The 237449-nt window shown below is 39.0% G+C and overlaps 1 protein-coding gene across 3 annotated transcripts; it reads left to right on the top strand.

Moving 5' to 3' along the window:
- The first annotated feature begins 25557 nt into the window (after positions 1-25557).
- LOC306858349 (synaptotagmin-1-like) lies at positions 25558-228195 on the top strand. Of its 3 annotated transcripts, none has more exons than XM_079398850.1 (11): positions 25558-25823; positions 96977-97032; positions 130905-130989; positions 186161-186349; positions 200298-200470; positions 204042-204158; positions 208908-209075; positions 209916-210083; positions 211978-212095; positions 222451-222584; positions 226054-228195. In XM_079398850.1, exons 4-11 carry the CDS (start codon positions 186187-186189, stop codon positions 226261-226263), a joined length of 1251 nt encoding a protein of 416 aa, XP_079254976.1. In that variant the 5' UTR covers positions 25558-25823; positions 96977-97032; positions 130905-130989; positions 186161-186186; the 3' UTR covers positions 226264-228195. The 3 variants fall into 3 exon arrangements, with proteins under 3 accessions (XP_079254976.1, XP_079254974.1, XP_079254975.1); XM_079398848.1 differs by having other exon boundaries at positions 204033-204158; positions 226054-227376; XM_079398849.1 differs by lacking the exons at positions 25558-25823; positions 96977-97032; positions 130905-130989 and adding an exon at positions 147736-147905.
- The last annotated feature ends 9254 nt before the right edge of the window (positions 228196-237449 follow it).

The following is a 237449-nucleotide window of genomic DNA, read 5'->3' as shown; positions in this document are numbered from 1 at the left end:
GAAAAAGCCATATAAAACTAAACTATGGCATGTAAACGTGTGTGTGTGTGTGTGTTTATTTTTATATGTTGAATATGTACTCTCATTCTGACAACACTGAATGGCACCCATTGAGTGATGGGCCTGAGTGATGTAATGCTAAATTTCTCCAAGTCTTTTCCCATGAAGAAACTAATCTATCATCATCCATCTTTGATTGATTAAAGGTAGGTAAAGTTTCAGCAAATATTAAAAAAAAAATCTTATTTTGTTTTTCAGGAGTAAAAGTATGTCTTGAGTGCAGTGTTGGGGAGTAGTTAACTACAAGTAGCGACGCTACTAACTTAACTACATTTTTCAGTAGCTTGGCAGTAGCTCAGTTGCTTTTTAAACAGTGTAGCTTTTCCAGTAGCTAACTACTTTTTGCAGCAAGTAGCGGTGTAGCGCGAGCAAAAGCTACATTGCGTTTTGTCGAGCCTGCGCGAATCAGCGCGATGCAAGGATATTCTTCTTGTTTGATTACAAACTCATTTTTTGCCATTACCGCCACCTGTTGTTTAATCACGCATCTTGCGGCTAACGGTTCACTGACGTACAGAAGTGGGTTGACACACCCATATTATCCATGATGGAGCAAGACGTGGCGGCAGATTTGGAGGATGGAGAAACAACTAACGTTAATTACCCATGGCCTTATTTGTCCAAGTTCATGTCTCTCAAAGAAACGACAAGTAAAGGTTACACTTTTTGTAACAGTCTGAGATATTTGAGTGTTGTGTGTAATAAAACAATACTCTTTGAAATCATAATTGTATTGCATTGTTTTAAACACTAAATATTTTACTTAAAACATTCCTCAGACACTTATTCAGTTATTTATAATATACGTTGTTCAAAAAAATCAAAAGTAGTTTCAATGTAGCTAGCTACTTTTTGATAGTAACTTGTAGTGTAGCTAACTACTTTTCCAAAAGGGTAGCTTGACTGTAGTTTAACTACTTTAACTTACGAGTAGCTTGTAGCTTGTCAAACTACAGTTTCAGAGTAGCTTCCCCAACACTGCTTGAGTGTACCCTTCTCCCGACATTAGTACAAACAAGCAAGTAGATAAAATGTCTTAGCCAAGAGGAAGGTGTCCGCTTACTTTCCGGATTGTACACTGCTGAAGAAGGGATGAAAAACTTGAGAGTGTAGTGGTGTAGGGCTGATTGATGCTCTCCGTTCCTTTCCCAGCATCACCCTGATCATCAATCTCTCTGGGCTTTTCACTTGTCAGATAAATAAAAGGCTTATCAGTGTCTAATTTCATAATAGCTAATTATTGATCTGCATGAGTTGGCAGTGTAATTGAAATGAGGCTGGAACATTGTGTCTCAGAGTGCTGGAAAAAAGACGACCTCACACTGAATCATTCTCTCTGGTTCACGAAAGACATCAGTAGATTTGTCCCCTCCGGCAGATGAAGAATTTGCAGTAGATTAAAACTCGCTATGTTGAAGTGAAGTGACATACTGCCAAGTATGGTGACCCATACTCGGAATTCGTGCTCTGCATTTAACCCATCCAACGTGCACACACACACCGTGAACACACACACACACACCGTGAACACACACCCGGAGCAGTGGGCAGCCATTTATGCTGCGGCGCCCGGGGAGCAGTTGGGGGTTCGGTGCCTTGCTCAAGGGCACCTCAGTCGTGGTATTGAGGGTGGAGAGAGCGCTGGACATTCACTCCCCCCACCTACAATCCCTGCCGGCCCGAGACTCGAACCCGCAACCTTTGGATTATGAGTCTGACTCTCTAACCATTAGGCCACGACTTCCACTTCATGTTGATGACATGGAGTGATTTGATTAGTGAGAACATTTTACCTGCTTACTTCAAATAGACTGCACATTGCGCTGAAAAACAATTCCCATCAGAAAAATGCGAAACACCTGTTTTTGGTAAAGCAATTTCATGTTATAAATTGGTACTTTGTCAAAATAAGCTAAAGAAAAAAAAAGTTTATGCGTCAAGGAATAACGAACCATCAGATTCAAAAGTGTAAGATAATTATTATAAATAATTCAGACTCTATCTATTGAACTTTCACCACAGTCTGACAAAAATGCCTGCAGTGCTAACAAAATAACTAGATTTTTTCATATCATGCATGTATTAAATGTACTAGGCATTTTGTTTCTTGGTGTTGCAACATCAAGTTTCTATCAAGCACAATAAATTAAAAGGAAGACAAAAAAGTGAAGTATGGAATGAAAACCTTCAGTATGAAGACTGACATGAAATTTTATTAAAGTGTATTTTAATTACATAATTTAAATTGTCCTCTTATTTCGGGACATCAGGACATAGTAGTCAGTGATTCTAGTGATGGGGGGGGTGGGTAATTACAAATAATAATAATTTAAAAAATGCTCATGATCACGACTTTACTGTGTGTTAAGCTAATCAAATGCAAAATAAATCAAGAACATTTTAAATCCCTCATTTTCAGTGGGCTGTGAGTCACAGAGGTCAGTTGCTAATAATTATAATCTACAAAGACCCATGAGATCATCTAAAATGAAAAACAGCATGCAGAGTTGCAGTGGTTGCATGAGAACGACAAAGTCGTCCCCATTAAAAAAAAAAAAAAAACTTTTTTCAGAAATAATAAAAAGTGCCTTTGTGTGGCATAATGAGGTAAATTTTAGCTTGAGCGGTTGGTGAAAATTACAGGGTGTCAGTCATTTCTGTGAGTTGCTCTTAAACACCCACATTAATTATATCGGCTTCACATCAGTCAAGCTTTTGTCTGAGAATCCTGCTTATTGAATACAATGTTTTCAACGGAAATAGATTTTTGTGGCTTGTTTTTGTAAATAGGCTATTCACTGTAGAAAATTTAGTACAGCGTTAAAACTTTTCAGGGAAAACGGCTGACTTAGTTGTCTCTACACTTTGGAAGTTTGGGGTCTGTAGTCCCACCCTGAGCTGAGAGATGCTTTTAAAGAGTCTCTATTCCAGGCCCATCACTCATGCTAGTACAATCTTTAAGGTACAAGTGTTGTTTCTTCTTCCAACAAAACTCTGAGACTCCAAAGTACATAGACTCTAAAGTGGTGAACCGGCCTCAAACAGGCAGATCCAGCCCTCCAAGGCTTGGTTGGGAACATGTATAAGGGTTGATATGTGAAGTGTGCTGCTGTCAAGCAGGCCTGTTCAGTGTTTGCACAAGTTCAGGTCAAAGACATTATACACAGCATGTGATCTCTGACTTCATCACATAGCTCTTGTATATCTTCTGATGTCTCAGAGGAGCTCCGAACTCAAGAGGAGAGATAAGATGGGTGAGATTCTGGATGGAAAGATAAGGCAGAGGAGGGAGGCAGTATAAAAGAGATCTCACATAAGCATACAAGTTCACATTCATGACCGTTAATCCCACATACCTTGAAAATAAGGAGATATAGAGTCTCATACAGTGGAATCTGAAAATAAGGTTGTTTTTCCCCCTTGAAAATAAACTAAACCAGTAAGCCTCAAGAAGCCGTGGTGTATAGTTTATAATTTAGAACAGTTAATTTAGAAGTGTTTATATTTTGAATGGTTTTAATCGAGGATGTTTTTCATATAGGGGTGGTCAGATAAAACAGAGTTTAATGATTATTATAGATAACTGGTAGGCTATCATACAGGCTAAAATAAGCATGATAAACAGGCAATTGACAGTTAAAACGGAATTTAATCATGCAAATAATTTTTTATATTAATAATATATATATCATATTAGTTTAATATGATGTGTTTATTTACTCTGTTGTGTCAATTCCTTTTAATAAATCGGTCACACGACACGAGTCTGAATCGGTTCGCGATTCAGTCTGAATCTTGACAGCTCACGCGCGCCTTTTAATCTTACTGAGCGGTTTGTTTTTAGGAATTAAAATGTTAACGAACTACTTTAAAAGACAGAAAACACGAAACGCGCTAGACAAGATGGAAATTCACCTAGAATCCATTGAAACCAAACATGTAAGTGTCGTATCGTTTGTCGGCGTTTATGAAGTTCAACACCTGCACGTGCAGCTTGTGAACGACTCACCTGAGGTAAACAAGTACATTAAAACGTGTACAATGGCAAAAAATACCTGGACATTACTTGTGCCATGGTATTCTTCGAAGTCCCAGAGTCCCATAAATAGTATTGTTAGTAGGCTATACTGTAAATAAAAGTGTCATCATGTTACCTTCTGATAGTCACAATACTGTAACTACATACAAGTCTTTTTAAAGGAAATCGTCGCTAGTAATGTGTCATGAATAACATGTTATGCTGCAATGTGTTTTCATGTTTTTTCTTTCAATATTTAGGCTACTTTAACAGTTTAAATTGGTACCACTTATGCTTTCATTTGTCTTGCATCATCTAACGTTAGGTTTGTAGTCTTATCTGTCAAAAGTGTGCATTAAATAATTCACACCGAAATGGCCCAATATTTATTATTAGCACAACATTTAAAACAATTTGACATATTTGCTTAAATTACATGTTTGTTTGTTTTTTCTTTTTCAGTGGTCGATTCAGCGTGGGTGTAAAACTGCAAAAAACATGGAATAACAAAACTTGATTGCTCCCATTGTAATCAACAGATTGCAGGTAACTTTCAAAGGTAAGTTTTATCAGCGTTGGCCATCACATCCCATTATATCTTAATGTTAGTGCTTTATCACATATACCAGTTATAAATTAAATATATAACCAGTGAGTCCCACATACTTGTGAATCAGTCCAAACCCATTACTAAAACAACCCACGGGAATCTTCACGCAATACCTTGTAGCCTTATTGACTAAAGGCTTAACGGATTCTCTGTATCCATCATGCTCTCCTGCCTGTAAGCCGGTGTCTTAGCGATCATCTCCCCTCCATGTGTGACCAATGAGATGTGCTGGAGAGATGAGCCGAATGGCCTCCCACCCCATACTTATCTGCCAGAGCCTGAGCTCCATTTCCAGCGCACAAAAGAAACCATTAGAGCCTAGAACCTGCACAGGGTGCAGTGCTGAAAAGGAAGAAGAATTAGCAAGTCTAAGTCTGTGCAGAAAGAGTGAGAAAGGAATGACTGGAGGTCTGGCTCAGGTCACCTTCATAAATTGAAGGGGATGAGAGTCACCTGGGCCCATATGCAACAGAAATGAGAGCGCTCTGTCAGCTCCCTGCTGTCCATAAGATCAGCATTTTAGATTTCTGCATTTACACAAATTTACATGAAAAGTCACTTTTATTTCTCCCAACTCTAGTGACAAAAAGTTTATTGGTATATTGGAACTCTACCATGTTAATACAGTGCTTCTGGGCATGTAATGTTACACATGCCTTTGGTGTGAGAGACCCGGGTTCGAATCCACTGTGAGACACCAATGTGTCCCTGAGCAAGACACTTAACCCCCTAGTTGCTCCAGAGGCGTGCGACCTCTGACATATATAGCAATTGTAAGTCGCTTTGGATAAAAGCGTCAGCTAAATGAATAAATGTAAATGTAAATAACATCACATAGATTAAAGGTCACCTTAAACATTGAGGCAGCTCAAGGAGAATTTGACATAGTTTGCTCTCTAATCACACATCCTCTTCATTGGAAGAAATCAGCAATCAAGAGAAAATCACAGAGGAATTCATGTCATATAATCATCATTTGAGATAATTGCACCTAGGCCAGTGTAAATGCAGTGACACGCCTCTTTACATGAAAAATCTTCATGACCTGCAAAGTGCTTGAACGGGCCATTATGTTAGTCAAGGTTTCTCGCAGCAAAACAGTCATAAATTAGTTTTTTTACTTGTTTCACCCTGTCTTCCTACCTTTTGCTGCCTTTTAAGACTTTAAATATGTAAATGCATTAGTCATGACTCATACACCTTTTTAAATACAATTTTGTCTCTTCTGTGGGCACCTGGAGGTGTCAGACTGAATGACACTCAATTATAGTCAAAATCAGAGGTATCCAACCACCTGAGGCTTATGAACAGAAGAACATCTTGTTTGGTAGCCACAGTGTTTATTAGCATTTATTTATAAGTCATTTTATTCATACATTGATTCATTTGACTTCTTTTAATAATTAGCATTGAAATAATAAGAGGTAGGAAATATGGTAATTTACAGTAGTGATGAGTTTTCACAAAATGCTAAGTAATTTTTGACCTTTCTACTCACTCCTACTCATAAATATTACATTAGTGTTTGTTTAGAAGAGTAATTTTTTTTCTTTGACGGCCACTTATAAAGTTTTTGTGCCGAGAACAATTATAGCTTAGTTTTTAAAGGGGTCATCGGATGCGAAATGCACTTTTACATGTTGTTTGAACATAAATGTGTGTTGGCCGTGTGTGTACAGAACCACCCTATAATGAAAAAGATCCACCCAGTTTTTTTTTAATCTACTAAAATCATTACCCCTTTCTCAAATCAAGCCGTTCTCATCTTCTTGTCTGTGTGACGTCACACACAGGCCCCTCCCACAATAGTTGATTGACAGTAGCGTTTCAGCACAGACTGGACTGGTGTCTTACCTGAGACTCGCCCTGAGCGAGCTGTCATCAGTCCGTCATTGTTTCGACTCCGGAACAGATGTAGACAAGAATGTCTCCTAAGCGCTTGAAATGTTTTGTTGTTGGATGTAATAATGAACATAGCAGTCGTTGTTTAATCCTGACATCTGAGCCACTGAAGACGCAGTGGATTACTTTTGTTTTTGAAGAGAATGCTCCCCCGATCTACCTAAATGTCCACGCAAATCATTTGTGATCCAGCCTCACCTACAGAAGAAATGAGCATACGTTTGCAAATCACCTTTCCTAATAACGTGCTAGTTAGCAAGTTTCACAATGAATGCGGCTAATGTTTAACGTCTCTCAGAGAGCGGCTCAGAAGAGAGGGGCGGGGTGAGCAGAGCTCATTTGCATTTAAAGCGGCATGCAAGAAAACAGCTTACTCTGAAAAGAGCTGTTTTTGACAGGGTAAAAAGGGTGTTGTTTTACACTACCATTGAGAAATTTTAACCAAAGTATGTTATATACTTTTCATTAAGACCCTAAAGAATCATATCAACTTGTGGAAAATGGGGATCCGATGACCTCTTTAACAACCATTTTTTCTGACCCTTAGGATTAAACGACAATTTTTTGGTGCTCTGCTTTGCTTTTAAAAAGGTACCGTTTGCATTTGAAATGATCAACAATGCTTTTGTCTGCTCACAGATGATCAGGGATCTTATCTTATCAAACACTCATTTCTAATGCTGGGATCCTTCAGATGATTATGCAGAGTGTTAGGTGCTGCACACAACCAGGAACTACTGAAGGTTTGATGACATTTCCTATACTTTTCACTTTTCACTATTGTTTAACTTTTCTGGGCTTCATTAAGAATAATAGTGACTTTATTGCTATTTCTGCCTCAACATGACTGAACAGACCCAGTAGGTGTCATTTTGTGAATGTGGGCAGTCATGTGTAGGGCATGTAATTCTAAAATTCAAAACTATTCTTTCACTGTCGATTGATGCTAACCAACTACGACTTCTGGGCCTGCTCAAAATTCGATAGTCCTTTCATTCTGACATATGTACGTAAGAAACATTTTATAATACATAAGAAATACTACTTCCATTTAATAGCAACCTTAAATTTGACAAAAAACAATCTTCTCAAAGGATTGTTGTCAAGAGACGTATATAATGTAGTCTACAAGATACGTTGTCTACAGGCTTTTTTTCAATAGTAAGTTTGTCTTTTTGTGGTATGACAGATTTAATAAAGACCAAGATATATAGAGACTGCAAAATAAACGTTGCCCTTTCTGATCTTTCAGTTTACGCTAATATATTGTAATATTTAATTTAAACTCAACAACATCACTTTGTACATAGTTGAAGTGCGAAAACCTTTCTGTTTCTTTAGTACGGTGCTCATATTAACTATTTAGACTGACACTTAGTGGGTACAAAGTAATATTACAAAACATTTGTGTGGTGCCTGTTTTTTATTCGTCCTGTTATGCTACATGGCAAGGCTCTCATGTGATGTGCAATCCTGTTTATTTTCATAAATGTTCTTTTTGTACTGTAAAATAGTTTTAAATTAGAAAAATTATAGGATCCTCAGGATGTGTCCGTTTCAATGTCATGAAGTAAAATAGAGGCTACACTAAGTAACATTGAGAATCAGGAGTGAAATGGAAAATTCTGCACAGTTTATGCAAATTTGTAGCAACATAAAAAATATGCTTAAAAAGTAACTGGACAGCTGTTTTTAAAATGTCAATTTACAGATGCTAAAGGGTCTCAGTGTCTAGTCTCAGTTCCACACATTACATTTGTCTCCTCAGTCTTTAACAGGCGTCCGATAACATGAGGCTGAAAAAATAAATACAATAAAGAAATAAACAAATACAATTACGCTCATAGCCACATCTGTCCAGTGTATCAACAGCACTGTGAAAAATGTGTGAAGAAATGCGTCAAAGTATGAAATGGAGAAAATTACATCTCCATAAATATGCAATAACCTGCATAGCCAAAACATCAAGCATGCTGAAATCAATGGAGGATACATAATTTTGAGAAAATGAGGCATGGGAGTGGACAAAACAGCTTAAATATATCACAAGCACAGTAGTCCAGGTATAGCTTCCTGAAAGATGCATTAAAGAGTTCACTGAATCTATTTTATACATATACAACAAACAAATGGGGCTTCGTACTCTGTTATAAAACGTGCTGAGAAGTTTTGTTTTTACTGTTCTGCATGCAGCACTGTAGGATTGGATGTGTGCCTGCCAACCTGTAATGCACAAAGTGCTAAATGCAGATTGGTCTACTTATTGGCTAACATGAACATTTATTGTTAGGCTGCAGGTCACTGTTAAGGCAAAATTGAATCAAAAGCTCATCATAATTATTATTATTATTTTTTTTTTTTTGCTTAAGCACAAGCAGGATAATACTCAGGTTGCCTATGTGTGTTGGTCTCTGCTGATTATGGGAGTGCACTTTTGTTTTTCTCACTCTCTCCAACCGAAGGTGTGCCCTGAATCCCATGACCTGCATGGCACATACGTTAATTTGGAGGATAGTGGATATAAAGTCATGTGATAGGGCTCAGTTTCAACTTCTTCACCCTCAGACATCTCCTGCTCTTCCTGGGCATCACCCAGCAGAGCACTAACCGCTGGATCAGATGATGTCAGCGAAGAAGTTGAAACTGAGCCCTATCAGTCCTCCTGCCCTGCGTATGATGAACTGTTAGAGGTTTGGAAGCGGGCCAAGATGGTGGCGCCACGGGGTCGTCTCGATGAGCGTTATCTTTCTGGCCATAACCCCCCAGCTCGAGTGAGCCTCCCATTTCTTCCTGATCTCCATGCGGAGATTGCGAAGGAATGGAAGAAGCCGTTTTCTTCTTGCAATCATAGGTTTCAGCATACCAGTTATGCTAACATTGAGGAGATGCGTGAAAACGGCTATGAGAGGATGCCCCCTGTGGAGGAGACGCTAGCCAGCTATCTCTCTAAGGGTGAGACGTCCTCTCTCAAGGCTCCCTCCTTGCCATCTAAGCCCCTTCAGGAAACATCTCGCTTAAATGGCAGAGCATACGCAGCAGCAGGTCAGGCTGTCGCTTCGTTGCACACTGTGGCAGTGCTTCAGGTGTACCAGGCTGATCTGCTGAAAGACCTGGATAAGGGTCAGGGCTTGTCGCCTGACGAAGTAGCTGAGCTGCGCTGCACCACGGATTTGGCTCTCCGTGCCATTAAGCAGGCCGCCACTGCTATGGGCAGGTCTATGGCGGCCATGGTGGTAACGGAGAGACATCTGTGGGTGAATTTGGCAGATGTTGAGAAGAAAGAGAAGGTCTTTCTTCTTGATGCTCCAGTCTCGCCTTCCGAGACGGTGGTCGAGAAGTTTAGGGAGGCGAAGGCGCGCTCAGCGGCCTTCAGAAACTTTATCCCAAGAAAGTCCAGGTCTAAGCCCGAACAACGCAGGGGTCCTGGCCCATCTCCATCTGGAGATCAGAAATGGGCACAGAAGGCTAGTGTCGCGACTCGTGCCCCTCCCCCACCTGCGGGTGGGGCTAGAGGGAGGCGCAGGTCAAGGAGAGGCAAGCAAGACCTGAGGGAGGTGATCCAGACGAGGCGTCCTCAACGCTCTCGTCCGGACCAGAGTAATTCATAAACATCTACCCCCTTCCCTCAGGGGGCCTATACATCTGCCCTCATCTTCTCCTCTCTAATTCCCCTGCAACCACTGTCAATTCCACCTGACCCCTAGAGGACGCTCGAAAGGGAACATCTCAGGTTACGTATGTAAGAGTAGGGAACGAGACACTGCATCCTCTATGTTCGGTGCTATGCTTCGGACGCAAGCTTCAGACGAAGAAGTTAATGACGTATTTTCCCAGCGCCCCTTTATACTGTGGTCGCGCCAGTAGTGACGTCATAGGCTGTCGCCGGCCAACATGTGGTGTTTTTGTATGTATGCTTCAGACACGGGTCACGCTGACGGCGTTCCCCATAGTGACCCCTAGAGGACGCAGTGTCTCGTTCCCTACTCTCAGGGAACCAAGATTACATAGGTAACCTGAGACGTTTTTCACATGACTGTATATAAATATTATATATATTATATTACTATTTTAACTTTCATATGTACAGTTTACTGGTAAATAATCATTAAGTGATTATGCGTGGACTGTTTGCGTGGACACATATTGAAACTACACAACCAAAAACGCATGTCACATGACCATTCATGCAGGCACAACCATAGATATTTATAGGTAGATGCCCTATTATTTAGATGGTGGATGCGTCTACTTGCTTGGTTTGGTCGAATGGGAAATCTACCAATACATATATATGGGTACAACAATGAGCATGATGCTATTGTTTACACTGTCGTCAAGGATACGTAGAGTGAATGTGGGCAGCCACACCATCGTTTTCAAAAAAATCTCCGTTTTGGTCCCTTTACACTGAAATACAACCCTGGAGTTTTCAAACTAAAATGGGGTCTGCGGCATTTTCAAAAGTCTCAGTTTTCAAGGGTTGAAAATGCCGACGTAGTGGCAGGCATAACCGTAGCAAAAGCTATGCATTTTAAAACGAAAATGCACTAGTGTAAACGTAGCCTTCAAAAGTTTTCACTCAGTAAACTCCTGATTTGCTGCCTAATTTTAGTAAGTAAGGTAGTTTTTGTAGTAGCTATGTTTAGGTATTGAGTAGGGTTAAGGGATCTAGAATACGGTATAGATTAAGGCATAAATATGTGCTTTATAAATATTAATAAACAGCCAAAATGCTAGTAATATGCATGCTAAGCAACTAGTTAATAGTGAAAAGTGTTCCCTAATACTGATGTGTGAATGGTATCTCATGGGGAAAAAGATGCAATGCCATTGCATGTATGAGCAGTACATTTGTGTATTTAATTTAAATATCTTTTATTGATTTTATGTAGTTGAAGAGTCTAACGTTGGCATTGTTTTCTTGAGTGTTTAGAGTAGTAGTTATTCAAAATGATAGATTTCAGTTTTGACTTCAAAACATGCACATAGTCATACCAAAATCTGGATAATAGTCAAAATTCTTCCTCTTTTGTTCAGTTTGTAGCGATAAAAGTAAGAAAACTGCCAAAGCATTTATACGGTGTTGTGTTGCTTAAGCAGTGTAAGATTGTTTTTGTAAATGCATGCATCGATGTGCAGAGCATTGAATTATATTTTCACTGTGAGCCCTAGACACATTTTTTGCAGCCACATTTGGTGACATTGATATCTTTTTTATTAATTAGGAAGACACTCACAGATCAACACTGTATAAGCTGAATAATAGAGGTTGACCGATTGATCGGTTTTGCCGATTAATCGGCACCAATAGTAAACTTTGAACTAAGTTTAATGATATAATATACAATATAATCATTAAAATTAATATTTTTATTCATAATTTTTATTCATACAAAGTATGCTTCAGTGCTTTTTTAATAGTAAAGCAATATTTTAGTTTTCATTCAATATCTGTTTAAAAAAATCTATAGGTTGATTAATTGGTATCTGCCAGTGTGGTCCAAACTAGCTAGCTATCGGTATTGGTAAAATCCAGTATCGGTTGTTCTCTGTTGAATATCCAGTGTCAGTACGGGACAACAGTATTTTACCAAGAGAGTTTGAATTAGCATCACACAATCGTCTTATACCAAAACCTTTATAAAGTGCACAGTAATTAGATTTGATTATCACTTAACGCAAAGCAGTAACTTAGTGCATAATACAGGTGATACAGATAAACCAGTGCATCATCTGAACATCTTGGAGCTTTAATTTGAACAATCACACCAGCTTCACAATCACATTCAAACGCAGTGAACGTGTCTATTTGAGTCAACAGATCGATGAGGTAATAGATGACTGTGACCTAAGACGAGGCTCTGCATCCATTAAAGAGTTCAGCAGAGGCATTTGTTAATCTTTGTAAATGATTTAGACACATGCAGAATATCAACGTACCGCGTAAACATTACCATGTCTGCATTTGTGATCAGAGAAATGACAAACAACACTCTACACTGCTCAAAACTCACGTTTGAATCGTCAGTGGCAGAAATGTACTTACAGGCTGTGAGTCAGAAGTGCCAGACTGTCCTTGCAAAGTTGGAATTGCCCCACTTTACAGAAACAGCCTTTGTGCGAGCCAACATTGTAGCTTCCAAGTTCAGGAAATATTCCTCTGGAAATGTGATGCACACACTCAAATTTTTGCGTTTTACTGCTCTGGAACAGTGTTCTAGTTCCCTTCCAGGAACGTCGAGCTGCGTCGGAGACGCTATGGGAACGCTCTCAGCGTCATTCCGCTCTGAACATCCTATGTCATCAGTCCAATAGAAGGGCGACGCGTCACGGCGGGGTGACGTCACGACCAGGAAGTATATAAGCACGTGCGGCGGCGCCCGCGTTAGCTTTCTGTCATTCAGCAAGCGCTCTGTATGTTGTCAGTCCTATTCTCTGTTTGTGAGTCTTATTTAGTGTTGTATGTCCTGAAAAGAAATTAGACATCCCTAAAGCCAAGACCAAAACAGGGGGCGATCCTAGATCGCGTTTCAGATTGTGTGCTAGTCCACTGCCTGCGTTATGAAAAATAAAAGCATTATGAGCGGGGACACACATGATCTGTGCGTGGTCTACCTGAGTGCGGAGCGCGAGGCAGCGGCTCTCGAGGGAGCTGACTGCCCGCATTGTGAGCGGCTCTCGCTGCGCACACTCCGCACTCGGAGGGCTCTCTTCGAGAAGAGAGTCTTTGTGAGCTCCCCGCGTGGTGCTGGCCCCGCTTTTGCCTAGGCAGAGCGGCGGCTGCGCTCGTGGGACTCACAGGCTGATTTGGCGAACGAGAGTGAGACGGGAATGTCCCTATCTCCTCCCGTATCCGTCAGATCTGGCGCCCCGTCTCGCGATTCGGAAGCGGTCTCTTCCCCCCGAGACGAGGGCTCAACGCTTCGTCTGTCTTCCTCCGAGGAGGTTGACGTGACGAGCGTTGATGAGGTTTTCGCCGCCTCTGTCGCCCCAATTTATATAGAAGGAAAGCGAGCTCTCCACGCGCTGTCGGCCCCGCTTTTGTGCAAAAGAAAGATAGAGCGGTGGCTGCGCTCGCGCGGCTCGCAAATGGATCAAACTCTAGTGTTGCACAAGCACAAATAAAGCCAGCCCCACTCTGTCGAGGCAGAGCGGTGGCTGCGCTCGTTGGGCTCGTAGAGAAAAAAGGCTGATCTGGCTGGCGGGCATATAGAAGAGAAGAGAAAAGAAACTATCTTCTCCCGTATCCACCAGATCTGGCGCCCCGTCTCGTGGTTCGGAAGCGGTACTCTTCCCCCCGAGACGAGGGCTTGACGCTGCGTCCTCCGAGGAAAAGGGATGTGACGAGCGTTGACGAGGTTTCGCCGCCTCTCTCGCCCCAGTGTGAGGAGCCACAAGAGCCTTCAGTTTCCCCCGATCTCCACCGAGGTGTTGAGATCGCGGGTGGAATCGTTGAGGGCAGATGGTATGCGCGCTCTCGAAATTCAGGCAGCTGCTGGGCGGGCGCAGCCTCCTCCGCATACCAGCTCCTCGCGCAGCAGGTCCTGACGGGCGAGCCCCAGGACCGCGGAGAGCGACCCCTACTGGGGTGGGGCGGCTTGCACCGCGGTACACGGTGACCGTCTCCCCTCGGTGCTCTCCGGGGATTTGTCTGTCAACCCTGCAGTTCCAGGGCACAGCAGGTCCCAGCGAGTGTTTTTCTCAGAATTCCCCGCCGGTAGTGACTGCGGGCCTGAGAAACTCGCCTCAGTTGCCAGAGACCGCGTCTCCCTCCGAAGCTCCGCAGCGAGACAGCGGTCTGGCCATTTCTCGGACACCAGAGGTCAGTTTCGAGAGCCTGATTCCCTTAGTAGACCATTGGGCAGTGAGCTGCCGAATGCGTCTCTTTGGGCCCTGCCTGGCAGGGTCTGGTTCGTTCAGAGGTCCTGACGGGCGAGCCCCAGGACTGCGGAGGACGACCCCTACTGGGGTGGAGCGGCTTGCACCGCGGCACACGGTGACCGTCTCCCCTCGGTGTCCTCCGGGGATCTGTCTGTCAACCCTGCAGGTCCAGGGCACAGCAGGTCCCAGCGAGTGCTTTCTCAGAATTCCCCGCCGGTAGTGACTGCGGGCCTGAGAACCTCGCCTCAAGCGCCAGAGACCGCGTCTTCCTCCGGACTTCCGCAGCAAGACAGTGGTCTGGCCATATCTCTAACACCAGAGGTCAGTCTCGAGAGACTGATTCCCTTAGTAGATCATCTAGCGGCCAGGCAGCGGCTACCGGATGTGTCTCTTTAGGTCCTGCAGACGGTAGAGCATGGTTATTCCATCCAGTTCGATGGGCCACCTCCGCCGTTCAACGGGGTTTGCGTGACTACGGTCCGCCCCGAGCAGGCTCTGGTTCTGGGACAAGAAGTCGAGAATTTAGTAAGGAAGGAAGCCATCGAGTGGTTCCTCCTCACGGAGTTCACGCCGGCGGCTCAGCCGGCACTTCATTGTTCCAGAGAAGGATGAGGGGCTGAGGCCCATACTGGATTTGGGGTTCTGAACCACTCAGCCAGAAAGCTGAAGTTCAAGATACTCACTGGCAGGCAGATCGTGTCTCAAATCAGGTCCGAGGACTGATTTGTCACGACAGACCTCTCCAGTTACCCATCCTTCCCTTTCACAGGGAGTTCCTGAGGTTCGCTTTTGGGGGCAAAGCGTATCGGGTTCCTCCTCTCGGCCTTACACTCTCACCCCGCACTTTCACTAAGTGTGTGGATGCGGCACTAGTCCCGTTGCGACTGCAGAGCATCTGCATACTCAATTGTATCGACGATTGGTCGATCCTCGCTCAATCAGAGCGGGTGGCGATTCGGCATCGAGGTGTCGTTTTCGCCCACGTGAAAGATTTGGGGGTTAAGACTAAACGCCGAGGAAAGTGTGCTTTCTCCAGCTAGAGAACCACTTACCCAGGCGTAGTGAGGGATTCGACCACGATGCAGGCTCGTTTGACCCCTGCTCGGATCGAGTCGATCCTCACGGCAGTCAAGAGAGTGCGAGAAGGCCAGCCATTCACTGTCAAGCAGTTTCAGAGACTGCTTGGGCGCATGGCAGCTGCGTCCAGCGTGACTACTTCTGGCCTGCTGTACATGACGCCCCTACAGTGGTGGCTCAAGACCAAGGGGTCTCCCCGAGGGGAGACTTGCTCCGCGCTGTCTAAGTGTCACGCCGCTGTCCGTGCCTTAGACATGTGGAGGAATCCTTGAGTCTTGTCTCAGGGCCCGGTGATGGGAGCTCCTTGTTGCCGCGTTTCGCTAGCGACGGACGCTTCCCTCACCGGCTGGGGTGCGGTCATGAGTGGCCACCCTGCCCGCGGTCTGTGGAGTGGTCGCCACCTACGTGGCATATCAACCAGCTAGAGATCCTAGCCGTGTTCTGTGTGCGCAGGCACTTCCTCCCAGACCCAAGAGATCACCACGTGCTGGTGCGAATATGGGAGCAGACGTCCTGTCGAGACAGGGGCTGAGGCCCGGGGAATGGATGCTTCACCCCGAGTGGTGAAGCAGATTTGGAAGGCTGTGGCCAGGCACAGGTGGACCTCTTCGCCGCTTGAGAGTTAGCGCAATGTCCCCTCTGGTTCTCTCTAGCCCCTCCAGCTCCTCCGGGACTGGACGCTATGGTACAGACGTGGAGACCGAGGCTCCGTCCGTACGCCTTCCCCCCCGATCGCTCTGCTCCCGGGAGTTCTGGAGAGAGTGCGCCGGGACGAGGTCAGTCTACTGCTGGTAGCACCGTTCTGGCCGGGCCGAGTATGGTTCTCGGACCTGATTTCTCTTCTCGACGGCACCCCGTGGCCGGTGCCGATCAGGAGAGATCTCCTCTCACAGGCCGGGGGCACCATGGTGCACCCCCGCCTGGAGCTATGGAAGCTGTGGGTATGGCCTCTGAGGGGGCACAACTCATAGTTTCCGGTCTGTCAACCGAGGTTGTCGAGACCCTCCTCCAATCCAGAGCTCCCTCCACGAGGAAACTGTACGCCTGGAAGTGGAAGCTTTCACTTCTTGGTGCGGAGACCACCAGCTCGACCCAGTCAACTGCCCGATTCGCGCAGTTCCGGAGTTCCTGCAGGCCCGCTTCTCCGCAGGGTTAACCCACTCCACTGTTAAGGTCTACGTGGCAGTTATCTCTTTGTACCACGCCCTTAGCGGTGGCCAGTCAGTGGGCAGACACCCCCTAGCTACACGTTTCCTCCGGTGCGCTGAGGCTGAGGCCTCCGGTACGATCATGCGTCCCGACTCGGGACCTGGCTGTGGTTCTGAGGTTCGGTGCGAGCACCTTGAGCCTATCGAGGAGATAACAGATGGACTCCTCACCATCAAGATCGTCTTCTTGCTGGCCATCACTTCTCTGAGGAGGGTGTGTGGCCTTCAGGCCCTGTCTGCGGCCCCTTCGATGTTGACTGTGCGCCCGGTTTGGCGAAAGTCTTTCTCTACCCCTGTGCGGGGTACGTTCCGAAGGTTCCAACGGTCATACCACAGCCGGTCGTACTCCAGGCCTCTGTCCTCCTCCCTTCGGGGAGCCCGGCCAGGAGAGGCACAACTATATGTGTCCAGTGTGAGCACTGGGCACGTACATCCACAGAGCTGCCCTGTGGAGGAAGTCGGACCAACTGCTCGAGGGCCTTGGTCCGCCTAAGAGGGTAGGGCTTGGTAGCCCACTCTTAGTAAGTGATGTTGGATGCTGTCAATTTTGCTTACGAGGCCTCTGGGCTTGCCCATCCGTGGGAGTCAGAGTGCACTCAACCAGAGGTATGGCGGCCTTCAAGGCCTTTTCGGACAGATGTACCGATCAGGGCATCTACGACGCTGCTGGTTGGTCCACGCCCCTGACATTCGCCAGGTTCTATGACCTCGACATTCGAGCCACTCCAGGCTCCTCTGTTCTCTCGTCCTGACATCAGGCAGGGACTTGTCAGTCTGGCGGCGTGGGCATAGCGTTCCCATAGCGTCTCCGACGCAGCTCGACGTTCCTGGAAGGGAACGAACCAGGTTACGTATGTAACCCAGGTTCCCTGAAGGGAACGAGAGCTGCGTCTCGAAGCCATACTTCCGGCATCCCTGCCAGCGCTTGCTTCATGACATGAAGCTAACGCGGGCGCCGCCGCACGTGCTTATATACTTCCTGGTCGTGACGTCACCCCGCCGTGACGCGTCGCCCTTCTATTGGACTGATGACATAGGATGTTCAGAGCGGAATGACGCTGAGAGCGTTCCCATAGCGTCTCCGACGCAGCTCTCGTTCCCTTCAGGGAACCTGGGTTACATACGTAACCTGGTTCGTTTTCTAGTTGTGTCCTCTTTTGGAAGCCTAAACAAAGTAGTTTCGCTTTCACAACGAAACACAGCGTCTCCAGGACATGGCGCTGGCGGCAGCAACAATACTACAGCGAGAATAATAGTTCCGCCTTCTTTCTTATTTGGGCGGTGTTATGCAAATCTCCCCACATCGTGACGTAGACGTGGGGGTGTGTTTGAACAAGCCATTTTAGGTGGGCATGGCAGAGTCTTAACTTTTATAAAGAATATCTCTTTGGCTTTGAGACTTTAGTCTTTGCAACTTCAGGGATCTTATCTATGCACAAACAGCTTGTAACACTCCAAAGAGAAAGGAAAACTTGAAATCACATCATATGACCCCTTTAACATGTTGTTGGACCTCTGCAGTAAATGATTATTATTTGATTTTGACATCTTTGTTTACTTTGTATAATTAACATTTTTAGCATTGTGTTGGGTATGATGTCTGATAGCATCCTGAAGCAAAACTATTTAAAATTCACTCGAAGCTTTCACAGGTACAGGTTAAATTTAACAGCATGTTTTCATTTAGATGTCATGCGTGAACAACAGGACCCATTGCTGAGATGCCACTGTAAAGTGCTTATTGCACACAAAACCAGCAACACTTGTAGAATCAAAGAATCAAAAGATTTGACTCGAGGCTGTCGCGTGTTTGCTAATACGTTTCGGCACATGGGCTTTTATCAGGGCTAAAAGAGTACAAAGGAAAAAGGCTCATTTAAAGAGAGTGCTGCAGTGCTGCCCAAAAACCTGGAAATGTCTTTGCATCTTCTGGTGCCATCTTCTTGAAGTGAGTGGTTTCTTTGTTGTTGTTGTTGTTGTTGTTGTTGTTTTTGGTGGGGGTGGGGGGTTGGGGTTTGGTTAAATTGCGATGCATCGTTTCTAACATATTTGCATCTGTAAAAACAGATTTATATATAATTATTTACATATACGCTATACTTTTATTATTTAGAGGCTTGTCCTGAGAGTCACATAGAATATAGATTAACATGGCTGTCTGTACCAAAAAAAAAAATCAAAGCAGACAATCTGTACCATACTGAATTACATAGAATGTTTTTTTTTTTTTTTATTGAATCAAATCAAATTCGGATTGCACTTCATCATAATAGGGGTGAATTGTATTGTATCGCATTGCAACGCTAGCTGCTTGCGTGTGTATGTTTGTTTAATGTACTGTATTGTTGGCTATGCATCAAGATGCATATAGCATCGGCCTCAGTTATGGAGATGCACATCCTTAGTAGATAGTATACCATCTGATTTATTCCAGCTTTCTTATTTGTTGGCAGATAAAAGAAACACATTTTCTTTAGACTAATTTTATGTTTCTTTGATTTCTCTATTTAAGTGTTTTGTTTAAATGCTTGTTTTTTTCAATGAATACTTTGTTTCCATTTAAAAAAAATGTTCCCCCAACCACTTGTTTTGTGAAGTTGCATCAGAATAACAACAGTACCAGATGCCGCTGCAGCAATTTGCCAGTTTAAGAAGTTGCCAGAAAAAAAAGGTCTATATAAATGATAAGATTGAACAAAGATGTAAGATTAACTGTTGGAGCTTATACAAGGCTAGTAAGCTCAGACGTCTGCTGTCAAAAAGTTCTAGTCAATCACTTCACAAGTTCTGAAGGAGCTGACACAATTACTCACAGGCTTACGCGCCGTTTAATAGTAAGTCTGTGAAATTGAAAATCATTATTATCTACAGTATGTCGCAGACAGAAATGTCATCAAATTGGACAGATGCTAAAACGAAAGATCTTCTCTCTCCAATCGTTAGAATTAGTCGTCAGATTACTGGAACAGTTATTATATTTCCAGCGCAGTTGTACAAAGATCAGTGACATCACAAGGTTTTACAGAAAAAGAGTCTGAAATCTGTTGCATGTGTGATTGCAGATGTGGTGAATTTACAATTGATGGGTTTCATGTGAGAAAAACAGTCTGCCGGTTCGTACAAGATGCATGAAGATGGTTTTGTTGCCACCACTGTCTTGGTTTTGATTGGCTGGGCTTTGTGATCAGCTGCATGAGGGTTACACTGTGATTGGGAGGACAAATATTTCCATGAAGATTCATAGAAGCGTGTTTCTCCTCTGCTCGTCTTTCCTTTCCTCATGTTGTTCAGCCAGCCCTGGCCTTGTCACCGGGCTCTGACAGGCAGGCAAACTGATGGACGCCCACGCGCTCTCTGCAATCTAACTTAGCCCGCAGAACGAATCAGCCACATTGAAGTCACAGTATAAGGGTCTCTCCTTCTCGCTCTCAATCACTCGCTCTTTCTCATTATTTTTTCCTATTTATCTCTTTCCCTTAAAGGAATAGTTTGCCAAAAAATTAAATGACGTTTTTTTTTCTGTCATTTTGGAGCTTGACAGCCTCAGTCCTTATTCACATATTGAAAATATTGCCAACATATTATCTCAAATTAGTTTTGTTTCCAAGTAAGAAAGAATATAATTTAAATTTGAAATGACAACAAGATGAGTAAATGATGACAGAGTCTTCATTTTTAGGTGAATTATTCCTTTAAAATGCAGATTCTTCCATCCCGCTCTCTTGTCCCTCTCTCTTACCCATTCAGTGGCAAAGATGACAGGGTAGCGGCTGGGTGTCACGGCATCCATCAGGCACTGACAGGCGTGTGGCCAAGCCTCTGGTGAGGAACGCCAGTGATCTGTAAACCGCCGAATGAGAGACGCACGTGGGCCCCGGGGGCGAGGAGGGGCCTCCCCGCATGACTCACTCTTATGCAGACAGGGAGAAGCATATCATTACATTCTCGGTGGCGAATGACTGATTTGACATATTACGTAGGTGTTAGCCTGGTTATATGAATAAACTTAAAGTCTTGCTTGTGGAATTACTTGCGTAAAACTTTCTACAATCCTAGATCCTTACAATCCTTAGTTTGACAGTTAGTTTGTCTGTGTTGGAGTTGTGTGTCTTCTCTTTATTAGATCCTGTTTCCTCCCACGCTGGATCTCATTCACTAACCGAGTGTGCAGATATTTGTATGTCAAACCTGTGCCCAAACTTTACTCAAACCACATGCCATGGAGGAGTTGGATAAAATAATGCGATCAAATATTATTATAGGGGTTAATATACTTTATATTTTTTTTATATATATTTTTATAGTTTTGTATTATACTTTATTGAAGAAGGATAGTGGGTGAAAACTGAAAGCAATATGATAGGGACTGCTGAACACTAAAAAGAATTGTGTCCAGACAACACAGAACTACTGCAGCAATGTGACAGCAAACCTCAATATTCACCCTGAAGACCCTGTTTCCACAAAAAAAAAACTTAACAAAGCCAACGTCCATAAAAGAGCTGCAACTGTTAAAATTTTAATCAGTGACACCAAGATGAACTTCAACCTCTGCCCTCACCAGACAAGTCACCTGACTTGAGCATTATCAAACCACTGTGGGCAGTTTTGGAGAGATAAGTGAGAAGCAGATTCTCTTCTTCAACATCTCTAAAGCAACTACTAGATAGACAGCATTCAACAGGAGACTGCTCAAAAGTTGTATGAGTCTATTATACAGTATATGCATATGCAGATTTCATTAGTGTTTACAGCAAAAGGCTCCAGAGTCCTCAGATGTTGGAGACCTTATTGGCTACTAATGGCTACATGAAAAAACAGTCCTGTGCGCTTTTAATTCCCTAGCAGGCTGAGGCACAATCTAGTGCTGCAGATGGTCAAAGTCTCTCCATGAATCTTTTATTGGTATGCAATTATTTTTTGCCACTGCATAATTAATAACGTCACTTTGATTTCTATAGTCACGGTGTAGGATTACAGAGAGCGCGTGAACATGACATTTTTCATGGTGATGTCAGTGAGTTGTTGCATGACAGCCATCCGTGTCATTGAGACTGACATTTGACCAATGTTGGGCCAGCGATTGATGGGAATTCTGGGGGCGAGGCCAGGCTAATGAAGCCAGCAACGGGTCAACGCTTGATACAAATCTTCTAAGCCCACAGGGAGAACGCCCAGGTCTTGCTACTGCTAACACTAGGCCAACATTAGGCCTTGGTTTGCTGGGAAGGCTGGGCAGAGGCCAGGCTTCTGCTGGGTGAGGGTTATTTCTGAAGGACACTTGGGAGGGTACAGCTGGTGTCCCCGCTGTTCGGAGTGTAAAGCAGCCAGACTGCTGAAACAAAGCCAATCGGCTGCTGCTGAGAAACCGTCTGTCCTCAGTGGAATCAAAGCCATCTCTTGTTCTTCTTTCACCTCTGTTATGTGCACTCATCTGCAGTTACTGTCTATACATGTTACAGTACAGTATTGAATCTTAGGATATGGAAAAGATCATGCTTTCTTGGTCTTGGAACAACATTCTTAGTAGCTAGTCAGATTTGATGCTTAGATTTGGCAACATGCTCCTGGATCAGCATGTTTTTACCAGAGTAATATAACTAACTCCAACCCTAACCATTAAACAGTTTAAGTCAAAAAGATAGCTTTATAGTAATACTATTATAGCCCTTACTCTAAATTCTGATTGGTTGTTGGGCATGTTGTTCCAGCTCCAGCAAGGATCCAGGAGCACATTTTACTTCACGGTCAGTCTGGTGTATGTTGATGAATGTTGTTCTTTCGTTTTGTCAGACTTGGCTAAATCGTGTTGTACTACTTACAAGGTAGGCCTCAAGATTCCAAGACAATTAAGTAAAAATATGAATTCTGAGTAAAAATATAGATTTTTTTTTTTGAGTAAAAAGATCGATATTATACTCTGTGAATGTGAGAATGTGAAATTATTGTTTGGGTCGCAGAGTGCAAGCAAAGACAAACCTACCGTACAACATCCATGAACAAATGACTCTTATGATCCAGTTCTCTTACGTAAATCAGAAACATCCTGCATTTATTTGTCATACTTGTCTTTGTACTATTATATTTAAGTCATGAAATTGTAGGATTCTGCATTTCACAACAACAACTTGCAAGCAAGACCAGTCATATGTAAGCAAATGGCAAAAAGTAATCTGGATTGAATCCAATCATTGAAATAGGAGTGAAATCAAATTGCGAGCTTGTGAATCATAATTGGATTTAATTGGGAAATCTGTATTGATTCCTAGCCCTAGATGGTATAAATATAAGGATTAAGTTACTTTGCATCACTAATATCCTGTTGGTTACTCGCTGCACCAAATCCTGATCACTTTCCTCTAATTTGCTGAAATGCATCTAAGAGATCAGAACCTTAAAAGTCATTGCTGACATTATTGCAGTGTGTACAGGCGCAGTCACAGCCACCTGCAGCACACTGCATACCAATTCGAAATAAACCATGATGACTATAATTAATATTCCAGTCAGCTTAAGTGCACATTAAATTACCTACAAACTGCATCAATAATGCATGATCTTCCATTTCTATTGCTCTAAAGAAGCATAGTGTTTGGGTATGAAATCCACACGTGTTTTCTTTTAAAAAATGCAATTAGTGCTTGTTTTGCAGAACTAGGGGTGTGTGAGTCAGGTTATTTCAAGGTAAGAGTCGGTGTGCAGACACAAGCAATGACTTTGTACTTTGCTGAACACTCTTTGATGAGGCCATTTGGAGAACAGCAAACAGAGGCATCTCTCAAGAGACTGCAGCAGGTGCAGTCACAGCAAAGTGCAGACGAATAAAAACATTCACCATTCAGTTATTCATATGGGGTTACAAGGTTACCATTAAGACCCTGAAGAACACATGCAATTAAAACTCTCCCATCCTGACCACTCCCTGTCATTGAAATAGGGTTAAATTCAGGAAGGTTTCCATGGTGATTCACCAGGACACATAGAGGATCAAGATGTGTCATGCCACTTTGCAACCATTCATTTCTAGCTTCGATTTCTGTAGGGAAAGAAATGAGGCAGGGAATTGCATCGGTGTGAAATAACAGAAGAAAAAAAAAAACAAGACTTGGTGCTATTTTTTGTTTGATAGATGTAAGAGTTGGACAGTGTCAGTTTGGACAACATGTAAAGAACTTTTTCATTAACTGTTCCCATCTGGTGGAATGACCTGCCCAATTCAATCCGTGTAGCCGAATGCTTACCCATCTTCAAGAAACGGCTAAAAACTCATCTCTTCCATCTTTACTTGACCCTCTAACTCTAGCACTCTCTATTCTAATTTTATTTTATCTATGTCTTTTTATTAAAAAAAATAAATAGTTAAAAAAAAAAATATACAAATTAATAATAATAATATGTATCTGTACTGCGTTAGGCTAACTGAGACTTGTAATAGCACTTGCACGTTGTCGCTCTTTTGTTGGTTTTGATTGCTTCTTATGTCCTCATTTGTAAGTCGCTTTGGATAAAAGCGTCTGCTAAATGACTAAATAAAATAAAAGAGAATGATCATTAGGAAATCATGGCATTGGTGAATGTCAGCATTGAGTTAGACTGATCTGGGAATTGCATTATTCATGACCAGTTGTTTGACTGAAGACTGAACATTGTTTAGAAGAGCTGTCTATGAGGCTGTTATGAGTCGACATTGAATCAATGGAACTTTACAACAACAACAGATTTGTGCACATTTATGCATGCTGTACAGTTATCAAATACACCCCTAAATCTTCTAAAATGGAATGTCATGCTCTGTTTACCATTTTTATAATTAAGGTATAATTAATTAATTAACATCTTACATAAAACACCTCATCAAATCAAACAGTAATTTCTAGCCCTAAATTTTTCTTTCTTTTTCTTTCGTTCGTTCTTTTTCTTTCTTTCTTTTTCTTTTTAAAACTTCTTTAATAATTTGTAAGTCTTTATTACAGTAATATTTTAATTGCAGCATTTTAAGATTTAGCATTTTACAACCACTACTTGCAAGCATAAACAGTCTGACATTTAATTTTCAACAAAAGAGATGAGTCATTTACCCTTCTTTTTATATCTTTGTTCTTATGCAACAAGCTGGCCTTTTGAAGTGGAGGCATTTCACTGTGAAATTGTCGAGCTCTGAGCACAGCAACAGTGGGGTCCACATAAGAGACATCAGGCGACCCGTGGGGAACCGTTATTATATATAGTCCAGATTCAGGCCATTTCGAAATTAATGAACATTGGATCGAATAATAGCCACTCTACAAGCATCATCCTTCAAGATGGGAGGTCACGTTACCCAGAATTCATCCCATTAATTAGCACCTGCCCTTCCCTGACAGTGAGCCACCCTTGGTATTGATGGAGCTCTCTCTGGGGAAATCACAACCTCTACACCTAGATGTTCTTCTGAGACTTCTTTGTCTTCATGCATGCACAAACGTCTACAAGGCACCATGCCGAGACTTGCCACGTACACCATCCAGCTTCCAACCTCCTGAAGTGCATGAACACGTTCCCAGGAGGGTTTCGTATATGTCCTTGCTCGTCCTTGCCTTGCCTCCACCCTTTGCCTAGGATGTGTGAGGATGCTAACACTAGCTGAGAGGGTCATCTTAGTTGACTGCTGCCAGAACCATCGCCTGCTGACTGCATCATCGTCCACAGTAGCCAATCGCAGCCAAGGACTTAGTAATGCTGTGCCACTCTCACTGGAGGGATTCCGAAGGAAGTGCCTCGTGACGGCGCATGGTTAAACAGCCAAGAGTCCCTTTCTCTCTCCCTCCCTCTCTCTAATTCAGGACTGGATGCATGCACAATCTGGTTTTTAACAGGGATAGCACATTACCATGCACACTACTCCCTGCAGGCTCAGCAGAGAATAGCGACAACAGCATCTCTCTTGCTCTCTCTCTCCCGCTCTCTCCACCTCTACCAGACAAGACTCCTCCTCTCCATCTCTCTGTGACTCCCTCTCTCTCTTGCATATGATCTGTACTTCACTTCCTCCCAGCTGAAGCAGGAGATAACAGCACGCTACACACAGGTAGGCACTCATATTTCCCTCTCTTAAGTTGCAGGTGTTCGGCTGTTGCTGGTTTGTTTCATATTGGATGCGATTCTTAAAGAGACCTATACTGGGTCAGAGTAGAGCATGCCATCATAAATGCCCGCCCCTACAGCGTGGCGTTTGTTTTCACGCCAACACTGCTTTTGGCACTGTTTCCTTCCTCTTTCTGGCCAGCTGGGGAAGGTAGTAGTTTACTGGTTGGATGGTTCCTATGAGAAACCCAACATCTACTGCCACGCTTAGCTGAGATCTGCTTATCCTAGTAGGGGTAAATGATTTGCACGTTTGTAGCTGGAGATTGGAGATGTGTTTTCTTACGTGTAGGTTTGTATGTGGGAGTGCGTGTGCGGGTGGATGGCTGAGGTTGGAAGGGAGGAGAGATGGAAGCTGAGATGCTGTATTCATCCCAGGGAAACTAATCCCACCACAGTTTTCCGTATCTGATAAACACTCTCTTCGTCTTTTCTCCCTCTACCTTTCATGTGTGATGGGTTTATCTGTGGCGGTGGATAGTGGAGAATTATTCCAGTGGAGGAAATTATTTCAGAATGGCAGATAATTCCCACAGTAAAGAGCTTCTTTCTTACCTAGAAACCACTCTTTGTTCTGCTCTGGGAATTACGACCGCCAGTGTATATTTGGAGACAGATGCTGTTCCCTTCATCCTAGAGTGGCAGCTAAAGAGAAAGTAGGTTTGCCATGCGTCGTCCCGCAAGATTGTTATCAAACCGCACTTGACTTTCCTTCTCAACTCAAGCTCTACTTTTGTTTGCAATTGTTGGATTGAGGATGGATTGCATAACAAGCTGAAATCTCTTATAGTCATTATGCTATGAAGGACTTGGTCCATTGTGGCTAGCTCCTGCCCACATCAACAAATGCGCCTGTCATTACCTCATATCTCTGTTGGGCAGATCAGCCGTTGCTATGCACGCCTAGTGAGAGCGAGGAGCAGGGATTGCTCGACTATAGCTTCGGGCTTATCCAATTCAGTTGTGCAGATCCTCCTCTGGAATACATTAGTACTTGAGGAGCTGCGGTAAAACAGTTGCTAAGTGATACTATAGAAATAGCTTCAAAACCTCATCAAAATAGACCACCGCTTCAGATGCAGGTAGTGCACATGCTGTAGTAAGCTGTGGTTCTTATGAACTCACCAACACTGTCTTATTTACATTTTACTATAAAAATGTTCTGTAGCAGAATTATTCAGGTTAACTGGTGCATTGATTTAAAACAATTAAGTCATCAACAAGTCTGCACACAAAATCTGTAAAAGCACAAACAAGTAAACAACAACAAAAAAAACTTTGTACACTTGTTGATTTAGTCACTAATTTGTTTATGCATTTATTTTAATTCATTTATTTTTGGATAAAAATGATAACCATGGACGACAATTATTATTTTATTTTATTACAACAATTATTATTTTTTTATTATAATTCTGTAGCATTTATTATATTTATGTTGTATTATAATAGCATATTTTATTGGTAACACTTTAGTGTAGGGACCAGTTCTCACTATTAACTAGTTTCTTATTAGCTTGTCTATTATTAACATATTGGCTGTTTATTAGTACTTATAAAGCACATATTCTGTATGAACATATTCTATGTCCCTAATCCTACTCCATACCTAAACATAAGGTCTACCTTACTAGCTATTAATAAACAGCAAATTATTGAGGCAAAAGTCGTAGTTAATGATTTGCTAATAGCGAGAATTTGACCTTAAAATAAAGTGTGACCTTTTTATTGTAATTACATTTATTTTATTTTATTTTTTGTTGTGCATATTCCTTGTGACTGATGACCTGTAATGTGCAATAATGCATAAATGTGAACTTGAAATTGTTCTTCCTTAAAAGGTTAGTTGTTACTTTAAAGCAATATTCTTCACCTGAGAGAAACTGTTAGCTTGAGAAGTTTCATTTTGCCGAGGGTCTTAGATGTAATATCGCCCCATGTGAGGTTTCCTAAAAACCACAGCAACACGGCACGTGATTTGTACTTTTCAGGGCAATATGGGATGGCAGATGTTGGCCCAAATATGTCACGCCCCCTGCAGTTGCCAAGGGCAACGTTGTGCATCATCAGCCTTGTTAAATATCCATTAATGAGGTGAGATACAAGCCTGGTACTGCTGAAAGGTGGAGTTAACCATCCTTTCTACTGTTGCTTACGCTCAGCAGGCTGTCTCTGTAAGTCTTTAATGTCAGCCTGTGAGATTAGGATCAGTCACCTGGATGACTTTTTTTGTCATTCGCCTACACAGTTCCCTTGTGTGTTGAAATTGAAGGTGGAGAAATAAAGTGGGTGTGTGTGTACATATATGTGCGTGTCTGCAGAGGCCAACATGCTGTTGTTAGGAGTAATAGCAGACAGAAGATAAAAATAGCGGCTCTATTATGATTTGACCTTGGACAGCTGGCTGGTTGGCTGCAGATACCTGGGCGAGGGAAGTGTATGGATCACTGACATGTTCCGTGAAGAGTCTGGGGCAGCCATGATAAATGTGTGCAATAACGGACGGAATGTTCTCGCTGCGTTACAGCAGGCACAGTCACCATCTAAACAACACTCACTGTGGGTTTGAGTAACTGGGACAGATTCAAAACCAATAATATATTACAAACATAGAAAATTTAAGGTGATCTCAAACTTTTTGTATGCAGTCGAACTTCCAGTGACAAGATTAAACAGTCTAAGTCATAAGGAGATGTTATCATTTATATCCATTAGATGGTATCCATTTATATCCATTGGATTGAGTATTAAAACCTAGCAGTGCCTTTTTGGGACCCACACCAACAGTAAGGAAGTAATTCTTCACCCAGTGACTGAGATGGATAACAGAAAAACAAGCATGTGTTTGTACAGGCTAGCAGCAGGGGTCATACATATCACAAGTAGCAAGGACTTGTGGGAAACACGGGTGAATAAATATTGTTTGATGTATCAGAGGACAGGAACTCTTTCAAAGTCAGTAGGAGAGCCATGACATTGTTTGACAAAGTGCTTTGACATAATATAGAGCCATCTATCTATCTATCTATCTATCTGTGACATGCTTAGTCCACCACTAATGTAAATTAATTTGTATATTCCTAAAATGAGCCTAAAATCAGATTTTTAGATTACAAAATATAGAAAACATATCATATATATTAATCATGTGAATGCTAAATTGCTAAATTCTTTTTTATCTCTCCACATTACTGCTAGGGAAATATAGTAGATGCATTTGCCTTATTGGGGCAGCTCACTGTTCCACATATTGCTAAGCAACGGAGGAGAGGTCCTTAGAGTATGCAGCCAGCCTTCTGACTCCATAACACAGCCTTGGCACATGCACACATATACACACACACACAGATGGTGGTGAGCAGATCTTGTTCCATAGCGTTTGCTATGCTTGTGTTACCATGGAGGATACATGCTATAGTAGTTGCATGTAGTTAGCGGAAGTGATGTAATGTTCTTCTTTTTAATTAGTGCACAAGGGGGCAATCAAGTGGTGATGCCTCACCTTGAGCCCTGAATGACTACAATGCACAGAAAATTATTGGCATTAACCATGGTACCCTTCGCAGTCTCCATAGCAGTTTAGTACTTCCATACAGTTGGGCAAAAAAGTATTTAGTCACCAATTGTGCAAGTTCTCCCACTTAAAAAGATGAGAGAGGCCTGTAATTTTCATCATAGGTACACTTCAACTATGAGAGACAGAATGGGGGGAAAGAATCCAGGAAATCACATTGTCTGATTTTTAAAGAATTTATTTGCAAATTATGGTGGAAAATAAGTATTTGGTCAATGACAAAAGTTCATCTCAATACTTTGTTATATACCCTTTGTTGGCAATGACAGAGGTCAAACGTTTTCTGTAAGTCTTCACAAGGTTTTCACACACTGTTGCTGGTATTTTGGCCCATTCCTCCATGCAGATCTCCTCTAGAGCAGTGATGTTTTGGGGCTGTCGCTGGGCAACACGGACTTTCAACTCCCTCCAAAGATTTTCTATGGGGTTGAGATCTGGAGACTGGCTAGGCCACTGCAGGACCTTGAAATGCTTCTTACGAAGCCGTTCCTTCGTTGCCCGGGCGGTGTGTTTGAGATCATTGTCATACTGAAAGACCCAGCCACGTTTCATCTTCAATGCCCTTTCTGATGGAAGGAGGTTTTCACTCAAAATCTCACGATACATGGCCCCATTCATTCTTTCCTTTACACGGATCAGTCGTCCTGGTCCCTTTGCAGAAAAACAGCCCCAAAGCATGATGTTTCCACCCCCATACTTCACAGTAGGTATGGTGTTCTTTGGAGGAGAAAGAATGCTGAGTTGCATCCAAACATGACGAGTTGAGTTTTTACCAAAAAGTTCTATTTTGGTTTCATCTGACATTCTCCCAATCCTCTTCTGGATCATCCAAATGCTCTCTAGCAAACTTCAGACGGGCCCGGACATGTACTGGCTTAAGCAGGGGGACACGTCTGGCACGGCAGGATTTGAGTCCCTGGCGGCGTAGTGTGTTACTGATGGTAGCCTTTGTTACTTTGGTCCCAGCTCTCTGCAGGTCATTCACTAGGTCCCCCCGTGTGGTTCTGGGGTTTTTGCTCACCGTTCTTGTGTTCATTTTGACCCCACGGGGTGAGATCTTGCGTGGAGCCCCAGATCGAGGGAGATTATCAGTGGTCTTGTATGTCTTCCATTTTCTAATAATTGCTCCCACAGTTGATTTCTCACACCAAGCTGCTTGCCTATTGCAGATTCAGTCTTCCCAGTCTGGTGCAGGTCTACAGTTTTGTTTCTGGTGTCCTTCGACAGCTCTTTGGTCTTGGCCATAGTGGAGTTTGGAGTGTGACTGTTTGAGGTTGTGGACAGGTGTCTTTTATACTGATAACGAGTTCAAACAGGTGCCATTAATACAGGTAACGAGTGGAGGACAGAGGAGCCTCTTGAAGAAGTTACAGGTCTGTGAAAGCCAGAAATCTTGCTTGTTTGTAGGTGACCAAATACTTATTTTACTGAGGAATTTACCAATTAATTCATTAAAAATCCTACAATGTGATTTCCTGGATTCTTTCCCCCCATTCTGTGTCTCATCTTTTTAAGTGGGAGAACTTGCACAATTGGTGGCTGACTAAATACTTTTTTGCCCAACTGTAAATTTTCATTAGAGCTGTCAACTGATTAAAAAATGTCATCAAATTAATTACATTGTATGCTGATTATTAATTAAGCAACGTAGAGAAAAGCCCCAAATGACAATAATTCAAAGACGTTAGATTGTTGTGGCATGCATGCATGCATGCAATATGCATGCATGCATGCAATATGCATGTTCTATATAATTATGTAATTGAATATAAGCCTATTACTGGCCCACAGCATACCACTTAAGAGTCTTTCACATTAATGATTTTAATGAAAATGCTGCATCCAGATGTCATTTGAACAGAAGAACACATCCTTTGAGAACAACTCGTTGCTCATTCTATGCTATCTGTAGATATGTCATGAATTAATTATATAGTTGTTTTATTTATTTAATATATACTTTTTAAATTTATATTGAGTTATAAGTAATTGCTCTAAACCAGCTCATTAAATTTACAGTCCAGTTTTGTTTACTTGTATGCCCTTGGTCAAGCAACACCTTGTCTTTGCCTGGTTTTTAGAGGGATATGACCTTCTTGATCGCAGTGGACCTACACTGATAATACTAGGATTACATGATCAATACAGACTTGATCAAAACAGAGAGGAAAAGCATTTTGGCTTTACAGAAATCCTCCTTAAGGTATTGCCTGTAGCTTGGCCACAAACAGGGAAGTAATCCAAATACTTATTGTATTCAAACAATGTTTGTTTGTTTTTCTTTAACCCTTAAATGCATACCTCGGGTTTTCAGCGACCCGGTACATCATTCTCTACCCTCTCCCTCTTTAATTTTATAAAGTTAGACATCAGCTTTCTTAGTATTCCTCAATCTATGCATTATACACTATATATATATAGTGTATAATATATATACACTATATATATATATATATATATATATATAATTGTAAAATATAAAAGAATGCCTGTTTTCTGATTATTTTTTGTAAAAAGTATATAGGGTATGTAAGGTATGTAAATGTGTAAGTATTTTTTTCCTCGCAACTATATTTACATATCTGATGATGACTCAATATGTGCAGTGCATCTTTTTTTTACTCAAGGTGGCACTGTTTGATACACTATGATCACGTGGTTTTTCACTCATAATTACCAGCACTCACTAATTAAATCGCATTTCAAGCGTAAGAAAAAAAGATTTGCAGAATTTTTTTGTAAGTGTAATTCATGTATTGTGAAACTGCAACTTCATGCTAAGGCAACATAAATATGATCTGTATTCTTCTGACTTCCATTTTTCCGCGCTTACACTTTTGGCACTGTTGTTTCGCCCAAATACAGCCAAAAGGATTGCAAGCCTGTGCACAGCGTTTTGCAAGCAAAAACAACCGTATCAAGAGCTGCAATACGGATTGACCGTGTAAAACCAATATGTGTGTGGAGAAAAAAAAATCGTTGCAACGGTCTAAATGAGTAAAATGTTCCCCAAATAACCCGCTATGTACGTCTGCGTCTTTGCGCTTGCAGTTTTGGCACGATTCTCTCACTGATTTCAGATTTGCAAGCGCTAGTGGAAGGCGGGACCTTCTTCTTGCAGCCAATCAAATGAGGCTCTCGCTGACTCTCGGTTTATGGTATGATGATGGTATTTTTAATGCACAGATACATATAAAAAAAAATGTATTAATAATGAAATAAAATAAAATAATGAAACAAAAAAGCATGATCCTTTATAAGCTGTGTAGGCTACCATTAGGCTGACTACCATGTGTTAATTCTGAATTTCGAGCTAATGTTAGGAAATTACATTTCTGTGTATTCACTCTATCCTCCTCCTCTTCAGCAGAACATATGATATTAGTTTGTAATCTTGATGCTACTGAAAGTATCTGCACTACTGTGCATAATTTCACCATGTCTCCTGATCAGGGTTGATGCCAGATTTTTGTTTTTCCTTTAACCTGTATTTAAAGGAGATTTTACTGTACTAAATATTTACCCCTAAATTATGCATTTACTATCTGTAATGTCATGTGTAACCACTAGATGGCTGTATAACCATATAAAATATCAACATTACTGTGTATTTCATGGTTTCTGGGAACATTTGATTCAGATATAGTTACTTTGCATTTGGTTTTTGATTTAGATGCATATATTTAGACATTATTAAAGACTATATTTTGTCAAAGTAGTTGTAGTTTTTTAAATGTTGATTTGGTTTGAAGTGTCAGTGTTTGCATTATAGTCAAATCTGGAGACAAAGCGCTATTAAACATTTTGATTGTAAACTTTAAAATCATTTCAGTGGTGTAGGCAGATTATCTAAAATCTTACATTTCAATGCAATATCGAACCAATCCAATAAAGTTCACTCTAGCTTGAAAATCAGTATATGAGCACATGGTAATAAGCCTAATGGTACACAGCTTCTAAGGATCAAGCTTTTTGTTTTATTATTTTATTTTATTTTATTATATTATTAATTTATTTTTTAATACATATGTGTGCATTAAAAATACCAACGCCGCAATAAGAATGATGCTGAGTCAAATTAAGATAATTTAAGATTTGTTCTCACGTCTGGAGTGTTTATTGAACCAATCAGATAAGAGTAAATCGAGAGTCAGCGAGAGCCTCATTTGATTGGCTGCAAGAAGACGGTCCCGCCTTCCACTAGCGCTTGCAAATCTGAAATCAGTGAGAGAATTGTGCCAAAACTGCAAGCGCAAAGACGCAGACGTAAATAGCGGGGAACATTCCCCAATATTTGGGGAACATGGAGCGTATTTGCCCTACGCACGCGAGAAGTCATTTAGACAGTTGCAACGATTTTTTTTCTCCACACACATATTGGTTTTACACGGTCAATCCGTATTGCAGCTCTTGATACGGTTGTTTTCGCTTGCAAAATGCTGTGCACAGGCTTGCAATGCTTTTGGCTGTATTTGGGCGAAACAACAGTGCCAAAAGTGTAAGCGCGGAAAAATGGAATCAGAAGAATACAGATCATATTTATTTTGCCTTAGCATGAAGTTGCAGTTTCACAATACATGAATTACACTTACAAAAAAATTCTGCAAATCTTTTTTTCTTACACTTGAAATGCGATTTACACTTTTACAAATATTTTCTTGCGCATGCTAAATTAATTTACGCTTGCATTTTCACAAATCTTACCCTGCACATGCAAATCTTTTTGACGTCATTTTGCCTTCATAGAATTGTTTTCTTTTTCCTTGCGAGAAGGTTATGAAGGAGATTGCCTCCCACATTTTCAGGTCCTGGTATTCCTGCTACAAGATGACATCCTTCACACAGTAACTGATTTTAGCTCACTGCATGTCACATGTCAAACATTACTACAGATAAACTCATGCCTAGGGATGGGTACCGAAACTCGGTATTAAATCGGTCTCGGGGCTAAATTATGAAAGACCGGAGTATCGATAAGATCTGACGTTATCGGTACTTCTGTCGGTATTGGAGAAATTAAGAAAACACACATACATTTATTGTTGCTCTCTCTCTCTCTCTCTCTCTCTCTCTCTATATATATATATAATGTCGCCAGCTGTTTTTATGTGCAATAATATTCAAACATTTGTCTATGATGCATTTTTGCTATGCGCAATTCAGAAGCCAGATCGCGCTCACGCGGAGCTTCAGCACACGCAACATGAAAGTCCTGTTTAATTATGATAGAAGAGAGAACCAACTATTCAAACATCTGCTAACACTTTAGGCCTGTGGCTGTTATATTAAGCTAAGTATTTTTTTTTTTTTTCGATTTTGGCTTCCAAGGATTATAGCCGCATTTCTTCTAGCACAACTCCCTTCCCTTCATAGCGGGATATTCGTTCCTCCGAACCAAAACTTAACATCTGAATCAGATCAATCAGTGATTGTTATAAAATGCCGTCTTTACTGTTGCTACATTGCAGGACATATTTGATAGTAAAACGTTGAAAGTACAATCTGCTGTTCCCCAGGCTGAAATGTGTGTGTGCGCGCGCGTGTGCCTGCGCGGCGGCGTGCTCCAAAACGGACAAGTACACTTTGAGCTTCGGGCGCGTCGAAATAACACACAAAAATATGCCAAAAAATACACAAAATGTGTCAAAATGGCCGGTTATGAGAGTCTTCACTTTTGTTTTAAGTGGACGAGAACAGTTGGGAGAAAATCCGATGCGTGTCAGTATATTGTCTTAAAGTGTCAGACTGGAGCTTGAGCCATCAATGTTAATCAAAGAACAAAATGCAAAGAGAAAATCACCCACAGCTCTTAATCTGAACAACGTTATAGCTTTAATAAACATAAATCTATCAGTACATACAGTGAAAACTATGCAGTGCTCATTTACATTTGATTACTTTTGTAACTATTACTTACCTGAACATTAATATTAGTAGACCTTCATGGAAAAATGAAAGCACTGTTTATTTCATTTCGTTTGTGTGTTTGTTTTATTGTATTTGTCAGTTTGTTTTACTTTGTTTCTTTGTTCATATTCTTACAGTATCTTATCTTATGTATATAAAACACTAAAAATACCTGCACACTGGTGCATTTACAAATTGATGAAGTGCAGGCATTTTTAGTGTTTTATATACATAAGATAAGATACTGTAAGAATATGAACAAAGAAACAAAGTAAAACAAAAAGTACCGATAAGAATACCGTTAAAGTGCCGGATCGATAAGCAGTATCGATAAGAGTAGTAATACCGTTAAAACCTTAATGATACCCATCCCTACTCATGCCCATATAGACGCCCCAGCTGTGCGCTCTGGCACCCCACTGACGCCCCCTACTCCCACACCACTGCTTGAAGGTGAGTATGTCGGAGTCAGGGGGGATTAATTATTACTAAAGGGCAGACTCTGCCACAAAGGTGGACTGGAGGACATTTTGAATGTTTTATGAATCTAATAAGGGAGGAAAGAATAGAGCAAGAAAAATTTCTGCTGTGCTACAGTTTACTTGCCGCTCATGTGCCATTATGGGAAAATTACAGTATCACAGGATGCATCAATGCATATTACAATGAGCATGTTACAATATCTAAGGGTCTTGTAGCACTGTTTAATTTAATTATCTTTAGAGAATGGTAATTACATTTTATGGGTATCCCTGACCACAATTGAGAAGCAGAAATACATACAGAATACAGAAATAAATAGACACAGATGTAAACATGAGGGGTAGATATCTTAGTCAAGATTGAGCATAATTATTTATGCTCAATTATTTGAGCATAAATAATTAAATCATTTTTAAAAATGTTAAATTAAAAATTCAATAAACTGAAAAAATATTTTGTGACTGTTTTGACTGAATTGTTAAAAAAAATGGCTCATTTGTTTGTGAAATGGGCTGTACTGGTAGCACTGCATGATAGTTTTTGAGCTCAGCCAGTGAAGACAATGCAATAGAAAGACACGTTGTCTTGACATTATTTCACAGTATGCAGTCTTTTTATCTCATCACATTCGATTCAGAGAAGCGCAACTCTGGTAAAATATAATTTATTTTGCTGTGGCGCTGGAGATTTAGAAAAGTAGCGCAGGAAACACTATGTGCAAACTCTCTCTTTAACTGTAATCAGAAACATGAGTCAAACAAAAACGTGTGTGTGGGTGCATGTGATTGAAGGAGCTGTAGTTTCCCTCTAGTGTGGACTAGTTATTGCTTTTGCCCTTATATTGAACAGATCCCACTGTCTTTTATTACAGTGGTGAATCCCCCCTACTAGGCTCCACTGAGTCCACATGGGCACTCAGATTGAGTTTGAACACCATGTGATGGGGAGAGTGAAATATATCTGATCTCTATTTTTAATCTTCAATCTTGAAGGATTTTTTTTTATAAAGAACAGTTTTACACTAGAATTGTGTGTAACGTTCAAAAATTCAGTCACACCAAAATGCCTAAATCTCTCTATCTATCTATCTATCTATCTATCTATCTATCTGTCTGTCTGTCTGTCTGTCTGTCCGTCCGTCCGTCCGTCCGTCCGTCCGTCCGTCCGTCCGTCCGTCCGTCCGTCCGTCCGTCCGTCCGTCTGTCGTTATGTCTATCAATAACAGAAATCTGTATGGCTTTTTTGGTGTTCTTTGACATTTTGTTTTGTTGTTGTTGTTGACAAAATGGCATATTGATTCTTAAAAATGCTGCTTCATCCATTGAAAGTATGACAGTATCGTCATTGTTGTCTGAACAATTTTTATTAAAGGAGACCTATTATGCCCCCTTTTACAATATGTAATATAACTTTCAGGTGTCCCCAGAATGTGTCTGTGAAGTTTCCACTCAAAATACCCTACAGATAATTTATTATATCATTTTGAAATTGCCTATTTTTAGTGGAAGCAGAAACATGCTGTTTTCGTGCCTGTCTCTTTAAATGCTAATGAGCTGCTGCTCCCCGCCCCCTTTTCCAGAATAGGGCTGTGCCTTTACAGTTCCTACCTCAAAAACTCTGCTAAAAAGCATCTGTTTGGTTTTGATTATCAAGTCTATTGCGCTGAAATCATGCGTTTTAAATCATATTAGTTTAAACTTCTGATATACGGTTTTCTGAGAGCACACATCTGAAGCACGCACACAGAAAGCGGCTGTCACATGGCATGTGAGTACTAAACCAATCTCTTTTTAAACAAATCCCATTCTCTTGCATGTCTTATTGCACTTAAACTGTTAAATACACACAAGTTATGTTAAAAACACACGAGTTACATAAAAAGTCGGTTATGTCTATGAAGGTAAACAACTGGGAAAGAAATTGCATGTTTATATTAGATCTGTGTGGCAGCACTGCTCTCTTTTCTCCTCTGAGGCTGGGACTCTAAACAGAGTTCTGTGTTCATCAGTGCAGAACATTTAGCATGCTTTGCTCGAACTTTCACCATTTCATTAGAACTGGTACACAATGGCGGCACCGTGGGTGGAAACTTGCAGATTAAGGGGCTGTAATATTATAATAAGTTCCCCTTTCTATCTCACAGGGGGAGCGAAATCTGAGCAGCTCATTTTTTCGCAAGCTTGCTTAGAAAGTCTTTCAAAAAAATGTACTGGGTTATTCTTTGTTGGGTTGTAGATCCACTCGATTATAATACTTAAATTTGTAAAAAGTCAGATTTTCATGATCTGTCACCTTTAATAGTATTAATATTTTATTAATGTTCTGAAATAGTTTGTATCATAACAGGAGCAAGGTGCACACACTGGCCGCCTCTTTCTAAATGTCTGCCATGATCTTCCTCTCATGCAAACAGACTTGCTGTCGCTATGGCTACCAAGTCTCCTGCCCGCTGTAGCTTGTCTCCATGAAGATTTACCATGCTCATTCCCTCCGTGTGCTGTTGGGCTTCTAGTGTAAAATACTGCAAATGCCTGTCAAAGTATAACTCAAGCAAACATTAAAAAGGGTTTGTATTCTGCATCCCTTGCAGTGCTGCATATCACTGTCTACTTTTTAATCTTCCATCTGGTTTTGCTTCCTGTGGTCAGTTGTGAAGTCAAGTCAGTGTTTTTTGACACAAAACTAAATTGTTTGCTAGCTCAACGCAACCCAATTGCTGGAATAATAATACGGTACAACAGACCCAAGGCACAGCTCTCACTGTGAAAAAGTCACATCAACCGGCCTCGTGCTCTGCTTCTCTCCTTTTCATCTCCTTTTTGTTTGTCTCTTGCTCGTTTACGCACCTGACAAATTTGGGGCTCCCTTGAAAGACGTACCATTTGAAGCACTCGCGGTACTGTCTGCACACGCTGTGTCACGTCGAGACTAAAATGAGGCTTCCCCTAAAACATGTCCACCCAGCCCCATGTAAAAACACTCATTATCCACTCGCCTAACGGGCTGCTCTCTCCAGTGGGGAGCCAGGCCAGTCCTATTATTGGCTAATGTAATGATTTATAAAAGAGAGGCAGGCACAAAGATTATCTAATGAAGAAAATACAAGACTGCGAGAGATTAATGCCATGCTGAACTCCACTCTACCCTTCCATGATTGAATCACACTCGACAATCTTAGATGAGTCTTCTCTATTTTCTGTATTACAATGACAATTTTGTAAATTAACTGTCATGATGGGGAGAGCTAAGCTTGTTTTGTGACTGTGAAAAAAAGGTTTTTGTGTTGTTCATGTCTTGTTTTCTTGCAAGTAAGCATCTTTGAGGAATGGAGTATTTTTTGGAGTTAAATGCAACCTTAGATCTATCGATAACATATTTGTCTTGCTGGTGATTACCTTAAAAGAATTTAGACTCGTCCCTCTGTGAGTGTAAATGAAGGAAAACATGTTACCAATACTTATGATGAATGTTTATCAGGCTGGTGCCTTTCAAACCTAAAAGTTTTAGGTTAAGAAATGCAATGTGTCATGATTTGAGTTGAAAGATTGTGTTGATGCAATCTCTCAATCTCTGTGCAAAGTAAGAGCCGGTTTCATGTGGTATACATAAAATTGTTATGATTGAACAGTTGAAACCAGGGTTATAGCTGCCTTTTTTAAATGTTTATTTGTGGGTGCACATTTGCCTGCTGGGATTTCATTTGTAAGTACATTACTGTGAAGCATTTTAATTTTTATGACCCGAGGAATGGTTCAAAATCATTGTCTGTTGTTCTTGAAAGCATACTGCATGTCGATAGATCTTAACTTGTATTTAACCAAGGTATTTTCTTTAAAGCTGAGGTTAAAGTCATCATGAAATGTAAATTCAATTCAGTATATTTTTCAATTCAGTATAAAATGTTATTGATCTCATTGTGAACAATTCATCCATGCATGTAATTTATTAACAATTGTAATTAGATTTTCTGCCCTAGATTTTTTTTCCAATAATCCTTTTCACACAGATGTACATCACAATACAGAATAAATGATCTGTTTCTACTCCTGTTGCATTGAGATTTTAAATAGGACCAGGGTGAAGTAGTGGTGTAGGTGTTTTCCTCATATTATGGTGCATAAAAAACCAAAAAGTGTTTGGCAAAGTCACTGAAAGTTGATAGGTCATCAGACATTCTTTAGTTGGAAGTTGGAACAAATGTGTGACCTTCAATACAGATGGCGAAAACAGAACACACTGAGAGCTGTCAGCCAACACCTTTCTGGAGACATATGTGAATCCTCTCTGAAATTTCTGTATCAGTGAGCAAATCACTTCTGTGTTGACAAGGCAAAAAATCAGAGGAAGTCAAAGTAGATGTGCCAGGTAGATATGGGTTTGTTCCAAAAAGTTGTGTGTTTGTTGGACGGATGCATCACGAGATGCCAAAATGAGAGTAGATGGTCCTGCAATTTTTCTCCCTTTACTCGAGTTTACTGAGGCATATGGCAAGAAAATTGAGAGTGGAAGAGAAAGGTTGATGGAGACAGCGAGAATGAGAGGTCAGGTTGTGATCTCAGCAGGACCGACTGCTTTCTGTTCCTTGTTCTCTTGTGTCCCAGCATGGGGTACATAGTCACACATACACACAAAATCACGCACAGTGTCTTGTTTCTCAGTGAATTGAGCACAACAGTCCCTCGTACACTTTGCTTTAATGGTGTCCACACGATAAAGACAATCACTTTTGGTAACCTTAATTAGTTATGCATATTAGACTGTAATATACTTGCCAACTGACATACTGTTGCTCTGAACTTAATGAAAAAAACATGTCAATTACAATTGCATGAATCCTAAACCTGAGATCATTAATGACAATTATCCTCATTATTCAAATGAATACAAGCCTTGCAGCCAGAGATGATGAACATGGATCTAACAGATGTTTCATGTAATCCACGTGAGGGGTGATAAATGGCATGATGGATTTGCTTTTGTCTGTAATGAAGGAACTCGCATACGAGATGTGACGATGTGAAGATAAATTGGGAGGATGCTGGGAGATTTGTCAGGAACAATGGGATAAGTGGTTGCTTATTTAACCTTAGTGTTGTAAATGATGGGATCCCATGAACAGCATTCTCTTGAACTTTCTTGAAGAACTTCATTAACCAGTTGCGCATTCATCAGGACAGTCACTAAACTGATGCTCATGGGAAATATCATATGTCATTGCAGTGCTTGTTCATTTAATCTTATATTGTGGAGGTTTCATTCACGGCAGTACTTGCCGAATACTTATCTATCCCTGCTGTCAACCTCTGAGAACATAAGAAACCAAGATCGATCTTCTGCAGCATAAAGCATGAAGGATAGACAATCCAACGGATATGATTATACTATATCAGTTCTATTTGCTTAAACTACATCAATAACTCCAACTCACTCCGACCTGAGAACAGGTTATCGGCATAAGGAGGAGTAATAGGTATGTGAACGTGAGAAGAGGTAGAGGGAGAGAGACTGCATTTGTGATAAATGTAGGGTGAGACATAAACGTCAGGACACGGTGTCCCTTGGTCTCTGGCGATAAGCAGCGTGTTAAAGGGCCCACTCGTGTGCGGAGCAGGAAATTCAATCTGTTTCCATTTAGCGGACTCGTCAAGGACAGCTTCAATGTCATGTGAAACCCACCACACTGAGACCCACTCACAGATTACGAGGCTCTTCAATCAATAACCTTGCATCTCTGTCTGCTGTTGTACACACATGCCCACACATAAACACATATAGCACAAAGCTTTCAAAAGTACAGCTGATCTCAGTTTAATACACAATAGGATGTTGTTCACATGCACAGTGTAATTTACAGAGGCAGGATCTGTTCCTATTATGAAACGGAGAAGAACTATGTAAGACTAAACATTTAGATGCATTAAAATGAGTTATCTTGAGCTGTCCATGCTGAGGTATTATTTTCACCGACAGAAAATATTTGCAAAAATAATACCTCTTGGGGTGCAACAGCTTGTCACTGGGACAGTACCCTTAATGGGACAACTGTGTACCATATAAAAGGTGCATATTATTACGTTAGAGTAGTTATATTTACTAGTGTAAATAACCATTTTTGTACTTTTTTCCATAATGTTTAGTATACAGAATGCTCCTCCTTCAGTTAATCATTTACTGATTGAAAGATGCTGCAGTGAAGGACTACTGCCACTAGATACTGCTCCTACCTGATAACTGAAACTCTCCTCTCTCATGACACACAGGTTGGCACCCAACAGTCAGGCGATCTGGCACACACGTGCAGTGTTCTGAGGGGCTGAGAGAAATCTGTGTTAAGTTGGTGGTACTTGTAGCTTTAAATGGGTTTTCTGGGCAATTTAAAGCTGAGATGCAGAGGAAATATGTCTTATACAGATGATTGATCATAAAAAAATAAAATCTATAACCTTTGTTAATTCAGAGATCGAGTCTTGATGGTATATTTGTTTGGTGTGGCTAGTGTGCAGCCCATTCTCTCTCTCTGATCCAGTGGATTTCAACTTTTCCCACTGACTCCAAATTGCCTCAGGTTGGGCAGCTGCTCTGATATGCGTGTTTTTTTTTGGGGGGGGGGGGGTGATATCAAAGGTTTTCTACAGTCTGGTGGTGTAACATAAGGTGCTGTACAACCTTCTGCATGTCGAGTATAGATGCTTGCATCATTATTGACAAAACATCACCCACCGGTTTCAGTAAGCCAGCCTTCATTTAGTATTGTGTAGCCAGACTTTTGGCATCAATTTTCCATCAGCCAATCAGAATAAAGCTTACAAGGTGGAGGAAGTACTTTCAAATTTGTGATTAATATGCATTGTGCGGACTGTGAGCAGAAGTACTCGCAGCAAGAGCTCAGAGTATGAGCAGTCTCTCATCAGTTCGTGCTTCATCTCCTCCTCTCTTCCTCAGTATGACAGTGGGGCTCAGGTTTGACCTCACTCTCGCTGTGTTGTCTCTCTATTGCATCTGTCTCGCTCTCCTTCCTGTCTCCATTTCTCTGTATCCCACAGTCTTCAGTTGTCGTATAATCAGTTTTACTTCAAAATGCCTTGCTCTGATCCTTATGTAGGCCCTGCTTGCACATAGCCATCGGCATGTTATGCAGCCTTTGTCTTTCATCTAATTTACAGGGACACCCACAAAACAAATGGATGAGCCAAGGGAGGGGATGTTGTCAGACCGGAGACATTGTTCCACTCATTTATTGTCTCTTCTTGTTGCCGTTGGTTGCAATAGTATCGTGGGTAATGCCAGGCTGCTTCGGCAAACAGCCTTTGACGTTTATTTGATAAAGTGTGTTTGTTCCAGCTGCTGTTAGATCTGAGCCCGGGGACAGAGTGGAGACAAACGTTTGGTAACTGCCATCCATGCAGCGAATGTATCTAAGCCTGGAGCTGTGGCTTGAGACAGGTGGAGTCATCTGGGGAAAAAAATGTTCAGTTTTATAATTTGATGTTGCTGTAGTTTTAAAAATATTACAAATGTATTGTTCTAAAATGGATTCTAATTTCTAATCTAACGAGCCACCAAGTTGTTAGGTTGCTTAGCATGTTACTTGCTTGTAGGATGTTTTTGACACTGTAATAATAATACATTTAAATGTTATGCAACCAAATCATGGAGTACAAAGTATCTTTATTAAAATGGCAATAAAGAGCTTGATTTAAGAACAACATAAAGCCAAATCAAAGTCTGTTGTTGCAGAATCCTTCCCAGACATACGATAAAGCCTCAACTACGATATGGATGAAAGTTAAGACCTATAACAAATAACTTTTTTTCCACATTTAGTCTCAGCATTACATGTGGTAGTGCTGTGTGTCATGCTGACAGTGTCAGAAGGTGTCATGCAAATGGTGTAAAGGGTGGAGGTGGCACTAGGAGGTGTCTGTTCTTAATCATGGAGGTTTGACGTCAATCTGGGGGTAATGAACAAGATAGTGCTAGTTACACCATCATCTTATTCATACCCTCTAAAATTCCCAGACTCATAGCAGATCTGTACGGGTCAGGCTGTGAATGAAGTGGTGGCAGTTTGTGGCCCCAAGTCCAATGTGCAATATCTGGACGTTTCTTTGTTTACTATTTTTTTTCCCTCTATCAATAAATACACAAGAGTGACTATATCTTTTAAAATTATTTCAACTGATTAATTAGTCTGATTCTAATTAGTCTGTGTGCACATTTAGTCAACATTTTAACATTTAAATTACAGATAATGATAATGAATCTAGTTATACTATAAATTCGCCAGAAATTTTTTATTTTAATAATTCCCTTTGTTTTTATTCAATTTAATTCCATGTCAATATAAAGCTACTCATAATTTTGGGTCTGTGGCTTAGTGGTTGTTTTTTTTTTTTATGTGCTTGTGTGGGAAAAAAGATTTCAAGTCTGGCTTTTGGTAATTTCCCAATCCTCTCTCTGAAATAAAAAAAAAAGCCAAAAATGAACTACTTTAGTTGCTTTTAATTATTTTGGCTTCTAGTGGGTCGAAGGATAGCTAGACCTGCTGTCAGGGCTGAATATGGAGTTCTACTTTGTGGGTATTCAGTGGGGTGAATAATTTATGAACGCAGAAATGTTTTTGCAAAAATTTGTGTGTATACATGACCATAAAGACATATAGAGAGCTTAACTTCACTCCTAATGCTGAGCTCTACTGCTACTTAAGAAGCTCTGACAGCTGTCTGTAGAGCTATAGTATTATTGTCATAGAGGTCAAACTCAAGCAGTGAAATTCAGCACCTGCCTTGTGGACAGCTCCCTTTGAAATAGACAGCCAGATCACGTTACAAACCAGTGAGAGGGAAAATCTGACTAAATTAATGACTAAAATTTAGATTTAAAAATTACAGAAAATAAAAAAAACACTATTTTTCAATAGCAACAGTATTATTATGGTGTCATTTTCTAATCAGATAATCTGATAGCATGAGCATATGTTTATTTTTGTGCGTTTGCATCTGTGCCGTTTTTCCTGCGTGAATCATCACAGCCCTCGTTGTGGTCAAAACAGTCGTTCAAACGGCCCACACGCCAGCATATTCATAGATCAAACACAGACACACCTGTTCCAACAAGCTGTCAGTTTACACCTGTTCTTTGTGCTTTGAGATACAAACCACTCAGGGGGAAAAAACTGGGAAACCATATTGTGACATCAGCAGTGTTGCATATCATTTTAATATATTTTAGGTAATATGGTCACTGCATGCTAACAGGTCATCCAAAAACCTTAAACCCCAGTATTGCAGTGCAATACTGGATCAGTAACACTCAATTAGATTTACTACTGAGTTTTTGTTTTGTTCAAACTTCCACAGTCCTCCTTGACTGTGCCCGAGGGTAGACAGTTCCATTAGAGCAGATGTCAAACCACTCGCCTGCTCTTGTATTGCAGGCTATCTGTCTCTTATGTCACTGACACAAAGAGAGAGGCAGTAAACTGTGGCGCAACTTAATGACTGTTCAGTCAATAATGGCTCTTTCAGCTTTTCATCCACTAAGCAAGGAAAAGCTCTCTGTTTCACACCATCATCACGCCAGCAGCCGTTCAAAGCATCTCTAGCTATTTGGACTTCACTTGACTTAATGGGATTTGACTGTGGATGGCGGCGTTTTGTGGTGTTGGTCGTCCTGTTCTTCTATTTAAATGAAGTGCCTGATGGATGTAAAATCTGGTTTTATTCTAACAACTTCTGAGATTTTTGTATCTCTTTGATCCTTGCCACATTGTGATTACCGTATTCTAAAAAGCAGTCACATAGAAGCTAAAATCGAGAGAGGAGAATTTAAATGTGATAAGGTTCAAACGGAAAGGAAACCACTCATGCCCAGTATTCACCGTAGCATTGTGATTGCACTTTGACTGAGCTATATTTTTCCACTATTTTTGACCTCAGTAAAAGGCAGTGCCATCACTCACAGAATACAGAGCTGCCAGAAATGTCAGAATTTACATCAAAGAGACATGGAGTCAACAAATGTGACTGTGTGTGTGTATAAAGTGATACCTCAGGGACCTTTTTCCGCTTTCTTCACTTCCTCATGTCTAAAGTCAGGATGTGCATATTTATGCACCTAATGTCATGGCTGATGGGTTCATAAAGCCTCTTGCGTTCTAAAACAATGACTCGCCGGCAAATCCAGCAATCAGCTTTAGGAGGTTTTTGTAATTGATATTACACACTAATAATAGAACGGCTCTGTTCTGAATCTTGTGAGCTGCCCCACTGCCTACATAGGCAGCTACCTTCAAATGATGTCTTCCAACTGAAATGAAACCATAAAGTCTGAAATTCTCAAGGTAGGAATTGGAAATGTAGCATGGAAATTGGTAAGCTTGTCGCAGTGCATTCTGGGATCGCATTATTCACAAAGGATACATGTTATGCTACTATATTTGCTGTATTGGAACATACTGCTATAGAATTTGCGGTTACACTTTATTTTAAGGTGTCCTTGTTACAGTGTAATTATACATTTAAGTACTGAGCAATATTAATTAACTACATGTACTTAATGGTTAGGGTTAGGATTTGTCTTAGGGTTAATTGCATGTAAATATGCATAATTTAATAGTAAGTACATGTAATATATGTAAGAAGGACACCTTAAAATAAAGTGTTACCGAATTTTTTCTATAGAATAGGCCTAATACAGAATTCATCTGGTGTTGGTCTTTTTTTTTCATAGTATACAGTATTATTTTGTGATGCCCAAATTCACTTGCAGTGTTCATATTCATATTATCTGCTTCAGACAGAATTTTAATGTAAGTGCATACCAGGTACGGTAAGGTTGAAGTTGTTACTTAAGATACCGGCTGCACATTGATTGTAGGCAGCTCATAAAGGTTTGCAATTAAACTGTGTGCTGAAATTAGCAGCACCCAAATGTGCTTTTTATGCAGTGCCAAAAAACAGATATTTTTTGCACTTTATCATTCTGCATAACTTCACAGACGCCACTGGGCAAATCATTGAATTCTTGAGTAATAGATTGTGGCACAGGGCATCAATAGGTGTCCATATTTTGTATTGTCTGAGTGTGTTTGTGCATATCCCCTGTGTCAGGCTTATCAATTTGGAGTGAGCTTTGTCCGTTGAGCTGGAGGGAATGACCTTTCACAACGCGCTACATGCAGATTAGCGTGCTTTGCTCTGCCACTGAGAATCATTTGCACATTGTAATAAACCGCAGGCTTGCCTTTGAAAATTAATTAAACCTACAAATCTGAAAGCCCTGAAGTGAACAGAGACCAAAGCTGAAAGTGTCCACCCAAAATCTCTTTGTTATCCCAAATAAAACACAGAGGTAAATTTGCATAACAGTTGTTGTTGGTGAGCTGCCAGAGAGCAGTCACATTGGCCTGAACGTGCTCGTTCAAAACGGCAAATAATGGCGTGAACAGAGAAAAACGGCGATATGCCGTGAAATGCGGACAGGGCATTGGTTTTGGACAGCGTTTGAGGCGAGGCGATTGTGTACCTTTAACATGCCGTAAAATTATGTCCTCGCCTTGAGTCGGCAGCTAGCCTTCAGGTGAGAGAACAAGTCTGCAATGTATTCATTAAACCCTAAAATATGAAATCACAGCCATTTAATGGCACTTTGCACCTTTAGCCCTCCTGATTTGAATGTGTGCTGCATAAATAATTCATAATTCCTTAGTAATGGCAATGCGCCAGAGTTGTAGTAGCCCCTGATAGTGTAATAGACTGAGGTTTCTTTTAATACTGTGGCTTTTTTTTTTTTTTTTTTATTTGACAGGGACATTGCAATTAAACATAGTACAAAACAAGTTTAGTAACTGATGCTATGCAAAAAGAGTTTATAGCTAGAGCTAATTTTCAACTCCAGTCCCTGGTTGGGCCTTTATACTACAACATTTTCTATTTCCTCATAAAAACGTATCGCTTTACTGCCAGTCACCTTAATGACTTACCCCATTCTTCACAGAACACCCTGGATTTCCTATTTTCAGGGCAGGATGGCATTTAAGTCCCAGTAATGAGTCTCCTCTGAACATGAAAGAAAACCAGCCTTTGAATTCACTTTCGTAAGTGTCTTGAATACGTGGAGAACGCTATCTGTTAACCTTGCTATTTATCTCAATGGTTGTTGCTCAGCTGGCACAGGAATCTTCTGAAGTTTGCAGTTTGAAAACTGTCGTCTTTCCTCATGGGTGCTCAATTCTGGGTGCTCAATCACCGCAAATGCCATTTGATTAATGAAATTATGACAACACTGATTGCCTGATGGCACCACATTACTGTGGACAATCTGTCAAGTTCTACAGCAATATATAGGTTGCTTGATTTTGAATGGCTATAAATAGAGAAAGATGCTTTTTGCATCCAGATGGTGGACCGTGCTAACAAGCCAAACCTTGACCCCTTTTGACCACCCAGATGCTGTTGTCAAATTGTCCCTCTTCGGGCCTCTATTTAGTCTGCACAGCAAAGAGGAACAAAGATAGACTGGTAAAATGGAATGTGTCCTGAAAATTACTTTACAGTGATTGTAGAATAATTGACAAAGACAAGTGCTGCCAAATTGGAAAAGATACTAGAGAGTGCATTAGCAGTGGACAGTCCTCTATTTTGTGACGAGTCATAGTTAAAAGCATGTTTTTGTTTCCATTTTCCACTGAGCGTCCCATGTTGGCCTTTCATCTTCTTTCAGAAAAGTCTGAGTGCACTAACAGCGCTCACAGATCACAGGACCTCTCATGGTCCCCCCCCAAAAAACAGTGTAAAATATCCTGCTAATATCAAATTCCAATCAGTTCTTTGTGTTAAACTTCAAAAGGTTTCACCTTAAAGTACAAAAATCACATCGCCCCAAGCTGCCTTCTCAAAGAAACTAAATTTAGCAAACATACTTTTATTTAATCTTTTTCATTACAATGCTCATGTTCCATTCAATATTGCATTTAAGTGCTCATTTTAATTTGAGACGCTGGATAACTCAAATATTATTTCAGCGCATAATTAAATGTGGCACACCACAAACCAATTCAATTGTGATCCAATTGTACAATTATATTTCACTTAAGCTGTAAAAATAAATGCATTACATTGTTGGAATGTTTTATTCATTTTGTTGTGGGAGCCTCAATGGATTGTGTTTTTGCTTCTCAAATTGTCAATAAAATATTGATAACCGGCTACATTCAAGCGGACAAAACTGGCCTAGATCCATCAGACGATCCTTATTGTTGATCCCTGGGCAGTTAGGGTTGATGCAGAAAGAAGTGAATTAATGGAACTGAGTGATGATGAATTGTCCAGCAGTTTTGATGAGCAGTTTTATGTGCCCTGAATGGCTCCGGGAAGTCTTCTAATTGATGATTTGTTTAAGGGCTGGTGTGTTGTTTATGGGGACGATGTGCTCCAGTATGTGATGAGCTCATGGACAGGAGAGATTTATGCTCTTCATGATTTGCAGGACTGTCTTCTTGGTCCTAATCAAACCAATCTTTTATACTTTGGAGATAGCCTGCACCGTATCAGGAAGCAAGAGGAAAGAACCAATGTAAATGTTCTTGTTTAGTACATTCTGTTCTTTATCTCCTTTTTGTTCTCTCATTTTTATGTCTTTGCTGGGCATGGTATTATAAGTGCTTAAAAGTATATCAAGTACAGATCCCTCTTTAAGAAGGTTAAGACATTATTGATTTTGGTGCAAAACAGCCACCTTTGGATCTTGGTCCAGCTACAATTTATACAATGAAGTGACACAGGACTTTATATCTGCTTCTGAATGGTCTTGAGGACAATAACACCCATTTCAGATGGATTCCATTTCATAACCGACTGGTACCACACCAACCTTTATTTCCTTCACATTTATTGAAACATTAGATGTATTTAGGATTAATGTCAAATGCCTCCCACAAACTAATCCACTGGCATATGATGAAAGGAAATTAAAGGATTAATTAAGTTGTTTAAACGGCTCATGATATTGGCATACAACCTTTGAGCTTAAAATGGGATGACATTTCTTAATGAAAAAATTATAGGTTGCACTCTGTAAAATTGTGCTTTCCAAGTCTGATCATGGAAAAAAATAATGTAGTAATAATAATAATAATAACAATAATAATGAATTACATTGGATTTCTACACTGTATGACTTTCTACATTAAAATTTCAGTGATTCTCATTCAAATATCCCTCTGGTTTGTATATACATAAAGAAATGAAATTCAGTTATACTGACAATGACAGTGCAAATCAACTCAAGCCATATAAATAGTAAATACCTACAAAGATTAAATGGAAACCAGGCATTTAATCTCGTTATATATTTGTGTGCATTTATGGGTTTGTGTTTGTGTGTGTTTTTTGCCAAAACCCATTATCATCACTTTGTTCTAAAGCACAGTCTCAGTCAACAAGCAGGCACACACTAAATGCAGAACAGAACAACATTAGGGTGGCTAATATCTCCAAGTGTTTCCAATGAAGCCACTCATTCTTCTGTGGAATCTGCCGACCTTTGGCTAACAGGTCCTGATGAATGTCAATGTACCAAGTGTTTCTCTCTGCACCTCTCAGGACTAAAGAAGCTAATTCTTTTATGAAAGGGGGAGGCAGATATTGACTAATAAAACCAGGCCCAATGTGGGTATATCTAATGGGGAAGTATTAATGTCTGACTGCTTCCATAGGAGACTATTTATGGCATAGGAATCTATTTGTAGATTGCTGAAAGAAATCAATCCAAGATGCTTAGTGCAGGTTTCTGTGATTCATTGAACCTGGTTGGACTTCATTGCCTTACCTTCATCTGCTCAAGAAAACTGCAAATCTTGCTTTAGATCATATGGGAGAATCTAGCTTCTATGTTGTTTTTCCAGTGAGTTTTTCAAGGTTACTGCAAGATTTTATTTGAATAGGAAAAATACTCGTATCAGGATTAACGTGTGATGACTGCAGCCTAGTGAAACCAGAACTGGAGTTGGCACATTTATTTTCAGCCAGTTTTAAAAGGAAAACGATTCATTGTAGATTTAGCAAGATTTATAGCTGTTAAGCCCCAAAAATAGACTTGTGAAAAAGCGGCAGCACTAACACAGATTTGAATGTTCAGATATGACTTTGTCAAAGGTTTAACAGGCACAGGCGAATCATTGATCACGTGGGTATTTGAATCGAGATCGTGATCGTTTAACAAATCGTGCTGCTCTAGATGCAAGCTTGCAAGTTGAAATGAATTAAATGATTGAAAAGTGTGGAATAAATCACCAGAGAGAAGTTGTTTTCACCAGATCAAATTGTGACATTTTGATTAAACGTTAAAAAAATAAAATAAAGAAAAATAATAATAAAGAAACAAACAAACAAACAAAACATACATGGATGAATTGTGCATTTACAAAATGGATGCATGTGAATTTTCCTTTCATGCTGACTTTAAGTTCTTTCATCCAGCTCTGTGTAGCTTTTAACAGTTGTTGTTGTTGTTCTGAGAAATGCTTTCTTTTTGTTAATTTAATTGAGGACTGAAGACCATTGTTTATTGCAGTTAGTAGTCATAGTAACTGTTTTGAGTCACAAGATGGGGCCAATTAGCTTGATTCAAATTCAAACTTGAGAGGATACAGAGTGAAATGAAAGAGATTTAAGTAGCCACAGGTATGTTGCCATGGTCAACAGTGAAATATCCAGGTTAGTAGTCATTATACAGAAATATCTGACCACTGAATGCCACAATCAGCTGATCAGAATCAAGCATTCAGAGATGTGTTATCCAGCAAAAAAGGCTGTTGTTCATATGCTCATCGAGGCTAACACAGCTTTCCTGTCTGCTTCATCATGTCTTCAGCGAGCCAAAATAAGGCCCCCCCCCCAAAAAAAAGGGCACAAATAATCAGCGAGGAACTCAGCTCAACAATACACCATGAGAGAACGTGCTCATATATGTCAATTATTTATTCTTATTAGTTTTTTGTTTGACAGTTCTGCAGCTGTTGCCTGGATGAGATTAATTTAAAAAAAAATCTTAAATTAGGACTACATTAAATCTAAATAATTATTTTTTTTATTTTTTTAACTTTTTAAAATGTCAAATTGTATATGACATATATGCTTATTTATTATGTATATATTTATGATTAATATAAATGATAAATTAATAAATAGGATCTAACATTAATTATAATCTATTAATTATTTTGTCTAATAATGTCTAAAATTATAATAATTATGTCTATCAAGCTCTAACAGACTATCCAAATTTTAATAAAACAATAGAGTTATGCCTTTAGAAGCACAGATGTGTCTGTCTCTTTAAAGGTAGGGTTCACCCAAAAATGAAAATTGTGTCTTAATTTACCCAGGTTGTTCAAAACCTGCAAGTTCTTTCTTCTGTTGAACACAAAAGAATATACTTTGAAGAATGTGGGTAACTAAACAGCTGCTGGTCCTCTGTAACTTCAAAAAATACTATCAGAGTCATTGGGGACCAGAAACTGTTTGGTTACCCATATTCTTCAAAGTATTTTCTTTTATAGTCAACAAAAGAAAGGAATTATTACAGGTTTGGAACAGCTTGTGGGAGTGTAAACAATGACAACATTTTCATTTTCATTTCCCTTTAAGTCAGACAGTCCACCGCAAATGCTTCTCTGCAATCTGCGCGTTCATCATTAGTTACAGGACAACACATTGATAACTTTCCCGTTCAGCTCTACATCTTGAGAGTCTTGTGTTCAAAGGGCGGACATGAGCTCCTCGATGTTTTAAACCGCGCAGGTTTAGTGCATGCTGCGCTCCGGCGCGCGTCCTGGAGACTCCATCATCGCCATGGAAACAAAGATGCCAAGATGAGCTTCTCTGACTTCTTATGAAATTGATTTCATTTTAATTTCTATTAGCATTATGAACGGTGCAAAATACTTATTTGTTGATTCAGCTTGTTGGCCTTTGTAAAATACGGGACAAATCGCGTCCCGTATTGATTTGATATGGGATGCATCATTTTACCTTTAAAAACAAGACGATTCTGTATTTTAAGGGACGGGTGGCAACCCTATACCCAAATAAGCATGCTGAGTAAATGAACAATGTTGCCTGAATTTTAACAACATCTCCACTGATGATAACTGATTCAGTCTACTGCAGTTGTGCAATGCTATAATGGCCCATTACAGCAAGGTGACTGGTTTGCGTCTGAAAGAAGGCCCTGTTCTTGGCAGGCACAAAGCAGGGCACCTTGCATGTATCTCTGGGACTATAGTTTTGAATTTTAAGACGCTTTAAAGAGTGCAGGCCTCGTACTTGACGTTTTACAGGTAAATCATGTGTCCGTGGCTCAGAAAAGTGCTTGTAACAATAAATGTGCTCCGGGTCATGTTCGGATCTGCCCTTTTCTGTTCTCTGTGGTGACATAAACAGGAAATGACACACACTGCTCTGGGAAGGTGAGGGAGAATGTGGCCAGTGTACAGGCGCACGTCAACACAAACACAAGCCCATATGCTCATCCTCTGTGAAGCTGCTATAAACACACTGCTGTCTGTTTGATTTCCCCTGGTAGATACAACATTTTGGAGTTTTGAAGCAAACTCCAGAAAACTTTAAATTAAAAGAATTATGTCATTAATAAGCTGTTACAAAATACACCTAAGATGCTAATTTTTGAACAAATATTGCAGAGGTGCAAGAGATACAGTGCTTTTATGCTGATGCTTTTTCTCAAACCACTTCCTTTAGCAAGAAATGCATGCCACATTGTGTATGTAATGTGATATCTTCAGTAGTACACATTGTATAGCATGTCACTGATTCCTCAAATATCTACTTTCATATGCTTGGACATATGCTCATATGCAGTAGCATCCTGATTTACCCAAATCACGTTTTTCTGACTATTTCAGGTGAAAGTTACAGAAAGTGAAATGCTCTGCATCCAATAATGTATTCACTACTCAAAAAACACATGTGTAAAATTATATTAGATCCGAGCAGCTCTTAAAGTGACAGCAGCATTTTTTTTAATACAATGTAGCATTTCTTTTTGTTCTACTGTAGTTTTTTGTCCTATTGCTTGTAATTTGTTTCTTATTCTTTTTTAATAAGAATAAGATGACTGTTTCTTCAGTGAGTTTTAGGTTTTTTTGTTTTGTTTTTTAATTTAGGCTTTAATTTAATTTAGATTTTTTTATACATATATATTGACTCTGGTGACAAGAATTATGACATTTCTATGGTGTAAAAAAACGTGAAATAAAATTACTCATATCGAGATATAAGATTTTGGTCATATCACCCTCTCCTAAGTACACATTATATATTTAAAAGTAGTGCACTACATTGTTGCACTTGCTTTGTTACTATGCTCAATTTGGTGAAATCTATCTATCTATCTATCTATCTATCTATCTATCTATCTATCTATCTATCTATCTATCTATCTATCTATCTATCTATCTATCTATCTATCTATCTATCTATCTATCTATCTATCTATCTATCTATCTGTCTATCTATCTATCTATCTGTTTATCTGTCTGTCTGTATTTAAATTAATCAGAATCAGAATCAGAATGAGCTTTATTGGCCAAGTATGTTTACACATACAAGGAATTTGTTATAGTGACAGAAGCTCCACATTGCAACAGAAAGACAGCAACAGGACAGGACACAGATAATAAAGGAATAATATACAAATATCCAACTAGGCAAAGCAGCAAAAACACAATATATACTATAGACAACTATGTATGTACAGGTCAAGTATGTGCAAATTAGAAATTAGAAAATAAAAATAAAATAAGTGAGTGTGGTGAATGGATAATGTTTTATAGTTGTGTGTTCCACATTTATTGTTGAGTGTTCATGAGATGGATTGCCTGAGGGAAGAAACTGTTTCTGTGTCTGGTCGTTCTGGTGCTCAGAGCTCTGTAGCGTCGACCAGACGGTAACAGTTCAAAGAGGGAGTGTGTTGGATGTGAGGGGTCCAGAGTGATTTTACCAGCCCTTTTGCTCACTCTGGATAAGTACAGTTCTTGGAGAGTGGGGAGGGTTGTACCAATGATTCGCTCAGCAGTCCGGACTACCCTCCGTAGTCTTCTGAGGTCAGATTTGGTAGCTGAGCTGAACCAGACAGTTATTGAAGTGCAGAGGATGGATTCAATGATGGTGGAGTAGAACTGTTTCAGCAGCTCCTGTGGCAGGTTGAACTTCCTCAGCTGGCGAAGAAAGTACAACCTCTGCTGGGCCTTCCTGACAATGGAGTCTATGTGAATCTCCCACTTCAGGTCCTGGGAGATGGTGGTGCCCAGGAATCTGAATGACTCCACTGCAGTCACAGTGCTGTTCATGATGGTGAGTGGGGGGAGAGCAGGGGGGTTTCTCCTGAAGTCCACAATCATCTCCACAGTTTTGAGCGTGTTAAGCTCCAGGTTGTTAAGACTGCACCAGACAGCCAGCTCCTTAACCTCCTGTCTGTAAGCAGACTCGTCACCGTCCTGGATGAGGCCGATCAGTGTGGTGTCGTCTGCAAACTTCAGGAGCTTGACAGAGGGGTCTTTAGAAGTGCAGTCGTTGGTGTAGAGGGAGAAGAGCAGTGGGGAGAGTAAGCAGCCATGAGGAGCTCCAGTGCTCATGGTATGAGTGCTGAATTTGCCAAGCTTTACTAGCTGCTGTCTGTCTGTCAGGAAGCTGTTGATCCACTGACAGACAGAGGTGGGGACGGAGAGCTGGGTTAGTTTATTCTGAAGGGTTTCCGTGATGATGGTGTTAAAAGCGGAGCTGAAGTCCACAAACAGGATCTTCACATAAGTCCCTGGTCTGTCCAAATGCTTCAGGATGAAGTGCAGTCCCATGTTGACTGCATCATCCACAGACCTGTTTGCTCTGTAGGCAAACTGCAGGGGGTCCAGTAAGGGTCCAGTCTTTCAAATGATTTCATGGCTACAGACGTTAAGGCCACAGGTCTATAGTCATTAAGTCCAGTAATTTTGGGTTTCTTTGGGACGGGGATGATGGTGGAGCGTTTGATGCATGAGGGGACTTAGCACAGCTCCAGTGATCTGTTGAAGATGGGGGCCAGCTGGTCAGCACAGGTTTTCAGACAGGCTGGTGACACACCGTCTCAGCCTGGTGCTTTCCTTCTTTTGTTCTTCCTGAAGACCTGGCACACATCTTCGCTGATTTGAATTGTAGGTGTGGGGGAGAGATATCTTTCATACCTTTCCACCCTGAAGCAGGGAATTTAAGGATATTAAGGAATTGAATTGGAATTTTAAAAGGCATTCTTAATTTCTGAATGACTCAACCCTGATATATTATTCCACACAATCAACTCTGATTATACACTACACACTTTGGCATATGTAGTAGCTCATCTGGGCATTCCATGCATACAGATGACTTGCATTCTGTGCACAGTATACATACTGCACATGCTCAAAGGATGGCTGAGCCATCCTGTATAAATGACCACCCATGAGACCAGCACTTCTGACTCTAAACTATCAAGTTTTCCTCTCTGTGAATCTGGTACTGGCTGTGTTGTGAGCAGGGAAAGGTCATAGTATCCTCCTTTCAGACCTCCCCCAAGTACGCTGCTGTAATCTCTGTCCTTGTGCCAAACCTCCCACTGCCATCCAGTCTGTCCCCACAACACACACACACCTCTCATCCTCTGGTAGGCCTCTCGTCTGTCCCTTCCCTTCTGTTTCATCTCAATTATTCCCACCTTTCTATCACATTCAGTTTGCCCTTTATTAATTTCACACTTTAAACTAATCCTAACAGCCCCTCAAATTACAATGGAGCGTGACTGGCCGCATTGGACCAAATCAAGTTGATTATTTATTCCCTGGGCGGTGCTTGAGAAATGACCCTCTAGGTTTTCTTTTTTAGTTTTTATCTTGTGCTCTTCAGTTATTTTTCTCTGTCTAAAATTTTAATGAGAAGAAGCTTTATTATCATTTTAACAAGCAAATCCTTTGTATCAAAATCCATCTAAAACCAGCTTCTGATGGATGCTTTACAGGTGTTCTATCATGTTTAGGGTAGGTCCAAACTAGTTAATTAGCAATATTGCCGGCAAGAAGAAATGGTTTGTCCATTCTCTGACCGTCTGATGCTTATTGCTTGCAGAAATGGAAAACACCTGCCAAAATTACAAGTTCCAATCAGATTGGCATACAAAGTGGGCAGTTCTTGGCCGAAATAAGGTGCAAAGCGGATCAGATGCTGTCGATGGTCAAAAAAGTCTGTCAATTCAAGAATAAAAGTGGACCAGCTTGTTGTAAAAGTGGACCAGCTTGACCACCGTAGGCTGTGAATTCTGAAGTTTCCATAACAATTGTTTGTTATCTTAATATATCAGTTGTGAAGGTTTTATATCATAAAAAAACAACCCCTGGCATTGTAACTCTTCAAAAGTGAATATAATGCCAGAAAATTCACTGCAGGCATTCCAAACCGACTCTAAACGCTAACGTTTTCAGGCTTCGACCCGTCATTAGACATGTAAGTGGCACAAAGTTATTTATATTTAGGTGTGTCTGCACTCCTGCATTTCTCTGTCGTGCCGGGGCTGTTTTTCTGGGTCAGAGAGAGACAGAGTGAAAGTGAGAGACGCAGGCAGGCGGATCTTACAGGATGCATCTCCTGCACAGAAGGGAAGCGGGCTTATTCAGTTGGCACCTCTTCCTCCTCCTCTTCCTCCTCCTCTTCCTCCTACTCTTCCTCTCTGGCTAAATATAAATGTGACTGGCTGTCAGCAGGGGCCGTGGCTGTCGCTGTTGGTGGAGATGTCGGTCGACCTTGGGGAGTTACCAGTTCAAATAGCTCACTACAGAAACAGTAGGGCATGGGTAGTGCTGGTAACGAGAGAGCGCATCTGTCAGAGAGACAGGACAGAAGAAAAAAAAAGAAAAAAAAAGCTAACCAATGTGCAGCATAAATACAATAGCATTTTTCTTGCTTTCTCCCGTCACTCACAGGCATATAATTGCAGGGTGCTTTGAATAATGCAGACAGAAACTTGCAGGTAACATTGCGACTTTAGAAAGGGTTATTATATTCTATTGATAGACTGCATCTGCATTGTCTTTTCCACATTTATGGTCAGAAAACACATTTTTCATTTTTGGGTGAACTATTCCTTAAAGCATTTTATTTATTGTATATTCTATTTGTGATTTTTCATCAATTAATTAATTAATTTATTGGTTTACTTAATTTTATATATATATATATATATATATATATATATATATATATATATATATATATATATATATAGTCAGTTTAATATGTTAACCTGTAAATTTGTTTTGTTTACTTTTTTTTTCTTTTGTTTAAAACCCTGTCCCAGTAAAACTGAGGCTAAAGGCAACTTTCTATAAAAACCCACAACAAAACCGCTCCTCACCCCTCATTTTCACCAGTCTTGCGAAGCTGTACGAGGTCCAGTGCTGAGTTCCTGTCTTCCCCAAATGAGCAGACGGACTAGACACACAATACTGAAGCCTCATCTGGGCGTGGAGACTGGCAGTTGTGCTGCAGCCTAGGGTCTTCACTTTGTCACCCATATCAATCATTCCAACTCCTCTGCCAATGCCTCATTGGTCATTGCTTCAACCTTGTGCATTTTCCACATTGTCTTCATCGCTGCTATCAATCACCCACTGCACTTTCTCACTTTTTGACATGCTCAGGAAAACAAAAGAGGAAATTCATTTTGTTTTGTTTTTTTTCCTGCCTCATACCCTCTAGTTGTCATTTCATTACATAGTCACTTTAAATAATTTCTGTTTTTGAGCATTTGGCCACCGCTGCTCAAATTGTGCTCCAGTTGAGAGGAAGGTGGTGTACTAAACACACTGTGTTTAAAGCACTTTGTACTTATTGTTCCAAATTTGAAGCAATGACTTTCAAGAGCTCGGCGAAGAGAGCTGCGGGTGGCAGAGGTGGGCGGCTGCAAACATCATGGTGCAACTTTTCTTTGTTTTGTTCCTGCCCTCTGCTGTGCCTGGGTTACATCCTGTCCCAGTGAAAAAGACAGATCCCCAAAGGGGATGTAAAGGGCAGGGGAAGATGAACCCAGCAGCGGTGACCCTCTGTCACTCCCTATTTTCCTGAGAAGTGCAGCAGTGGGCAGCATTAGCGGAAACCCTCAGGACAGCACTTCAATGAGGTATTGATCTCAAGCCTTGATGAAAACAAAACTTTTCTTTAGCCTGAAAAATTACAAAAGGGACCTCAGCCACAATATTAGTTTTTTAGATTAAAAAACAGTGAATCAACATGAACTATGACAACCTGCTGACCTTGATATTGTAAGGTCTTTTTCATCTCCTACTGGTGCAATCAGTTTGAGTATCTTCTGTAATCGACAGTTTATTTGTCTACAGCTGCAAAGCCTTGACCTGGATTAAATGAGAGCATCAAGCAGTGGCCAGTCGGATAGCGATGTTCGTAATGATGCAAGATGACAAACTCAAAGCTTTCATCCACGAATGCTGCGAACCCTTCACCATTTAGACTTGATGATGCAATCATGGCTGCTTATTGGCCTTGCTATTGAGTGCCCGTCTCAAGGGGCAAACTGTCAGACAGTTGTCTCCAGACCTTTTTAAGGAGCATTTGCCGTTTGGACTGCTATTAGCTGAATGCGCCTCAAAGGGACACTTCCATTGACCATTCAGGTTAAGACTTAACTAATCAAACTGAAGCTCAATGAAAAACATTTTAAAATGAATGGGAGTGAGACTGGGCAAATGTTCATGAAATACAGATGTTTCTCATGAATAATTAATAAAGAGGTTTATCAGGGATACAGACGTGAGCATTTACTTAACGCCTTGCTGAGCAGTTTGAGCTTGAGGTACAGGAACTGAATGCGCTTTCCAGATGCTTTGTTTTCTAAGCACTGCAGACTTCAAATCCAATTGCTGTGCTGTGTCAATCAAATGACTGAAAAAAGCAACATGTTCCGACAAAATGCTTGGTAACAAGTTTGTGTGTAAATATACATTGCATTGCAGAAAAACAGGGTTTTCTTTTTTATAGCAGTGTTGGTGTTATGTGAAGTTGTTAGATTATAGCGTGGATTGTCATTTTTTAGGTGCAACAAAACTGAATTAAATATGGTACATTTATCTTAAGTTAGGAGACAGAAAATTAGTACAGACTGCAGAGCTCCTTTGAATAATAAGTTTTTTCATATGCGATTACATTATTATTTGTATGGGCTTGAAAATGTTGTACCAAATATTTGGGACTATTAAACCTTTGCAATATATGTATAGAATTGATTATTTTGATTGATTTTTTTTTTACTTTGTTTTGTCTGGTTCTGCTTAACATCCATATTGAAGAGAACGCCCGCTGTGGCGGCTTGTTTCATAACCTGTCTCTTTCAGCAGATACACAAACACACTTCAACACACACATATTCCCATCACAGGAGTGAGCCGTACTGACATGGAAGGCACAGACTAGTTTACACGACATAAAAAGAAAGCTTACATAACCAACATCCCTGTTGCGACTAGAGCACCGATCCATGCGATGAGAAATTGAGAGAGCCTTAATACACTGTGGTCGAGATACTGACTGTGCAATATTCACACAATCTAAATGTCATAATGAAATCAGTCTTCTAGACATCCAAAGATGGTACTGCCTATGGAGTGTGAAATTTTCTAGCAGCTGGGAAACCTATCTAATCACACAGACATATTTTATACCTTCCGATCAAAAGATTAGACATAACTTTACAGTATAAAACCCACGTCGGCTCACGGACAGTAATAAAAATATCGAAATGCTTTTCATTTATGGGTGATTACATTTTCATTAGGCTGTAATGAGCAATCAGTATGTGATTTTCCTGAAGAGGGCTCCATCGCACAACACTAATTACAGCATCCAAACTCCAGACGTGCAAATAGGATAGGATTGGTTCAGACTTGCTTGGCTTTGCCTGAGCTCAGTAGAAACCCAGGATCCTTTGTTTACCAAGCATTTATAATGAATGTAATGTGGCATTCGGAAATTACAGTGTTCATTTTGCTTTTGCCAATAGACATTAAATCCAAATTACAGCTGGAAATTGAGTGTCGTCAAATGAAAGGATTGTCTGACATTGGTTTCATGCACAGGATACAGCCAATCAAACTCAGATAATATACATGATTTCGTATTGCATAATATGTTAAATAATAGAACAAATATGGGAAGAATTGAAATCGTACTCCTACAGAAATGAAGAAACATCAAATGATCTGTCAGTGCTTTGTCACTTTTGATCAATTTAATGCATCCTTGCTGAATAAAAATATGAATTCCTAACTCATAGTAGTATCTCTACTGCCTTTAAAATGATAATCCTGTATTGCATCATTTTTTATAACTATACTGTATATATTCACTAGGGCTGGGTAAAAAATATTTATTTCTCGATTTTAATCGATTCACATTTTAATGAAACAATATTTATTCCTAAATCCCAAGAATGAATCAGTCTAGCCAGTTCTCAGTTCAGTGTTACTTTTGATATGAAACAGTCTAAGATTTCAAATTCTGTCCGTTTTATTACAATAGTCAAACAAATGCGTTAATTTTGTACCTTCATCAGGTACAGAACATGGCAAATGATGTATATCCAAAATAATCTATATCGACTTGAAGATGACTGTATTTATGAGAATAATTGCAGAGACAGTATTTTGAAGTGTGTGTGTGTCTGTTCAAGTACAAGGACATGCGAAAGAGGAATTTTAGTGAGACTCGTGTAGGGCAGTGGTCTTCAATAGCAGTCTACTAATTTTCATTTGATCTCAAACTTTTTATGTTTATTTATTTATGTGTACATCAACAATAGCTATTTTAATAGTTTTAATGGTTTATAGGCAGTGTAAACTTAACAAAGTATATACATTTTATGTAGTATTATATGCATGCTATTTTAGGCCAGGCAACAATCAGTTTTCCTGTATCAGTATTCGTGTTCCGGCTCTGGCTCTTTCCACCAAGGGGTTCTCGGTTTCAGAAGAACTGTATGAACATCCCAGTAATTAGAGGTCTGAAATAAACAGCCTACTTGTGTTCCTGTGATTCACTGAAACATGATCCCTTTTGAATCAGTTAAACAAAAGCTTATTTACAACAGATGTGAGGAAGCCAATCAAATGCCGCCCCTTTTGCTTATTAAGTCGAAATGAGGTCTGACCAGGAGCTCTCCATTACCTGAGGTATCTTTGTAACACACTGCCAACCCCCAGCTGGGAGGCAGCAAGCACTTCCATTAAAACCACTATCTCATGAAAGCAGTGATGGCTGGGGACCTGGGGACGAAGAATGGAGATCTACTTCCTCTTCTCTCAAACACCACTTGTTTTTGGGGTCTCAAAGGCAGGAAACGCACATCCTCATGCTCGTTTGCTTCACTCTCTGGAGAAATTCTGTCTGAACGACCAAGGATGACGATAACAAATGCTCTTGCTGAGGCAAAACAATATAATGTGTTTTGGGTATTTATCTCATTAGTCAACTCACACAAGAACGACAACAACACCCAAATGAAATGGCCAAACGGCGGGCGACACTGTGATATTGAGTTAGCATGCTAATGCTAATTCCTTCACAATGTTTGCGCTGGTGAGGACTGTAGTGTGAGCTGCATAAGTGCTGGAGAGTAATGAGCAGATAATTATCCGTAGGCCCTATGGGACCCCTGCAGTACAGACCCTGCTGAGGACCGTCTGCGTTATGAAAAGCATCCGTGTGCTAAGGTCAATCTGGTGTAATGAGTGTGTACATGGCCTTTAAGGTGTTCATGTTTCACTGAACACCAGCTAATATTCTCTAAAGTGAAAAAAAACAGCACTTAAAAGTATTACCTGACATTTACACATGCTGCAAATGTATGGCGTGATGATATTGCAAATAGCTACATTCATTGACCTCAAAAGCGGGCTACATAAACCTGTCATAATATGCAACAGTAATGTTTAGTTTCATGTAAACTCAAGCATAGATGCTTATTCATCTAGGTCCACTGAAGTGTATCATGTGGAATTCAGTTGTTAACGGAGACTGAGCCTAGTTGTCACATGAGGAATATGTCACAAGGGCAGTATCTAAGTAGCCTAATTTTAAAATTTTAAATTAGAAATCCAAATATGAAAATGCTTGTTTTCTGAAGCAGAGATTTTGTATTTGTACAATTTCAATTGAATAATTTAACTATTAACTTTTATTAAAACAATTAATGATTATTACAGTTAATTAACTTTATGTTGGCCAAATCAATATTTCAATATTTTTGAATATTCAATTAACCATTTTTGATTGTTTAATTGGTTGTTAAATAGATTTTTTTAGCCAAGACTTTAAGGTATATGCTAGGGGTGAGCAATATGACCAATATCTAATATCACGATATGAGTAATTTTATTTAACGGTAATGATATATATCACAATGTAGTTATTTTTGCTTTAAATACTTTAAAAAAGGTTTTTATGATATTAAAAATTGTCATACCATAGAAATGTCATTATCTATATATATATATATATATATATATAATATATATACATACACACAGTGCCCTCCATAAGTATTGTAACAGTAAAGACAAAATTGTTCTGTTGTCTGTGGAGTCAAGACATTTACAAATATGATTAAAAGATGAATATGAGACAAAACTACAGAATGTCACATTTTATTATTAGCCGTTTCAACACATACATGTTTTACCAAATAAAAAGAACAGCACTTTTAGAGTTCATCCCACTCATTGATGTGAGCATAAATATTGGGACAGTTGAACATAAATGGCAAATTGGCAAATATAAAAGATTAAAAGCTATTATTTAGTTGCAGATCCCTTGCACACAATCACAGCAGTGAGTCTGTGACCCATAGACATCACCAGACTCTTGGTCTCATCCTTTGAAATACTTTTCCCAGCCTTTAATTCAGCCAGTTCCAATTGTTGCTTGTTTTGGGGAGTTTCTGCCTTTACTCTCCTCTTCAGCTGGTGAAATTCATGTTCAATCAGATTTAAATCTGGAGATTGACTTGGGCAATCTAAGACTTTCCATTTCTTTGCCCTTATAAATTCCTTGACTGAACTGGCAGGGTGTTTTGGGTCATTGTCCTGATGCAATATGAAGCACTTCCCAATGAATCTGGTGGCATTTTCTTGAATATAGGTAGGCAAGATGGTTTTGTACCCTTCCAAATACATTCTGCTACTGTCATCATACATTAAGTCATCAGTAAAGCTGTTCCAGAGACAGCCATGCATGCCCATGCCATGACACCACCTCCACCATGCTTTACAGATGAGGCTGTATGCTTGGGATCATTTGCAGTTCCCTTTTTTTCTCCACATTTTTGCTTTCCCATCACTTAGATAAAGGTTATTATTTGTCTCATCGGTCCATAAACACAGTTCCAAAATTCTTTTTGCTCACCTTTGTGCTTTTTTGTAAACTCTAAATCTTGTGTGGAAGTCGTGGCCTAATGGTTAGAGAGTCGGACTCGTAATCCAAAGGTTGTGGGTTTGAGTCTCGGGCCGGCAGGGATTGTAGGTGGGGGGAGTGAATGTCCAGCGCTCTCTCCACCCTCAATACCACGACTGAGGTGCCCTTGAGCAAGGCACCGAACCCCCAACTGCTCCCCGGGCGCCGCAGCATAAATGGCTGCCCACTGCTCCGGGTGTGTGTTAACGGTGTGTGTGTGTGTTCACGGTAGCACGTTGGATGGGTTAAATGCAGAGCACGAATTCCGAGTATGGGTCGGAATGGTATGTCACTTCACTTCACTTCACTGTGTGTTTTTAGAGAAGGCTAATAAAAGGCTAATCAAATTTATTTATTTAAAATTGGCCTCATGTCTGGCCCTGCAAACTGCCCAATTCATATTTCTGTTGTTCTCACTCGATGAACCTTTCACACCTCCATCTGGTGTGCCATTATTAACCTTTATTCTGGCATTACAAGGTTTACCAATCCACATCGCTTTGATCCCAATAGACATTTATCCGCCTATTATCAAATGTCTTTTTAAAAAAATACAACAAAACATCTTGCAACCTTACGTGAATTATTATGACAAAATACATCGTAAAGTAGGATTGCACCTGTTCTGCAGGCCATTCAAGGCCTATAAAGCGGCACAAATAAAAGTTAAATGCTGAGCGCTGTCGTCATGCACACTTTCCTCTGTGAGAGCACTCAGAAACAGTCTCATAGTCAGTGCGCATATAGCGAAATTAGTTTTCTTTTGGCTGATGATTGCATTTCAACAGCTTAAAATTACTTGTTTTTAAACCGCAATGCTTAAAAATACATGCTAACGTCTCAGGTTACGGATGTAACCATGGTTCCCTGAAGGGAACGAGACGCTGCGTCCAGCGACGCTTTGGGAACGCCATCAGCGTGACCATGCTCTGAATATCAGGTCTAATCAGTCCGAAGGAGGGCGAGGCGTCACAGGCGGGGTGACGTCACGACCAGGAAGTATATAAGCACCTGCGGCGGAGCCGGCGTCAGCTCCAAGACATGTAGCAAGCGCGGGCAGGGATGCCGGAAGTGTGGCCAAAGCACGCAGCATCTCGTTCCCTTCAAGGAACCATGGTTATATCCGTAACCTGAGACGTTCCCTTCCAGGAACTTCGAGCTGCGTCCAGCGACGCTTTGGGAACGAGATACCAACGCCGCCAGACTGACAAGTCCCTGCCTGGTGTCAGGACAATAGGACGGATGAGCCTGGAGTGGCTCGGATGTCGAGGTTATAGAACCTGGCGAAAGTCAGGGGCGTGGACCACCCAGCAGCGTTGCAGATGTCCTTAACCGGGACACCTGCCAAGAAGGCCTTGGAGGCCGCCACACCTCGGGTCGAGTGTGCTCTGATTCCCAACGGCGGGGGAAGCTCAGAGACCTCGTATGCCAGATTGATGGCATCCACTATCCACCTACTAAGAGTGGGCTTCGTAGCAGGAAGACCCCTCTTAGGGGGACCATAGCACACAAGCAGTTGGTCCGATTTCCTCCACAGGGATGACCTGTGGATGTACGTGCCCAGTGCTCGCACTGGACACGTACAGTTGTGCTTCTCCTGGTCTGGCTCCCTGAAGGGAGGAGGACAGAAGGCCTGGAGTACTACTGGCTGTGGTACGACCGATGGGACCTTAGGTACATACCCCATGCGGGGGTAGAGAAACACTTTCGCCATGCCGGGCGCAAAGTCAATAGAGGCCGTAGACACCCTCCTCAGAGAGGTGATAGCCAGCAAGAAAGCGGTCTTAATGGTGAGGAGTCTATCAGTTATCTCCTCAATAGGCTCGAAAGGTGCCTTGCACAGAGCCTCCAGGACCACAGCCAGGTCCCACGTAGGGACGCGGGAGCGTACCGGCGGCCTCAGCCTCAGCGCACCACGGAGGAAACGTGTAACTAGGGGGTGTCTACCGACTGTCTGGCCACTACTTGGGGCGTGGTATGACGAAATAGCTGCCAGGTAGACCTTAATAGTGGAATGGGTTAACCCTGCGGAGAAACGGGCCTGCAGGAACTCCAGAACTGCGCGGATCGGGCAGTTGACTGGGTCGAGCTGGCTGTCCCCGCACCAAGAAGTGAAGAGACTCCACTTCAAGGCGTACAGTTTCCTCGTGGAGGGAGCTCTGGATTGGAGGATGGTCTCGACAACCTCGGTTGACAGACCGGAAGCTAAGAGCTGTACCCCCTCAGGGGCCACACCCACAGCTTCCACAACTCCGGGCGAGGGTGCACGATAGTGCCCCTGGCCTGTGAGAGGAGATCCCTCCTGACAGGCACTTCCCACGGAGTGCCGTCGAGGAGAGAAATCAGGTCCGAGAACCATACTCGGCCTGGCCAGAATGGTGCTACTAACAGTAGACTGACCTCGTCCCGGCGCACTCTCGCCAGAACTCCCGGGAGCAGAGTGATCGGGGGAAAGGCGTACAGAGGAAGCCTCGGCCAAGTCTGTACCATAGCGTCCAGTCCCAGAGGAGCTGGAGGAGCTAGAGAGAACCAGAGGGGACACTGCGTTGACTCTCGAGTTGCAAAGAGGTCCACCTGTGCCTGGCCAAAAATTCTCCAAATCTGCTTCACCACCTCGGGGTGAAGCATCCATTCCCCGGGCCTCGGCCCCTGTCTTGAGAGGACGTCTGCTCCCACATTGAGATGTCCAGGAATGTGCATAGCTCTCAGTGATAGGAGCTTGCCCTGGGACCACACAAGGATCTGGTGTGCCAGCTTGTACAAGGGGCGCGACCGCAGACCTCCTTGGTGGTTGATGTAAGAGACCACTGCCGTGCTGTCGGTGCGGACCAGCACGTGGCGATCTCTCAGGTCCGGGAGGAAGTGCTTGAGTGCACGGAACACAGCTAAGATCTCTAGCCAGTTGATATGCCACGTCAGGTGGCGACCACTCCACAGACCGCGGGCAGGGTGGCCACTCATGACCGCATCCCAACCGGTGAGGGAGGCGTCCGTCGCAAGCGAAACGCGGCGACAAGGAGCTCCCAGCACAGGGCCCTGAGACAAGAACCAAGGGTTCCTCCACATGTCTAAGGCACGAATACAGCGACGTGACACTTTGACAGCGCGGAGCGGGTTTCCCTTCAGGTTGCCCTTGAGTGACTGGCCCTCTCGCACTCTCCTGACTGCCGTGAGGCTCGAATCGATCCGAGCAGGGGACAACCGAGCCTGCATCGTGGTCGAATCCCACACCACGCCTAGATAAGTGGTTATCTGAGCTGGAGAAAGCGCAGTTTTCCTGGTGTTTAGTCTTAACCCCAAGTCTTTCATGTGGGTGAGAACGACATCTCGATGTCGAATCGCCAACCGCTCTGATTGAGCGAGGATCAACCAATCGTCGATATAATTGAGTATGCGGATGCCCTGCAGTCGCAACGGGACCAGTGCCGCATCCACACACTTGGTGAAAGTGCGGGGTGAGAGTGCTAGGCCGAAGGGAAAAACCCGATACTGATACGCTTTGCCCCCGAAAGCGAACCTCAGGAACTTCCTGTGAGAAGGAAGGATGGAGACATGGAAATAGGCGTCTTTGAGGTCTATCGTGACAAACCAGTCCTCGGACCTGATTTGAGACATGACCTGCTTGACAATGAGCATTCTGAACTTCAGTTTTCTGACTGAGCGGTTCAGCAGACGCAAGTCCAGTATGGGCCTCAGCTCCCCATCCTTCTTTGGAACAATGAAGTACCGGCTGTAGAAGCCGGTATGAACTTCGTGAGGAGGAACCAACTCGATGGCTTCCTTCCTCAGCAAAGTAACGACTTCCTGTTCCAGCACCAGAGCCTGCTCGGGGCGGACCACAGTCACAACAACCCCGTTGAACGGCGGGGATGACCCGCCGAACTGAATGCGATATCCATTCGCTATGATACGCAGGACCCAACGAGACACATTCGGCAGCCGCTGCCAGGCTGCCAAACGATCTACTAAGGGAATCAGTCTCTCAAGACTGACCTCTGGTGTAAGAGACGCGGCCAGACCGCAGTCTCCATGCGGCGCACCGGAAGGAGATGCGTGATCTGGCGGCTGAGGCAAGTTTCTCGGCTCCGCTGTGCTTATGGGCGGAAAGACCTGAGATGAACGCTCGCTGGGACCAGCTGCGCCCTGGGACGACGGCAGGGTTGGCAGACAAGTCCCCGGAGGGCACCGGGGGGAGACGGTCACCGTGTACTCTCCACCCCAGTAGGGGTCGCCCTCCACGGTCCTGGGGCTCGTCCATCAGGACCTCTTCGCCGAGGACCTCCTAGCCGCCAAGACATCCCTCAGATCTGTCTTGGGCTGCGAGGTCCCCGGGGCAGAGCACCGCCGACCTCGGCTCCTCTGCAGGGGAGCACGAGAGGCGACGCTCTGCTTCTGCGCTGCCCTGTGTGAGGAGCTGGCACGCAGAGGAGGAGGCTGCTCCCGCCCAGCAGCCTCCCGAGCTAGAGAGCGGCGGGGGAGGAACCGCCGGAACGCCCCCGCTTGCCTGCGAGCCTCCTGGAACCTGTCGACGACGGAATGGACAGCGTCGCCAAACAGGCCAGAAGGCTGAAGCGGGGCATCCAGGAGGCATACCCTGTCTGTAGGACTCATATCAGACAGAGTCAGCCACAAATGCCTCTCCGTTGCCACCATGGCTGCCATGGAGCTGCCGATAGCGCGGGCCGACTCCCTGGTGGCACGGAAGGCGAGATCGGCGGTCCTCCTGAGCTCGGAGATATCATCAGCTCTAATATCCCCGCTCTCATCTAGCTCTCTTAGCAGTTCAGCCTGGTGCGCCTGCAACACTGCCATCATGTGCAGACACGCCCTAGCCTGACCTGCTGCCGCATACCCCCTGCCCACTAAGGATGAAGTAGTGCGCAGCGGCTTAGTGGGCAGAGCAGGAGCCTTCAAAGACGATGCCGCGGAGGAAGACAGATAGCTCGCAAGCGTCTGTTCGACCGGCGGCATCGCCCTGTACCCGCACTCATTCAGTTCCCTAACGTTGCCATAGTAATCAACGGAGGGAATGAATGGCCGGGACGAGAAGGGTTTTCTCCACGATCTCGACACCTCGGCTGTACTGCGGCTCAGCTGTTTTCTCGGGCGGCCAGCTGATCTCAAGCTTGGCTACAGCCCGAGTAACCACCTCTAACAGCTCCTCATATTGGGGCGACAGAGGCGGCGAAACCTTGTCAACGCTCGCCACGTCGACCTCCTCAGAGGAAGAGAGACGAAGCGTTGAGCCCTCGTCTCGGGGGGAAGAGACCGCTTCCGCACCGAGAGACGGGGCGCCAGATCTGGCGGATACGGGAGGAGAAAGGGACATGCCCGTCTCACTCTCGCCAGCCAGATCAGCCTGCGAGCCCCACGAGTGCAGCCGCCGCTCTGCCTCGGCAGAAGTGGGACCAGCACCGCGTGGAGAGCTCGTGAAGGCTCCCTCCTCAAAGAGAGCACTCCGGGTGCGGAGAGAACGCAGCGACAGCCGCTGGCAATGCGGGCAATCGGCTCCCTCGAGAGGCGATGCCGCATGCTCCGCACCCAGGCAGACCACGCACAGATCGTGTGTGTCCCCGCTCGTAATATAGCGAGGGCAGGGATGAACACACAATCTGAAACGCGATCTGGAATCGCCCTTGGCCTTAAACTGGGATTTAGGCATCTTTTTAATGTTCGCAAGACAGACAACACCAAATAAGACTGGCACACACAGAGCGCTTTGCTGAATGGCAAAAAGCTGACGCCGGCTCCGCCGCACGTGCTTATATACTTCCTGGTCGTGATGTCACCCCGCCCGTGATGCCTCGCCCTCCTTCGGACTGATTACACCTGATATTCAGAGCATGGTCACGCTGATGGCGTTCCCAAAGCATCGCTGGACGCAGCTCGAAGTTCCTGGAAGGGAACAATACGTTTCCATGACCTCGTAGCACAGCAATGTCACTTGGCCATGTAACCGAAAGAGAGACGATAAACGAAAATTTCTACCAGTTGACAAATTTCTAGTTAATCGTGTCTACCAGTATATCGCCAACCCCTAGTATATGCCAGTGCAGAAATGGATTTTCATTTACCCTCATTTATACCCTTCATTTATATTCACTATAGTAAAAAGAATGACTAATCTTTGTCTGCTGTACAGTTGGACTAATTTCATATTGTTTGATGACACAGTGTTTCATATGGGACAAGATGTCTGCAAACAATAGGAAATTAGTCCAATTGTAATGACAAAATTTCACATTCTGAACATAGGTACCTTATTATTTGGCAATAAAAGAAAAAGACAAGATTTTGAAGCTATTAACTTTTCCCAAGGTTAGCGAGGCTTCAAATTGTTCCACCTCCCGTTTGCACCACATGATATTGCAGATTTGATTACAGGCAAATAGGGGTTGGAGGGAAAATCATTATTTCTTTTCTCACCATCCAAAAGGCAGCTTTATTTGACAGCTACCCGAGTGGTCTCAAAAACCATAGCCGCTGCTGTACTTCTGAATAGACGCTTGATTAAAATGTCAAAAGTAATAACCAGGAATGAGAGACAACACTTGTATAAGTGGGTGATCATTAGACCACCTTTAAGGGCTTGATTGCCTTTATTATTGTAAAGAAATAGGAAATTAAGATGTGTGCCCAGATACATGCAGTGTTCAGTGTTACTGTAGATACCCTAATCAGCCAGAAACTCAATTTGAGGTGTATTTCACTGAAAATGATCACAGATTTTTCCATGAAATGAAATTGGCTTTGCATTTTTAAACCTTTAATTAGAAACCAGGTTTTGTGAAAGGAAATTGAGCAAAAAGCTTCGCAATATTTTCTGGTAGACTGCAGAGTAGCTTGCACACAATAGACCACGAGAGAAAGGTGAAAGGTCTTTGCCTGAGAAGCTATCACTTATCTTCTGAAGAAGAGTGTGGACTTTGTGATTACCATAGTATTGAGCGAAATAAGATCAGATGATAAAACTGTGATAGCTGAATGATTATTGTATTTATATCATATTTACATTGCATTAACTCATTATTATGTCCATGTCTATGCCATGTCTTCAGACTAATGCTCTTTCTTCATAATTCAGACCTGAACTGGCCCATTTTCATCTTTTTGTTGTCTTTTTTGCTTCACAATATGTAAATGTTTTCTAAATGTGTTCTTTTCGCTATCGTCCACTTGTATGAACAGTTATCTGCATGTCATATCTTCGCACCATGCAGTATTCAACTTCATAATTATACTTCAGCATTTTTGTTGAAAAATTGAACAGGATAATAGCTCCTCTTAGATGTTGGTATTTTGACCCAGTATAGGAAATTGAATATAATCTGAACCTAATTTCACCTGCAAACAAATAACCTCCCTGAAATGAAATTGTAATGGCTATGATTACTTTATTTGCAGTAGGCCTTTGGTGAGAGTGTCTTCTGTGGTACTTTCACCTTCAGATGTTGACTCTGCGTGGAGTGTGCTGAGATAAATGTAGATGTTCGTCTTGGCCCTTTGTGGGCTCTTGTTTGACTGATGTGTTCCTGTACTTGACCTCATTCTTCATCTTATGTCTTATATGATCAGTCACTCTTTCACCAAAAATGGTGTGTCCTTCAAACTATTTCATCGTCAATAGGAGTGTTTTTGTACTTGTACCAATAATGGCTGTAATACAGAATGTCATTATTATGCAGTACGTAACAGTTTAATCAGTCTACAATTAGATGACCTTACCTGAAGCACCGATTTACTTTTAAAATTGTTGAGTTGAAAATGACTTTTGAGAGACGTTAATATTTTATTAGACATGAAGTTCCCATTCATTAGTTTGCAGCGTTTTGTAATAATGGAGCTAATGACATACATTGGCTGCCAAATCTAGGCTACTTCTTACACATGAACACTTGAGATATGCACAAATCATTCAGTAAAACAGAAAAGAACTACAAAATGTAGAATCTGTAGAAAAAGATAGCCATACATCTTCTGTTAAATTCACAGACATTTCCTTCAACCCTAAAGCACTATGCAGTGTAATGCATATACAGGTAAAACACCTGTATAAAATCATTTTATACAGAAAATTCCTTAATATGAATGTAGTTGTCCCTGCCTCTGCGTACGGTCTAAACGTCATTCCATGTTTATCTGTGTCTGGGACCAGTGATCCCTGAGTTTGGTAAATAAAGATCTGAGTTTATTTAAGAAGTTCCTCGCCTCCTTGTTCCCTGCTCCAAAGTGTAGTGTGACAGAAGACCGGACCAATTAAGATGACTTCAGCTGAGGATGCACTGTGGGGTTTGCGGCAGGGCGGTCTGAGGTTGGAGAGATATGTGGAGGAGTTTTTCGAGCTCGCCAACCGGGTGAGTTGGCACGATGCCGCTCTAGGCGCATGTTTCCAGCTGGGGTTGGATGACGAAGTTATACGCTGCGATCTTCCCCTAGGTAATTTTCCCCTGATCGAGCTTATTAACCTAATCCTCTTTCTTAATGGTTCAGACGAAGATGTCGAGGAAATTCCCCAGCCTCGTCATCCCGCTCCAGCTGGAACGCGCTGCGTCTCCCCAGCTCACCCCACGCCGAGAACCTCCGCATACCTCTCCAACGACTCCTACTGCCTGCCCAACCCCAAAAATCCCCCCTGCCTCCGAAGCAGCTCCATCCTCCTCAGCCGCCGTCCACAGCAAGGTCAAGTCTGCCGCCGTTTGCGGCCCATGCAAGTCCACCGCCGTTTGCGGCTCTTCTAAGCCCGCCGTCCACGGGGAGATTAACGCCGCCACTCGCAGCCCACGCAAGTCCACCGTCTGCGGAGAAATTCATGCCGCCGTCCGCGGCCCTCCCAAGGCCACCGTCTGCGGGGAAAGCAATGCCGCTGTCTTTGGCTCTCCCATGTCCGCCGCCGCCTGTGACTCCGAAGTAAAGTCTGCCGCCGTTCGCAGCCCACGCAAGTCCACAGCCCGTGACCAATGCAAGCCCGCCACCGTCCATGGCCAATGCAAGTCAGCCGCCCGTGGCCAAAGCAGGCTGCCGTCGCTCGTGGCTAACCCCAGCCCGCCGGCAGAGAGTATGGCAAGCCCGCCGGTTGCAGATTCCTCCAAACCTGTGCCCGCTCCTCGACAGCGGCCTCCTGTTCCCGCTCCTCATCAGCGCCCTCCTGTGCCCCCTCCTCGTCAGAGCCCTCCAGTGCTCGCCTCTCCAGGGCCAGTCCCTCCAGTGCCCGCCTTTCCAGGGCCAGTCCCCCAAGAGTCTGCGCTTCCAGAGCGCCCCCAAGAGTCTGCGCTGCCTGAGCGCCCCCAAGAGCCCGCGCTTCCCCCAAGGAATTATTTTTGGTGGGGGGGGGGGGGGGGGGGGGGGTAGTAGGGCTCCTGCCGTAGAGGCCAAGGCGGGGCTGGGGCTGCGGTCTTGGAGACGGACCTGCCATGGCCGTCCAAGCTCCTTCCTCCATCATGGCCTCCCGAGTCCCCTGACCCGCCATGGCCCCCTGAATCCTCTGATCCGCTATGGCCTCCTGAATCCTCTGAACTGCCATGGCCGCCCAAGCTCCCCGATCCGCCATGGCCTCCCAAGTCCTCTGCTCCGCCGTGGCCTCCCGAGTCCCCTTACCCGCCACGGCCGCCCGAGTTCCCCGCTTCCATGTTTATCTGTGTCTCCAGTGATCCCTGAGTTTGGTAAACAAAGATCTGAGTTTAAGAAGTTCCTCGCCTCCTTGTTCCCTGCTCCAAAGTGTAGTGTGGCAGTAGTACACTTGGCCACATTTCTACAAACTTTTCTTAGAGTGCTGTACAGAACAAATTTTGCTGAACAAATGACCCAGCAAATGATTACACCGCCAAAAGTTTGGACACAATTGAATTTGTTTCTCATTATCTTAAACCTCAAGATAAGAGGGCCTATAATTAAATATTTCATAAAAAAAAAAAAACAAGTAAAACATTTTGTAGTGTTTTATATTTGTCTACACAAAATGGGAAGTATTTAATTATAAGCATGTCGATCAAAATGTTCAAGATGAATAGAAAGTCTAGTCTAGATTGTCAAGATGAAGGAAAAGCTGCCAACATGTGACCAGCACATGTGAACTCCTTTAAAAAGCATCCCAGCATGCACTTCAGAATATAGGCAGTGTGCATGGTGTCTTGCCTTGGAAGAAGATAGAATATACTAAGTTTTGATTTGTGAATTTTTTGATCACTCCTCGATTCCCAAACTTTCATTTATAACATTTCATAGTTTTGATGAACAATAAAGAAGGAATGAATAAGGAAGTCCAGATGGAAAAAGAGCACTGATAAACACATCTCCACCCAGTTCCTCCTGCTGCCTGCTGGCTCTAATTTAATCCCCCAGACCTCTGGTGCCAGCTGCAGTCCTGAGTCTAGCCAGACCACTGTCACCCAAACCAGATTAACGGCTCTAATCTACAGGGCTTTCAGATGCTGCTGTCGCCATGCTCCTCACTAAACCCACGTACGCATTAAACATCCAGCTAATCATTCGGTCCAGGCCAAAGATAGGCTTAGAAATTAATAAGATTGAGCGCCTAATCCAGTGATGGATGTTTAGATCTGGCTGGTGTAAATCAAATCACATTTTATGGAAAATCTTGCGTGAGTGCATGGAGTAGGAAAGCATTTTCGGATTTTTAAGATCGCGGGCTTGCGACTTACGACAATAAATTGTTGAAATGTTTGTGACTTATTCATTATGTGCTAAGATGTAAGATGCTAACTTGCTTTTTCTGTGAAACAACTTTTATTTTCAGTTGACATCGACTGGAAACAGTGTGCAAAAAACAATGCAACAGTGCAAATCAAAAACCTTCCCTTTGAAATATCATCCAAACTTGTCAAATCCAATCAGTCATAAAATAATATCCCACCTTCTGTTTTGTTTAGTTGTTGAATATCTTGTTTTGGAAAAATGTGATATTGTGGACATAAAGTAAAATGAATTGCAGTTTCAAGTTGTTCATTTCATCGTTACCCTCTGATTGACGAGAGCAAAGGGAGATGTTGTGTGTGTGTGCGCGTGTGACAGCGTTTAAGTCAGCAGGAGACACTTACACACACAAAATGAGTCAGAGAAACAGATGGACAAACATTTTGAAGAGCACAAACAAAGAATCCGACCTGTAATCGCAAGAGTGAATTTTCAGGGGATCTCATTAAAGGGATAGTTCACCCAGAAGTGAACATTCTCAGCATTTAACCTCATGTCATTTTAACCCTGTATGGCTTTCTTTTTTCCCACTTTTAATATAATAGGTGAGCTGTAGCTTTTATTTGAAATATAATGAGATTTAATGAATATAAATGTGTGTGTGTGTGTGTGTGTGTGTGTGTGTGTGTGTGTATATGTGTGTGTGTGTGTGTGTGTGTGTGTATATATATATATATATATATATATATATACATGCATATATATATATATATATATATATACTGTATATATGTGTGTGTGTGTGTGTGTATGTGTGTATATACATATATATATATATATATATATATATATATATATATATATATATATATTAGTGCTGTCAAGTGATTAATCGCTATTAATCGCATCCAAAATAAAAGTTTTTGTTTACATAATATATGTATGTACTGCGTATATTTAATGTGTATATAAATACAAACGCATGCATGTATATATTGATGAAAAATGTTATGTTTATGTATTAAATATATTTATATATAATATAAAATATAATACTATAAATATATAAATGTGTATATATGTAAATATTTTAAAAATATATACTGAATGTGTGTGTATTTATATATACATAATAAAAAACACAGTACACATATATTATGTAAACAAAAACTTTTATTTCGGATGCGATTAATCGCAATTAATCATTTGACAGCACTAATATATATATATGCTAGGGATGACCCTGAATAGTCGTTGCTTCAATAGGAGGAGTCTGATTCGAATCCCAATCTCACAGTCGAATATTCACGAGGTGTTATGATCATGCAATTTTGCCTATATGGGGGTGCTCAAATGTCTGATTTCACATAGAACGGCAATGCAGTATATTAATAACTATGACTGGGACTGTCATATACGTAACATTATAATGAAGACACTATTATAATAAAACGCTGTGAATTTTTAGAGTTTAGTTGCCAACTTGCTGTGTTTCTATCAGTCGACTACTGGAAAGATTCAGAAATTCTAATTCGACTAAGAAAATCCTTAGTCGGGGACACCCCTAATATATGCATTATATAATCATCTGAAGCCTTACGGTTGCAACATTTGAGTTTTTAATAAATGAACTCTTATACATTCTCAAGCCTTATCTTCAGTTTGGTTGATCAGTTTAATTAGTAAATAATTAGTTCACAATTTGGACTGATACAGTTCTGCAGTTCAACTCAAAGACCAGTTCATAACGGATTTTTTTTCTGTTCCTCACACAGTCCTGTTTTTGCCTTCTATAGACATGGAATATAGGTCAAATTATTCATATTTTCTCCTTTTGTGTTAAGATTTGGTCACATTTCAGTAAGAATCCCCATGATTATAGCATAATCAAACTGCTTGGTTTGAAAGAGATATTGCTACACTATTGGACCTTTTGCCTGGGAAGTTGCGGCAAAGTTTTGCTAATGTGACATTTACATGGGTTTGAAACAACTGGGTGAGTAAATAATGGCAGCAATTTAATTTTTGAGTGAATTATCTCTTAAACCTACCAACCTCTTGCGTGTTCCAGGCTGTTTTTTTGCACCTTCAAACACCACCAGCAGACAATTTCACACTTGTATTGAAGATCAGTTGTGTTCTGAATACTTTATGCTTATTCACAACATTCTCAAAGTCTAATTTTGCTACTACAAAGCTTATTGCTCTCCTCTAGACTACTTGTTCTGCACCTCTCCTCTGATATCTCTCTGTATTCATGAGCGCACACAGGGTAAACCACATGCTAAATAGCAGGGTTGGGTGCATATTACAGAAATTTCATGCGCTTCAGCGGGGTGCAGCCTTTGCATTGAAAGCGACGTGCTTCTCCATTTCAAACACATTGTAGTTCTTTCACAATGGCTTCTGCTAAGCATACCTCTCATTCCCTTCGTGTCTATCAGGCCATCTCTAATATATCCCACCTTCTTGAGAGAGGCAGTCTGAGATCAACTGTAAAAATGCATTTCCATGTTGAAATGGTTTGAACTATGCGGACTTCCAAACAGTAGTGGATCGAATCACAATGCAGAAGTGTTTCATATAGTATTGGAATGGAAAATCTAGCAATCACTTCTAGTTGTTGTTAAGGTTATAGTTTTTTTTTAATCATGAGGTTCCTTGTGGTTTTCAGCCAAGTGCACTTGAACCAAGACAGCCATGCACATCTCATGAGATGAAAGTATGAATATGCTTATCCTCTCTTATCCTTTTCAATTTTTGTTGAGGAATTGTATAACAGTGTGGATACTGTATAGTAACAACGGATGAGAAAAAAGTAAGAAGTGTCATTAAATTCTATGTAGATAACACATTTGATGCATGTAGGACGATATATTTGGTTAAATGATTGCATGTTCAGTTGAAATGATGCTAAAAATTTAATTGCTGCATCCGATTCCTCTCATACCACAACGAATTAGACACTGGCTTTAATGAGGGTTGCCAAGCAACCGCTGAAGCATCTCTTACACAAAGTTAGCTTCTCAAGGCTTTTCAGAAACGAGTCGTGCCCAGGATATTTTTTCCCTATCTCTCTTACCTTTTCATGTGCCATCTGTCACCATTCAGAAATAATCATCTCTCGCCATCCAAAAGGCAGCTATCGCTCTGTAAACATAAGCGCAGTGCATTTTTAATCATCACTTGCATGTTAACTGTAATCACACATCACACTCAACTCTAGGAATCTATCCAGTTTGCTTCTCATTCATTTTACAAATCAAGTCAAATCTGTAACTTTGACAGTGTTTCTAAGTTCCCATCATATTTAAAAACTTTTTAATTTATGAAATTAATTAATTAATATATGCATAAATAATAAAATGTATGTATTTATTTTGTCCAAGGACCCTCATATGCATAAAAATAATGGTGATTTAGAAATGAACATATTAAATTAAATTCAACTTCTTCTAATATGGACAGATGTAGACAGTTAAGCCCTATTTTGAATCACAAAATAGACTTGCTTTTTTCAGAACAGTGATTGCTATCTATTATAGTAGTGTCATTTTTTGTTTCTAGTCCATTCAAATTGACAATTTTTGCACTAATTAGAAAATTATGTGGAAACTCACTGTATGTTTTTCATGTTTTAAATCTGAGTATTATTTTAGTATCATTGAGATATAATATTATTATATAGTAATGTTTTTAATAACTTAATATTTTTAAATACATTTTGTAAATTATTAAATTATTTTGAATTACCTTTATTCATTGTTTTATTTTCTGTATTTATTTTTACATTTATTTGTATTCTTTTTTTACTTTTTACTTATTCTTTCATTCATTTTTATATTTATTTAATTAATAAATACATCAATGAATATGCAAATAAATTAGTTAAATAAATGTATAAATAAATGAAAGATTAAGTAAATAAAAGTTTAAAAAGAATAAAGAGAAATGTAGATATAATATATAGAAAAATATAGAAAATAATACATAAAGGTACAAAATCAGTGTTAGATTTTATTACAAATGAACTATATTTGTTGTTATCAAGTCCTGTTATTACATTTATTTATTTATGTATCTATATATTTGCTTATTTATTTATTTTCAGTTTCTGCAGGCTTGGTCCTCCATAGCGCAGACCCCAAGCATACTACGTTACAAAGGGTTACCAAAGGGGTGGTTGATTGCAATTTCACTTTTTTCAACGTTAGTTAGTGTGTAATGTTGCTGTTTGAGCATAAACTATATCTGCACGACGCTGAAAGTTCAATGCAATCGGAGATATCTTTTAAAATGATAGCAGTTTAATGCCTACAAAAATGGCTTGTAGGACCTACAACGAGCTACTTCCCGGATATCACAAACTCTGAAATTTACATAAACCCCGCCCCTGGGAACAAGCAACAAAGGGGGCGAGGCCTCTGCTTTAGAGAAGAGGAAGAGTTGTTGCCATGCAGTCAAAACTAGGGGTGCACAAATCAATTCATATATGAATCGTGATTCTGTCTTCTAACGATTCTAATGGATTCACAAGTTTCAAAATCAATGTTATAAAACAGTGGTTCTTAATCCTGTTCCTCGCGTCCTCTGTAATTCAAGCATCTCTCTCTCTCTCTCTCTCTCTCTCTCTCTCTCTCTCTCTTATTCAGATCATCAGCTCATCACAGCTCCATCAAAGAACTGTGTGCCATAAATGTGTATAGACAGACAGATATTTTTCATATAGCTATGAGAAGCGTTAAACATGAATGCGCACGTGGTTGCTGTGCTGTATTAAAGCTTTAATCAGGATAAAACCGTATATTAAAAGCTAACATAAGCAGTAGCATTTACAAATAACAGCATATCTAAAAGTATGAGACAAAAACGAACAAAAAACATACCATTAAGTCCCGTGCTTGCACAGGTTCTGTGCAATCGTCTTCATAAGCATTATTGACGATGTTGTTGTATACAATACAACCGGAGCGCGAGCCACTGAGATGAGAGGAGTGACGTTTAGACGCGCACTATAGACGGTTTAGCAAATCACAGCACAGTGGGCCAGCTAACCAATCTGCGGCCATTGCGTATATCTGAGGAAGGGGCTTCATAAAAACAGGAAATCATCAGAGTGTTCAAAGGAGAAGGGACAGCGTTGTAAAATAAAGGTAAATTATGTAAAAAATAATGTTTTTTTTTTTTTTAAATGAAGCATTAACACATTACACTGCACCCCATAAACACAATCAAGCCTAGACAAAAAACAGTCAACCACCCCTTTAATAAAGAACATTTGAAAAACTTAAAATTGAGTTCTGAATCAGGCCTCATGTCTTTAGGAAACAACTTGATACTTCATATAACGTGTTTAGCTATTAAAGGCCATTTGGATCTGTCATATTCAGTTTTAACCTGCTCATCATGGTTACACACAGAATAAACTAATTATACAGGTTAGAATGAGCAACTAAAGATTTAGTATCTGAGGTTAGCAGTTAAACAAAAATCATTTCCATGGCTGTAATTATGCACATTCCTGCTTTATCCCTTCATTCCGCTTCTCTTATGATAATGTCCATCTGAATGATGATTTCCACAGAGACAAACAAGGACAGAATGAGCTCAATTGTTCTCAATTGGGTACAGTGCGAGAGGGGCCGTACTCATTGCCGTGCACCTGAAGAAGCCAAATAATGCATTTTGATTGCGTGATTATAGCTGTGGCTGATTCTGAGTGCTGTCATTCTGTCTTAATGGGCTTGCCGAGAGGACTGTGCTCAAATTCATATCTATAAAGGGCATAGTGCTCATCAGTGGGACAGCAGCTGTAGTGTTAATGGTACTCCTGGAGAAAGAGAGACTGTGATGGAGATATCAGCAACCTGCTGACGAACAGCAGAAGAACTGGCAACCACTTTGATGATGTGGTTCAAGTGAAGATCTTACAAGAGCTTGAAAGCAGATTACGCAACATAGATTAGCGAGTGCCACTAGTTAGGGATTAGGTGCACCAGTTTAACCAGATTAGGAGAAGTATGTGGTGTGCCAATGTGGTGCATTTCAGCAAGCAGATGAAAGTAGGTTATGAGGTAATAAATAATGTGCAAAATGCAAATTAGTTTGCTTAGTAAACCAGGACACCAGAAGGAAAAACTATATTATGCTCTGCACATTTAATCAAAGGATCGGCAATGTGTGGGCTTTTCCAGTTACTCTAATATCGCCTTTCTGAACATTCAACAGTTTTATGAGTTACTCCCCAAGGCTCTTACAATACGATCTACCCCTCCTAGCCAGATAGCTAACATATTTCCACACAGATGTTTTCCCTCCTTAGTTATAGTGATCTATATTTATTTTCAGCCATTGGATGACAGCAGTCTGGACTATAAAGTAATGCATGGTTTGTAATTGCAGGTGGGCACAGTGATTTTTCTGTGCTGTGGACTGTGCGCTATCTTCTATGATTGCTACCTGCAGGAAGAACAGCTGTGCTTCTGCTGCTTCGCTGCTAGTTTGTCACCCAGGCTTAGGATGAGCTGATCAATCAGACCAAACCCCACACGCCCTATTCCTCAGGTCTACAGTCCAAAAAGCAACGAGATCCATTGAGACATTTAAGCTGAAAAAGGAATTTAGTAAGCAGGTTAGAGTTAATAGTTTTTATATTGTGTACTGGGGGCTGACTGTTATTTTTTCCTTGATGTATTTGGACACAATGCCTTTTTTTAATAATACAAAAAATATTTATTTTAGTGCTGTCAAAATTAGTGCGTTAATGCAGGTGAATATTTTTTCCGGTTTAATTGCATTAAAAATTCTTAATGCAGTTAACGCAGGGGCAAAGCTAGGATTGGGGATTGAGCATGGAAACAGTACAGGTGACGAGGAGCTTCAATAGAACAACAGTGACCTGTGGTCAGACGAGGTTTTGCCAGGCCATATGTCAGTAAAAACGAATCTTACTGTCCTGTCAGCCATTATACTTTGCTTGTAGAACGTGCTCTTCAATTGCACGCACAAATACGGCAGCGCACACTATAGTCTGTATCATTTTATATTGAAGCGCGTATCGAGCTACGAGCGTGCGTGTCACATCCACATCACATTCAGCAGAGGCAGCTCTTAAAGAAATAGCAGCCAAATAGCCTAATAACCCCGCTGCTGCGATGTCTGTTTTTTATGTTATCAATATGGTGTGAAGTTTCCTGTTTGAGAAACAATACAAGAGAATTAATGTTTAATTGAAAGTTTTTTTTAAAACCTGATGGAAACTAGCAGTACATCAACATATAGATTAACCTTGAAGCTAATAAACATGGACTAAAAAATGTTTATATTGGGTCTTAAAAGACTACATGACATCGAATTTGACCCTATTTATTTTCTTAAAATGAAGCGTGTAATTTCTGTCATTATTTTTGCAATTCTGTGTGGTGTAGAAATCACACCCTTCACCTTTAATAAATGTTGGTAGTCTTGCTGAGGACAATTAACCAGCATTCACCCATTAATCTAAAGAAAAAAATGTCCCATTATCTTTCATCTATTTGGAGAAGCTTTGCCCACCCTTTTCTCTCTGCTGACAAAAACAACACTGCATTGTTTCACCCCTTCTAATCAAGTCTAATCAAATCTCCATGAATAAAAGCATCCTGTATTATTTCCATCTGAATTTCATTTTTTATTTGGAGCTGTCACATTACAATATTAGAAAAGTTAAATGTGCGGTCCATGCCATTTCATGTAGTCTTTTTAGGATCGTTCACCCAAAAATTTAAATTCCATCATCATTTACTCAACTTCATGTCATTCCTAACCTGTATGGCTTACCTTCTTCTCCAGGTGATATTTTGTAGAATGATAGTGACCAAACAGTTTTAGTGACAATTGACTTCCATTGTATGGACAAGACACACAAAATCCTGAGAAATGTTTCAAAATATGTTCTTTTGTGTTCAACAGAAGAAAGAAAGCCATAAAGGTTTGGAATGACATGACAGTGAGTGATAAATGATGACAGAAATTACATTTTTGAGTAAACTATCCCTCGTGAATCTAGTATAAAATCAAGTTAGAGATTTTAGATCTAAAGCAAGGAAGCTTGTTGATCTACCAAAATTCAAGTTGTTTAAAAACGTTCCTGCTGGTAAATGGCAGACCCTTTTTCAGTGTGATTTGCATGTATTCACTGATTCTGGAATCTGCAGGTAGCCGTCTGAGCCAGGCGATTTTAGCTGTGAAATGTCACGCAATTGGTATGTATGACAAAGCGAGCGTTCCAGACGGCGTGCCTTGCCATCAGACCAGACCGCTGGCTTGTTTTTCTCCTTCATCTGTAGCTGCATGATTATCACTGCATTTTGATAACTTGCGAGCGTGATACTGAGTGACAGCTCTGGCTCCTCATCCACGACCGGATCAAAACTGACAGCTAGCTTCTATGGGACGGTCCCTTCCTCCTTCATGTATCTGAGGACACACAGCCTGGAAAAAATGAAAGAAGGGTGACACTGAAAAAGAGTTTGCATTTAATTATGCCACCCGCTTCAATAGACTAAACTGGAATTGATGTGTTGAATTGTCTCTGCGCCAAAGTGTTTGTGGCTCACTGTGGTGTTTAATAAACGTGACTTTTCATGTTAGCACCTTTCAGATTTCTTCCAAAAAATGACATTTGTAAGAGCTAAATTAATTAATGGTGTTTATGAACTGAGCAGTAATCTCAGAGGTGTGGGGGGGGTGCACAATTTTGTGCAGAAATGTCATGTTCAAGTAAAACGAAAAAAATATATGAACACTTTTTTTAGGCTGTTCATTTGCATGTTTATTCAGAGGCCATCTTACATGTTCCTCAGACTCAAAGTACAGTTTGTTACCTCACAGCTACGATCACACATCTTTCAATGTGAAATCTCTCTCACTTGATTCATACCGCCAGATTTTTCCTGTTGTTCATTTCGGTCAGTCGATCAACACTTTGAACAAATTTCCATTTGCAGAGAATTTGCGTTCTTGGCAATGGTTTTATATGCAATTGTACCGTATACAATCATGTAATTTGGTGTCAGATGTTGTAATCTAATCAAACTTGGCTTCGTCAGATCCACCAGTATCCGTTCCCACCTTTAAACTCAGTTTGAATAGTCCCAAGCTCAAGGCATCTTAATTGGGTGTTAACTTTCAGGCTGGCAGTGTGAACAAACTGCAATCGTGAGATGAAATTCAAAAGATGGGACCTGAGATTTTCATTTTAATAAAAGCCACACAGGCTGTTTTCTAGGTTATCATCAAAACGCCGGATATTATGCCGGTGTTCCTGGTTCCAACCGGTCCAGCAATCCATTGTCCAGCCCATTACTCCTATTTACCTATTTATTGAATAGATTGTGATCACATCTTATTTAGAAATGCATTTACGGTTTGCTCATTTACCTTGTTTGTGTTGCATAACATGCACAGCAAAGTATCTTTTAATGGAAATGAGGCTGGCTATCTCCACAAAATGGGTTGCTTGAGAGATGTCAGATTATGGAAGCCTCCATTTTGTTTTTAGGTAGACTTTCCTGAGCAATATAATATTCACGGTGTGGGCACTAAGTACATGCATAATTAACTCGTTCAGCTAATATATTTCAATGGATGATTCATTTTATCGTCCTCTGTTCCACAGAGTAGAGCTTTCTTTGTAAGATTCATGTTAATATAGGCAATTTTATCCAAGAAGCTGCAAGCTTTGAGCATCTCAATGCCCTCTCAACTGCACGGCCTCTTGTTGTGCTTTCTTTAACCAAATGAAGTCACACCAGTCAGGTCTCCCACTGTGGCTCCGTCTCCTCCCAGCCTGTGCCACTTTGAAGTCTGGAGTAATTAGCCGCTGCCTGTGAAGTAGCATCGCTAACCGTGATGTGTAGACTCCATTTTCACTGATAATGATCTAGGAAATGTTCCAGCACATTTGTTATCAAATGCATTGAAACTCATGACTTGAGTCCTTGCAAAAAAAGCATCCTGAGTGGCACCAGAAGGTCACTGCAGTGGATTCCAATTTGACATTTTACACCGGCGTTTATATATAAGTTGAGGGTCATTTTTATTTTGTATTTTTTTATTATTAATTATTAATACTTTTATTTAGCTGGGGCTAAATAAATGAATCAAAAGTGACAGTAAAGGCATTTAAAATGTTACAAAATGTTTTTCTGTTTCAGAAAAAAGTTTAAGAAATAATATTTTAAATACGCCTAGGAGTTTTATGTTTGCATGATCCTTATTTATTTTAAGGAAATAATCATTTTTCTTAGCTCAAATATTTTAATGCAATATTATTGTAATTTTTTTGTAATAAACATTTACATAATTAGATCTTGGCTTTGCTTACTTCTAGGATTTCCAGTGTCAAGCAACTGCCATTGAAATGAATAGTAATGTTAACAGATAGAGTTCTTGGACACCGTCTGGGGTGTGGCCTACATTTTCTAAATTTTTTATTAAAAACTCATATGATCATGACATAATGTTGGCTGACATGTCTTTGCAGGCCTGGGTTTAGGAGTGAGGAAATGAGGTTGAAATCTAGCAGAAATCGCTTACAATTCCTTGACATCTAAATCGCTTGGTGCTAAACACTCACCTCTACATTTCTTCTTTGCTCATTGCCAGTGAGTCATTCATGAAGGTCATAGTCCGATTGATTTCTGAGAGGTGGGTGGCAACATGCCAGAAAAACAGTACATTTCCAATCCCACTCTTTTTTTGGCTGTGTTATGTAGTTTTTTTGGAATGCTGGACATTTCTGCAGGCCTGTATCCTAAATTACTTCATCTTGAAAGGTAAATTTATGACCATCCTTTAATTTGTGGTTGTCCGATCTTACAGCAATGTTCCTTAAGAGGATTCAAGACCATCACAATCTTTCAGCACTGTTGAAACAATGAACTTGTTGATATCCACTGATCACTGAACACTCACTTATACACTTTACTGCACTGCACAGCACACGGACACTTTATCACTGACATACACTTTACTTTTTATAGAATCTATATAGAATCATATTCTATTTTTATTCTTCATATCTATTTTTATTCTCATATCTATTGTTATTTTATTTTATTGCTAGTTTATTTCTGTATATATGTTTACTGTGCTTTTTCTATTTGTATTTTTGTAAACTTGAGGTTTTTCTTAAATTTGTTGGACAATTTGTTGGACAGTCGTACAATACATTTCACTACATGTCGTACTACGTATGTATATGTATGTGACAAATAAAATTTGAATTTGAAAATTTGAATTTGAATTTGATCATTAGGTTAAATATGGCTTTTGATGTCTAATAAAGAAAGGGCCATGTTTACTCTCTCAAGAAACCCTGCATCATTAATCAGGGTCCTTAATTGAGCCTTTTTCAACCATCTTGAAAAGAGGCCTTGATTATTACAGCACACAAGGCAGGACATCTCAGTTGAACAGTCCTTGGCTTTCTGGCTCATCTCAATGCTTAATGAGAGCCATGAATAGACATAGACCACTGTACTATACTGATTGTCCCAATTATACAATCTCCTTCAGTGATACCCCAGTCTAATGAAACACGGAGGGGAAAAAAGAACACCTCACATGTAGATTTGTGGATTACCTTCCTTATTAAACAGAAACACAAAAGTTGGCAAAGAAGCAGAGTAATAGGTATGGTCATTTACAAAGAACTTCAGAAAAGCAAAGGATCCTTCAGTGACATTTAATTAGGATCATGAAAGGTGGCACAGAATTTTTAGAGGTGCATGTGAAGGTTATGCTCTTCATATGAAACTAAATGCAAGAGACAGCAATAATCCTCAGAATTGACAGTAGATGACTTTAGAGCAGATTATTAACATAGATACTTGTTGAAAAACAATAAGAGTATCTAACAAGTTTTGGGAAAGCTTGCTAGATGTATGTTCTCTGGTTTGTTCACTGTTCTATCTGTCTGTCTGTCTGTCTGTCTGTCTGTCTGTCTGTCTGACTGTCTATCTAATCTTTATCTTTAAACCGAGTGTGTGTGTATATGTGTATATATATATATATATATATATATATATATATTGTGGCGGGAGGAGCCAACGACAGACACAGTGGGCGTGGCGTCAAGCCTCGGAGAGGTTTTTATTAAACAAAATATTAAAATAAAGTGTCCAAAGGGGGAAAAGTGTCCAAAATAAACAGGGATCTGGTGTCCTCGTCGTGCTGCGGGGCTGTGCAGGAGGGCAGTGTTCAGGAGGGAAGGGTCCAGGGAAGGGGCGGAGTCCGGTGGCCGCACGCGCTCCCCTCTCGGGGCCGGGAGCGAGTGGCGGCGGCGTCTCTTGCGCGGCTTCGTCCATCTTCGGGCATCCCGGCGCTTCTGGGGGATTCGGCGGCCCGGCATCCTGGCCCGTCAGCCACCTAACGGGTGCGGCAGTCCTCCTCGACGCTCCCTTCCTGGACCCACGAGGACACCAGCGTGCATGCACGGGGGAGAGACCGGTCCCCCGAGGAGAGGCGCGCTCGGCGTTTAAACGGCGGCGGTGATGAGGCTCTATTCACGTCAGGTGCGCCTCATCACACGCCGCCAGCCCTGGCTGTTTCAGCGCCCCTCCTCTCTCACACACCCACTCCCGTCGGGAGCCTGGTGAAGGGCGGCGAATACGGGACGGGGTGGTGATGATAGACAGGGGGGAGGCAGCCGACTCGTCACAATATATATATATATATATATATAACGCTAACACATATTTCTAACACATCATTGTGAGATACATACATCCTTTGAGATGCATGCATACATATTCTACTGTTCTCAATGGGAAATCTTACTGGATATGTATAGTTATATTAACCATTTACAATAACCGATTTCTTATTACTATTACTGATATTTGAAAACATCTGTACATATACACAGTAATGAGAACTGTATGCTTAAATGACAAACTATTATGACTTGGAAATGGTTGTCGACCCTTAATGAAATTGCACAGATGAAAATCTGTTTCTTCAACAATAGCATGTGTCAGAGTATTGCTAAAAGTACGCTTTTAGTATGATTTATGAAGAGTAAACAGCTCCTGCTGTCTTTATAAAGGTGCGTGTTGTTGTCTCAGAGCTACAAATGAGCCTGAAGCCTGTGAATCCCACCATTCTTACAGACAGCACCTGATTGTGTTGGCCCATCTAACCGTCCGACCAGCTCCCCTGATACTTATTTCAAAATCATGTTGAAGCCAGACTCATTTTAGCTATTTTCCAGAGAGACTCGAGCGTGTGAGCTCAAATTGCAGCTTGTTACATTTAGGCAATGTTGACTCTTCTAATTGCTGTCTGTCTGGCTCTCCTCTCTCTGTTGGCCTGTACCAGAAAGTTCTCTCCAGCCGACGCTGCCCCTCTGAGTCCATGTGCATTATCCGAGATGCAATTGGACCCGTGTTTAACATTAACTCACTTTGGAGGCTGTTGCAATCAGTGGTTCTGCTGTATCGTTACAATGATGTACATCACACCTCTGCCCAGATTATGTTGTAGTTTTTGGCCTCGGCAGTCAGCTGGGAGGTACCGGCCAGTGGGACCACAATTATATTGCTATATCTGGTGTTCACTCTCTCTCTGTGGCTCTCCACAGCTCTTTGTGTGACAACTGAGCGCTTTGGGGAATTTAATTAGGCTTTGTGCAAAAGCTGTGCAGTTGCTCGCTGTGCCCTGAAGAGTTGTTTCTTAATGAACAGTTTCCTTTGAATGTTCAAAACGGCATTATTTGCATTGCATCAGAGATAATATTTGATTTTGGAGAAGTGCGTGTTGCTGTTCCAGGCATTTTGCTCCTATGGGATTATATTACTGGACCATAGTAGATTTTTGTGGAGTGACAGAGCATTAGTAATTTTAGTAAACTCCCAGCTACTACCTTGAAGCCTACTACTTTTCTGACTTTCATTCATTCATTCATTTTTTTATTAGTGCTGTCAAACGATTAATTGCGATTAATCGCATACAAAATAAAAGTTTTTGTTTACATAATATATGTATGTGTACTGTTTTTTTACACACTCATATATTTTGAAACTATTTATATGTATATACATTTATAGATTTATATTATTATATTTTATATTAATATATAAATATAATATATAAACTAGTGCTGTCGATTGCTTAAAAAAACTAAGTAATTGCAAATTTAATTTCGCCTTTAAATTGGGGGAGCTGCAAATGGCAGCGGGCTCGGGAGAGCCGTGGACGATGACGGGCTGATTCTGGCTCGGGCCCGGACGTCTCCCAGACACCGGTAGATCCCTTCTCTCCAGCTCAATCCTGTGGTGTCTGGGATGTCCATAGGGCGGTGGTAACAGCCTCCGAGCCGGAACAGGTGGAGGATGGCCGCGTCGTGCAGCTCTGTCACCGCGGCGAGCCCGCAGAATTCCCCAGCGTACTCCACGAACGGGAGATCATAAGGGCAAGGAGGCGGGCGGCGAACTCCATCGCCGCGGAGGGGGAAAAAACGTGAAACTTCGCAAAAATCGGAAAACAAAATGAGGGAGGAGAAGCGCTGCTTACAACGGTGTAGGTCCGGTCTTCTGTCACAATCCACTCTCAGGGGAAGGGAAACGCGGAGGCGAGGAACTTCTCTCAAACATAAACTTTAATAAGAAAACTCAGGAATCGCTGGAGACATAGAAACATTTTACATTTGGAAACACCAAATGAAGACAATGAAATGACGATCAGACCGGACACAGAGGCAGGGAAACACAGGGCTTATAAAGGACAGACTAAACTAGATAATTAACAACACACCTGGAACTAATGAACTGATAAATACATGGAACGAGGACAGGAACAGGAAGACCAAATATAGGCACGAGAGGAGGGGAAACACGAGACACAGCGAGACAAAGTCTGACTATGATAGGATTTACCCATCAGCTAAACACAACCTAAGAACCATCAGAGAATCACATCACCTTAATTAATAGGGGTCAAAGCCTAGAAGCGCATCTAAATAGTTAACAAGCGGTTACATGCATATTGGTTTTGTTGGTGCTGAGTAAAGTGTCCTGGTACATGTATAATGCGTAGATTCTTGATGAATTCCTTTAGGAGTGAAAGCTTCGTCATTCCAGCCATGGGTTGATTGGTCCGAAGTGAAATCGCCAAAGTTACTGAACCAGACCTGGTAATGAGGGTCATTTAGTTCTCTTGGAATGTGTTTGAAGTCCGGTGGAGAGAAAAGATAGTCAATTTGTTTAGCGTCTTTTTGACAGTGGGGGGACAACCATTGGAAATTTAGCACCCATATAAAGGTCGAATGTGGGTCCAGGTCTGTGAATTATATGCAAATGTAAAAAGGCTTTAGCCTTTTTTTAGTTTTAAGGGGTCTCTTAAAACATAAAGTCCCAACGACCATCAGGGATCATAAGCAGATGTTACACTTCTTTCAAGTAAACCTTTACAAACTGACACAATTAAAAGCATTTGAAATTGGTAAAGTTTTCTGCATGTGGATGATTTTTTTTGTTTTATGATATCTTCTGTTCTGCCTTTCATGTTCCCACGAGAGTATTTCTTCCTTTTTTAAAAGGGGCCAATTACACGGCCTCAGTAGCTGCCCTGTGCTGTCAGTGCTGCAGGAAGCAGAGGTATATGGCCTATCAAAACCTGCAATTAGCTCTTTGGCCTTTTACTGAAGACCACTCTTATTGGAGGAAAAGACATGATAGGAAAAAAATCCCAAAGCCAATAACTGCATTAACCTTCATCTTCAACCTTTGTACCAGTCAAAATGATGCCCTTATAAGTTCACTCATGTCATTTTATATAATGTAACCTTACTGAAGTTTCTAGTATTTTTTATGACAGTGAAAGGAAACTTTTAGTAACTTTTTCAAACTTTTAGGCCTATATACAGTCATGGCCAAAAATATTGGCACCTTTGGTAAATATGATCAAAGAAGGCTGTGAAAATTAATCTGCATTGTTAATCTTTTTTGATCTTTTATTTAAAAAAATATCACAAAAATCTAACCTTTCACAGGGAACTTTCAGGGAATGCGGTGTACTTTTCTTCCAGCCTTTGAAAAATTACATTGAAGACGGTAGAAAGAAAAAAACTAAATACACAAGCCTTCTAATTATTCATGTGCATCATTATTCTCTCATAAATTTCCCACAGCCACCCAGTCCCAAACCAGCTTGTCTGCATAACTATAAAAAGACATGGCTGCTGGGTTATAATATGGCTTTAAGGCAAAGATGAGAAGTGTTTATGCATGGAGCACAGTCTGTGTATAAGCGAAAGCAATCGGCAGCAAGAATCACACAGAGCTTTGATTAGTTCTTAAAACCATTTTAATTGCACCAATGTTTTTTTCTTCTTTTTCTTGTCTGATCAATTTTATTTTTAATCTGGACCTGTCTACGAGTCAGTTACGTGATGCCCATATATATTTTTCCCCTATCTGTACATTTTATATATTGACAGCACAAATATATATATATATTTGATTAAACAATCGATAAAAAAAATGAATTAATTAATCGCACATTTTTTCTAATTAATCGAGATTAATCGCGATTAATCCCACCTAACATTAAAGTTTTTAAATATACAGTACATTTATATAGCAATAACTTCACATTCAATCTTCAAATTAATGTACAAACAACATATTTTTAATATTTGTTTAATGGTAGTCTCAGCCTCAGATGTCACACCCACAGACCGTTGGCTAAACGTCTGATGCATATGGCACACTTTTCTGGAAACACTTCAGGAATATCGAAGTCGTCATCTGACTGGTTGAATTAAACCGGAATTCCCGGGAGCGAGTGTCGCGTTTATTTTCGGTCTGCCGGGAAACAAAGATGCAGTGGCTCCAAACCCCCTCACAAAAGAAGAAAGCCGTTGTGTTTACAAATGTGACGATGAAAGCTTATAAGTCAACTAAACGCTGGATTTTCAAAAGTATGTGAAATATTTAAAGTTCGCGGCATTGAATCTTTAAAATGCATCCGAGAGTATCACACACCGGTCTGTTATTGTGGCGACATTTCCATGCCCTGAAACGTGACGCTAAACGAAACGAACTATGATTGGTTGTTTGACATTTCGGTCAAACGGCCTCATGGGCGGGCGTTGGCCAATGAATGTGCATCATTCCAGACCTTCAGCCGTCAGTCTGAATGTCTGGTTACGCGAGACTAGTTTAATGGCATCTTGAAGGCCAGTATCACTGATACCAATTAATACTGATTTCGCTTTAAATTAAAATTTCCCCTAATATTTAACCATTGACTATAGCCATTAAACATTACATTATAATTAAGAGCTATCAATTTTAACATTTATTAGTCTTTAAAAATAACTTCTAATTTAAGTGATCTTAAAACAATCTTCACATAAACCCATTATAATAAATGTTATATTTAGCTACCTGTGCCCCTCAGCAGAAATATACAGAAATTGAATAAAGTTATCAAACACTAAATACTAATAAATACTTACAGCTATATAAAAGTTTTTGATTTCCTCTTTTTTATTTTATTCTTGATGAACAGACATCACAGCAGCTGGCTATTAGATTAAGAGATGTCACTGCTGAACGTGACACGGATCTGACACGCATCGTGTTTTCTCTCAAATCTCTTTACCTTTTCTGACCCTTTTCAGGTCAGACCCATTTCAGTCTCTACTAATGAGTTGACGAGTTTAATCGGGTGTGTTAATTGAGGGAGACAGTGCTAGAATGCTCAAGGACACTTGCCTCAATTAAGGTTAGTGTTCATGATTCAACAATAAGAAAGAGACTGGGCAAAAACGGCATCCATGGGAGAGTTCCAAGGCAAAAGCCACTGCTGACCAAAAAGAACACAAAGGCTCATCTCCCATTTGCCAAAAATATTTTGATTTTCCCCAAGACTTTTGAGCAAATATTCTGTGGACTGATGAGACAAAAGTTGAACTTTTTGGAAGGTGTGTGCCGTTGCATCTGGCGTAAACCAACACAGCATTTCATAAAAAGAACATACCAACAGTCAAACATGATGATGGTAGTGTGATGGTCATAATTGATGGAACCGTGAATTCTGCACTCTATCAGAAAATCCAGAAGGAGAATGTCCGGCCATCAGTTTGTGACCTCAAGCTCAAGCGCACTTGGGTTATGCAACAGCACAATGATCCCAAACACACCAGCAAGTCCACCTCTGAATGACTCAAGAAAAACAAAATTAAGGTTTTGGAGAGGCCAAGTCAAAGTCCAGACTTAAATCCTTTTGAGATGCTATTGCATGACCTTAAACAGATCTTTCATGCTGGAAAACCCTCCAATGTGGCTGAATTAAAACAATTCTGCAAAGAAGAGTGGGACAAAATTCCTCCTCCGCGATGTGAAAGACTCATTGCCAGTTACCACAAACGCTTGATTGCAGTTGTTGCTGCAAAGGGTGGCACAACCAGTTATTCGATTTAGGGGCAATTACTTTTTCACGTAGTGCCAGGCAGGTTTGGGCGGCTTTTTTCCCTTAATAAATTAAATCAATATTTCAAAACTGCATTTTGTATTTACTCTGGTTATCTTTGTGTAATATTAAAATTAGTTTGATGATCTGAATCATTCAATTGTGACAAATATGCAAAAAAATAAAAAATAAAACAGGAAGGGGGCAAAAACTTTTTCACACCACTGTGATTGTGTGTGTATATATATATATATATATATGTATATATGTGTGTGTGTGTGTGTGTGTAATGCATATATATTAAATACATTTATATATCATATAAATTATATGAATATAAATAATTACATGTACATGTAAATACATATAAGTACACATATATTATGTAAACAAAAACTTTTATTTTGGATGCGATTAATCACAATTAATCATTTGACAGCACTAATATATATATATTATATATATGATGCAAGTAACATAAATAATTTGTAAATAAATTCTTTTTTTTGCTATTATTATAATTAGTTTGTTTGTTTATTTTGGAAGCATAGGATCAAAAATGTGAGGGTGATACAACTGTCCTAAAAACTATTAAAAGAGAATAATTAAATAATTATTTAGATTTGCAAAAAAAGATTTTTTTTCTTTAAAATGATGTAAAGTTTTTTTTTTTTCCTCCCCATTGAGTGAAACTAACATGTAGGCCTATACAACAAGTACTTTCATAAAAACTTGACGTATGTTTTAAACTAGATTTTTTTCTTTATATGATCTTTATCAATTGTGTCTCTTTATATGAAGGCCATCTGCCTCTAAATGAAACCATGTTGCATCCAAATCTATGCCATATATCCGCTGTGATGATAGAGGCTTCATTGTGTAATGGTCATTAGATAGAAAAGTGGGCCTCTTGTGCTGAAGGACCATTTTCAAAAGCATGAACTTTTAGAGAGTGATCTTGTATCATGCATTTAAATGATGTGGTGGGCTGACAGTAATGCAGAATAAAATTGTGGTCATTTGAAACTGCTTTTTAACAGGTGGCCTCTCATCTGTCCAATGTGCTTTTAACCACTCTTTCTAATGAGCACTAGGTCACCTTGGCGCACTAATCCTCCATAAATTAGAAACTTTCTCTCCAACAATAAGTGGAATATGTGACTCCAGTCTGAGCCTCCACAATTTGGCCTGGTGTTTTTGTTCTTCAGTTTATGCACCACGGTTTGAGAAAAACCAACGGGCTGTAATGCTAAATGGTGGGGTGTAGTAAATAGCCTTTACTTACTGTAGCAGCCTTCACCATGCAGGATGAGCTTTAAAAGCATTGGCTTTTGGCCTTTGTGAGGCAAATTTGATGTTGAGTCATGTGAGCGGATCATGCAGTGTATCAGCGAGGGGCGCTGAATACAAAATGTCAAAGAAAGAATGGATCCCGGAAAGTCCTTGACACAAAAAGTGTGGTATTGTCACCATTCTCTCTAGCAAATTAGACACTTCTTCACAATGAGCAAATCTTAAGCCCAAATAGTAACTCAGTATCTGCAGAAGTTAGAGGAAGGTGTTATTAAAACTCATTTGTTTCACAGTTGCACAATGCAGAAGAACACTTCTGTGATTATTCTTGCACATCTGAGTCACACGTTTTAGACATTTTGCTGAAAAGTGCCATTGCCCATTTTTTTTTCTCTCATGAAAGACCTATTTCTAGGTGTAGATAAGTTTTTTCTTTGATTAAGTTCAGTATTAGCCTCTGGTAATGTATTTAATTTGTACATTAGAGACATCCAGTTTTACTGGATTACATTGATTAAAAGCTATTAAATAGCCTTCAATTATATTTTGAGTTGAAATACATGCGATGCAAAATTTTATTTTATTTGTAAAACATATTGAGGCCTTACAACATGCAGGTCATAAAAAATGCCTTAAACTTCCTCATACAGTGTTCACAGTTGTTTAATTTGTTTTTGTTATGTTATTATCCATTTATCTTATTAGGTAAATGGAAAATTATAAGTGTTTTCTCTCATTTCCTGGCAGCTGAATTGTACACTTCAACTGTTTGGGTTTAACCCTCAAATGGAAATTATTTAACACAATTTATGCAAGAGATATTGAGGTGAAAATTGTCTGTTCGAGACGGCATTGATAGACTTGGCAAGCATGCAGCTCGGCTTTATTAATTGAATACTCCAGTAGGTGGTCAACAGTGTATAATAAATCATACTAAACAGGGGTAAATTGTCTAGAATTAGTGTCTGTGTGTTTATCACTTGAGTCTCAAAATGCTTTCTGGAAGTTAAATAATGAAGAGTGGCATCCGCTGCAACTGGGGGCAAATAAAATGTAATCATATTAGAGAAAGATTGAGAAGAGAAAAGATGGAGAGAATGAATGTTGAGTGTGTGAGAGAGATTGAGTAAGATAATTATTTAATACATTGCAAGCACTGCAGCCATGTAAATTATGCAATTATTGTAAAATATTATGTGGTGAATGTCCCATTCTTGCACATTTATATCAAGAAATTTTGTACATAACTTCTCTTAAAAAAAACTGTACAAGCAAGAAGGATAATTCTGTACAAACAGATTGTAGAAATGATATAAATGCAGAAATGCTTGTATTATCCTTATTTGTAAATAGATTTAGTTAAAACGGCTTTCTTTGTACTTATTTAATAATACATAAATAATCTTATACATTTGTAAATATAAATATTATATAATACATATTATAAAATGAATAATGGTATCTGTGTATGTGACCTGTGTTGGTTGGTTTTAAAAAAGCTTTTCTTTTTACTTCTCCTTGAATAATTTCAATTTTGGAACACAAGACTGTGCACTTTATAATTAACAGAATATTAAATTGCCATTAATTCTCCAGAGCTCAAACCTACTTCTCCTTCATATTTAATTTAAGGTGACTTCCTCAGCACAGGTCTTCACGTGGACATTCAGACATTGTAATTCAATTCTACAATGAGCAGTCTGTTTTATTTAGAGCTGTGCTAATTAATGAACATCCGACTGGCACACTGTACAGCTCTGCCTTCAGGCTACTTTAAATCTGTTATTCAAAACATACTTAATTGAATATTCGGAGTAAAGTATGTGAACCTCAGTTCTATTGGGAATTATATGTCACTGAATAGGGATTGTCTTATATACTAAAGTTAATATTCATGTACTTACATCAATTGACCTGAGAGTCAACAACAAGCCCAGTTTACCTGAATTCCCCATGTACAGTTTGATAAATCTCTAGGTTCATACTTGTGCCTTGGCCTGCTTTGCAACCTGGTCATTTCCTGTTTTTATATACACTTTAAAGCAGATGGCATCATCCTTTGGGTCCATAGATGGGCACTCTCAGGACTTTATGCTCTGCCCTGAGGCTGAGATGATAATGTGTGGTGGAGATGGCCATCTCTGAGCTAGTGTTGTGCTAATGTGATCTTTTCTCCTCTTCTTCCAGTGAGCACAAAAGAAGAACCGGAGAAGAAAAGGAAGAGACGGCTGTGCTTTCTGTAGGTACTGTGCTTTTTGTTCTTGTGAATCTTATCAGCATTAGTATAATGTTGTTCATGTTACACTACAACCCTGAAGATACACAGTGCAAGTGTACTGCAGATCTTTTAAGAAACTGCAAAGAGAAACCACTTTTCAAAGAATTTAAGATAAAGCTGTATCTTGAACTCACTCTATATAATATTTAAACTGATATCATCAGTCCATCAATCACAGGGCAGAGTTTGTTCTCAGATAATGATATCGCTCTCTCTCTCTCATTTCTATACACTGTAAACAGTTTTTGTGTGAATTTAAAGCATATTACCAGCTATGAGTTATCATACAAAGCAGCTTTTTTTTACAGTAGTACTACTTTTTTTCTTCAAATGATTAGCAATATACAATGACTTTACAGAGAACAGGATCATGTAAAATCATAATGTTTATCTGTGTGTATATTATAGTGATCTCTTGTATAATTACAAAACATTTTTGCAGTAAAATGATGTCCAGTGTAATGTGCTGGCACTACGGTTTCCAACATGCACTGCATCTTGAATAAATTATAAGATTGATTGATTGATGGAATGATTGACTTGTTTTATACTGTCCACAGTCTATATAAACTTCAGTACTGCAGTTTGAAATGACGCGCCAATACAGCGATCTGTTGTGCCACATCAAAGAGTGCCAAAATGCCATTTATTGTTTGAAATTCCTGAAAACATAATTTGACTTTATTTCGTATCAAAAGTAACTGTATATTAAACTGGAAATTTCCAATGAAGTTCCATTTGTGCAGTGGTTAAAACATATATATATATATATATATATATATATATATATATAGATATATATATAATTCTTTTTTTTTTTTTATATAAAGTTGTGGTTATAACGGATGGCTTTGGTTTCCTCTTCCAGGGTCCCCTGCTGAAGGGAAGAATAATGTTTTCAAGTTTTTGAATAGGATGATATGTATTGATTATGGTTAAAACAACAACAACATGGATTGATTGAACAGTAATTTTCTAGTTTAATGACAGAAAGTTACCCAAACTGCATTGATGTACTGTAAAAGTCTGACTACAGCATTTTATTATGAGAAATTCCTCTTAAACCTTAGCGGTCTCTCTAATGCCATCATCTTAATTCCCGGCTGATTCATCCACGTACCCAGCTCCAGTGTACAATCTGAGGTGTCAGGGATGTTTGAAGCAACTAGTAATTAATGCTTCCACTGCTACTTTGCTGAGGTCTGTGTGTCCCCCTCTCTCTCATGATGAATGGAGCTCCTGGACCCTGTCCCAGCTGTCATATGTGATTGATACACTGTGCTTGTCTTCGTCCGGGTTTCTTGTGCTCGGCACCTCCCTTCCCCTATCCGATCTTCAGCCTCATCCTATTAGCCACAGTATTAATCACCGCCAGTGCTGCTAATTGCTTTATAATCCCACCCCTGAGCCGTACAATGTGTTGAGAGAAGTCACCTCTGAATCCCATCATTTTCCAAGTTGTCTCCGTATCTCTGGCTCCGCCATGCTTGTTTTTGATAGCAGTGTATTACCCATGATTCCCTTCCTACCCTAATCCTCTTCCGATTTCCTCGACAGATAATCTAACCAAGTCACTCGCTGTAAAAACTGCAACACTGCACTGCACCCATGCTGATGTAAGAGACAAAGGGCCTGGTGGGATTTGTCAGGAAGGCCATTCAGAGGATAGGAGGCAAGCGGAGGTTGACCTCGAGCACTAAGCCTAAGCCCTTTTGCTCATTCCTCAGAGTGAAATCTCAATCGGATTTCGCTCCTGATTAGTCTAAGTCAGGATTTCTCAATACATTCCTACCGCACATTTTAGGGATCTGACTAATCGAACACACCCAGTTTAGTTCATAGACTCAAGAGGGTCTCTGTAGAGTGACTAATGAACCGAATCAGGTGTGCTAAATTTTGGGAGATATCCGAAATGCATCTGTTGAGGCTTGAGAAACCCTGGTGTAGGTCATTCAAGCATTTTCACAGAACCTAAGGGAGTAGTTGATGTTCACACTTCATTCCAGATGTGGCTTTGGGTTACTGTGCCGCCATGAGAGAAGACACACAGTGCATTGAGCATGGAAATGGAGTATTATGGGGAATAAACTCAAGCTTGAGCGATTGGCTCAACCAAGCAACCCCACGGTCACGCTTTGATATTTTTATTTATTGCCTCCCTCAGCGATAGATGACATCTTTTCTCTTTCTGAGAGTCAGTGAGTATAAATTCTTCTGAAAGCGAAGGCACCTTGTTGGGCGCTCCTTGTCGACGGGATGGATTGACAAGCCACTCAAGCGGCCCTCGCTAATCAGAACTCCCATGTGGAGAGCAAAGCCCTGGGAAACTCATTTAAAGTTGTCGGACATATTGTTATGCAAAGCACATCAATGTCAATAGAGAACAATCAGGAGAAATATGAGAAAAAATCAATCCATCTGAAAATAATCAACACACCGGCCTTCTCGGCTTGTCTTTCATCTGTCTATATCCTGACATCCAATTATGGATCAAAATAATTTAGAGATGTGAGGTCCAGTAATGGAGGGGAAGACTGTTCTGGAGATATTTGGAGCTTTTACAGTGCTGTTAGTACGCAACGTCTCGCCCTATAACAAGGCGTACATCCCTCTCCAGAGTACATTAGGGGCACTTTGTGCAGGCTTTTAGTACCCCCATTCTGCAAGCAACTCTCTTTCCTCTCTTTACTTGTGCTCCCTCTCTTTTGCCACACTTTAAACAGCGTATTACCATCGCTAACCCGTCTGCCTCATTTTCTCGACAGATAAAGCAGATTTTTTTTCAGGCCGGTGCCTAACAGCACAGGCTATGCCCAATGTTCCTCTTTTAATCCATCACATTATACTATTTCATTTCTTCTCTAATTCGTTAATCAGCGAAGCGCCCAAGCTGATATGACCACAGTGATACCAGAAGCAATTTCACATCTCCGGTTCGTCTCTCGATTTCTGCCCGGCGAATTCTCAGATTGTTCCTTTAATAACCTTGTCATGGATGTATCACAGCTTTTGGCACATGACTCAAATTTAATGCATCGGCCCATTAAGAGGAAATTAAGTGACATACTTTTGCATAGGACTGTCTTATCAACAGCTGACTGATGGACATGTCAGAGAGACATGCCATGGGGGTATTTGGATGCAGCGACACATGCCGGAGAGCTAATCCTGTTGTGTGACTTCTAATAAGAAATTAGACATGAAATGCTGCAACAATAAGTGGGATTATTAACAAGAAAAAGTGTTATGTTTTCGGAAACATTGCGTATGATGTCTCAACCAGCAGAAACCTGAACTTTGAGGCTGAATTAGCATATCTTGCTCTGAGCAATGTTTTATGCAGGACTAATAATAGTATACTATGAAGCATGGTTTACACCCATGGAGTTTAAAGGGGACTTTGGTAGGTCTTCCACAAATGGCAGATTGCCTGATGGGGTTTCACACCATCTTGCGTGCCACATTCTATATCAAAGATGGCATCACTTACTAAAGGTGCTCAGACTATTGACAAAAGTGGGAGGAAATGCTTATTTAGGGAATTCATTAGTCATTTGCAGTCATATCATAGTTCCAAACTATTCCATACATTGCAGCACTGCACAATTATATAATTAATATAATATTAATATATCATAATATATTTAATACAGTATATAATATTAAAATATACTATAATACTACACTAATACTAATACTAATATTATGTTACATTACTGTTCAAAAGTTTAGAGGTGGTAAGATATTTTAAATGTTTGTTTTTTTCCCCCTCAAGTCTCTTGTGCATACCAAGGTTGCATTTATTTGATATAATTGATTTTCCTGTCCCATTTTATTTTTCTATTATCTGTTTAAATATATTGTAAAAAAAAAAAATTGCAAAGCAGTCTTGATTTTAGCAGCCATTGCTCCAGTCTTCAGTATCAGTTTATTCTTCAAACATCATTCTCCTATGCTGATTAAGTGATGAAGAAACGTCTTATTTTTATCAATGTTGAAATTATTTTTTTTTGTTTAGGATTCTTTAATGAACAGTAATTTGTAAAAACAACAGCATTTATTCATGTCTTTACTGTCACTTTCAAATATTATATTATATTAATTATATTATATTTTTATTTTATTTTATATGAGAATTAAAAGTATTTCATGGACAGTAACAAACATTTATGACAAGTAAATGTTCTCAGTTGTTCTTCCACGATTGTCCTGTGTGGCACACAGTTAATTGTAGACCCTGCTTGCACAGAGATTGAGAGGTCTACTTCTGTGGTTTAATTATTCTCATCCCATTTTCTTTTTATGCCTGATCTCATGTTATTGTACAATGGAGCAGTGATGATGTTAGTGTCAGGGACACATTTTACATCAATTTATAATTAGAACAGAAACCTAACATGGCTGTTCAGACAGATGCTAACAGTATCACTTTCATGCCTACTTCTCCATGGTAACAGAGCCATGTGACACAGTTATTCCGCTGGCTGTCAGTGAAGCGGAGCCAGCGGGGGGCTTAGAGAGTGTCCAAAGGTCTCACGTTCACTCAGTCATGACACTGACTTCAGGTCAGGTGATCTCCTGCCATTACATGCTCTTTTTGCTCCATTTCTATTGGGTTAAAGATAAAGGCCAATGGCAGAGTGGACGTTTTTAGATCTAGCCTATGATATGCTAGGCACGTTCCTCTGTATGTCTCTTCTGTATTATGATGTTTATCCCAAGAGAGACCGACTGAGGCTTTGGAGAAGCTTTGCATTAGATGACACACACTTACACACACCCATCACTCTCAGACATTACCTGAATCAGAAGCTTGGATTTCCCATGATTCCCTGTCAGTGCTGTTTAAAGGAAGCAAGGGAAAGCAATGGTCACGCATTTCAGCCAGACCTCTGCAAAGAGAAAAACAAACACTGCAAATTACCCATGGGAAAGCAAGAGTCCACTACAATCTGCTAGACATCGAAGACAATGTACTCTGCCGAATGCCCGCAAATAAGTATCCTCAGGCCAAATAAAGGTGAGTGGCACCTTGACTATCAGCATATAAAAGCTTCTCCGTTCAGAAACAAGACAGGATGAAATTTATCCTGAGCCACACACGCAATGGCATTTTTCCACTTAAACGAAATGAAGACTAATAGAGCAGGCTTTTCGCATCCCTTCAGCAATTATAGAATGCCTACCGGTGCTGATTATTTAGACAGGGTGGATAAATCAAAAAAGCACATATACTTTGATTCCAATTAGGTTTGGTGAGCTTGAGTCGGCAGTATTGGTAATTTGAGGAGCTTAAAGACCTCACCGACCTAACCCTGCCTCTAAGCTGCATGTGACTCGCAAGTTGTTTTCATCCACTCCATGGCTGCTCCACTGTGAGTTGGTCATGATGAATGCCAACCAGCCCCCAGGGACTTTGAAGTCAGATGCTTGCATTGATCTCCAGAGCTGCCCATCATCTCAGTGGCGCGGTGGAGTGCTGTCCATCACAAGCATACCTGAATCTCCCCAGGTTCAATTTTTTGTTGTTGATGAAATTGAAGCCTTACAGAAAGGGCACTGCATACTAACACGAGACATATTTATGCAAGCTGTCTCTGTCAATGATTGTCTCTGCTGTGAGTCAACACAGCTTGCATTTTGATGCATATAGAAATATTTTGCTCTGAATATGTTTTGCATGCAGCTCGTCTACTGATAAGTTGTAAGTAAATGTGCTTGGGTAGCAGCTAGTGTCAGTGAACTGGCAAATTACAGGTGGCTTATTCATTTATTACTTATACAGTATCTTACGAAATAGCCAGCAGTTGCTTCCTATGACAGATATTTGCTCAGAAATACAGTACTAAGAGCATTTTTTCTATAATCTGACCCTGGAGCATTTTTTTTCTTTGTTGTACCAAAAAAATAAAACGTCCCTAAAATAAGAGACATTTATCTGAGAAAATGGCATAAGACAGTGAGACTTGATCAGTTTAGTTCTAAAAAAAAAATCATATTGAGAGGTATTATAACCCGATCTCATGAAAAAGAGAAACTATTTTACGAGACGACAATTTTGGACAAATGTGATTTGTACAGAAACATGCAATCTTTTGTAAAAAATATACGTTTTGTAAAATGTAACCCCAAACCTAACCAGTCATAAGGGCAAAAATATTGAAATTAACCAATTTGCCAAAACATAAAATAGATGAATTTCCATTAGAAATGTTGGATATGAAGTTAGTTTCTGACGTTAATACATAAATTTCCCAATATGATGCATAAAATTGCAAGTTCAGAATATAAAGTTACAATTACAGGACATAAAGTATTTTATTTATTTACAGTAGCTGGAAATGGGTTTTAATAAATTGCATTTGTATTCCAATTGCACTCATATTCAAGATATTCAATTACATTGAACATTTATTATATTTAATTTAGTTTCTCAAATTAATGTATGTTGTTTTAAGGATTTTTAGATATTTTACTGATAAACAGGACAAAGATACTAATTATTGTTTGCATCTAAAATAGTCTGACATAACCTAGATTGGTATGTCTATGTACTGGTCCACTCTCTTATGTAACACACATGATCTCTCACCTACACCGTTTCAAAGAGGCTTATCACTATTCTTTACTTCTGTCACACCTGCAAAGTCATACCTCTCATCTACTTTAAGGCAAAAGTAGAAAAAAACGCTTAAAAGAAGGGAGGAGTAGGGAAGAGATCCAACCCACGCAGTGAGCTGACCTATGCCCATCGCAACCTAATCATGTTAGCCACGGTAGCACAGCAGAAATGTTTCGGGATGTTGCATTAGAGGGATCAAAGCGAGAGCATCTTAATCTGTTCTTGAACTGTATGAAATATCTAGGGCAGGTTTTTTTCCCCTTCAAATTGCGCTAAGATCTGCTGTCGGTGAGTCATACACATCATCGCAGGCTCTAGGCACTTCCAAAGCAGTGCCACGTTAATGCAAAGTAAAATTTGGTTTGTGTAAAATATTCTAAATCACATAAGAGAGACGCAAAAATAACTGGATTTGTGCAGATGGAAGGGTTGCCGTATGCATTGCTGACAGTGTTTGTGTGAGTATGTGTGAAAAAGCAGCATATGAGAATTTTAGGTAGTAACTGTCATCTAAATCCTTTTCCCGCCATTTAACATGCAGTGTAGGTGGTGTGCTCGGGGATTAGGTCTAGCCTTTAATATGTATTTGGCAAGTGCACAAGCTGTAGACTTCCTATTTCGTACTGTATGGGGATCAAACCAATTAAGCCAGTGCAGCTATAGAAACCTCCTAAAAGAATCAAACTTTACCTTCTGTAAATGTTTTCTCTTCTTTAACGCCCATGTGGCATTGAACAGAAATTAACAGTCCTATTGCGATATAATACAATGCAAGCAAACACAGACAAACCCTTCTATCACAATTCACAACAACCAATACACAGTAAATGTCACCATATGGAGGGTAAAATAAAAGAAATTGTTCAAAGCAATCCATCTCACTTCTTACTATGTTCCTTTCCATCTTCAGTTCAATTGGACCAATGCTGCCTTCCATTTAGCGCAGAATATTGAATTGGCATTTTACTAGTAAAAGTGCTGCAGAATGCCAACAGAGATCAACAATCAGGTTCTGGAAGTAGAAACCTCATTCATTTTCTCCATAGGGAAATTGTTTTTTTAACAACAATTTCTTAATGTTTACAGAGAGACCCAAAGTAAGCAATGAGTTTGTTAATTAATGGTATATGCTTTGGTTAAAGCTGGCTTTCAACATTTTTCACTTATTTAAAGTGCTTAAACGGGTCATGAACTGAGAAATCAAAATTCACTGGATCTTTTGACATATACTATACTATACTATAAAAACATCCTGTACGTGAAACTTTCTTGTTAGTCAAAGAACAGCTTATATGTGCCACTTTTTGACATAAGTGTGGCTAAATACCGCCTTCACAGAAGATCAACGCCTGTTTCTACATCACTGCCTGTTTAGCCCCGCCCACCAATTCGCACATGTAGTAGGTAAATGATAAGAGCGGCAAATGCAGGTCTATTCCAAACGAAACCAAACAAAAAAAAAGATGTCTCAGAGGACAAGAAGATGCTGTGCAATGTCAAGTTGTGGAAAAACACAGTCTTTGCATTGCATTCCCTCTGATCTCAACATTTGGAAAGAGGGAATTCACTTTTTTTATTTATACGTCAGTAAGAACTTGATTCTTTGTTCACTTCATTTTACCGCAGATTTGTTTACAAACAAGGCACAATTTGACACAGGATTTTCAGAAAGATTGAAACTAAAAGACTATACTGTTCCGACTATATTGGATCCGACAGTAATGTTGCACCACACAATATAATAGAAATAATAATAGAAAAACATTATAATTGGACAAAATAATAGAAAAGGCAGTTCATCACCCCTTGAAGCAAAACAAGCTAATACTAGCATTACAGTGTCTTTATATATATATTTTTTTAAACATTAGATGAGGTTGAAAGGAGATATAAGGTAGAAAAATTCCTGTTATTCCACATACTGTATCAAATGCAGCATGAGATAACATCCACTTAGTTCAGGTGGGAGCCATCTTGTTTTCTCAGATAGCATGTTGATATGGTATATAATTATATATGGTATATATAATTGAAACAGCAAAGGCTTTTGTGGCTTTTTCATCCTAAGTAATGCGACTCGAATACAAAACCTTCTTAGACTCAAGTTAGTGTACACTGACGGCTCTGCTAATTACACACAAATTGTGTGTTCAGCAAACTTAATTGGGCAGAGAAATATTGAAACAGTGCATGGGGTGAACTCAATCACACAGTAATGCCTCTTAAACCCACTCAGATTCCAGGAAAATAAAAAAAATCATAGACTCTGCGTTGATGTTGAAGGAATGCCGCTCTTAACAGCTTCTCAACATGGTTCTTTAAATGTTGTACAATACAAGAATTAATTTCTTGCGCTACATGTGCATGTACACATTTATCCGATACTAATTTACAGTTCAGCATAATATCCCCAACTGTAATTTGGGGTAAACATTAAATCACAATTGACCATCTTTAGTTTCTTAATGTGTGTACTTTATCCTGTTGTTTATGATTCCTCTGTGCATGTTATTCTAGAAGAAGAAAAAATGCCTTGTGTAACTTGCTCAGCATCTGAATTGACTTTTTTTGGCTGACTTTTTGGCTTAGATCATCTACAGTAGGCCTTGTGGCCTATTGGTATGCAAATTAATATTCAAGTAGTGATTATTTTAGGCTACTATAATAAGTGCCAATAGTTTAATTCTGGTTATTGATTATTTCTTGGATGTAAAATCGCTGTGTTCTGTGAACAAGACACATTTTTGAAATGTGATTTCCAAAGGGTGTCTCCTCTATATGTGGTACAATAGCAGCAAATAGGATCTCCATGGAAAGGGAGAAGGGATTCTTCTCAGGTTGGCCTACAGGAGCTTGAGCCAAAATGCCCAGATGCTTATTAAATGCCGCTCTGGCTCACAGGCGGCTGTAAATTGAACATGTGAGCGTAATTCTGAAAGTCTGTTTGTTGTGTCCAAACACAGACAGTCCTTCTGCTACCCTTCCTTATCTGTACACATTCCTGAGATCAGCCCTTTATAGCTGCCCATCCGTCCCGTTCCATTATGGCTATCCATTTGGTGAAGAGTTCAGAATATTTCTGATGAGGTGAAATAAAAAGGTAAAATAAAAGTTTCAGAACAAAAGTAGACCGTGTTCTATTTTTCTGTTAATGTACTGTATCAGCAAAATAAGTGAACTACAACTACTATATCTTCTATTTCTTGCCTGTAAGGGCAGGCCTGGATTGGCTAATCAGGAGCACCAGGAGGATTCACGGTGGGCCGGTCTGTTTTTTTGGCCGAGAGGGCCGGTGTTGTTATGCCACTTGGTTGAAATATGGATGTTGTCCCTAAACTGCCTCCATAGCAGCCCCACTCTTTTTATTTATTATTTTCTCGCAGCCCATATTATTATTTTAACCAGATCATATCAATAACAAATTCTCAATTGATAATTAATCATTCTTTTTGCACAAGTCATTGTTTTATTGTGAACATAGCCGTTAGAGGAAGGCTTTAAGACCAAGCAGAATCCTCTGCGGGACTCGTGCTGAAGGCAGTTCACTTTCACTATCCGCGTTTTGATTTTGCTAAATCAGTTAGGGCGAATGCAAACAACTTATTGATCATGAGCCCAACATCCAGCAAAGCAGGAAAACATTCCGTCTACCTGAGAGAAGACGTCTTTCATTGTAAGTTAATGCTGTTAAATAGAGAGAGAAAAATACATTAAAAAAAATAATAATTCTAGCGTATTCTTAACCTTGGACCTCATTATTGAAGTACAAATCCAAGCACCAGAAGCGGCCCACACTCTCTAAGTTTTCCTTAATTGAAAATGTTTTAATTTTCATTCATTCAAAGGCTATATGGTTCCAATAATATTTTAGTTAAAATATTTAAGTGCCATTGTTTAATAAAAATGCTTGATTGACTGATGTTTCATAGACCTTCAGTTGTTACGCTTTCAAATTTCATAATAATACGAATAATAAGAGAATAATTGTACCAAAATAGGTTAAACAAAACCATTGTGATTATTTCTAAGAACTTTTTAACTGCAGGCAGACATCCTACTTTATGGTACAGTACAAATATTTGGAATGTCCCTTATTCTGTCCCTCATTTTCTTAAAGAATAAACACTTATTTTCTACAAAAATAAACACTATTTTCTTAAAGAATAAAAGATAAAGAATCACAATTGTCCCTTATTTTCCATTTCTGAAGTTAATCGGCAACACTAATAATGACGTAATTATCTTATGACTCCCCTGACAGCAGCACCTTGCTCAAAAAAAAAAAGATATGCGAGCAAAAAGTAATAAGTAAAAATGGATAATAGAAAGTGCAAAGGCAGCACTGAAAAGGCCAGTACAAAACAACAACAAAAAACAAAGTGAGCCGGTCTAAGGCATGAAACTCCAGGGCTGAAAATGAGTCCCACTCCGGCCCTGTGTAAGGGGATAGTAAACTGTAAAGAAATATTCTGGGTTCAATGCAAGTTATGCTCAGTCGACAGTACTTACAATGGAAGCACTGAAATGGGACCAATTTTTGTCCTTTACTGATTTGCCCCATTCACTTCTACTGTAAGTGCTTTACTGTAACCAGGATTTCACCTTTTTTTTAAGAAAAGAAGAGTCAAGTAGAAATTAAGTGCTGTCAATTGAAGTTAAGTTGTATTCAACCTGCAATATTCCTTTAAAGGAGCCTGGGGTCATTCCAAGGGCAGCCACACAAAAAGCTAACTTACAAAGGAAGATAATAATACCTACAAAGAAGCAGCAGTCAGGTCACAGTCAGTAAAATTTTTACAGTTCTGGATGTGTCTCAAATGATTTCTCATTTGAAACAGCTGTCAATGTTATCTAAAATTGGCCCCATGTGTGTTGTCTTGTCTTTTGTTCTTTGTGTCTCCACTCCCTGTACCCAATATATACTTTGTTTCCTAAATGACCTTAAAATAACCTCACCATGTCCCTTGGCATCGTACAGCTTAAGAGCTAGGCTTCCTTGATAAGGCCATTCACAAGCCTGTGGGACTGAAGCTATGCCAATTATGTCTCCACTGGTTGTTTGCACCATTTTTATCACAGTTTTTCCTCAAATCAATACAAAGATTTGGCCAGCATCAAAAAAATCATACACATGAAGACTACATTTCATCATTTTGGCAACAAAAAAGCCTTTTTGAAGAGTTAGTGCACCTGCTGAGAAGAGTGTGACAGGGTGAATCAAGACGCAAGAGGCAGAGGAAGAACGAACTAATGCAAGAGTTTCTCCAGGATCCACAGACAGTTATGTAAGTACCCACAACCTGTCAAAGCCAGAAAATCCCTTAAGAAGCAGCATAGTCTGTGCAGGAGATGAGAAGGGAGGTCTCAAACACCTCCACATCGGACAGGAAACTTCACAAGAAAGCTGCAGATCAGTACAGATGTTCTACAAATGCTTCAGGCCTCTCAAGCCTAAGCTCTAGAGACCTAGAAGGAAGGAAGCAGGCATTGATAAGTGATTATGATAGTGAAGCAATCCAAGAATATTACATGGACATATGGAAACCAAGATCTCACAACGTCATTCTTGATAAGCAGACTTGCCCCTTCCAATGGCTTCATAAACCTGTTAGGAACTAATTTGGCCTTTCACATATATTGATTTGCTCAGAGTATTGGAGCATAGCTGTAGGTGACAGGCATATTGTACACTCCCTTCATATTTAGAGCTAAACATCATCATTAGCACCAAGTTACGAGAGTGGGCCTAAAGCAGGTTGCTAAGGAACAAAAAAGCTACTTCAGAACGTGCAGTTATTTCTGATTTCCACGTCACAGCTTTTCACACCTCTGAAGAACAATGGCCGAGAATGTGGAGAGGAGACAAGAAGGAGATAATGTGTGATGTTGCCATGGAGTCTTGAATGGAATTACAGTATACTACCATTACCAATGTGAGATGGATGTCATATAAACAAACAATGCTGTGTTTTAAACGTGAGAACGGAAATCTTTAAAAGCTGACACCGTATGATGGCCTACACAATCTCATTATCTGCTATATCTCGTGCCCTCTGTCGCTTTCCTTCTCTTTCACATCCCCCTCTATCTCTCCAGCTTTCCCTATGTCTTATCTCCTTTGCTCTGTTCTTCTTCCTCTCCCAAAGCGAGTAACATATTGGAAATGTCAACCCCTTTCTGCATTGGCCTTTTGCCTTGGGGCACATTACAGTGTCCAGGTCACACCATCTCCCCAGAGAGGCTGAAGAAAGCATTCACATGATTTTATTCTTAGTGAGAGCCAGCTGGAATAGAGAGAGATAGAGGGAGAGAGGGAGAGAGGGAGAGAATTCAATACAAATTCAGAAAATGGGATTTTTTTTTAATTCTGTTCAGTTTGTAGAAGATGTGCACTTTTATTTTATTATTTTATTTTTGTTTAATGGTTGGCTTATATGAATCACTTGGTACCACAGTAATAGACAAAATCAAATAAAATAAACTTAAAATAAAATAAACAAAACTGTAGTTGACCAGTTATATTTTGGTCAGGCAGTCTCTTCATGGGCATGGTTGGGGTTTGGCCTAAATAAGCTGAAAAGTATACAAGACTTTATGCTTATAGTCAGGAGTTATGGTGAAGCGAATATTTGCATCACGTTACTTGCTTTAGATTACTCGTGGGATGTTTTTCATGTCACTCACATGAATAAAAAATAAAAACAATAAAATCTATTTTCTGATTCAATTGGACGTGTCACTAAGCTCTTTGTAGATTGTGCAACAGTGCATCATGCAAATTTTCCACTGGAGTTGAAATTTTGTGGAAAATGTGATTGAGGCGATGTTTTAGTATGGTTTCTGTTTTGGTTTTCAAAACTAATGTGAGACCAGTGAGGTGCTAATTCGGCGAGAGAAGGTGTCAATAAAAGGTCCGTACACCATACTAATCAAGCAATTACAACTGTTTATTGTTGGTGCACACAGCTGATATCAATAATAATGATAATGACCATAGGTAAATGCATAAAAGAATAGAGATAATCAAAAATAAGCACATTAAAGAAGGATAATCATAAGCCAGTGCATAATATATGAATGATCATGAGTAAATGGATAAAAGATAATATTTGTGAATGAATAATACACTAACTTGAGCATACACTAAACCTAAAACCCCAAGCAAAGTATTATAACCAATATACAACCTCAGAACTGTGCCATCATCTTCACTCTTCAAAAGACTGGGGAGCCCGTTTCAGTCACAGTAGAAGACCAACACCTGTCCGAGTAATGCCGGGCGACGTGCACTTATCCCACGGCTGAGCTTCCACTGTTTCTGAAAGAAACCTCATGTTTTATACTTCAAAATTAGGTGCAGGTTAAGAACAACCCTCCAAGTGAGAGAGAAAGCAAGTTGGCCAGACTCCCTCTTCCTCCTAATTGGGTGCACTCGTTTTAGTTACCAAAAGATGAATCATTACTCAGCAACATCTCTGAGGTTTCGCAATAAGTGTATTGTGCCAGAATTCTGCACCTGAATGATCAAACGCCAACAGTTTCCAACCTTATCATGAAGGTCAATGCAACCTCTCTCTCGTACTTTCCCAGGAGATTGTGATGTTGTTTTGCACCAGTTGCAGCCTTGCCCCTAGCATTTCAGTCTCTAAATGTTCATCCGTTGAGCGTACCACAAAAAACAACCCATCTCTTACAGGCGAATATCTCGTGTTCGCAGCAAACGCGTTGCCTGGTTTGTGTCATTCACGTTGCACAGTGCGAATTTGCATCAATTTGCATCTTTGCATTGACTTTGTATAGAATCTACCCGTGCAAATAAATAAATTCACTTTTGGTGTGAGACTAGGTAGCAACAAAATGTGAAACATCTTCACCTTGGATACAGTACAGATAACGTGTTAATTATTGAAAATATCTACAGTTGCTGGTTCAGTATTCAGCAAAAAAAGGCATTCCAGACATCTCACATCATAATAGCTTGTTTCAATCTACAGGCAATGTGTGGTTGGGCCTGCTGGGCTGAATGATCATCGCCAAAGGGTAGGCTATCAGCAGGAAATAAATAAGCCAAGGTACATCTTTTCACAGGCTCTCTCTAGATATATATGGTCATACCGTTCAGAGGGGGACAAGAGACTTGACCGGTTCCACCCAGTAACTGGGTTTTACTACACTTTGCACTGTGCACAGCGTTTTATGTTCACCTTAGCTGCCTCACAGTGTGTGACGGACCCCTGTGTCTTTTCTTCTCAAAGCCCACTGTGCAATCAACACAAACTGCCTTCCCCAAGCCCCAATTGCTAAGACAGAATGCAAGCCCACCTGTAAAGGCCCGCATTTAGAGATGAAAAGAGGACAGGCATCTGCAGGGCATCCACTCTCTATAATGACCACCAGCATAAGGGTGTACATGAAAGTCTGAGTCACTCGCCCAGGCCCCATGAGTGAAGCTTTTACTGGGCCTAGGCTTGCTTTGATCCCTCCCTTGGAGAGGCCAGGAGGAAAATCGCATTAAAAATGTGAGGGTGGAAATCTGATTGGCTTTGTGTAAAAATCCGTAATGCCAAGCTTTCGTTTTGTTGCTGTCTCGCATTGTGTAGGCTTAATGAAGCCCAATGCTGCTGGTGGTAAGAGAGTGCCAGCACACAATGCCCATATGGTGGAGTGCAGAATATTCAATGAAAGTCAACTTGACCTTGTTACAAGTGGATTTCATCTCATTTGTGTCAAGGTGCTTATTAGACATGTTGTGACTTGGAATTATTGTGTCACTTCTGTTTTATGTGACAGGAAATGAAGGAGAGATTTGTTTTCTCTGAAAATGAGCATATTCGCCACTTTATGATGTTAAGGCATCTGTGATGTGGCGCGTTGGAGCTGTGGCTTAGTGGTTACCATTTAAACATGCACATTGATCTATGGGGATCAAGCAGATTATATGTAAAATAATAATAATTTGAGGATCATTGTGTAATGTATATATTGCAACTCTTACAAAAGGACTACTGTATGATTACTGTATTATGGGGATAGTTCACCCAAAAATTTAAATATTGTTAACATTTACTTTTACGAACTAGTCCTAGGTTTTTCGCTCAACCTCAATAAAACCACTGCAGCACATGTATATTTTCTCGATGTAAATATACTAATCAAACTACAAATCTAATGAAAACAAACAAGTGTAGGTAAGTTCTAAAAGTACTAAAATTACTAAAACTTAAACTGAATTTAAAATAAACCTACAAAAAAAATTATGACAAAGCACATAACAAAAGTAGTAAAATTACTAAAGAAATAAAAGGTAATTCCGAATATTAATATGCTATAATAGTATACAAGTTATATTGTAAATAACCCTGAAGTGAATGAAGACTGGGGTTGTCAAGTTTCAAAAAGGAAGCAAAAGCAACATAAAAGTATCATAAATATGGTTCATACTTGTGCACTGCAAGTCATACAATAGCGAAAATGTGTCATTAGTTGCTGGTAATTTTTCACTCCAGTGAACTGTTAATCGTTGAGCCAGTAAGATTTGGTTCAGTTTGATTTGTAAACAGATTACTCAGACTGGCTTCTCTTTCAATCCTTAAATAGCCAGGATATTTAATAAACCTTCACCTTTTGGGTTTGACAAAAGAAAGTCATGTCAATTAGAATGAAGTGATAGTAAGTAAATAATGAAATAATTGTTATTTTTATTGGGTGAACTATTCCTTCAATAATGTAGAGAGGCACCGTGCATCCTCTGAAGTTGCCATTTCGTGGTAATTGCCATGGGTTTAAATGCATCAGTAAGATTTGCTATTATAGTCATGCCTATTGCTCTGATCTTGCTGGTCAAGGGCACTAATGAACAGGTGATAAAGATCAAAGTGGTGTGATCAGCTCTTGTCTTCCTTGTATAGCATTTGATGGTGCCGGTGCTGACGCTCCTTGTACTTCGTCACAAGGTTGCAAGAGGAGGAACAGATGCATGTATGGATAACACACTAAATCAATGTATTATTTCCTTCTTCCTGTGAGTCATATTCAAGACCTCCTTCCAACTGCTGTTCTCCTCCACTCAGGCAGCGAGGTGGAAAAATGGCACTGCTAGCTCTCAGCTAAGAGATGCCACTCATGCTATGCATGGGCAGTATGGGTCCATCCTCATCGTCGCCATGGATACCTCCTTACTGCCCCAGTTGGAAAAGCTTGCCTACACACATGCACAAATTAAATCTCGTAGAACCACTTTTGCACACACGTTTTCATGCACAACCAGTCATTATGCACTCTCACACACATCTGTTTGGCATATGTGCTGAACCAAGAAGACCCCTTATGATCAGTGGACCACTTTACAGTTGCCTTTGAGACCTTTTCAGATTCAAACCCAATCTTTACTCTAGCTGTTTGTTACTTCAACACTCTATGAAAACCATATTAACTTTTATTACTCATTTGCATACATAATTATACACATTTCCAGGCATTTTCTTGCTCATTTATTATAGATTTTAGATGAATCCCCATAATCATTGCAGAGAGGTACACAGATAACAATCTAGAACTGGTACAGCAGGAGGATATACAGTCAAATCTGTATACTTGGACATACTGAAATACAATTTCTAATCTTAGGGTGTTTTTACACATTGTTTGAAGCATTTGGTTTGGAACCTTGTATATTTTAACCATATTGGTGTTACTGTATGTTTTTATTTATTTTTCCAATATTTAATTGTGCATGCTCATTTCCTTTGATTATAGATTTAGATTATTTATGATTCTTTTAAATATTCTTAGGATCTCGCTAATAAGTTATTATGAAAGTATTATTAAGTTGGCTTGAAAATTATACAATTACACCCAGATCCTCACCATCACAATTGGACAGGGACCTCAATGACATGGGACTTTTATTTAAAAATTTTGGTCCATTTTCAAACGTTAGTAGAATATGAAATATTATAACAATTTAGACCCTATTTTGGAAAAATGTTTGGAAGTGCACTTAGTGAGGATCCGTCTTGCAGCATGATTACCATTCAGCATGAGAATTAGAATGCTATTTTGTCCTTTCCAGACATAAAATCCTAATGCAGACTCCAAAAAGCTTCAAAAATGCACTGGAATAAAACACAAGATTGTGACTTCTTTGCTAATAGCAGTGCATCCTCTGAAGTGCTCTGTAGTGCTCTGAACCTGACTGATTTTTCAAAGCAAATTTCAAAAGTTGGTTGTGGGTTTTTTTTTAATGGTGCTCCATTTGGTGCCAAATTGATCTCAGTCTGCTATTTATGCACCGAGACTTGGTGATGCAATCAGATTTCATAAAGCGTTAATATGGTGTACCGCTCCTCATTTTTGTAAACGAGGAGCGCTTGTGAATTGGCTGTGAAATTGGCCATGCAGCTGAGCCGTTTTCTCCCCAAACCCATGGATAATGATGACTCCTACTGCACTTCATTTACATATCTTTTATAAAAGGACACAACTGTAGATGGTTTTGAACTTAAAAACTCAACAATTCAGAAGCTGCATTTCACTGCAGCTCTCTGATGGCCATTCTCTAATTTTCCGTCTCACTTTTCCTTTGTTTATCTTGTCTGTCTCTGAAAATGGAGTTTGGGGACCACAGTTCTGTCACAGCTGATCAGCATTCAAGCATTATTTTCCCAGCCATCAACATCCATATTCATACTCATCAGCCACTGGACAAGGGCTGTAGGAAAGTTCATTTATATGGTAGAATAACAATCATTTTACTTCACATCACCACTACAACGGGCTAAGTAGGCAATGAGAATCTGCCATCCTTAGGCATGACAGAGTCTAAAGCCCGAACCTACTGGAGCGTAAAGCTCGTCTCCTCAAACAACAACACCCCTCATGTTCCTCGCCATGTCTGCTGACGCCCTTTGCCAGGCAGCCAATCCACCAGAGATTATTTAACACATCCTGTTTAATCTCCTTTGTACTGCCTGGCATGTCCCAGGATGAATGTGATTTAGATACAATGTCGTCGTTCCAGTGACAAAATGGTGACCCGGTGGAGCCAGGCTGAGCATGGGAGGTAGATGTGGTGATTCCAGGCTTTCGGACGGGGAATGCAGGCACCCAACTCGAATGGATTTGTTCCTGCGTAGCTTTTGGCAATAACAATGGGAGTTGTGCAGAGGGTTGGAGCAAATAGCTCCCTGATGTGCCTCATGCCTGGTTGTTTGGAGATGGCTGTTACCAGTCCTCCTCCAACACGCCTTCCTTCCCACCCAGGCTGGTTTCTCAATCAGGAGACCCCTCTACACTAAGTTCTTGTATTTAAAGTGAAGTGTCTCATTACTGAACCACTAGTGGCTCCAAATGGAATTGCAAAAATAATGACAGGTTCCCAAATGCTAATAACTTGCACAATGCGTGAATTGTTACTGACCTTTAAGACTCAAAGGATTTTCTTTTAAACCATTTTAAAAGGGTAACCGTAGTCATTTTTGTTCCATGTCAGATAAGACTGCTTTTAGCCAAATTAAAGTTAGACCTTATTTTTGTGTGTGTGGTGTAACTTCATGATACATGTAGGTTTTGTCACCTCAGTCAAGTCTTTAAGTAAAGAATCAAATTGGGTTTTTAACATTTGCTCCAAGGATCCAATCATATTTTGTTGTCATTATGGTATACCAGATTATGGTATTTTGCGGTCTTGATCAGCTTCCTGGTTGAAGTTCAAATCTCTTTCCCCTTAACAATTTGTCATTTGGTGTTCTTTTGCACTTCTTCCCCTTCAATTCATGTCTAATCTCCTTTTGAAAATGTTGATTTAAAATTGGTTTTCTGATTTTCTTTTTTTCATAAAGGATTGTCTCAAAACTTACATTAGCTTGTTTACTACAGAAACCCTTTTCTTAATATATTTGCGAATTTTCCGGTTGAAATCCATGAAGTGAAATACATTTCTGTGAGAAGCAACACTGCATATCACATTGAGATTTGTTTTGAGAGATGTATCTTTAATACGGGTGTGTTTTTTCTTACTGCACTGGCATATTTCCCCCTTCTTTTAGTATAAACACGTTCAAGTAAAAACAAGTTTAAAAAGCAGTAAGAACAAATGCGCTTATTTTCAAGACATAATCTATGAAAACAAGTCTTAATGTGATATTCAGTGTTGCTTCTCAAGTAAAGTATCTTGTTTTAAGGATTTTTAGATGTTTTATTGGAAAACAAATGAAAAAGACCCATTCAAAATTGTGATGTTCCACTGCATTCACATCTTGGCTTTGAACTCAGATAATAGTATTGTCTTCCTTCTCGATTTTGCTTTAGGTCGTTGCTTTTTCCCAAGTTTCTTGTGTGTTTCCACTCTTGTTCTTTAAGATATATCAAATGCAACACCTTGAATTAAGGAATATTCAACTTTGTTGAAGGCAAATGACAAACATCATACCAAAACCAAAAATGACCAAAAGAACCAAAATGTGATAGATCCTAGGTATTTCTTGCTTATGTTACACCCTACCATTTTTGTGAGAGTTTTGTAAACACCAGTCATTCATGTGGATGTAGTCCATTTATTAGCCTTCACCAGTGCTCTCTTTCAGGATAGCATTCATTTGTCCTTAATGGATGTGTGGCTGAGTACTAAATCAGTGACACGTTTCAGTTGGTCATGTGACCCTTGGAGAAACATACCCAGCACTCCATTTTCTATGCCCGTTTTTCTCTCTAAAAATGTGTCTTTCATCCCACACGTATATGAGTAGCCTGTCCTCTCAGTCCCCTCATTTTGAGAGAGAGAACTGTTTACCGCTTTTCTCCATGATCAGACTGTTGGTTGAATCGCTGTTGATATCCACTGAACGCATTGTCTGAAGTTTTTTGAATCCCATTCAGTTTAGAATGAGTCATCACTAAAGTGCCTTGAATAAGGAGAAAAAATCGTTTGTCTTTATCAAGGTAAATCCTGTTTACTCAGGTGGCATTACCAGTAGAGGACAGAATAAAAGGCTGCCTTGGAGATACTGCAATGCCAGAGGTATTGCTTTAAAAAAAGAGAGCTAGAATGGAGTTGTTGAAGCGCAGGGCACGAGTCCTCTTGAAAAGACACAATTTATATGTTTCAGCTTCTGGGAAAGGTTGTGATGCACAAGGACAAAGCTATTGAAGGGACAGATGGATGAGAATAATATCTACAGGATGAATGAGTCACGTTCAGATTTTTTTTTTTTAATGATGTTTTTCAGAAGGTTTTTCAAGTTTTAAGTTTTAACAATACCAGTTATATGAACTTAAAGCACTGGTTTGTTTTTTCATTCATCAAAGTTCAAACACATATCTGCAACCAATCAATATTTTACAATGATTTAAAATGTACGTATATGCTCCATGTAAATGTTTAATTATTTATTTGTTTTTTTTTGAAAAGTCAAACAGTACCAGTCATGCTTAAGTAACTGTATTTAATTTACTGAATAAAATATATACATTTAAATACAGTTATTAAAATATACAATACAGTTGCTTACACACACACACACACACACACATACACACATGCTAATTATGTTTTTGTAGGTTTTGTTTGAAAACTATGCTAATATGTATCAGGGCACTACAGTACATAGTACATATATTGTGTGTTCCTCCTTAGCAGGCACACTTACAGAGTATGTAAGCAAATATTTGAGAATATTTGTCTCCTTACAAGGCAGGGTATCTTTTAGTTGATTACCAAAGACAATCCTGTCTTATTAGTCGTAAACATGGAACAGATTCTGGAGCCGTGCCACAAGGTCGCGATTTAACACAAACATGTGAGTTTATAATTACTCACTCCAGGAGCTGCCGTTACAGCAGAGAGGCAGAGGATGGCAAATGTGTCATGTTGGGATAAGTAATCCAGGCACGCTGCAGAAATCACTTCTTAACTGGGTGCGGCGTGTCTTTCCTCCAGACTTATGATTCTAGCGCAGCGGCACGTCAAAGAAGGAAAGGTGAGGGGGTAGCCTTGAGGAGAAAACAGATTTAAAAAGTCATAGAAAGAGAAGAGAAATGGATAGACTCAACTGGCGACAATAAAAGGCATCTTACTGTTCTTATTTGTCATCCATTCCTCCATCAAACCACTCACTAGGCTCCCCTCAGTCGATTTATATTGCGTTGTGGCCCTGACGTGCACACACACACACACATACACACTCCGTTTGAAATGAAAGGCCACAGTGAGCACAATGTATGACTTGTGAATGGCATTCTTCTGAAGCCAGAAAACCTTGTCTCAGGGGGGTGGCAGTGGGGAAAGATGGGAAAGGTTGTTGTTGGCTGACAGTGCCTGAAGAGTAACTTTGAATAAATGAGAGTGACTTGATGGAGATCAGTGGCACCTTCGCTCAAATGAGCTCCGTTCATAGATAGATATTAGATAGATCAATATTAGATAGGTAGATAGATGGATAGATGGATAGATCTTATACAGTTCTGCTTCTTCAGTAAATTTACCCTAGTAAAAAAAAAAAATTTAAAATACATTTATTTCATACTAAGTACAATTGAAATCTATTAACATATTTACTGTCATATTGATCAAGACTTGCTGATATAAAAATTATAAGTAATAATACTTGTGCACAATGCACATTTCTTAATATTAAGCCTAAATGTGTTTTAATGTCACTTTTGATGAGGATTGTATAATGAGTAATATCGGTCTTTAAATGCAAGATATTTAAAGTGTATCTAAAGTATACTTGCAGTAGTTCCACAAAATCAAATATACTTCTATATATCTTTAGTTGGACTTCAGCACTACTTTCTTACAATTAAAGTACATTAAGTACAAAATTAGTTGTTCCAATTTAGCAGACTTTAATACCAACTTGTGGCCAGATTTACTAAACAGGGCAAATTAGCATTAGAGCTCAATTCCTTAAAAGCGCGATGGGAGGGGAAAATTCTGCGGGTGATTTACTAACAATGTGCACATTAAAGAACACACGAAGCCAGATCATTTCTATAATGACCATCACAATCTACCAAGAACAGCGCAAATTAGTGCCTGCTTTAAGACATGCTTTTTAGGGCATTAAATAATGGCACAAATACCAGTAATTTGACTAGTGCAAACGTTAGTAAATCGTGTTGCGTGATTTGTTTTAATACTCTCCTCTCCACGTAATATTCAATATGGTCAGGCGCAAAAATAACTTGTGTCCACGCCTTTTCAGCGCAAATTCTTCACTGTGCATCTTTAGTAAATCCTGACTGTTTTAACGCCAAAAGATGGTTTAGTGGTTTAAGCTGTTAGTAAATCTGGCCGTTGGTATACTAAAAGTACAATCGCAGGTTGTTGTTTTTTTAAGTATGTTTATATGTAAATGTATTTGTAGTAAACTTAGCATGAAATAAATGTATTTCAAATACATTTTTGTTTATTTATATTTCACTAGGGTATTTAATTTATTGTATATAATATGCATGAGATATTTATTTAAATCAGGGGGGTCACCAAACTTGATCCTGGAGCGCTGGTGTCCTGCAGAGTTTAGCTCCAACCTGGCTCAACACACCTGCTTGGAATTTTCAAGTATACCTAGTAAGACCTTGATTAGCTGGTTCAGCTTTAGAGTTGGAGCTAAACTCTGCAGGACACCGGTCCTCCAGGACCGAGTCTGGTGACTCCTAAATGAACAATATAGTTAGTTAATTAAATATTAGAAGAATAAAAAAGGCAACTTTTTTGGAGTAATGCTAGAACTAAAAAAAAGCCCAACTGATTTTGTTTCAAAACTGTTAATTTGTATCAGGGCTTGCAAGGATTGTTGTTGGCTGACACTGCCTGAAGAGTAACTTCAATCGGCAACTGAAAGCGGCTCAGTGGAAATCAGCAGGGCAGAGTGACACATCTCTCAGATGAGCTGCTTTTGTCTTCCAATATCAGACTATCAAATAGCTGGAGATGAATGTTGGGGATAAAGCAAGAAAAAAGAAGATAAGTCACAGAATCATTTATTCCCGTCTGTCATGCTGTGCTCTGCCCAAGTTATCCACCGCAATGCATCCCTAACAGTGCATGTTTACATATTGCGACGTCAACGCGGAGGTCACCTCAGTATAATGAGTCGGCCGCAGTCGAGGCAGATGGCCGGCTCTGGTCTCCCTCCAGCTAAGGAGGTCTTGTGCTTTGGACTCAGGCTTTGGAGGTCTGGAGGGAGGGATGGTTCCCAATCATTTCGGAGGCTGTTAGCCAGCTATTCTGCAGTGATTGTGGTAGGACGTGCCAGAGCTAGTGCACCCTGCTTGTCTGACAATCACACCCTCATCATTGCTCTGACAACCTGCTCTGTTTCACTCCAGGGTGAAAGCTGCCCCAGTCATTTCTAAACATAATGATCTGTTTCTTTTAGCAAATATTACCAGCTGTATTTCAACATTTTATTATGAGATTTCGCATAATGACTGCAAACTCTGAGGCAAATTATCCCTGTAGGTTTTGAATACCATTATTAACAGAAATTGGTCACAGTTATTTGTTGGTTGGGACGTCAGAAATGGAGAAGGCTTTGTTCATGAACATTAATTAGGTGAAAAACAAATATTTGATTTTATTTGACGATTTCTGACAGTAGTCCACTCTAAGAGATCAAGTTTGTAGTATTGTCAGTAAAAACTGAAATTAAACTCAAACCAGATTAAGATTAGAAATGTTTAAAAAAAATCCTTTACACAGCATAATAATAATAATAATGATAATAGAGAATTTATTTAATGTTCCTTCAGTGTCAATAAATATTGTTCCATTAAGATGAAAAATTATTTTTAATTAAGACTCAATTATGAATAATAATAGATAATTTATTTAATTATTGTTCTTTGTTAGTAAATATTGTTACAGCCAAATCAGTAACTATTTTCAGTCAAGTCTCCGTTAATAATAATAATAATGCTGTTTTTATTAGTTTTTTTTTTTTTTTTTTTTATCGCATCATTCCAAGGATTTGTTTGGATAAATGCATGGGTCAGTAATCTGAATTAAGTTGAGTCTTGTGTTGGTGTAGTGCTAATGATTTCCTTTAGCGTATGAGGGATTTGTGGGTTTTAAAGTGGCCTAAAATATCTTATTAATATCAGTGGATCTATATTAGCAGCAGAAACATATTTGTTTGTATTTTATCTAGTGGTTTCACTAGAATGGAAAGACAACCATGGAAAATCGATAGACTGCAGTGCCAGGAGAGAACATTGCTACTGTCACTTTCCACCACTGATGGCAACATTAAAAATAAATTCTAGTACCAGATCTCCAGTCGTTATAACACGGATGCAGTGAAGCTCCTGCTAGGCACTTGTATGTGCTGCTTCTTTTTTAGACACATCTCAGTGAGCCATTTCACAGAGTAGTAGGGACAAAATTGGCCATGGTTAAAAGTGGTGGGGCCATCCTAAATGACACCTATGACTGTAACATTATAACCGAATTCTATGTCTCATTTTGGGGTGTCTGTCTTGGGAAATAGTTTAGGATGTGTCTATGTACTACATGGGCCTACATGCACACCAGTAGACATAACTGGGTCTTGGGTGTCCTCCTGGATAATCATCAAATGGATGCCTGTCACAATTGGCAGTGGCAAGTCACATGGGTCAGCAGGCTCTACAGCTCAAAGCTCAAACTGTATTACAATCGCAATATCTCTGCTGTAATACACACTACTGCTCCTACACAGCTTTTAATCAAAGGCCACGGAGTTGTTGTCTCCATGTCTTGCTTGTTGTTACATATCGGGACGTGAAAGCAATTAATAGACATGGATTGAATTTAATCCCCTTTCCTCTGTTCTGAAACACATGGATATGAAATATGCCACAGTGCCATCTGCAGCGGTTGCGCTGGGTGGCCTCATGATAGCACGTAAACGCATTCTGGCTGCTTGTAGGCTAACATCATTCAACGCAGGCTTTGGTTCTGTTACAGTCATTGACCTTTTAAGAGGTGCTGTGCACAGGCATGTAATGAGAAATGCTGAGCTAGGGTAAGCATAGATGACTGAACAAAAACAGGGCATGGAAATCACACTTTTACTTTCCAATATGACCAAAAAAAAGAATAAAAAAAAGAAAAGAAAATGTTATGTGATGCTGTGTGTTTTCTGGGTGGTTGCTAAGTGGTTACTTACAAACCACAAGTACAAAGAGCTCAACCTTATAGGTCTGGGGTTATTTTTCGTGATCACAAAAGCCATACTATTTAAGGCTTTTAAAGTTAATGAAAAGCATATATTTTTCTTATCCATTCTTATCTATAACTAGGGCTGGGCATTGTTCAAAAATTTTCAATATTGGCACCGATACCTTGACTTCAATATCGGTTCCTGAACGATACTTTTTTCAATATTTTATCCATTTTATCAAGATTACATTGCACAAAAAAGCACAAAGGAACAAACTGTAACCAACAAAATGAATAAGTGCAAATAGTTTTTATAACGTTCAAATAGTTTTCAGTTTCCTCGTCTTTTAGGCTATGTTTACACTAGTGCATTTTCCATTTTAAAACACATAGCATTCAGAATCATAATTTCTATTAATTTTCCACTAATTTGCTGATGAGCATTAGCTGATTCCAGTGCTGTCATTGAGTTTTCTCTTCCGCGATCGCTGTTTTGGCTAAGAAGACACTCAATCGCTGTTCATATGTTAATTATAGGCCTATTACACATTCATAACCCGCCATCTCCAATGACGGTGCATTACACTTGCACCCACAAAAACATGTCTATGGATGAAACATGAAGCTAATAAACACATGATTACAACAGTATATGATTTGTATGTGATTTTCATGAGGTTCTGTCTATTTTTCATAACAATAAAGGTTGTTTACATGAGAAATGCTAATCAGGTGTAGCGATTAGCATGATATAAAAGTCTAAAAGTTTATATAAATAGCATATTTCAGCAACATGGCCAAAACACACATTAGAAGTTATTACAAACACACAATGGTGGTTTTAAGTCAGTTTTGAGTACAAGTGTAGTATAAATCTTAAAAATTGCTTTATGAAGCATGATGTTACAGTGTGCATGAATGGTCACATGCGTTTTCGGTCATGTATTGTGGACTGAGATATTTTCTGAACGCAGTGGAAACACCAGTATGGACTAAGATTTTGTTTTCGTTTTGAAACGCCGGTTTAAAACAAAAGCACATTAGGGTAAATGTGGCCTTGTGGCTACATTGTTCAATCGAGGCAATTCGTATCGAACTCGATAACCATGAAATTGTCTGGTGATGAAACGGCTTAGTAAATTAAACTTTGAAGGTCAATGTGAAATTTTTTCAAATGGGATCATTTTTGAAAAGAAAACTTGAAAATACTAAAATGTGAGTAAACAAAAAGCTGACTAAGACCACTTGGCAATATGTTGGCAAAGTTAACATTGGCATTTCATTCTCATTTTAATGCGACCCCATTTTCAGCAAGAACTGCAAAGAATGTAAACGAGGACACGGCAGCTTCCCAAACAGATACAATGATGGAGAGCAGAACTGAAGGAATGAAAGAGAATGAGGGATGAAGAGAGAAGCCACTCATGAAAGGAAACTGTAAGAGACAAGGATGTTGAATGACAAGTCATTCTTTCACAGCCACAAGCATAAAAAAACATCTGAAACTAATTAACTGGTGAGGTAGACGGCAGACGAACGGGCATCGGGGACCATCATTGTGCCACTCGTGTCGTTTGCTTCGAGAGCTTGTCGGTAGCAACTGTCAGATTGCTGGCGCTTCATTGATTGGTGGGCAGGGATGCTGGGCATTCTCATGCTTACAGCCTCTGCATTATACAGGATGATTTACACGCCGAAGCAGCTGTTCGTTCTGGCAGCGGTTCAGACCTCACATAAGTAGTTTCAAAGCAACTCTAATGGACTCAAAGCTTGAACACGACCACAGCAGGGCAACAGGGACAAGTGATACCAAAAGCACACCGCAAAGTGTGGGTCAACATCAGCGACATTCAGAAACACTTCTTCTACTAATTATATATTAACACTGATGTTGATTTAGCAAAAGCAGCTTATATCTATTTTTATATATATATTATTGTAAGAGCGTTTACATAAAGGAAGTGTTACCAATACATTTTCCATTTTTTTGCCACCATTTTTGGCAAATTTCCAAAATGCAAATTTCCAAGTGTTTGCTTTAACAATTTATGAGCTTTCCCAAATAAAACATTCCTTAAGGCGTTTACATGATCTTGCCATGATCTTATTAAGCAGAGATTATGTAAGACTGTGTCTTATGTAAAAACACGCATTGTCAGTCTTTTCTTCACAAATAGGCTGCCTTTCTATGCAAATTATATTTGAATTGTGTCCTTGTTATTTATTGAAAACATTTGATTTATTTTAAAATATTTTTTTTTAAATACATGTTTGCGCTGTTACCTGATTTAAATATTTTTTCAGTGAGTCCACATTTAAACAATGCAGTCAGTGTGTGCAAGTAAACAGTAACAGCAGGTACACTTCATTCTTCATGAATTCCCCCCTTTATGTTAATACAAGAGAAATAATTCAGTAGATCTTGCCATTCTTGTCCCAGTGCCAACAAAGGTGTTATTTATTCGCCTGATAAAAGATTGGGCTTTTGTTTTCTTTTTTCCATATGTGACTTGTCTATCCATGCATTTCCACACCTGCCAGTCTGAAGTAATAGCTTTTAATCTCTGCATCAAAGCCTGGATAAAGAGCCTCTGAGGAGAGAGAGGATATGGATGAGAAACTCGGTTTGTTCCTCCTCCCTCCATGGCTTTCTCTTTCTCATAGCTGTTGCTGCTGTGTGCACACTATGTTATCAATTACCTGGGCTTCACCACTGACAAAGACGAATCACTTTTTCATTTTCACATTAAAAACACGAAAATTATCTAGTCTGTGTGAGCTTGTCCATATGATTACTTTAAATAGTCACCTCAACAATCTGCTGTGCTTGGCAGCCACATGCTGCCCGTTGAATAGCACAATTCGTCCTAGTATTCAAATAGCTTTATCCAACTGTGTGCGTTTTCTGTTTGCTTTCAAGAGAATTCTGTGTCGGTTTTAAAAGGAACAGTTCATCCAAAAATGAAAAGGATGTTGTTGTTCCATGTTTTTTATTCTTTTTTTGTCTATGGAGCACAAAAGGACAATTTTAAAGAATTGCTACATGGCTAATTTCAGTACAACAGCAGCACATAGTGACTGCAGCACTATAAAAGCACAATAATAGTGGTCTATATAAAAAAGATTCCAAGTCTTATAAGGTCATATGAAAGTTTTGCATGAGAAACAAACCCCAGTTCATTATTTATTCTTTCTTTCTTTCTTTCTTTCTTTCTTTCTTTCTTTCTTTCTTTCTTTTTATTTATAGAGCACTTTCACACAACTACCAGTTGATCCAAAGTGCTGTACAGTACAGCTAAAAATACAACAAATATAAAACCAAAGTACATCACAACACAATATAACAATACAATTGACAAGGCTATGTAAAAGCTATTGACAGAAGATGGTTTTTAAGCTGGCACTTAAAAACCGGCAAGGAGGGCGCAGCTCTAATAGAAGCTGGTAAATTGTTCCACAGAGTGGGGCCAGCAACAGCAAAGGCTCGATCACCTCTGCAGCGAAGCCTCGATCTAGGAACAGAGAGGAGACCAAGGTTACTGGATCTTAGGGATCTGTTAGGTTTATAGGTAGAAATTGCCTCAGAAAGATAGGACGGGGCGAGATTATGCAGAGATTTAAAAACAAAAATTAAAATTTTAAAGATAATTCTAAATTTAACTGGTAACCAGTTTAGTGAAATGAGAATGGGCGAGATGTGATCGAACCTTCGTCTGCCTGTCATTAATCTTGCAGCAGCGTTTTGGACCATCTGCAGACGCATTATAGAAGACTGACTTATACCATAGTATAGTGAATTACAATAGTCTAAACGAGATAAAACAAACAAGTGAATAATCTGTTCAAACTGTTTTACAGAGAGTAAGGATTTAATTTTGGATAAACGCTGTAAGTGGAAGAAACTTGATTTGACCACTGCGGTAATTTGTTTCTCAAAACCCAGGTTACAGTCAAAAAGAACACCAAGATTTTTGGCACAGGGTGTAAGGTAGGAAGAGAGATGACCAAAGTGAAGGGCACAGTCTTCATATGACTTTAAACCAAACAGAATGATTTCAGTTTTGTTCTCGTTTAACACTAAAAGATTCTGCTTTAGCCATATTTGCAATTCGTTTAAACAATTCAACAGAGGTCCTAAAAATTCTTTACTTTTGTGTTTCAAGGGAAAGTACAACTGAGTATCATCCGCATATAAGTGGAAGGACACTCCATATTTCTCAAAGATAGCACCCATTGGTAGCATGAATATAGAAAATAAAACTGGGGCAAGAATTGAGCCCTGAGGCACCCCACAGACAAGTGGGTGTGAGGACGAACTATGTTGGCCAATGGAGACACTAAAACTTCTGTTTGCTAAGAAAGATTGAAACCATTTCAATACCTTTCCTTGTAACCCAACACAACTCTCCAACCTTGAAATCAAGATCGTGTGGTCAACCATATCAAATGCAGAGCTTAAGTCTAGAAGCACCAAAGCTACAGCATTCCCTTTATCTGTTTCTATTAAAATATCATTTACAACTTTTAGAAGTGCAGTTTCCGTGCTGTGTTGAGACTTAAAACCCGATTGGAATTTTTCAAGAATATTATTTGACATCAAATGGGACTGTAGCTGAGTCAACACAGTTTTCTCAAGGATCTTTGAAAGAAATGGCAAATTTGATATAGGCCTGAAATTATTAAAATTTGAAGAATCAAGATTAGGCCTCTTTAATAATGGAGTTACTGTAGCTGTTTTTAAGCAGTCAGGAACAACCCCAGTAGTTAAACTAGTATTAAAGATTGATAGAAGATCGTGTCCAATGATATTGAAAATCTGTTTTAAAAATCTAGATGGAATAATATCTTGAGAAGACGAAGTTGGTCTTAGACGTTCAACAATGCCTTTACAGAATTCAAAGGAAACAGGCTGAAAGTTATTCCATAGCACTTGACCACTTGATCTCACAGGTTGGGCCGAGTTCCCCAAGGGCAAGTTAGATCTTAATTGAAAGGATTTCTCGTTAAAAAATGTACAAAATTGTTCACACAGTGATACGGAAGAATCAGGAAAAATGATGACAGGGGGACTGAGCACGGAGTCAATAGCAGAGAAGAGTGCCTTAGGTCTGTGAGAGTTGTCACTAATAAACTCAGATAGATACTTGGACTTGGCGGCCTTAACAGCTCTCTGATACACAAATAAGGAATCTCTCCAAATTTCATAAGAGACCTGTAATTTATCCTTGCACCATTTTCGCTCTGCTCTTCTACAGGCCTTTCTAAACAAACGAGTTGAATCATTAAGCCAAGGCTGATGTTTGGTGACAATACGTTTAGGTTTTAACGGAGCGATGAGATTCAAAGTAGACAAACATTTTTGATTAAAGAAATCAAAAAGTCTGTTCACATCCTGCAGAGAAGAGAACAATTCAGGCAAAGGTGGATCAGTTATAGCGTAGGAGGATGCAAATCTCTCACATGACTGAGTGGAGAAATAACGATTCAAACGAGTTACTGGACATGAGGCAGCAACTGGATCAGGAAGATGAGAAGAAAAAAGTACCAATCTGTGGTCAGAAAAACAAGTTTCAGTGATTTCAATGTCCGAAATTTGAAATCCACGTGAAAAAACCAAATCCAACGTGTGACCATGAGCATGAGTAGGCTCTTGCACCCACTGCACAAAATCAAGTGAGTCAATAAGATTTTTAAATTCAGTCACCAGAGGCTTAGTGGGGCAACATAAATGGATATTAAAATCACCCAACACTACGATGTGATCAAACCGAGGAATCAGTTCTCCAAGTAAATCAGAAAAATCATTTAAAAAAACATTGTTAATACGCGGTGGACGATAGATATTAACACAAAGGACTGGACGTGCCAAATCTATTTGAAGAAGCTGTACCTCAAAGCTCGAATAAACACCAGACTGAATAATACGTGTAATGAAGTTTCGTTTAAAAACAGCTGCCAGTCCTCCTCCACGTCCAGTTTTCCTGGGGCAATTATAAAAGGTGCAATCCAGAGGAACAAGTTCAGAAAAGGGACTGAAATCTCCCTCTTTAACCCAAGTTTCCGTCAAAAATATAAAATCCAAATCCTTTGAAGTAAATAAATCGTGCAGGATAAAAGTTTTATTGACCAAGGAACGAACGTTAAGTAATCCCATTCTGATCGGCGGGGACTTGCAGGGCGAAGAATGACCTCGATTCAGTCGACGGAGAACGCCGTGGTTAACACCTCCACCACGAATCCGGGGAGAGATGGGGCGCGCAGACACATCCAGGAAGCCGGGGGCAATCGGACGAATCCACCGATAGGGCTGCTCCAGCGAACGTCTTGCCATATAACGACCAGAGGCGGGCCAAGAAGCCAGTGAGGGAAAGTCAGAAAGCTGAGTAAATCCAGAGAGTAAACCGGACTTAATCCTGGTAGTAACACCAGCCCGCTTCCCTCGTCTTCTGCGACGCCTTCTCCGCGGCACGTCGAAGGGCCGTCGACACAGAAAATCGGGAATGTTCGGAGCGAACGGCGGTGGACGCGTATAAGCTCCACTCCACTCGGCATCAGATGAATAAGAGACTAACTTTCCAATATCAAGTAATGTTTGACGGTCATAGGTTAACAGTATAGAGTTCACAGTAGTTAAAACTGATGTTAAGATAAGTAAAATAGCCAATGTCAACATATAAAATGAACAGGACAGACGACTCGCCACACACACCGGCGCCATCTTGTCATCTTGCCATCTTATTCACTACTGAAGTCATTATTCACTGATAATCTTTCCCTCTAGGGAGCTGTTAAGTAAACATCCGCTGCGACCGAATCATTGAGTCAGTGAGTTGGCCAGAAAACTGTATAAGTCTGATTCATGAACAAATCATTTAGTCACATCTGTACACCAGATCAGTAGGTTCAGGAGCCATGTGACACTAAATGACAATAGTTTTCACAAATATATAAGAAAGCATGTTGTTCAAGTTGTAATACGCAGATTCACAAACGATGCTGTAGAACTACAGTGGAGAGGAAGATTTACAGTCGTGTCCGAATATGCTGACTTCCTTGCTATATATGCAGGTTGTGAAAAACTGGAGTAGTATGTCTGAATTCATTGTATTTAAAAAAGAGGCGAAAAATTTCCTACCGTTATAACTTCTTATCATATGTATGACTTCAGAAAACTTTAATATAAATTTAATATTAATATAATATAAAATTAATATGAATGTAGACCAAATAATTTCAAATTAGTTTAAAAGAAAAATATAATAGACCGCATTTTATGGTGAATTTATAATGAGGTTTTTTCTATGTTGTCTTGTCATGTTTGGAACGACACAAGGGTGAGTAAATAATGACATACTGGAATTTTTTATTTTTTTTTGGGTGTGTACTATCCAGAGCCCTTCTTGTTGTTACTCCATCCTTGTTCACCTGCTCTATTGGCAGCATTTTTAGCCCAAGCCCATGACTGGGAGCACCTGTGGTGTGAAGATGTCTGACTGCTCTTTATCCCATTTCCACAGCACATTACACAATTTAAGTAGCCTGCAAATGAACACATAGGACGTCAGCTGTGAAACCAACCTGTCGATACCAAACTCGTCTTCCCCACTGAGAGAGTGCGATTACCCAGCTGATTGGAAAATCAACAGGAGGAAATGACACTGGCTTTATGGGTTATTTCATAATGCTTGCATTTGAGGCTATTGATTGTGCCATAAGAAAGTTTCTGCACATTATGTTAAACAGGTTAAGCAGGACTCAAGCCATATTGTGTCTGACATTTTTCAAAAAGTTTTTTACACTTTATTCTCAAAAAAAAAAAAACAATGGGGAAAATTATTTCATGTATTTCGTTTTAGCATTTGCCTTTAACAGTAACTTTAATTCATTGTTTATTTGGCAAATGATACCAAAACGTCAGCTTTCCTGTGTATGTTACCAAGATGGCAACAGAGTGAATCGACTTCCTTTTCAAGATTTTTTTTTTTTTAATCTAGGATTTTCATCATGTATAGATTAAAAAAAATATATATATATTAGTTTTTGTTGACCTCTGCTCTTTCATTTTCAGATCTGAAGAACACTGCTCCCTGTGACTTCAGTAAGAGAGAGAGAGTCTGAGGCCAGCTTCAGCAGCAAGCTACCTTGAGTTAAAGGTTAGTCTTTGTCCTGTGGCTTCAAAGACCAGACGTGAACACACACACACAGACACGCATGCATCCGTTTGGTTTCATTAGAAATGCCAGGGGGCTGGAGAGGTTCCTTGTCCATTCACCGCCAAACACCTGCACGGCTTTCATCCCCTATCTGTCCACTCAGCCTTTATCACCTGCCACCCAGCCAACCACAGCACACACACATGGCATCTAAACAAACCATACACACCAGACATGCCTCATACACTGATAATTTACACAACCGCATGACACACGCAAGTCAAAATTCCACACAAAACTTCTCCACTACAACACATCTCACTGAAAAGACCATCTTAGAATGAATGAATTTTCACAGCACCCGAACCAAGCATGATGCAGCATGGCTACAAACTAAATTTCTTTCATATTTACCAAAAATTAAAATTCTGAACATGTTGAGGTAAAACACTGCAGATGCTATTTTTCGTAACTTTCAATTCTAATAATTATATTGATATTTTTTATATATCAAATATCATATTTAAAAAAAATGTTGGAGGCTGTACCTTTTTATTTATTTATTCAGCCTGGTTTTAGCTAACTTAAATTTAAAGTAACTTTTTTTTCAAACTGGTTATTTGACAGATGTTATTGAAAAGTAAGCTTGGCCAGCAGTTTTGGAGATTGTAGCCTTTCCGGGGAATTTTACGAAAATGGTGACAGAACTGATTTTCTTCTTTTTTTCCTTTCCTTTTTTTTGTATAGGCGCCAGCATTTTTAATCTCCACTTATTTTCCATGTTAAACTAAAGATTCTTGTGAAGTATCACGGAAGTCACACACATAACCATGCTCTTGACCAGCAGAACTCAACAGACCAAGCTAGTCTTGCTGGTTAAGCTAGTCAAGCTGTGTCTCCATAAACATATTTTGTTGCTGGTCTTTTCAGCTGTGCACACATCAAGAGCTCCACCTGGTTCAAATACCTAATTTTGAGTCACTGAGGAAATCGATACATGCTCCAAATAATATAAAAACATTGTGCTCTACCTCTGTCAATCTGTCATTCTCATTCAATATGTAAGATGCAAAGGCTGCAACCCAATTTCTAAGCAGTCTATTTGCTCTCATGTGGGAGGTGCCGGAGTGAAAAGCTTTGTGTGACTTAGCTATCCGTTTCCCCTTCATGGGTTAAAGAGTTTGACTAATGCAATATTGATTTCGCTCTCTGGATGGAGAAGACACAAACACACCTTATTGAAATATGGATAGGCAAGCCGTCAAGAAAATATTACAGTCCTCAGGGGGAGGGGGAAGTCAACATTAAGCTGGATTTTACCCTTCGGCATCAGAAAATGGTAAAAAAATAATAAAAAAAAACACTTTGTATTGATAAAGGATAAAGCAAGGGATTTCAGCAGTTTTAAAGCCGTTTAATGTCAACATTTGTGTGGTTCTCTGTTCTTTTCATTTCATTTCAGTACACAGCGTGTCGTCCTTCAAAGTTTCAAATTGAGTAGGTAGAAAATGCCACACAGTTTGCAAGGACACTGGGAGGTCAAACTATGTAGATGTTCAAAAAAGAAGGTCAAAAAAACTGCAAACACACACACCCACATACACTTAATATTATAGATTTTAATTGTGGAAATAATTAGTTGGCACTGTCATACTTGTGTGTAATCCAGTAGGGTAAAGGCTCTGGTTGTGATTAAGGTCACACTTTATTTTAAGGTCCAATTTTCACTATTAACAAATTATTAACTACGAATTTTGCCTCATAAAACTCCTAATTTGCTGCTTATTAATAGTTAGTAAGGTGGTCGCTAAGTTTAGTTATTGGGTAGGATTAGGGATGTAGAATATGCTCATGCAGAATACTTGCTTTATAACTTGCTTTACAGCTAGTTAATAGTGAGAATTGGTCATATACTAAAGTGTTACCATGATTAGTAACACTATACTCCTGCAAGCATAGCATCTTTTAAACAGCTGGCATGATTAAGGAAGCTGAGTAGCCATTTGGGAAAGCATTGTGTTTGATTCAGTCCTTGTTAAAATGGTATTTTGTTTTGAGCGTAAGGGGCTCTGCACCTCCAGGTAAGTGTGGAAGGACTCGGAGTGTGGTCTCAGAGCTGGATTGGTGCGAACAGTCCAATTTTTCATCATTATTGGTCATGACATATCCAAAGTGGCAGAGCGTGGGCTTGAAGGAGAACAGTGATGCTTCAACTGGGCAGGGAACTCTCATGCCGCCACATTTGTCCCTGCAGGGTCTTCTGCACAGCCGAGACAACAACACAATTCTCTGCTGGCTATTACAGCCAATGAGGTTAAAAACAAGAGCTCATGGTTGTTCTTACACATATCTCCTACTTTCCTTTCACATTCTAGACCTAAACAAGTGTTGGTGTAGCATTAAACTAGCTGCCAGGGTTGCTATTTGTTAATATGACATGAACATGACATTAACTAACAGTGATGAGTCATTTGATACTGTATTTATTCATTTTTGTTAACATTAGTTAATAAAAATACAACTGTTCATTGTTATTTCATGTTAGCTCAGGCCTATTAAAGGGGTCATCGGATGCAAAATTCACTTTACAAGTTGTTTGAACATAAATGTGTGTTGGAAGTGTGTGTACACATCCATCCTATAATGATAAAAATCCACCCAGTGTTTTTTTTTAAATCCCTATTTTAAAATCCCCTTTCTCAAATTAGGCTGTTCTGAGAGCCCTGTCAGAATGACGTAGTTCTGCACAGGCTGCTCCCACGATAGCTGATTGACAAGGCTGTCTTACCTTAGACCCGCCCTGAGTGAGCTGTCATCCGTCCGCCATTGTGTCGACTCCGGTGCAGGGGAAGATGAGATGTCTCTGATTAAGCAATTGAGGTGTTTGTTGTTGGATGTAATAATGAACATAGCAGTCATCAGTTACTCCCGACATCTGAACCGCTGAAGACACAGAAGATTAACGTTACTTTCTCTTTGAAGTTAATGCACCGATCCCCAATCTGCCTAAATGCGTCTATGTTCGCGTGAATCATTCGTGATCCAGCTTCATCTACAGAAGAAGTGAGAATAAGGGTTTTTTTATGAACCTTTGCAAATCGCCTTTCCTAATAATGTGCTAGTTAGCCAGTTTTGCGGCTGAAGTTTACAGTCTGCTCGTCACTCCACGGAAGAGAGGGGCGGGGTCAGCAGAGCTCATTAGCATTTAAAGCAACATGGCCTAAAAAAGAGCTTGCTGAAAACAGAGCTGATTTTGACGGTACAAAAGGTGTTTTTTTACACTACCATTGAGAAATCTTAACCAAAGTATGTTGAAGACTTTTCATTAAGACCCTGAAGAATCATATTATTTTGTGGAAAATGGGCATCCAATGACCTCTTTAAATAATAATAACAGATACAACTTTTGATTTTAATAATGCATTAGTAAATGGTGAAATTAACATTTTTAACTAAGATTAATAAATGCTTTAGAAGTATTTTCATTGTTAGTTTATCTTAACTAATGCAGTTAACTCATGTCGAAACCACAAATGGAATCTTATTGTAAGGTGTTACCTAAACTTAAACTTATCAGTATACATATGGTTCAAATGGTTTAAAATTCAACAAGATATTATTAAACGTAATGATTTAAAATTGACTTTTAGGTTTGTTTGTTTGTTTGTTTATTTATTTAGTTAGTTATGTTTTAATTATTAAAAGTGCAATTTTTAAAAGTGGCTTAAGTGTGTTAAGAAACAGTCATGAAATTATAAGTGTACACTTAAGTGGTCATTTATTTAATTGATTTTATGTTATCTGCAAGTATGCTTAAAGAGTTAACAAGTGCACATTGAAAACAAGCTTCTTTTTCACAAGGGAAATTCCTATTCAATTTCTTAATTTGAACTGAAGTGACATACAGAATACATAATGCAGAATTCAAGTAGAATAAAAATTTGAATTAAAAAGCAGAATTAAAATTAAATTCCAAGAAATTCAAATAAATGTGATTTTTAAAGAATCAGTTCATCTACAGACAGAATGCAGAATTTGAATTTAAGAAAGCAGAATTAAAAAGTAAATCTGTGAAAGTCACATATATGTAATTTTTAACTAAACAATCAGATTGTTAATGCAATTTTTGAATGTTGATAAAGAGGTTTTTCAGTAAATCCTTTTTCCTGTCATGCGAGTTCTCATTCCAAATCAACTTCCTGTTGGGTATGGAAAAATCAATTCTGAGTCCAGCTCTTTAATTGTAAGGGAGCCAATTTTGATTATCATTGTCAATAAATGAATTAGCACAGTTGAGTTTTACATGGTGCTTCTAATGATGGATTTACACCTCCATGGTGAAAGCCATGTGGGCTACAATGTGTCGCCATGTGTTAGAGCGCTACAGCTTAGATTATCTCATCAAAACCAAGACAAACTAATAGCCATAGTGCATACTGATGTGCCCTGCTGTCATTAGTGCGTAAGAACTAATTGAAGAAAAGTTTTCACTTGAGTTAGGGTTTTTGCCACTGCCATTAGATAGATTAATCTAGATACACACTCAGCTATGCTGTATCTGCTAAGTGAACACACAACTCATTGTTTGTCTGTGGTTATAGCAAAACTGGGGCAGGCAAACACCTCCCAGACTTTCAGCACATGATGTTAGCACAATTCATGTCATCCCCAAACCCCATTTTGCTTCAGGAATGTGATTTATCTGTAAAAAAAAAGGGAAAAACCTGTTCACACCAAGACAAGTATTTGGTGTAAAAACCCATGTGAAAACATGAACATTCGTATGTCATCAATGCAATGCATTTTTTTTCTAAAGGTTTTCCATTGCACTGCGAAGAAAACTAGCAAACCAATAAGATGCAGCTGTTGCATATGACTACAGCTTCACGAGCAAACTGTTTTATAGCAGAGTAAGAATCCCGAAGCAGCTCTTTTGTCTCTGTACCTCTTGTATTTGGTATTATATTTTTAAGCGCCACCTACTGTCAGAAAGTGAATTTGCATTTTCATTGAGTCTGTGCTATTTTTATCCATTGGTTTAAACAGACTAATACCATGCAAAAATTTGATCAGCTTTCCGTGCCAAACACTGGTGTTGACCTGCTATGTATATTATAGTTAATGGGGTCAATTTTGATTTCATGTGGACTGCAGCAAAAGCAAGTGTTATTGATCCTTTCAGCAATGACCTACTTACATGTTTAAGCACGTTTTCCCATTATGAAGGTTTCCGCACACAACTGCTGTGTTTTACAAGGAATCTATCGATGTCCCATTGCTGTGGGACAGGGCAATTCGTTTAGGCGTTGTGATGTATTACCAAGGCCCGACTGTGTTGTTGGGTCATTAGTTTACTTAATACTGAATCCCGGGGAGTGTTAAAATACTGTGTTCTCTCACACATGCATCACCTGCTGCATGCATGTGTGTGTGCTACCAGCCACTGTTTTGCCTGTTCTTTTACAAAAGCCTCTGAGAAAGTGGAAAACAAATATATGCTTTGAAGACTTAAGTTTAGGAGTGGACTTTAACCTGGTAGCTTTAATCATCTCGGACTGACAGGCAATTAAAGACATGACATGCATTTTATTAATACCGTCAGGCAAAGAGAACAGAGGTGATTTCATTCCAATACCTAGTTCACTGCTGTGGACGGGCAATTTTATAGCAATTTTATAAGTTCACGTGAAGATAAATGAATATTGCTTGTGTTAAAATCCCAAAATTTCAACTTTCGAAGTTTCAACATTAATTTATAATAATAATAATAATTATTATTATTATTTTGTTTGAAGTTTCTTTATTCACTCACTCAAAAATGAAAATTCTTTTTGCATTTACTAAACATTTTCATTTGTTATTTCAAATGTTTTTCAAATTACCTGTTTTTCAAATTAAACTGTCATAATGTCTAGTTGGCTAGTAGAAAATTTGTAGACTACTTTAAAGGTACTTCTATGATCCTTTGTACATTTGACAGTTCCTGATCATTAAATGGTTTTGTCGGAAAACAGCTACTTTCTATAGAATGTCTCCTTTTGTTTTCTATGGAAGAAAAAAAGTCATACATGATGTATGACAGTCAGCTGCATAAATTGTTCTCATTGTGGTAAAGAATCAATACTGATTACTGATTCAAGTGAACTTATGACAAATCTAGTCAAAGGGTATTATATACACTACCTATGAAACGTTTGCGGTCTTTCTTTTCCCCCCAATCTTTCTGTTACATTAACGGACGCATTATTGTGTGGGTTGCTATCTCTCTCTCATCCATTGCTCCAGGTTCCATCAGTTTTCTGTGTCTTTCTCAGTCCCTCTCTTTCTTCTTTTGACTCTCTCTCTTTGTGTTTCATCACAATGCAACACTTAGAATTTCAGAATGTTTGTTTGCTTTGACGCAACTATATGCGTATTTCATAGACCCATTTGTTCCTAGAGGCCTTCAGTCCTCCAACACTCGAATGGACGTCACTCTTTAGGAATATTTTCAGATCAGTCGACTTCAAGGCTACAGTTTAAGAAACTCCAGAATTCCGGGGGCTGATTCTAATGCACAGCTTCATTACTTTCACCGGATTTAACCGGATGGTGCAGCAGTTGTATGCATGATAATTTAATTATCAGACTCTTTACAAACACATTTAATGAGTGCTCTCCAAAGCCGACCTGATCCTCGACCCAATCCACAGGGCTGATCCTGCTGTACAGACCTACAGACAAATATAGCCTCACCTGTCCAGACAGAGTGTTTTTTTATGCCGGTTTGTGCTTGATAATTGGATCAGTGACGTGACACATTTATTAATTTCCATTAATTTCCAAAAATACATAAAAATTCAATTCAGAGCTACAATGACTTGTATAACCTTCTTCTAGAATGAGCTTTTTTATTTTTGAATTTATGTTAATTCTGTTCTTTTTGGTGAGGACATAAGTCTTGCGGTTCAACCAACATTCAGAAAAAAATGACTCTTCAGAAAAAGAAATGACTCTTGCAGACCCTCATTAAAGTACATGATATGGGTAATACGTTTCCTAACATTTGTTTTTATGACAAGGCTAGGTTTTAAAACTTTTTTAAAAACATTTTCAAAACCATTTGAGACCAACATGAATAAAATGCATGTTTTAAATGATATTTTTTTGTTTATTGTGATGGTTTATTTGTCATTGAGCTAAATAGAGTTTAAAATGTGTAGTGCATATAAGAGGGGGCCACTATATATGAGTGTATATAAACGAGAGCCTTTGTTTGCAGTACAGTTGTGGAGTTCCCCTCGGTCTGAGGTCGTTGGGGTCAAATAGGGGCTATGAAAAAGTCTTAATTGCTCACCCTGAGTGGAATGGTCAATGAGGCGGCTCTTTAGACGTTAAATCACAGCAGCTCACTTCAACTCTCTGATGCCTCCATTAAATTACTCCCAGTGGGACCGTCTCCTTCAGTCTTCCTCGCTAACGTGGAGAGCTCTGGTGTTTACCAGATGCTGACGGGCAAAGGAAACGTACTACATCTAGATCTTTGTTGAACCATGCTTTCATCTACAACTATTAGCTTTGTGTTGGAATAAATCCTGAACAGGAACAGTTACTAAAATTCAAACTGGCCTTGAAACTAGGATGGACAACTGCAAAATGGCAGAATCTGGGTTTACACATCTCCAACCTACCCAGATCTGCATTAATTAAGTAATTGAGCCAAGGATTGGAAGTGTGGAGTATGATTACAATGGACATCCTGGATGTCTCCTCTCTCACACTTCATTACCATCCCAACATCTGCAGCGTGTCCTCCTCTCCTGTCAGAAACAATGGCCTCCACAGGTGTCAGGAGGAGAAGAGAGGGGGTGTGCGCACATGTTTGTGTGTTTGCATCTAGTTTGGTAGTGTTCGCCAGCGATGACTCTGAAATGAACACCTGCGTTCACCGAAGAAAACATGGAGGGTGCCCAGGCATCCACAGAAAGACAGAAAGAAATAGTGAGGAGATGATGAAAATAAAGCTGTTTCGCTTGAATCTGGCAGGTTGATGCTCCTGGCAAACGGGAAGCATAATTAAACTATCGGAAGTAATTAAGAGAGGTTTCTCTGCCTAAAATGCGTTTAAAATCTTCTGCATGTATCTGCTCCAGATTCGCACGCAAACACACTCTATCAATTAAGCTCATTTTAAACTGATTATAATTGTGTTAGATTTGCCAGTTTTGAAATGTCTACAAAATTGTGCAAAGCCACCATGGAACGAACAAACTTATGAATGTTTTTCGTGTGACACCCAACTGTTTTAGGAAACAAACGAAGGGGTGAATATCAATTTTATTCTCTTAATTAAACCTACACTTGCGACAAAATGCAAAAGCACATCTCTCAAAGGCCTCCATTCATTAGCAGTGGCCTAATGGGTATATTGTTCAACTAAGAGTGCGTATACTGTATGGAAGTTGAGAACAGGCAAGCACTCACGTTAATGATGCTCAGTGGGTGCATCCAGTTCTCACAGCTTAAAGTACCCTTGACCTTTTGTTGGGCTGAGAGTCCTTGCTCAGGAGATATGCTTTGATCAAGGCCTTTCCTCCATTTGCACTCCGTTTTTCTATGCAGTCTTCATATGTCTTGGCCTTGCTCCAGTTGGAGACATACTTTCAGGGTTGTTTTAGAGACTCATTTTGTGGTTGTACATTCAAGGAGGTGTCAAATCCTGTCTGCATCTGGAGGATATTGTAGTATTCAGGGGCTTGGGTTGAGGAGATGAGTGGCATTTCAATGTTAATGGCACTCTGGAAGGGAGCTGCGACCTTCATAACTTTGAGAAATTTGAAAGTTAGTGTGAAACCCACTTTTTAGGACGTAATAATTTTGCTCGGCCAATGTGCAAACTCTATGTGCAATAGTCTGATGCATATGGTGTTAAGACCAGACTTAAGCTTCTTTCTTGTTGCAGTGGCAGTAGATTTAATGTATACAAACAAATCAGCAATATTTAGCTGATTTGTCATATTATATTTAGCAAATCAGTTAGGACTACTTCTTTACTTTAATGTATCTTTAATGATATATTTTTTTATTAATTTATAGTTTTAATTTAAATGCATTTTATTGATTAACTGCTCTCTTTTAACCTATGTAAAGCATTTCAAAGTGTCATTGTGCATGGGTTGTACTATATAAATAAATCATTTACATATTTACTGGAATTTTATACAACCTAATTAATTTTCATGAGCTAAACTGATTAGATTTGACAACTTTTTCGATTGTTTCTGCACCCAGATATATATACATGGTAGTCTTGGATTATGAAAAATACTTTTTCCCAACAAAAACTTTTGTCGAAAATTAGATTTGTCGGAATGGAACATTGATTAAAGCCTTTGTTCGTTTTTGCAACAAGCATGCAGACTCAATAATATCTTGTTTGAAATAGGCAATGTTTGTTTTCCCTAGCACATTCTCGGTTTCTTTCCTTTCTTACTTTCTTTTTCTCACTTTCTAATATAAGAAGAGTCAGTGAGTTGGCACTCAATTGTGGTTAGCAGGTGTAAGTGAGCTCTGTGTTCCTGGTTTACCTCATTAATGTGGCAGCTGAGAGCTCCATTCTTAATTTATTTGTTCTGCGCTAAAGCAGAGCCTCCTCTGTCACCAGCACATCTGAGATTATTGTATTAAGCACTCTTCTCTAGACCATTTTTTCAAATCTGTCTGCCTTGCTGAATCCTGGCAACCGACTTCGAGAATGAGCTGATGCCCTAATAGCTCTCCATGCTCCTGTAAGAAATTACATTGATGGCACGTTTTTGAACATACAACCTATATAAAATCTCTTTAAAAAAAGTATATTGATGGTATCTATCTGTAGGTTTGGGCGATATGGCCTAAAAATCATATCTTTTTTATTTTTTATGCTTTATATATATACACTGCCCTCCAAAAGTTTGGAAACGCCCTAGAAAAGTGGGGTTTTGGACAATATTGGCATGAATCCTTTTTAATTTGTGATAATTTTGCACTGATAAGGGACAACACAAACTACGAAAACATATTTTATTACATAAACGGTTTATACATAGAAAAAACTAAAATTTTTGATTCATCAAAATATCCAGCTATTACAGCTCTGCATAATCTGGGCATCTGAGCTGTCAGTTTATTCAAATATTGACTTTGAATTGGCAATCAATTGTTGAAGCTACAGTATTAAGGTGTGCTGACCCAAAAATCTTTTAAAAAACTGGGCCAAGTTTAAACCAGTAACCAGGCATCACAGCTGGCAAAGGGGCATGTCTGACTTTGACATGTATATATTAAATATTATTCCATAACCTCTTTTTTCTATGTTGCAGTCAATGAGAATTGTCATTCATTTTAAACTAAAATGCAACATGTATGAGTGAAATAGGATATTTTTTACATTTACATTTATTCATTTAGACATGTATATATTGCATACACTTTGCCAGGGGTGTTTTTTGAGGGCAGTGTATATATATATATATATATATATATATATATATATATATATATATATATATATATATATATGTATATATGTATATAGGTATATAGCTTTATATAGCTATTTACATAAAGCTATATATATATATATATATATATAAAGCTATATATCTAAATATGTTATGTATATAACTATATAAAGCTATATATTATGTATGTGTTAGGAGTTTGGACTTTAGTTCTATATTTTGCTGGTTTATCTATCTGTTCCTGGGTTTCCTTATTTGGTTTTGTTCCTGTTCTGTTTAGTATTCATTTGATCATTAGCCTTGATTAGTTCATTTCCGTCACCTGTCCATCCCTCATCAGCTGCACTATTTAAGTCATCCTTTCTGTTCAGTTTGTGTCCGTGATTATATATGTTACACCCTTCGTTGTTCTTCGCAAGTAAAGACTTATTATTTATTCCTGCCTGCCTTGTCGTGTTTTCCCTCTCTGGATTACAAACGTAACAGAATGTAGTGATATATATATTATGCTGTATAGAGGGTTAAAATCGCATAAAATCTAAAAACAAACATATTTCTTTTTAAAGCAGAAGTTAAATTAACTAAACAAAACATGAAAATAAATAAAAACAAAAGCACAGACTAATTGTTTGATTACCCCCATTAAAGTCACTTCATAATTAGCGCTATCATAAAAACAAGTACTTGTAGGTTTAAACTTGTCCAACAACAAATATTTTAGCAAAATGTGTATTTTAGTCAGAATTATTGCACTCCTATTCTATTGCACTGTTTGGCACGCATGCACTCCTGACAGCAAAATGGAAATATTTCCATGACTTTGTAACGTTTAAAGATGGACAATGTACCTGTGAAATATAAGATATGCACTGAGGAAAACATCACAACTCAAAAGCATTAAACAGTGCAGGTAGCCATCTGTCTGCAAATGTGTCTGTCAGAGCATCTGACAGGGCAACCACTTTAAACTACATGTGTTGACTATATCTTACAAGTTATTTTAAAGCCCTGAATATAAAGCATGTCTCATGTTTAGGACAAATTGGATAATGCACTGGCCCCGCAGCCGCTCACTCTGTGTTTTTCGCTCTTTTTCAGATGCGCTCATATTGATATTGATATAAACAGTATTGCCTCATACAATATAGCTTATAAAGAATATCAATGTATTGTACAAAGTCTATATACTGCCCAGTCCTAATCATATAGTAATACCGTGGTACTGAGTAAATATGGTTGCTATTGATTCTGATATCCAGGTGGCCAGTGTATTGTGGATACATACACAATACAATGGACTACTTGCACAACTACTTCTGCGTTCTACTTAATATGGCTCAGGTGTTTCTAATAAACAGAATAACACAGATGATTACTAAATTTAGAGCTGTCAGTTGATTAAAACAATTAATCGTGTTCTCTGCGTTAATATGTATTATATTAAACCTGCTGAAATGTTCCAAATGCACATTGCAAATAATATTTAAATAAATTTCCCTTCTTACCTGTGACAGTCCAGTGTTTGTCTTCTCAATAACATTGTTTTTTTTCTTATAGCTCACATTTCAGAAATGTTTTGTTTCTTTTTATAAATGAATTTGAGTGATAAACAGGATTTGCTTGTGTGTGTTGCTTGTTGTGCTCATTCCAGACCATAGTTTGAATGAATGAATAAAATAGAGATGCTCTGACAGCACTACTACTATGAATATTAATTAGGAGCTTTGGCGTAAACACATAAATTACATACAATGAAATTACTATAAATGAAAAAAACGTTGATTAAAACATTAAAAGTGATTAAAACATTTCATTCAAAAAAATAACGATTTGTTCTGATATTATTCATCAGAATATCTCTTCTCTTATCCCTGAAAATGTCCAGATTTTAAGTCATCTTGCAGACTCTCATTTTAAAGGGACAGTTCACACAAAAATAAAATTCTGTCATTAATTACTCACCCTCACGTCGTTCCAAACCCATAAGACCTTTGTTCATCTTCAGAACATAAATTAAAATATTTTTTATTAAATTCGAAAGCTTTAAATTCGAAAACAAAAAAATATTAATGTATAAGCATGGATGTAGTTAAATTGTGGAAATGACAATATTATTGAAAGATAACTAAGAACAGCTAATTTGTCCTTTTCATGTAGCCTCAGTTAAGCCATTATTTAATTGTATTTATTCAGTTCAAATCATGACTACTCACTGTGAATATAGGACCTTCACCACAGATTAAATCTTTGCTTTGTAAAATAAATAGACCATACCAAAAGATCTGGTCCAGTTTAAAAGCTCCATTGTGCTTGCAGAACATTATAGCAATGTCTGGTATTTATTGTGTATACAGACATTGCCACGGTAACAGATGTGCCCATGGGAATTGAGCTATTATGCCTTTAAAGAGTAGAGAGGCTCAATCAGTCAGCAACCCAATAACCATCTGACCTGAGATCCCAGATTGGGATACTGTTTGCAAGGTGGACATTGTCTTATTGATTTAACTCTAGTTCAGAGGTCATACAACAGTCTGTTCATTTTGAGCCAGCGTCCCCAAGAGGGCAGTATTATGCTCTATGTAAACTGCATAGTGATCAGCTGTCACTGATTATGCAATGGGATCCATGCTGATTCTTAGCAGCAACTGATATGTGAGATTTGATAATGTTGCTCTATTGTTTTACACCTTGAGCAATCCATCATCTTAAGTGGTAGATCTCTGTGGATACTGCGAGAGAAGCATGTGCACTTGCCCTGCACATTGAAGCAACATGGGGAGTATACATGCATGTAGTATGCTGTGAGCTGGAGAGATATGGCAGATAAACCCAATGTGGCATGAGATAATAACAGCTTTAGCAAAACACAGAGGTGAATATGTGGAAAAATCCCACACTCCCCCCACCTTGGATCAATAAGCTTACATTTATGTGGCAAGCATACGCACAGGTCGCTGTCATTTTCACCTCTCCTCTAGCGCCAGTTGGCTGACTCTCAATTTTCTCTGTCAAGGAGCTGAATATAAACCATCTACCTGCAGTGCACTGTGAGATCCAATACACATCTGTTTAAATAAAAAAAGACAGCAAGAGACACGTCCCCCTCTAAAGGTTTGCTGTTTTGAGCAGACGGCTTAACAAGGGTAATCATTAAGCTTTGAGTCTGTTTGCACTGGGTTTGATTTCCTGCCTGGCTGCCTGTGTAAGCACACACACTTCCTGTTCCTTCCTATACCATCGCGAACGCTACATCATACACATTTAGGGAGATGTTTGGAGATGGCTTTCCTAAAAGGATGCTGCATTACCATCTTATTGTGTGATATTGAAAGGATGGTCTCACTTGCACTGATTCCAGTTCCTTTATCTAATAAAAAAAGTCGTTCTATACAAACTGATAATATTTAAGCGGAATTATAAAAATAATTTTCCCAAACACTGCCATTGGTCAGATAAATAGATGTTCTATGTTGATATGTCTCAAAACAGGACAATGTTGATGGTGCTGCAAACAATCAACCAAAGGATGGTTTGTGGATGGTTTGCTTAACAATACAGTGCAGATAAATGGTTTACATTATATTTATATGGTGTATGGTTTTATCTTTTTAATCATAATCATAATCAAAACAAAATGCATATCCTTGCACTTCCTGGAAATGACTTTCCTTTTCCATTGACATAATTTATGCCACTAACCATTAGATAATGTTAACTAGTAGCTAAATAGCATAATTTAGGCACTATTTTATCAAAATACCCAGTTCTGTCATGAAACTCTAGAAGGCGCAGGCTGATTGGTCCTTTACAGAAATGTTAAACTACTTCTAATACTAATACTAATACTACTAATCTGATTGGTTCATGTTGGATACGCAGCCAGTGAGCTTGCTGCTTTACATTTAAATGGCTGGTTAGCATTCACTAGAGCCTTTCGCAGTACTCTTTCAGAGTTCTACTGAAAACCTCCACCTTCCCCAGCTCCACTGTACAGATCTGATACAGGGTTATGATATATGCTATTTATGCAGCAGCAGTATGTCTTAAAGTTCCTGTACTTGCTTGGCAGCGGCAGTAATCTACAACAACAGCTATAACCAACAGCAGCAGCAATTCAGCAACGTAGCAGAACTAGTCCACCAAGACCAAATACATGAACATTGTCATATCCATAACCATGCTAAAAATCTTCAGAGAGTTGTCATGACAGAACTTACATTCTGTCTCGCACTCTTCTGGTATGTAACAACCTCTTATCACAATCCAATCCTAATGGACAAAATCAAGTCCCACCCTATGTGTATTCTTGTTGGATGGGGTGGTGATGGCGCAGTGGATAAGACACATGCCTTTGGTGTGAGAGACCCGGGTTCGAATCCACTGTGAGCCACCAATGTGTCCCTGAGCAAGACACTTAACCCCCTAGTTGCTCCAGAGGCGTGCGACCTCTGACATATATAGCAATTGTAAGTCGCTTTGGATAAAAGCGTCAGCTAAATGAATAAATGTAAATGTAAAAAATATCCTATTTCACTCATACATGTTGCATTTTAGTTTAAAATGAATGACAATTCTCATTGACTGCAACATAGAAAAAAGAGGTTATGGAATAATATTTAAGGTGTTGAGAGCGTACACGAAAAGCAAAACCTGACCTGTATCTGTGTGCGTTCAGAAACTGAGTGGATGTCATTAATGGCCAACAGCTTATTCTATTGCTGAGAGGCTTTGCTAATGTAAACTGTCAGATAGAACATATTGCTGCCTGAAGCGCACGCGTACAACGGAAAAATGAACCGTCACAGCATGAGAGCGGTATTAGACGGAGTGTGAAAAAGAGAAGGGAAGAGAATTAGGTCAAGAGGGAGAGAGAAACAGAGAGAGAGAGACTAATATAGCACAAAGGGAGCGATCCTGGTATTCCATGCATCAGACCTGAGTGCTCTGAAGTGTGTAGCGGAAAAGCATACAACCTGCAGTAACTCCACCCCCCTTTACCTTTTCGCCATATTGCAGACTCAGGCAGTGATGAGTGTTTCTAACTGAAGGGCATGACCTTAACAACAATTCAAACCATTCACATTCCAACCCTTCCATTTGGTAATACCAAAAATCACAATGCCTAAACTCAACGCAACAAATATACAAATCAGCTGATTTAGAAAATGCCTGTTTAAAAACTCATCATTTGCATTAATGTTGTTCTAAATTGGTTTGTCGGCAAGCTGAGCTCAAGCTGTGTTTATTGCGGTGGCTTTTTGTAGTCCCTTTAGGCCACCGCTCCACCCCCCACTCCCCTCCCAGGCCGAGCATCTGGACCAGGGGAGGGGCCAGGCAGCTGCTCCAGGCTCACTGTGCATTTGCATACAGTTTCTTTGGGAATGCCCTTGACTGACTCCTCAAGGGGACGTGGGCTGCATCTACACTACGAGAGAGAGAGGGGAGAAAGAGCAGCCTTAGGAGGCATTTAGACTGGATGTGTGCTTCCGTTCTGATTGGTCTGTTGCTTTTAAACTGACATATTATGTATCTGATGCACTGCATGATAAACAGCTAATCGTTCTATTCACTGCTTTTTTTATGAATAAAAAGTAGTGGGACGTGTCTTATGACCCAAGACAACCCATCTAGCATATGTTTATCTATACTAACAATTAGATTATTAGACAGTTAGACTATTTGTAGTCCCAATGCTATCAGTTATCAGCTGTGAACTGGTGTGTCAACACCTGTATTGTAGAGCAGCAGCAGCATGTGTGTGTGTGCAAAACATACACACAACATGTATGTATAGTTCTGTATTTTATTGATACAATGGGTTTGGTTTAGGACCTAGATTTTTGCATTTTATATCATGTGGCTGTCTGCGATCGTATCGAAACTGACCTGTGATGCATTTGAGGTCGCATCCCACTGGTTGAGAACCTTTCAGTATGTGCACAGTTAATAACAAGCTGGTATTCCTTTACAAATATAGCCTTAGTCACGTAAAAAAAGAGATGCTCATCCCTGTTTGGGAAAGACAAAAGCAGAGGAAGAGAATGTTTGTTGAGTAAAGAAACCGAATGTATGTACAAGAGAGTGCTTGTGTCACAGCGAATGAGTGAGTGCCTGGAGACAGAGAAAGAGAGAGAGAGAGTGCGCATGTGTGACGAGAGAGAATGACAGTGTGTGTGAAAGAAAGAGATAGGAAAAGGGAGGGTGTCGGGGGTAGGTGGGCGGGAAGATGAGTAGGAAGGCTGCGAGAGAGAGAGAGAAATTCAGTGCTGCGTGTCAGAGCTGTGTGTAAGAGAGAGAGAGAGAGAACGCGTGTGCACAGGACATCCATATTTCTACAGGACAAGTGGAGGTGTTTTCACTCAATTCTATTCCTCCTGCTCATCCTGCCTTCCAGCTCTGAACAAAAACCCAGGAGTGACTACTGACTGCCAGGTAGGGACACTTGAGTGTACTGAGAACAGTGTTTCCCTCTCTGTGTGTGTGTGTGTGTGTGTGTGTTTGTGTAAGTTAACTATAACCTCTGTACTTAATTGTTTTAGAAGATCCTACTTCAAATGAGTCACTGCTTTGGGATTTAAAGTCTTGAAATGGCTTAGATAGCAATATCTGACTCCACTCATATGATGAGAATGCTACATTACGTACCCTATGTGTATGCATATGTGTTGTAATTACATGCTCAGCCATGTGAAAGGCTATTGCATTTCATTACCGAATGAAAACAGTCCATAATAACACTTACTAGAGCGTGAGACACACTGCTTCCAGTGCCTCGTGACGGCTGATTCCAGGAGGAATAACTTCAGTAGCTTCCTGACGTCTACTGCCGCTCTCACTAATTCTGACACTAGCGACGAGGAGGTCATCTCCAAACGTCTCTCTCCCTGCCTGGACGTTTTCTTTAAAAACTGTCAGTTTGAGGGCAGCGAGAGGGTCTTTCTATTGTTACTGTTTACACAGCGAATTTAAGTGGACGGACTATCTGGATTGTCTGTCATTACAGTGGTGAAATTGTTATTTATGTGCTTTGTGATTGTACCCTACACACCCCTTCCCCCACATGCCCACACCTATCTCTCATCTCATACCCCTTTTTCCCAGTGGAGTTTGCAGCCCCTGACGTATGGAGTGATCAAACCTCAAGGTGCTATCACCTTCCGTACAATCATTTTTCCCTGCCTTTCACACTCTCAGTGATGTCAAACCACACCTAATTGACAGATCTCTTCCGGTTTCACCATTTTTCAGCCCCTTCCTCCATTAGCTCATGATCTAAAGAAGGAACAAAGGGGCTGCTGGATTGTGGTTAACACGCACAGTTGTTCCCTCATTTCAAAACATGAAAGAGAGTAAGAGTGGCTTATTGCGTAGCTTCAAACAACTTCTCTACATTTGGTTCCATTCTCCTGCCTGGCATAATCCTCAAAAGCCACTGCATGCCATCCATCTCTTTTTTTAAAAAAATGGCTCTTTTCTTAATCAAAGCAAACTGCACTCTGATTCCTTTTCTTTTTCCCCGAAAGGCTATTTTTACACCAATTTATTTCATAGTCCTTGATTTTGAATATTAATTTGTACTTTTAAGGTTGTACAGAAGGCATCACAGATGTTCATTACTGTATGGCTGTAAGTACGATTGACCACCTTGGTCTAGTTAGAGTTTAAACTGTCACCCCCCTTGTTTGGTTCAGTACCATGGAGACTGGTTTGAATTGAGTCCATTGTCAATGAGTGCAGAAATAAACAATCTCTGTGTGTGTGTGTGTGTGTGTGTGTATCCAGCTGTGGTGCCAGATCTCACACAGCATCAATAGTTAATGAGTGATGCTGGCAAGAGCTCTATTGATATGTCTGTTTTTGTTTTCCTAACGGCTGTGTAATTTATATGAGCTTTATATTTGACATGAGGTAGAACAAAACATGACCGTAACAGGGCTATAAAACCAGCATAGACATGGATGGGGACAGGGGTCGACTTGTAGGAGTCGGCGAAGAGTCGTAAATATGCCGTTGCATCCTTGATTTAACAAATCAATGTCATGCAGAGAGAAAACCCACAAGCTTTTGTGAGAAAGAAAGACCAAACTGAAACAAAACTAGGTGTAAACGGCATGTGAGAGGTTGCTTGTTTGTGTGCATATGCATTGCAGTGACAAGTGTGCGTCTGTAGTGTTTCCCTCTTTTTGGACTGTATCTGAGCTTCACTTGCCGTTAGCAGGATGTTTTTTTTCTTCTCCCACTCCTCACGAGCTCACGAACTGCGCCTTGTGATTGGTCGTCTCTCTCACACTCCACGGGAAGAAATGACAGAGTGGAATTAAGGTCACATGATCAGCGATGTGGGATTCGGCACTCACAATCTCCTCTTTTTAATCTCCCTTATAGACTCGCTCTCTTTCTGTATCTCTCTCTTGCTGCGGATTTGGATTATCTGACGGATTTATCCTACTGTCAAAAATTAGCTGTATGATTGTCTGCTTAGTGTATATGCTTACCAAGCAGCTGGTTCAACCTATAAATCATAATAAAAATAAATAAATAGAGAGAAAAAAATATATATCTGCAGATGGCCATATTGGAGCACAGCACTGTGTGTAGTCTTAACCATGTGTATACTGTACAGCTATGGAAGCTAAGAATTGTATTATAGTTCCAGGAATAAATTAATCTGCTCTTTTCTACCGTTTACTGTTCAACCCAAATTCAAATGAGATTTCACACAGGGGTTGCTCTTGCATTCAAAGCAAGAGTGCATAGAATGCTAGTCAAAAATAAATGAGTACAATTATAGTATTCCTATTGAATTTTTTGTTAATTTGGATCCAATCCAAAAGGATGCTGCTAATAAGATTGTGTATAAATCAAACAAGATATTGTAACTGAAAACTAAAATCTCAATATTTTAAAGGTTACATTGTTTTTTACTTGTCTTAGCAGTGCTTATGGCATAAGACAATAGACACAGATGTCAGTCTGACGCTTATGTAAATAAACAATTTTAAAAATGCAACAGATGAAATGCAAGAAACGCCCTCTTAGGTGCTGAGGAGACTGTTGACAGCTCTGAGCAAACGAGCCTCATAGCCGCCCACAGAGTGTGCGCTTTTCCACACTCTTCAACACGACAAACAGCTTTCAGAACCTCTTGCTTTTGGATAGCGCCACCTGCCTCAACACTTTCAGCACCGGACAGCGACATGCTTCCAGGCTTTAAGTGAGTGAGCTGTTTTCAGAACCACTGTTCAGAGGACAGCGATAATGTCATCGTCCATTCTGTCACTATACAAGTTCCTCCACAGTTACCTTTTTCTCTTTCCATACTAAAAAGGTCAGAAATAAATGCTTAGAAAAAAATGCCATCCAAAATTTAAAATGTGGTTGCAAACATTTTCAGATGTTTGAGCTATAATGTACTTTTCGTTCTTATTAGTTTGCTATTGTAAACGATGGGCCTTCAAGCATTATATAACGCTGTGACGACTGATGCTGCCATTCTATAGACTCTACGCAGGATGAAAATCACTGTGGCACCTATGTAGTGCATATGTGTTTAGCATGTTAACTATATCATATTGGTCATGCATATGCATGATACATGCTAAATAATGAAATGCTCTTGTGTAAGTTAAAATTGCTGCACACAGAGCTAAAGCTGTTACTTTTAAGCCAGCATGGTGTATTTCATGGTCAGAATCGATGTAATTAATCCGGCCTTGGTCATACTGAATATGATTTATTATTCCCCAAACTTCTGACAATTCACTCTATTGATTTTAATACCTAATTTTGGTACATTGTGAATATGTGCTAGACATGAAAGTTGAGCAATAATGTAGACCAGTGATTCAGATTTATTATGCAGTTAAAAGTTCCCACCGATTCAGAAATGACGACTGGAGTAATTTAATGCATGTTGAGCTTCAATCATTTGATAATTTAATGTTGTGGAGCTTGACTCATGTTTCCCAGAATTGTTCAGTTTGATCTGTTAAATAAGAAAAATAAAAGCTCATGACATAAGCTGACCTTGAATATCTCTAACTCCTCAAAAGCTGGAGTAAAAGCGGCAGCGCTGAAGGGAACCAGTAAATATAACATGTGAAGACACACGCCCACAGTCACGTGCAGTCGCATGCAAACAGAACGTCTCCTCTCAGTCTGCGAGTCAACCCACCCTGCTGATGTCTCATGACGATAATCACAGGTCAAAAGCTGTTTGCTTGTAGATGGATAGCAGGACAGTAATCCGGTCGCTCTGTAAAGCCAACCCTTGTAAACCTGTCACCTAATTGAGACAGCATGGTGTTGCGGACTGTGGTCATTTGCATGTGTATATTAGCATAATTGAATAGGCATGAGTTAAGTGCATTTCAGCAGGCTGTTAATAACATGGCCCCCGCACCGCCAGATAAATTCATTCCTGTTTTTTTCTCCTCCATACTGCCATGAAGAGATGCTTTCAGTCCTCCTCGACTGTCTTTTCCTTCCTTTTCTCCTTCTCTCTGTGTCCTTCACTCTGGCGGTGAGCAGACTAAAGTTGAGGTTGGTTTCCTCTTCCCCTGAGGGCATCTAATGCCGTGTATGCTGTCCACAATCTACCAGATCAGTCTGACCACTCTTACTCAAGGAGCTCTGCAGGTCTTGACCAATGCAGTCGACTGTGAAGATTCAAAGGCAAAAAAGACAATGGATTATATCTGAAACAATCGGCTTACTGATTTTTCAGCGGCTGCACTTGAGAACGTCTCTCTAAAGGTCCAGGTGCATGTTCACTGGGTTTGTTGCACAGGTGGAGCAACCAATGCGTCTAACAGATGAGACCGATAGAAAAGAACAGCAAAATCTTGGATGGAGTTTCTTTATATATTTTTTTTTTATTTTGCTCCAGCTGTTGTTTTTTGCAATGGAGCGTGTAAACAGGGCACTGACGGATTCTGTGAGCATAAATAGAACTACTTGCTTTTTTTTACTTCCTGCTCACTGCCAATGAACTGACCTCTGTTCCTGTTTAAACAGCCAGTAACACATAATCTTTGTGTCTTCAACCAATTAGATGCTTGTCCTCTTGCGGTTATCTAAAATGTTACATAATATATTTGGAGTGGGGTACGAACATTCTATTATACATCTGCTTATACACTCTTAAAAATAAATGTGCTTCACGATGCCATAAAGAACCTTTTTGTCTAAATGGTTCCATAAAGAAAGAGATGGTTCTTTAAAGAACCTTTGACTGAATGTTTCTTTGTGGAACGAAAAATGGTTCTTCTATGGCATCGCTGTGAAGAACCTTTTAAGCACCTTTATTTATAAGAGTGTACTATAAAAAAATCTATAAAAATAAAATTATTATTATTAATTTTTAACATAAACTTGCATGAAAATATCTGAACTTTTGGAAGTCTAAGTCAAAAAAGGAAGTGGAAATGGAGGTTGAACGCATTACATTGTGGGATACATAATCTCAAACAATGTGCTCTGTTTACATCATCCAGGTATTCATGCATGAAAATCGCATTCTGTGAACATTAAATATATGTACTACTGTGGCAGTATCGGTAGTCTGTTATCATTCTATTTCAAACATAATCATGTTCCACTTAATTAGTTATGCAATGTATGCAACCATGTTGCCATATGTCTCCAGAGTAATTTTGTGCTATACATTCTTATTTAACACCTGCACACATTAATTAGATTTAAAAAGCATTGGCTTATGCATGCAAGACATATTATCATGTCTCAGGAGTAATTTTTTTTTTGTTAGGAATGTCATTCGTACATATAGTACATAAATATATGAAGCCTATACATAAGCCACAGGCATAAATGATGTTGACTATGAAGAAGGGAACCTTGTATGTGATATATGAAGCCTATACATAAGCCACAGGCATAAATGATGTTGACTATGAAGAAGGGAACCTTGTATGTGATTAGTACAGTGTTTAACAGAAGTCATACAGTGTGCATCAACCTCTCAGATGAGTCATATGTTGGCTTCCTTATGGGTCATTGAGCTAAATCACTTCATTCTACACAGTTGACACGTACTTCCTTACCTCCAAATAACACTAATGACCTTCCGATTGTAAGATCTCTAATCTCTGACAACCTCTAGTCTCCAGTTGCTTTTATAGCTGTGCATTTACAATGGCTCAGAGCTGCATGTAAAATAAGTCAAGATCCTTCTAGTCACTGTGCCCTAATTAAAGGCAAGGGAGTGCTTTCTTAAGAGCCTAGTGATGGATTGAAATCTTAAGAGTCATGACTGTATCGATGAGAGGAAAGGAGTCCTTCTTATCTCTAAATGTTCTCCTTTTTCTTCCTCCGTTTGCGAGCATGCTTCTGCTTGCCGGCATCGACATGTTCGCTGGGGAAAAAGATTATGCGGGAGTGGAGAGTAATTACGGTTCTAAGCCAGCCATTTGTGAGGCCTTATCAGTCAAATGATCGCGGTGTGGATCACATTAAAACACAAAGGCCGAGGCATGTCCTAAATGCAGTTTTCCATGACCCGTTACTCCATCTTATCTTCTGATGGCAGAACGTTTTCTTCTGTATCACCCTTGACCAACTTTCGAAAGGATATTTAGAGTATGAGTAAGTTAATATGACAATATAGCTATTTTAACCCAGAAATATTGCCTATATGCATACTTGTGGATCATCAAGTGAATTAGAAACATTCTTCTTTGTACTGGATTATGAATGCAGATTCACATTACATCATATAAATTTTGTATCACATTAGATGAATCCATTATATGATTTGACAAGCCTCGTTTGAAGCCATTGTGACATAAATCAATAAAAAGCAACCCTATCCTTTCACAGAAAGTTTAATATTCTTACATACGATACATCTGAATGTGGCTCAGCTGTTATAAATGTTCTGTTTTATAATAGCTGACATACAAACACCTGTGATTGCACATGAATGCTTTATGCTCACATAGGTTGTCACATAGTGTAAGGGAACTGTTGTGTGTGTGTCATGTGTTCCCGCCTCATGTTTCCTTATTTGGTTTGTTTCCTGCCCTTGTTAAATGCTATCATTAGTTAATTCTTGTCCAGCCGTGTTTGTCTCATTATCTATGATTTACCTGTTTATTTATAGTCCTGTCTGTTCAATTTGAATTCGTCTGGTCTACTCGTTAACCCCGGTGTGTGATGTCCTTGGCTGCCTTGCCTTGTCCTGCCATGTCCTGTCCTGATGTCCTAGTAAAGTATATTATTTGAGTTTACATCCTCGTCTGCGTGTTCCTGGTTCCTCCCTCGTGTGTTTTTCGTTTTCAAAAGTCTTGTTTTGTTCCTGTTTTGTTTGTCCCTCGCGGCATGGAAGTCGCCACTCGTCCTTCTGCCCTAGCCCACGACATGTCGGCGTGGGAGTTCGGCAGGATTGCCGCGAGTGCCGCGAGTCCGCTGGCCGCGAGCCCTGCAGTCTGCCGATCGCGGGAGAAGTTCGCCGTTGTCCGCGGCTCATCCAACCCGCCGATCGTGGGAGATATCCGCCGCCGTCCGCGGCTCCCAACCTCGCCGCTCACGCCGCCGTCCGCGGCACACCAAGCCCGCCGTTCGCGGGAGTTCACGCCGCCGTCCACGGCACACCGAGCCCGCCGTTCGCAGTAGATCATGCCGCCGTCCGTGGGGAAAGCCCACCCACCGTCGGCGGCTCCCCCTGTTCACGCCGCCGTCCGCGGCTCCCCTGTGCACGCCGCCGGTCCGCCTCTGACTCAATGCCCGCCGGATTGCCGCTGACTCAAGCCCACCGGATTGCCGCTGACTCAAGCCTGCCGGCCGCCGCCTCTGACCCTCTCCGTGGATCAAGTCCACACGTCACGGCCAGGAGTGCCGTATGTATGTCTCGTTGTGCCCACAGGAACATTTAAAAAAAAAACCTTGTCATGTCTTGTCTTGTCCATGGAGACTCGTCTGGGGCAGGCGGCTCCTTGAGTTGTGGCCATGGAGGCCAGTCGCAGCCGCTTGCCCCCCCTGTCGCAGAAGTGGAGGAGGTTGCTGAGGGACCCTGTGAGGGCCCCTGATTCCTCGTCATGCCCAGAGGAAGCCTCAGCTTCCTAGCTAGCCCAGGAGGGCTCTGGTTCCTGTGGGAAGTCCTGTCCTGTTTGTCTGACCCTGGAGGGTTTCTGTCGTGTCTTGTACTGTTTTGTCTGTCTAGCCCCGGAGGGCTCCTGATACCCCCTGGATTCCCCATGGAAATTTTGGGGGGGGTAAGAGGGATACGGCTGTAGGGGCCGGGCCGAGGGGTCCGAGGCCAAGGCCCCGAAGATCATCTGCCATGGCCTCCTGAGCTCCCAGCTCCTCCGTCTGTTCCACTCTGGAGGTCCCCGTCCAGTGTTCCTGTCCTTGTCTGTCCTGAGGGGCCTCCGGAGCGCCCCCCCCCTCCCCGATGGAACTGTTAAGGCTCGGGACGAGCCTTTCGGGAGGAGTGAGTAATGTAAGGGAACTGTTGTGTGTGTGTCATGTGTTCCCGCCTCATGTTTCCTTATTTGGTTTGTTTCCTGCCCTTGTTAAATGTTATCATTAGTTAATTCTTGTCCAGCCGTGTTCGTCTCATTATCTATGATTTACCTGTTTATTTATAGTCCTGTCTGTTCAATTTGAATTCGTCTGGTCTACTCGTTAACCTCCGGTGTGTGATGTCCTTGGCTGCCTTGCCTTGTCCTGCCATGTCCTGTCCTGATGTCCTAGTAAAGTATATTATTTGAGTTTACATCCTCGTCTGCGTGTTCCTGGTTCCTCCCTCGTGTGTGCACCGTGACACATAGGATATAGTTTTTTTTTTTCTTGGCATTGTGTCATATGCTTTTACTTACATGGCCTAAAGTCATCTGAAGAAGCTTGTGTTTTGATGTATGTGAAGAAGTTATAACATTATCAGTTCTGCAGGAGCTGGGTGATAGTTCAACCAAAGATGAAAATTCTGTCATCATTTCCTCACCCTCGTGTTGCTCCAGATGGCGTAATGACACGGGGATGAGTAAATGACAGAAAAGTAATTTTTTGCCTGAACTGTGCCTTTAAATTTAATAGCAATCAGAAGCTTTTTACCTCTCTAAAGACCTTGACTCTGGATCCAGTGTCTTGAGCTGTGCAGAGAAATGAGTAAATGAGAAAAAACACATCCTGAGGCCACATCACAGCTCGCTCTCTCTCGTTCTCTCACCATCTCATCATGATTAACGGCAGCAGATAAATTTCATGCATTATTCATCCACTTTGCCACCTTCACCTGCAGAGTAGAGGCTGATTTTCAGGTGCCGCTTTGTTCCTAAAAAACTTTAGCCACACTGACAGTTTGATAAAATCAGCTCCCTCAGGGCCAGTGTTCTCACTCATTTAGCTCTTACTGGCGGGCCGAGTCACTCCTAAAGCTTGTGGATCTGCCCGCGAGCTCTTTTCCATCTGGAGAGATAACCAAAAAAGATCAAAATCAAAAGCATGCATTCATCAGCTTCAACACAGAATGCTACAGTCCTTGATGTATTCAGATTATACCCATAATAATCCATATTCATAAATAAATTTATATCACATTATTGGCACACATCATTTGGGTCATTTTATTTTAAATATATTTAGTGTAAAATAAAATATGATTTTTCATTACATATGGGTTTGCCATCATTGCAAAAAATAGCTGTATGTAACTCTTGATTTGAAGGTTAAATGTGTCACATCTGTGTCAATCGTGCCACCAAATGGAATTGTGACATTTTAAGAGTTTTATTTATTTTTATTTTTGCCATTGGTCAGACTACATATACAGCCACATATAGTCCTGGAAAGTATATAATAAGCCATGCTGCCCAGATTTCTTTCTTTCTCGTTTTTTGACCCAGTTTATTATGTATGCCTCTATAAATGAGTTACTGTTTATTAAATTTTATTAACTTTGTCCCTTGTTAATCTAACACTCACCCAACAGTTCATGCTCAGAACAGTTTTTTTTTAACTAGAGTCACAGCTCATAGCACTGGGTCTTGGCATGGCTTGGCTGTCAGTGTAAATCATTCACTAGCCCACTGAGATGATAAAGCCCTGGGAGAAATTAATTACCCAGGATGCACCGCGTGTGCCAGGCACAAACAGGATGCGATAGTGGTTAATGTTGCCCACCTACCCGTTCCACAATCTCTGGATTCGGCCAGTGCAAAAAGAGCCAATCACCGGTAGTAGTGCGGTCAATAATGAAATGAAAATGTGAGGGGTGTGTATGGCATGACTATAATAAATGCCATGAAAAACCTTGAACTGAAGCGGCACAGATGAGGGCCCAGCCTTTTAATGGAGCCCTTGACAGAAATTTGCATTAGTGCTGCAGGCGACCCATTCTGTATATTATGCATAATGCAGTCTATTGGGGACATGCACATACACACATACACGCGCATGGCTGCACTCATAACAGTCACGGAATTCAGACATTTAGCCAAGCATATTGCAGATGCATTATTGATAGGCTTGATCTTTTCGATTTCCAAAATGCACTATAATATAGGGATAAAATATTATATGCATGTTTGAACATATAACACTAGAGAAAATCAAACATATTACATTTCTGAAGTACAACTACTATACATTTGTTCGCATGCCTTGCATGCCTGATTACCATATCACCTTGCCCAATTTTTTTTTTTTAAATTTACCTTTTTTTGAGGGCCACTCCGTTCATCAAACACCGTCAAGCAAAGTCCAAGGATGTGAAAGATATTCCTATTGGGCTTAGTGAGAGAATAACCAGACTGAGGGGACAAGCAGGGTGAGATGTAGCCTGTGCCACATGGCCATTTCTGCTGTCATTCCACCATCGCCAATGGCTGCAGTGCCGTGCCAGGATACTGAACGCATCAGCAAATCAGAGGTAATCTGGAGGTTGAGGACAATGGCCACCCAGGCTTACATTGTGTGCGGGAGATTTTAGCAAATTCCTGGCAGGATTTTGTTTATTTATTTATTTTGGATACAAAACAGCAGTCTGCATGGACAAGCAAAAATTCTCACATGGATAATTATTTTTGAAAGAGAAACACAATATAGTAATAATAAATCTGAATAATTAAAATAAAATAAAATAAATAATTTCTTTATAAAAGAAAATGCTTGTGTCGGTTGTGTTCAATGAATATCAGCTATTAATTGAATGCCTATCAAATGAGATTTTATCAGAACTTTATATTGGTTACAATTTACAGTATTGCAGTAACATCATCTAATGTTAATTTGTATAATTTGAAATGTTAAAAATGTATTAATGAATGTAGAAATGCACATTGATTAATTATTTGTATACAATATATAAATATAAATAATAAATGCTAATTTTTAGTTCATATTACCCATTACCTTTCTAGCTCATGATACCTAACTAAGGGTAACAAATTCAACCTTATTGTAAAGTGTTACATTTATAAATTCCCCCCTTAGCTTATACGTTCTGCAGAACCACTAAACAAAAATGCTGAAAATAAAATCCCTCTGAGCTTGTATTTACTTCTGTAGCAGAGTCATCTCTGTTTGGCCACATGTGTGTGTTTATGGCCACTGAAGCATGCTGGGAGACATGAGGCTGCAGGCAGCACAGTTGAGCTGGCAGCCGGGGATGGAAGGGGGAAGTGACCCAGTGTCACGTTTCACTGCACACGATGCAGGGTGGATTGGGAGTATTGGAACACCCAATCAGCAGAGAGGAACTAATAAACACGAGTCACTGCCAGGGCCTTGTGTGCGCTCCGGCAGTCTAAACCAAACGAACCCGGGGTTATATTGTGGAAGAAGAACACATTAATGTCATTTTATTTATTTGGTTATGGTTTTCATTGGATATAGATATATTCAACAAATATTATTTCTGTTTACTAATGTAAATGGTATTTTCTGACTTGACAACCTCTGTAACGCAGCTTGCTTTTTTAGTATGTGGGTGTAAGTGAGAAAGCCTCTGCTTGCTGCAAGCCCTTAGAAATTGGTAAAAGCCTCTATCAAAGAGGAAATCGACAGAAAATGGCCTAAAATTGTAGGTAAAGCAATTTTTCTCAAATAATATCACTGAAACATCACCTGAATGTCCGGCATCAGTTTTAGCTCCACTACAACATTCATGCCAAATACTCGAAAAGTATTTGGCATGAATGTTGTAAAGATAGATAGATAGATAGATAGATAGATAGATAGATAGATAGATAGATAGATAGATAGATAGATAGATAGATAGATAGATAGATAGATAGATAGATAGATAGATTTATATGTTTATGTTTATATTTGAAGTATTTATGCTTTCATTGCTGTTCTTCTTCTCTCTGTTTGGGGTGGGAGGACTGTCAGACAGCTCTGCTGCTGGCTTATCTCCTCTCGCAATGTTTACAGATCTTGTTTTTCTGTGTGAACGATTCGCCACTTTAGAAGCACAACTTTGAGCTTCTTTTTAGCAAAGTGTCACTCTTTTATCTGCTTCTATCTGAGCCATGCCTGGGGAGCCCATAACAAAAATGTGTTTACTTGAATATGGTCTTTACACCAAGATCTTTTGTTGCCATGGCAACAACACTCCCTTGTACGAGGTTGTGGTAACTAGTTACTAGTTCTTGGAATTATGTATCGATTCACCTCAAGGAATTTCACTCTGTACACACGAGAAAAAAAAAGATGCACTTTGTAGTTCAGCTGACCTATAAAGGCAGAGCTGCCTCAAGTTTATTTATAGAATTGTGCTAGAAGGAGGGGTGGATGTGTGTGTGGGTTGAGGGGGGTGTCATTCAGATAGACGCGACTGCACTGATGTAAAAAATCTATAAAAAGAGTTAGATTCATCTTCCAATTCTCCACCTAGATTTTTAAAAAGATTATTTCAAAGACGAGCTCAATTTCCAGCATGCGTATCTTGAAGGAAGAAGGATGTACTCTCAGAACGAATTAGATCATGTCTTGTTTGAGGAAACGCACAAGCTACATAATCTAATCTAATGTTGCTGCAGTTTCCTCCACAAAATGATTTGATGGCAGCAAACATGCCCTCTAAAATACAACTTCATTGAAGTGTTTGGCTTGCCATGTGCCATTACGCGGCAGGGGGGCCGTGTCCTTGCCATATAACGAGCACTGAAACAATAATTTTTCAGCAGCATCCTGTCTCTTCTTCGTAGAAATATGCCAACCAGGGTGGAGTTGCATCCTTCTGGCCATAATCAGAGCATTTTCTCCCAATTCATTCTGTTCGCCTGATTTAAAATATGACGTTATTGGTATTTAGAAGCTCTTTTAGCTGCAAATGCATGCTGATTTGGTTCAGAGAGGGGAAAGGCTCTCAATGCCTGGCAGGACGTTTTTAGCAAATTGTAGCCTGTATCTGTCACATCCATCTTATGACAACTAACGATCCCCACCTTCAGCACAAGACGAATGGTCTTATTATTGGATGGAGCCATTCAAAATGGGATCATGTCAAGCATAGCAAATGCCTGCTCAAAAGTATACAGACCTGTAGCTTGAAGTACAAAGAGGTCACAATATATTCTGCACACCTCTGAGAAATTGTCAAGTGGCACTGGGCGCATAGAAATAAACATTGGTGGATTCAGGATTAAAACTGCTCCATCTCACATGGGAGGTTGGAATTTCCCATATTGTTGAAAATCTACATTTAACTATATAGTGGGAATATGAATGATTTGTCAGTGTTCCAAGTCCCAATGTCCTAGAATTCAGAAGGCATCATAATCATGCTGCTTAATTTCTTTGCAACCTTCAAATTGGGAGTATACCTATAATGCTTACAATTCTTCCTTAAAATTCTTGCTAATAGAAGTGCTGTGGCACTACCTCAAACATTTCCTGAACTGGTATAGCTAGTACACATGTAATACAAGCTTGAGGCTATATTATATAGTTTGTTTGCTTAACATTCAGTGTGATTGTTCTAGTGCAGTAAATAAACAGTAAGAGAACAGAAAGGGAAAGAGAGAGATGAGCCAGGCACACAGTGTTCTCCCTGTTGGGAAATTAGTGTCCATGTGCATAATTATGGGATTAACTAGATGAGGAGTGATTACTTTCTATTTTGTGTATGAGAGTCAAACAGCATTGTGTGCACTAGAAAACATCCCCTCCCGCATTGACCATCTGCAAACAGCCTCCATTTCACATTCGATTTCACCAATAAACAAACTGTTTTGTCTCCCAAGAGCAAATAGAGCTCTTAACTGATGAGAATTCACAGAGGTCACACCTCAGGCTGACCTAAACGGCAGAAGGTCAGGGATATCAATATGGTTTTTGTTTAAATGGTGTATTCATTTGAGTCATTTAGAGAGATTTTTTTGTTTGTTTGTTTTAAAGAAATTAGTTACCCTGAAAATCATTCTAACTTTATTTGAACTGTGGAAAACAAACAAACAAACAAAAAATATGAATAATCTAGACACTCTTTTTTAACAATGAATATATTCCAAGTATTCGGAAAATATACGATTGCTATGTCTAAAAAATGTGGTTTGTACACATTGTCCATAACATTCAATATTGATCATCATGAAACATTCAAGAACAACAGGTCACACAAGGCTATTGTTTAGCTTTAAAATTGTGCTTTTGTGGTCATGATATGCTTTCATTTTATGCAATACAGCAGATTGGACATTCTGCAAAAAAAATTCCTTTTGTGTTCCACAGAAGAAAAACTCATACAGGTTTGAAATAACATGAGGGTTAGGTTAGTAAATGATGACTTTTTTGTTTGTTTTTTTGGATGAACTACTCTTCCATATGTGCAGTGTGTGGTATGGCTTAGGGCATTTTGTAATATAATGTTTTCTCTTTGATGGTTATTTAGTGGGCCGGATGTCATTTAAGTCACTTTAAGAAACTCAAATGTGGAGTTCGCCTCTGACCTCTCGAAGTGTTTCTCTCACTCAGGTGCTGCTGCATGCTGGCACATAGGTTGCCCGCCCTTGGTAACAGCTGTGAAATATACAGCTCATTTCCGCCGCGCTGTTGTTTCCTTTTTCTTTTTCGCTGAGATGGTCCGTGGCCTTCAGGGCAGGCAGCTTTTCACAGTGTGTTTATGCAGCCTGTCATCACCTGAGATCCGCTGAGCTGGCTGCTCCGGGCTCTTGCTCCACACAACCCAGCAATGGTCAATCTCAGCCAGCTGGACCAGAAGGTTGCGACAAGGTCATGAAGATCAAGAAGTTCGCAGCGCGGGCTTCTGAAGTAAGATTTCTATTTACATAGACCACAGATTAGCAATGATGACATATACAGCAGGATTGACAGAACAGTGCGTGGAATCTGAACGACATGGCTGAGCCGCAGGTTGCCAGATCAGCATGGCTGGTGGACTTTACAGTGGCATGAGAGAAAGATGCAACGTGTCACAGTGTGACACAGATGCACGCTGATGGAAGTGAGACTGACAAGCTTACAGGCGCACACAGACTTGAAATGGCAGATTGCTCCTTGTTGAGAAAGGTCTATTTTTGGGGCTACACCGACACCCACTCTGCGGGTGACGAATGCAGCTGACTACATTCACGCATGGAATTCATTGAATTATACAAAGCTTTGAACTTCATTAGCTCATAGAGAATATACACGGATCTCAAGATCAGTAATTTATAATTTAAAAAATATAAAATCTTTCCACCCATTTTATTTTTCTTGAACATTTATGTGCCAATCAAAGAGGCTGCTAAAACTGTTGTCTGCACAGTCAAAGTCCATTCAAAGCAGGTAGCACCGTTCTAGCCTTCCGTCCCCTGTTGCTCAGAAACGACTCCGTAAAAGCTTCTTCCGCTCAGCGGTCTTCAAAGGGCCCCGGACAGCACCGGGCTTAAAAATGCCCCTGCACCAAGTGTGTTGGGAGAGATTCTTATCTCTGGTCCCATGCTTTCTGTTCCCGTGGCGATCCACTAGAAGTGATACCCTCCTGGCAATACTTGCTTATTAGCATGCAGATTTAGGCCAGCCTCTGCTGATAACACTTCTGAAGCTATTGAGTTGATTTTTCAATTTTGCACTGCTTATCCCCTGCTTCCCTGCCCATAATGAAAATTTCCATCTTGACTATCACCAAGAGTGCGTGCGAAAGAGCTGTGTCGCTAATAACTACCTTTCTCTGAGCGACACCCTCATGACAAAGGTATGCAATCACTTCTTGTTCTTGTCTAGCATTGATTGCGAGACATCGCTTGAGCTTGCAGTTGTTCTATCATACAGTATATTTACTGTCATAAAGTAAATTGCAACTTGAGTAAAGCGAATGCAGGTTGCTTGAGCAGCAAATCTCTTCTCTAAACATGTTTTAAAAGACCATGTAGACTTGTTTGAGTGACAAAAAGGCTTGGTTTAAGATTTTTTTTTCAGCCCTTTTTATTTTTGTTAAAGGGACAGTTCACCCAAAAATTTAAATTCTGTCATTAATTACTCACCCTCGTGTTGTTCCAAACCAGTAAGACCTTTGTTCATCTTCGGAACACAAATTAAGATATTTTTATGAAATCCGAGAGCTTTTTGACCCTGCATAGACAGCAATGCAACTACCACATTCAAGGTCCAGAAAGGTAGTAAGGACATTGTTAAAATAGTCTATGTGACATCAGTGGTTCAACCATATTTTTATGAAGCTATGAGAATACCTTTTGTGTGCAAAGAAAACAAAGATAATGACTTCAACAATTTATTCTCTTAATTTGTGTTATGAAGATGAATGAACCCTTGCGGGTTTTGGAACGACATGAGAGTGAATAATTAATGACATAATTTTCATTTTTGGGTGAACTATCTCTTTAAGAAGAAAAGTTCTTCAGGTGTCTTAGATGATGGTCCCCAGTTCTAGATGCTGGTGTCTCCATCAAAGCTTACTTAGTCAACCAGCCTCTCCAGAAAGAACTTGCTGGTCGACTAGTCTAACCAGTAGAAACCAGCTAAGGACAAATGCTGGTCTAATCAGAACGTTTCATAAAGAATATGTAGTGTATGGCTAAATAAAATTGGTTGTTTATCAGTTTCATTGGACATGAAGAAAAAGAGCAAATAAATATGACGTTATAACATGAGGCTGTGCATTTTTTTATTTGAAAGCAGTCATTTGCAATTAGTGTGATCTGTGGAGGAAGCATATACTGACTGAAGGAGCCATTTTATAGCATGGCTGATTTCTCTCTCAACTCCCTCTCGGGCTGACTAACAGCTTGTTCAGTCAAGGGTTATCAGCTGCAGATGGTTTCAGACAATAAACATGATCAAATACGGGGGCGGTTTCGCCGAGGCGCCCTGGCTGAAACATGGTTTTGACGATCTCTGGTCTCTATACATCCCTTTTCATTCGGTTTATTCATTCATCTTTCTATCCTTCTCCTTAATCAACTCATTTTCTGTCTGCTTTTTCCATCTTCTGGATTACCATTATATAATTTGTTCTATTCACTACAGGACATCAAGGGCTTGGACGGATAAAACACATCAAAAGTGAAAGAATGAACTCTGAATCTGCAGTGTTTCAGTCTATTACCTGCTTTTCCACTCAAGGTATATTCTAAAGCAAAGACATTTCAGTGCAAATCACAATGTTCCAATCTGACAATGCAGTAAAGAAGCAATGAGGAGACCTTCAGTACAATGGAATGGATTCTGTTATCATTATTCATCATCTTTGAAAATAACTCATTCAGTTTGTGAGTCTGGGTACTGTACTGAGTCTGTTCTGACAATGGACCGGTTAAGGACTACTTTAGCTAAATCTAATACATTGGCTGCATCCAGGTATAAACATTTAAACATTTTGAGTGTCATGCTGTGTTTGATGCCAGAAATTCCAACTTGCATTGGTTCTCAAAAATTTTTGAATGAATAACAACTTTTAAATTCCTTCCTTTCTTCAGAAGACTCGCAATATAGCATAAAAGGACTCCTTTTTGGACCATCTTTATGATACATTTGTGGTTGAGTTTAGTCATTTTTGGGGCTCCACAGTGTCATTTACCATTCAATTTCTTTTTAAGGAAAAGTGTACCTGAGAAAGTTTCTATACTTCTTGCTGAATAATGTCTTAAATCATGAAAATCTAGATGGCGCAGTCAGATATGTTCTAACACAGTCTGACACAATGACATCATTATTCACAATGTGCAGCTGATTGGTTATTTTCGTATCAGCAGCCAATGAACAGCAACATTCAAATACTCAGCTAGCTGTAGTGTAGTCTCAACCTCAGACATCACGCCCACAGACTGTTGGCTGAACGTCTGATGTATACGGCACACAAAACTGGAAACACTTCAGAAGTTTCAAAGTCGTCACTGGATTGATTAAATTATACAGGGTTTCCGGTGTTATGCCCATTTTTGACCCCTGCCAAATTGTTGCCCCTGTCGTTGAAATCGCTATCTGATTGCCTAATCCTAAACACACCCCTAATCCTAACCCCTCCTCCACACCTAACCCTAAATTTACCAATGCTAGGGGGGTAATAATCTGGCAGGGGTCAGAATTGGGCACAACACCGGTAGATATGTGTAACCGTTCCACAGGGAAACATAGATGCCGTGATGCCAAACCCCCTCATAGAAGAAGAAAGCAGTCATGTTTATAACTGATCGCTTATCAGGATCATCTAAATGCTGGATTTTCAAAATTACAGTATGTGAAATATTTAAAGTTCACTGCACAGAATCTTTCAAATATGTCCAAGAGTTTTACACACCGATCTGTTATTGTGGGGACATTTCCACGCCTTCTAAACATGGCGCGGCATAAAACAAAATGTGTTTGGTTGCGTTACCTGTCAGTCATACGGTCTCACAGGCAGGTCTTGGCCATTCAAAGCGGTCAAGGTGCCCAGACCTTTTGCCATCCATCTGAAGGTCTGGCTACGCGAGACTAGCTGTAGCAGTGCCTACTGTAGCAGTTGCAGCACACTTCAGAAACCCTCAACCTTCCCCAGCTCCACCTGTATAGATCAGCTACATGGTGGTTTCATGTATGTTATATATGGGTGTTATTTCAGATATGTTATATGTGCAGCAGCAGTATTTCTTACATGCTCACAGCAGCATGTTTGTGGATGTATTGGCAGCAATACTTGCTCTGCCGCAGCAGTAGCGTAGCAGATCTATTCCACCAAGACCAAACACATTAACATTGTCATGTACATTACCTTGCTAAAACTCTCTGAAAGTTGTCATGACAGAACTGGTTTTGAACGACATTAGGGTGAGTGAATAATGACACAAATGAAAGAAACCTTTACTACTATTTATTCATCAACTATATATAAGACATTTAAAATGGAAATTATCAGTTATTCGAGGACTTTGTGGAGTAAATCCTAGCAAGCGATTTAAGTGGGTATCCATTTATTTCCTCAGCCTTTACCCATTGTACACATTTACAGTGATTTATTGTGTTTACCCCAACTAATCAGCACAGAGAATGGCTTGACTAATTGTGGTGGACTTTGGCTTGATTCTCTCAAAGGCTGCAGTTCTCCAAACCTCAATGGCCTCTCGACTGATTAAGCTGTTTTGGCTCTACTGAGAGAGTTTGCTGGTTCTCTACAAATACAAATACACATCACCCAGTTAGTCAGTGCTAATCGTGGTATTCAGTATGCATGAATTCATGTAATTCAGTATAAAACATGCTTTGTCAGCTCACCACAAAGCTGAGTGGGCCAATCCATCATTGTCTGAGTATTGTCTACCAAATTGTGTTCAGATTGAATTTTTTTTAATTGTGAAATCGGTTCTTGATATTCCAGCTTCGGATAAAAATGTGTTGATTCATGTTATGCAGTCCATGCATCAGCAGTAGAATACTTAAACTTTGGTTGCAGATGCATTGTAAAGCAAGAGAAGCGTCTCGTTTCATCCCATTTGGCTAATGATCATACGGAAGCAAGGGTCTGCTTCAACAACGATGCTTTCTGATTGAAAACCACTCGGGAATGAGAAGGCATCTGATGAGGTCAATTGCAAACCTTTTCATGCAGCAATTTCTGTAACACAAGGTTGAAACGTGCACCCCTTCAACCCCCTTGACTGACTTCCACTCCACCTACTTCATCTTCATTTTACTCTTTGTTTCATTTCAACCTACCCACAGGATTTCTTTCAGACAGTATCAAAACTCATTCACCCTACCTAAGCAAGACTGTAGTGCAGCCTTTACAGTTTTAGGCCAAATTGAGCAGTTCTTTCTCCAGCAGTCCATTTGTTTATTTGACATGTATTGCTCCATATAGATTGTGTCAGGAACGTCTGGCGTGAAATTACGGGCATCCTCAGTCAGAGGCTGCAACCATGCATGATGAGGATTTTAAATTCATGTCGCTGTAGTCTTGAGATCTGATTTCCTGTTTCATCATTTGAACATGAAAATAAAATGGAGTGCTGCAAAAAAGCCAACTTTTTCAAATAAGAAAATGAAAAGAATTGCTGTTCACCTTTGACTGCTGAAGAGAGAAAGTACCTTTTATGATACCTTGTCCGAATGAGGTGGATCTCTTTCCTCTGAAGATGACAAAATTATTACTTCATCAAAAAATGATTCTGCTTCTTCAAAAGTCTCAGTCGCACTCTCAACGCTGACCCGTTAAAAGAAGTACATTTTCAGTTTAATAAAATCACATTGTGGCTTTCTACTACTGCAGTAGTTATGCTATGGGATGAATAACTGGGATTTCAATTGATAATGTATCTTAATAAATCCATTGCACTTTTTTGGCTTCTTTTTGCATTTATAATGACTTCCATTGAAATGGAGTCATACAGGAATTGTGAAGGATTGAGAGAAATGCTACTTATAATTCAGTCCTTCTGAAAGAAACTATAAAGAAGCCTTGATGAGATCACCATCCAAAATGCTCTCTCGTAATAAATGTTAGCGACTAGGTCACTGAATTTTTCATGCTTCCTGTATTTCAAAACAAGATTCAAAATGGTGAAGCCACAGCGGAGGAAGTCACGATGCAGGTGCCGTGTCAGTTATGATGTCCTAAAAAAACCATCAGAGAAATCTTTTGGGATAAAGATACAGAGGCTGTGGCATAAGCCCATATATCTATCATCTCCCTGTCTCATTCACCCAGCTCAAACAGAGTTTCCTAATGGAGCAATTTCAGCTGTGCCTCTGGCAAACCCTCTCTTTCGTTTTGATCACCCTTTCCTCCCTCCCTTTCATACTCTCTCTATGCAATCCTTGGACAGGGCAGAAAGGAGGCCCCCTGGTGAGCATGGTCGGGTGGCTTGATGGGAAGCGCTGGCCTCATGGTGCTACTGATGCTAATGGCCTGTTTAGAATAGCTGACACGAAGGAAAAGAACAAATAAAAGAGAAAGTGAAAATAATTCAGTAGAAACTTCCGAGACACATTGTAATTGTACAGGCAAACGTTTCTGTTTGCTAAAAGAGATTTACATAAGAGGCCTGCATGAATGTTGGCCTGTAAATAGAACCTGTGACATTAACCAACTATCCAGATGCTATACAGATTTTTTTTTTCCTCAATTACTCTTTTTCTGTAGTTTACATTTTTGCAAGTCAAGCGAGTGTCAGTCCATCAGCAGATCCTCATTCACGATTCCTCATTCAGTATGTTCACGTCCCAGTTAATTCAGTTTGTGTTGTTCAGATTCACAATACTGACTTGTTCAGTAGGCCCACTGATATTCTCCTGAACAACCCACACACAAATACTGTTTTTGTGACTAGTCAGCCCTTGAAGCACTTACAGTACACACTCTCTTCAAATGGAAGATAACAAAATGTATATATAATATGAGCATGAACAACTGGTTCATAGACAAAACAAAACAAATCTGATCCAAATTCATCAGTTTATTGGGTCTCACTGGGCTCAGTTCTGGTAGCGGACCTCATATCTGCATAGATCACTGAAAATAAAGCTATCTCAGTGTTCTGGGAAAAGCACTAATAGCACCACTTCTGGAAATGGCTTACTTTGAACCGAGCGAAAGTACATTAATGTTTTCAATGGCTAGTTTGATACCAGACTTGCACACAATGCTGGTGTTTACTCAAATGGATGTGTCCAAAGGTAAAATTAGGTCAGATTGAGTGTGTAGGACATAATGACATGATGGCTTAGTAAATATTTTCTTCGTGCTGCAGCACAAAGACTCTAGGATTCGGTAACAGCGATATCTTTCCTCTAAAGCAAACACACCCTAACAGAGGTCAGAACATACTCGTCTTGGCTCAGTCTGTCTGTCTTCTGTCTCTCTGTCTTATTCAGTTACTCCCATTTCCAAAATACCACTCAGCCATGCTTAATTAATTAACAGGCTTGCTTAAATTTCCCACTGTCTGAATGCAGCACATGCAGACGTTTAGAGAAATCGGTGCAAAAGAGAGGCCTTGCCGACAGTGCTTATAAAGGAACGGCTAAGCCTACCGCCTTACGATTCATTTGTTGGGAATTAGCAGATGGCTTTATTTGACGGACCAGCTATCTGAAACGTTTAACACTTGTTTTGTTCAGTGACGACGCTGCTGTGTGGAACCGTTTGGAGTTTTCACACCTGAGTGTGGTGCTGGATTGAACTATTTTGCAAATTTTAAAGGTAACACTGTGACTGTCCATGTGATCCTATGACGGTAATTGTCAGATTCACCTTAGTCAATGCTCAGGTCTGACTGCAGGTGGCGCTCTCACTTCCTCATTCTCTCTTTACTTGTGCCTCCCCTTCACTGGGCCAATGTCCCAGTCATTGAGCTGTTAAAAGAGGTGGGGATCGATAGGAATTACATTTCTCCTGCCATTTTTGGCATTGTAATTGGAGACAAGCCAGACGAGGTTATTTTTGTGGAGTCGATTGACAGGACCTTTTAGCCACTAAAGCATCAAGACACCCTCTGCTTTTGACAATCCAGTTGGTACTATTACCACTTCCATCTCAACAACCCTATTCAGAAAGAGAGTGAGATAAAAAGAGAGGAAGAGTGGGAGATCTTTCTAATGTTTTGCACAAACAAAAATCCTTTACAAAAACGCTTCAACAAGATCAATATCCCTACCCCCAGCATTAGTCAAATGGCATCTAAAAAAGCATTTGAACAGAGGCTAGATATGAGCACACACAAACTCTTTCAGTGCAAATCAATGTTTTAAAATGCAATGCAGTGCAAATCTTTTAGTATGCTGTTGGTACATCTTTGAATATTTATATGTGACTCAGTAGTTGTGGAGGGTTTGTATAGATTTGTATTATTACTTTTTTTTGTATTGGCCAGTATTATTGTATTTTTTGTATTGGCCTGTATTATTTTACTATAGTATTTGTTTGTTTGCTAACATAGAAAATGGTCAACAAGTCTTGTTGGTTACCAAAGTATTAATTTCCCTTCTTAAATGAATTCAGTGATTTGTCACCTATGCATAAGTACAGTTATATTATTGAAAACACTTCCAAAGATTTTCCCAATTCCCAAATTGGGAAAAATGGTGTTGCAATGAGCAATCTAAATTTAGGAAAAAACAAAGAGGAAATTTACATTGAGACGTCTCTGACAGGTTTATTAGTGTCAATCGTGGCTTTGCCTGCGCAGTTGTAAATGATTGTAATGATTCTTGACTTGAGCAATGAAAACAGCCTTCACTTGATGAGCTTGACAGCTCTTGCTCTCTCTCTCTCTCTCTCTCTCTCTCTCTATTTCCTCAATCTGCTTATAATCGTAATACTAATTAGCTTTGATGAGTAAAACGTCAAAGCAGGACAGATTTTACTGCCTCAAGATCTGCAAACCCTCAAGTCCTCTGCCTTATAGTTATGATCATAAATTTACATACTGCTTCCGGGATTTGTACAATAACATTAATAAACAAATAAATAGAAATAAAAGAAAAATCCACTTTTATCATAAAAAAAATCTTATTACAAAAAAAATACAGTTTTACTCTTTTTATTTGTATTAATTTATTTTTGCAATACAGATTCTGAAGAAGTGTGGAAACTTAAGCACAACTGTACACTGGCTTCAGCATTGTTTATTTCATCTTCTTTTTTCCACTCTCCACTAGCACAGTTTGTCCTTCACAGAATGAGAAAGAGACTGAGAGGGAAAAGGAGATGTTACAGCTTGTTGATACATGCAGGGAGTGAGAAGTGGAAACATCAGTCAGACTGTCCTGTGACTGTCAGTTCACATCAGAGAGGAGAATGCTGAACACTAGACCCACTGCACTTTAGATTACCTGTCAGAATCCAACCATCTCACACACACATACACACCATCACCAGAACCCTTTCCATCACACTTCCTCTTCTTTCATCCTCACCTCTCGCTATCTTCGTCTATCAGTTTTTCGTTCTGCTAGCGTGTGAAGAAACATGCCAGAATTGACTTTATTTGCGAATAGAAAGCCACTCTAATGTGCTTGTGCCTGCAGGGTAGACCAACTTAGGCTGGTCACTGCTGGTTTGGTGTTGATCCAGTTGAATGTCATGCTGTTCAGCAAAGGGTTCTGCACTAATAGTGTTTCATTACAGTACAGAATTCAGATACAGTAAAAGGATTTTCAGACTTAGAGACCCTCCTGTGGCGATTTGTTTGTAGCCAGATTGATTACATGAATGTATATGAAACTGCATAAACAAACCATTTTACTTGTGTAATTTGACTTTTTTTTGTAATTGTTTAAATATTATTTATGATATTTTATATTATTTGGGAATGATTTAATTATCATTCATTTTAATTAATAATGATTAAATATCAAATATTATATTAAATTATTATATTATTAATTCTGAATTTAATAAAGAAGAAAGGACAGGGCAAGTTATTACAATTTGAAAGATCAGAAACTTACATGCACTGTTGAAATATGCACAATAAGATCTATAATTTGCTTTAAGAATGTTGCTTAAGAGTTCAATTTTAACATGCAAATTGCATGCATGGTTCACTGTCTGCTGTCTTTTTTCTCTCACTCTGTCTTTTTCTCTGTCCTCTTTTCTGTTTTTTTTTAAGATATCCTTTTTAACCCACATAATGTTTTTTTAGCTCATTTATAAAATGATAATTTCATAATTTTATTATATGAAAAATGTTACTGAAATCAAATCAAACTATTTTGGAGCCTTTTTCTTCCCCAAGAATATATACTTTCTCAATAAAAGTAGCTGCCAATTGACCAACTGACCAACCTAAAAATCAAATACAAAACCAAAGTCTTAAATCCAAATTTTCACCTATGGGCTGTAAATTTAATGCTGAATGAAAAGGGACAGGTGAGCAGTCTGGATTGAACCTTTCTGCTATTCTTCTAAATTAATCAAGGGGAAAACCTGAGAAGGTTTTGGATTAGGCTAAAGCCTTCTGAGATTAGAAGAGACTCTCAGACTGCCTGTGGAAGTATGTAAATCACAAAACCGGTGAATTCAAAGTGTTGCCAGCAGCGGTGGATTCATCTTTTTCATAAAATCCTAAAACGTAGAGTGTTACGCAACGCTGAAATATATTCAAATTCACACTCTCAGGACAAACAGCCCTTGCAAGTACATACTGACTGCTTGTGTAAGTGTGTGTGTGTGTGTGTGTGTGTGTGTGAAGTGCCAGCTGCAAAATACCCTCTTTATCTACAAAAAAATGAGACTCGCCAACGTGGGAGTCATGAAGAGAGCAGAATGAGTTGTTAGGAGCTGCATCTGTGGAAGAAACTCAGTGCAAATTAACCCTCTGGGGCCTGAGGTGATTTTGGGGCCCTTGAGATGTTTTGACATGCTCTGATATTTGTGCTTATTTCATCTACTTATAACATACTATTGACCAACATGTATTTTTTTTTTGTATTCAGCACAAACTGTGCTACAATAATATGTGATTCTTGGGGTGCCCCAATGAATCATGAGGCGGGCCCTGCCCACAGGTAGTGATGTAATTTATGAGTGTTTGTATCAGTTTCATTGTATCAGTCGGCGCCAATAGCTTTGTGGTTAGTGCGCCGACATATAGTGCAATTGTGCTCATGGCGACCTGAGTTCGATTCCCGTCTTGAGGTCCTTTGCCGATCCCGCCCCCTCTCTCCACCCAATGCTTTCCTGTCTGCTCTCTACTACTGTCCTGTCTAATAAAGGCATAAAAAGCCCAAAAACAATGCTTTAAAAAAAATTGCCAATTTAATGTGTTTCTTTCTAAAAACTGGTGTCTTGTATGCCAGTGTAGAGGGAGCAGTAAAGTGGGACGGTAAGGTGTCCTGTGCACTGACAGTTTAGCCTGTCCCATTCTTTCGTTTTCAATTAGAGAGGTGTACAGGGCTCTTACAGGCACTGTAAATCACAGGTGAGAAGGGCAGAGAGAGGGAGAGAAAGGCCGAGCCCTTGGTACAAAAGCAATCTACTAGCACACACTGCATCACATCTGACATCCACCTATAAAGAATAAAAAATTAAGTAATAGGGTATACCAATCAATGCTCTTCTCTCTCTCTCTCTCTCTCTCTCTCACACACACACACTCGCTCACAAACACAACCGTAACCTGGCTACAAATGTAATCAGATTGCTGCTGTTGTTTAATCACCCCTCTGCCCTTGTATGACATTATGAGCTGTTTAGCACTTGCTCGAACACACATTAAAGCTTTTATAGAAGCCGTGTTTATCAATCTGTTGTGCACAACAGGGCTGTGCACAGTGGAATCGAATTTTAGAATACCTAAAAGTCAAAATCAGTTTGAACTGAGGTTGTAAATAGTGCAGAATTGAAGTGTGAAATTGACTGTAAGGAAAGACAGTTTAAAAAAATTCAAGTGTATTATATATATATATATATATATATATATATATATATATATATATATATATATATATATATATATATATATATGCAATAATTGACGACGGGCTGTTGAACTCAGAAAATAATGAAAATAGAAAATAATGCACACCCAAGGTGGTGATTCGCGTCGTGCGTTATTTTCTAAGAATTCAATGGACCAAAGTCAATTATTCCATTTCTACTACGGTTACCACACCTCAAGACATTGATCAGATGATATATTTTAGTTTTGGTACTTAAAACACTATTGTGAGTAGGATTAATTTGTTCCGCGTCTAATCCAGCACCTCCGTTGTTAATTCCAAAACGTCATTTTAGACCTAGTAACGGAGGACTGAGCCGTAGATAGCAGACTAATAACTAAGTTATTAGAGAGAGAGAGAGAGAGAGAGATATTACCTCTGTGAGTCTGTCTGTGCGTCTCTCAAAAGTGTTCGGCAGCAATGTCTCTACTAATAGTGAAGCAGCGACATTGTTACCTCGCTTGTGAGAAGTCATGTAGTTTTTAAGTTGTTAAACTAACAGTTATCTTGCTGATAAAATCATCAGAGTAGCGCTAACAACATTAGCGCATATGTTAGTGTGTGTGCAAACTGTATGTGCATCTGTGAGGGAGAGAGAGCAGGAGAGATAGAGTATGTGCTTTCCGTACATAATAAAATGTAATTTTGTGGCAAAAAAACATTTAAATGATCTGACGTTTTTATCCTGTTGTTTACTATATTCATTTGTTTGTCCAATGTAGTTGTGGGTTTTGGTTCTTTTGCTGTTTCAGGCTGTAAGGACCTTTGAAATAACTCAAATCAATTGGCAAAGTGATATGGTCAAGACCTGCCTGGAACTATGTTCGCCATGCGTTTCCCTGAAAATAATTGCAGACCTTAGAATGTTTGTCAGCCAATTAGATTCAAGCATTCAACGGCCCCGTAGTATAAATATGTATAATATCTCCATACAACACACTCACACACACTGCATGCATAATTCATTGTAAAAGAATGCTCCTAAGTAAAGGAGTGTTTTGACAGTTGAACTATGGCAAATCATAATTATAGTTCACTTGCATTTAAAGGCATATTTAGTCTTAAATGTTTGTCTGAGAACTAGAGTTGTAAAACCAAACATCCTGTGTTGAATTTAATTCAGATTCTTGTTAAACATCGTTTGTTTTGTAGTCAGTTCAGGTCAAATTTCATTGAATTAAAAGGGGTCAGTGGGAGATTTCCTAAATTTAATCCAAAATGTAAAGTTTATAGAAAAAAAATTATCCTGAAATTATATAACTTTGTTTATCAGTTCATGCTGAATTAATTGCAGGAAATTGTGGAGAAGAAGTAGAAGAATAACAATAGACTGAATATCAGTACAGCACTGCCTTACAATCTCTGTCATTAATAATGTGAAGTCATTTCCCATTTTCCTGTGAAGTACCATGCTCATTCAGTGCAAAATAAGATGAAACATTGTCTTTTTTATTTAGAAAGTCTATTCAAACTCCGCCACTGGTTGTTTTAACATTTTGCCTTTGTTAAGGTTGTTTCTTTATTTTGCCTGTATTGTAGATTTATATGTATCTGTTGCTGTATTCATAACACTTATATAAGCCTCATCTCAAAAATACCAAACAGGCGGAGTGGAATCCCATCATGCTCTGCTTCACCTTGTCACTTCTGATCTTTCTGAGCGAGCTTTTTTCCCTCTAGCCCCAAGGGTCCTGCCCTCTCCAGTCCCTTTTCCCCCCTTCACTGTCTGCTGTCGGTTTTTCCTTCACTCTGTCTCTTTCTCTGTCTTCCTCCTTGTTTTTTTTTTTTTGTTTTTTTTTTTAGATATCCTTTTTTAACCCACATAGTCTGTGTCTGTTCACCTCAGTGTCGTAAAATGGCAGCAGGCATAGTACAAAATGGAGAGCTGTGTGAGATGAGTTTCACATTGTGGATAGACAAGGCACTGATTTTGTTAATTTTTTTTTTTTTTTTTTTGAAGGTTATAGAATTTATATTGCTTTTTGGTCATTATTTCTTGGTATTGTTTGGCTTTTTTGGTCATTACTGACCTGTTAATTACAGCACATTCTGAAACATTTGAAGGGTAAATCAAAGTTGATCCGTTAGACATTTCTCACATGATATTAAAAAATAACAACTGTGATCTCTTTAATATATCAATTGTTTCGCCAACAGCAGTGAAATTAAATAGAAATCAAATGGAGACTCTCCTGCTTCTCAGATGATTCTCCTGAGAAAAACACTCTCATGAGTCTCATATAGAGTTTCACAAAACATCTTAATATCACACACTCAGATTTGACAGCTTATACTTCCATGCTGAAGGTACTGATCAATTTGCAATAGCTTTGGCCTACAGAATAATTTTTTAGCTAAATTTATTTTGTGGTATGTATGTTTTCAAACCTGACCGTATCTTCATTGTGAATGTATGTTTATTGTTACCTGTACAAATCTTTCTTTGACCTGCTGACTCACCTGCCTTTCCTTTTCAGTACATATATATATGTACATACACCCAGCTTGATGCCAGTGACCATGACACCAAGCTCCCGAAGGATCTCCATTTGAGACGTCACTCTCTGTCACTTTGTACCGCTAAATGTGTGTGTGTGGGTGTACATGAGAGAGGCTCAGGGCTCCTACAAGCCCAATTATTCCAAAACAAGAAAAAAAACATGATGAAATAAACAACAGACATCCTGGCCTGGGGCCATTGCCTACACTGGATGACTAATAGCATTTAATGACGGAGTGTTTGACTGGTGTCATGTTAATGAACAAATGATTGGTGCTTTTTGGTCACAAACAAGTCAGGGTGTTAAAAAACAGAGTTGGCTTGAACTTGAGTCTCAGTGCAGACAAAAGTTGTGTGATGAAGCAACAGGTGGCTTCCTACTCTTACAAATATGCTCATATGCCAAAAAACCTGTCTGTATTACTCCCATTGCTTCTTGCTTCCCAAACGTACCCTCTTTCCCCAGCAGATGTGCCCCGCCTCAGCCAAACGTCCATTATTTACACTTGTTTAGGGTTTAAATGAGAGCAGCTGTGTGCCGATGAGAGAGCGATGCCCTGAGGGTTCCTTACACTCGTCGGGTTTTCTGCCCAAACTGATGCGATTCTGCATTCGCTGTCTCAAGTCCTTTTTCCAGGGTAGTTTATAAGCAACAAAGAGGAGTTTAGAAGTTTTTCACCCTCCTCCGTAGTAGCGAGAGGTAATTGAAAAAGGGGGGGATTTTGTGCATGGGCTAAATAGAGAGGCAGTGGCCCTGCAGCAAAGCGAGGTTAATAACTTTTCCTCTTTCATTACCCTAGAGATGGACTGCAGGGGACTTAAGCACAGCCCCTGGACACTGGAGGACTCTACTGCTCTTATCTTACTTTCAATTCTCTCTATTTCACTCTCTTGTTCACATATAAATGCCAACACACACAGCGTATTATCAACGGTCAGCCTTGTTTCTTTGTAGGTTTGGCCTGATTGAGGGATTGTACAACAGTGATGCCCAGAATTTCTTTGCAAGAATATAGTTTTATTGTCTGAAATTTATGTTTTTTGCCTTTAGATTTTTTTATAAGTGTTTGTACAGACAGAGAGATAAACATTTTTTGTTTTAGTTTGGTTTTATGGTCACACTTTAATTTAAGGTCCAGTCCTCACTATCAACAAACCTTTAACTATGCCTTTTGCCTCAATTAACTCCTAATTTGCTGGTTATTAATAGTTAGTAAGGTAGTAGTTAAGTCTAGGTATTGGGTATGATTAGGGATGTAGAATATGGTCATGCAGAATACGTGCTTTATAAGTACTAATAAACAGCTAAAATTGTAATAATAGGCGATCTAATAATTATCTAGTTAATAGTGAGAATTGGTCCCTATACTAAAGTGTTACCTGTTTCATCCGTTTTAGTTATGGTTGACTGTTTTGCTGTAATGTCACCATGTCCCATAGCAGAGTTAAACTCTCCTGGAGGTTAATTACTACGATTCCCCCATCGGCCAGTTTTGCTGAAAAAGAAGTGAATTATACATTCATATTGTACATTTTGCCCTTGACATTCCAGTTTGTTCCTTATGGCCTAATTATTCAACCGACGTCTAGTTAATGAAAACAATCCCTTAATGGTGTTCCTTCACAAGTAACGGAAAATGGCTTAAATCATTGATCTCAAACTCAATTCCTGGAGGTCCACATCTCTGCACAGTTTAGCTCCAACCCTAATCAAACACACCTGATCCAGCTAATCAAGGTCTTCAGGATTACTAGAAACTTCCAAGCAGGTGTGATTTGGAGCTGGTTGGAGCTAAACTGTGCAGTGGCCCTCCAGGAATTGAGTTTGAGACCAATGGTGCTGGAATACACTATTTGCCTAGATTTTTGTCCTTAAATATAATCTGGATGTGTCAACACTAATTGGCAAAAATCAAGCCAGGCTGCAAATTTGAGTAGACAGATTTAATAGAAAATCTCATTTTCAAATTATATATTCAAATTGCATAGTGTCCATATGTTTCTGCGTGAGTTTGTTGGGTTTGGAACAACTTGGAAGTCATGGTAGTGTATGATGCCCAATTTTTCCTCTGTATTTACATAGTTAACAAATGTATGATGCCTGGTGTTTTAAAAATCCGTTCAGATTTTAAAAGTTGTGTACTGTATTCCAGACTTTAAAGTGTAGAAAAGTACTGAAATGTTCTGATGCTAATTATCTACAGTCCAAATTGTGGCATGTACTGAAATACATTAGTATGCACTTTGCATACTCATATTATTCCTGTACTGTTCCTTTACAGATAGCACTTGTTTTGGTCATAAAATGAAATGACATTTACTTTAGAGGCTTTAATTACTATTTGTCTGATAAGTGTCACGCAATTCAATAAAGTGCTCTTAATTGTTTGACGCAACACCAGTAAAGTATTTATTTGCTTTCATACAGCCTTTAATTGTGTTCAGTTTTCTTTTTTTTTAAATTTCATTTTAATATAATTGCATTGTTGGTTCTCCCTTCAGATCAAAAGATTTCCATTGCAATGATTATTGCTTTATCCCCACGGGAAAGCAATTTGAACGTCTTGGTGAACATTATCTTTAAATGAAACACAACATTATGAACGCCCGCGTCAAAACTAGATTAAAACTTACCTGTGTAAACACAAGAGTTTGACATTAAAATACTCATGTATCCCTTCTTATGAAGATAAACGATAAACCTGCGTGAAAACATAATTTTTTTCAATTATATTTGGTGATTCTGGTGGTGCAGAAATTGCACACTTTATCTATAAAGCTACAGGCAGTTATTTTGTTATTTTTTTTAGTTTCCTTCCTGGGGAAATGTTTTGTAAGGTTAAGGAAAAGGTGCTGTAAAGGAAAAGTTTGACTATGAACTTTGTTTGATTAAACACAAAGAAAATCTATTGGAGAACTGAATAAGCTAAATGTCAATATTAATTTACAATGAGTCATTATATAATCAAATATAACTACTAAAAACATGAAAGTTGTTGCAGCTGAGCGGTTGAAGCTGCTTATCCGTGTTCACGCTTGTTCATTGCCAATAGCATCCAGTTTGTGTTACCAGTGTTTTTCATCTCTCCTCCTTTTTCTTTCTTTTTCTCATCTCATTGATTTGTACTATTGATCCAAACCATAGCATTCATCCAGACGTATTTTTGTGTTTTTTCAACCAAATGTGTCCTTTTTTTTGTTCTTTTCTACTTCCTGTGCTTCTGACCTGTTGTTTGACAAAACGATTAGACACCATCTATAAATAAAACAATATGTGTTCAAGAACATTCATTTCCCCACAATTAACAGTTTACTTCTCTCAGTACCCTCTTTGAGATTTTTCAACTTCCAATTTTCCACTTTCTTGCTAACAACTGTCTCAAACAGTTACTTCTTTATCTTCAAAATTTGCCATTTAAAAAAGAAAAACACAAAACATTTGATGGTGTATTACACTGGTTTTAGTACTGGTAAAGCATGTTCCTAGGCTTTAAGAAGGCATTGTTGCTATTATAAAATGTTAAATAAGTATATCCATTTATTATTAATAATTTTATATTAGTTTCAGAAAGTAATGCAGCCTATTGTAACTGTATATTTGCCAAGCAACAAATCAGTGTTTCACAATAATACATTTAACTCAGATTACTTTATATGCAGTCCCACGTGTGTCTATATTGGCGATTTACAGCTTTGAATGTAGCTCATCCAATTAGAGTCATAATTATCCATTTTAAAAGGCTTTTGAACTTTAATTGGGCTTTGCACGACAGCAGAATAATACAAAATCAACTAGATGAATACTGTTACATACATACACATGCAAAAGCACCTAAATATAATTATAGACATTTTCATGACAACTTCATGAAATGAAATCACTACCACACCATTTCACACCCAGTGCTGAGAGACTGATACATCTGCAAGAATTTCACAGAAATGACTCAAACACATATTCGAACTTGTGAAGACGCATTACACACATGTTGATTCGTCATTGAGATTCAGTGCATCAGTGAATATGAAATGTCTTCTCTCGGTTGCAAATCTACACTACCATTCCTTGATTGCATTATGCATGCATTTGTTTTTTAATATGCAATAAATATGTTGCAAGGCTGTATTGCTGGTGACAAATGGAAGTCAACTCCAGTTAAGTGGAAGTAATTGATGATTACATGCTTGATTAAGCCCTGAATTTAAACCAGGACATATAGACGACCAAGATCAAAGTCCAAAGCGAAAAGCATTCATTGTGATTAAAGACGTGCGCTTGCGCCTCTATTTTAATTTCTGCATGATGAAAGAAGGTGCAATGGCATGGGCCCAAGCATCCTCACCTGCCCTCCCTCATGTGATAACATGACTAACGTTTATCGCCGGGGTGGTTATGGGCCGAGGCATCATTCTGATGCAGTTTTAAGTGCCACAGTTCAGAAAATACACTCTGGGGACTTCAAAAGAGAGAAATGAAGAGTCCAATCAAAGTAGAAGCAACTCTTGCACCAAATAACAACCCAGCATACACAAAAGCAATGCTTTTAGTGTGTCTTACTGCATGGCATAGAGCCGTAGTTTTGCTCTGGCAGCAGTGGAAGTTTCGGTGGAGGAGCTTAACCCAGTTGGGAAAATGGGGGGATGAAGCAGGAAGCCAGGAAAGGAGGGAGAGAAGCGCGGTTTGATGCGCAGAGCACCGGAGCGAGTGCAATGAAAGCCATGCTGTGCCATCTGGCAGAGTGGTAATTGGGTAAGGATTTTTCACCTGCTCAGTGCCATGGCCCACACTGGGCTGGGTAAAGAGAGTATGGCGCATCCTGGAAGCACATTATGCAGTCACTGTAGTTTTTATAGTTTACTTACAATTAAGTGGCTTTAGTTTAGGGACCAATTCTCACTATTAACTAGTTGCTTATTAACATGCATATTACAAGCATATTGGGAGTTTATTAGTACTTATAAAGTACATATCAGTGCCTTATTCGACATGAGCATATTTTAGATGCCTTAATCCTACCCCATGCCTGAATTTAACAACTACCTTACTAACTATTAATAAGCATCAAATTAATAGTTAAGGAGTTTATTGGGGCAAGTCATAGTTAATAGTTGTTTATTAGTGAGAACTGGTCCCCAAAAGTTTTCAAAGTATGGCAGGTTGGTGGCTTAAATTCTTTAAAGATAATCAGTTTTGTATGAGGCACTTAATAGCAATTAATTAAACATGAAGAAACAGAACTATGTTTTCTGCTAGTTATGTCTGTGAAATAATTAGTACTTGTTACTTTTGACCAGAATGATGTTATTATTGCAAAGTCGATACATATTTCCACTAATTTATTCTGTGTTTACTGTACAGCAGGTCATGATGTTTATTTTTATTTTTTTTCCACACTGGTACCAACTATTTCAGATAAGCCCACCCCAAAATGACACACAAGAATAAACATGTCCAAAAAATTTAGCTTCAGATTTTAGCGTCATATTTTTGGCCATCCTTGATATCAGAATGTCTGTACTTGTCTAGAGTAAGTTACAAAATATATGATGTTTTACAGTGATTGTCAAAAGTCTGGCAATGTAAGGCTATGGTTAGTTGTACCAGCCCTCCCAAGGTCTGATTTGTTCACTGAATGGCATCTGGAAATGAACATGCAGCCATTGTGTTAAAACACATTTCTGAGCTGCTCTGTTTGTGCAAATCATCAAACAAAGTATGTTTTCAATGACTCAGTCATCTCAAAGGCACACTACACAAAATCTCCAAATTCAAGAACTGCCTCTGTTATTAGAGCTCTGAAATCTAATAGAGACCTGCAGAGACATCATTACTGACATCATTATAATCATCATTTCATGGAGATTATATTTTTAAAGTCTAGATGATTAGTGTCTTTGCCTTTGCTACATTTGACCAAGTTTTGCTTTAAAATGGCTGTTTTGCTGTTTGGGTGGAGGTGACTGCAATCCTTGGGAAGTCTGTTCACTGTGCACTTTCATTTGATTTACACAAAGTTGCCTCCTATGAGCATGTCTCTCGCTGTTTTAGCTCTTAAATGTGCAACTTGCTTTTGTCTGTGTGATACAAATAGTAATGGCCTAATGGACATTCTTGCACAGCCTCGACCCATTTGTGAGTAATTATGGCTTTTTGTGTAGGTTTATAATGGACTTCTATGACTCACCATGTGAAGCAGTCTAGCTTTGCAGGTGTGCGGCATTGCTATTCATACGTGCGGCATACACACACACACACACAAAAGCACACAAAATCCTCCTCCACTTTCCCAAAGTTCAGCTTGGCTGCCAGCTCAACTGCCACCCACATCATATCACGAGAGTGACACGCCGCTCCAAAAAACACACAGCGGCTTTCGACTGTCAGCAGAAGCTCCTGTCAAGCTCTGTGATCCAGAAACCGTCCTCTGCAAGGAACCGATCCACCCAACCAACCTTCTACAAACTTTTTTTTTCTCCTATATGCTACAAGGACAAATTTGCAATGTGAAACTTTGAGAAATGCTAGTTGCTTGTCCACGTATTTTACCTTTTATCATACCTCGTGTTAACCAGACTGGTCAAGACTTGACATAGTTTTTAAAGGCCAGTTCCTGATCAGTTGTCTGTCTTAGACACATGGCAACTAGATACCAACTATAAAAATCCTATAAAAACTGAACTGAATTGAGATGTGTAACTAAAACTAGCCATGGCTAGTGAGTGCCACAGCTGTTGAATGCTGTGCTCTTCATACCCTATTGTGTCAGCAGATCACACAGCTGCTGCTGTGTACATATGTAAACACTTCCCCATAGAGTCTGCAGCTTGGTTAGGGTGTGGATAAATCATTAGCGTCAGTTTGCAGCCAGCAGCACACAGGCTTGACCAGCTGTTTGTCAACATCTTTATTCTTTATAAAAAAAAGTGCTGTGGTTATAACACTGTACATTGATGGTGTCTACTGTTAGTGCTGTGGTACTTTAATTTATACTAAGGTGGAAGATATCCTTGTGATTTTGTGTGTGTGTGTGTGTGTGTGTGTGTGTGAGAGAGAGAGAGAGAGAGAGATCTACACTACCTTTTTTGCAAACAATATTGTGAGCTTTGTATTTTATTATAGTACATTATAGATGCTTAATTAATATCCATTTAATTTTAATAGAAGTGTACACTACCATTCAAAAGTTTTAGATCAACAAGATTCTTTAATGTTTTTAACAGAAGTCTCTTCTGCTCACCAAAGCAAAACAGTAAGGTTGTTTTCACACTTTAATTTTTTTTTAAGTTTTCTATTTATTTATTTAAATTAATTTATTTAAAAAAAAATATTCCTGTGTTGTCCAAGCTGAATTTTTAGCATCATTACTCCAGACTTGTCACATGATTCTTTGGAACTCATTCTAATAAGATGATTTGCTGCTCAAGAAATATTCATTATTATTGTTAATGTTGAAAACAGTTATGTATTCATTGAGAAAGGATGCATTGAATTGATCGACAGTTACAGTAAAGGCTTAATTTAAGTTACAAAAGTATTCTATTTCAGCTAAAAGCTGTTTTTTTAACTTTCTATTCATCAAAGTCCTGAAAAAAAAATTATATAAATGTTTTATAACTGTTTTATACCACACCAGCTTTGGTTACACATCTGTTTTTCAAAATCAGTTTCTATAAGACTTTTGTAGTTGGTTATATAGTTGTAACGTGTCTAAGACAGAAAACTGATCAGGCACTTCCAGCAGAATAAGCATTTCTTAAAGTATCTTTGAACCAGCTAAACTTCTAATTTACACCTAATTTGTCAGACGAAACACTAAGCACCCCATTTTCTGAAATATTTTAGTTTGCCCTTCAATACTCTCTCAAGCTACAAGAAAGCCGCCACACACTCCATATAACCTGTAGGCCATCAGTCCTGCTGTCACCTTAGCGACATGAGCACAGCGATGACAACCTGTCCAACACAACAGCTCCAACGGTTTTATAGTCTTTCTAGCCAGCCACCTGCAGAGAAAGGAGGAGAGCCGTCCCACCCAATAGAAAGTCTAATTAAACTTGCTGCAAGTTCATTCTGACTCCTCTAAACTTTGAGGTTTCATACCTGCCGCATTCATTCCATCTATTATTATTCCATCTGAGTGATTGACAATGGCAGTAATTACAGAGAAGGTACAATGGCAGCGATACCGACTGTGCAGGAGTGGGAGGATCTTGCGTGTCCTGTGGATAGAAGAGAACAAGACTCGCAGTCTGCTCGCTGTTCATCAACACATACTATGACCTATTGTGGGCCTTCAGGACCTCCTGGGGTCATGCCGGTACTGGCAAGAGAGATACGACACTGACTGCACATGAACTGGGGAGGCAGAGAGAGTCTGTAGGCAAGCGAGTGAGTAAATGAACAGAGGACTGAGTAAACGCGAGCGAGAGATTAGGAAGGATGGATGGGAGGATGTTTAAACAGCCACACACACCTCACAGCGTGTTCGTTCAGTGCATGCTGCAGTCGAGGCTTCCCGTAGAAATCACACCTCATTCTCCACCTTCCTCTCACACACTGGAGTTTTCATCTTTCTCATTCTCACTCCATCTCTCACTTCCTGACCTGTTATCTGCTTCTATCTATATCCCCCATTAGTAGTGTTGTGAACAAGCCAGTGTTTCTGAACGACTCTTTTAAGTGCACTGATTTTCCTTTGTAAAGCGTGTAACTACTTTGGTGGCTTCAAAAGACTTGAGGAAAGTTCCTGTGTGGCCCATAAAAAGTATTTTATTGTTTGAACAAGCTAAATGAACGAATATGCATCTTCATTGAAAAAGACACCGTTCTGAGTCTGAACGAGACTCACCGAATGAGATAATTTTGTTCATTAATAAACAGAATGAACTGGAACATGTGGTTTGTGAACAAGAATCTTCCAACCAATATTGACTAAACAAAAGAGTTCATTCAGTTCCACATGTGAGTCTTTCCGTGTATCAAGGATTGAATTAGTTGAGTGAATAATTCAATAACTCACTTATAATACTCAGACACTCATTGGTGCCACTTACATGTGTATTTTACATGAGTAAAAAACCTTTCACTGGAACAAATCTGAATTAGTCTTTGTTTAACAGAATCAGAAGATTCAAATAAGTGGAATTAATCAAAATTCCCATTATTTTTCTGTAGCTGTCCAACATAAATTTATTAGGCCATATTTGCAGGCACCTGCAAATTCTTGTGGTATACTTTAACCAACAGACAAAGATATTGAAATAATTGTGAATGTGCACCTGATAATTCCTTATTAATATTCCAGATAATATGAGTAACCCTCTTTTGTCTTTTCTTGGTTAGCTTCTGCCTGGCTGCCACATCCAGCGATGAGTCGAAGGGAGGCTCTGGTGGGGAACCCTGTGCCTAGTGCGGCGCCTGAGGTATCGGGCAACAGCACAGAGGCAGCAGGACCCGGTCCCCGCGAGACCAAAGATGAGATGTTCTCCAAAGTCAAAGACAAGTTCATGAATGAACTGCACAAAATCCCACGTGAGTGAAATTTTTTAACACAACACTCAAAGGTCTTCACTTGATTACATTTGCTGTTTGCATAAATTTGAAACCCTAAATGATATTGATTGAGCTCCAGCATTGACAGTGAATGGCAAGGTCTGACATTTTTGATTATTACGGTTTGTTTCCATTTTTTAACTTCCATTGTTCACCCAGTGCTGAAAAATAATGAGCTTGAGAAACAGGCGGCCACCAAATATGTTCCTTCTCATTCTAATTGTAAATAAGCAAGTAAATTAGTTTTGTTATTTGCGTGCTTTTGTTTGTGTAAGTGCCCTGTGACTCGGTCCACTGCAGCTCTCACTGTGAATCATGGAGCTAAATGCATGCATCTAACCACTATCCAATTCACTTTACACTCATTCATATTTTCAAGTTAACACTGAAACATCTGCAGCTGTTTGTGCATGGGTGTTTCTTCAGCTAGGTGCTTTTATGTCCAAGGGATTGTTTTTTTTGTTTAATTATCATTATTATTAGAATCTGGTGCAACAGTCTCTTTGAAACTCTAAATTTAAAAGTAACTCCATAAAGTTTGGCAAACTAATGAACCAATTGTGTTAATATTCAGTTAACTTCTAATGCAGCATTATAGCCAAAATAAAGCCTCATAAATAGCTGATTTGAGGTGGGGGTTTTTCTAAGCTGTAACGAATGAGAAGCACTCCAGAAGAGCTCAAGAAGTTTAGCACTGAAATGTTTCTAAGATAATTTCTCAATACCTTTATAATATTGTGCTAAAGTTTACTTGTGTATGTAGCAGAGGTGAAGGCAGAATTACATTTAGGATGCCTGACGTGACACTATTGGTGAGACCTGAGAAAGATCTGAGTCCTCTTCTACACCTACGGTACCTTAGTATAGGTGTCTGATCATTTTGCCCATCTCTCATATTCAATTTCACACATGCAACTTCGCTCTCACTCTCACTCACAATCTCACACACGTACACTTTCACTTCCACCCTTGCTTTTGCACTTGGAGGCACATTCACCACATTAATTATCACTTTGCCTTCCTGCAGACAACTGTAAAATAAAGGGTTGCTGCATTTGACTCAGACAGATATGCCCCTTCTGAGATCCAGCCAGAAAAAGACACTCCATTACAGTGGCTTAAATTACTGTTTTAGCCGCCTCCCTCCATCAAACACATGTCTCTGTGCCAACCGGTTCCTGGGCTGATGAATGCCTGGGGAGAAGGGTGCTGTATTGACCGGGGCATCCAGGAACCTTGACGGACCTGCATTAGTGATGAATGGGCGAGTCCAGATGCAGAATACTTGAGCTTTTCTCCACCAATATAATCCAGTGCATTGAATATGTGAAGGTGCCGCCTGTAAAAGTAAGACGCATGGACCTGTCACGATCTGCCGTCTAGTGCGGCAAAAACAGAGGAACACAGACAGATGTTGCGCAGTGAGGATGAAGATTTACTTCACTCTAACCCTTCTGCCTTTCTGTCATAGTGCTATGTAGGCAAAACATGAAGATGAATACTGTTTGACATCTATTTCCATGCCAGAACTGAGTGCTTCTCTGGCACTTTAGGCTCTTTGAAAAGACTTTCTGAAAACATACTTTTCACTCCCTAGTTTAATTTGTTTACTAGCAGTACTAGCATCGTAAAAGTAATTTTTGTCACTCTTTTTCTGAAATGAATGAACATTTGCACCACTGTGTCGTTTCTACCACATCAAATAATGTGTTGGTTCATAGCATATACTGTATGTATGTATATACAGAGATAAAGTCAGATGTATTGATTGATTGATTCATTCATTCATTGATTCATTCATTCATTCATTCGTTCGTTCATTCATGATAGTTACTGACTGCTGACTGGTTTACTCTGTTTAGATAAATAGAGTAAAAATGGATATACATGCAATAAAAAGCAAAAAAGGGCATTTGAATATATGCAACAAAAATAAATAAATAAATCAGTTTTAATAAAAATCCATCCTTAGGTACATAAAATGCCCAAAGAAACAAAAACAAAAAAACACAACAACAACAACACCACCCAATTACTCCTTGGTACTTCAGACCGAGGGTAAATGTAAATGAACAGGCAATTTGTTTTCATAGCGATTTGCACAAAGTCTCAGATGGTGACACATATTCAAAAGGGTTTATCCATAATCTGTGATTACTAACGTTCGCTTAACTCTTACGGTCACACAACATCACATCCGTTCTACGGTGCCCGTCACAAACAGCCCTGCGTGTAGAATCACTCCGACAGGTAGCTCTCAGGACGCCACATTCGCTTTGTCATGGCTCTCTTCGAGAGCGTTCCCCTCAAGCCTTGAGGCCAGTTGACAGGTTCAGCAGTTTGAACCTGACCATCTTGGCGCTTAAAGGTCTCTGCACCACTGTGGTTACACAGCTTGGTTGACTCCGAGCAACAAAAGAAAATGACTGTTACACAACAGCTCTGGTTATTCTCCCAATGCTCTGCTGCTCAAGCTCAAGGCATCTGTTTTCGATGATAATTAACCTCGCCGCTCAGAGACAGTTTGAGACATTATTCAGCTTTGCCACAATTACTATGAATAATGAACACACTCTGTCCAGCCTCTGAAACATTCTTGCACACTGGGTACCCTGATCCCCGACACAATGCCCCTTGATCTCTGGAAATGTCTGATGTTCTGTCAAACACCACAATCAATGTTCATTTCATTCTTTCTAAGATGCGAACTTAACTGGGAATGTGCTTTGAACATTAACTACAAATTAATGGGGTCAAATTTTATAAATTGCCATTATGGCAAGAAATATACATCTATTTGCATATTTAATTGTGTTGTGATTTGTCACATTGTTGTAAACTCATTGGCTCTGTTTCAAACCCTAGTGAGCTGCATAGCTGTCTACCATCTGCATAGGCAGCTATATTGTAAATCTTATTAATGTCTGAATTAAAATAATTTAGACAGCAGCTCACGAGGGACTCATAAAAAATGTCTGACATTAGCATGTTGCTAAGCTGCAACTGGCACATGTATAGCATCCACAAATATTGGGCAAAAGTTTATTTTAATTAAATTAAACTATTTTCTGTAGTTACCTTTCTATCTTTAAAAATAACTAGAAAATAGTTTCAATAACTCACATCAAATATTTATATTTATATGCATAATTTATATATTTTGTAGGCTCTTTTGTCTTTATTTTTGATCGTGAAAGGACCCCAAGTCAGGTCTCTAATAAATGACACAGTGATATTTTTTAAATCAACATTTCTCTTTATTTTGTCCTCATTATAGCAATAACTTTAGTATGTAATAATCTCTAACTGGCACAAAATGCAGTAAATATTGGATGAAAGCTTTTAATACAGTGAAACCGTTTTCTAGTAACTTTTTAAAGATGTGTATAGGTATGCACAATAATGGATTTTTGCCGATATTTTTCAACTCATTTTGGCCAGTAGCCGATACCAATAGCCTATATTTCCATTTGTTTGGAAACAACACTCTCCTGTGCAGAACAAGTCTCTCCTTTTCAGAAATTATAAACAAATAATTTTTTAATTTTGGTTAGTTTTTAACAAGAACGTATTTGTTAGAATTAAATAAAGAATAATGAAGTTATTTTATAATGACAGTACATTGAAGCATTTTTTCAGAAAGATGTAGTGGTAACCTTAACATTTTATTTTAAGATTTAACATTTGTAGATGGTCTAAACCAAAAGAGTTGTAAATATTCTAAAAATCTTTTAGAGCACATAATTCGCTCATAAGAATCTAATCATCATTCAGACAAAAGTTTGCTTCAGGAATGACTACACTGCTGATGGTAATCTTATTGCTAGCATACCCTGAGCACATGTGAGTTATTCATCTTATCTGCAAGACATATCGGTATAATTTTTCATATCGGGCCGATGCCGATATTTAAATTTAAAGCCATTATCAGCCAAATTCCAATATTGGTCCAGTAATCCCTAGATGTGTTTTTGTATTTAATGGAAAATTCAATTTTGAAATAAACATTTCCCCTTAATTCATAGCATTGCATTATGAAACAGAGCATACAGTACGTTTAGAGTTAAATCACTACATCATAACATTTACATAGCATTTCTTCATTTTGCTATTACTTCAGATATATACATTTTATAAGTGTATTTCCTGGGAACTTATGACATTGGCTGCTCTGTTGTCATGTTCTACTAGTCCAGCTACAGAAATGCCAAGACACGACAAGTTTTGAGTCCTCCATGTATGTTTGTGAAGTATAATGTGTATCAGTTGTTTAGCAGGTTTGTGTTGTTTGCCAGTGTGTAGAAAGCTTCAGTCATAGTCAGCAACAGGAGGCGAACTGGAGCAGAGTGCCAAACACATCATCAGCCAAAAGCCTGACAGATGGAACAGCTAGCGCTCCCATTCTGATGACCTTTGACCTAATCCTATCTCCCTCTCTTCCCCTTCCCCTGCTGCCCCCAAGACCGCCCCAGAGGACGTCTGAAGGTTACCAAGCCTGTCAACCCTGCTCCCTTGAAATTGAATTATGCAAACAAACAAAAATAAAACCCCAGCCCTCTCCGTCTGCCTGCTTCGCATTATAAAGCCATTTGGAGAAAGAGATAATCTCATTTAAAACTGCATTACAGTAGTAAACAAACATATGAGAAAAGACACATTTTTCCCTGCAGTGTAAAAGCTGCTTCAAAATTATAATATATAAAGCTACAAGACATTAAGAACATTAGTAATATTACAAAGGATTTATATTTCAAATAAATGCAGTTATTTTGAACTTTCTATTCATCAAAGTATAATCCTGACATTAATAAACCAACACTAATAACAAGAAGTGTTTCTTGAGCGGCAAATCAGCATATTAGAATGATTTCTGAAGGACTATATGTCAAATAGAAAACAGTTATTTATGTATTAGTTATTTATGTATTTATATTCATATAAATCATATGTATTAGTTATTTATGTATTTATATTCATATAAATCATATGTATTAGTTATTTATGTATTTATATTCATATAAATCATATGTATTAGTTATTTATGTATTTATATTCATATAAATATATGTGTGTATATATATATATATATATATGTGTGTGTGTGTGTGTGTGTGTGTGTGTGTGTGTGTTTGTGTATATACACACATATATACATACATACATACACACACACACACACACACACATATTGTTATAATATTTCACTATATTGCTATATTTTTTATGAAATAATTGAAGCTTCACAAACTTTTGAATGGTAGTGTACAACTTGATGTACAATACAGTGTGACAAAACCCAGCAATGTTACAAAATGGTTTGTTAGTTAGTTTGTTATTATTCAAGAGCTGAGCTACTGTCTTGCTACTGAAATATGTAGTGAAGTTTGTTTCTTTCATTTACTTGTTGCCCGTCACACAAAACACATTATCTCAACAAATGGGATGACAGACATCCAATTAGCAGTTAACAGATGAGAACGGACCAATGAGGGTTTTGGTTTGTTTGTTGTCCCTCATAGCTTTCGTCCCTGAGTCTCATCATTGGTGTCACTCACCGTCCGAGCGCTTTGTACATCACAGACCAAACATCAGCACCGTCTGTAATAACAAAAGATATGATTTGATCTGGATGCTGTTGACAGAGGATATGAGAGGGTGGATATTAATCTGCTCGCAATATCACGTGAACTGTTATCACACTTGTCATTCTTATCCCCTTCAAATATTTTCTTATATGAGTCTCGTGGTTTGTTTGGGAAGGACATTAAGCGATATGATATTCCTGGGTTCAGTGGTGCAATAACTTTAGAAGTTTCTCTTCAAAACGATATTCAGATTTTCAAACATTTTCCCCTACTTTTAGAAAATTTTTGGTTTGTCTCTTACACTTTTTGGACTTAATTTTGCAAAGAAAAAAGTCTCTGCCAACTCTTCCAATAAACATAATAATAATAATAATAAATTACAGTCTGTAATTAAAGAGAAACTTCTAGCAGCCACTGCTTTTTAGAATCTCAGTCTCGAATACTAGGTGAATATTACATCACAATTAAAATTCATGAGCCAGGCTCTGCTTTCAGATTGTTCCTTCGCCCCTGAAACTTTACTTAATGGATATTGAAATTACCGCCTATCTGCTGGACTGTTACATAACCACATGGCATGATAAATCACTTCCAAGTAATTTTCCTTAACGCAGAGTATCTTTGGAAGTGCAACAGGGTTGTCTTTCTCTCGTGCTTTATAACATGCTCTAGTACCAGGGTTAATTGACCAACAGCGTGCTGTCAAAACACATTAGTTTGGGTTGCCAGTGTGTGGTTTATTACATCGATGGGTCATTTTTCCCCGCTTGGCCCGTGCGCTCACTAGCGCTCACAATCACGGCGCACTCTCAATCAAATCACGCCTGTTAAGACATTAAGACATGAGTTTCTCACCCCGTTTTGGCATGTTAACAAGTGTGAGAGTGGGTAACTCGTCCCTACGGTATGCCGCCTGGGGATAGATCATGTTACGGTTAGCTTCGCGTTAGCAGGCAACACAACCTCGCTGGTCAGAGACACTCACATTACATTCTGATCAGATAAACAGTAAGATAATGAGCCCCGGGCTGCCCAAAGAGAATCCCAGCATGGTGCCATTACTGCTGATGACCAGTTTACTCTTACTGTAAATTGACTATTTATTAATATAATATTTTTATTGCTTGAAGCATGAATGTCATGAAAACGTGTGTAGGTTACACTACATTTCACCTTATGGTCAGAAATGAAAAATAATAAATAGAGTAAAATTATAATAATATACGTAGAAATTTTATTTTACATAAAGAAAACTACGCTTTTTTGTGGATCTTTAATTTTTTTTATTATTTTTTTATTATTATTTGTATATAACTAAGAAAATATGTCACTGATATTTATTTATTTTTATTTATTTATTTTTCAATATGAGTAATTTAAAGGCTTAGCAAACACATGGTGTATAAATACCATTTAAATAATATAGCGATAATGAAACTTGTGTGATTATAGAGTAAACATTTTTGCATTGCAATGAGAAATGTGAATTGGGTTTGATGGAAAGGTGCTTAATTTTCATGAAAATGATTGCACAGTGCAAAAGAATACAATTAATTAAACAGGCTTTCAATTTTTTTTTTTCAGTTGAAATATGAAATGGAAATGTTCTTGACTGGTTTCATGAGATTCACCCTTTTGCTTTGCATAAGTAATTTTTTTCTTATGTGGGTGTTTTGAAAATTAATTTTCATATTTAAAAATCTTAATATCCCTCGTTGCAGATTAGGTACTTCAGCGAAATAATTGTGTTCAGTAAAAGTTTTGAATGAGTAAATTCATAGTGAGAATTCTGTCATATACAGAATAGAGTACAATCAGGCAATAAAGTACATGCATATTTATGATGTTTTCATGAGTCATAGTTATAAAAATGTGGTACCCAAACTATTGCAGTCCTGCACTGCAAGCAAATGATAAGATTCTTTTGTAAATGTAAGATGCCAATCTCAGAGTCATTATTGTCTCGATTCCCTGGCATGGCTTCCTAAAGCAGCTTGGTAAGATTTTTGTGTGAGCCCAGTCTGATAAGTCTGATGCTGTATTCTTTTGTCACGGAAAAGGCGGAGAGCAAATGAGTGCTTTCAAGATCTTATTCACACACTCGATTGGATGGGGTCGAGCCAGAAGGACTCTCACGTCCTTGACAGCAGTAGCGAGATGGCAGACTTTCCTTGGCATCCACCCCCAGTCGTGTCATTGTTCTAAGCTGTATTTGGCTTTGAATTGTGCACCACAGCGGTGCTGGATTTGAATAATGTTCCTCTCTGATTGGCTGTGCAGTCACACGGTCCAGCTACAATACCTCATTTTGTGCTCCCTGTTGCGAGTTTGTGTGTGCATGTGCATGGCAGAATGAGAGATAGCTGCTTGAAGTTGAAGAGCACATGCTTGCTCCGCAATCCCAAAGGACAATAGACACTTACATAATTGAGTTAATTAGAAAATGTTTCTATTGCTTTCTGGGTCTCGGGTTCTTTTAATTAAGAAACACAAAAGTGGCTTTCAGAATAAGACGTTTGCTCAATGAAGAAGATAAGCACTCTGCTTTATTGCATTGGACAGTGCAACATTAGACTTATTTGCATCTATTAGTGCACAATGCAATTTCACTTCTAAACATCTAAGCTTGATACGAGAAGTATTTTTCTCTCTCTACCATGATAAAAGTAATCTAATTGCTACAACAGACTGTGTGATTAAAAATGCAGCTAATGTACTCATAGTAGTCAATTTACTCAAGCTGCACTTGTTGTATTAAACATCATTTTTTCATAAGCTTTCATTATAAAAGTGTCAGAATTGCTCAGTGTCCACTGTAGCACTAAATAGTTATCATCATTGACCTTTACAGACCTTTAATATGAGCTCGCCGTTGTCGTGCGAGATTCTGGCTCGGCACAGAATCTCGTACCCCTTGGACCCAAGAGGTTTTTAATCTGTCTCGTTATGACAGTATCTGTTTCTAAAGAATCAAAATTTCCAGTGACATGTTAAACATGTTTAATTTTATGGTTTATAGCTTCAGTTACATTATATAATATATAAACCGTAGCGGATTCCTGTGGATAGCATCATGTCGAGAAGACGCTGTGCTCTGCACTATGACGGTAAATCTGTTGAGTTTTTTTACTGCCAAAGGACGAGGCTGTGAAGAATTAATGGTTAAAGTTCATTTTTACACTAATACCACAGCAGTATAGCCCCAACCATGTGTTGTGTCCCCATCATTTTACTGAAGACTGCTACAGCAACAGTGTTTCCCACAGACTTGCACTCTATGTGTGTCGGGGCTTCCCCCGTGGGATATATATATAGCGGTTCACATTTACGGCTCTGCGTGTTTGCTGCGTAAAACCATCAGTCGATTTTCGCATTTGTCTGAATGAAAATGCAAATTCATTCTTTGCAACTAGGTGCTGCTTTTGGAGTGGTAAAAATAGCTGTTTTCCCGGTAACGGCTGTACACAAAGCAGCACTGCACTCACAAACGCTACTTTATCAGGCATTACAGGCATGCTGAAATGGAAATGAAATCGACCAATCACCAGTCGGACCAATCACTGCAGATTAGCATCACACAAAGGAGGAAAAATGAATCATTGAGCGAACTGTTTGTCGTTAAGGTAATAAGGTAAAATAAATGCATATTATAAGACAATGGAAGTGTTTTTTTGACCTTGCATGCATGTCAACCTGTTGTTGGGACTCCCAAAACAAAAATATGAACCTTTCATGACCCATAATAGGGGCACTTTAATATTGTCGTATTTACAGTGCTAAGAGGACATTCGTCTTAGAATTTCAGTAACACTTTAGTATAGGGACCAATTCTCACTATTAACTACTTGCTTATTAGCTTGCCTATTATTAACATATTGGCTGTTTATTAGTACTTATAAAGCACATATTCTGCATGAGCATATTCTACATCCTTAAAAATACCTAACCTTAACAACTACATTACTAACCTTTAATGAGCAGCAAATTAGGAGTTTATTGAGGCAGAAGTCAAAGTTAATGGTTTGTTAATGGCAAGAAATGGACCTTAAATAAAGTGTGATCAGAATTTGTAATCAGACATCAATTATGCTTCATTTTGTTCAACTACAAATAAGAATTTCAAACAGAATTTTTAACATCAACTTTCAACTTTAATTGGAAAACTGCATTATTGTGCCCATTCCTTTGCTGTGTTCTAAAGTCAGATTCTAACTTTTTTGTTGTTTGTTTGTTTGGACGTGTTTGATGAATCTTAATTAGCTTAAAAGTAAAATTTTATCATTAATTCACTATATCACAATGTCACCATGCTCATGCAACATTATATACTCACTCATCTCAGCAATAAATCTGACTTGTGGACTGACAGCATTTCCAAGCTTGAGGTCCGATTCTACATGCCGTTCAATTGCACATTTCATAGTACAACGTTGAATGAAACCTAGCAATTTAATCTTACATGACACAGCTGTCAATGCACGTCTAATAATGATAGTACTCCAGGAAAACTGATGGAGTACTTGCTGGTCTAAGCCCAGGATGGCTCAATGCTTTGTGCTGTTTGAGTCCCATGTGACAGGGTTTGCTTTAGAGGAGGCATAGAGATGAAAGGGGCTCTTTATTCCCCCAGCGGGCTGATATTCAGGCCAGTGGTGAATAAAAAAGTGAGGGCCAGAGAGCAGGTTTTAACAGGTATGAATCAGGGGTCTGATGCTAGACAAGCTTCAGGAGCAATTATGGTCTAAGCTGCAAGCTTTCAAAGAAGACGCAGGGCAACTGACCAATAAGAGTGGCCTTTAAGATGGCTGACAGATTCTCCTCTGTTTGAAAAGAGTTGAAATGACAGGGCTTTGGAAAAAGCTTTTTGAAAGCCTGTTGAGAGGGTTTTTTGTTTGTTTGCTTTTTTTGTCATATCAATTTTTCTTTTCTTTTCATGTCTAATACCATGCTAAAATGTTATGCTAAATGAGCAAAACACATCTACTGAGCTATTCAAGATATTCAACCAATCAAATTTTAATGTCAACAGGAAATGCTACTCATAAACCATTTTCTTGGATAATCTGGTGTAAACAGGATTTACAAATTATAAATGTGATGTATTTGTAATACATTTCCTAAAACATTTAAGAGAAACACATTGGGATCCCCGTTAATTGCTCTTCATTTTGAATGAACCATCTGGGAACATACTGTATGTCTGTGCATAAGCTAAAACCATTTGATTATTATATATTTGTTTATATAAATGGATGTAGTCTAGTGAAGGGTGTGCTAAAAAGGAAAAAATTAAGGAAAAAAGTAGAGGATTCTCACTTCCATTACCCCACAGCCAAGTTGAGGCCGTGGGCTGATGATCCCAAAGTTACTTTAGACTATCACTCACTGTTTTTCCTCAGAGGAGAGTGCTTATCGATTTTGTCAACAGCCAATTGATTTTTCTTTCTCTTTTTCTCTCTCACTCTTTATCTTCCCCTTTCGCTCTCTCTTTGGAGCTTGCTGTGGGAAATGTGTCCTGTGGTAGCAAGTCTAACTCTCCTGGGAGACAAAGATGCTAGCATTTATTAAAAATTTTCTCTACTGCCAATTCAAATATAAAGTCCTCACACCATGATAAGAGAAACAAAAGATATTTCAAATTGAGGATGTTTAGGGTAAAATAGGCTGTCAGGGTATATTGGATATGTTCTAAATTTCTTTAATAAATTATAAATTTCACCAAAAACGTGTCCAGATCAGATTTTTCCAGATTTACCAGAAAGACCAGATTTTACTGGAATTTCAAAGAAAAAAAAAATCTATAAAATAAAATACATTAATAATATGTTTTGTTATATTCTTTATTTTAAATAAATGAAATAAAAATAAATTATTTTTAAATTAAGTTTAAAATTTTAATTAAATTTAATTACATTTTAGTCAAGTTATCCCTTTGTGGCATTATTTTAAAGACCTTGATGTACATTTAACTCCCAAATTTCAATGAGAATGGATAAGAAAGATTACATTAAATTAAAATTCTAGAAAAATTGCTTTTTTATTTCTTCCGATTTTCAGGTGAAATATGACCTTGACAGGTTTTTTGAGATGCACCATAACATGTTTGAGTGCTTGCTTGTTTCCCAAATGCAGAGTACAAGATGTCTTTCATGCACTGCAGCCTGACATTATTTATATAGTCCTTGACTCTGCATTGTCCCAGAGCAAATCAAGCACATTCAAATCTGGAGTTGAAAAATCAGCTCCTTTTCTGGAGAAATCTGCTTCCCTGAAAGTTGCCATTCGGTTGCCAGGTGTTTGTTGTGTTGTGCGCAAAAGCCATAATTACTGTATGAGTCTCTGAATGCAGAATTCTTCCACCACATCTGTCTACCAATTATTCCCACCAAATGTTGGTTCGGGGAGGAAGCTCCTCTTGCGTCTCGGAAACTGACATTTTCGTATCTGGTGCTTGTGCTTTGTTGACGCATGCAGTTTTAGTCCTGCTGTATAGAGGCGTCGCTCTTTCTCTTGGCAGGAGGCTGTTAATCTTGTCGAAAAGCTGAGGAGCTCGATTGTCCTCCCCTGACAGCACTCGCTGGAGTTTGGAGCTTTATTTATAAAGTCATGACCAGAAGAGTAACTATTTTCAGTTATTCTAACACAAAGTCCATCACTTTGCTGCACTGATGTAAATTGCTCACAATATTTTTAAACAAGTTTCTGGAGGCTAAGCAATTTGGTCAGTGTTAATAAATACTTGTTTGTTAAGTTCAAACCTCATTAAACAACATACTTTTTGGAGTATTTTTGTTCCGTTTATGTAGTTCCATGCTGTCCTTGACAATCAAAAAAATCCGGCGCTGAGTGTGATTGCTTTAACAATGTCAAGCCCAAATTGTCTTCCAAGAGTGATCAAATGGCAAGTTGTGAATGCCAACAGCTCCGGTTTTCAGCTAAATTGGCTGATTACTCTCACTAGAGCATTGTAACATTTCTCTGAGCAAAGATCATTAATCCCGTGTGACCGGCAGACATGAAGGTCTCTGGCAATTGATCAAAGTGTGTCAACCAACAGACTGAAACTTTTCGTAATTTTCACTTCTCATTGCTCTGGGAAGATACTGAACCATAAAGAACATGGCTATTTGAAATCATGAAAGCTTGTTTGGTGACCATCTTGCTAACAGCTGTTTGAATACCACTTTTATTGGCTTGAATGAAGAAAGTTTAATAAATTAATAGTTATCTCAAGATTAAAATTTTGCGATTTTAATTCACTTGTCTTTGTAAACCTAGACTACTTTTCTTGGTTCTGTGAAACCAAAAAGGAGGATCTTAACAAAATGTTCAGACTGCTCCTTTCCAGTGAAAGTAATGTTTTAAAGGCAGATTTTTATAGCAAATTAAAATTTGGTCTGTTCATCTCACATAGCACATGCAGTGTAGTGGTCGACTGATATTGTTTTTTTGGGGTTTTTTGACAGCCGATGATGATGCCGATATCTTAGAGAGCAGGGTGACCGATGGCTAATATATATCATTTTGATTTATTCTAATTAATATTAAAGAAATTTGAAATAATTTGAAAATTATGTGTAAAATAAAAATACTTATACTTTAGATGAAAACTACTTGATTCTGTAATCCTATTACCATATTTTTCACAAATAAAGAAATATTTTAAAATATATAAACAAAAAGGAAGTAAACACTTTAACCAACAGGGCCCTCAGTAATCTGAGAAGTTTGTGTACATTGGGAATTTGTTTTTGTTTTTTTATAATGTCAAGACAAAGCTCATTTTCCATACAGCACATAATGAAAATGACATGAACATGACAGTGGGCAAATGGATAAAGCACAGTATTCAATTTGCATGGACTGACCATCACGCAGAGAACACATGATCATACAGGATATCAATTACACTTTATAAGATCGCACAGCTGGATCTGATTAAGTTTGCAAGGTTTGTGAAATTAAATGTTTATTAGACATTCAAAGATTTGTTTAAATTATATAAATGTGTATTTGCTGAATGCTGATGGTAAACGAGAAAGTATTATGTTTGCCTTTCTATTACAAAAGCAATCGTACTTTTTGTATACCTTTTAATTCCTTTGTTTAACATTCTGTCTGATTATTAGACAGACTTACAATCTTAAATTTGCAAGACTTATAATAAAAGACTTTCAATAAAATTCCTGCCTCAAACACATCGGCCAAACAGGAAAAACGTATCAGCCGATGCCAATATTATTGGCCTTGGAAATATATTGGTCGACCACTAATGTAGCGCATGATTTACAAATGTAGCATATAAGTGCATTGAGTTTTCTTGTTTGTTTTTGTCTGCACAGTGCCATCATGGGCCATCGTCGCCATTGCGTTTGTTGCTGTTGTATTAGTTGTTTCCTGCTGCTTCTGCATCTGCAAAAAGTGGATATTCAAGAAGAAGAACAAGAAAAAGGGCAAAGACAAGGGCAAGAATGCCATCAACATGATGGACGTCAAGGATGGTATCAAAACCGAGGTAAAAACATTTTGTTACTGCTGTTGGATTGGCCTTGTTCTTTAGTCATCAGAAATTGCATGAAATATTTATTTCCTCAAGTATTATTGTATTAATGCACGATGCCAATTAAGTATGTTCATAAGACAACTCTAGATGGAGTCATCTGTTGATGATGTTGTTTCACAGCTGACTTTAATTGCAGGACTGCAAACCTGGGCATGTTAACGGTTCATTAAAGTATTGAGTTTTTCTGTTTTTCTTGCATTTAGCTTAATTCACTTTGTAGTGCTGCATATGGTTAACTCTGCTATGAAGTGGTATCAACCCAGAGAAATGACAGTAGATAATGAAAACAATAGGAGAAAAAACATTAATGCAGCTCACTTTTTCCCACACACCCACAAATTATATGGAACACTGGCACTTTAACCCTAGTTAGCATGCTAATTGCATTAACATGCTCGCAATAGTACACTTCTAACAGAATAATTGACAAAGTCAGCTTAATTTGCGGTGTAAGGACACTGGCTTTGAGACCATGCCAAGACCACTCAGATCCCAAATTAGAGACATTGATTTTCGAGCACAAAGCACAGTGAAGAGGAATAGATAATTAACATCACTCTTTAAAAAAACACAGTGTGCACCAATGCATGTTTACCCTCCAATATCGTGTATTAATACTTTCAAAATAGAAACAAGAAATGGCTACAGCCATTGAAATCCATATAATCAATATTTTGTAACAACTCTTCTGAATAAAAGAAACCTAAGGCTAAGGTGGTTAACTGCTCTCCCAACTGGATCAATCTGGTTAGGCTGGCCTTATTAATAGTTTTAGAAGGTTTGGGTCACTGGAAGACCAGATGAAGACCATCTTGGTCAGGTTAGGAGACCAGCTAAATCAGCTAAAGCCAATATAAAAACTTAGGCTAATTTAACCTGATGTTTTAGCAGGGAAACACCCATATATAGATTGTAATACCTGTGCTAATTGGCTAAATATGAGAGATTAATGAATCGTCACTCTTATTTAGCAAATTAGCACAGACATTAAGAACGATACACAACAATCAGAGCGATACGCCAGAGTACAATGTCCTGCACAACATACACCTTTGTTGTATCGTCAGCAGAAGGAGCTTTGAGCTTCTCAGCAGTCATTTCTCCTGGTGTGCCCAGACTCATGTGGTTGCCTTTGTGTGTGGTTGTTTTAATTTGTGTCTCTTCCTTCCATGTCCTCCTTATCTATGTTTTGTCTGATGACTTTGCGGGATTACCACTGGCGGTAGGTTCCCAATTGCTGTTGGATCTTCTATAGCCTGCTGCAATGACTTTTAATAGCCTCTTGACAACAGGTTTACTCTAGTAGAGTAAAATATATGTAACTATGCATACAGTACATGTATATCTACAATATATATGTGTGTAAGTCTACATATACACATATATATGAAGAGAGAAAATGCATTTGGGTACGCTTTAGCAAGGGTGAACCACATTGATTTCTCCTTGTCATTTGAAGTAGAAAACAGAGAATGATCATTTCTCCAGTAAAAAGGGAGACTGTCAAAGTACGGACTGCTTAACTTCTAGTGATACGTTTAGCTGGTTTGACTGCCCTTGGCCAAATTATCAGTACTCATCTGATCCACTAGAACTTAAAATTGAAAAATGTCCTGGAGGAGAACAGCACCCACCTCATTAGCAGGACAAATTTGTTCAAGAAGCAATTTTCAGACAGGATGACCAGACTGATCTTTAATTGGCTGACATGTTTTTGAAACATCTTTTCCAGTCAGATGGAAATGGTATCAATAAAGGACACTCACAGCTGCATACTAATGGGTGTTACCAACTACTTTTATTCATTTTACACTTCCAAAAAAACTCATTTATAGGAATAGTTCAGCCAAAACAGAAAATTCTGTCTTCATTTACTCGCCCTCGTGTTGTTCAAAAGCTGTGTGACTCTTCTTGGAACATAAATGGAGAAGTTTAGCAGAATGTCCACGCTGCTCTTTTCCACACTTTGAAAGTTAATGTTGACTACATCTGTTAAGCAAGATTTAAAAGCATGGTTTTAAGTGATTAATGGCTTCATATGATTCGATGCTCGGTGCCATCATATGATTCGAACTATAGTTCCATATGGACCACTATTATGGTGTTCAGTTTTGGGGCTTACAAGCCTTAAATTCCTATCCGTTTTCATTATATGGAAAAGAGCTGCTCACATATCCGGCTAAACATCTAATTTTGCGTTCTGCTGGAAAAATAAAGTCATACCGGTTTGGAACAACAACAACATGAGGGTGAATAAATGATTTCTGGGTGAACTATGCCTTTAAATACACCTTTAAATGCACAAGTGTTTGTGAAAATAGTCTGGTCCTCATAAGAGGACAAGACAGTCAAGAAATCAGTTTTGTTCAGCCTTTTGCTTTCACACTTGTAACCCAACAACTAATAAGAGAGGCCCAGTACACATTACAATCCCTCCCACCAACACCTTCTGCTGGCATGATGCTTACAGCTTCCATGAGCGTGGTGGTTATCACCAATAACTAAGGGTCATGATAATGCCACTGTGTGTGAAAGATCACGTCACAGAGAATGAGGGTCACTATACAAGCACTCTTCTTGAGAACGTGAATGCCCTGCATGCTTTACCGATGAGCAAGACTGCCCTTTCGGAAGGCAACTATTTCACAGTGAATGAACTGAGAGCTGAGTTTGCCTCGACAATCGCATGCTTTCCAGCGACAACAAACCTCCCTCGACACCCCCTTAACCCTGGTCTTAAACTAAGGCTAGCTAGGGAGCTAATGCCACACCATTCACAACATTTCCCCACTGATTTGTTGATGCCAGAGATTGTTCTGCCTGAAATAACATAAAGGACAATGTATTGTATGATGTATTTCTTAAGAACATCTTTTCTGCTCATCTTGTCTAGGTTTGGGTGGTATGACCAACAATTGTACAAGTAACTTTATATCACGGTACCGGTACATATAACATGACATTTTTGTTGCTGTTTCATGTATGTATGTATTTATTTCTTTATTTATGACCAATGTTTATGGTAATTATTATGAAAATTTTCATAACAACTGATTATTTGTTTGACAACTGTGCAGAAACAGCTTTTCATAATCTAACATGTTTAAATATGTCATATAATATAATATACTGTATACTACTGATTGGAGCCAAGTGCAAAGCATACAGTACCATATGCGCAGTCGATACGTTATCATACCACCCAGCCCTAGCCTTGTCCTTCCCACCAACCTAGATTGCTTGCACTCATTCAGTTCATCTTCTTGCAACTCTTTTCACAACTTTTCACAATAGCAGACCGTAGGAGAGAAAGGGGTTCACAGCCCAAGTCTAGTGCATCACTGAGCATGTCATGGTCTTAATCGCTGTGGTGTTTTAGTGCTTGCTCCCCCCCTAATAGAGGTGCGGTTGAAGAGCAGGCTGGTCCAGGGCGGGCCCGGCGCTCTGGCGAGGGCAATCGGGCAGCGCCAGCGTTGGGCCGACAGGACTGACTGTTAGTGGGTGTCTCCTTCAGGCCTTGAAGGATGAGGATGATGCAGAAACAGGGCTGACGGATACAGAGAAAGAACTGGAGCCTAAGGAAGAAGAGAAACTTGGCAAATTACAGTACTCCTTGGATTACAATTTCACAGAGAATACGGTAAGGAGGTCTCCGAATCACCGTCACTGTGTGTGGTGTTTCGTAAGTACAGCGTGTTTGTCCGTCAAATTGTAACCAGCTCCGCTCAAATAACGCCCATTTCTCTAAAGTTTTTCAGCGTGTCGCTCTTACATAATTATGCTCACTGCAAGCTGTGTGTTTAAAAAATACATGCTAAAAATGTGAAGGTAGAGTACACTTTGACAACATGAATCGCTTTTCAGGGTCATTTTTATTGATGTGCTCTGTGCTACCTATGAAAGCCAGAGGAATTCAGACTTTGCACTTAGAAAATAATTCCCATCATCCTGTATACTCACCAAATGCCATGAATGTCAAGGGCACATCACAGTAGTTAGATTCGAGTTTGAACTAGCTTTCTTCCACGCTGACTGAATGAGGGTGCTGGCTTGTCTTCAACTCTGAAGCTAAGCCGAAATTCATTGGCCGCCTCTTACAAACGGTTGAGCTTGAAAGCCGAGTGACTTCCAGAATGGATGCACTTCCTTTTGTCCTGGGTGACAGATAATTGAAGCTGTGCATAGTCTCACACTGAGACCGAGCAGAAAAAAAGCTACAAACCTGAAAAAGCCAGATTATCCACCATCACACGCACACAAATTACAGCTTTTATAAGCACCGCCACCACAGGAGCCTTTTCATTGTATGCCAGCAATGTATGTGTAGTGAGATGACAAAATGACTGCAAATGACTGGTAATGCTTTTGATTTATGGCATAACAGAGTTTTAAGAACAAGAATGAGATACTGATACTGCATTTGTTCTATTCTTTTGCCATGTAACAAAAATATTTCAAATAGCTAGTTAAGTCTTCATTGGAGGTATAAGAATGTGAGGATAAAATATAGCATGAACACAAAAGAGCAAATTTACTAAACAATTGTGCCATTTGTGCACGGTATTTTTGCATAAAAACTTAGTCATATTCACTAACTGCCTGCCACCCAGTTTTACCACTATAGGGCTAAATTAGCGCTGTAACATTTTTAACACAGCACTATTAAAATCTGTGGAAAGCTTATACATTGCAGATAGCATGTGCAAATGAATGAAGACAGGAGATGCAAAAAAGCAAGAGATGCAAAGAAATCCACATCATCCTGACCCAGATTCAACACATAGACCCACTCGCTCTCATAGACACGCATGTATCTCCACCCTTCATGCCGGCAGGAAATCTACGTGCTTCTTTCTTGTCTGGCTTTAAATCAAGCTGAGTATCGCTTCAGGGAAACTCAGAGGTCTGGGAGATTTTTCTGCAACTCTTGCCCTTTCCAAAGGGGAAAGGTTCCAGGGAGCTCAACTAAACTCTGGGTTTGTTTAAAGGTAATCTGGACCTTTCCATCCCTGCTGAGCAAGCCAGAGGGTAAAAATAGAAAAGTATAAAACATAGCAGTCACAAAGCCACAAGACACAATATCTCAGAATCCAGGGCAGAGACAGAGAGACAGGGTGCAGATAAGGGCGATATTATTAATGAGGATAGAAAAAGAGGTGTGGATTGAACTGCGAATCCATACACGTTCACTGAGGTGAATCATTGCAATCGTGGCCTGTTTTCTAACGCATCCCAGGTATTGTAAGGACAGAAACCCCTCGCTGTTTATGCCGAATAACAAACCTGTCTAAGAAAACAGTTTTCTCTGAAAACCATTTGCAGCAGTAATTTAAGATGACAGCTCAAAGCCTTCAGATGAGAGAATGTGAGCTTCCTCCAGCATGTCCTGCATCAGTCTGATTCTTCAAACTGTGTAGCCTGCAGAGCGATTGAAGGTTATTATGGCCAAAGTCTCATCAGGATCAGATAGTCCTTCACCCCCCATCTATGTCCAAAACAACCAGAGACAGATCCACCCTGACTCATACTCCTACTGTCGTCCACAGCTATTCAATCTAACTCACAGCTAGGAGCTACTTACAAAAGACTTCTCATTTAAACTTAAAGATGCCGTCGGCTTGTGTATCGCAAACTTCCAGTGAGACTGACAGCGATGCCACTGACAGATGCATTGTTTAATTTGGGCGAAATGTGCAGTCACATTTGCAACATTTTCCAAGCACAAATGGTGCATTGTTTGCAATGAAGAACAGCTCACACTTTCAAACCAAACAGCTTTCTTCTACTGAATGCTGCAAATTTAAGTGAACAAATTGAACCTGTTGCGAAATATGCTCTTGAAATTACTTGATTTCACCCGCCAAAATTCAGTAAACAATGACAACTGCAACTTAAGGTCAACATATCAACAATACTCTTATTTACTGTAAGTCTGACGCCACGTGTCATTGTTTTCGTGTCTAAACTCTCTATCAGATCACGAAAACAAACATGGTGCTAATATACATTTACAGCATGCTGTAATACTAAAAAAATTCTCCATCTCAGTTGGCCTGACAGTGATTCATCTTTTCTGAATCAATAAATTATTGGTGTTCAGAACACAGTGAGTGTTGAGACTGTAGTGTACACCATGAGTTTTTAAAAGCTTAGCTTAAATGTGTGATATAAATAAATTAAGTAGTTGAGATAGTATTCTCAGTTGTACCAGAGTGGAGGCTTAGAACTGGTAACATTATTAGATATACATCACGACTTCATAGGTGCATTGTGCACACACACCTTTTTATCCAAAGCAACTTAGAATGCATTCAGGGTATTTTATCGGTTTGTGTGTTCCCTGCGAACCAAATCTATGAACTTCCGGTTGTGAGTACCATGCTCCACTGTTAAGCTACAGGAAACTTCTCATAGCAATAATAGCATTAATATCAAATATCTTGAAAGAAGTGCTACAATTGGGTTATGTTAAGGTGTCCTCAAGGGTGAACTTGACCTTTACATTTAATTGGAAATTCCACTTTTTTATTATCTAGATATTGATTTTCTCATTGCTAACATGTCAAGATATGAATCTGGAATCAAAATCTAGCTGACATGTATTCTCCTGGCAAGTAGTATTAAATGTTAAAGGCTGGAATCAATATATATTAATTAATTTAATTATCCAGTTCTTACAAAGTTAATGGTCATATAACTGCATGACTGACAAAAGAGAACTATTGGTTAAAATAAATTACAAGGACTATTATTTTGTCAATCATTTTCACTTATGCTATATGGAAGCAGTGATTATAGGAGCGATGGGCATTATTTGTGGAGTATTTTCTACCTTTCAACCACTTCTGTAAAAATACAGATGTTTTCCTGTTTGATTGTGTGTGTTAGAACAGTGTTTGTGAGGGTGTTTCTTTCTTGAAGTCAGAACATGTTTTTTTTTTCATCCAAGATTACAATGTGAAGCAATAAAAATGTCCAGACCTGAAACCTACCACCATTTAATGAAAAAAAGAAAGAAAAAAAATCAAACATTACTACAGCCTGACAGGATATTAAAATCTTGATAGTTCCTTTGTCAAGAAACAATCACAGTGTTCTCTGATGGCCACCATCTAAACCAGAAATACTAGCAAAGCTTGTCACAGACTACAGTCCTTCCCGTGGCAGCACAAACGAAGTGTGACAGCTGGTCAGAGTGAGAGAGAAGGTGAGAAGAGAGAGAGAGAGAGCTCTACGCCCAAGCCTGTGTAGACACAGAGACAGGGCATTTTATGGGAAGCTGATGGGAACTTGATTGACTGACTCTAGGACCCATGAGGCCATGCAGAGGATATGGTGACTGGCAGGTCAATCAGGACCTCAGCCCAGCCAGCCGGCCAATCAATTATCAGAGCCGATGGGGAGATAGGATCAGGAGCGCCACGCTTGACATGGCCTGACCCCATTGCCTCCTTAATGATAGGACTGTTTAAAGAGTAATGCAGCCCGGGTCTGAAGGACGCACCTCAGCATCATAACTATAACTGACCTCTCAGTGGCTTTTCATATAAATAAACAGATACTCTCCAGGCTGATTTACTATAGTACCACCCATAAAGGGAACCAAACAGTTCAAATACAAAATAGTTGATTCACAATAAATCACATCAGATTTATAAGAAGGCAGTTAAAACTTTTTCAGTGGGTGCTAGTTACTGATTCTGGGAGTAAAAGTTCTCTGAGTGTATGTCCACCAAACTTTTGAAAAGTATATTATGGAGAAAATTCCTTATTTGTCAAGACCTCGATTATTTGAATGTAGAGTCATTTTAGTATTACTTATATTCTATTGTGGTATTATTAATATTTTGAATATTTTTATATACATTCAGTTTACATTTCAGTTTCACCTTTTTGTGTTTTTGTTATTTTTTTATTAGGGTTTTCTATATTTCTATTTCTATTAATTTTTTATTAATTTTAGTACTTCAGCTTATTTCAGTTAGTTTCAAAGGCAACGTTTCTAATACGTTGAATTATATGTTTTCATGTGATATATTTTATGTCAGCTTTATTATAAATACTGGAAACATTTTTTTATAATTTTAGTCTTAGTAAACAATAGCAACACTGTTTGAAAGCTTGAAAGTCAACAGGCAAGCTGAAAAAACACCAGTTTTTTGGAACGACCATGATACTTTTAGTCTACATCAATGTGTGGGAGTTATGTTCAACAGCAGATCTTGGTGCTTTAGAAAAAGAAGACTAACTGTCTTCACATAAATCTGATCCAGCATTACAGTGAACTCCTACAGAATGGTGGTGGGGTGATGGTTTAGACAAAGACTAGACTCCACTTCAAGGTCTTACTCATGATCTTGTTAACTTGTTGACGTTTGACCCTTCGTAGCTCATAGTGGGGATCATCCAAGCAGCAGAGCTGCCCGCTATGGATATGGGTGGCACATCTGATCCCTATGTGAAGGTCTACCTTCTTCCAGACAAGAAGAAGAAATTTGAGACCAAGGTTCACCGGAAGACGCTGAATCCTGTTTTCAATGAGCAATTCACCTTTAAGGTAGGTCACAAACCTAACAGCGTCTAATTATAACAAGCAATTTCTCATTGGATCAGTGTGTTTGCATTCTATTCAAGCAGTATATCAAGTTATTTCAGACTCCTTCCTCTGGTGTATTAACAAGACAGTGAGTGGCACGATGTGTTGGAGTAATTACATGTAAACATGCAGATGGACTCCTGCAGGTGTCTGTCATCCGGAAAGTAGTATAATTTCTATTTTGAATGTTCATTACAGCTTTCCGATTCATTTTTATAAGACGTCATGCGGCTAGAAAGACCTTTTTGTGTAATTACCACAGTCAGACCTCTAGACTTCTATTAAATTGCTAAGTGAAGTGTGAATACAACTGATTCAACCAAGGGGGTAAAGGACTGTTTGCGTGTTTGGTTCTTGTTTAGCCTAGCGCAATTTCAACTATGACAAGGTACCTTGAGAACGAGAAATGAGCCGCACGCCAACATCGAGAGAGATAGCCACAGAGCTCTGACATGTAATCACAAGTGCCTTCATTATTGAAATGAAGAGACTGGAGAGCTGGTGTGTGTGATAGCGTCAAGGACAAAATAGCAACCCTTGGGTCTTATCTCTTTCCCGGCCAATCAAGCAGTTTGTCGCCATGTTGGAACAAGTCCTTCAGGATAATGAGTTTTGTCTGAAAAAACAGCTCAATTGGAGGTAATCAAGAATCAAATCTCTCTCTCTTTCTCTTGCGCACATGCAATTGTCCCATTGCTTCATCCCAGCATCTCAGCATTAGATAAGTCCCGTTAACTGGAATTGAGAGAGATTAGACTGGTAGGTATGCATGCAATTAATTTCACCCCTCATATCCTACAGGTTCCCTACACTGAGCTTGGAGGGAAAACTCTGGTGATGACGGTGTATGACTTTGACCGCTTCTCCAAACACGACGCTATTGGAGACGTGAAGGTGCCCATGAATAAGGTCGACTTTAGTCATGTGACTGAGGAGTGGCGGGACCTCCAGAGCGCTGAGAAAGAAGAGGTAAAAAGCTAACATGCATGGGTGGCAATAACCTGTTCCCTGGTTATGTGAATAAATATTAGCTTTTGAGTGAATATTCCATCTTTATTGCCTGACCTTCTGGAGCACAAGTGGAAAGTTTGCCAATTCAGTTGATCACTAGTAGTGATTCTTCCCAGTGACTTGAATCTTTTTCAATCGATTCATGCAGAAAATTGACATCATATTCATTCACATTCAGATTTGTTTGCTGATATGGAAAAGTTAACATTGCAACTGCTAAGTGAATGAGTCAAAATCTTTTTGGTTTTTGTTTTTCTAGACATGTGATCTCAACATGGAGACCCATTTTGTGTCAAATGAAAGAGTTTTTATTAGGCTATTGAAATGATCGTCTTCACAGATTTTGAATATAGTAAAATATATATTTTTATTTAAAAATAAATGTAATTTTTTTTAAATAAGAAAAAAATTTACACCGTTAGCAGATTTGCTGTACACAACCGAAACGCAGACAAATGGTAGTAGAGGCATTCGTCAGGTTTTGACGGACCAGTGTTTTACCCCGTTGGCGTCTGTTGGCATCGGCACTTGTTTCGTCCGATTGAACATATTGAATGGCGTTTGTTGGGTCTTGGAATGTCTGAGAAGTGGCATACTGTAATCTGGTGACTGTCACCATTGGTCTGTCTGTGCCGTGTGAATCGGCCTTCATGCTCCCCATGTTTTCTTTAACAAATGTGCCAAATAGGTTTGAAATGTTAAGTCGTATATTGATAAGGTTGTACACAACAAGAATAAATATAATTTAACAGGAGCTGCATGGAAATGTACTCACTGTACAAGTGCAAGACTTGAGGGCTATCCATCTTCAATGGAAATGTCAGTTAATCAGCTGGGCCGTGCCACATTTTTATTAATAAAAAAGTGTGACTTTCCAAGCAGTGGTTGGGGAGATTAAATTTTCATGGTAAATGTCATGGAATATAGCATTTAAGCCGTGGTTTCTATGGGAACCTTGTTTTTGTGCCACGGTTCCTTGGTGTAAAGGTTAATTATGACGCTGTCAAAAGCCTGCTGAGGGCAGAGAGTTGAAGGCTATCTACATACGTTGAAGGTTGCTCTTTGAGTTTTTGCTTCTGTCACACTCCATGTCCGATGAACTAACAGAGAACTTCAAGCACTGCTTGAGAAAGCTGGAGCGTATTGACTTTTATCAAAGAATCTCTTGAGTGGTCTCCTGAGGGTGGCACTTTAAGTGCCAGTAAAAACTAAATGAAAATTGACTGCAAAATGCCGTAGATTCTTGTAGTTCCATCCAGCTCAGTCCTCTTTGCTCATTTTTTCCCATACACAATTTCAAAAAAAGGCAGTCAATTCAACTTATTTACCTTGTAGGACTCATTTAATTAAACTATGAAATGTTATTTTTCCATTCTTATGACCTTTTAATTGACAGAAAATTAATTGTGTTGAAATGATGTAACCTTTTCCCCTTCCTCTTGTTTTCTATATGTCATATGTGTTTGTGTCCATGTTTACGAGAATGACTCCTGAAATGTTAATCGAATGTGTGTACGTGTAAATGTATTTTCAGTGCATTTACCGGTGCAGCTACATTTGTGGGAAATTAATCAGATTCAAAGAATACAAACACTATGCTCCTCATTTCCATTTCTTATAAATCCTGTTGAGTGGGTGATTGTCAAAAAATGTTTGTGTAAAGGGGAATATTTTAGTCTTGTGTGCTAGCAAAATTATTTTAGCTGGAGATGTTTCAGTTTGGCTTTGCTTCTTAGGAAAGGTTGATTTTTGTTAGAGAATTCACTATAAATTTGACCAGGTTTTCAGGTTCAGTTTTTCTATTTACCTTGACAATGATGTCCCTGATTGAACTTTTCTCTGCCACTCACAGCAAGAGAAGCTGGGTGACATCTGTTTCTCTCTGCGGTATGTGCCCACTGCTGGCAAACTGACCGTGGTCGTTCTGGAGGCCAAGAACTTGAAGAAGATGGATGTCGGTGGCCTGTCAGGTGAGTCCAGTTACTGAGTCACACTGTCAGCTGGACCCTGGCACAAAGGTTGTGCCATTATGTGATAGTTTAGGACGGTGTCTCTTGTTGCCAGCTGTCATGACAATTCATTTGTGTGTCTTTAAATACAAAGTGAAATCAAAATGGCTTCTATTTGCCCTTCTTAACCCTGTAAAACCATGATGTATGAAATAATAGTCAGAAAAATCTACAATTCTTTTTTTTATTAAACTGTTTGTTGAACAGACAAAATCTAAAAAAAAAAAAGTTTGCATATGTTTTTTTGTTATCTGTATGATACAACAGTCTTATATGACTCATACATTAATTATGATGTAGGAGAAAATTGAACTCACACTTGAGGAGGAAAAAAGCACCTCAATTTAATTCAGAAGCCTAAACGGAGCAAAAATATATGAAAAGAGTATAGACTACTTACAAAAATGCATGTGAATCAGTTGTTGCTTTGTATCTCCCCATTTAGTAACATGATATTAAACTATATATATATATATGAAGAGCTCATTTGCAAAAACAGATAACTCCATTTTTGTTTATTTTCAGAAATTGTGTTTTTTTTATTGTGCATTAAAAGTAATATCAATCAAACTGCAGTTGGGTTGTTTTGATTAAGCAATAATAACTCAATCAAATACAGGTAACTTACAAAATCAAAGTTCATTGAAAGTATGTTTATGTATGTATATATATATATATATATATATATATATATATATAAAAGTTAGTTTTATAGCAAAAGCAGATAACTTCACATTTCATGTTTCACACTCGTTTTATCTTTGTAATCTCCTCAGATGATATTGTAGATGCCTGACAAACGTTGTTATGATCATAGACTGTATGGGGATTTTTTAGACTGTATGGTTGTGATTACACGTAATACAGGGAGCAGCTTTTCCCTCACCATAGTAACTTGCTGCTTTTGCAAGGTATCATGAAAAATGTTCAGCCTTTATTTTTCTTTACACACAGAAGAAATCACAGGTCCATCGAATTCGTCTAAATTATCCATCTTGGATCACTTTTAATCAGTTTTGACAAAAATCCTCTCAGCTAGCGCGTCTTTTCAAAGTGACTGGCAACCTTGTCACCTGACCTGAAACAACAAGGGCGCTTGTCGGCTTCTGCAGTAAAACGTGAACTCACGATGCCTTGAAAGTGGACAATACCGGCTTTTCGGAAAAAACGTGTTAAGGGTTCAGATTGCGCTGTATGTGGAGAATAATGCACTGCACAAAAGTGGCGCTTATCGGTTTTTGCAAAAAATATATATACCAGTCATTTTGCTCTTCATATATATACCAGTCGATTTGAATGGTAAGGTTTTTTTATGTTTTTTAAAGAAGTCTCTTCTGCTCACCAAGCCTCCATTTATTTGATCCAAAATACAGCAAAAATTTTGAAATATTTTTACTATTTAAAATAACTGTTTTCTGTTTGAATGTATTTTAAAATGTACTTTATTCCTGTGATTTCAAAGCAGTGCAATTTTTAGCATCATTAATCCAGTCACATGATCCTTCAGAAATCATTCTAATATTCTGATTTGCTGCTCAAAAAACATTTATTATTGTTATTATATTATGTTGGAAACAGCTGAGTTGATTTTTTTCATGTTTCTTTGATGAATAGAATGTTCAGAAGAACAGCATTTATCTGAAATAGAAAACTTTTGTAAAATTATAAATGTTTTTATCATCACTTTTGATCATTTTAAAGCATCCTTTAAAGCAGGGGTCACCAAACTTGATCCTGAGAGCCTGTGTCCTGCAGAGTTTAGCTGCAACTTGCCTCCCTGGAAGTTTCAAGTATACCTTGTAAGACATCAATTAGCTGCTTCAGGTGTGTTTAATTAGAGTTGAAGCTAAACTCTGCAGCCCTCCAGGACCATATCTGGTGACCCCTTCTCTAAAGCAAATTATAGTGACTATAGCTTTTGAATGGTGTAGTGTATAATATTACAAAAGCTTTACATTTCATGTAAATGCTGATCTTTGGATCTTTCTATTCATCATAGAATCCTGAAAAAAAATGTACTCAACTGTTTTAAATATTGAATAATATTAAATGATATTATATAATGATAATAATAAATGTTTCTTGAACAGCAAATCAGCATATTATAACGATCTCTGAAGGATCATGTGACACTGAAGACTGGAGTAATGATACTAAAAAAATGTAGCTTTGATCACAGTCATAAATTTCATTTCAAAATATATTCAAATAGAAAGCAGTTATTTTAAATAGTAAAAATATTTCACAATTTCACTGCTTTTGCTGTATTTTGGATCAAATAAATGCAGAATTGATGAGCAAAAGAGAATTCTTTAAAAAACATAAAAAATCTTACTGCTTAAAAACTTTTGACTTGTAGTGTGTGCAGGTTGGGAAAAATCTTCAAATATTACAATAATATCATAGCCTAACATATTTGCATCCAGTCAAATTCCTGCCTTACATCATTTTTCAGCTGAATACACTAAGAAAGATGCATCATGTGTTGTGAATGCTCTTTTCATGTTGTCGTTAACATGGTTTCAAAACCCTTTCATTTTCTCATAGCTGTCTGTATGTAAATGTAAAGTCATTTTTAGTATATCTTTCGCTTTTAAAATCATGTAATGCGCATACAGTCATTCACAGCTACAAATCCCAAGGCCGTCGAAATGTGGCTTGAAATGATCCGACACTTTCCGAACCTACGGCTGTGTGGAGAGCTGCACTTTATCAGCTGAAGTAATATTCGGCTCTGGTGAATACATGAATACATTTTCGCTGAGTAAATTTACAGCTTGGCATTCACAAATCAGTCCTCATCTGTGCCGTAACCACTTATGAAAAATGGCCCGGTCTCGTCCTTCCATGCTTCCCCACCTCCCTCGCTGGCTATGTCGCACCTGGTCCCTGGTCTGTCGCGGTCCTGCTGTCACAGAGGCGGACAGGCCATCAGTACCAGACCCACCTGCTGGGAGCCAAGAGGCCTGACGTTTACTTCTCATCACTCACAGGGAGAAGAACAGCTATTAGCAGCACCTCCGAGAACAAACTTTCTCGCTCTCTCCAGTCCATTAGCAATCCAGATTAAAGCTGGCTATAAGCTGTCAGTCACGTTTCATAAGGAACTCCTACACGGCGCTGAAATTAACACCGTTAACATTTCTATTTAGGGGTTCGTGTTTAGAGCACTATAGTTTTCACGATGTGATAACTACAACCCCCAAACCTCCTATTGCGTTTCATTGTCGGGCTTGTTGAATTGGTCGTTTGCCAGATCGATCAAATCCTGTGTGAAAATTGTGCAGTTAAGGGTGCTTTCACCATCAATTACTGGGTTTTTGCCAGACTCCGACGGTTTGTATTGTGAAATGAACCTTTTTAACAAAGCACTCAATGTTCCCACTGATTTTACTAGAAAAACATTTCTGTCCCTGCATTCTCTCTCTGCTTTTCTTCTCGTTCCAAGTTCGTGAAAATGGCTCAGATTTAATTGTTGTTATAGGGGGAGATGTTCTCCCGAAGGAATCGCTTCAGAGCATGTCCAAAGAGCTGTCACATGATTAGAAACAATAGTCCCGCATGGATCATGCCAATAATTAGTGACTGTTTCCATTGTGATTCAGCTACAGGGAGGACGACTCATCAGAACACTATAATTTATCCTTTTCTCTATTCAAACCCTGTTTACTCTCCGTAATCACACAAGATGTGGTTGTTGCAGCTAAAATAAATGTAATTTGAATTAATTCACAAAAGCTGTGCTTACCAATTTTCTGCATTTTTCCTCATTATGCTTTTTGTGGTTTAGATTATTAATTGAATATGCAATTATATTCTATTCTATATAAATTCTGTTCTATTATGCAGATCATGTGTGTTCTGTGAATAAAACTCGTGACTGTGGCATTGCTAGTGCCATGTTATTGTACTTTTTCAAAGCCTCTGAAGGCATTTGGACACTTAATTCACATTTCAAGGGATAGTTCACCCAAAAATTCAAATTCTGTCATTAATTACTCACCCCCATGTCGTTCCAAACTTGTAAAGTCTCAAAGTCTGATATGGAACAGAAGAAATTGTTGAATAAAGTTGTTATTTTTGTTTTCTTTGTGCACAAAAAATATTCTTGTTTCTTCGTAACATTATGGTTGAACCACTGGTGTAACATGGACTATTTTAATGATGTCCTTACTACTAGGGATGCTCCGATCAGGATTTTTGCAGCCGATACCGAGTACCGATTTCTTGTCATGGTGATTGGCCGATACCGATGCCGATTCTGATGCTTCAAGCTTTATATAACATATGTAATAATATTATATAAATAAATCACAAAAATTATTCCTTATACAGTGAACATTTTAATATTCCTTTAATATGGTGTTTATGCATAACGTGTATCAGGATACTCAATATAAGACAAAAATAAATGCAAACAAAATGTTTCTGATGCAACCCAAGGCAGAGATTGGCTAGGACTCGAGTCGCATTTTTATAGCCTTCAGACTTGACTTGACCTGAAATGACTCCAGACTTTACTCGGCTCGAGGAAAAGGACTTGTGAATATTTAAAAGCAACTCGAGTCTTTTATCCTTAAATACTTATATAACTGATTTTCAACAGGCGGACCTCATCCGCACCCTGCCATCCATCCGGACCGCGAGCCGTAACAGCAGCACCATTTTAAGTGAGCAGCATGTCAACAGCGGAGAGATTCACATAACAAGCGCTCAGGGTCGTTTATGGTAAATATGTTTCTGCGCTATATACTCTAGTATTTTTATCTAAAGCTAAACACGCTTTATTCGAGCCCTTTCAACTCTGTGCACTTTCTCTCTCTCTCTCCCGACGTACGTCGGCACCAAGTTCAAGAGCTGCCGCAGTTATTTTAACAACGACAGAAACATGGCGAGAGGCAAAATTATAGATTACTTTCACTAAAATACAGCAGCAAAAAAAAACAACAATGCTGCAAATATAGTTATTTTTCTTACTATTTATCTATCATTTAGCATCATTAATCTATAAGTACATTTATATATATTTAAACACCAATATGGAGAAGTCTGATGTAACTTATAAGGTTAATACTGTTCAATATAAGACTGAAGAGGAAAAAAGAAATAGAAACATTAAAACTACTGAAAGAACAAAACGGAGTAGTTTGATCACGGTTATCCACGGGCGCTGCGGATAATAAGCGGGTCGGGTAATAAAAAATGCATTCTGATTATTTGCGGGTGGATAAAATAAATCACCCGCGACGGGTGGATAAAATAAATCACAAATGATGCAATATTAACTACATTTTTCTAAAATAAATTTTTTCATTAGGCAGATGATTTAATTTGTGTGTGTGTGTGTGTGTTCGCCTGATCGGGAAGTTGCAGTGACAGAAACGGTGACATTCCAGATAAAGTTTAAAAGGAGTAAAGCCTCTGTTAATGCTATTGAGTAGGCTAATATGGCCAAAGAAGATATTATGTTTTATTAATAAATGTTCATAGAGCAGCCGCGATCAGCTCCGGTGCCCGACACGTGCAGTGATGCGCAGATCAGCTCTAACGTCACTGAATCTGCTGTTAAAAATGAACCACCCATTCATCATATCATCATGCAAAACATACACGACATATAACGAATTTTTCATTGTTTCTCGAAACGTCATAGCATTTCCACACTGGCGATGACTTGCAGCATATGCCACGCATCATATACGTCGTCACGCGTTGACGTCACCAAATTGCGATCGGTTCGTGAGATCGGCCAAATGTATGAGTACCGATCGAGTCATAAAATGTGAATATCGGCTGATACCGATCTCCGGCCGATCGATCGGAGCATCCCTACTTACTACCTTTCTGGGCCTTGAACGTGTCAGTTGCACTGCTGTCTATGCAGGTCTAACGGGTTTGGAACATGATGGTGCGTAGTTAATGACAGAATTTTAATTTCTGGGTGAACTGTCCCTTTAAATTTGTATGAATGTAATAAGATATCAAAATATCAAATTCAGTATCATTAATTTCAAAACAATAAATCAATCAATACACACAATGTTACTCTGCTAGGACACCCAGGGAGCTGACTTTAAAAAGTCATTATAAGAAAAGACTATGAAATCATTTGCATTGTTTATTTGCAGATTCCACTTGTTTTAATATTTTGCAATGCAATGAAAATTATATATGTTAAGTGTCCAGATCACATGTGGTTTAGACCGTGAAAGGTCTATTCATTGTACTATTCATATATATAAACATAATGGTTAAGGCAGTGTTATTTTAATACAATTTATATACTATACTATAATAGGTTTTATTGAAATTTGTAATAATATTGTTTATTTTTCACTTTAATTTTAGTCCAAGTAATGTTATGTGCTTTTGTCATTTTTCTTTTTCCTTCTTCAACTTATATTTTTACGATTTTAGTTAGTCTATTGCCAACGTATTATTTCTAATTTTCTAATCTAAGTTTCAGTTTTTCATCAAATTTTTTGTATTTTTACATTATTTAATTTACTTCTTAACAATTTTTATTAGTTGTATTTTGTTAACAGTGCTTATACAATTAAATGTCAAGGTTAAAGTGTGGCTTAAGGGTCCAGGTACTTTTTCAGGTCAGTGCATGTGGTTTAGACATCCTAAAAGACTATTATTTGTTTTTGTATTTGAACAAAATAGGGGTTGAAATTGGCACATTTTTTTAATGAGCATTTACATAGCAGCTGAGGGTGAATGCAGTGCATGCAGTCCACCACTAGGAGACACCTATGAGTCTGTAGACCATACGTAACTGAATACCTATGTTCCAGAGCCAATGAAAACATACCACATCAGAGACAAGGGCCAGTTTTATTTTCACTTGGATTTTCAGTATCCCTTCTAGATGAGCTTCTCAAGTAACTGTATGAACCATAAACACAAGTCATTACAAGCACTGCCAACTCCTTGAACCACAAACTTCTGGCGTGGCTTCTGTGTGAGTGTAGATTACCACAGATTTCTCCAACAACCTCAAACCTCAGGCACTCTGTTGCCAAGCAACCAAGCAAAAGCACCACCATTAACAGTTTTAGACCCGGAAAAGTTCTATTTAAGTTCAGCATCATAAATAGCCATACTGTGTGTTTTCACCTTATTAAATGTGGATGGAGCAAGCGGCCAGAGCTCTGAAGCTCCTGCAGTGTTAGTGTAAGTTCAACAGGAGGTGCTGTGCTGCTCTATTATGAGAAGTCTATCTTTGCATCCCATATAGACTGAATAAAATATTTTAGCATGCATTCCATATGTGATCCCCCTGTCAGACTGTGAAGCTTTGTGAATGCATAAGGGAAATATGAAAGCATACTTTTTTGTTGTTTGAAAGACCTTTTTGCCATGTAGTCATACCAATGTTCTTTAAGTTACAGGGCATAGTCCTGTACAGTTTTTACAGCAGATACAAAAAGTGTTTAATTGATAGGAAATACAGTAAAAACAATAAAATCATGAAATATTATTACAATTTAAAAATGACTTTTTCTATTTGAATATAGTTTACAATGTAATTTAAAGCTTCATTTTCAGCAGTCATTTTCAGCAGTCTTCAGAGTCACGTGATCCTTCAGAAATCATTTCTCATTATAATTATTATTATTTTTTTTTTTTTACGTATTGTCAAGTATGGTGACCCATACTCGAAATTGGTGCTCTGCGTTTAACCCATCCAAGTGCACACACACAGCAGTGAGTAGTGAACAAATGCACACACACACACACACCGTGAACACACACCCGGAGCAGTGGGCAGCCATGCTGCAGCGCCCGGGGAGCAGTTGGGGGTTCGGTGCCTTGCTCAAGGGCACCTCAGTCGTGGTATTGAGGGTGGAGAGAGCGCTGGACATTCACTCCCACCTACAATCCCTGCCGGCCGGGGACTCGAACCCGCAACCTTTCGATTACGAGTCCGACTCTCTAACCATTAGGCCACGACTTCCCCACGACTTATTTGTATCAAAAATATAAACTAAAAAAATTGGATGATGAACTGATCAGCAGTTTCATGCAACTAATTTGCCATTTAAAATTCTTAAGTCTGCATGTGTAGTTAATTCAATTTAGACAGTTTGCTAGAATTTTTAGTGTCTGGTGTGAAAATGGTGGAGAACTATACATGTCACTGTGAGACTCTGTGTTGCCAGATCCAGCTATTATAATCTTCCTTGGCCTTATCTTTTCCTATTAATTTGACACTTTAGAAAGTTAAAGTAGTGTTAGCAATAGCTCTATCCTATCTTTATCTTATCATAAGATTTGAACAAAGTTAAGTATATTTGATTTATTTTCTGTTTTCATAGCAATATCTGGCAACACTGCGTCATCGACACAAAACATGTAGGTTACAGAATGAAATGAAATATCCAAACACTGGCCATATGAAAGAGTCCATGCTATTTCATTTACTATAGAAGGTAAACTTTCACAAAGTCATATTATAAACATTCATAAGAGCACAAGACAAAGTTAACATTTACATAGCTCTGCTTATTAATGAAAACTATGACAGTAATATTGCATAAAAAAAAAGATAAAATTATCCACCCCTATAACCGATAGTCTGTCCTATACATCTACATGTCTGTCTCTTTTAAAGTTTTTAGTGTACAAATTGTATTTGTAGGTGTTACAATAGCACAATTCTTGGTTTACGGCCATGGTCTTATACACCCTCAGCTTATGAGCAGTGAGATCTACACTTTCAAAAACTGCATGCCACAGATTTTGTGCTGCCCTACTCCTAATATGGTATGGGTGCAAATTCAGCATGCCTTCTAGGTTTCTCTCTCTTTCTCTCTCTCTGTTTGGAATGTGCTACTCTGGCTTTTTATAGAGATAAAGACCATTTAGATGAAGAGGGAATTGAAAATACCAGGGATTTAAAAAAAAAAAATGTTTTGAAATACCAGGGATCTCTTTTGGAGCAGAGCAGAGAGGATGATGGTGACAGAAAGAGACATATCAGGGAGAGAAAGAGTGAAATGAAATGACATATTGGACAAAAGGTAATTCTCAAACATGGTTACATCTGTTAAATTCAACCATTTCTCACCTCAATAACCGCTGCTATATCCATTTTTTATTGTGAGGCTCAGAAAGGCATATGACATCTCCCCTCTTTAAGTCTCAGTATAACATATAAAGCATACCGTAACTCCCTTTTTCAAAAAGGAAGACGTATGGATGTAGAATCAGATATTGTTTGATATTTTATCCTTTATTTGTATTCTGAGGTTTCAATCAAAAATTGATTCGAAGAGAGGTGAGTCTGAATCAGTAGTGGGTGAGGTAAACAGATGATGTGAGATGCATGATGGAAACAGAATATAGATGCTGGAAGTGATAGATAAGATGGATAGTATTTTGAGGCCCTGGCAGAGATTGATGTGACTGAATGGCAGTAATGTAACAGGAAAGATTTTCTCCGGGATACTGGAGGGCACACACCTGTCGTGTAAATAAAAGCTTGTACTATCTTATCACGTACCACAAGAGATTTGTATTGGAGCCTCAGTAGGAGCTGCAGATGCTGCATGCAGTGTTATTTTGTGATATTTGGAGAAATGTAAGAATACAATTAAGAATAAAAGATGAATGAATGAAATTGGTACAATATTTTTTGTTGTTGTAAATACAAAAGTGCTAATTTCAACCTTTTGTATTTACTGAAACTAGGAGTGGTAGTACATTAAAATAATTAAATAAAGTAATTGTAAATAATTAAAATTAAATAATTAAAATCTGTAATTCCAGACATTTAAAAAAATGTGTTCTTCAGGGGTTCACACTCTTTGTGGCTAATAAATCTGCATGACTTTTTGACAGTTTGTGATAAAATACAATGAAATAAATGTCTGTTGAAAAAAAAAAAAAAATTCCCTGTTGTTTCTATCTCCTAAAATATTTTAGAACAGAAAAAAATATATATTTTTTTTTATTTTTAATGGAAATTTACATGACTTTAAAATGTAATGAGCTTTCCTGGTTTAGAAATCACTAAAAATTCCATGGTATGTCGAGGTTTTCCAAGACTGTGGGAACCCTCATTCTTGAATAAAAATGGCAGTTGTTGAAGCAATAAATCAAAATAAGAAAAATTACTTTGCATATTTTAGCTTATTGTAGGTTTGTTTTAGTTTTTGTTTTGTCTTATTTTGAATCACTTTAAGCCATCTTGTGGCCCCCTTGGAAGTGTACTGGGTTCCAGTTACCTGGTTGAAAACCACTGTTCTAATGTGTCATAAAAACTGAAGTAATTTTTCATGCTATGTCCTGTACCTGTGTGTTTTTAGATCCCTACGTCAAGATTCACCTGATGCAGAACGGCAAGCGGCTGAAGAAGAAGAAGACGACAATCAAAAAGAACACCCTCAACCCTTACTACAACGAGTCTTTCAGTTTCGAAGTGCCATTCGAACAAATCCAGGTAAATCAGGATTTTGTTTTTGTTAACTTGTACTGAAACCGAGCTCTAATAAGGCAATGGCAAATTCAATGCAAATTCCCATTTTCATTATTGTCATCAAAGACTAATTAACAAATCCTGTGTTGAAATTTGTAGAGACTAATTGGCAAGTAACAAACGAAATGTAACTTGTGAAATGGGACAAGGCTCGGCGTGAGGCTAAAAGTTTTGTTGCTAATTAGTTAGAGAATAAAATGGATGCAATGCTTACTAGTGCAATAAGAATAAAATTGATTCAAATTGATTTAGCATTTCATGGTTCAGAGGATACATTTTATGCTTGGAGTGAGCTGCTTTGAATTCAAAGTGTGTCTGGGGGTCTGTTAACCAGAGAGGCCTTTCTCCCATCCCATTCACACCAAGCAGCAGACGTTTCTAAAAGCGGCTATCCCCAACTAACAGTTCCTCGCTCATTGTACTTCCCTCAATATTTCATTATATGGCAAATTAGCTCTGGCTCCCGAGAACAATGGCCCCAGGCCTGTTCTCACCGGTCAGTGAAATCCAAGCGGAGAGGTGGATCGAAGGATAATCAGGCCTCTGAAGACGCTAATTTATATTGTCTGCTCGCATTTCGTGCGCGGGTGGATCGGGCTCAAAGTAAGCAAGCTAAGAGCGAGCCATTGACCCCGAACTCACTCTGATCAGTTTTGTGCTCACAGTCAATTTACAGATTTCTTCGGACCTCTTCGGTGGCACCCGCTGGCCTTTCTTTGGTATCTGCCGCCATGCTCTTCAAAGACCCATGCTGCTACAGAGTAACAGGCCCTTGAATAGACCATCACACTGAAATAACTGTAGTGGTATTTGGGAAAATAGTCAGTGGTGTGCACCACTATGTGTATTTTCAGTCATTGTTAAACAATGTTGCCCAGCAACCCTTTGTAAGATATTCATAATATCAAAGTCCTCCTCATTAAGTTATAAAATGTAGTTTTTAAATGTGTCAGAATTTAAGAAAAAAACTTTTTATATATATATATATACTGTACTTTATATATCTCTATATACATGGCTTTTCAAAAGTTTTGGGTTCAAGAGTTTTTTTTTTTTTTTTTTTTTTTTAAAGAAATAAATACCTTTCAGCAAGGATGTATTACATTTATCAAAAGTGAAAATAAAATAATTTTTTATATATATATATATATATATATATATATATATATATATATATATTAGTGCTGGGCAACAATCAATCGCGATTAATCGCATAAAAAATAAAAGTTTTTGTTTCTATGTGACCCTGGACCACAAAACCAGTCTTAAGTCGCTGGGGTATATTTGTAGCAATAGCCAAAAATACATTGTATGGGTCAAAATTATAAAAAAAATTATTTTATGCCAAAAATCATTAGGATCATAAAGATCATGTTCCATGAAGATATTTTGTAAATTTATTACCTTAAATATATCAAAACTTAATTTTTGATTAGTAATATGCATTGCTAAGAACTTAATTTGGACAACTTTAAAGGAGATTTTCTCAAGAATTAGATTTTTTTGCACCCTCAGATTCCAGATTTTCAAATAGTGGTATCTCGGCCAAATATTGTCATATCCTAACAAACCATACATCAATGGAAAGCTTATTTATTCAGCTTTCGGATGATGTATAACTCTCAGTTTTGGAAAATTGACACTCAAGACAGTTTTGTGGTCCAGGGTCACATATAATATATGTGTGTGTACTGTGTATATCTATTTTGTATATATAAAGACACACACATACAGTATATATTTAGAAAATATTTACATGTATATATTTATATTCATATTTTTCTTAAATATATACTTGCATGTGTATTTATATATACATAATATATATACACTCACCTAAAGGATTATTAGGAACACCTGTTCAATTTCTCATTAATGCAATTATCTAATCAACCAATCACATGGCAGTTGCTTCAATGCATTTAGGGGTGTGGTCCTGGTCAAGACAATCTCCTGAACTCCAAACTGAATGTCAGAATGGTAAAGAAAGGTGATTTAAGCAATTTTGAGCGTGGCATGGTTGTTGGTGCCAGACGGGCCGGTCTGAGTATTTCACAATCTGCTCAGTTACTGGGATTTTCACGCACAACCATTTCTAGGGTTTACAAAGAATGGTGTGAAAAGGGAAAAACATCCAGTATGCGGCAGTCCTGCGGTCGAAAATGCCTTGTTGATGCTAGAGGTCAGAGGAGAATGGGCCGACTGATTCAAGCTGATAGAAGAGCAACTTTGACTGAAATAACCACTCGTTACAACCGAGGTATGCAGCAAAGCATTTGTGAAGCCACAACACGCACAACCTTGAGGCGGATGGGCTACAACAGCAGAAGACCCCACCGGGTACCACTCATCTCCACTACAAATAGGAATAAGAGGCTACAATTTGCACGAGCTCACCAAAATTGGACGGTTGAAGACTGGAAAAATGTTGCCTGGTCTGATGAGTCTCGATTTCTGTTGAGACATTCCGATGGTAGAGTCAGAATTTGGCGTAAACAGAATGAGAACATGTATCCATCATGCCTTGTTACCACTGTGCAGGCTGGTGGTGGTGGTGTAATGGTGTGGGGGATGTTTTCTTGGCACACTTTAGGCCCCTTAGTGCCAATTGGGCATCGTTTAAATGCCACGGCCTACCTGAGCATTGTTTCTGACCATGTCCATCCCTTTATGACCACCATGTACCCATCCTCTGATGGCTACTTCCAGCAGGATAATGCACCATGTCACAAAGCTCGAATCATTTCAAATTGGTTTCTTGAACATGACAATGAGTTCACTGTACTAAAATGGCCCCCACAGTCACCAGATCTCAACCCAATAGAGCATCTTTGGGATGTGGTGGAACGGGAGCTTTGTGCCCTGGATGTGCATCCCACAAATCTCCATCAACTGCAAGATGCTATCCTATCAATATGGGCCAACATTTCTAAAGAATGCTTTCAGCACCTTGTTGAATCAATGCTACGTAGAATTAAGGCAGTTCTGAAGGCGAAAGGGGGTCAAACACAGTATTAGTATGGTGTTCCTAATAATCCTTTAGGTGAGTGTACATAGGTCACACATGTCTTGTACACAAAAAACTTTTATTTCGGATGCAATTAATCACAATTAATCGTTGACCAGCACCAATATACATATATATATATATATATATATATATATATATATATATATATATATAAAACTGTCACAGGAATAAATTACATTTTACATATTTCACAGTATTATGATTTTTGATCACATAAATACAGCCTTGGTATGCATACAAGATTTCTTTCAGAAACAGTAAAAAAAATCTTACCGACCCCAAACTTTTCAATGACACTGATCATCATTTATCATCATCATTATTATTATCCAGCACATGTTTGAACAAACTGAAAGTCAGAAATGTTACGTTACAAATGTGTGTCTCCAATTTCTATTACAGAAAGTTCAAGTTGTTATAACTGTTCTGGACTATGACAAGATTGGCAAGAACGATGCAATCGGCAAAGTGTTTGTGGGCTTGAACAGCACAGGCACCGAGATCCGTCACTGGTCAGATATGCTGGCCAACCCGAGGAGACCCATCGCTCAGTGGCACGTGCTCAAGCCGGAGGAGGAAGTGGATGCCCAGCTGGCAGCTCAGAAAAAATAGAGCAGCCCGAGCCCAACCCCCCGCCCCACCTCCCACAAACCCGCCCGTGTAGTGCTCTTTACCCAGTGCGTGTAAATACCTCAGTGATATAAGGATTCATGCACCCTCACTCCTAATTTCGTGTCTAAGAAAACCGCCTTCTCGGACCACCCTTGAGGTGTTGTGTTGTTACGTCAGTCCCCCTTGCCCCCTTCCTTCCTTCCTTCCTTCCGTTGATAAACTTTCTCTGTCCTTTGTTGTTTCACCTCCATCCACGACCTTAAAAGTCCCCGACCAAATGCCCCCTTCTTTTAAGCAATATGATCTGTATAGATAGCGCATGACTGGAGGAATTTATTGTACCACAGGTGTATATATCAGTATGCAGACGAAAATGATTTCTAGTTTATGTGTTTGTATGTTGTTACCCGTTTCCTAATCTGTGTATATCTTGATGTTTTTAATAAGATGTTCTATTTTAAATTATGTAAATGCTGACATAGAAGAGCCAATATTATATATAACGGGATTTAAGAATTTTACCTTATTGCAATCCACTAAAATATACGATATATCTCTATATAAATATTTAAAGAAATCCAACCTGCAAGACGCTAGTGGAGGTACTCTCACTTCGTAAAGGACGGTTTGCGCTTCATGTTTACGTAAAAAAAAGCATACAAATGTATCGTACACGATAAACACACACTGAACACGAAGGCCATTAACTAATATGGTTCCATGGTATAAATGTAATATGCTGCTGACAATTATACAAGCACATGATTTCGTAAGAACTTTTTGTACTAATTTATCAAACTGAGGACCTGTACGCTTCGCTTAAACCACTTTAATCGAAGGAATTCTTCTTACTTGACGAAAACCAATCAGCCTTTTTTTTTATTATTTCTCATACGGTGATGCTGTTAACTTTTAGTAAAACGGGTCCCCGGTTTGCTTCTTTCTTGTTTTCTGTCCTTCGATTCCCGAAACGTCCTGAATCCGATCTGGCGCTTTTGCGAAACCGTAAATTGAAAAGCTGTAGCCATCGTGTCCTTGAAGCTTGAATTTGTGAATCGCTTCCTTTTCTCGTCGTTGGACTCGTTTCGTTGAGGAATTTACGGTTCAGCCTCCAAAAAAAAAATGAAACCAGGAGTTTTGACTCTAGCTTTAAGACAACTATTTTTTAGATTAAGTCAACATCTGAATATTTTTGGTAACTGCATGATTTTTTTTACGATCTTTGCTAAAGGCCGGGTAACGGGGGGATTTATTTACACCGGGGCGTCTTTCAAGAGACTCCCTTGCCTTCAATCAAAAGTAATCAAATGTTGCGGGACGGAAACTTTTGAAGCGCTCTGTCCCAACAGGTCAATGATGAGGAGGAGGAAGAGGAGAGGCGAGCTTTTAAACACTGCCATTGTTTTCAGGGAGGTACGAGGAGCACACAACTCCTCCCTCCACGCACACGCCACTCGGATAGTGGTTGTAGCTTTGCTTCATCGGGGAACAATGTATTTTGGCCGCGACGGTGCCCTAAACAGCAATTTTTGCTTTCTGTTGCCTTTTCACAGTGACAATAGGGTTAGCCATGCTTAACTGCCAATCCCTTCCCCCGTGGCTACTGTTTTGCACTGTAAAGTCTAGGAATGGACAGTTGCTTTTCGAAAATAGTCTGTTTAGTATTCCGAAAATAGCGAACCGGCCCCCGACCGGTTTGGATGCCATGAGCATTAGCGAATCTTTAACAATAACCGTAAAAGTTAATGGTCTGTACAGGTGATAACATTCTAATGTCCTTTACTACGGGTCTAACAAGAGGGCGAGTAGACGTTTAGTCCATTAAAACCATGAGTTATCTTGGAGGAACCTCTCGCGTACACTAGATGCTAGCTTCAGGAGGAGTTTCTAAGTGTTTTCAATGTTACTGTGTAGGTGATAGCACTGTTACTTAAAAATAAAAGGAGAAAAAAAAGCTATTCGTCATTCCATAGGAGTCTTTAGGGACTGAGTTGTGTATCACTGTGACTGCGGTGTGTGCTTAGCGTTGTAGTTTTCAGTAGGTAGCGGCCATCTTGTACTATAGTGACGTTGTGCTGCCATCCCCCTATCACACCACACGAGAGTACGAAAAATAAGAGAGTACGCGCGCTCATGGGTCACTTCACACAGCATTTTGTTGAGCACTGTGCAATACTTGTATGTTAATTTCCTAGTGTTTAAACGGGCGGCATCTCTCGATAGGGGCCAAAAGAAAGAGAGAGAGAGAGAAAAAAAAACGCAACCCTATACAGTGAGACGATGTATCCATCGACCGTAGTCTGGTTAGGTCACAGCACACGTGTGTAGTTTGGAGCTCAACATCTGTAAACTTGTAAAGGATTCCTCCGTTTTTCCCGTTGAGTTTTCCTGCACACAGATTTAACCATCCAAACATTCGGGTAAATGTGTGTGTGTGTGTGTGTGTGTATATATATATATATATATATATATATATATATATATATATATATATATATATATATATCCATGTTATATATATATATATATATATATATATATAGGATGTACCCCAAATATGAGATTACCTATCTATCTATCTATCTATCTATCTATCTATCTATCTATCTATCTATCTATCTATCTATATATATATATATATATATATATGAAAACCCTTCCCTTTCAGAATAGGTGTATATATATTTTTATATTTGTCCTGATATAATTTCCTCATTATTGAGATCACCTGGATATAAGAGAATTGTATCAATCTTGTTATGGAAACTATCTGTTGTACTATTAATATGATTGGCTGTACCATTTTGTTATCGCTGTTATGATTACACTCATGACTATTACCTGGTTATTGTTCCTTTAGTGCCCTACTGAAGACCATTTTATATTTATTATGGAACTCAGAATGTACAGTATGGACTGTGTGTTTTGTTTCTACTTTTTATCGTGGGACCAAGTATAGTTGGCACTCTCATTTCAATGTTGCAATAAATATTGATTTATGTGTTTTATTCATAGCCGAATATGATTTCTTACCCTGTCGGAGAGAGCGAACCTAGAGAAGAACTCCAAAACGTGTAATCGCAACTATAGGTACAATTATTACTCCACTACTCCTATGTTACCTGACTTATGTACTCTCGTTTATATAAGTATTTATGATATCTTAATACAAGAGGCTTGTTTATAAAACAAGGTTAAAAATGCAGTTTTAGAGTCACAAACTGACACACTCGTTTCGTACGGCAAAAGGGTGTTGTTGTACTATCAGGTGTCTGCACGTTAGGTGTAGAACTGGAAGTACAGTAGAAGACAGCATTGCTCGTTACACCTCAGAGGTTTGTAAAGTAGTCTGAAAAGCCATTTCTAGCCCTGCAAAGCAACGCTATCTTTTACTGAAGCCTACCAAAGCACGCAAACAGCTCCGTCAACTGCACCAGACAACTTGAAAAAGAGAAACAAAAACAAAAAAAAGCCCGATCGCTCAGCACAGTATACGCATACAACCTTCTGATACTCTAGGACGACGAAAAGCCACTTTTCAAGAAAAAGCTGTGTAAAGAATTAGAATCTGATGCTGTAGGGAGATCCTAGTTGCCTTTGTGTATATCAACTGCCTGCTTGAGTATTTTTGTGTGTGGAAATTTTCTCTGTAATCTTGTAGAACTGTTCGGGGTGTTTTTCCTGCCATACTGCTCGTCCCAGCGGCGAGCCGACAGTTATATTGCTGTGTATACCTTCATTTTTGATGAGGTGTTTTACAATTTCGTTTCACTTTGTGTAGTGATTCACTCTGTGGAGTTTCTGACTGTTGTTATATAACTTCATATACACAAATGTTCAATAAAAATGTTTTATTTCCTGTTGATACAGAATTTTCTCAAGAGCCTTTTTTGTCTTAAATTACTTTCATTCTGCTTTTGATTTTTCGAACCGCATGAAATGAGTGGCAAAAATGTACCATGGTGACCATAATTTCCACTAGACTACCTTAGTATTGTTTTATTGTCCTTAGTACCAAAAAATGCAGCATGAACAAACAAATAAATACAATAAAGTAAAATATCACAATGATTCTTGCATTTGGTTCCAAAAAGAGCCCATATTTAATAATGAATAAAGTCAGGGTTCTATGGAAGCCCGTTTCCGCCAATGAATAAAAAATTAAACAAGGTAATTGCGACTTTTTATCTCACAATTTGGACTTTTTTCACGCAATTCTGAGATATAAACTCGCAATTCTGAGATATAAACTTTCATTTCTGAGATATAAACTCGCAATTCTGAGATATAAACTCACAATTCTAACTTTTTTTCTCGCAATTCAGACTTTTTTCTCAGAATTCTGAGATATAAACTCGCAATTCTGAGATATAAACTTTCAATTCTGAGATATAAATTCGCAATTCTGACTTTTTTTCTCAGAATTCTGAGATATAAACTCGCAATTCTGACTTTTTTTCTCGCAATTCTGACTTTTTTTCTCAGAATTCTGACTTTTTTTCTCAAATTCTGACTTTTTTCTCGCAATTCTGACTTTTTTTCTCGCAATTCTGACTTTTTTTCTCGCAATTCTGACTTTTTTCTCAGAATTCTGAGATATAAACTCGCATTTCTGAGATATAAACTCGCAATTCTGAGATATAAACTTTCATTTCTGAGATATAAACTCGCAATTCTGAGATATAAACTCGCAATTCTGAGATATAAACTCACAATTCTAACTTTTTTTTTCGCAATTCAGACTTTTTTCTCAGAATTCCGAGATATAAACTCGCAATTCTGAGATATAAACTTTCAATTCTGAGATATAAATTCGCAATTCTGACTTTTTTTCTCAAATTCTGACTTTTTTTCTCAGAATTCTGAGATATAAACTCGCAATTCTGACTTTTTTCTCGCAATTCTGACTTTTTTTCTCAGAATTCTGACTTTTTTTCTCAAATTCTGACTTTTTTCTCGCAATTCTGACTTTTTTTCTCAGAATTCTGACTTTTTTTCTCAAATTCTGACTTTTTTCTCGCAATTCTGACTTTTTTTCTCGCAATTCTGACTTTTTTTCTCGCAATTCTGACTTGTTTCTCAGAATTCTGAGATATAAACTCGCAATTCTGACTTTTTTCTCAGAATTCCGAGATATAAACTCGCAATTCTGGGATATAAACTTTCAATTCTGAGATATAAACTTTCAATTCTGAGATATAAACTTTCAATTCTGAGATATAAACTCGCAATTCTGACTTTTTTCTCAGAATTCCGAGATATAAACTCGCAATTCTGAGATATAAACTTTCAATTCTGAGATATAAACTCGCAATTCTGACTTTTTTCTCGCAATTCTGACTTTTTTTCTCAGAATTCTGACTTTTTTTCTCAAATTCTGACTTTTTTCTCGCAATTCTGACTTTTTTTCTCGCAATTCTAACTTTTTTCTCAGAATTCTGACTTTTTTTCTTGCAATTCTGACTTTTTTTGGCTTTATTATTGTAACACTATTGATAGCTCATCGGCAGCTTTATTTCCAGAAATCCCTTTATGTGCTGGTACAGCAGAATCCGACTGTCCAACAAGAGCATGATACTTCACCAGAACTTTTCTGAGTGACTTACGAGTAGATGTTGTTACTGATTATGCCAAACCAGAACATGACTAGGCCTACTCTGTATACGTCATGCTTTATATCATCTAGCCATAACAATCCTATAATAGTAGCCTAACTCGTTTTATACTGCAAAGTTTAGCATCAACCCAAATACACACGGTTCAGCTATAAATCTGAATAAAAACAAAAAAAACAACAGTGTTTTTGAGCAGGGTTGGAAATAAATTCTGCAGGGCTGTGGTTCTCAAGCAACTGAATTTTGCACCCCTGAATTAGATGGCATTTATCTGGAATATAGGCTTCCTTTGTTCCTGTGTACATTTTCATAAACGTTTTCCTGAATATGCTTCTTAGATTTTACACTACCTAGTTTACAGCCAGAACTGCAACCAGAACGAGACCAACTTACATTATTATTGTCTATAGCAATGATAATTTAATCACACACGTATGTATATTATATAGGCCTGTAGCCTATATGAAGAGTTCAGATGCAAAAGCCTCTAAGTGCCATCTGAAATTTTCTTCTAAAATGAGCATTTTTCTCAGGTACAGGTTCTTTTCATTGTCATTAAAGTGAAATAACTGAACATAAAACAAAAAATGCTAATTTTAGAATAAAATTTCAGATGGTATTTAGGCTTTTGCTTCTGAACTCTTCATATATAATTGACTAAATAATAATAAAAAAAACTTATTTAAAAATAATGAATCCTTAATTTATTTACAATTTTCATCGGGGATGTCTTGCTTGGTCGATATCTTACAACATTAAATACAGGAGATAAGATAATTCTATAATTCTCATCAAGGTCAGCTTTTGGAGCTCTGGTGGTCAGATGTGTTTTCACAGTCACGTTTCACCTCAGGGTGGAAAAGGAGATTTGAATTTACATTATAAATTTTAAATATATATATATATATATATATATATATATATATTAATAAAATAAATAAAAATATATTTCCTGCAGAAACAGTAAGCCAAGACTAGTAGCATTTTCTCTGGATTTTCCATTTGATAATGGGTCATAAATGTCACTAAGTGATTTATATACGGATTATAACAGTGAAGTATGAAAATGTTTGAATCTCGAGGGTCAAGTGTGAAATATCAAAGGCGAAAAAACATTTCTGTGTCTTTAGTTCAGTATCTTCCATTTCAGGCTTACTGAGTGTGAAGCCCACATAGATATCCTCTGAGCGGATTGGTGCTTGGGAGCAGGCGCACGGAAGCGCTGATAATGAAATATGGGCTCCTTCAAGAACAAGATAAGAGCAGGGCTGCACGGGGGTCTCAGGGCTATCAGGTCCACAGGATCAAATGCATTTCGGTATACATGACTTTGACCATCTCGCACCATTACGTACATATTACTCAGCAGTCGGCCGCTTCATCTCTGAGTAGATCTTCAAGGTCTGCTTAAGAGCAATGAATACAAGATGAGGCTGGTGTCTGTGCGCCTTCTCACTATCACACTCAAGCATGAGCGCTAAATTTGGTCATGATCTAAAGTTACAAATCCTTCTAGTGAAAAACCTCATGTTACTTTTCTGTCGCTAAGCAGAGATACAATCCCGATGTGGTTACGAAAGTATCATACATTTTATAAGTATACTTCATCTGTTCAATTCAATGCAATTTCTGCAATAACAGATGTGTCATGTTTGTTATGTAATCCTTAAACATTAATAATGTGGCATGACAATGACATCTCTTGACCCTGATTCAAGGAGGATGGTCCCCATCAACCCCCCAAAAACCCATTATTGTTCATTTCAATTGCATTCGCTTATAAGAAAATTAACTGTTTTGTTTGTTTGTTTTTGTCTGTGTTTTGATGAATTGGTTGCCATTTGTATAACCACAGTTTTACTATAAATACCATGGTTAAACTATGGTTAGTGTAGCCAAATCATGGTTCATTTGTGGTTACCATGGTTTAACTATAGTAACCATGTTTTGGTTTTATATGTAGTAAAACCGTGGATTTTTTTTTTTTGTAAGGGAGATCATGCTAAATATGGAACCAGGGGGCCAGGGCCTGCTAGGGGATCTTAAGGTAAATACATTTTTTTTTTTTAATTATGTGTAATAAAGACAAGAAGCGTTAAGATGAGCAAAAATATATATTTTTTAATGCTTATATGTTTATCGGTATGACAATCGTCTTTAAAAGTGAAGCTGCGGGCTCTTTGATCGCCTTCTGGTGGTTGGCTGCGGTACAGGTCATAAACCCCGCCCTCTCCATGTAAACGAATGGGACTTCGGTCAAAATAAAAAATAAATTACACTTCCAATACAATTTTCCGAAATATGGCTTTGGTCATTTAAGGTAGTTTTTATCACGCTGATATGTTCAATTGTTCGTTTTTGTGATGTTTGATTTTAGTCAGAAATGTGATGCTATTAAAACGGGGCGTGCCGTTATGGTTGATTTTCTTTTTTTTTTTTTTTATTGAACGCTTGGAGAAAAAAAACAAAAAAACAATAACAAATGTCATCGTCAAACATAATACAACAACCGTTCGGGGACATTCAGCCAAGTCCTTCAACAAAGTCATTGTTCTTATCGCTTTTATGTTCGTAGAGAACTCAATAGAATCAAAATACATTTTAATTTCAAGTTTGAATCTTAAAAAAAGAGGTTTGCATTTAGAAAATTTACATTTATGAATATGATATTTAGCTAACAGGAAAGTAAGGTTTATAAAATAAGCATCGCTTTTTTTCACATTCATGAAAGCCAAAAATGACATTGCTATAAGTAAACTCAAAATTAGGATTCACATAACATTTGATAAAGTCAAGAATGTCACCCCAAAATGATGTGTAAGAGCAATTCCAGAATAAATGTAAAGACGTTTCATTGTTTTCTAAACAAAAAGAACAGTTGGTATTAATATCATTCGTAAGTCTTTTAAGAGAGCACTTATCCGGGTAAATTCTATGAATCAACTTAAATGCAGTTTCTCTTATTTTGTTAATAATTCAATATTTGTGAGCTAATAACATTTGCCTATGAAAAAGATCATTTGACAGGGATTTTCATGATGTTATAGTTACAGATTAATAAGAAATTTAAACCACCTAGTCTGGAAAAAACAACATTAGGGATCAGATTCCATATAGATGAGGGCTTATTGATACAGTTTTTTTATACAATTTATTTTAACGGTGTTGTTTAAAATCAAGAAAGTTTAACCCTTCTCAATGGTGTTCATAAATACAGATTTTCTAATAAAATGAGTTTTATTCTTCCAAACAAAGTTGAGAAGCATTGTATCAATTTTTTTTAAGAATGGCAGTGTCAACATTCAAAGAGAGAGCAGCATATGTTAACCTTCAGCTTTGGCTAGTAAGATTCTTCCCTTCAGTGAGAGATCATCACGTTGGAGCCACATATTCAGTTTTTTCTGAATACTCTCAATTAATGGATTAAAATTTAAGGAGCATCTTTCTAATTCATTTTTTGTTATAATAACACCTAAATAAGATACTTGATCTTTGATTTGAATATTACACATTTCTGATAAATGATATTCTTTGATGGCCATCAGTTCAAACTTTGAGAGGTTCAAGAACAGGTCTGATGTTTTGGAGAACTGCTGGATATAACTACTGGATATGCTAAAGGAACTTGACTAGCATCTTGCAGAAAAAGAGTGGTATCATCAGCCAGTTGACTGATGAGTATCTGTTTGTCAGCAACAGAGATACCATGAAGACCACTATTAGAAATATAAGAAGCAAATATCTGGGAAACTAGTAAAAATAAATAAGGGGATAATGGACACCCTTGCCTAATACCACGTGACAAGTAAAATCTAGGAGAAGTACCATATTTTAATTTAATTGTGCTACTACAGTAATATAGAGTTCTTACCGCCTTACAAAAATATTCACCAAAACCAAATTTTTCCACTGATTTAAATATAAATTTATGTTCAACTGAATCAAAAGCTTTATAAAAATCCAGGAAAAGAATAAAACTATTATGTTCCAGCAAATCACTATAATCCAATAAATCTAAAACTAATCTAATATTATTCTCAGTCTCATCTATAACAGTATCCAAACAATCTTTAAGTCTTTTAGCAAATATTATGGCGAAAATTTTATAGTCATTGTAAAGGAGTGTGATGGGTCGCCAGTTGTCTAAATTGGTACGATCTTTCTTAGGTTTAGGAATTAAAGTTATGATACCTTGCATCAATGTAGGAGGTAAAGCCTCTTTGTCAATATTTTCTCTAAAAATCTGAGTTAAAAAGGGAGTAAGTTCATCAGCAAATAATTTGTACAGCTCAGCTGTAAGTCCATCACACCCTGGGGAGAAACTCTTAATTGCTCTTTGTACTTCCTCGGGAGTAACAATGCTATCACAAAAAAATCTATCACTTTCAGATATAACCTTAACATAATTAATCGAGTCTAGAAATGAGGACGTTGTCTGCTCTGAATACCTTGAACTATAAAGAATCTTATAAAAATTGGCACTGTAGTTTGCTATTTCCTTTGGATCTTTAACAATTTTTCCATCAACACAAAGTTGTTCAATTGTTGAGAGGGTAAAATTATGCATTTCTAGCTTAAAAAAATATGCGGAATTGAGTTCTCCCTCTTCGAGCCATTTTTACCTGGATCTTATATAAGCACCCCTAGCCTTTGATAAGGCTACCAATTTCATTTCAACCAATTTCATTTCCAAATCTGCAATTTCAGATTTTTCCTCTAGAGACATGCAACCAAAATTATTAGACTGAGATCATTTCATGATTAGGTTGTCTTCAAGAACCCTTCTTTATTTGGCTAAAAGTGTTCCAACTTTTCTTAAATAAACATCTGTCTCAAACTTAAAAAGCTCCCAATTGGTACCAAAAGAATTTTAAATTGTGGCTGCTTTCCAATATCTAGCAATTAATTCTTTAATTCTATCCTTTACATCTGGTAATTCCAACAGAGAACTGTTCAGTTTCTACAAAGAAGCTCTGCGTTGGCCTGTTACATAATCTGCCATTAAGATAAGTTTTGTGGTCGGTCAACGGGGTACATTGAATGCCGACATTCAGATCAAAATTTGACATACATTTTGATATGAGCCAATAATCAATACGAGATTTTCTTGAACCACTTTTATTGGCCCAAGTAAACTAATTTGTTAGGGAATCTCTCTCGCCAAATGTCCACCAATTCAAACTTGTCTATTAGGCCTAATAGTGCAGGACTAGAACAAGTGGTCCTTTTTGGAGGATAGCTGTCCAAAGAATTATTAAATGACACATTAAAGTCTCCTCCTAGAATGAAAAATGCATTAGGAAATTTATTAGACCAATATGTAAGTTTCTCATCTAATTTGTAAAAAAAAATTCATTATCCAAAGAATTATTGTACCCATATATATTTCCGAGAATTACAGTTTGTTGGTTAAGTGAAATGACTAATAAATGAAAATGACCTAAGCAATCCGATTCTGACCCTAATAGATCCCCACCAAATTTGTTTCTCAAAATGCTTAAACCTGTTAACCTTCGCCCCCATTGTGGGCCTCATAGGTGAAAATAACCTACCTAAATTAAAATGGTAACA

Source organism: Barbus barbus, assembly GCF_936440315.1.
Source record: "Barbus barbus genome assembly, chromosome: 39".
Taxonomy (NCBI): domain Eukaryota; kingdom Metazoa; phylum Chordata; class Actinopteri; order Cypriniformes; family Cyprinidae; genus Barbus; species Barbus barbus.
Note: the sequence above shows the minus strand (reverse complement) of the source record. Positions and strands in the feature narration are given on the sequence as shown.

Excerpts from the sequence above, each read along its gene's own strand:
- LOC306858349 (XM_079398848.1), top strand. The coding sequence starts at position 186,187 with ATGAGTCGAAGGGAGGCTCTGGTGGGGAACCCTGTGCCTAGTGCGGCG. Across the intron at positions 200,471-204,032 it reads AGGATGGTATCAAAACCGAG|GCCTTGAAGGATGAGGATGA; the intron begins GTAAAAACATTT and ends TGTCTCCTTCAG. Across the intron at positions 209,076-209,915 it reads ATGAGCAATTCACCTTTAAG|GTTCCCTACACTGAGCTTGG; the intron begins GTAGGTCACAAA and ends CATATCCTACAG.